Below are 260300 nucleotides of genomic sequence, written 5' to 3'. Positions count from 1 at the left end.
CCTACAGCTGGCAGAGAAGTGTCTACATACTTTGCTCATGCTCAGGACAGGATTTATGCAAAACATTTCATAGCCAATGGTTGTGTACGGCGGGCCAGTTGTCTATAACCTTAGTCGCTTTACTCGAATCTGGCGAAGATGTCTTCTTTCAGAGCTGACGGCAGCAGAAACTGGTTGTTTGATACGATTACTAATCAAAGTGGACATCTCGTGATTATCATGAGTGACAAGCCAAGTGGCTTCTGGCTACCCAGGATATAAGTTACTACACTTGGTGGTTATATACAACTAGACAGTCACGTGGTGGTGTTAAGCGTTACAGCGCTCCAGCTGGATGTGGCAATATCCGGTATTAAATTAGTCAGTAGCTAGTCCCAGGTCTCTTCACAAAATGGGAAACAAAAAATTGGTGAATGACTGGGTGGCTGTGAATGTGAGGTCCAGCATCTGATAGATGTGAACAAAGTGTGCAACGTCTGGCTTGCAATATCCACTTAAGAAGGTATGCCCAATCCTTGAGGCATTGCCTAGGCCGTAAAAAATAAACAAAAAAAAAACTGGCCATCAAACACAACCCCCTCATAGAGCATTCCGCCCCCTTACTGTACGGCCACAACGTGATTATTGCAAGCAAGGCCTGAGTGCATGTTTACCTATATAATCATCCACCTGTGTGCCACTTATCCTTCCAACATATGCAATGATGGACTCCTTCTCACTGTCCGACGGCCCTCATTACCCATGTCAAAACGGATATATATCATGGCACACAATGGTGGGTTGTGTGTGCTGTAAAAGTATTGACCCAACCCCCCAGGCATCCCCAATCCCCCAAAACCCCACTAGTAGCAAAGGGACTTGGGGCCACGCTACACGACAGTATTATGACAACTAATTCGGCACAAAATTTTTAAAGCTTATTTTTACAAAGCGGACTTTTCGTTCATTTACTGCCGGCGTAAAACTTTAATCTCCTTGGTCTGACGTGGCGCATATTTTTACATTCGTACTTAGCGTTCTAACTTCCAGCATAAAACTTTAATAATTTATACATTACTCTGCTGCCTTATGTATTATGGTAGTTATTCCCACACCATACTTGTTACTAATCTTACTCAACTTTGTAGCATGCTTTTATAAGTATGTCCAATTTCCATCTGACGTTAAGAATACAGTAATCGCTTTTCCTGCCACACACGCTTTCATGGAACAATAAGGTTAACTGCATACAAAGGGGAATCGACAGGGTCGCGGTTTGTAAACAATGAGCATACAACTAGACAGTCACGTGGTGGTGTAAGGAGTTACGGTGCTCCAGCTGGATGTGGCATTATTACATCAGTCAGTAGCTAGTCCAAGGTCTCTTGCAAAACAGGAGAAACAAAAAACTGGTGAATCACTGGGTGGCTGTGAATGTGAGGTCCAGCATCTGATAGATGTGAACAAAGTGTGCAACATCTAGCTTGCAATATCCACTTAAGAACGTATGCCCAATCCCTGAGGCATTGCCTAGGCCGTAAAAAATAAACAAAAAAACTGGCCATCAAACACAACCCCCTCATAGAGCATTCCGCCCCCTTACTGTACGGCCACAACGTGGTTATTGCAAGCAAGGCCTGAGTGCATGTTTACCTATAAAATCATCCACCTGTGTACCACTTATCCTTCCAACATATGCAATGATGGACTCCTTCTCACTGTCCGACAGCCCTCATTACCCATGTCAAAACGGAAATATATCATGGCACACAATGGTGGGTTGTGTGTGCTGTAAAAGTATTGACCCAACCCCCCAGGCATCCCCAATCCCCCAAAACCCCACTAGTAGCAAAGGGACTTGGGGCCACGCTACACGACAGTATTATGGCAACTAATTTGGCACAAAATTTTTAAAGTTTATCTTTATGATGCAGACTTTTTGTTCATTTACTACCGGCGCAAAACTTTAATCTCCTCAGTCTGACTTGGCGCTAATTTTTTTAAAAAGCATACCGGTACTTAGCGTTCCAACTTCCACACAGGGGAATCGACGGGCCGAGGTTCGTAAACAATGAGTAACGCCAGAACTGCAGGGTCGATTGGTGTGGGTGATTTAAACGGACAACATAGCGACAATATACACAAGTATCAAACAACTGGCCATAAAAAAATCTGGCCACTGTGCATCAATTACAATACAAACATCAACATAATAATCAAGCAATAATCATATGCATAATTCACTTGGGTGTCTTCTAGGTGGCTCAGGAGGCTTGCTAAGAAATCACGTTAGGAAATCACCCCAGCCAGAAAGAAGACAAGCCACTTTGACTGAACTAACACCAGACACTGTTCAACTGAGAGAAACACTACTATAGTCTGACAAATCTAAACGTAGGGTTTTGGTGGAGTCACCCCCTCCCTGCACTGTTGCCACGTTTCCGAGCTGACCTCTCCATCAGCGATGACCTTGACACTGTTTCCCTCTTGTGATCTCCGTTTTTCTAATACCCCCTATACCCCTGCCACCAACACCCCCTATACCCCTACCCCCAACAACATCCCCATCAACAACACCCGCTATACCTCCACCACCAACACCTCCTATAAATATAGACCCCCACCATCAACACCTGTATAATAATTAGCCGTTGATAATTGCTATACTTTTATTGAGAGCATACATTCTACCCTATTGCTCAAACTCCCTAATCTTACAATCCCATCTGTCTTAATCCTTCCCACTGCCTTTGTTCCTAAATCCCTTAATTGATCTATTTTTAACCTAAGTGTCCCCACACCTTTTAAACCATTTACCTCTCTGTCACTATTCTCCACCATATGTATCAACTTGTATTATATTGTGTATAGAACTTTCATACTGTATGCTGTACTACTGTATAATGTATAAGAATACCCACTGTTTAGTGGAAATAAAGTTTTATTATTATTATTATTATTATTTCTCTCTCTCTCTCTCGCTAGATTTTGTTATGTGTCATCCATGGTTTTTTACTTCCATTTTTATGTATGGATTATAATTTTGACTTTATTTCCGCACCACCCTTGAGGTAAAAGTCACGGCGCGTTTTTTTTTATAGAGGTTTCCCCAATAGGCCTAAATCCTGTAGGGGGTTGGTGACCTCCCATAGCGTACACACAAACACGTGTCGCGTGAGTGCTGCCACCCCAGAGCTGTTTGATATATTTATTCTAATTATGAAAGGATCGCCTCTTCCCACTTTTATCCCTTCAAATTTTCTTGCAATTATACTTGCTAAATTAATTAGCAATGTTAGAAGTGTTGGGGAAGTAAATAATAATTAGAATATTTTTAGAGCAACACTGCCAAATTTTTATGCCACGTTTCTCTATTATCGTATAATATAGTATGCAGAATAGTTTTATTCTTCCTTGATACATGTCAGCACTTTCATTGCAGTTATATTAGTATGAGTTATGTTTATGTATCATTCCTACTACACAAACCACAGGCGTTATACATCGTAGGGTTAGGAAACATGGCAATAGTGTAGGGAGGGGGTGACTCCACCCAAACCCTATGTTTAGATTTGTAAGACTATAGTAGTCAAAGGCATCAAAAATAACATGAGGAACCTTTCCATCACAAAATTCTTGCAGTATACCGGGTATCTACCTAGCTAACACTTACTGCAATATATCTACTATCTATGTGTATCTGTGTAATGTTTACCTATCTGTGTACTTTATCTATCAGCTTGAAATATTGCTGAGCTGAGGCAACACATTAGCAAGGAGACATGCTAATCATGAAGTGCAGGGGAAAGGTTTCAAAACTATCTGCAACTGGTAAACCTGGGGAATTTACTTACTGTACTCTTGTTACTCTACCCAGGCATAAAATAAGCATCTTAGCAATAGTTTATCAAGCAGAATGCTAGTCATGAAGAAGTGCAGTGGGATGGATGTAGACATCTAGTACTGTGTTATTCTACCACAGAGATATATGAAAAAAGCAGGTGAATGGACAAATCCCAGGCCACGTTACGGTGCAAGAAGTATGATAACTGAACATAGACGAATATAAATAAGTTAAAAATCCATCCAATCAGCCATCATCCAATCCCATGTCGCCCCACAGAGCAGCGTAGGAACCCGGGGCTAGGCAAGTTGGTCCTGACATTTAAGATGAAAATAAGTTAAAAATAAAGCTCACTATTATCCTTAGACCCCTAATGCATCACTCTCAGTTGAATAAAACCATCTGGTGTTAGTTGGAATAAAGACAGTTGCTCTCCCACTTACGAACAAGAGCTAAGAAGAATTGCTGTTGAGATTAAACACTTATCGGCTTGAGATTTCATTCGGCTGTGTGGTTGCCAGCCTGACAGTGCCAGGGATTGACTCCTGGCACTGCATCATCCTAGCTTATCATCAATCATCGTCGTCATTGATTGGCCAGTAAAATCAGCACCTAGACTAAGTTAACTGGCCTTCTATATCCTAGTGGTGGAATGATCTAGTTATGGAGCCTAGCACTAACTATTCTATCATCAATCATCGTTGTCATCATCAATAGGCAAGTAAAATCAGTACCTAGACTAAGTTAACTGGTCTTGTATACCCTAGTGGTGGAATGATCTAGTTATGCAGCCCAGCACTGCCACTGATCATAATTAAAATCATCATTAGGCATTATCATCATCATTCCTGACTCCTCTTCCCACCCAACGATGGGGTCAGGAGTTCTCTGTTAAAATATCGTAAGTAGGGGAGCAACTGTTATACTCTGTCCTTCTCAACTTGGCTTAAAAGTGATCTGGAAAGGATGCAGAGCCACAGTATTGCTAGCCTTGTCTTGCTCTGCTTCTGGCTGATGAAATTAGGCTGCCAAGGACAAAACTCTCCGCCAAGTCAAGGTGGACCAACCAAAAATTTTCTAACTCACATTTCAGACGAGTGGTTGTAGCTGTAGTTGTAGTAGAAGGAACTGAGATGTAGAAAGGTTTTCAGGATCAACAGCGCTGGGAACCTCTATATCTATCAGAAGTATTTCCCGAGTTTTGAGGCCACTGAGTATTTTTCAACATTCACCACACAATCTTGTATCGCCCTATGAGCAGCGAAGGAGCCCAGGGCTGGGCAAGTTGGTCCCGACATTCAAGATGAGAGTGACCAGCCACACTCATCCCCGAGTGGCATTACGTTAACAATAAACCCCAACCACCCTTGGGTATAGACATTGCATGATGAGAAAAATTGAGCCAGCACCACCGGCTCCAGCAGGCAGCACCACCAGGATCAACTCCAGCAGGCAGCACCACCAGGATCAACGCCAGCACGGCAGCACCACCAGGATCAACGCCAGCACGGCAGCACCACCAGGATCAACGCCAGCACGGCAGCACCACCAGGATCAACGCCAGCACGGCAGCACCAACTCAGCAATCGCAGGAACAGCAGCCTGAGTAACACAGACGGACCCTGAAAATAAGGCAAGGTTTTAGGAGATAATCTCAAGTGTGTTCAAACTTAATCCTTTTGTCTGTGGAGGAGTTCAATATGGATCTTAATTAACCCCTAGTGTATTGGTGCTGGATGGGGGGGGGAGGGCTGCCTGACTACATTTACACTTCTCAATGCCACACCTATCCCGCAAGAGGAGAATGATGGACTCAGCCTGCAGTCCACTGGGATAATGTTCTGCTGTGCCTGGGGTTGAACTACTACTAGTACACAAGACCTAAGATGAAAAAATCCATTTTACATCATCTGTCTAGCTCAATTCCTTGGTTATAGTCCCTCAAGTACTTCCTTATTCCCAGCAGAACAAGAAATTCCGACGGCTCTGCATTAATTACCGAACACTTCATGACTGGCTTTATTCCTGTGTTAATCTTTTGTTACAACTCAGCACTGAATAAGGACAGATGGCAGTTTAAACAGATAGATAGTGGGAAACTGGGTAGTAGATAGATTCCTTCACAATGATGGCCGTCTCCTAATATAAATGAAAGAGTCTTGTGGTAGCAAGTATATTATGACATGAGCAGAAGGCCTCATACTACAGGTCCCTTTGGCAAAATTCAAAAAATTCACAATAGGACGCTTACCTGAGAGTGGAGGCAGATGGTTGGTATTACCTTGATTGGGCAGCTGGTTGGTATTAATTTGGCAGCTGGTTGTGGCTTTCTTCTCCCCTTTCTCCGTCTCTGTTGGCAGTTTCCACAGCTGGGTCAATTAACACACCTGAAAAAATAGTACACATTAGTCCCTTCCTTCCAAACCTTGATTAACAAAAGTATCTGGTTAGCAGCAAGAACTATATAACCTGGGAACAGTAAGGTTTAATTACATGGCAGTAAGAATTTGCGAAGTCTGTAGTAATAATAATAATAAATAATCTATCTATCTATCTATCTATAGCCCGACGCTCTAATACCGCATAGGGTGGCCGCAGACAAAACGCCTCCAAGTCACTCTGTCACCCACCATTTGACTCCCCTCCCCCCAGCTCACCCTCCCTCTCCCTCATATACCTCTCAACTCCATCCCTCCACCTCATCCTCGGTCTACCCCTCCCTCTCCCTCCCTCCACCTCACCTACATACACCCTCTTAGTCAGTCTTTCATTCTCCATTCTCTCCACATGTCCAAACCACCTCATAATAATAGTAATAATAACAGTAATAATAATAATCGTTTCATTTTTAAAGGCTCCAACATGCTTGCATGAGTCAGCCTTGGTCACCTAATGGTGGCTCTCCATGCTGCACGATCTACTGCAGCCTCCCTGTTCAGTCCCTTAACCCTGAGGTCACACTTAAAGACCTCGTCCCATGTCTTTCTCGGTCTACCCCTCATAACCCCACCCCCAATATTAACATTTGTCACCATCCTCACCCAATTATCATCCCCCATCCTCTCCACATGCCCAAACCATCTCAATTTACCTCTGCTTATCACAACACCAATACATTCCAGTCCCATCCTACCTCTCAACTCTTCCATCGTAAACCCAGCCCCCCCAGACCTTGCACGCAGGGACGCACTACACATCCACCTAATCACTGCCATTTCTGTACGTCTAAGCCTGCGAATATCCTCCTCCTTTACTGCTCAGGTCTCACTACCATACAGCATGACACTCCTAACACATGCTGCATACAAAGACCTCTTAGCACATAAGAAGAGTCCTCTCAATGTCATGAGAGGCAAGAGCTCCCTGAACTTCTTCCAACCACTTCTCACCCCAGCCACAGAGCTAGCTCCAGCCCCACCTCCAGCACACAACATGTTTCCCAAATAACAAAACTCTTCCACACATGCAAGAGATTCACCAGCAAGATCAATCCCTTCACGCCTGACAATCTCCATCTGCTCTCCCCGACACGCCGTACACATAAAATCAGCAGTATCTCACAGTATACCTCTGACAGCACTACATCTCTTGCACCCCCATTTATCACAAACACCGCACAAGATGGAATTACTTCCCATGCCCTCGTGGCAAACTGCACATGGCCACTCTCCCTCATTTTTTACAGTACCGCCACCGACTGTAGATATCATCACTTTTGTTTTATCTGCAGTTACCCTTATGCCCTTGTGCCCCATACCATCCCTCCACTTCCTAAATCTTTCCTCCGCTTCCCTTTCATTTCTGCAATCAACACCAAATCATCAGCATGCAACATCTCCCACGGGAATCGGCTTTTGAAGTCATGTGAGAGGGCTTCAAGTACCATGATAAACAACATAGGACTCAAAACTGATCCCTGATGCACACCAACGTTCACGGAAAACTCATCACTCAAATCTCCATTCACTCTTACCTGGGTGCTACCTGGGTGCAAGCACCCACATACATAGCCATAACCACCCTAACCAGCCACTCCTCCTAGTCATGCCTTCTCATTGCCCACTTCACCACCTCTCTAGGGACTCTGTCAAAGGTCTTTTCCAAATCAACAAAAACAAAATACAGATCCCTTTTCTTACCAATATATTTTTCCTGAAGCTGTTAACAATGAATATGGCATCAGTGGTCCCCTTACCTGGCATAAACCCAAAATGCATCTCATCAACATTCACTCTCTCTCTAATCATACCTTCTAAGACTCTCTCCATTACCTTCATTATCTGATCTGAAAGCTTTATACCTCTATAATTTCCTATTTCCAGGTCATCACCCTTCCCTTTATACACATTTACAATTACACTCTTCAGCCAATCATCTGGGACAACACCATCCATCCATCCATCATCCAATCCTACATTGCCCCATGAGGAGCGTAGGAGCCCGGGGCTAGGCAGTTGGTCTCGATATTTAAGATGAGAGTGACCAGCCTCACTCATCCCTGAGTGGCATTCACTCATAAATAATCATATTTGTCAGGTCAGTGACTAACCGCACCCCTATATCTCCTGAGGCCTTCAACATTTCAGCAGTCAACCCAGACACACCTGCTGCCTTCCCCACCTTCATCCTGCCTATTGCCTCACTCACAGTAGCAGCATCAATCAAAGGCCAAGGGCCAGACACTGGATCTGCTGGCTCCAAACCTTCCCTGTCCCAGTCAAACTCCTCATTCAACAACCAGTTATAATGCTCTCTCCATGCATCTTTAATATCCCCACTGTTCACCACTACCCTTCCTTCATCATTCTTCACACACTGCTCACCTATAATATCCCGATTATCCTTTTTCATCTGATCACTTCATCACCTTAAATATCATATTTTTCCTTTCCACACTATTTAGGTTATCAAACAAAAGTCTCGGTGACTCAGACTTCGCCCTGTATACCTCTCTTCTAGCCCTATGCTTGGCAGCCAAGTATTCCTCCTTGCTATAAAGATAATTATCATCATCATCCGGGCAGGGTGAGGAGTAGCAATGTCCAGACAGCCCAAATTTGCCCAATCCAATGGGCCACGCTTCCATTCAAGCCCCCAGAATCCTGGCTCTGTACGATACACCAAAAACATTGACCACGTTCTGTAGCTTCACATAAACGTATCCGACAGTCAATAATAATAATAGTAATAATAATAATAATAAAAATGCAGTACCCCAGTCTGCAGTCCACATACAGTATACACTGGCTACAGTTTACATACTGAAGAGACAAAAAAAATGTCACCATATGCTGAATTAAAGAAATCTGTCTATATCACACTCCAGGGGTTATTGCTGTTGATCAACCCTTGCCTGTCTAGATGAGCAGACCCATCAACTGCAGGGAAGCAACTGCCCTTCCCATGCATTGAGTCTGTATTCCCTTGCGGCTGACAGTGGGGAATAGTGTAAAAGTTTAGTTCCTGGATGGATGTCACATTTGGATAATTCCACGAAGATGTCAACCTTTTGTGTCAAAATCAGAATTGCTTAAAAGTATATAAATTATACATCATTTTAAAGCTTAATCATTGAATTTTATGAATCTGAAGAGAAAAGAGAGCCTAAACTGTCAACTTGGGGAGCTGCATAAAAAACTGTCACGTTATGTCACCAAAGAAAAACCAGTGCTGAATATAGCAACTTTCATAACATCATTGACCAGAGTATGTTATTGTTTGGAATGCTGACACTGTGTTTTACTGAAAATGTGTCTATTTGAGTTGAGATTGACACTACAGTTGTCTACATATACTGTATGTTGTGGTCAGAATGTAGCATGACCTTTAAATGGAAGTATTTCAAGAGTAACGTGTCTCATGTTTTTTCCCCATTTTTCCCATACACAACTAACAAACTGGAGAATACCAACATAACTTTATATTATAAACAGGCATCCCAAGGCCTTAATAATGTAATGCTGGGATACTTTGAAATAAACCCTGGTAAGCCATATGGTCTGTCACACACGTTACATGCCCACTGTGAGGAACGTTACCTGAAAATGATGTAAAGTTTCTCACGCACACCTTTGAACAAAAAATCAAAGTACCTGCACTGAAGTCCAATGATAAAACCCCTGTGTTTGTAATTTAGTATGTTATCTTTAAGTTTTTATTCTTTCCAAACAGTCAATTGATTTTGCCTGGTACCTGGTGTGTGTGCTTTACCATCATGTCTCCAATGACTCCAGCTGATTATTTGAATTCTGCTGGTATTCATTTTACACATGTATCATTGTGGACTGATGGGGCAGCAGCCCACTTCAAGAATAGGTATTCTATGGCAGCTCTAACCTCTTACAAAGCCATCCACAACTGCACTGCTAAATGGAACTTTCAAGAAAGTTATCATGGCAAGGGCCCTCATGATAGGATTGGGGCTTTACTAAAACGGAATGTCTACAAGCGAGTTTTGCAAGGTCGCTGTACAGTAAGGTCTGCTGTAGAATTTTATGAGGAGGCTGAACAAATAACAGATAAAACTGAACTAAAGTATGTGTCTACTGAACATATAAACACTGAGAAGTCAAGATATGTACAGATCTGGAAAAACTGTAAGGCAGCAAAATCCATTCAGCAGTGCAGGTCAGTAAAACCTCTTGGCCACTGTAAAGTAGCATTGTATCATTTGACTGCAGACCAATGACCTTTTAAGCAATGCTAACTTCAGGAGACTGGCTATGACCCACAATCTGACTCCAGTACTAGCCGTGATAGGGAAGGTACACCATCTCTTGCAGAAATGTCAGAGTCATTCATGTCCCAGCCTGAGCCACAGAGTACCACTGATATTGAGGCAACACAAAAACCATCTCCAGGTAACTATGTACTAGTTCATTACACTACCAAGAAGCTGTCGAAGCATTATGTTGCAGTGGTAGAATCAGTTCTAGAGCCAGGCATGTTTGAAGTTAATTATTTAAGAAAGAGAGGCACTGACAAAATGGGTGATAGTCAGTTTCATTTTCCTGACAACCTGGACAGAGACGAGATCTCAGAGGATATGGTTGTGCAGGTATTGCCGACTCCTCATGTGTCAAGAATGACACGCACATTCAAAGGGGTGAACTTTCCTTCCTCAATTAATTAGTCTAAAAGGATGAATTTTCCATCTTCGATGAGCAAGTAGTTGATCTTTGTCTTGTTTATATCGCTGTTGTAATATACAGGTAAGCTTATCATGTAACTTTCACATCTCTTACTGGCTGTAGGGTTACCTACGTGTTATAAGGTAATTTCTGTTCATAATATTCAAAATTACATTGTTCTTTTCTGCTGCATCACCCCCAACCCTGGTTTACAAGAATCATGTTTTGGTTAATTTATCGTGTTTCACATTAATACATGACTTACATTGTTTTGTGATACAATTACTGTAACCTTCATAAAAGATGATTTTGTAATTATATGAGAAATATAAATCGCACAAGTAACGTTTCTCACTTTTCCTGTTACGTGTCTCACGGTCACATTTTCCTTAACAGTAACAAAATTCTTAGGGGAAATAGAATTTGCTGGCTATGATTATGATCCTCATACACTGACATATGACTGATATAAAGCACTTCTTGACCTAACCAGTAAAATCACAGAGTTATTGAAAATACTCACGCAAAGTAAAAGGTGGGGTAGCATCGCGGTAACGTTTCTCACGCCACTTTTAAAAATTTATATAAAATCAGAATAAAAACATATGAATAATCTGACCATGGCATAATGTATTGTGAGGTGTTGGTAGTATATCTTGCAAACAGCATTTATTTATATTTCCTACATAATACAAGTGAGAGTAGATCAGTAACTTATCTCTGAATATAACGTTTCTCACGATGGAATGACCCATTTACATCTCTCCACTCAGTTAACAGGGGCACCATAGTTGGCTCCACTTCACCTCATAAAATGGTTCACCTCACAAAAATGGTTACCACTCACAGGTGGGTGTTCCTGGGTTACAGAAGTGAAATCAAAAGTACATTCAAGTCCCTTCCTACTCTCAACTCTTCCATTGTAAACCTAGCCCTCCCAGGCGTAGCATTCAAGAACACACAACACATCCATCTAATCACTGTCCTCTGTATGTCTGAGCCAATGAATATCCTCTTCCTTTACTGCCCATGTCTCGCTACCATCCAGCATTACACTCCTAACACATGTCCAAGATGAATATAATTTCCTGACCAACACATATACAACATAAGGTCCAATACTTAGACTTCCTTTACTTAGCCTAAGGTGCCTTCATGTGATGGCACTGATGTGTGAGAGTGGTGGAGCTGCCCAGGTATTTAAACATCCCTCAACACCTTCCCTATCTCTGCATGGAGGATGATGGAAAAAAAAATATATGTTCATCCTTGGTTTGTATAAATCCACTAACCGTGTATACTAAAATAAAAAAAGAACTGACACTAAAGAGGGATGCCTTCACCTGGTGACACTAATATACAACCTCCCTCAACCCACAATTTCAAATAAGGAGGATGGTGGAGAGGATGGAGAGTGAGAGGCTAACGAATATACAACCTCCCTCAACCCACAATTTCAAATACGGAGGATGGTGGAGAGGATGGAGAGTGAGAGGCTAACGAAGACAATGTATGTGAGTGAGGTGGAGGGGAGGAGAGGGAGGGGGAGGCCAAGGATGAGATGGAGGAATGGAGTGGAGAGGTATATGAGAGAGGGGGGTGTGAGCTGGGACCAGGGCAGTGAAATGGCGGGGGACAGGGCAACATGGAGGCGATTTGCTTGTGGACAACCCTTATGGGATTAACGCGTCTGGTAATAGACAGACAGAGAGAGATAGGATGGTGGACTGCAGAAGAAGAGCAACATCAGCCTGCAGTCCACTATATTTCATAATCTACCTTTTGATTCACTTTCATCGCTTCACCCACAGATAAACAAACCGAGATACATGAAAGCAACAAAAACCACACGTGCCCTATGGTAACATGCCACACATACCTTCACTATAAGCGCGCGCATGTGCACATGCACACACACACACACACACACACACACACACAAAGATTCATATCCTGATGGGCCTGAAGCAATAACAAGAACAAAGAGGCATCACATTCATACACTTACCACATTCTACAGGCAGGTGTTGAGGTTAACGTCCATTACAGTTTCAAGTTAGCTGAAGATTCCTCCTCTTCTTCTTTCTGCCTCTCTCTCTAGGCAGCTTCCACGGGTGACAATCAACTCACGCACCTGAAAAATATATTTACACAATTAGTCCTTTCCTTCTGAACCTTAAGTTTACCTGGTAAGAAACGTATCTGGTGGCATCAAGAACAATATCATTGGGTGACAACAACAGGGTGACATGGAGGCAATTTGTTTGTGGCCACCCCTGGAGACATCTGGCAATAGATTGATACTTTTTTTTTTCTTTTTTTTTTTAATGCACAGAAGGAACACAAGGCTACAAGCCCACAAGATTGTTCCCTCCAAGAAAAAATAAAAACACGATAACAGAAGCCATATTCAAGACCCAATCATTTCAAGATGCCTGGACACACTGTATTTAAAACACTAAAGATCACAGACAGTAGGAAATACAAAGACAGTTCCACAGTTGACCTGTTGCATACATGAAGTACTGAATGTAATGGTTAACTCTTGGATTTGAGAGTTTACATATTACAGAGTGAAAAAAAAAAGTCACCATAGACTGAATTAATGTGTCTTTCAAAACAAATAATGGAATCAGACTTAACAACATTCAGGAACAGACTCAGCACTCTTTCTCTCTCTCTCTCTCTCTCTCTCTCTCTCTCACACACACACACACACACACACACACACAAAAGGGGGCAATGCCTGGTAGATTTACCCCTTAATACACTTAAAGCATCATACTGGCAAGTGCAAGTGCAATAAGATTGTGTCATATCATATTGTTTATAAAAGCACCAACCTGATTGCATACATTCGCCTTGGTCACCTAATGGCAACTCTCCACATTACTTGATCTCTGGCAGCCTCCCTATTCTGTCCCTTATCCCTGAGGTCACACTCTATAACCTCGTCCCAGGTCTTTTACAGTCTGCCTCTCACAACCCTACCTGACATTCATACTTCTCACTTTCCCCACCCAATTGCCATCCTCCATCCTCCCATGCCCAAACCATCTCAATCAACCCCTCCTTATCACAACACCAATACACTTCGGTCTGATCCTTCCTCTCAACTCTACCCTCAACGTTCACACCTCTCTCCCTCCACACCCAGCTGTCATCTTTCATCCTCTCCACATGCCCAAACCGTCTCAAGCTACCCCTCCTCATCACAACATCAATACACTCCAGTTCCATCCTTCCTCTCAACTCTTCATCAACATCTCTCACCATACCAGTTGTCATCTTCCATCCTCTCCACATGCCCAAACCATCTCAATCTATCAATCCTCATCACAATAATGTTTTCATGTACATTTTTATACCCTAACTCCTGTTGCAACAATAATCAACTTACATGATGAAACTAAAAAATCCCTAATTATGTATGACATGGTGGGCATACAAAGACAGAAAAAAAAAAAAAGATCACTTCTACATTTTTTCCTTAGAAAGTGCAGAACTAACCATCTACATGACATCTCCTTGCTGGGTATAATTTAGTCAACTACTGAGGGTGTGTTTATACTTCAAGATTACTTTTCTCATTTATCTGTACCCTTAAAATTTGCACACACACACACACACAGGTTCATTTGTGCAACATTGGGGGGTTACAGTAGTCCTTAGCTTTAACTCATCTGATGCCTGTCTATCTGTTGCAAGACGCCTTAATCCCACTAGGGGTGACCACAAACAAATCTTCATATTGCCCTGTCCTCTGCTATTTCACTGACCTCCCGGCAACTCAACATTCGCTCTCCGATCTCTCTCCACTCCATCTCATCCTTGGTCTCCCCCTCCACCTGACTCAAACAGATCTCCATGTTGCCCTGTCCTCTTCTACTTGGTTTACCCTTCTCTAACTCACACTCCTCTGTCTCATACATCTCGCCACTCCATCCTTCCATCTCATTCTTGGTCTCCCCTTCCACCTCGAAATGAACGGATCTTGAATTTGGCTCTCTTTTGTATTGATTTTGTTTCATTCTTGGAAGGAACATTAATGTGGGCTCAGACTGTGGTTCCTTCTTCCTCGCAAAAAAAAAAAAAAAAAAAAAAAAAAAAAAAAACTCTTCCAGCTATTCAGACTCTTACACACTCTTTCAGCCAGTCTAACTTTCATACACTCTACTAGCCAGTCTCTCATTCTCCATCCTTTCCACTTGGCCAAACCACATCAAAGTACTTCTCTTAACACTTTCAATCACAAAAGGTTTCACATGAGCTTAGGGGTCTTTGTATGCAACATGTGCTACGAGTGTAATGCTGTATGGTAGTGAGACCTGTGTAGCGAAGGAAGAGGATATTCACAGGCTTAAATGTACAGAAATGGCAATGATTAGGTGGATGTGCAGTGCATCCCTGAGTGCAAGGCCTGGGGTAGCTAGGTTTACGACAGAAGAGTTGAGGTGGGGTGGGACTGGAGTGTATTGGTGTTGTGATGAGGAGAGGTAGATTGAGGTGGTTTGGGCATATGGAGAGGATGGGGGATGATAACTGGGTGCAGAAAGTGAGAAGAGTTAATTTTAAGGGTGGGGTTGCAAGGGGTACAGCAAAAAGGACCTGGGACAAGGTCATTAAGTGTGACCTCAGGGTTAAGGGACTGAACAGGGAGGCTGCCAGAGATTGAGCAGCATGGAGAGCCACCATTAGGTGACCAAGGCTGACACATGCACGTTGGAGCCTTCAAAAACGAAACTAGTCACACCAGGTACCGACCAGAATTTTCGGCCATGTACCTGCACAAACAGTTTGGTTTCTAAGGGTAATGTTTACCCCTCCATAAATATAAGAGTTTTTTCTTTCGTTTTATAATCCTGACAGTCTGTTTATATGTGACAGTATGGTGCAGAGACCAAGGATGAGGTGGAGGGATGGAGTTGAGTGATATACGAGGGAGGAGGGAGTGAGTTGAGGGAAGGGCAGTAAAATGGTGGGTGACAGAGCAACTTGGAGGCATTTTGTCTGTGGCCACCCTCTGCGGGATTAGGGCGTCGGGCTATAGATAGATGGTGCAGCACAGATGATCTGCCACACAGCACACCCAAGGCAATAACCCTACATGGAGTTTACTGATGACTGACACAGTGTAGGCAGAGCTGATGGAGAATATGAGATAGCAGAAGGTCAAAAGGAATAGGGAAGTGAGCTTAGAAAGACAAAGAGAGAGAGAAAAAGACAAGTAGATAGATAAACAGATAGAGATAGAGAGAAAGAGGGAGAAACTTTATTACAGTACAATGATCCCTACTCTATCATATGGAAGTGAAGCTTAGCCTTACCTTATGACACCCTATGGAGATCTCAGCCACTAAGCCTCAGTTACGCAGTGCCGTGGCATCAATATATTCTTGCAAATACCCTAGCCTGTCGCAGTATGCGGCAAGAGGTGGTGTGTCTCCCATCTTTCGCAGGAAGGTGTCTAATTTCGGCTTGAAGGCTTCTACGGTGCAGGTTAACACGTTTGTGAAATATCCTTTGACGTGGCAGGATCTTCCCCTCTTGCTACGGAACTTTTATTCAAGCTTAGGTAGTACCAGACTCCTCCACAGGGTTAACATGCTGGTCTCATCCCTGGTGAAAGGACACAGGTCAAGGGTGAGAGCAGTGGAAGAGTGGCAAAGAGTGAAAAAATGTTATCTGAGAGGAGCATGTGGAGTGAAAAAGAGGTATATGAGAGGTGCATGTGGAATTATATGGAAAAACAACGACAAATGATGAAGGTGACAAGCACTGTGATGCGGATGTGACTGAAAATGTTACGAGAAATACTCTGTGATGGTTCGGTCATGTGGAGAACAGAGAATGAGACTGACCAGGAGACTGTATGAGTGAGGTATTAGGGGAAACTAAGGCTAAGATGGTGGGATGGAGTGGTGAGAGATATCAGAGGATTTGTGAATGGCAGAAGACAGAGTGACATGCAGGCGATTTGTCTGTGGCCACCCCTTGAAGGATTAACGTGTCTGGTAAGTTATACAGATAGATACAGGTAAACAGACAAGGTCAAAAGGAATCTGCTGGTAATGCATGACTTCCTGGAAATGTCTGTTACTATGACCTCAATCTTGGCTATAAAAAAATAAATAAATAAATAAATCATGCCCTATGGGTCAGACACTTACATACTGAAACTTTATTTATTTATAAGTGTACATTAGTGATTATTTAATGCACAGCTTCTCCCTCTCCTATAAAAATTCTAATGCTTGATCATTTTAAAAACACTTCCCTACCTTTCTTCCTGCCTCCCTCCCTTCCTGGATGGTGTGGAGGGTGGGAGATAATCCTGTCTATTCTTTTCTCACATGTTTGTTAAAATTTTGTAGCCTCACACCCACTCTTTTTTTTCTCAGCAGAATGAGAGACTGATGAGGAGAGTGTACGTGAGTGAAGTGGAGGGGAGGAAGAGGGAGAGGGAGGCCAAGTAGATGGGATGGAGTGGAGAGGTATATGAGAGAGGGGGGTGTGAGCTGGGAGCAGGGCAATGAAATGGCAGGGGACAGGGCAACATGGAGGTGATTTGTTTGTGGCCACCCCTTATGGCAATAGATAAATAGGTAACCTTAACATGTGGCAATAGGCCCCCTGTTATTCCTGCTTCATGTGAATGCCAGTATGAACTTGATAATTCCTCACATAACTCTCCATTCACTCTCACATGTACAGCAGCTGCCCATTCATAAAATTTCACGTCAACCTGACAATCCATTAAGATACAGTTTTCTCTATCTATCTATCTACTGCCAGACGCCTTAATCCCGTAAGGGGTGGCCACAAACAAATTGTCTCCGTGTCGCCCTGTCCCCCGCCATTTCACTGCCCTGCTCCCAGCTCACACACCCCTCTCTCATATACCTCTCCGCTCCATTCCCCCATCTCATCCTTGGCCTCTCACAGCTCTCTCACAGCCCATTTTTACTATCACCCATGGAACTCTTTCGAATGCCTTTTCCAAATCCACAACCATCATTCATTCCCTTGATATAGTCCCACCTACTTCTTCCTTCCCCATTCTCATTCTGTGTCCTCTCTTCTTACTTCTCCATTGCCATCCTGTCACATTTTATTATTTTTCCCGTGAAGGTGGCTCTACACTGAGTGACAAGTCTAATGGTTTCCTGTAACTGAGGAAACTGTTTACAATGCTGGGTGGTAACCATATAACCAGATGATGGGGTGATGTGCAGCCTTCTATGGTGACTGTCAACTGGTTGGACTGACGAATATCCAGAGTCCATCCAGAAACCAAGCCTCCATAATACTCCCTGTGCCTCATTTTTTTTTTATTATTTATTTTTTTTAATGCAATGAAGAAGGAGCCAAAGGCCAGAAGCCCACAAACTATTCCTTCCAAGAAAAAAACGAAACAAAAACAATACAAAAGAGAGCCAAATTCAAGATCCATTCATTTCGAGTTGCACGGACACAATGTGTTTGAAAGACTAGAGATCATAATAAGTAGGAAATACAGACAAAGGGAGACAGTTCCAGAGTTGACCTGTTGCATAAATGGAGGACTGGGAGTAACGGTTAACTCTTGCATTAGAGAGTTGGACAGAAATGGGATAAGAGTTTGCTGCTAGACGAGTGCTACGCACCCATAGACGTAGGGGGATGCAAGCAGACAGTTCAGAGGAGCAGTGACCACTGATGTAGCGACAGAAAAAAGAAAAAGATGCAACAATGTGGCGAAGAGACACAGGTTGAAAGGAGCCAGTAAGAGGAGGAGAGTTAAAGAGATGAAAAACCTTTGACTCCACCCTACTGGAGCTGGGGGGTGGTTTGCATGCATAGGAGAGGCAAAAAATTACTCTTCAGATTAATCAAGTATACCATCTAAGGTTCAGAAAAATCTTGGGTAGACATCTGGATAAGTGGTCAATTTCCAGTAAATGGCCTTTGAACTCGACATATACATGCAACTTTTTTCGCCAAAAATGAAGGTATAATCAAAGACAATATGACTCAATCTCTGCTTCTAATTCACATGAAAATATTGTTTTGGTGTCTAAATATATGTTTTTGATGTCCAGGAACTCAGCTATGTCGGTTAAAATGTGCCCAGACTTACAGAAACGCAGAAAAAGTGAAAAAACTGTTTGCCACAACCGATGGCAAAATCGTTATAGCAGAATATTTACTGTAAATCTAATTTTGGGGTGGAACTTTTCTATTATCGTTGTAGCGAAATATTGTAAACCAAAACATTGTAAAACGAGTAATGACTGTATTGTGAGTGTTTATAAACTGGAGAGCTGCTACCACATGTGTGAAGCACAGCCTGTAGCAGCCGTCATCACAGTTGGAAACCGCATGTTTGACACAAACTGGAAGGCACATGATAATCCAGAGGTCACTGATCTGGACACCCTGCCAGAATCCAAGAGAGTCAGGGAAGGAGGCTAGAGCATTGAGGTGTGCACACTAGATGAGACTGTCAAGATCATAAACTCTGATGAACAAGTCGTGGTGACCTATTCTGATGATGGCTCAAAGAAGCAGGGTGCTGGGTCATTTTCCGTTCAGGGTATCACCATTAACGGAAAATACAGGTCACTGCCCACATTAAGCATTGCTTCAGAGTCCAGAAAGAACTTAGCTGCTCTCTGGGTGGTGGTCCTGGAAATTCAGGAGGCAGCAAGTGGTGTTGCAGCCAAAACTCTGTTTGAGAAAATTGACTCTGTGATCCTCCTTTCGGGACTTTGGTGAAAGCTTTGCCATTGCACTTGACATCTCAAAGGCTTTTGATCGAGTCTGGCATAAATCTTTAATTTCCAAGCTGCCTTCTTACGGTTTCTATCCTTCTATCTGTGACTTCATCTCTAGCTTCCTTTCAGGTCGTTCTATAGCCGCTGTTGTAAACGGCCATCGTTCTCCTAAATCTATTAACAGTGGTATTCCTCAGGGCTCCGTCCTATCACCAACTGTCTTCCTTTTATTAATCAATGACTTCTAAGCTGTACATCTAACCCTATCCACTCATATGCTGATGACTACACCTTTCACCTTTCCATTTGGTTCCCGCAACTTCCATCTCAGCAAACAAGGGATGAGGCTATGGCACACCTATTGTCTGACTTGGTTCGTATCTCTGACTGAGGTAAAAATAATCTGGTTGTTTTTACTGCATCAATGACTCAGTTTTTACACCTATCAACCCGACAAAATCTTCCACAGGTATACACACTAATGTTTAATAATATTCAGCTTAATCCTGCATCATCCTTGAACATGCTTGGGGTTTCATTTACTCGGGACGTATCTTGGAAAGATCATACTACATCTCTTGTAAAATCTGCTTCCAAGAGATTAGGTGTGCTAAGCCGACTCCGTTCCTTCTTTACCCTTGCACAATTGTTAACTCTATACAGGGGTTTTATACGTCCCTGTGTGGAGTACAACTCTCATGTGAGGGGAGGCTCCCCACATAACAGCTCTTCTCAATAGGGTGGATTCAAAGGCTTTTCATATCATTAACTCTCCTCCTCTTACTGACTCCTTCAACCTCTGTCTCTTCGCCGCACTGTAGCACCTTTATCTCTTTTCTATCGCTACTTCAATGGTCTCTGCTCCTCTGAACTGACTGCATGCATTCCTCCACCTCTATGACGGGCACGTAGCACCCATCTGGCAGCAAACTCTCATCCCTTTTCTGTCCAACTCTCTAATGCAAGAGTTAACCATTACTCCCAGTCCTTCATTTATGCAACAGGTCAACTCTGGAACTATCTCCCTCTGTCTGTATTTCCTGCTTCCTATGATCTCCAGTCTTTTAAACAGTGTGTTCAGGCATCTCGAAATGATCGGATCTTGAATTTGGCTCTCTCCTGTATTTTTTTTTTCTCTTGGAAGGAACAATAATTGCGTGCCCATGGCCTTTGGTTCCTTCTTCCTCACATTTAAAAAAAAAAAAAAAAAAAAAAAAAAAAAAAAAAACTCACAATATCAAAGTGGATGAACCACGGCAGAGAGTCTGGATTCTGAGCACATTCATGATCATCTGTTCTGTAATGAGCACCAACTCTGATGTTCAACAGGGTCATTACCAAGCAATGGGCTGAAACAGAGAACACACTGGGTAGAGACAAGATTACTAAAACTTCCTTGTCAGTGCAACAGCAGCAGCAATGAGTGGCACTGAACAAGCCCTGGACTTCATGACTCAACTTATCATGACTTTGATCACAAATCATGGGACAAGTGGCATGAATCTGACCTCCACACAGCCCCATCATCAAACAAGTCTGTCAGCCTCAAGGATGAGCATTCAATCACTTGACAATGACCTGCGCTATCAGTCTGTACTATCTAGCTACTGTGGCATCCTATCTGCAGAAGTATGAGTATGTTACCAATCAGCTGGCATACATTGTGAGGTGTTTTCTAGACTTGGATTTCCTGAAGGTGATGTACTGTGCAGGTGGTCTCCTTGGACTTCATCTGACTGAACCACACCTGTCTCTGATGACATCTGCTGAAAAACAACACACAGCAAGATCATGCCAGCATATCAACAGCTATACCAGGAACTGGGGGATGTAGTGCCAGTCATCTTGTTGCAGACAGAGCAACCAGCATTCTAGTTTGTTCCTCAGGAAAGGTTCCAGCATACAAAATATGATGAGGACATCTGCAGTGGCATGCTTGAAGTAGCAACCTCATTCCAACCTGAGGTAAACAGGCTCCTGAAGATGATCATCCCCAAGCTGGCTACTGGCTTTCAGAGGCAGAAGGGTAATATCTTCAGCTTTGAAGACTGTGACGTGTCTGCAGAAAGTTATCACTCAGATGGATCCAAAAATGTTGGAGAAGGCACCAGTCCACAACCTGAATGCAGGGTGCAGTGTGAGCTTTGTTAACTATGAGCTGTCAGGAAGGGCTACCAAACAGCTCGGGGGTGCATCTGCAGCACACGTGAATGCCAAATCTTCAGACCTCGTTGGTCCAAGACAACCAGGGTCTTTCAGGAACAATGGCAGCATGATCAGGAAAGGAGAAAGGAAGCCAGAAATCATGCTGGCGTAACACAAAGCAAGAGGAACTGAAGAAGCAGGGCTAACAAGACAAGGAGATTGCTAATGTAGCGGTAGATCGTCGGAGAAACAAAGACCTTGATATACCGAAGGGAATGGGAGGCCCTTTGACATCAGTTGCTGGAAGTTGATATGTTGCAGCCACTGACATAGATGAGGGCATCAAGGTAGGACGGCTCTACCTGGAGGTTCGCTATGCCCGGGACACATCACTCTCCCTCCCAAAGTCCAGTGATCTGTTCCAGTTGATGAAAGACCACAAGAAGCTGCCAATGAACACGTATGCAGCCAATCTTAAGCTGTATCTTAATAACATTACCTGTAATGCAGAGGTGACCCTGAATGACTTTAGTCAAGCCATGGACACAATTCTGAGCCAGCAGAACTAACTGTTTGTAAACAGGCTCTGTACCATGACACAAACTGTGGACTTCGACTCCCTCAAACTCAACATTATGGACTTAAATCCTAGCATTATTCTATCTGAAATGTATGTTTGCTGTTAAGAACTATTTTGTTGTTTATGCCTACTGTCTCCTGTAAATAAAAAGCCATATATTTGGTCTCCTGTGTTGGATTTCAATTTTTACAGCTATCGGGAGGCGTTTTGGGAGGGTAAAATGCTAAATTTGGGGGTCCACATATCAAGGGATATGTACAGAGGGTTAGACTTGATTCTTTAGTCAACCAATGCTATTTCCTCGCTCAGACAGACCATCTCCATATTTTAGAGGGGGTATTTGAAAATTATGGAACACCACCTCCTATCCAACCCCGATAATTTTACTAGTAAGCTATTTCCTTCTGTCCTAGCTTTTCCCCTTCCTTCCGACCCCTACAGTTGGCCACCAAGTGCAGCTCCCTATCTGTTTGTAAAGCTGGGGGCAATAATGGATCAAAAAATGGCTGGGTAGATAAACAGGAAGTTTGACAGAAGAATAAACGGACAGCCTGACAGACAGTCTGATGGATACAGAGATAATTATGCTGCAGTGCTCCTCTGTGCAACTGACCTTTGTGTCTGTGGCATTTCCTAAACCATCCTGGGATACAAGGGCACTCTATCATCTGCGTAACCACACAACTTTCCTAGGTACTCATTTTACCTTTTGTATTATTCTCTCTCTCTCTCTCTCTACCAGTATTGCTAGCCACTCTGCTACTCATTCAAGAAAAATGTATTGAGGGGTTTAAGGCAGCACCAAAATGTGCCTCTGATAACAGCATATAAGGAAATGAATCAAGTAAATAAAAAAGGGCCCCTCAATTGCTGATGCAGCCCTCAATGCACCGATGCAGACAAATGTGTTCAATGCCCATTTACCACAGCAAACTAGAAATCCAGACAACAGTAAGAATGGAGAATCGGACTTTGCTGAAGCAGTTGCAAGGCTGCCAGATCAATAGATAACAGATGCAAGTTCAGATGCGGACCTGGATGGAGCTTTTAAGATCTATGAGAAGTTTATGAATGGAACAATATCTGTTGAAAAAGTCTGTCTGTCTGATGTTCTAGTGAGAATCAAAGATCATCTTCAGAAGCACACAGAGTCCACCAGGAAGTCCTCTAGAACTTCAGCTCTCTCGGTTCAGTACACAGAGATGATTACAGGGCAAACAGGGCAGAATGGGGACAGAAAAAGTATGAAGGACTGTTTTGTGATAGACTGGTGTTCTCTCTCTTTTTTATGTAAGGAAGAAGGAACTAACGGCTAGAAGCTCAATGAAAATAAGATAAGAGGGTCAAATTCATGATCCGTTCATTTTGAGATGCCTGGACAATGAGTTTAAAAGATTAGAGGGATGCATTCTTGGGGTGGCACTCTATAACTTGTCAATTCCACTGCCTGGCTGTACAAACATCCCTCAACTCCCTACCTATTTCCCTGACAGGAGGGCCACTTCAGCCTGTAATTGACTGGATGCCCATTTGAGATGAGCCTAGGTCTACAACTACTACTATAACCATACAGACCTTGGCAAACAGCTTATTTCAGTACACAAAACATCATTATTTGCTGAGATTATTTATATGTAATGTGTCCGTACCAAAAAATCAAACATGAATAAAGAACACATGCTTTAGTACTTTCCCCTTTGTCTCTGCTGGCCAAAGGGAGATCAAGTGTGTGTGTGTGTGTGTGTGTGTGTGTGTGTGTGTGTGTGTGTGAACAAGATATTATCCGCATGTGTATGGTAATGAATGCCAGTACACAATGCTAGAGCCTTCTTGATCATTCATAATGTCCATGTGCTGTGTGCATGTAAGGTTTTATGTATGTGTACATTTAACAATGCACTACATTACCAGTCAACTGATTTAGGTCATGACATTATGTATTTTACCTTTAGCCAGCACGTTACACATGTGCACTACTGTAAATGTAAGCCACTATTAAGAATATAGTAACAACAATAAAGCAACCCTTATTCATGTAACTGCAGACCTATTTTATCGTGGGTAATAAAGCCTCGGACCCAAATGATTACTCTGGCTTTGTTCACTAATGGCAGACCTTGAACTGATAACACAGCACTGTCTTATTACAGTCAAACAACCTGTCCATTACGTAAGGCTAAAGATACAATATTCTTCTTTACGATACCTTACTGATCGGATTATCATGGTTCCCCCAGGTTAACAGGATGCAGCAGTACTCGTACAGTAAATGGAGCTGGTGGATATGCACCTGACCTATGGTTCTGTGCACGGAAATGGTAGGGAAGCTGCACGTCTTTATACAGAAAGATTCCCCCCAGTGGCAGCATCCACATCACACTACATTCACATCCATAGACAGAAGGCTGAGGGAGACAGGAAACTTTAGTTGCAATCTGTCAGAAACAGGAATACCATGCTTTGTTCGCACACTCCAACCTGAGAGGATCCTAGAGGCAGTTGCAACGAATCCACAAGCAAGGACTCGCAATGTGGCAAGTGATGTGGGGGTCAGTCATTTTACCATATACAGTGTACGTCACAAACAGCTCCTTCATCCCTACCTTTTTCAGAGAGTTCAGTATTTACTCCAGAGGACTTTCCCTGACACTCAGATTTCTGTCAGTGGTTTCTAGACCAAACAGCACTCAATCCAGATTTTTCTAGCATGAAGCTGTTCACAGATGAGGCATCTTTCACAAGAACAGGAATGTTCAATAGTCACAAAATGCATGCATGGGGTGAGGCCAATCCCTATATTACATGGTGGAGAAGATATCAGCATCGCTGTTCTATGCATGTACAGTGCAGCATAAGTATTGTGGTGATTGTATCATAGGTCCACATGTACTTCCTGGTCGCCTAACAGGCCCTATGCATCGTGATTTCTTAAAGCATGATTTACTGCCATTACTAGATGATGTACCTCTAGCAAGGTGCAGAAGCATGTGGTACATGCACGACGGTGCACCTACGCACTTCAGCATGACTGTGCAGGAACATCTTGATGCCCAGTTTCCCAACAGGTGGACAGGAAATGGCAGTCTCATCTCCTGGCCATCATGATCCCCTGACCTAAATCCCTTTGATTTCTACCTGTAAGGCCATCTAAAATCACTAGTTTATGAAATGTCTATTGACACTGAGGACGAACTACTGTACCCGTTCATGTGATTGTGTACGTACTACACAACGTGCATTTGCGCGTGTGCGTAGTCTATGGTTCAGCGATGTCAAGTATATAATGAAGGTGGAGGGAGACATGTGGAATCCCTGTTGTAATGTACGTACATGAGTCTGTTTTCATGTATTTACATTAGTCTGGAAGGGATTGTTTAATTCCCCTAATGTCAAACATTATGATACAGTTAACAAAATCATTTCTCAGTGACAGACACTGAGATTGCTAGAAATACTTATTGTTATTTTTCAGAATCATACTCCATTTACTTTGCTACCATACTGAATGTTATGCTGATGTCAGAGAGCTGGGAGTTAATGTGGAAATGGTAGCATATCTGCATCGGTGAGCAGGTCACAACCGTATGCTGTGTACTACACCACGATTTATTACAGGGTTGGTGGATGAGTTTGGGAGAGTGTGTAAGAAACAGAATCTAGAGGTGAATGTAGGGAAGAGTAAAGTGATGGTCTTTGAGAGAGGTGAAGTCAGTGAATGTACAGCGAGGTTGGATGGTGAGGAATTGGAAAATGTGAGTACGTTTAAGTACTTGGGTAGTGTGATGAGTAAGGATGGAGGTTTGGTAGGGGCTGAATAATTTACCATGCCGTCCCTCTAAAATGAATAACTTGCAAGAGAATATAAGGTCATTGTCCAGGTGCTTGAGGGTGCGAAAGTGGATGTATGTGGAATAACTGAAACAAAATGGAGAGGAGAAAGTGTGAGAGAATGGGAGTATGGATGGGGTATATGTGCAGGAGTAGGTGAGAATGAGAGGGCAAAGGAAGGAGTATGTATAGTTCTGAGTAAAAGATGGAAGAAGAGCATAAGACAGTATAGATCAGTTGGGTCAAGGATTGTGTGGGTAAAGTTGAAAGTTGGAATACAAATGTGGGCGATTGTGTGTGTGTATGTGCCAACGCAAGATCGTGCTAGAACAGTGAGAGAAGAGTTCTGGACAAATGTAGAAGTGTGCATGGAAAAGTTTGGAAGAAATGAGAGAGGGTTTTTGATCGGTGATATGAATGGTAAAGTTGGGAATGTGATGGCGGATGGAATAGTTGGTGAGTGGGGTGTGCCTGGTGAGATAGATGAGAATGGGAGTGCGTTAGTGGACATTTGTGCTGGGAAGGGGTTGGTGATAGCCAATACCCTCTTCAGGCATAAAATGATCCACAGGTATACATGGCGAGTGATGAGAAGGGTGGGTGGTGAACTGAATGAAAGGAAGGCAATGATTGATTATGTGTGTGTGGATGAAAGGATGCGAAGATGTGTAATGGATGCAAGAGCTTATAGAGGTTGGGGGAGTGGACTTTCTGACCACTACTTGGTGGTGGCCAGAATTGGGATTGAAGTAATATGGAGGAATAGAAGAAGGGAAAGACGAGAGGAAGGAGTAGTTGCAAGGAGAATGGAAAGGTTACAAGAGGATGAGAAAAAGGCAGAGTATAAGAGACGTGGAGGGACGATTGGGCAAATATGAATTGGAGCAGATGGGAGATGTGGAAGGTGTGTGTAGGATATTTACAGAAGAAATATGTGAAGCATGTGATGTGGTGTGTGAAAGGAAGAGAAGACGGAGGGGGGTGCAAGGAACAGCGTGGTGGACTGAAGAGGTGAGACAGGCTGTGGCACAAAAGAAGAAAGCATACAATGAATGGATGAGAAATAGGGGCATGGAAGAGGTTGAGAGGCAGAAGAAAGAGTTATATGTAGAAAGAAAGAGAGAGATGAAAAGATTAGTAAGGGTAAGAAGAGAGTGGATGAGGAATTTGGAAGGAATTTGAGTGTAAAGTGGAGGGACTGTAAGAAAATGTTCTGGAAAGAGGTGAAAAGAGTAAGACAGGGTGGAAGTGAAGTTAGCACGGAAGTGAAAGATAAAAATGGTAGATTACTAGTGGAGAAGGGAGAAAAAGTGAGCAGATGGAGAGAACACTTTAAGGAACTGTTGAACAAAGAGGATAGAAGTAATGTGAGTATAAGTGGCTGGGGAATGGCTGGGAGGAGGAGGGAGGTGAGAAGACAGGAAGAAATCAGTAGGATAGAAGTTGTGGAAGCAATGAAGAAAGTTAAATCGGGGAAAGCCCCAGGAATTGATGGAGTGTGTGGTGAAATGCTGAAGCATGGGGGAGAAATAGTGGTAGAATGGATGTGGAAGATGTGCAGACTGGCCTGGGAGGAAGGTAGAGTCCCGGAGGATTGGAAGTCGGGTATAATTATTCCCTTGTACAAAGGAAAAGGGGAAAAAGAAGTGTGTGGTAATCATAGGGGCATTTGTCTTCTTAGTATAATAGGAAAAGTGTATGGTAGGATACTTATTGACAGAGTTAGAGAAAGAACAGAGAAATTAGTTGGAGAAGAACAGGGAGGCTTTAGGAAGGGAAGAGGTTGTGTAGATCAGATATCCATTCATAGATCTTTAGTGGAAAAGTTTCTAGAGAAGGGAAAGAAGTTGTATGTGGCTTTCATGGATTTGGAGAAAGCATATGACAGGGTGGATAGACAAGGATTGTGGAAAGTGTTAAGAATATATGGAGTAGATGGGAAGTTGTTGAATTCTGTGAAGAGTATGTACGATGGTGCAAAGGCTGCAGTGCATGTGGATGGTGAACTAAGTGAATTTTTCTCATTGAAAGTTGGGTTGAAACAGGGATGTGTCATGTCTCCATGGTTGTTCAATCTGTACATGGATGGGGTAATAAAAGAGGTACTAGGTAGGGTAGTGGATGTTGGAGTGGCCCTGGTGAGAGAGGATAGTGTTTGGAAACTCCCTGTACTGTTGTTTGCAGATGATACTGTGTTGTTGAGTGAAGACGAAGGGGAGCTGCAAGGCTTGGTGGATGAGATTGGAAGAGTGTGTGAGAAACGGAATCTAAAGATGAATGTAGGGAAGAGTAAAGTGATGGTCTTTGAGAGTGGTGTGAAGTCAGTGAATGTACAGCGAGGCTGGATGGTGAGGAATTGGAAAATGTGAGTACGTTTAAGTACTTGGGTAGTGTGATGAGTAAGGATGGAGGTTTGGAGGGTGAAGTGCTTGAAAGGGTACAGCAGGGAAGGAAGGCTGCTGGTTCTTTGAAAGCAGTGATAAGAAACAGGGAAGTGAGCATGGAAGTGAAAAAGTTACTACATGACAGTATTGTGATACCAACTCTAACGTATGGAAGTGAAGCTTGGACATTGCTGGAAGGACACAAGTCAAGAGTGAGAGCAGTGGAAATGAGTTATTTAAGAGGAGCCTGTGGAGTCACATGGAGAGAGAGGCTGACGAATGAGGATATAAAGGAGCGTTGTGGTGTGGATGTGGATGTGATAGGAAGCGTTATGAGGAACACACTGAGGTGGTTTGGCCATGTGGAGAGGATGGAGGGTGAAAGACTGACGAAAAGAGTGTATGTGAGTGAGGTGGAGGGGGGAAGAGGGAGGAAGAGGCCGAGGATGAGATGGAGGGATGGGGTGGAGAGGTATATGAGAGAGGGGGGTGTGAGTTGGGAGCAGGGCAGTGAAATGGCAGGGGACAGGGTGACTTGGAGGCGATTTGTTTGTGGCCACCCCAAACGGGATTGAGGCGTCTGGCAATAGATAGATAGATAGTAATGCCTTCTAATGGAGCTGAGAATTTTTAAAAGATTGACAGTAAAATAAATGGATGTAAAGCCCATTTTACTCGTTACTCTTCTGTTAAACCTTCCCATTTACCTGCCTCCTTTTATAGGGCTGGATATTTTACATCCTGTGCCAAAGAAAACTATATTTGTCTAAGCAGACGCCTTAATCCTGTAAGGGGTGGGCACTGACAACTCACCTACATGTCGCCCTACCCCTGCCATTTCACTGCCCTCTGCCCCAAAGAAAACTACACATGGATAATGATACCAATGACTGATAATTGCTACAGAACTGCAAAGCAATACTAACCTTTGTTCCACTAAGGCTTAACTTGATGTGTAGTACCAACTGCAGATATATGGTTTAGTCCAGTCATGGATGGCGGCTAAATTGGTGAAGAGGTAGAAATGGCCAGAGTTGAGTCACCAGCAATGGCAATCCTTCTACTCCTGAAAACCATCCACACCACATTACTCACTAACTCAAGGATACTGTACTTGTCTATCTACCTATATATCTATTGCCAGACACCATAATCCCGTAATAGGTGGTCGTTTGGCTGCAAGTTAGTTATTTTATATGGAGGGAAACTAACCCACTACCAACCCACTTGCTGACACATAGGGAACATGTATGGGTTGGTTATATAGTTACCACCCAATGTTGTAAATGGTTTCCTGGCATCTAGGAAACTTTTTGGCTTGTCAATCAATGTAAAGCCACCTGAAAAAGAAAACAAGATTAACAAAAAGTGACAGAAAAGATGGCAGAAATAGGAAGAGATGAGGACAGACACAGAAAAATGAGAGAAAATGTCACAGTCAAGCTCATCTGGCAACACAAGTTTATATACGGTACTGTGATCCCTTGGTTATCATGCACAACTGGTACAAGGCTTGGTGTGTGATAAAGAACTTGCACAATAACAAAAGCACACTACCTATGGGATTTACTCTATAGTACTGGGCATCCCAAGTGCAATCCCAAATTTTCCCTTTGACAATAACACAGACCAACTAAACACATACATTATGATATGCTGTGTATCAGAAACACACACAGGCACAGTTAGATTAATAGAAAGTGAAGACACAATAAGGAACACACATCTTAGAAAGACCTGAGATGGGCTTGAGATAAGGGGTTCTCATACTAAGGGGTGGAGAAGTATCATTACTGGCAGTAGAATGGATTTGGAAGATGTGCAGACTGGCCTGGGAGGAAGGCAGAGTCCCGGAGGATTGGAAGTCAGGTATAATCATTCCCCTGTACAAAGGAAAAGGGGAAAAAGTGTATGGTACGAGACCTACTGACAGAGTTAGGGAAATAAGAGAGGAATTAGTTGAAGAACAGGGAGGTTTTAGGAAGGGATGAGGTTGTGCAGATCAGATATTCATTCTTAGGTCTTTAGTGAAGAAGTTTCTAGAGAACAGACAGAAGTTGTATGTGGCTTCACGGATTTGGAGAAAGCATGTGACAGGGTGGATAGACAAGGAATGTGGAAAGTATTAGGAATACATGCAATAAATGGGAAGTTGTTGAAAGCCATGAAGAGTATGTATAAGGGTGCTAAGGCTGCAGTGTATGTGGATAGGGAACTGAGAGAATTGTCCTCTTTGAAGGTTGGATTGAAACAGGGACATGTCATGTCTCCATGGTTGTTCAATCTGCATATGGATGGGGTTATAAAAGAGATACAAGGTAGGACAGCAGATGTTGGAGCAGCCCTAATGACAGAGGGCAGTGTGTGGAAACTCCCTGTACTGTTGTTTGCATATGATATTGTGTTGTTAAGTGAAGATGAAGGGGAGCTGCTAGGATTGTTGGATGAGTTTGGGGGAGTGTGTAAGAAACGGAATCTAAAGGTGAATGTAGGGAAGAGTAAAGTTATGGTCTTTGGGAGAAGTGAAGTCAGTGAATGCAGAGTGAGACTGGATGAGGAGGAAATGGAAAATGTGCGTGCATTTAAGTACCTGGGTAGTGTGATGAGTAAAGATGGAAGTTTGGAGGATGAAGTGCTTGAAAGGGTACAACATGGAAGAAAGGTTGCAGGTTCTTTGAGGGCAGTGATAAAAAACAGGGAAGTGAGCATGGCGGTGAAAAAGTTACTGCATGACAGTACTGTGATAACAACTAACATATGGAAGTGAAGCTTGGACCTTGTTGGAAGGACACAAGTCAAGAGAGAGGGCAATGGAAATGAGTTATTTGAGAGGAGCACGTGGAGTCACATGGAGAGACAGACTGACAAATGAGGATGTGAAGGAGCGTTGTGGTGTAGATGGGATAGGAAGCGATACGAGAAGCAATCTGAGGTGGTTTGGTCATGTGGAGAAGATGGAGAGTGACACCGACGAGGAGTGTGTGTGTGAGTGAGGTGGAGGGAGGGCAAGGCCAAGGATGAAATGGTGGGAAGGAGTGGAGAGGTACATGAGAACGGGGTGTGTAAGCTGAGAGCATGGCGCTGGACAGGGCAACACAGAGGCAATTTGTTTGTGGCCATCCCTTATGGGATTAAGGTGTCTGGCAATAGAAAGATAGACAGAGCAGCAGTAGCTGGTAAATTATTTTTTTCAGTTTTACAATCCTTTATTATAGCACATATTCTCACATTCATGCATCTTTGGAGTTTATATGATATCATACAAATACTGTGTGTTCTTCATTACTGTCTGATAGTTAATGCAATTATTATATGCATTCTGTAACCAGGATTTGCAACACATTTCCTGTCACTATTGTATTTGTCACTATTATATTTGATTTCTGTATTTTCAACGATGTTTTTATTACGTTTCAAGGTGTCAGAAACACAATAATTGTGTTATGATTTTATGGAACTTTATAATTAACATCTGCACTTCTGGCAAACTCTGAATATCATTTAAATTCCTGTCTGTCAAAAAAAATAAATAAATAAAATACAAAAATAATAATAATCACAATAATACTTTCAGTATGAAATATTAAATTTTGCGCTTATTTACAGTTTCCAAGCATTTTCAGTGTTAGATATTGAAACTTCATTGACAGGTCAACTTGGGAAATATCAAGAAATAGGACCTCCTTTCCCACCCTAGGGGAGAGTGAGGAGCGGCAACGTCCAGACAGCCCAAATTTGCCCAATCCAATGGGTTATATTTCCATACGTTCATCATTCAAGCCCCCAGAATCCTGGCTCTATCGGATACGCTAAAAACATTCACCATGTTCTGTAGCTTCACACAAACGTATCCAATAGAGTCAATCCAGACGATACCACGCTAAAAAGGGGTGCCAAATCCCTGATCATGCACTTCTCCTCACAACATCCATCCAGCCAGCTCGATCTCTTGTCAGTTCCCTAGCCTCATAGACTTCCAAACCTCTCTTCCTCACACTCATCCACCATATCTTTCCACCTTCTCCTTGGCCTACCTCACCTCCTCCCTCCTTCAAATTCACTCAGCTATACCTTTTTCACCACTCTATTATTATCCATTCTCTCCACTCAGTACACTCTCTTCGATTCTGGTGTCCACCAACTTCCTCACTCCACATCTTTCACGAATCACATTATTTCGTATCTATCCACCTTCGGTGCTCCACATACATTTCTTAGCAATCTCATCTTAGTTGCTCTCACTCTTGACTCTTCATTTTCATGCCACATTGCAGTCTCATGTTAAAGTTGGCACTAACACTCCTTCATGTAAGCCTCATGCAGCTGCAACTCTCAATCCTCTGTTTTTTATCAAGGCCTTCATTGCACCAGCTACTTTTCCTTGTCACTATACTTTCAAGTTCTTTTGCACATTTTCCTCTCTTTTCTATCACTGTACCCAAGTAACTGAACTCTTTCACCAATTCCAGTCTCTCTCGATTCACTGCAACATAGCACTGGGAGTAACCTTCTCTCTCAATAACCATCACTTTTCTCTTTTCTACATTTACTCTCAAGGTGCAATGCTCACAGTCCATGATTCCAGTTGTTTCCTACCGTCAACAACATAATTTTTTTACCACATTACAAACATGATGGTCACAAATGTGTTGTCTCCAGCATTATTATTAAGCTTGCTACCACTACACCATAATATCAGTAAGAGTTCTGTCTTCTTTCCCATACACTGTCACTGAGAGTACCTTGTTCCTAGGGTTCTCAACAAGCACCCCAAGTTTGTAAATTTAAAGCTTTCCTTATATAATGCCCTTCATCTCTCCAGTGATTAACACAGCTGCTTTATGTACCTAGTGCCATTAAAGACGACAACGCAGTGACCTGGCTCATGTATTCCTCTACAAGAGTGGACAGAACAGTCGCAGACTCTAGTGTCTCTGCAAACAACGGAAAAGTTCCCATCTGGAGGGAAGAACTACTGCTTAGATCGAAAATATCTGATTCTCCAATATCTGCCATGCTGCTTTGCATTGTCAGCTGACCGGGGTGTTTGTTTACATTCGCCAGTATGGCTCGAGTACTGTTTTTGCGGGGCCACTTTGGCTTAAGCCAAAGAGCGAAGCCAGGCTTGAGCCTCAGGCCTCACAAAAACGTGCCTCTAGTTTGAGTTGGGGGAGCAATTTTTGTAGGGGTAGTCATGTAGTGGCTTAGGTTTGGCTGACGACCAGTAGCGGATGAATGTCGTGCCATATTGGCCGGTGCAGGCATGTGCACTCGGTCTATGTCAGGCCCTAAGTTAGGCCTAGGTTAGGTTAGGTTAGTTTGGGTTAATTCAATGCAAAATAGTGTGTTTTTGATTAATTTTGATCTTGATTTCGGGGGATAAACCCAAAATCTTACTCAAAATTCCAAAAGGGGGATTTCCCCCCCCCAAATGAAGGTCAAAACTAATTAAAACAAAGTATTTTGCAATGGAAACCATAAAAATAATAATAAAAGTGAAATGCCACTCCCGCTGCCAGCCCCCCCACCCCAATATGATGCCGAAGCCCCACCCCCACCCCCACCCCAGGAGGACACCACAGTGGGCCTGGCGAGTGCGACACCGGCTCAGCGCGAGACGGGCTCAGGTGCGCCCTGACCTTGTGTCCCTCTTCCCTCCAACCTGCCCAACCACGACGTCGCAGGGATGCGAGACTACTTCTCGGGCGGACCAGCCCTCATAAGGATTAGGGGGGGGACTGCTCCAGATATAGTCTCAGGCAGCACCGCGGTAACTGACACTACTTACTGGGGAAGGACGGCCACTGTACGCCCTTCTGCTGTTTCCCCCTGCGCCCTGCGGTAACAGCCACTGTACGTACCGGGGAAGGGACAGCCACTGTACGCCCTTCTGCTGCAGCCACATCTGGAGCCCGCCTCGCTGTGATGGCCACTGTACGCACACTGACAGGCAAGGGCAGGAGGAGTGGGACCACGATGAAGGCCACTGTACGCATCGAGGAGGGAACGGCCACTGTACGTCCCTCATCCCTCCTCCTCCCCCTACGGGAGTAGCACCGCAGTAACGGCCACAGGACGTACCAGGGAGGGAACGGCCACTGTATGTCCCTCAGCTACTTCTCGTCGGGCAGGCAGACCCGTGACGACGGCCACTGTATGCGTCGGGAAGGGAACGCCCACTGTACGTCCCTGATCTGTCTCTTCCTCCTTCGGGAGCAGCACCTCGGTGACGGCCACTGTACGTGCCGGGGAAGGAACAGCCACTGTACGTCCTTCTGCTGCTAGCCCAAGGGCCTGTGGAACCGCGACGACGACCACTGTACGCGTTGGGGAAGAAATGGCCACTGTATGCCCTTCGTCCACAGTCCCAAGGGTTCGGGCAGGAGGAAAAAGTCCCTTGTGCGGCCCACTCTCCACCCTGCGGCCGTGTGGGACGCCCCTCTGTCTCTCCCTCCAGCTGCGGTTCCCCGGAGGTGCTGCCATTCCAGGAGTGGTGGCGAGGCCCTGTTGCTGAAGGCAGGATCCACGCCCTCCAGCCTGCCCCTGGACGACGCCAGGTCCTGACGGATGCCTCGCAGGAGAGGTGCCACAATCAACCCATGATGGCGCCCCAACCTAGAGGCAACCGCAGTCCCAGACCTCCCAGGGCCAGCCCTCGGACCCCAGGGCGGAACTGCCCTGGCCCCACTCACCGTCGGCCCTCCGCCCGGAGTAAGAAGCAGCAGGCCCGACTCCTGACACTGTTTGGTCCCAGCCCCGAGGGCCCCTCACCAGGTCAAGGCCCTGACGGGAAAAGGCCTCCCTGCGCCCCAAGCCAGAAGCGCGCCCGGGCCGTGACGCCCCCAAGGGCTGTCCCTTGTCTCCTGCAGGAGGGCTCACCAGTAGGGCTCCCTCTGACTCCCGGGCGCCACCTCGAATGAGCCCTGACCTCAGCAGCCCAGTGAAGATGCAGTGAGATCCCAGTGTCGTATTAGAGACTCAATAATGACAGTGACTGTGTGTGGTACAGAAACAGTGAGACCGGAACACCACCAGTAAAGTGTCTAAACCCCAATCTACTCAAGAGTGCTGTGTCAGGACCTAAGTTCCCAGGACTAGAGCAATATACAAGTGTGTGGTGATACCCAAGTACTACGCAGAGTCCAAGGGACCAAGTGTATGAACAGTGTCACCACCCCTCTGTGATATTCTCTTGTGCAGTAACTCATGTGTAACCACAGTGTCTATGTAACTTGTTGTACCAATATTAACTAACCTGTCACTATACCCATTCCACATTCAGTGCCCCATTGTATGTATATTGCAAGGAAGTTGGATTAAGGCAATATATGTGTCAAGGTGTCTTGCCGAGTTCTTATGCCCTGTTCCTTTGTAAGTGTTCTATTTCCGGTCTAGAAAGAGGACCCCGCTAAATCGCTGGTGTCTTTAGAACCAGAAGTCGTACTAAAAACACCCAGCTTAACAAAAAGAAAACGTTGGTTACTTCTGAAAATTTACCATATTTTCTCACATTGTTCCCTGCATGGAGCACACAGTTTTTTGTTTAAGCATACAAAATTAGATAGACAACTTACCTTTGCTGTCATTACGCATTTCCCATTGGCTGCTTTTGGCTGCACTAATTAAACCCTTCCTCAAACCATCTGAATGTAGGCTCCAAAGTTTTTATAACCGTTTATCTTCGGCAGCGTATGGGCTCAAGAACATGAGAGAAATCACGAGGTCCAGATCACAGTAACACAGACACTGGGGCCGGATGCTCAAAACTGGTCATATCTCAGTCCCGCCGTCGGTGGTCGCTCCTCTAGTCCCGTCTTAAGCTATTCCCGCCTCATGACTGACCGCCTCCACCAATGTTCAAACGAGAAGCGGTCAGTCATAGGGCGGGTATAAGGGCCATTTTCACAGTCGTCCCTAACCTTTTGGGCCCGAACGTGTGTCGGGCCCGAACCAAAAGCACCTTTGGATTTCACAGTCGCTCCGAATGGCTTTCGGGAGCTTACTAACGTGGGGACGTCTGCCTGTGTTGATGCGGTAGGGTTGGTAGCTCTGGGTGGCGAAAGCACTTTCCATATGTAGAGAATATTTAGAAATTGGAATGTAATGAATGTGATGAATAACATGGCTGGAACATCCACTTCACACAATTCTTACTAATATATTCAGGAGTGAAGATATTCGTAAGAATGCAGCAAAAATAACGAACAGGAAACGTCATCGGATTAAAGAGCTAACTAACGGCAACCTCATCACGCTCCTACTTGAAATCGGAATTAAGCTGAATGCTGATGAATGTTAAATACTGTAAAAAAAAAAAGGCTTAAGTAAAAACAACCATGAAGTAACATGTATAACGTCTAATGAGTGATGGTGTGGTTTATTAACGGATATACAGTAATCCCTCTAATATCCGGACGCCCAATAACCGAACATCCCCACTAACCGAACCTTATCGTCCTGGGATCAAACATTCCCAAAATGGTCCGAAAATCCAAAAAAATTGGAAAAAAAATCGATTTTTTGCCGTCCGTAATTTGAACTTGCCGCGCGCGCCGCGTGAGAGCATTGTTTTGGTTCGTCATTCCTCCGACGTCCGATAGAGCGCCGCTGCATCCTCCCCACTTCCCGCCTGTCTCTCACCGCGACTGGACCTGCGCTCTTCGTAATGGCTGCCCACGTGCTCGCTTTTGTGGTGGTGCCGTACTTGCTGCAAGGCCTCCTGCTGCTCTCTGCCCTACTCTTAGTGTGTGTGATGATGGCCCCGCCTCCTGAGAAAAGGAAGAGAGTGGTGTTGACTCTGGAGAAGAAACGGGAGATATTGGAGAAGGTTGATGCGGGTTGGTCTTCCTCTCGCATTCTCCGCGAGTTCAACCTGGCCCGGTCGACTTTGTTTGATATCAAGCGTTCCCGAGACAAGCTCATGCAGTACACGGCTGACTTCTCGTCGAGAAGCAAACGCAACGTGGAGAGGAAGGTTATGTTTACTCCCAAGTATGCAGAGATCGACCGCTCCACGTTGATTTGGTATCGACAGCAACGTGCAGCTGGTGTGATGGTACGTGGAACGGAGCTGAAGGCTGCTGCTGAGAAGTTTGCAAGGCTTCACGACGCCCTAGACTTCAAGGCATCCGAGGGTTGGCTCTTCGCGTTCAAGTTGCGACATGGCCTTACTAACCGTAAAGCACATGGCGAAGCATTGGACGCTAACGAGGATGGAGTGGACGAGTTTCGGCACAAGGTGAAAGGCTTGATCGACAGGGAGGGCCTCACTCTCGGTCAAGTCTATAACGCTGACGAAACTGGCCTATTCTATCGCTCGGTGCCAACGAACACTCTCGCCGATGAGACGGAGAAGCGTGTACCTGGCCGCAAGCTTTCTAAGGAACGGATATCTGCTTTGTGTTGTGCCAATGCTAACGGCATGCACCGGCTTAAGCCCGTTATTGTTGGCCGTGCAAAGCAGCCTCGGTGCCTTCGTGGGGTGATGGATGTCCTTCCTGTCGTATGGTACCATTCTTTGAAAGCATGGTTCACAGCTGTGATTTTCAAAGACTGGTTTCACCATCACTTCGTCAAGGAGGTCATACATTACCAGACGAAGACACTGGGAATTCCTCGCGACCAGGTAAAGGCTCTCCTTCTCCTCGACAATGCACCTGCCCACCCGTGCGACAAGGACTTGGTTGCTGAGAATGGCCGTATTAGGTGCATGTTTCTGCCACCTAATACGACTGCTCTCATTCAACCAATGGACCAAGGAGTGATCGTGGCAACAAAGCGCCTGTACCGTCGGAAGTTCCTGGACGAGGTGATGGTGGTTCTCGAGGACGAGGACGAGCGCAGGGAAGGACGTGACACTCGAGGCAAGCGGACTTTGGAAAACCTTCGCCGCTACAACATCAAGTCTGCGCTGTACAACTGGGCTAGTGCATGGAAGGAAGTCCCTGTGAAAACTCTTGAAAATGGTTGGTCTCGTCTGCTTCTCGGAACAGATGTGGAGTACGATTTCCTAGGGTTTGACGTGGATGACTTCCATGCACGGCTACGTACGCACGGCGACGATGTTGATGTGGACGATGTTCGTGAGTGGTTGGACGACGACGAGGGCGATCCTGGGTATCAGACGTTGTCTGATATCGAGATCGCGTCTTCGGTTGCTGGTGTCAGTCCCGAACTTGAAGATTCCGACGACGAAGGCGATGATGATGCAGACTCCGCCCAGCAGGACACTACTCCAGCCATCCCCAAGCTGAGCGCACTCCGGGAACATCTAGAGTTCGTCCTAGACTACCTGGAACACCCAGACTGCGACAGGGAGATGAGGCCCTTGGGACTCGTGGAGGAAGTGCGTGCTTTCCGGCAGCGCATCATCAATCGCCAGAATCGTCGGTCCTTGCGTCAGTCAACGATTGACAGTTTTTTCAGGCCCGTGACCCCCGCTGTGCCAAGCCCTGGTTCCACTCCGTTGCCTCCCCAAGACAGGCCCTCATGCTCCGAGCCACAGCCCAGCACATCAGCTACAGTGGAGTCACCGCTCGACGTGAGTTTGCGGCTGTCTTCAGAGTCTTCTGTAGTCGGTACGCCATCACCACTACCCACCGATGCACCCCTTGGACGCCTGCCAGTGATACTCTCGGGCTCTGACAGTGAATAAACAGCAAGAACTTCTCCACTAGACCACACGGGAATTTTGAGTGTTGTGCAGTGAAAAAAACGGTGTGTTGTGTTAAGGTTTTCAAGTTGGGAGAAAAGACTAAGTAGAAAAGAAATTTAACGTAACTAACCTTCTTTGTTTTGGCTTTGGAAACTTAAAAAAACTTGGGAAAAGTTAATGTGCAACACTTAAATTTAATGGAACATTATTTGGACTAAAGTGAACACTGTGAAAAGAACGGACTTCTGTGTGTTAGTGACTAAGTTCAGTGCAAGACTTCAGGAAGAGTGTAGTGCAAGTGCTTCAGGAAATCGTTCTTACTGTCAGAGTCCGAGAGGAGGCGGTTATTCATCGAGGTGGCCAGGGACTTGCTGTAAGTAGCCAAAATGTTTCATGTTGTACTATTTTCCATACTATATTTACCAGAATGTTTCATATTGTATTTTTTCCCATACTATACTTACCAGAAAGTGTCATACTGTACTTCTTTCCATACTAAACTTACCTCATGCATGTGCAGTAGGAATGTGTTTTTCAGAGTTCGGTTAGGTTCGGTTAGGTTAGGTTCGGTTAGAGTCCATAAGTACCAGAATGTTTATTAATGTATGAACATACTTCTAAACCCACATTTTATGTGTCTATTGCATTTATTTCAGTCATTTATGTGCCTTATTGGTGTGATTTGGGTGTTAAATAGGTGCTATGCATGTCCGGAGGGAGTTGTATAGGTGTTTCTCTGTGTTAGGGTCCGTAAGTACAAGTCCATAAGCTGGGGCCCAATATCCGGACAAAACCAATATCCGAACCTACCGATGGCTCTATTGATCCGGATATTGGAGTGATTACTGTACTATTAATATATGAACATTTTCTTTTCTAAACGGGGTGTTAGCTATTTCAACTTTTACATCGGGCATCAGATATTAGAATTGTCACGAAGATATGCATTAGACAACGATTCTCGTATTTCTTTTGGGTCCGTTTGTTGTAGAGCCTCCACCAGTCTGCGAATGGCTAGTGTTCGGATACATAGTAGAAAGTCTCATAAAAATACTATCTATCTATCTATCGATAGCCCGACGCCCTAATCCCGCAAAGGGTGGCCGCAGACAAAACGTCTCCAAGTCACTCTGTCACCCACCATTTGACTCCCCTCCTGCCAACTCACCTCCCCCTCCCTCATATACCTCTCAACTCCATCCCTCCACCTCATCCTCGGTCTACCCCTCCCTCTCCCTCCCTCCACCTCACCTACATACACCCTCTTAGTCAGTCTTTCATTCTCCATCCTCTCCACATGTCCAAACCACCTCAGTGTATTTCTCCTAATCTTTTCAACCACATCCACATCTACCCCACAACGTTCCTTCACTTCTTCATTCGTCAACCTGTCCCTCCACGTCACTCCACATGCTCCTCTCAAGTAACTCATTTCCACTGCTCTCACTCTTGACTTGTTCCCCTCTTGCAAGGTCCACGCCTCGCTTCCATACGTCAGGGTAGGGATCACAATACCATCATGCAGTGACTTCTTAACTTCCATACTCACCTCCCTATTTCTCATCACTGCTTTCAGTGTACCAACAACCTTCCTTCCCTGCTGTACCCTTTCACGTACTTCATCCCCCAAAGTTCCATCCTTACTCATCACACTACCCAAGTACTTGAATGCACTTACATTCTCCATATCCTCACCATCCAACCTCACTGCACACTCTGTGACTTCATTCCTCTCAAACACCATAACTTTACTTTTGTTTACATTAACTTTCAGCTTCCTCCTCCTACACACTGTCCCAAATTCATTCACCAAACCTTGCAACTCCCATTCATCTTCACTCAACAATACTGTATCATCAGCAAACAGCAACACCGGAAGCTTCCAAATCTCACCCTCATTCATTAGGGCCACCCCCACATCCACTGCCCTACCTTGAACCTCCTTTACAACCCCATCCATATATATATTAAACAGCCATGGAGACATTACACAACCCTGTTTCAGTCCCACATTGAGATCAAAGAACTCACTCAGCTCACCATCCACTCGCACCGTAGCCCTAGCTCCCTCATACATACTCTTCACAGCACTCAACAATTTCCCCTCCACTCCATATATTCTTAATACCTTCCACATACCTTGCCTATCTATTCTGTCATAAGCTTTCTCCAAGTCCATGAAGGCAGCATACACTTTCCTTCCCTTCTCTAGATATTTCTCCACTAAACATCTCAGAACAAATATCTGGTCTACACACCCTTTTCCCTTCCTAAATCCCCCTTGTTCTTCTCCAACTAGCTCCTCTGTCATATGCCTAATCCTATCAATGAGTATTCTACCATATATTTTACCAGTCACACTAAGAAGGCAAATACCCCTATGGTTACCACACACTTCTCTCTCCCCTTTTCCTTTGTACAGAGGAACAATTATACCGTAAACTGGGGTGAATTCGGACGATTTTTTCATTTTTTTGTGCCATGTAATCTAGTTTTTAATTCAGTCCAAGATCTTAAGTACTGTATGTTGAGCTGGTCCACTAGGGTATCGAATCATAGCAGTACAAAATTTAAAATGTTTCATATATAATTATAGCAAATATAGTAATGGGTGTCCGAATTTGTACTCAAACTTTGGTGAATTCGGACACACTGTATAAATTCGTACATAAATAGAAAATGAATGCATATGACTACCCTGGGTTCCCAGTTTAGTCTCGGACCTATGTGGGGCCATTTCGGACGCTCTGGGGCTTTTAAAAAAATGTTCTTCCAGTACAAAAATAATGCCACTCCCTGACAAAATTAGCTAATGACTATAATGAGATATGAACACAAGAGCAGTTTTATTTTTTTCCTTGGTTTAAATAAAACATATTAGAACACATGTAGATAAGACAAATCTAGCTACAAACCTTAGTACTGTATATGGAACAATCATTTCTTGACTAATAATTTTGTTTTTGGAAGACTGATGGATTATAAGGTACAGGTGATATTTAACATGATTATTTGGCTTTACCAGTTTTTTGCTTGCCTTTTTCACTACGATAAGGACTTTGATCTCCACCAGTTCTTTTCTTAAATGTTCGAGTCATTGGGTGACCTTGTTTAAACAGGTAGTACCATAAAAGCTCAAGAGTATACCTGTAAATGATACATATGAACCCAATTACACACAGTATCCACATCTGGCAAATTATAAGCAATTGTACATTGTAAAAAGTGTTAATTTTTCATTCATACTCCCCCTGTCCGAATTCACCTCATGTCCGAACTGACTCCAATTTGCATGAAAATTTTAAAAATTTCATTAAATGCCCAGTTAAGAGATTAATTGAGAAGATAACGCCAATTACTTACTTTGCACTTTCACACTACGCATGAAAGTACATCCGGCCACCGAAGATTTTCCTGCATCTATTCATTAACATTTCTGCCAAAGAAAGTTTGCCAATGTTACAAATTTTATTCTTTTTACATATGTTTGCTTTTTAGTATATACCTGGTATGTGTCACGTGATATATTAAGTATCTTTTTACACGAAAGTACAGTAAAGAATTACAAACAATTGGGAGCAAACAGATTTCTAATATGTTTATTCATTAATTATTAAATAATTTAAACAACTTTTTATTGCAGTATTATCCGAATTCGCCCCGAGTCCGAATTCACCCCAGTTTACGGTACCTGATTTCCAGTCCTCTGGAACCCTTCCCTCTTCCCAAGCCAATCTACACAACTGCCATATCCACTCAACAACAATCTCACCCCCATACCTAAGCATTTCACCACACACTCCATCAATTCCTGGGGCCTTTCCCAGCTTAATCTTCTTCATCGCTTCCACTACTTCCGACCTACTGATCTCTTCCTCCCTCCTCTCATCTCTTCTTCTCCCAGCCATTCCCCAACCACTTATACTCACACTGCTCTCACTCTCTACATTCAACAAATCCTCAAAGTGCTCCTTCCATCTCCTCACTTTCTCTCTCTTCTCCACCAACAATCTATTATTCCTATCTTTCACTCCCCTACTATTTCCCCTTTCACACTGCCTTACTTTCTTTACCTCCTTCCAAAACAATTTCTTACTCTCCCTCCATTTCACACTCAGATTCCTCCCAAACTCTTCATCCACTTTCTTCTTACTCTCCTTCACCAGTCTCTTAACCTCCCTTCTCCTGCTCACATATACCTCTCTCTTCTCTCTCTCATCTTCTCCCCTACCTCTACTCGCCAACCATTCACCATATATTTCTTTTCAGTACCGGGTGTGTTTTTTACCCCAGAAATATTACATTGGGTACATAATATTGAAGTATTAATGAAAATATGTTACATGTAATTATTCTTTTACTTTATTACTTTCGGGACCGTCTGCTGGGGAGGCTGCAGGTCCCCCAAGAATGTTCCAGTAATTTGTTCGGGCCATCCCGAATGCCGTCCCCAACAGAGGCCTCAGAGGGCTGGTTGGGGGCGACTGTGAAAACGAAAACGTGCATTCGGAGGCGAGTAGGCTGTTGGGGACGACTGTGAAAACGGCCCTAAGTGTTAGTCCCATCACGCGGCAGAGGGCAGGCAGTTCGCCAGCTGATCTGATAGCAACCAATGAGAATCAATGTAACAAAAAAGGCAGCCAATTAGAATCAAGGAGGTTGTTTCTAAACAAACAACACGTGCATGCTGGTAACAACAAAAATCACTGCCACAGGTACTCGCCACATGCCTCTCTGTCTGCTAATACTAGCCTACTGCACAATGGAAGGTGAACTTAAAGCCAAGAGACCTCGGCGCCCAAACCCTCACTGATGCAAAGCTGCCTGCTATGGCAACAAGTGTTGCAGAGAAGCAAGACATTATATTGGGAAAATTTTCATTTGACAGTGCCGCAACAGAAGTCAGGATGAAGGCGGCAGCTTGGCGGTATGTTACTGATCCTGTCAATACTGTCAGTAGAATTCAATGTGATGTTTCGGACGTAAAAACAAAATTCAAGCATTCAGTTTAGTCAATAAACTGGAAATTTTTTCCTTAAGACCTGTTTTGCATTGTTTTTCTTTTCTAATTTATAATCTTTGACATTTTATATTTTTTAATAACCATTAGGCCTATCTAACAATGTTTTAGTCCCAATCTAACCTAATCTACCTAAATTAACTAACCTAACCTAAACCCCAAACCTGCATGGAGGTTGTCAAGCCAAGACCTCATAATTACGGCGATAATTAAGTTGTTTTTAGGTCAGTGGGGTGCAGTTAAGTAATGTTAGGTTAGGCTTCTGATTAGACTAGGGTAGGTTAGGTTAGGTTTTAAGCTACATGCAAAGTGGTGGTGGGTTTTTGTTAATATCTCAAAGGCTATTATTTTGCCATGGATGAATTAGGATAATTTGACGCAAACATCAAGATGTACCTATTGAGCTATATCAAATTCATTACCAGAAGGCAGGTGCACTTGTACACATTTACCCTATCCTTACCTAAAGACCCTAACCCATCACTTCATAGCCCATACTGGTCATAATAAAATTGAGAGTTTTAATGAAAGGTCCCTAAAGGAAAAAAAGAAAATAAATTAACTGTTTAGGACACCTCTGGAATTCAATATGCATACTCTAGAGAATGGAGGTTAAAATGTGAAATTCCAGAAGTGTCCTAAACTGTAATATACCAGAAAAAATACCAATTCTGCCCACATCTAACTTAGAACGAGGGTTTGTAGAAGCAAAACAGCTCACATGCCATACCTAATGAAAATATATGAGTAGCCTACATTTTACAGCAAATATGTGGCATCATAGGGAGGCTTTCACAGTCTCATGAGATAAAATTATGCTGCACATCTACAATTCATAAGAGGCCTCAATAGCTTGTCACTTAAAACTCGATAACCAAGCTCAAATCATGCATGGGAGAGTTCCCTGTGATCCTTGCCATAATAAAATACCGCTATATGCTTGTATGTACTACAAACACTTGCCTTAACTAATGTTTTGAGGGGCAGATAATGCTGATGAGAGGCTCAAAGCTTCTTTACGACCGTGCTGAATGGGCTTTAGGACTGCTCGGAACCAGTCGTAAATATTGATGGATTTGCGACCAGACATAGTCCCGCTGACGTCACAACATGGCGCCCAAACTGTTTTGAACATCACAGACGGCAGCCATTGTGAACATTAGTCCCGCGCTGGCGAGCAACGACCGGGACTAAAGTTTTGAGCATCCGCACCCTGAGTGACTGAACAATTTTCTGTTTACCAGATTATTATTATTATTATTATTTTTTTGCTGCGTACGATTTTATCTCAGCACACCATCCTTGTACATCTATGCAGCTTCGGGACTTAATTTTCGATGTCTTAGTAACTTCTGACAAAAAAAAAAAAAAAAATCGAATTTTAGCTGGATGTTATACGGGCATCTTTGTTAAGTTTGTTTACTCTTTGCACAGATGGCCGAAAAGGAACATCCTGGAAGTTGATGACGCCAGTAGTTGCTTAACAGTTACGGTTAATTCAAGTGAAGTTTGAAACGCAACACAGTTATTAATAAGCGACACAGTTATTAATAAGCGACACTACCCGAAATGAGGAATGTCTGTAATTGTTATAAGTAACCTAACTTCTAAGGTGGTTTAAGATGCTCTTCATGCCATCAGGGAATGTATGTAGGGTAGTATGAAATACTGAAGTGAGAATGCAATTAAACCTCATAGGTTTTGAATGAACACACACATACACGATGGATACTGAAGAATACATTTCAGGGGATATGCTAGAGTGACCTGGGATTGAATAAGTAAATACATGCAGTTGTGTTACGATAACATCTAGGTTATGGAGTTACCCGATGACTTACTAAAATTTTTGACATGGGGGAAAAAAAAAATGCAATTTCACCTTTAAAAAGTCTTCATTTAGATTTTTCTTTTTTTCAGCTTTACCACAACACAGTTGGCTCTTCTGTCTAATCACTGATCCACCTGGTGAATAAATCTACTACACCTTTGCATCCATAAAGATCTAGAGCAGCTTAAAACGTCGGGCATTTATCTGAATTCCTGACATACTTTACCGACTTCTTACAACTGATTTTCTGTTTACTTTGTATTTCTTTTTCTAATGGACTACTACATAGTTTTATCTCATTAACCAGGACCTAAATTCATAAACTTATCTTCCTTTTGGAATTATTGCTAAACTTTTGTTGTTGCATACACTGTACAGTACTGTATACATCCAAGGCCTCTACAGTCTTCCCTACTACACATTCTGCTCTTCTACCTGTACCTCTGTTGCCAGCTTACAATCTTCATGGTTTTTAGTGGTTGTAAATGGCTTTTTTCTGTTAAAACTATGAATGTATGTTGATGATCCTCAAAGTTCTTTCCTCTTATCAACACCGTTCATCTTGCTGATCATTTATTTGTACTGTACATCTACGTCTGTCCACCCTTGCATGTGGTACCAGCCATTAGTTTTTCACACATTTCTTGCATTATTTTTCACACCAAGTACTAGAACACTCATATATAGAGGCTAATGCATGCCAGGCTTTTGATTTGACCGACAGACCTATTAAAAAAAAAAAAATCAGTTCCTCTTATTCTTACCATAATCTTCCTCATAACTGCCCTCTTACTTTTCATGTGACAGAACTCAGTCTTCCTCTTTCAGTATCCATGGTGACTTTCTTGTAATCCATTTTGCAAAGATAACACTGGGCCTACTTTTCTAATGAAACCAGCTGAACTGATTCCCATGATTATTAACTACATGTAGTTGCCTCCTTTTATTCTTAATTCAAAAAGGAAAGAATCAAGGCTAAAAAACTGTACCAGTCTGTATGAGGTCCACTTTACAACTAAAGGGATAGCGAGTCAAAATTAACCCTACCCCATGCAAGTCACTTATTACAGTACTTCATTAATAACTCCTGTGAAGTGAGCATGGAAGTAAAAACGTAGCCGCATGATAGTACCGTACTATACTGTATTGCGATACCAGCTCTAACGTATGGAAGTGAAGCTCAGACCTTGTTGGAAGGACACAAGTCAAGAGTGAGAGCAGTGAAAATGAATTATTTGAAAGGAGCATGTGGAGTTACATGGAGAGACAGACACATGAGGAAGTGCAGGGGCATTATGGTGTGGATATGGATGTGATAGAAAGCGTTAGGAGAAATACACTGAGGTGGTTTGGCCATGTGGAGAGAATGAACAGCGAAAAACTAATGAGGAGAGAGTATGTGAATGAGGTGGAGGCCAAGGATGAGATGGAAGAATGGAGTGGAAAGGTATATAAGAGAGCGGTGTGTGAGTCGGGGGGAAGGGCAGTGAAATGCCGGGGGACAGGGCGACATGGAGGCGCTTTGATTGTGGCCACCCCCCGTAGAGTTAAGGTGTTTGGCAATAGACAGATTAACTCCTGTGTGGAGGACAGCTCTCAGTTCTCATATGAGGGGGCATTCATCACACATGCCATTTCAAAACAGTACGGTAGTCAAAAGCTTTCATTAGCTGACTTCCTCTTTTCTCAATTGTGTTGCTTCATTCTTTACTCTTGGTACCGGTATTACATTTGAAACGAGTCTTTTAAATTCCTTATATGCATTCATCTCCTTGTACAGGCATGAAGCAACCAGTTATTAGGAATGCTACAGGCAATACAGTATGAAAAGCAGATATTGTGGAATATGGAAAGTTGGCCCATGTCTGTTCTTTCCAATAATCCTGGTGTTTTTCTATCCTTTTCCTACAAACTATTATGCTGGGAGTTTGGTGAGCAGGGGAAAGCCTTCCTCCTCTCCTCACACTTTGAGTTTTTACGGTAATTAGTTTTATCCCAGCAGATAGCCTCATTATTGACAAGCATCTCGTTCTCTGAACTTTCTTTGCACTCTCATTCCCCTTCTTCCCGACACCCTGACGCAAGAGTTCCTGTAATTGGTTTCCAGGTCTTCATGTTTGCGAGTATACCTCTATAAATATAACTAATCATCTCTGAATGTTCCTGTTTGTCTTTCCCCCTGCCTACAACCTCCCATCTTTTGCATATAGTATATACAGCACTGGCATTCCCCCAAAATGTCTTCTTTGATAGGGACAACTTTTGCATCTCAATGAAAAACATAGAACAAAAATGCATCTACCAGTTACCAGACATATAGTTCTAGAGTTTATCTAGGGTGGCCATGGCAAAACTGCCCCAGTCTGTATCACCATTCCAAGCTGCACTCCTTGAAATACTCCCACCCATGTTTCCAGTCTCATGATCTCTTGCCTCATTCTCTTATCAACATTATTTTCCTAGTTTATCTTCACACATGCTCTCAAAATTACTATAACTAAACTGAAGTAACTAGTTCCTCTAAATACCTGGGCACTGAAGAGTTGAAGGACAGAGCTGGAAAGTATTGATGTCGAGATGAGAAAGGGTAGATTGAGATGGTCTGGGCATGTTGAGAGGTGAAGGATGACAATTGGGTGCAGAATGTGAGAAGTGTGAACACTGGGAGTAGGGTTGTGAGTGGCAGACCAAAAAAGACCTGGAGCAAAGTCATACATTGACCTCTGGAATGAGGGGCTGGACAAGGAGGCGGCGAGATTGCGCAACATGAAGAGCTGCCATTAGGTGACCAAAGCCAATATATGCAAGCGTGTTGGAACCTTTATATTAATAAACGATACAATACAAAATCCTTGGGCTGTGAACTGCAGGTATGTTAATGAAAGCTGTAACTGGAGACTTCTAAACAGAATGACAATGATGCGAAGACATACTGAGGAATGATGGTTTAATGTTGATAAGAAATAACATTCATGACTGCCTCCAGATATGTTATACATGTTCAAGGACCTGCATTATTGTCAGGTAATAGCTACCTATCCTACATAGACAGATGGAAAGCCAGAGATGACCAAAACTGTTATGATCACTGACACTTTTTCAAGGATTTCACACCATCAATGAAACAAAGTACAGTATACAGTTATGCATTTATATTCATAAATGAACATCTAAAAGTAATAATATATTTTTGCATTAAAAAAAAAATTGCATGCTGTAAACTTAGCATGACCATATACATAAACAGTTTCAATGTATATGCACTCCTAGCCAATATGTACGTGTAATTATACAAAATACATATGGAGACTGCTACCAGATGTTCAATTGATTGGTATAAAGTACTGCATCATACAATATATCCTTGTCCCACAAGTCAAATATAGGTGTTGCATCTTTAATTTTCAGAATTATATATATATATATATATATATATATATATATATATATATATATATATCCACCATCCAATCCTATGTTGTTCCATGAGGAGTGTAGAAACCCAAGGCTGGGCAAGTTGGTCTTGACATTTAAGATGACAGTGGCGAGCCTTACTCATTCCTGAGTGGCATAATGTTAGCAATAAACCCCAACCACCCTTTGGATATAAACCTACATAGGCTCAATCCGATTGGAGTGCCTTAATTACCCACTAAACAACCAGGCACCATAATTTGGTTATGTGGTTACCACCCAGGGTACTGAATGGTTTCCTGATGTACAGGAAACCATTTGACTCAGTGTAGAGTCAAACACAGGCAGAAGGAAGAGGAAAGCATGAAGGAAAGAAAGACAGAAGAGGAGGTGTAAAGTCACCTGTAGGCAGAAGGAAGAGGAATGAATGAAGGAAAGAAAGACAAGAAGAAGAAAGGAAGACAGGAAAGGGTAGACACCCCAAGCAGCACTACATCGAGTGAGTGGATGGTGAGTGCCCCCTCCTACCACAAATTATATATATATATATATATATATATATATATTTTTACACTGACAGATAGATAGATATAGATATACTGTATATAATGTATGTAAGCCTGGTTAACCCCAGAAATCCTCTAGTATCTTGGACTGGACAAATCTGCCATTTGGTTCACCCAAATTTCTGGTTAAGATCTGCTAAGTGTAATTAAATTCTGCTATGACTGAGGGTTCAGGCTTTAAGATTCACAAGACATCCAATACAGTACTGGAGGGGAAAAAAAAAAAAAAAAAAAATCCCATATAACCCCTTTCGAAGTCCAAGAACTGAATCTGAGCCCATCAAGTACAGTACAGTATACTCAAAATAAATTTCACTCATGAAATTAATGTCATCTGGAAAAAAATAAAATAAAAATAAAAATAACCACCTGAATGCACAGCAGTACCTAAGTGCGTCACTCAGCCAAAATGTCCAGTCCTGTAACTTTGGGTCTCTGGTTGTCCATACTTCACCATTCTCTGTACTAACAGGATTCACATTCTCTTTATAAAACTATAAAAATTCAAGTGTCACCCTTTATTTAGTAGCAAGAATATGATTATTCTAGACCCTGCACAAAACATGAATGAAAGTGACAAAATATGATTTTAAAAAAAATATGTATATATGCTGTATATGTCAGTGGGATATAATTACAGTACACAGATAAACTGAGAACATGAATTCACATTTTAGTGCATAACCCAGCTACCAGAACAAAGAAAGATGCTAAAATGGTGAAGTCAAGTGTTCACTGATATATAATTCTGTACCTAATCTTAAACAGACACCAAATGCAACAAATTCTAGGTAAAACAATGATAAAACTACAGGGACATAACTTGCAGTGCCAAACAACAATGAGGGAATTCGAAACTACTGGGGGGGAGGGGGGGAGGAAAGGGGGAAGTTGCATACAAAACTCTGTAGGAGAACAATTATTAGGCAACTGGAACAAGTTAATATTAGCAATAAATATCTACCCCACTAAAAGCCATTATAATATATAAAATATTATGAAGCTTCTACAGCAGTGTCTGGTGTTTCTGATGACTGATTTGCAGGTTCTGAGGTCTCTCTTTCTGTACTCCCTTTGTTCTGGCTGTCTGATGAAGCATTTTCCATACAGCTTGTCTGTGGTTCAATAGTTGCAACTGGGGTGACTGTTTTAATCTGAACCTGGGGACTTTCTGTTGCTGTAGGCTCAGAAGGCTTTGGGGTAACACTGTCTGGTATAACACTGGGCGCTGTCTGTGTCATGGAAGTTGTGTCAGGTTTCGGCTGATTATCCTCATTATTTTCCTTGGCTGCTGCAGCCTCTTGTTTTTCTGCCCTCTCTTCTTCCCTAGCTCGCTCTGCTTCCATCAGTCTAACTTGCTCTAGTGCCTTCTCCTGTTCCACTTGTCTCTCATGTTCTGCAATACTATCATAATCAACAGCTGGGCCCGGTTCCACACTCCTTTCCTGCTCCACCAACACATCCGAGTCCCCTGCTGATTCGTACTCTGCTGGTCCTTCACTCTCCCCTTCCCTCTCGTGTTCTGCCATCCTCTCTGTTTCTGCTCCCTTCTGTCCACCCTGCTTCTTCCTTTCCCTCTCAGGTGGTGGGACAATTGGTATGGCTGCCTTGGGTCGCTTCTGCAGAGGTGGATTGCTTCGGGGTAGCTGCTGCTGCGTCTCTGTGTTATAGTACGTTACGCCATTGCTGTAGATTTCACCCGGCTGTGACTGTAACAGATAATATTCCTTAGGTGTCACTGGCCAGAAGTTGCTGACATCTAATCATACCTATTTACACTATTGCTACACAAGTTTTCAGTCAGCTCTGACTGCAAGAGATAATATTCTTCAGCTGATCAAAGAAGACCTGAGACAAAGTCATAGAGTGTGACCTCAGGGATAAGGGACTGAAGAGAGGTTGCTAGAAATTAAGCAACGTGGACAGCTGCCATTAGGTGACCAAGGCTGAAGCATGGAAGCATGTTGGAGCCTTTATAAATGAAGAAAAGTAGGTAATTACTGACCACAATGTTTTTGGCAATCAAGTGTACCTATATAAACTACTGCCACATCATCAGTGCAGTGTAACCATACATATTCAAAAATCAAACTATCAAGGTATCATTTCTTTTCTCAAACAATTAACAGTGGTCTGGTTATATTACATCTCATCAATATGACTCCTTAATTTTACTGTAATTAATGATGCCATCCCTCATCATCCCAAAACAAAGATTTCAATTATACTAATTTTCCTCTAATTTGGTCTAAACCTGTCATCTCTCCATCTTGAATGCTGAACTATGGCAAGAGATTAATACAGAAATATGGTGTGAGTCATTAAGAAGAGCTAATGAAAGGATGTTGAGCTACAACAATGTCTTGTTCTGCCACTGAGCTACAAGAAATAAGTGCAAAAGGATAAAAATCTGATTCATGTTAGTGTACTTATAAAAGACCTACAGTATCATTCATCATCATCACTGATACCTCTTTTCCTACCTTTCACTGTTTTTATCGTCACTATAGAAATGCCAACAGTAAACTCAACCTTTCTGCCCTCCACATCAACATTAATCACATTAAACTTTAAATACTTGTACTACCACTCTCAAAATCATCAGTAACTGTATATAACTTGACAAAATTAATCTTGACTTAACCCACAACACTTCCTAAGAATGATCACTGTCTCCAACTGAACAAGTATCAAAACTCAGGTGATCTGAACGTAATATCTATTCACCAACACTACCATCCTAACCCTACTTATGTTCAAATAAACCAGGATTACAGTATTACAAAACTAACAAAAAATGAAATAAAATAATGGAAACATTTTTAAAATCTATCCAAGCTTTCAATTTTTACTACAAATCAAAAGGAGATTTAAAGCAAGGCATCTTTAACTTTTCATGTCTGTGATGTATTTTGTGCTTTATTATTACTACTAACAGATGACCCCATCCAGAGCCAAGATATACAGTACAAACAAATGTAAGATCAATTCCTTGTCATACATGTGATGTATTTTTCCAGGAGAGACAAGGAAAGTTTAGGATATTCCCATGCCTGTTGTTCTGCATAAAGAAAATTTAGTTATAAGTGGAAAAATCATCATCATCATCATTATCCGGACCTCCTTTCCCACCCAAGAGCAGGGTGAGGAAGTGGAAAAATTACAGTGAATTATTTCTTTGGTCATGTGGAGAGGATGGAGGGTGAGAGACTGATGAGGAGAGTGTATGTGAGTGAGGTGGAGGAGGGGGAGAGGGAGGGGGAGGCCGAGGATGAGATGGAAGGATGGAGTGGAGAGGTATATGAGAGAGGGGGTGTGTGAGTAGGGAGCAGGGCAGTGAAATGGCGAGGGACAGGGTGACGTGAAGGCGATTTGTTTGTGGCCACCCCGTACAGGATTAAGGCGTCTGGCAATAGATAGATAGATAAATTATTTCTTTCTACAGGAGACACGCGAAAAGGTGATGGCAGTAACTCCCCATATCTCTTGTTCCTCCTGCAATTCAAAATCTGAACTGCAACAGGGAAGTAATCATAACTGTGTTTGTGCATCTCAACTCAAGTTATACAAAACTTTTCTGAGGAGGTGGGGGAGGGTAAAAAGATTTCAACAACCTTTTCTCTACAAGAAATCTACCTCACAATGAATAAAGCTCTGGAAGTAGCAACAATTATATGACATAACACATCATATCGAAGGGGTCCATCTAATCTGGGATATGAATCGGCAAAGCAGTACTGTACCCTCTCCCTTGCTGTAGGAGCCATGAGGTTCCTTGGGGAGCTGCCACATTTCAACATCAAATTGAATTTAAAAAATAATAAAAATAAAAAATAAAATAATGAGTTATTATCATAACTTAGTGGTAGGTGGGGGCGCTCATCATCCACTCACTCTATGTTGTGCTGCTCTCGGGTGTCTGTCCTTTCCTCTCTTCCTCTTTGGTCTTCTTTCCTTCATCCTTATCTCTTGCTGCTGTCAATGGGTGACTCTACGCTGAGTGACAAGCCAAGTGGTTTCCTGTACACCAGGAAACCATTTACTATACTGGGCAGTAACTATATAACCAAATTACGGCGCCTGGTGGTTTTGTGGGTAATTAACCCCTTACCCACGGGGATGGCTGGACTGCGCCATACCCCTCCCGCAGGGATAGCAGAAAATCCAGACAATACACAATAAATTAGCTACTTCCAGGTCAATGGTAGTATCACTTAGCCTTTTGTTTGTTTTTTTTTGTTTTAATATATATTTTTTAGTATGAGAATAGGTCATAAGGGACATTTCAATGGGTAAATAACAGGGAAAATTAGCAACCATGTGCACGTGGGGTGTTGCCAGGTGATAAATTAGCTACTTCATGGTCAATGGCGGTATCAATTAGCCTTTTCCTTTTTTTTTTATATATTTTTTAGTATGAGAATAGGGCATAGGGCACATTTCATTGGAAAAAGAGAATGGAAAAAACTGGTCAGGAGTTGTGTTGTGTGGCCAGGCTGTAGCTAGGCGGGGAAGGGGGTAAGGGAGAGGAGGTGGGGAGGCAAGGCAAACACAGAAAAATGGCTAAACTGGTAACACTGGATGTGAGTACTAGCGGTATGAGCAGCACTGCCTATAGCTACACACTGGCAGTACTGATAGATGATACAACACTGCACTTGAAAGCCCAGGCGATTTTTAAAAATCCCTGGATCACGGAAGTGACGCACCGCGGTATGGTACTTATGTAACGAGCGTAACGGTAGTGACAGCCCACGGGTAATTGGTTAAAGTGTTCCAATCAGCTTCAGCCTGTGCAAGTTTATATCCAACAGGTGGTTGGGGTTTATTGCTCACATAATGCCACTCAGGGATGAGTGAGGCTGGTCACTCTCATCTTAAATGTCAGGACTAACTTGCTTAGCCCCAGGGCCCAGATTCTACAAACCGTCATAGCTAAGTCCGTCGTACATATCTAAACAAAATGGCGCATTTTAGACATAACTCCGTCAGAAACTCGTATGGTCGACCATAAACTCCTATGGACAACCATAATAAGACGCGCGATGGTATGTTCGGGTTCACCCTGTCTTAACGCCGCCTATGACCGTCAGAAGTGTGTCAACATGGCCGCACCACAGCAAGCAGATCCCCAGCCGAGGAATATTTTCTGAAGAAGGGACGTGCTTAACGAGCTCAGTGATGCTGAGCTTATCAAGAGATACCGGCTAGACAGGGACGGTATTTTGTATGTCACCAATCTTGTGAGAGACGCCTTATCGAATGACACCAAGAGGAGAAACCCACTCACCCCGGAGCTTAAGGTCATCATAACACTACGTTATCTTGCTACCGGAAAAATGCAAATGTGCAGAGTTTGGGCTTTACAGTACTTGTAGGGCTAGCCCCAGCAGGTTAGGTTAATTATGGACGTCTAAAAAATATTAAATAATAAATAATTAAATATAATAAAATAATAATAATGGGATAGGTAAAGTTTAGACTGGTCGAAAAAATAATACTTTAGGTTAAGGTTAGTGTAAAAAAATATGAAAATATTAAATAAACCAGAAACAAATTATAGAAATATATAACTCAACCTAACCCAGATGAACTGGTTATTGTCCCATTGCTGTCCATAGCAATGAACATTTTCTTTAACTTTCTTTGGACTTAAGAAAATATTTGTAATGTAGGTTAAGTATATTATAATAAATAATGACATGAATAAAAAAAAAATATATATATATATATATAATAAAATTTAACCTAACCAAGTTTAGCCTAGCCAACAAAAAAATACTAATATGAAATTAGATGAAATTAATAAGGTAGGTTAAGTTTACACTAGTCAGACAGTGTTTTTGGTTACACACTTTTCAACGGGAATACGTTTCAGCGCATTTTCTCACAAACGAATTCCTATTTTACTATGTCTAACTTCCCCAAAAGTCGTAATATGAAGTTAAAACAATTTAAATCCAAGAAAATAATGCCAAGAACCTATTTTATTCCATAAATTTAAAGTTGACAAATTGTGAGCGGTGCGTTCTAGCAGCTGACGGTGTTGTTGGATTAGTGAGGTATGGCCGACGACTTCCGACGGCCATAAGACTGACTGTCATAAATTTGCTTAGCTATGACGGTTAGCTAGGGTCGACCATGAGCACTATGCAGAATACAGGCCCAGGCTCCTACGCTCCTCATGGGGCAATACAGGATTAGATGATGATGATCATCATCATCATCATAACTATCCCAACTGTATTTTCCACTAAGTGGGGTGAATGAAAGGTAGGAATATGATAAATAATCAGCATGATGAATTGTAAACAAAAGCAACCTGGCAAAGTACTACCTACACAGCTAAACATACTTCTAAACTTAATAACTGACAGCCGCAAACTGAAAGGATGCCGGTGCTTAAGCTGGAATACAAGGGATGATGTCAGAGGAGTCACAGTTAAGTAAGGCAGTATCTGGTGTTTGCTAGTGTAAAATCTAGATGTTTGTAAGCTGGTGTTTAGGCTAAAGAATCATCTGTTTGACAAGTGTGACCTATTTGTGGACACATTAGATCAATAAGACTGCCAGACATAATAAAATGTACTACAAAACTACGAAATGTTCTGTGTCATGTTGTGCTGTGCAGAGGTGCTACAGCACAAGTATACTGATGAAAGTGCATCGAAAGAAGATGCACTATGGTAAAGATGTACAGAGGCAGCATTGTTCAAGTGCTGCGCTGTTTCGTTTTCATTCGTTTTTTATTTTATAAAGGCTTCAGCATGTTTGAATGCACTGGCCTTGATCACCTAATGGTGGTTCTCCATGCTACTTGATCTCTGGCAGCCTCCCAATTCAGTCCCTTATCCCTGAGGTCACACTCTATGATCTCATCCCAAGTCCTTTTTTTGGTCTGCCTCTCGCAACCCTACCCCCAACGTTCACACTTCTCACCCTCCACACCTAACTGTCATCCCCCATCCTCTCCGCATGCCCAAACCGTCTCAATCTACCCCTCCTCATCATATCACCAAAACACTTCAGTCTCATCCTGCCTCTCGACTCATCAAACGTAAACCTAGCCCCCTAGGTCTTACATACAAGGACATACAGCATATCCACCTAATCGTTGTCACTGCTGTCAGCTGAAGCCTACAAATATCCTCTTCCTTTACTGCCCAAGTCTCACAACCATATGGCATTACACTTCTAACACATGCCACATAAAAGGATCCCTTAGCACGAAGGGAAAGTCCTCTCAATATCAGGAGAGGCAACAGCTCTTTGAACGTCCTCCAACCACTCCTCACTCTAGCCACAGGGCTAACTCCAGTCCCACCTCTAGCACATACCATGTCTCCCAAGTAACAAGACTCTTCCACACACTCAAAAGACTTCAACAGCAAGATCAATCATTTCACACATGACAATTTCGACAAACTCTCCCCAACACACCACACGCATAAAATCAACGTTTATCTCGGTCTACCTCTAATACCGCTACATCTCTTATGCACCTACTGATCACAAATACTACACACTATAGAATTACTTCCCATGCCCTTGTGGCAAATCACACATGGCCATTCTCCTCTTCTCTGACAGTAAAACCACCAGCCCTAGGTACCATCACTTTTGTTTTATCTGCATTTACTCTCAAGCCCTTTGGCCCCATACCATCTCTCCACTTCCTAAATCTTTCCTCTGCCTCCCCTTCATTCTCTGCGATCAGCACCAAGTTATCTGCACACAAAATCTCCCTTAGGAGTCCATTTCTGAAGTCACGTGAGAGGGCTTCAAGCATCATGATAAACATTAACGGGTTTAAGACTGACCCCTGATGCATGCTAACATTCCCTGAAAACTCATCAATCAAATCTCTATTCACTCTCACCTGGGTGCAAGCCCCCACATACATTGCCATGACCATTCCAACCAGCCACTCGTCAATCCCAAGCTTTCTCATTGCTCATTTCACCACTCCCCAAGAGACTCTGTCAAAGGCCTTCTGCAAATCAACAAAAACAGAGTACAGAGCCCTTTTCTTTTTCCTATATATTTTTTCTGAAGCTGACAGACCATGAATATGGCATCAGTAGTCCCTCTGTCTGGCAGAAGCCCAAACTGCATCTCAATATTCACTCTTTCCCTAATCATTACTTCAAGAACTCTCTCCAGTACCTTCATTATCTGGTCCAAAATTTTAATGTCTCTATAATTCCCTTTTTCCAGGGCATCACCCTTCCCCATGTAAACATTTACAATCACACTCTTCAGTCACTCATCTGCACAACACACTCATGTATAATCATATTCATCAAATCAGTACCTAAACCCACTCCTCTATCTCCTGAGGCCTTCAGCATTTCATCAGTCGACCCAGACACACCTGCTGTCTTCCCAACTGCATCCTGCCTACCACCATGCTAACAACAGCAGCGTAAATCAAAGGCCAAGGGACAAACACTGGATCCACTGACTCCGGTACAATGGCAGTGTCATCAGGATTATGGTGATTTACAGTGTTTTGACAAAAGCAGCACTGAGAGCAATGTGTGTTATACTATGCAATGCAATGCTGTGCTTTGTCATGTGATGTACAAAGGCAGCACAGTCTGAGTGTTGCAGTGAGATGTTTAGGTGCTGTGTCAAGGTATGTTGAGTTGAAGACGCAGCACAGTGAGTGTGTTGTTGTGCTGTGACTTACCACAGTGCCAGGGGTGTAGCCCTGGAAAGGCGGGAACTGGGGTGGGTGAGGGGCAGGTCCAGTGAGGGGCGGCCCCGGGTGAGCTCCAAAGTTAATCATGTTCTCAGGGGGTAAGAAAGGCGGGCCGGTGACAGGGGGACCAGGAACAGCCGGGGCACCCACCGGAGGTGCACCAAGAGGTGGGGGTGCTCCAACTGGCGGCACTGGTGGGGCAACAGGTGGGCCAAAGATATGTGGGGCCTGTGTGACGGGCGGGAACATCCGGGGTGTGGGAGGGCGTCCCAGGTAAGGCTCTGGAGGATATGTGGGAGGGGAGGTGGTGAATGCTGGGGCCACAAATGAAGGAGGCAGCTGTGCAGGTGGGGCGCTGACCGCATGCGGGGCAGACGTGACGATACCCGGCTCGCTCACGCTGCCCTGGTACCCTGTAAATATAGCTAGGTAAGTAACCTCAGGCATCCTAATCGCAGATTCATAAGCCTCTTATGAACCCTCCTAAAAAAAAAATGCACTATCATTCTAACTCTAATTCCCACTATCACATGGTGAAGTCTACAGGAAGGCTCCTTAATTTCCTGATGTTACTGCTGCTGTTGTGGGCCCAGGCGGTGGCTTGATCGGTAGTGAGGTGGTCTACAGTCCTACTTGACCCAGGTTCAAATCCCAGCTGGGGCAGGGAACAGTTTAAGGATTTGAATTTCAAAAAAAGCAGACTTTACTGATCTACCATAAGACCTGCCGACATGTCGCAGAAATATCCCCGCTAATAACAATACACCAGTCCTGAATGAGACAGCCCTAGCATGTATTCAATGTGGACGGTGGGTGTTAGCGCCGAAGTGGTGACATATGGAGGTGTAGGAGGACTACTGGGCCTTGGGATAGGCAACTGCCCCTGAAAAATAGGCCCTGAAGCCTAAAAAAAAAAAAAAAAGTGCCCACTGGACTGCAGGTTGAAGATATTCTTCTGCAGTCCACCTTCCTGTTTTGGGGGACAGGAATGGAGCTGAGGAAACATAAAATGGAATTGCTGACATAAGTCAAAGACCAAGTTTCAGGGTTCCAGGTACATTCGCTTTCCCTCTCGTGCCAAAGGTGTTTGCATTCTAAGTGGTGGGTGTTGTGACACATTCCTGCACCAATGACTATTTTTGGTTTCTCCTTACAGTTGCTCTTCATAAGACATTAGGAATATGAGGGTACCAATACTATTATTCTCAGCTCCATACATACTTACAGACTAAAAAACATACACTCATCAATCCTTCATTCAATCCTGTTTTTCTCTTACCAGGAATGTAAGGGCTTAGGGCTTTGCAAGTCAATACAGAGAAAAACTAATTATTCAAAGACAATACACCATCTACTGATTCCAAGTTACCTTTCATTAGGCTTTCCTGTCCATATTTCCAAAATGGGTTTGTTTTGCTTTTCCTTATTCCTATGTTCTATCAACTGTTCACTGCACTTTTTTATTTTTTACACACTTCCTCATCCAAGTAACTATTTTATACTTCTTGGCACCTGTCTATCTACAGTTTAAAGCAATACCTCAGTACCTCAATCAGCATGGCAATGACAATATGACTTTCACACCCCATACAAGAATCTCTTCCAACATTGGCTGGATCACACTCTCTCCCTCATATATGGCATAATGTACTTCTTGCTGGTTATATCTCACAATTTGCAGTTTGCCTATCACAATACATTTCTTGCGTACCACTCTCCATAAATACCAAACAAGATGAAGTAGCTATAGTTTTTTCACTTTAACTTGTCCCAGATTTTTGTCCCTTTGTAGCTTCTTATTTCATGTTCAGTTCTGCAAGGTATTGCTACAGCTCTACATCCTTTCCATTGCACTTACTCATGGCTAGCATCATATTCTATGATTAATCTAATGGTACATATCAGCACTGAAGATGGAGATTTGTAACAGAGTAAAAATGGCATACCAACCTTTCTCCTGCATACAGCATCATCATCATAATTTTTGGTTACAAGTCCATCTTCCATGTGTCCTGGATCAGGTATGTTCATCTAACAGTACTCCATCTTGCTCTGTTCTGTGCCAAATCTCTAGTCATTGCTCTAGAATCCAAGGTCAGTTTATACCATCTCAACTCATGCGATTAACCATTCTTCGCCACTGTCCACCTCCTTAACTATAACCAAAACCTCTGTCACCCATACTGTAGCAGCCATTGCTCAGTGGGTTTGAGCTCTGACCGAAGGGTCACAGGTTCAAGTCCACCCAATGGTCACTGGCAGACATCAGGAAAGGCATCCGGTCATAAAGTGCTACACACTCCAAACCAGTCTTCTACCCAGGGGGTAATACCTTAGCCCTTATCAAAGAAAGGGGGACACAGAAAAAAAAAAAAAAAGCCTATACAGTGTACATGATACCACCTCTCCAGTTCATGAATTTTTCTATAGCCCCCTCCCCTGCTTCAATATAATCCCAATGAAATGCACAATACATTTGTTCACCCAACATTCATGCACTGAATATTTTTAGTTCCATTTCACTTGAAACTCCATTCATTTTATCCCCTCCCCCAACACACACATGTGCTAAAGCAGACTGACCTTGATCAACAGCAGCATCCATATAACCATGCTGCTGGGAGAAGGGTGGGACGGACTGTTCTGGGATGGATCGCTGCCGCTGTGAGGAGTAGCGCTTCGGGCGGGAAGCTGAGGAATCACCACCAGGGGATGCATTACCCCCACCCCTCCCCCCTCCCCTCCCCATGTTGGCTGCTAATGCAGCTGAATCCTGTAGTCGAGGTGGCACTGTGCTACGCCGATTATCACTGCTGTTGCCACCTCCTGTGAATAAAACAGTAAGTCTGATACACACATTCATGATCTTAGATTTGATGGTTTTTACTTTTTTACACTTACCTATGTTTTAACCCTCTCAATCTAACAATGGCTGTTTATTTTTATTCTATATACAGTATCTCCAAACAACTTCATTCAGCTTATCAGACACTTTTCAAACAGGATGGGTTAGTTACTGCCCCTGTTAATCCCTTCAAAGGTAAAGGTCCTTCCTAAAATGAGCAAGAAACTAACAAGGAGAGAGTATGCAAGTGAGGTGAAGGGGGGGAGAGGGAAGGGGAGGCTGAGGAAGAGATGGAGGGATGGAGTGGAGAGGTACGGTATATGCGAGAGGGGGGTGCGAGCTGGGAGCAAGGGAGTGAAATAGCGCTGGTTAGGGCGACATGGAGGCAATTAGTTTATGGCCACCCCTTATGAGACTGAGGTGTCTGGCAAGAGACAGATAGATAGACAGTAAGAGAAAATGGTAAAACCTGTCATACTTCCCTACAACTAAAAATAATTTTGCATCAGTTGGGAATAAAGCAGTTAATTATAATAGGTACATGCAATGAGATGACAAGGAATAATAGGCAGAAAGGTCTACCTGATACCTTGGGTAGGGTATCCTTGCTAAGAATAACTTCTTTGACGTGGCATCCTTATTGTTGCAATATCATCACTATAGAAATTCAAAATAAAGTATTTTCCTTAACTGGTCATCAAAACTAGACCATCTGTACTTGAAGTCTTGGGAAGCAGATACATCAGGAACACGGTGTTATAATGCATGCCGCAAGTGGAGTACAGTAATACATTACAAATTCATTCAAATCAAGAAAATGTATCGAGTGTTAACTTCTAAAATATCATTCCCATTTGTAATTCACTTTACATAATTCTTAGCGTGACATAATATATACAGTATTCAATTTTATATAACATGATGAAGGTACGAAATTTTTACCTTATACTGCATTCACTAAGTTTTCACTGAACGTATGGCAGTGCAGAGTGACCAATGCAATCAGAAACTCTGCCATCACTTCTTGGGTTAACTGTACAAACATCAACAGGTGGTGTGACCCCAGACTCAATGTATTCAGGGCAACCACAGGGCCAGACTTTGGGCAACAAAAAGAAACACCTTACTCTACATACAATACATCAGTGATGTTCTATGCCTCCCCTGAATAGGATTCCATCCTATCTAATAATTACATGTGACAAAATCATACAGCACAATGCCCTATGGATCACCACTGGCTGCACCAGAATCATTCCCACAGCATACTTACACGCTAAAACATAAGAGACATACACAAAACACCTAGGCACATAAAACAATCACCACACAAACATTTCAAACCCCTTACAGAAATATCCTACCTCCAAGCATTTCTACAATTGCAACGGAGAAGCAACTTCACGTGCAGGGCAATATAACATCTCAATCATGACACCAAACTACAAGCCCACCCTTCTGACATCAACCCATTAGAGGTGTCCCTAAATAGAGATGATCGAGTTCACTTACCTAAGCTTAGAACAGGGCATCACCCAGTCCTCCTCAGCTACCAGCTTAGATTTGGGGTGGGTAGAATCACATATGACACGAGCCCATCATGTAGAATAGGCCCACAAAACATAACTCACATAATGGAGCACTGCACAGCACATGCCACACTAAGACAGAGACAACACCAATGATGTCGGGAACTTGTGGGACAACCCCATAGGGGATGTTTCTTACCTGCAATTGATGAGTCTGCTCAATTAGATGGACTGAGGTTGAGCACCAACAACTCCTATACCCTATAACTCTATCCTACTAGGTAATATGGATTCAGTTACATTACAATCCCTGCCTATACTTACGGCCTTTGCTTCTATACCCTACATTTCTATTCCGTGAGCCAATATGGATACAGTTACAATACATTACAACCCCAGCCAATACCTGCAGCCTTTACCCTGATACCCTACAACTCTTTTCTGTAAGCCAACATGGATAAACACCTACAATGCATTAAAATCCCTGCCTATACAGTACTTACGGCCTTTATTCCTATAGGATTCATCTCTATTTTGTGAGGCAATACTGATGTTCTTCATGTCTGTGGTTAGGTCGTCCATCTCCCTGGTGTTGTGCGGTGGCTGCTGGTGTGTCGGCCGCTGGGTGGGTCCGCCTCCCCTGCTCCCACGCCCACTACCAGGCCGGTTCTCTATGTAATTATGCCCGCCTCGATCCTCGTTGTACCTGAGATGAGAATGAAATTCACCCCTTCACTCAGGGTTTTTTTTTTTTTTTTTTTTACCACCTAATGATTTTATTCAGCTTAGAGAAGCTTTGGAATGATTTAATGAAGTCTGTATTTAATCCCTCTAATTCTACAAGTACATCCTAAGGTGCATGAAATCATTTGGAGATAGCAAGAACAAAATAACACATTAGACATCATTTATGTTCTGCATACTGCTGAAAATCATGGAACAACTCTTTGTTTAAATGAACACCCTCCACTCACCTTTGTTTGATTTAAACCTCAACAAGGTTTCTGATCCCAAAACTCAACCCACCACAGACCTTTCTAAACTTAATTTAGATGGCTTCAATGGGAGTGAACCTCAACTATGGTTGTTTTACCTTAATTTGGCACAGATTCTGGTCCTTTTGCAGGCCATTTCACAAAACCCAATGGAAAAGTCCGAATATATATGTGTGTGTCTGTGTGTGTGTGTGTTTATATATATATATATATATATATATATATATATATATATATATATATACTGTATATATATATGATCATCATCATTATCCAGACCCCCTTTCCCACCCTTAGGCAGGGTGAGGAGTAGCAATGTCCAGACAGACCAAATTTGCCCAACTCAATGGGCCACACGTCCACTCATCATGCAAGCCCTAGGAATCCTGGCTTTATCAGATACACCAAAAACATCCACCACGCCTTGTAGCTTCACATATATAAACGTATCAGATAGAGTCAATCCGGATGCTGCCACGTTACAAAGGTGTGTCAAATCCCTGATCGTGCACTTCTCCTCACAACATTCATCCAGCCAGCTCGATCTCTTGTCAGTTCCCTAGCCTCACTGACTCCAAACCTCTCTTCCTCACACACACATCCACCATATCTCTCCACCTTCTCCGTGGCCTACCTCGCCTCCTCCCTCCTTCAAATTCGCTCAGATATACCTTTTTCACCACTCTATTGTTATCCATTCTCTCCACATGACCATACCATCTCAGTACACTGTCTTCGATTCTGGTGTCCAATGACTTCCTTACTCCACATCTTTCACAACTCACATTATTTCGTATCCTATCCACCTTTGGTACTCCACATACATTCCTCAGCAGTTCCATCTCCACTGCTCTTACTCTTGACTTTTCATTTTCATGCCACATCATGGTCTCACATCCAAATGTTAAAGTTGGCACCAACACTCCTTCATGTAACACTCGTGCACTCAACACTGAAGCTTCTGTTTCTTATCAAGGCCTTCATTGCACCAGCTACTTTTCTTTCTTGTTTCACACTGAAGCCTCCGTTTCTTATCAACGCCTTCATAGCACCAGCTACCTTCTTCCTTGTGTCACTCTACTTTCCACCTCTTTTACACATTTCCCTCTCCTTTCTATCTCTGTGCCCAGGTATTTGAACTCTCTCACCAATATTAGTCTTTCTCCATTCACTGTAATATCACACTGGGAGTCACCTTCTCTCTTGATTACTATCACTTTACTCTTTTCTACATTTACTCTCAAGGCACAATTCTCACAGATATCAGCAAAACTCCGCACTAGTCTACCAAACTCTTGACTGGTATTTGCATGCTGCACAGCATTATCAGCATACAACAAATTTGAGAAAATCCATCCATCACCATTCATAACCAATGGCATTTCTCTCTTCATTACTCGTGTATTTACTTCTCTCATTATCCCATCCATATACACATTGAATAACTATGGGGACATCACATAGTCTTGTCGCACGCCCACATTGATCGTGAACCATTCACTTAGATGCCCATTAACCCTTACACATGCCTAACTACCATCATAAAAACTTTTGATGGCACCTATCAGCTTACCACCTACACCATACATGTGCAAAATCTTCCACAATCCTTCTCTGTATACTTTGTTGTATACTTTTTCCAGATCCATAAATGTCATAAACACCTTATAGTCCTTCTCTCAAGCCTTCTCCACTACCCATCTCACTGCAAATATCTGATCCACACATCCTCTGCCACTCCTAAAGCCATCCTGTTCATCACTCACTAAGACTTCTGATATCTCTCTTACTTTCTGTTTAATAAATCTTCCATATACCTTCCCTACAAGACTCAATAAACTCATGCCAAGATAATTTTTGGACTCACTTCGCGCGCCTTTATGTTTGTACAGGGGTACAATCAAAGCTTTTTTCCACTCTGCTGGCACAGTTTCACTCATCCATGCCTTCTTACGTATCTCCAATAAGCACTTCATTCCATTCTCTCCACAACACTTAAACATCTCTGCATACACCTCATCAACCCTAGCCACTTCACAGCGTTCTTCAACTGTGTGAGTGTCATGTTCCCTGGCACAGTATTCCTTCTCTGTACACACCCAAAACCAATCATGTTAACAGTCACTTTGCTCTCTCCATTCCCATTCATCAGCCTTTCAAACTATTCTTTCCATATGGTCCTTACTTCATCCCCATGGTTTAATAATACACCACTTACATCCTTCACACTTTCACACTTCTTTCCAGTGTCACTTCTACATTTCCATGCCTCTTTCCAGACTAACGTCCTATATTCAAAGTAATTTGCATTCATTTTTCTTCCTAGATCATTTGCCCCCCGCTTTTTCCTCTTCACTAGTGCCTTCACATGCCTCTTGCTCTCAATATATTCAGTTCTTATTTCAACTGAACCCCAATCCTGTATCCACCCTTGCCACTTCCTCTTTTCCTCCACTGATCTCTTAACCTCTTCATCCCACCATGCCATACCTTTCTTCTTTGTTGTTACTCTTGCCACACCACACACTGCTTTAGCATTCCTAATTATGCAATCCCTACATGCATTGCACAAGCTGTCCAGATCCGTTTCATTCCAATTCCCTGAATCTAACTCCCACCCTACTCTGATACTGTATTCATCTGCCATTTCTTTGATCCTTAGCTTCTTGACTTTCAGTCTCTCCCCCTGGCTGATCCTCTCTCTCTTTCTCTTGGTCCACCTCACGCCTCTCAGCTTCCACGTCTTTTTATTACCAACCATCAATACATCCTAATACCATTCCTAGCGCCATGGTCTTGATTAGCCAAAGAAGCTCTCTAGTGCCTCTTTCTTATGAGTTTAAAACAGCATTTCGCATGTTAATATTCACTAAAGGTCAATACTAAATATTCATATGCCAGAGATTAGAATAATAAAGATATATATAGCAGAGAATATCTATCTATCTATTGCTAGATGCCTTAATCCCTTGTACAAACAAATTGCCTCCACGTCACCCTGTCCCCCGCCATTTCACTGCCCTGCTCCCAATTCACACCCCCCTCTCATATAAATAAAAGGGCAAAATGGGGAAAGGAAGAGATCACTTCAGCAATATTAAAGTTATATATGGCACAGAATAGAATGAAAGAGCAAAATGGGGAAGAGAAAGAGATCATTACAGACAATAAAGACACATATCACTATAGCATAGCAGAAAATAAATGGGCAAAAAAAACTGATAAGAAAGAGATAGTACAAGTTGATTTTACAGAAATATAGCATAGAGGGGAATGAAAGGGTAAAATAAACTACTAAGGAAGAGATCACTTCAAGATATTAGATACAAATGACACAGCTGAAAATAAAAGGGCAAGGTAGGGAAAATAAACTGCTAAGAAAGAGATATTAGAAATTCTCAAGCTGATGAGAATATGGTCTCAAGCTGACCATGTACCCCTACTCTAAGAGCTGTGTTACTGGAGGCTCGCTAGCATCTTAATGTTATGATCTTTTTGTGCATCCAGTACATTAATCTAATATACTATAGCACTAGCTGTGTGTGTGTGTGTGTGTGTGTGTGTGTGTGTGTGTGTGTATGTGTGTATTTTGGGCAGCCGAAACTACACATTCAAACTGCACCAAAATTGGCACAAAAGTAAAACAAAAATTCGCTGATGTGAAAAAACTTGGCCCCATCATGATCGAAAAACTTTTACTATATTTAATAAGCGATCACATTTTGACCAAAAAACGCTGCTCCAGGCGCCCAGCATAGGATCTCCGTAGCATTTTTTGCCCACAGCTATAACTAAAATATATTACAGAAGTGCGAAAGCCCTCCACAAAAGCCAGTGCGAGGGGCCCTTGCACTTGTATTCTCTAGTATTGGATTATTGCAGTCTATGCTGATATTATAAAGGCACAAATAATATTTATCTATCTATCTTCTGCGTACTACCAGATGCCTTAATCCCATAAAGAGTAACCACAAACAAATCCCCTCCACAATGTTCTGTCCTCTGCCAATTTACAACTCCTCTCAAATCTGTCTCCACTTCATCCCTCCAAGTCATCCTTAGTCTTCCCCTCCTTCTCACCCCTCCACCTCACTCACATACATTCTTCTAGAAAGTCTCTCATTCTTCATCCTCTCTACATCGCCAAACATCATGCAAAAGAATAATGTGTAATAAGTAAAATAAGTTTTTGAGGCAGAGGTGCTGGAAAGCCTACAAGTTGATGAAAATACAGCCTGAAGTTCAACCCCCCTACTCACCTGTGTTGCTGATCTCTGTTGTATCCCCCCCGCCCTGCTCCTTTACCCCGTCCCCCTCGTCCCCGACCCCGATGTGCTTCACTTCGCACATCTTGGGGTTGGGGGATCACTCCAGGGCTTTTGTGTTGCTGCTGATGATGTTGCTGAGGCTGTTGTTGTTGTTGTTGCTGTTGCTGCTGCTGCTGGGGTTGGGGGTGAGAGGCAGCTTGGACTGGTGTTGTTTGTTGCTTCTTGTTGTTACCCTCACCTGCAGAGAATAACAACATGAACTGCTACACCTGTTATGTATACACAGTTCTAAACAATCTGTTTTTTTTATCCTTTTTTGCTATTAAGCCCTAGTACATTAAAGAAAAATCCATCATCATCATCACCATCCCAGCCTCCTTTCCCAACCTAAGGTGGGGTGAGGCAGGGTCAAGAAGGCCATAAAACAATTAACGGAATGACATACTAACCAACGTTTGCCAAACTATATGAACCACACTCCCATTCACTCACCATTCAAGCCCCCGGAATCATAGCTCCACCTGACAGGTCACAAAAACATTCCGCACCTAGCTTCACACTTACCTGACCAAGTCAATGCAATGACTGTCAGGTTAAAACGAGCACCAAACCCTGCTCACACACTCTACACAAAATTACTCCGCCAGCTTGATCACTTTTCTGTTCCCTAGCCTCATTAGCTTTTTCTCACACACTCATTTACCATACCTATCATCTTTTAGGCCGTCCACTTCTCCTCTCACCATCAAGTTCTCTCAGCTATACCCTTTTCACCACTCTATTTGCTCCCATTCTCTCCATATGCCCATACCATCTAAGCACAGTCCTCACCTTTGGTGTCCACAGACCTTCTAACACTATCTTTTACATATCACAGTATTACTTACCCTATCCACTCTTTGCACTCTACACACATTTTTCCAACATTCCCATCACCGCTGCACTTATTCTTGACTTTATTTTCATACCACATCATGGTCTAACAACCATCTGTTACTGCAGGCACTATAACTTCTTCACTCAAGCTTCTCATGGCTGCCTATCACAGGCCTCTCCTTCTTAACAAGGCTTTCGGAGCAAAAACCACTACTTCCCTGTGCCACTCTACTTTCCACTTACTTTGTACATTTACCACTCTTTTCTACCACTGCACCCAGGTATTTAAACTCTCTCATTAATTCCAGTCTCTCTCCATTCTCCATAATATCACCCTGGGAATCACATTCTCTCTTAACACCCATCACTTTGCTCTTATGTACACTGGATCTCAAAGGTATCGGTGCACAGGGGGTGCGATGCCTATCGAAAAGGTTTGAACAACTGCTGACATTACCAACGTCTCACTGTGTATAATCAGTGTCTGTCTATATAAACATTACATTTGCTATATGTTTACAAGAGGATATTGCTAGTTGGCGATATATAACACCTCCTGACATCAGGGCTACCAACGTGTGGTAGGTCGGATACTAATATGTCAGTGACCTTTGTTCTGTGGTCCCAAATGTTTCACGCATGTTGTGCACCGATACTTTTGTGACCCAGTGTACAATTACCTTCAAGAAATGGTGCTCATAGACATCTACTACATAACTCTGCACCAGTCTACAAAGCTTCTGTCTGCTATTTACAAGCAACACTTCCTCGCCGGTTCGGGACGTATCTTAGGAAGATCATATTGCATCCCTTGTAAAATCTGCTTCCAAGAGATTGGGTATGCTAAGCTTACTCTGTGCCTTCTTTACTCCTGCATAGTTGTTAAATTTATAGAGTTTTTTTTTTCGTCCCTGTTTAGAGTACAACTCTCATGTGTGGGGAGGCTCCCCACATAGAGCTCTTCTCAAAAGGGTGAAGTCAAAGGCTATTCGCCTCATCAACTCTCCTCCTTTTACTGGCTCCCTTCAACCTTTGTCTCTTTGCCGCACTGTTGCCTCTTTATCTGTCTTCTATCACTACTTCAATGGTCACTGCTTCTCTGAACTGTCTGCTTGCATTCCTCCACCTCTACGACAGGCGCATAGCACCCATCTAGCAACAAAATCTCATCCCTTTGCTGTCCAACTCTCTAATGCAAGAGTTAACCATTACTCTCAGTCCTTCATTTATGCAACAGGTCAACTCTGGAACTGTCTCCCTCTGTCTGTATTTCCTACTTCCTATGATCTCTCGTCTTTCAAACACAGTGTCCAGGCATATGAATGGCTCTTGAATTTGGCTCTCTTTTGTATTGTTTTTGTTTCCTTCTTGGAAGGAACGATAATGCAGGCCCAGCCTTTGGTTCCTTCTTCTTTGCATAAAAAAAAAAAAAAGAAGCATATAACAGATCTGAGACTCTCCATCCCTCACCATTCATTACCAATGCCATCCCTCTCTCCAGTAGTGTTTTAACCAGTCAAAATTCTCTTACTACCTATGAAGCTGTTCTGACAGTTTTCCCCAGTAACAAACAGGATGTACAAAGTTCTGCTGTATCTGAACTGATCTCTCACTAATTATGAGTGTCCATAACATTAAATTTTAAGGTGAAACAAAAAACACTACACAATGCAGCCTTCAGTCACATATTTGTATTTCTGCTTTCACAATGCAGCCTTCAGTCATATCTTTCTACTTCCGCTTTCAGCATGTGCTGTTTCATCTAATAAGCTTTAATGCCTTGCTCTCTCCCAGGAACCCTATGACAAGAATAAACAATGGTAAAACAATCTCCAGGATACTCTGTCCATAACAAATTTCAAACTAATTTCCATTACTCTTTCAGTCTCACCTCTTCCTCTTCTTTCCTATTCACTAATATAAATTCTATACTGAGACGGTGCGTAGTAAGAGGTTTGTCTCCTGACGGCCCTACTTCTATACATTCTTTTCACCCATTCAATTATTCTTCAACCTCTGCCAACTTTTAATTGCTTGAATCTCTTCTCCTATGTACCAGAAACTTGTCCTTTCCCAGGATTACTGTTAACATTCACTTAACCCTTAACCCCTTAAGTCCTAATCGTATCAATTGATGTGATTTGAGTTTCATGCCAAAATGCCTAATCGCATCAACTGAACACAGCCTGTAAAAAACTGCGGAGTGCTTGCTCCACCCCGATTATGATGTACATGGCTTCAGGCCAATGAGAACTCACCCCTGATGTGGCATGAGGGGGGATCAGACCAACCCGGGCGGTGGGGGGGCACCCCCCTCTCGGCTGCCTACATTCCACCCTCTATTCCACTTCCTCACGCCCTCCTTGTCCCCCATCACTCTCCCACCCCTTCATGCAACTGCATCTATCCTCCCACAACAACCTGCATACCCTTCCCACCCTCTCTTGCCCCTCCTCCCTCCCTGCTTGCCTCATCCCCCCCCCCCAAACCCCACCCCATCTCTCCCTCTTTGTCCCTCAATACCCTTCCAACCCCCAACAGGCCCCCAAGTGTCAGGCCTGATGTACGTACCTGTTTCATATTATTTCTACTTCTTCCCAAATTTTTACACCTCACTCTGTTCATTTCTCACTTCGTACCTACCAGTTTCTGTATGTATGTAGTTGGAGAATGCTGTATGTTATACTACACACGACGCATCTTCCCCCCCCCCCCACCTGCCCAGATTAGCACCTCTGAGTAGTGTCCATCTGTGTTAGTTTTCAAAAGACTATGAGGCCGTGTAGGGCTATTCCCCGCACCTGTTTCATCTCCCCAAACATACAAACACACCTGTTTTCATGGCTGGTGTGATAAATTCCAATGAAATGGAGAGTTTCCACAAAAGAATTTGGTTGTTCCCGAAACTGTAATGATAAATGTGATGAAGTGTAATGATAACGTGATAACTGTAATGTTGTGATAAATGTGTAACGAGAGGTTGGGACAGTAAAAAAAGAAATCGGAAACAAATTAGTTTTTTTTTTCCTTTCTTATGCATGCATTTATAGCATTATTCAACTTCTTTTTTATGTCCTTAATGGTTATAAACATTTATATGCATCTGTGTTAGTTTTGGAATGACTATGAGGCCTTGTAGGGCTACTCCACACCCCTGTTTTCTCCCCACACCTACATACACACCTGTTTTTAAGGCTGGTATGACAAATCCCATTGAAATGGAGGGTTTCCACAAGAGAATTTGGTTGTTGCCAAAATTTTTCTCCCCAGGTACCACCAAGGCCTTGTAGCCCTATTCCCCGCACTAGTTATCTCCCCACACCAACAAACACACCTGTTTTCATGGTAGATGTTACAGAACACACTGAAGTGCTTTCTTTTCATGTGAAAAGCTGGTTATTTCCAACCCCCGTACCTATAGGCCTACTCTTCACAGCCTACTTTCTCTCTCCACAGTCTAGTAATCTCCCCACACCTACATACACCTGTTTTCATGGATGGTGTGACAAAACACTTTGAAATGACCTGTTTCAATAAGAAAAATATGTAGTTATCAAATTTTCATGTTTTCGAGAGGTAACTATCATAAACTTTGTTTTAACTTTGACGCGCGATTGTGCGGTAACCATTAGGCCTATGGGGGTACGGATTGCATTGTCAGGTGTGTAAATTCTTCCTCTTTAGCTAGAATACAGTCAATTTGCCCTTGGTGAAAGTTGCCAAAACAACCCTGAATTGCGGTTGTGGGAGGTACCCTGCCTGAAACAGTTGCAGACTTAAGGGGTTAACTGCCAGGTGTCAGTACGGACCATAGGAAAAGACGGCAGAAGGCCGTCAGGTGTCGGTAGGAACCGTAACTGTTTCCCGCCACAGTCTGAAGTGGCCATCATTTGATCCTGTCACCAAAAGCTAGGGAGAGACTCCTGCCAGCTAAGCCAACCATACCTCAGTCGTCTCTGTGACTGTGCCAGATGTAAGATGGTGTTTTCTTAACCCTTCTTGTCCGATTCTGTTACCGTCTCACACAGACTTTCGCCTCATCCACCCCTGCCAAGCCTCTTTCCAAGGATACTAGGAAAGGATTTAGTGATAGTGCCATAGGGTGTGTCTTGGATGCCACTGTGTCTAGTTTATCTAGTGATGAAGAAGTTATCACGTTGAAAGCGAAGCCAAAATCGGGGCTGCATGCACACGCACAAATACATCCTACCTATCGCGCTAAAAATCACTCCTCTTCATCACATCCTTACTCATCGATACAACAACCTACACCCCTGAGGATACTTTCATTCACAGGAACAGGAGTTGGTGAGTAATATGGTTGTTAATATGTTTCCCTAACTGTTATAGTTTCCGGGATATTAAGGTTTGAAAACAGGCTGTTTTCAGAAAAATGCGCATAGTGAGAGAATGACGGCACTATAAACAGCCCAGCATTTAGGGGTTAACTTTCAAACATTTGCTTTTTCATTACTATATCTTTTAGAATATTTCATTCATTCATTGATCCATCATCTAATCCAGCATTGCCCCATGAGATGCGTAGAAGCCCAGGGCTAGGCAAGTTGGTCCTAACATTTAAGATGAGAGTGACCAACCTCACTCACCCCTGAGTAGCATTACATGAGCAATAAACCCCAACCACCCCTTGGATATAAACACTAAAATAAAATAGCTATTAAATGCCAGACAAAACAAACAGTCCATACAGCTGATCAAAAGCATGATGGTATAAGAACAGTATATATAATATGGTTTGTGCTTTTTTAATCCTTTGAAAGATAATTACTAACTTAACCTATCACGGCCTGGACACTTTCTTGACATTAATTATGAAACTCTTAATCCATGAACTGCAACTTGCATCACTAAATGTCTGCCAGGCAACTGTGATTTACATCATTTGTCACAAGGAGGGGGTGGGGGGGGGTCCATTTTCCACACTTTCCTTAAGGCCAATTGGTGACCATTATTTGATACTGATTATAATTATGATGGCATCTGGAGCTTTTTCCATCCATTTTCTTTACTCATCTCTCCCCACCTGTTCATGCTGTTTTTTTTTATGCAGTCCCTCCTGATATTCAAATTTTAAATCATGTGGCATAATCACACTATTGCAGACACTGACCTAATATCAGTCATACCTATTCTCTAAAATATTATCTTTCACCTCATCATGCTAAAAAGTCTGACAAATATAAAAATTTTACATTTTTTGTCACAGCATAAAAACCCTTGAACTTAAACTGCACAATAACTAAACTATGAGAGATACTGACTTTATATTAGACATATGTATCCTTCAACATATTATTCTTCATATCACAGGAGTAAAACTGGTTTCTGATGTAAGAATTTTTTTTTTTTCTCCAAACCATGGAACGGTCTGGAATTCCTAATATCAAAGCTTATGGGTTAAAGTGTCCCAGCCATCCTTAACCCATTTGGGGGCAACAGATCCAAGGGTTCAAAGAGCAGAGGAATTATTAAAGTACAACTAGTGATTCTCTCAGCGGGAGATATCCATTTGACATTAGCCAATTCAAATTTCAGACACTGCCCTGCCATCCCTTTATGGTTAAAATGAATATATTAGCAGCCATAACTAACCTCTATACCCAATATCAGTTATTTTCTGTGTCTCCATTTTAGGTGTATGAGAGTCTGTTCTCCTGACGTCCTGGTCACCAAACTCCTGCTTGGAGGGGTGCTGCTGTGCCCGTGCCTGGCTGAGTGCAGGGAACTCTTCATCATTGTCAAGGGTCTTGCGTGAGCCTGTGAGTGAACGCTGACCACCTTTGCCTCGTGGTCCGCCCTGTCCACCACCACCACCACCACCACGCACTGGCTTGGCATACGCATCAAGGTCCTCCCAATTACGTGTGTATTTATTAGGACCACGGCTGTGAGGAAAGTTTGCACATATCTCAAATGAATGGCAAAAAAAGTATGGAATTTGTATATGATAATGTTTTGTGACCAGAAACCTGCTCAGGTGCATGATAAGGATGTTTTTCTAGCCAAAAAAATGCATAATATTGGCAAGGGTGCAGATTTTCATCTAGCAGTGATAAAGAAAACTGCTCTAAATAAGGAATCACTGTATTTGCAGAGGTGCTTTCATACAATGAACTTTCAAAAACAATGAAACCATTAACTCTACAGGGCAAATTTATCTAAAGAAATGATCTGTGTGATTAAGTGTAAACATAACTGACTACAAATGTTACACTCATTAACAATGCAGTACATAAACTACAGGCAGGCAGTAAAATGACCAACACAGATATCAGGTTAAAATGAGCTACATAAGTTGCAAAGGGTGAGGTGCTAGAAAGCATCTTCAGATGACAAGAATATGGATCTAAGTTATAGCAAGCCCGCCTCACCCGTATCTCCTCCTCCGTCTGGCCCGTGGTGGTCCCTCCTCATTACGTATATCATAACCGTAAACCGCAACCAGCTCCTCTCGGCTCTTGGGAGCCTGGTCGAATTCGTTAAACTTGTCGTGCTTCCAACGGTCATCCTCCTTCCACACCTTCTTTTTACCCACCTCTTTCTTGTTAGACTGCGGCTCCTCAGGACTCCTGGTGGATCACATAATGTGGCTACATCATTCATCATCATCATCCTGACCTTTATTCACACCCAAGGATAGGGTGACGTAGGATCCGGAAACAAGAGAATAAACTCGAAACAAAAACTGTAGAGCATATGATCAGTGAGAGACTGACTAGAAGATAAGAGTGTATGAAACTGGGAAGGTTGGAAGGCAGAGGAGATATACAGGACTATCCTGAACAAAAGTTTCCACCTTCTTGCATTATGTCATTGCTTCCATATTCCTCATTCCTCCCTGAATGCCAGAGAGCATGCCTCCTTCCAATACTCTTTTACTGTGTGTTTCATACTGTTTTCACTAAAAAATTTTCATGTAACACCTTCCATCACCAAAGTCAGCAAGTTAAGTACTGTATTGGCAAAATTATGATCATAACAGTACAGGAGAATTAAGAACATGGTGCAAAGACAAATAGAGCATATGAAGGAAAAGTGATTTGTCATGGGAAGAACTGTTGCTTAGCAAAACAGAGAAATGTTTTGGGATTCTTTTGCTGCTAATGTAAGGGTTTGTCATGACACTCAGCGACTTTTTTTTTTTTTTTTTTTTTTTTTTTAACATGAAACTGACTAAATCCATGAAAATCATATTAATGTACCTAAGATACTTGAACATCCCTCCCCTTTTGTTGCTTAAACTATATACAGTGCAGGGTCTTATTTAAAAAAAAAAAAAAAAAAAAAAAAAAAAAAAAAAAAAAAAAACTCCAGAGCAACAAAAAGAAGCTTTTACATATACAATTGCAGTAACAGAATCACATAAGGTTGCATTTTCTGTGTTTCTTATTCCAACTGATCCTGCTGTAATCCCTAGGTGTGAACTTCCACTGCCCTCTATTGCACATTAACACAACTAAATGTGCAATATTTAAATACATGACACTAAAACTTATACAAATAATTCTGGAGCATAATAATTCAGAATGATTACCAGAGTACGATAAAGCCATAAATAATAGGAAATCAACTTTATTTCATTAAACTGAACATCTGAGAGACTGACCAGAAAGGTGTATATGAATGAAGTGGAGGGCGAAAGAAGAAGAAAGTTGAGACCAAGGATGAGAATGAAGGATGGAGTGGTGAGATACCTGTATATAAGGGAGGGGTGTGTAAGTTGGAGGATGGTCAGCCAAATGGCAGAGGACAGAGTGACATGGAGGTGATTTGTTTTGTGACCACCCCTTACAGGGTTGAGGCATCTGGCAACAGACTGGACAGATCTGAGACATACTGTAAATCTGAACTTCCCCATTATGAAGATCTCTCTTAAGCTGAATAAAATAGTCATTCAGTACCAAGAACAGGGCAAAATAATATCACCATACAGAAGGGATTGCTGGACTGTGTTTCTAATCCCTTCAATGATGAGAGGCCTTGCCTGAGGTCATAAAATCATCTAGTAGTGGCAATAATCAAACAATGTATTACTGTACTACAGAAATTCAAGGACAATGTCCTTCACTGAAATAGGTTCCTTATTAAATTGATAAAAGTCACCAGGCAGTGACAAAAATCCAATTACTGAACTAAAGGGTTAATCATGAAAGAAATCTGATGCACTACAACAATGGTTATACAATGACCAGTCCTTATGAACACTCACGGTTTCTCCACGTCCTCTTCAGCTGCTGTCCTGTCATCATGCTCGTAGAAAGTGCCTTTCTTTGGAATGTACTGGGGATTCTTCCGGTCCTCATCGTCATCGAGCTGTTTATTATCCTGGGAGAAGGGAAGAAGTGTTTTAACTCTACTATTTCTTACTTTCTTCAGGCGACTAATATTTCCAAGCTGAGGGGGGCTTGATATGTTTTCTGTTCATGGATGATTCTATCTGATGTGATCCATCAGGAAGTGATGGACATGCCTTATGTGTGAAGCAGACTCAGTGGAGTAGTAGATAAACTATCATCCTTGCCTGTATAACTTATTTCAAGTAGCTATTGAAATCAGTGATCATAAGTAAACAATTGGTAACTAACATAAACAACTGGTAACTAGCTCAAACTTACCTCCCCAACTCCATCAGGCATAATTAGTATATCATCTTCTTCCTCCTCCTCTTCTTCCTCCCCCAGCTCCTCCTCATCTGCACTCTCGTACTCGCTGTCACCTCCATCACTGCCCTGTGAATATCACATAATTGTTATGTCTTCTTCCTTCATAACTACTTAAAATAATTTCTCCTTAGCCTTTAAAATCTTAAAACGTTACACTAATACCCACAATTATCATACAAACTGTCTTCACCACCAATAAAATATGTAATCACTATACAGTACAGTACTCCTCAGTTAATACTGTCAGCAAATCCCCAAGGATATCAAATACTGTAATTACAATAAAATATGTTATTACTATACTCCTCACTTAATGGTTCTTTTCAACAAATCCCCAAGGATACCAAGTAATAATTTCTATCTAAGTATTCCCCTTGTGTACAAAGAAGTGAATGGGAGGAGAGAAAAGCTGGAAACCCCACATCCTTGCAATGGGGCATACAGATTAGGTCCTCAACCATCTAACATACCGGTATTATTGCAAGCAATTTCAAAGCTCTTAGAGTTCGGAGGAGGGCAAGATTGTATATCTGGCTTACTTTCCTCCAGATTCATGTATCACAGGAGATCAATCTCTCCCTCCCTCTCTCTCTCATGTATGTATGCATGCACACACATACAGAGTCACTGATTGGAAGAGCTAGCCAGATTAAGAAACACAACAGGAAAAGTAATAAGGATGGGGAAGTACACATTCTAAACCCAACAATTTGAGCAAGAGTCCAGCCATTACCCAACAGTTAGCAACAGGGAGAAAGTTGTAGCATAGAAAGTGAAACCAACATCACACATTTCTCTCTTCACATACAACAGGTTTTACTGATCAGGATCCAGTTGAAAATTATAATTATAACTGAATGTGCTGTAGTAAATGTTACAGATATAGCTTATTTAAGAACCTCCACTGTAGTTAGCCAGTTACTACAATAATTTAAAGATGTTGCAATACTTTACAACATAACTTAAATAGTTACTGATGAGGGACCTGAGGAAAAATATATAACTGAATGAGGTGTTAAACAGGTTACAGATACAGCATATTCATGAACCTCCTGGGTAGTCAGCCAGTTACAAAATACTGTAATTTAAAAAGGTTCCAGGATTCTAAAACAAAAAAATTAAATGTATATCACATCAACTTCAATGCACTAAGCGCCAAAGTTGTCTGACAGTTGGAGTGGAGTACAGAACATATTATAGTATACTAGCTGAAAAAGTCTGCCCTCTGGGCGGACTTTTTTGGCTAGCTCCTGTGGAAAGCTGATTGGGCCTTTGGCCAATATATCTAATATACTTATGTAACATACAATTAATCCTAATAAATTATATACCAAAACACTCCCTGGATCATGCTGATTCAGAGTATGTATCATATGTGGGGGTAGACCCTAAGGGAGCCTAGTTTATAGGCAACAAACATACAAACACTCACCTTTATTATTAGAGATTCTGTTTATTCTAGCTAGGTCTAAAATTGCCATAACTCCATCTTGAATGCCAAGTTGTAACAGACTAACAGCAAAATACTGTACAATCCTAGTCATGAAGAAGTGCTGTGGAAAGTATATATGTACAGCCATAGCAATGATTTTTTTTCTGATACTTATCTATGTGACTCAGTACTTACCAGTATGGGAAAAAAAAAAAAAAAAAAAAAAAAAAAAAATGAAATCAGAAACTCAGAAACAGAAACAACCTCCATGATGCTAGCTGAGAGTTTCGGCAATCACTGAGGTGAAAGTAGCCCCAGTGTCACAACTCAATAGCTTATTGGCTATATCTGAGTTTCACTTTTGAAGCTAACCAACTTCTGATGGTAAAATAAAGCTGTGAACATTGTATATCATTGGTATTTATGGAAAAAAAAAAAAAAAAAAATCCAATAAAGCCGTGAGCATTATATTTCACTATAAACCCAAGGAGAAATACTTAATTCATTTTTCTTTCAAACTATTGCCTACCACCTTTCAGCAGCATGCTCGACTTTCATTTAATATGGGTAAAAAATAAATTCCATTGCGAAATGACTTCACCATTTTCCAAACTGAACTGGAGAACAATTTCAAATAAAAACCAGAGTCATCACCTTAATACATAATAAAGCCATGCAAACTTCACACTCAATCTTCACAATACACTTTAAACAGTGGACTAAATATGATACTGTAAAGTATTAAGAAATCCTGTTAACCTTCAGTGACAAAAAAACTGAAGAACAAAAAGGTCATGCAAGTCACCCTAATCACAGCAAAAATGGAAAAAAAAAAAAAAAAAAATCATCTTAATGAATTTAATGTTAGCAGTTCTGATACTACAGGACCAAACAAATGATTAATCTCTCATAAGATCACTGTTGTTAAACCGGTAGTAGTAGTTGTTCTTATTGTCATGGACCCAGACTCATATGAATGTGAACCTGGTGGACTGCAGGCTGATGCTGCCCTGCAATCCACCATCCTCCTTTTGGAAGACATGGAGGAAGCTGCTTAAATTACTACTGTACTTAATCAGATACTATAATGTCTTGGATATGTGCAGACGATGTGTTAATTTCAAATGACATGATACTCATGGCAAACAGGTTACACACTGAAAGAAAGAAGGAAAAAACAAAAGAACTGGTAACATTTTAGGGAACTGAGAGCAACTGTAAATAAAACCAAGTGCTATTTCATGAGCCACTTGCTACAGGAACAATCAGAAGTGGAAAATTATGGAAAACCCGAGTACATGTGCATGTATGTAGGCTATGTATGTAATGAAAAGAATCTGATTGTCCAGCTACCTGGCTATCCACATGACTAATCAAGCTCCATTATCTGTCTTGTATATGCAAATACTATCTAAGGTAAATTTTCATCCAGTAGAACCCTATTTTCATTCATACTTAGTCTTATTTTTTCCATCATTTATAATTATTACCAAGAAATAATGGCTGATGTAATGGAGTGGATGAAAAGAAATACACTACAGAGGCAAGGACAAGCAGACAGAATGCACAAAGATTAACTGACAATGGAAGTGTGTGTCTTTGCCAGTCTCTGTCAAGTTCAATGCAGGTGATGCCCTTCTTCAAAGACAGTGAGTGATGGATTTAATTAACCCTTTCATGCACGGACTTCAATCGAGTTATTAAATACCATCCTGTACAACACACCAGGATGCACATGTCAAACAAAGGAGGACACAAGCTTCCCGCCGATGTGTCATATTTTGGTATTTTATTTTACCCGATTCATGTCATGGTGCACTTTACACATTGTTAAACAATCTAACGACTCAAACCACCAGCGCCTGAGAGGGGTAACCCTTCCCCCATGCTGTCCAAGTAAAAATCAGGAAGGGATGTCTGTAAGGAGAGAGAGAGAGATATGTGTGAGTGGAATTGAGTTACTGTCCTAGCTGTTTATAAGTGTCAGACTGGTATGAACTGATTGAGTGCAACCACAGCCTATGTTGGTATATGAGAGGATATATTACCTGCACATATTTAAGTCGCAGTCACATGGGGAGATTTTCAAACAACAGCAATCTGATGGACAATAACAAGAGCTATGAACCTCTTCCATATGTGGTCGAAGAGGTCATTCTATCACAGCAAGTAAGAAAACAAGTGAAAGTCACCATGCAAGTGAAAGACAAATGATCATCATTCATATGAAGTCTTCCTGATACACACACAAGTACTGTACAGCAATAAAAAAAAGATGATAAATGCCAATGAGAATGCTGCTATTCTCCCTATGTTAATGATTAGGCTATAATACAAAAGCATAATATACGTATACCCCGCTATACAATCCCCTTTTATGTGATACCCCACCTTAGCGATGTAAAAATTAACACCTTTCCCTGCATAATGATGGCTAGTCCCCAGTTACGCATTTCTTTTCTTTCTTTTTCTTTCTTTTTTTTTACCAATTTTGATGATATTTTCACTTAAATTTTGTTTAGGTTGATTTATAAACTTTTTTTTTTACTTAGATTAATGTTTTAGCCATAGGTGGGGTGAACACTGTCATTTTGGGGTACAGTTTACTATGCTTGATTTTTTTCCAAATTATTTTTGATGATTTTCAGCTTTTATTTTTGGGATTTGGTGAGTTATAAACTGCTTATAGGCTTAGTTTAGCTTGTTTTAAAGCTATTTGGGGGTATAGGTGAGCCAGAAACTTGTTTTTGAACTCATTTCGGTGGGGGGGTGAATCCTAATTCCTAAGGCTCTCAAACGAATCCCTATACTCTCTATGTTATAATGTTCCCGTTTAAAGATACCCCAGCTCAACAATGAGTTCTCCCAAACTCATCTCATCATTATAGCGGGGACAACCTGTACTAGAAAACAATTGTGGACTTGCAAGAAAACTGTTTGAAGAGAGTGATAGAATTTGTTATAAACTGATCAGAAAGCTTAATTTGGAGGACACATTAGTGGTAGGTGGTGGCGATCATCATCCACTCACTTGATGTAGTGCTGCCTACTTCTTCCTTAGCCTTTATCATTCTTTTTCTGTGCCTGCCCTCCTCTCTTCCTATTTATCCCATCTTTCCTGTCACTTCTTATTGCTTTTCTTTCCTTTACAGGTGGCTTTACATTAAGTGACAAGCCAAATGGTTTCTTGTAAGCCAAGAAACCATTTACAATGCTGGGTGGTAACAATACAACCAAACCATACGTGTTCCCTACGTGTCAACAAGTGGGTTGGTGGAGGGTTAGTGTCCCTTCCTGTAAAACATATAACTCAAAGTCAAATGGCCACCCCTTACGGGATTATGGCGTCTGGCAATAGATAGATAAATAGATAGAAATCATGAGGCAGTGAACAGGACTCAGCAAACCCCATTATCTTTATCTCTGAGGTTTGTTTCTCATATTACTGACATGAGGAAATCTTTGACCTTAGGCGAGCAGCAGGCCTAATGTAAACAAAAGCTGGTCAAACCAACATCCAGTGTACATCATCCCTGTGCATTTAAATTTATGAGGTGCCTGAGAACGCAAATGTGGATGTGAGAGTGAACGAGAGTGGGAGTATGGATGGGGTATATGCATGGGGGTAGGTGAGAATGAGAGGGCAAAAAAGGACTATGTATTGTTGTGTCCAAGAGATGGAATGAGACTATAAGTGGGTATGGATCAGCTGGATCAAGAATTGTGTGGTTAAGATTAAAAGTACGATTACAAATGTGGGCGATTGTGTGTGTATGTGTCAATGCAAGATCATGCAAGTAGAGTGAAAGAAGAGTTCTGGGCAAATGTGGAAGCATGCATGGAAAACCTGGAAAGGAATGAGTATTTTTGATTGGAGATATGAATGGAAGAAAAAGGCATGTGAAGGTGGATGAAACAGTTAGTGAGTGGGGTGTGACTGCAGAAATGGATGAGAATGGCAGTGCTCTACTGGATATCTGTGCAGGAGGGGGTAGGTGATAGCCAATGCCCTCTTTAGGCACAAAATGATCCACAGGTATTCATGGCGAGTGATGAGAAGGGTGGGTGGTGAATTGAATGAATGGTAGGCAATGATTGATTATGTGTGTGGATGACAGAACGAGGTGTGTAAAGGATGCAGAAGCATACATAGGTTGGAAGAGTGGACTTTCTGACCATCATATGGTGGTGGCTAAAGTCAAGATTCAAATGTAATGGAGGAAGAGAAGGAGGGAAAGACAGGAAGAAGTATATAGTCCATACAAGGATGGTAGAAAGGTTGCAAGAGGATGGAAAAAAAGTCAGAATATAAGAGGGAAGTGGAGGAGCGACTCGGTAAATATGATTTGGAGCAGATGGAGGACATAGAAGGTGTGTGCAAGATATTCACAGAAGAAATCTGTGCAGCATGTGATGTGCTGCGTGGAGTGAAGAGAAGACGAAGGGGATGCAAGGAACAGCATGGTGGAATGAAGAGGTGACAAGCTGTGGCACAAAAGAAGAAAGCACAGAGTAAGTGAATGGAAGCAGGGACATAGAGGAAGTTGACACACAGATGAGTGAGTTATATTTTGAGAGGAAGAGAAAGGTGAAAAGATTAGTAAGAGAGAGTAAGAAGAGAGTGGGTGAGGAATTCGGAAGGAATTTGAGTGTAAAGTGGAAGGACTGTCAGAAAATGTTCTGGAAAGTGGTAAAAAGTGTAACACAGGGCGATAATGAAGTTAGTCGGGGAGTGAAAGATAAAAATGGTTGATTGCTTATGGAGAAAAAAGTGAGCAGATGGAGAGAACAGTTTCAGGAACTTTCAAACATAGAGAATGAAAGTGATGCAAGGATAAGTGGCTGGGGAATGGCTGGGAGAAGGAGGGAGGTGAGAAGAGAGGAAGAAATCAGTAGGGTGGAAGCAGTGGAAGAAATTAAGAAAGTCAAAATGGAGAAAGATCCAGGAATTGATGGAGTGTATGTTGAAGTGCTAAAGCATGAGGGAGAGACATTAGTAAAATGGATAAGGAAGATATGCAGATTGGCATGGGAGGATGGTAGAGTCTCAAAGGATTGGAAGTCAGGTACAGGATAATTATTCCCCTGTACAATGGAAAAGGGGAAAATGAAGTGTGTGGTAATCATAAGTGCATTTATCTGCTTAGTGTAATGGGAAAAGTGTATGGTAGGATACTTACTGACAGAAATAGGGAAATAACAGAGGAATTAGTTGGTGAAGAACAGGCAGGTTGTAGGAGGGGAAGAGGTTGTGTAGATCACACATTTATTCTTAGGTCTTTAGTGGAAAAATTTCTAGAGAAGGGAAAGAAGCTGTATGCAGCCTTCATGGATCTGAAGAAAGTATATGACAGGGTGGATAGAAAAGAATTGTGGAAAATGTTAAGAATACATGCAGATTCTTAAATGGGAAGTTGTTGAATGCCGAGAAGAGTATGCACAAGAGGGCTAAGGCTGCAGTGCATATGGATACTGAACTGAGTGAATTTTTCTATTTGAATATTGGATTGAAACAGGGATGTGTCATGTCTCTGTGGCTGTTCAATTTGTACATGGATGGGATTATAAAAGTGATACAAGGCAGGACAGTGGATGTTCGAGCAGCTGTGATGAGAGAGGGCAATGTCTGGAAACTCCCTGTACTGTTGTTTGCAGATACTATTGTACTGTTAGGACGAAGGGGAACTGCAAGGCTTGGTGAATGAGTTAGGAAGAATGTGTATGAAATGGAATCTAAAAGTGAATGTAGGGAAGAGTAAAGTTATGGTCTTGGAGAGAAATGAAGTCATTGGATGTACAGTGATGTTGGAGGATGAGGAAATTGAAAATGTAAGTGCACTTAAGTACTTAGGTAGTGTGATAAGTAAGGATGGAAGTTTGGAGGGTGAAGTGCTTGAAAGGATACAACATGGAAGAAAGGTTGCTGGTTCTTTGAAAGCAGTGAAAAGAAACAGGGAAGTAAGCATGGAAGCAAAACAGTAGCCGTATAACAGCATTGTGATACCAATGCTAACGTACAGAAGTGAAGCTTGGACCTTGCTGACAAGTCAAGAGTGTGAGCAGAGGAAATGAGTTATTTGATTGGAGCATTGGAGTTATATAGAGAGAGAAACTGACAAATGAGGAAGTGAAGGAGCACTGTAGTGTGGATGTGGATGTGACTGAATGCATCAGGAGAAATACAATGAGGTGGTTTGGCCATGTGGTGAAGATGGAGAGTGAGAGACTAATGAGGAGAGTTAATGTGAGTGCAGTGGAGGGGAGGGGGGGAGGGGGAGGCCAAGGGTGAGATGGAGGGATGCTGCACAGAGGCAGCCTATATGCAAGAGGGGTGTGTGAGCTGGGAGTAGGGCAATAAAATGGCGGGGGACTAGGCAACATGGAGGCAATTTGTTTGTGGCTCTCCCTTACAGGATGAAGGCAGCTGGCAACAGATGGACGACATTTCATCATTTACAGTTTATTTATTTATTTTTTTATGCGAGGAAGAAGGAACCAAAGGCCATGAGCCCGCAATAACAGTTCCCTTCAAGAGAAAAACAAAATACAATAGAAAGCCAAATTCAAGATCCGATCATTTTGAGATGCCTGGACACACTGCGTCTGAAAGACTGGAGAACATAGGCAGCAGGAAATACAGACAGAGAGCGACAGTTCCAGTGCTGACCTGTTGCATAAATGAAGGACTGGGAGTAATGGTTAACTTTTGCACTGGAGACTTGGACTGACAAGCGATGAGAGTTTGCTGCTAGACGTGTGCTATGAGTCCATCGTAGAGGTGGAGGAATGCAAGCAGACAGTTCAGAGGAGCAGTGACCATTAAAGTAGCGATAGAAAAAAGATAAAGATGCAACAGTGCAGCGAAGAGACAGAGGTTGAAGGGAGTCAGTAAGAGGCGGAGAGTTAATGAGATGAAAAGCCTTTAACTCCATCCTATTAAGAACAGCTGTATGTGGGGAGCCTCCCCACACATGAGAGTTGTACTCCACACAAGGGCAAATAAAACCCCTGCATAGAGTCAACAATTGTGCAGGGGTAAAGAAAGAACAGTGTCAGCTTAGCACACCCAATCTCTTGGAAGCAGATTTTACAAGAGATGTAATATGATCTTTCCAAAATAAGTCCTGAGTAAATGAAACCCTAAGCATATTCAAGGATGATGCAGGATTAAGCTGAATATTATTAAACATTAGTGGGTATACCTGTGAAAGATTTCGTCGGGTTGATAGGTGTAAGAACTGAGTCTTAGATGCATTAAAAACAACCAGATTATTTTTACCCCAATTAGAGATACGAGTCAAGTCAGACATTAGGTGTGCCATAGCCTCATCCCTTGTTTGCTGAAGTAACTGCTGAGATGGGCGTTGCAGGAACCGAATGGAAGGGTGAAGGGTAGAGTCATCAGCATATGAGTGGGTAGGGTTAGATGTACAGCTTAGAAGGTCATTGATGAATAAAAAGAAGAGAGTTGGTGATAGGACAGAGCCCTGAGGAACACCACTGTTGATAGATCTAGGAGAACAACGATGGCCGTCTACAATAGCCGCTATAGAACGACTAGAAAGGAAGCTAGCGATGAAGGCACAGATAGATGGATAGAAACCGTAAGAGGGCAGTTCAGAAATTAAAGATTTATGCCAGACTCGATCGAAAGCCTTTGAGATGTCAAGTGCAATGGCAAAGCTTTTGCCAAAGTCCCGAAAGGAGGATGACCAGGAGTCTGAAAGGTAGATGAGATCGCCAGTGGAGCGTCCCTGACGGAACCCGTACTGACGATCAGATAGAAGGTTGTGATAGGAAAGATGCCTTAAAATTTTTCTATTGAGAATTGACTTGAAAACTTTTGAAATACAGGACGTTAAAGCAATCACACGATAGTTGGAGGGTTGGGAGTGGTAACCCTTCTTTGGGACTGGCTGAATGAGAGCAAACATCCAGCAAGAAGGAAAGGTACAAGTTGACAGACAAAGGCAAAAGAGTTTGCCTAGGCAGGGTGTAAGCACAGAAGCACAGTTCTTGAGAACAACAGGAGGGACTCCAACAGGCCCATATGCCTTGTTAGTACTGAGGCCAGTGATGGCAGAAAATACATCAGCTGAAGAAATTTTAATGTCAGCCACGAGGAAGTCAGAGGGGGGAAGTGATGGAGGAATAGCACCGGAATCGTCTAAGGTGGATTTGGAGGAGAAAGTCTGTGCGAAGAGATCTGCGTTATCAGTAGAAGAAATAGATACAGAACCATCAGAGTAGAAAAGAGGAGGGAAGGATGATGAGGTAAAGTTGTTACAAAGGTTTTTGGCAAGGTGCCAGAAGGAGCAGGAAGAATTCGAGTTGGAGAGTTGACAGCATTTAGTATGGATGAAATTATTTTTAGCAGAGCGAAGAACAGACTTAGCACGATTCCGGGCAGAAATATAAAGATGATGTGATTTAGGGGTGGGTTGGCTCTGGTACCTTTTGTAGGCCCTCTCCTTGTTGCGGACAGCATTAGAACAAGCGTGATTAAACCAAGAATTTCTTGCGTTAGACAAAGGATACGAGAAAGGAATGTATGCTTCCATGCCTGAGAGAATAACCTCCGTAATGCGCAGGGCACACTCAGATGGCTCCCGGCCATGGAAGCAATAATCATTCCAGGGAAAATCAAAGAAGTACTGCCGGAGGGCCTCCCAATCCACCACTCCAAAATGCCACAGACGACGTTTCCCTGGAGGGTCCACAGGCCGTACCGGAGTGATAGGACAGGTTAAGGTGATGAGGTTGTGATCAGAGGAGCCCAACGGAGAGAAAAGATTATCAGTGTAAGCAGAAGGATTAGTTGTAAGGAAGAGGTCAAGTAAGATAGAGCTCTCTCCAAGGCGGTCTGGGATACGGGTAGGGTGCTGTACAAGCTGCTCTAGGTCATTCAGGATAGAAAAGATGTAGGCTTGTTCACCAGGTGGATCAGTGAAAGGAGAGGAGAGCCAAAGGTGGTGGTGAACATTGAAATCTCCTAAAATGGAGATTTCAGATAAAGGAGAAATGGATAGAAGGTGTTCCATCGTAGAACATAGTCGAAGAATTTTTGATAGTCAGTAGAATTAGGGGATAAGTAAACAGCACAGATATATTTAGTCAGAGAATGACAGGAAAGCCGAAGCCAGAGTGCAGAGAATTCAGAAGAATCGAGTTCAGGAACACGAGAGCAAGATAAGTCGTTGCGTATACATACACAACAGCCACCTTTGGCTTTGAAATGCGTATAGAGAAAGTACAGTAGGAGGATACAGAAAAGGGTTTGCTGTCAGTTGCCTCAAACAGCTGAGTCTCAGTTAGAAAGAGAAGATGAGGTTTAGAGGAGGAGAGGTGGTGCTCAACAGAGCGAAAGTTAGAGGAAAGGCCGCGAATGTCGCAGAAATGAAGAAGGAGTGAGTCAGACAGTGGTTCCAGGCAGCTCAAGTCGTCACCGGGAGAGGGGCAGAAGGTGGGGGCATTTATGGTCCACCCCCTGGGGACTCCAAGGCTGAGTGTTGAGACGCCATGATTTTTTGAATTTTGGAAAACGAAGTGTAGTGTGTACTGTGCATGTAGTTTGGTGTAGATAGTTAGAGAAATTTGTATTGGAGAGCATGCTGGCCTACTCTCTGTGTAACTGAGACACTGAAAAAGTTCAGCAAAGGGGGATGGTCAGGAATTGTCCTAAGGACTGATGAAACGGGAACTCCAGCACTCCCTGTCATCAGCTTTCCATCCACCTCGGGAGTACTGCCCTGCTCGACTGGTGCTACAGTATACTCTTCATATTATCACGTTATGATTATGCGCAAAAATTAGCATTACAATTTATGTAACTGAATATACCGTCAGCAAGCATTTGACGCTGATTACAGCAATCCCTTGGTTATCATGAACTTTGTTATGGTGATTTTCATTTTCACTGCAAGATGAGAAATTGTACTCCTGCCTTTATTGTGCACCTGAGCTGATTTCTCCTGACAATGATGGTACAGTATCTGTGGCTTCTGATGGTTTGAGGGATTCAAAGATGACACCCTACTCGAGGAGTTAATCCCAGGTGGTGAAGAACTCTCCACCTCCTAGCCTCAGAAACCCTAACCTGAAGCCCATTTTAAGTCCTCTTCCTTACTGTGTCCTTCTCATCACTTCCTATTATCCTAACTATGTTTATGTGTGTTTCTGATACTTACCATAACAGTATGTATGTACTTAGTGGGTATACATTGTTGTAAAGGGTAAAATTTGGGTTTACATGTGAGATGCCAAGTACCAATCAGGATACACACCACTGGTTCTATGCTTTCATTATCACACACTAGGCTTGGCACACAATTATAAGCACGATAACCAAGGGTTCACAGTATTGCTGGAGGTTTTTCGTTTTCAGATGGACATGACCATCTGAGACTTTCCTAAATAACTGTCCCGAAACTTTTAAATGCAAGTACTGTATTGTAAGTCAAGGAAAACAGCAATCCTGGAACCAAGAATTCTTCAAAAATGGACCATGTGACCTTGGTCTTAAGAAGTCCTTGCTACAACAGAATTTCAAACCCTGAGTACTAAAGAACAGGATGAAAATATGGTAACTCCTGAGCTGTCATGACTGAAAAGAGTTAAAAGGTAACTCTGCAAGGGGAAGATCTCTAGCTAACTGGGAGATGACAGCTGAACTGATGACAGCTGAACAATCTGTAAATAATACTTGGCAAAGGGAAAAAAAAAAATGGTTAAAAGAAGAGTCTTCTGTTAATGTACTGCAACCTTTTTGGGAGGGGGGAGATTTCTCAAAAGGAACAAGGCATCAATGACACAATACACAGAAATAACCTGTTGTGGTGTTCCTCAGTTGTACAGATTAGGTTTTTTTCAGAACTTATAACACACAACTTCAACATGTACAGTACAGCTGCTCACCCATGTTAGGAAAGTTCAAGCTGGCACCTACATCATACACCAGTACATATTACACACTCCAAGAAAGAAGTGTTTAACAACATATTCAAATGTGACAGTATGTGATAACCTTCAGTTCATGAAATCTATCTATCTATCTATTGCCAGAAGCCATAATCCCGTAAGGGGTGGCCATTTGACTTTGAGTTATTTGTTTTACGAGGAGGGGCACTAACCCTCCACCAACCCACTTGTTGACACGTAGGAAGCACGTATGGTTTGGTTATATGGTTACCACCCAGCGTTGTAAATGGTTTCCTGGCTTACAGGAAACCATTTGGCTTGTCACTCAATGTAAAGTCACCTGTAAAGGAAAGAAAAGCAATAAGAAGTGACTGGAAAGATGGGAGAAATAAGAATAAAGGAGGGCAGGCACAGAAAAAGAATAATAAAGGTTAAGGAAGAAGCAGGCAGCACTACATCAAGTAACCTTCAGTTCATGCAATCCATCAGGCTTATGGAATAAATCTACAAGGATAAATCGAGTTCTAGAGTATGGCACTGTATTATATCATACAACAGTTGATTATAAGATACCTGAAAGAATATGGATGTAACATTTCCTCTGATGTAAGGCTTTCAAATACAGTATTAGTTTCCAATTCATTACCAATGGATACTGGAAGAACCTTGCTGTAATCAAAACATCAACCCTTATGGAAACTGGTAAGAAGGTTGACATATGGCAAAGAGCCCATAGCAACAATGATCATAGATTCTCTCAACTCTTATGGTGTGATCTTGAAGCAAAGCATCAGAGGCTAGCACAGCATGAATGAGAGGAAACACACTCTCAGACGAAATGGGTAAACAGCCATATCCCAAGTGACTGAAATACTATACTGTACTGTTGAATACCTGCTGCCTAATAATCTGTCTTTAACTGGGATATCCATACCCTATTCAAGAATCCATGAATGAGTTGCTATACTGCAGCACTGCCTTGCACAGCTCTTTAATAACCTTGATCTAATTTACTGAGGCCATTCTTTTGGGCAGGAAGAAGCTAAGAGTACTGTACTTGTAACAACCATTTACCCACACCATACTGCAGTAATCACATATCCTACATTTCAAGCTCCAAATATTATCTATTAAGCAGTACATAATTTGAGGTAAGGCGCAAATATACTGAAGAGCATTACAATTAAAGGGACCATATTGTTGCGTAGTTGCAACCAGTAAACTTATTTACAATTCTGCCTCCCACTATCCAAGCTACCTGGATCTGTTGCAGCTGTCCAGTGATATGGGGGTTTTCCTGTAGAAGATCAGGAACAGCTGTCAACACCATGGTAAAGTGTAAACAAAAGTAGCAAGATGCACCAACTCTCTCCTCCCACTGCCACTGCCACACTGCCACTGGTGGCTCAAGGAAGGTCTCACTCATGGTCATCCACAACTTTCTACTCCATCCTCTCATTTCTCTGTCTTATTCCCACACACATCTACTTCATTCTCACTCACATTCATACCTTATTCTCACACTTCCCTGTTTTGTTCTCTCATTTCTCTGTCTCATTTTCACAAATCTCTACCTCATTCTCACTCACTTTCATACCTAATGCTAACACTTCCTATCTCACTCATTATTCTGACTCTTTCTTAATTCACTGTTTCATTCTCTCATTTTCCTACTTAATATTCTCACACCCTTTCCTCAATCTCACTAATTTATCAAAAGCTCACTCTTCTCTAGTCCATCCTCACTTGCCCAACTCTCTCTGACTTCACTATCCAATTCACATTCTCTTCTCTATCTCACTGTTTCACTTCTTCCTTTTTACTTATCAGTCTCAATCTCACTCTTTCCTATCTCATTCTACCTTCCCTGTTTTATTTTCACACTTCTCTAATTCAGTCTAATTTGCTCTTTTCATTTTCATCCATTTGCCTATCATGTTCTCATACTTTTCTACCTTGTTATCATTTTCTTTTACAACAATCTCATTCACTTCCTTACCTCGTTTTCATTTTTCCCTTCCTCATTTTCACCCTCTGCATCAGTCTCACACTTTCCTATTTCATTCTCATACTTCCCTGCCTCAATCTCACACTTTTCTGACCATACTGTATTTGGCATCTTCCATATTTTCACAGTTTTCTAACTCATACTGAAACATACAGAAAGTGCTATTTACACCAGACTAAAAATTTACATATTTTCCAAGGAAATATCTCATTTATAGACATTCTTCTTGCCAACCACAATTTCCAGCATTATTTTGATCACTAACCAACATGATTAATAGGTAGCCTCAGACATAAACAAGATAACCCTGTACTCTACTGCAAGTTACCTAAATTAGTATACAGTAGTATGTGGCTGATGAGGAGGGTATAAGAATCAATCTAGATGCACTGGTGAGAATCAATGTAACCCCTAGGTGGCAACACTGACCAGCCACTTTCACTGCCACCCCTCCCCCTCAGCCCCACTCACCACACCCAGCTGCTGTCACTTCCAAACACATCATTACTTGTCACTCTGTACCTATGCATCACACACCAGTTAAACATGAATTCACTGAAGTACTACCAGGTTACTATCAACAGGTAACTTTGCAATTGGCCTAAAAAGACAGTACAGTTCAGCTTCAAATGACTAACTGCTTCAATGGTATTCTACAGTCCTTTTGGCCTGGGCAATGCCGGGTACCCCTGCTAGTGTATGTATATATATATATATATATATATATATATATATATATATATATATATATATATATATACTGTATATATATCATCATCATCATCATCATCAGCCGTTGAGGTCCACTGCAGGACCGGCCTATCCCTACCGAAGCAGGGACAATACAACCAGTGTATCTCTACCCAGTGGCTTAGGCTGTCTGGTAGAGACTGTATGTAGGGTGAGAAGTGCTTTTAAGTGTGATTGTAGTATTGTAGTGGCTTTGGATGTGTGTGTAGTCTGTGAACCAAGTGTAATCGGCCCATGCAAGCCGACTGGGTGCAAACATACTTTATAGTATGTGACACTGGTTCAACCATAGCACCCCTGATGTCCGCCAATGCAGTCCGTGGCCAGAAGAACGCTCCCAAAGTTTATTACCCTGGCGAGGTGCAAACCCTCATTCTTCAGTGCATGAAAAAGCACACTTTACCACTGTACCACAGAGGCTCCATATATATATATATATATATATATATATATATATATATATATATATATATATATATATAAATGCTGTATATAATTTCAAGACAGGAAAAAAAAAAAATTCAGTACAGCTCAACTTTAGATAATTATTCTAATGGTACCTTGAATTGCTTTGTTTATGCACCTTACAAACTGACACTAACCCCAGGCAGTCAGTTTATCAATACAGAACCATACAGTACTAGAATATATGCATCACTATATTAATTCCACAGGTTACAGTACTGCAAATCAGGCCCACACAGCCTACTGGAGTACTCTTGACTGTAGATCTCGTCTCAGCTGAAAGATATTATGAAAGTATTCTGGAAAGAATACAAAAAACATCGAGGCTGATAAAGGTATAACTTTTATTATATTTTATGTCACTTAAGGCTGGCATTAGTGGATTTGTTCTGTTTTGGTTTCACTTATAGTCAGGTTTAAATTTTTGTTTGCATTATAGTTAGATTTGTTCAATACTTTTAAAATCTATGGACAGGTGCAAGGAAGACACTAATTATACATAGCCTAAATCTGGTACAGCTCCTTGTAACCTCATAGACTGCAAGAGCCAACCAATCAATCCCTTAACCAGAGCATTGCACTCCACACCAATGCATTTCAGACAAGTCAGGTGTTGTTCATGAATGCCTCTGACTGAGTAAATCTCCCAAATAGAGCAGAAACTGTACAGTGATACCTTGAATCAGCTAACATTAAACTCTGCACCAATGCATTAGAAACAAGGCAGGTGATGTTCATAATAGCCTTCCAATGAGTAATCTCCCAACTAGAGCAATAAACACACCAGCACCCAGAGTCTCACAACTTTCCCCCCCACTCCTGCCTCCAGTTTACCTCCGCCACACCAGGAACCTGACTGCACTGCCCACCTTGACCCACATCTGTTTTTTACCCCCCTGCCACAACAGTTACTGGTGGTGGAGGGGCTGTCTTCACTGGGGGAGGTGTACTGGGGATACTGGGGGAAGGAAGGTTTGGGAAGGATGATCTGAGGAAGGGGGGAGTACCTGAGGAGTGGGGAAGGACAGGTAAAGGGGAAGAAGAAATTGGGGAAAGGAGAGGTGGAGGGAGAAGTTGAGGAGGGAAGAGGGAGGGAAAAGCTTGAGAGGGTAAGAAAAGAGGGGGAGGCAGAAGGGAAGAAGTTGAGGAGGTGGAGGGACAGGCTGACAGGGGGAAGGGAGAGGGGGAGAAAGAGGTAGGGAGAGACTGAGAGGGGTAGAGTCAGAGGAAGGCAGATAGGGAAGGAAAAGTGGTGGAAGGGAGAGACATCAGGAGAGTAGGGGAAGGGAGAGACTTCACAAGAAGTAAGGAAATGGAAATATGGACAGGAGTGGGGGACTGAGGGTCTGGAGAAAGGAGAGGGGAATGAGATGTAGAGGTGGGGAAGAAGGGGTTAGGGAGGGGGGAGGTGAAGGAGGGGTAGGGAGGGGAGAAGGGAAGGAGAAGTTGCATTGGGGAGAGAGGAAAGAAAGATTGGAGGGAAAAAAAACAAAAAAAAGTTAGGAAGGGGAAATAAAAACTGGTGTGGGAGAAGGGAGTGAGAGGAAGAAACAGGGATACAAGAGGGAATGAGATGGAGAAAGGGCTTGTTGAGGGGAGGAAGGGGGACTTATACCTTGGGAAGGAGTAAAGGAGAAGGGGCTGTCATCACCACAGGAGGGCTAAGTGAGGACTTTCTTCAGGTGAATTGTTTTCATTCGAAGACACTTTACTAGGCCTGAGAAAATGTCTTCACTTAAGGGGAGAGATGGCCTTTTTCTTTTTTCTTTCTTTTCTTGTTTTATTTTTGGAAGAGAGAGAGAGAGAGAGAGAGAGAGAGAGAGAGAGAGAGGAGAGGGGAGGGGAGAAAGAGGGAGGGGAGGGGAGGGGAGGGGAGGAGAGAGAGAGGGGAGGGGAGGGGAGGGGAGGAGAGAGAGAGAGAGAGAGAATTTTTTTTTCTTCCTGAGGGGAGGGCTGAAGAGCTTTTTTCACCTGGGGAAGAGAAATGTTTTCCTTAGTTGGGGATAGGATGAATTTTTCATCATACAGGGAGAGGAGGAGCTTGCTTCACTTGGAAAGATGTGATGACTGTCTTTGTTGAGAAAGGTTTCCTTCACTTGGAGATGGAAGGGGTTGTCTTCATTTAGGGTGACTGGGAAGGTGGTTGACAGGGTTTTGGAAGATTGGAGAATGAGTTGCCTTCACTTGAGAAGGGGAATGAGTCAAAACAACAATGTACTTCTTCTGAATCATGCCTTTCTTACCATCTTTAATTCACTTTTCTTAACTAAAAGATACCAAGCACATCTTTTTTTAAGTAAATCCTCTCAATTTATGTATGTTGATACCTTCAATCCAGCAGGTTTCCTTTAAGTTGCATGCAGTTGGGTAGCACTCACACTAAACCAAAAATGTTGCCACCTACATAGAGAGATTGATAGCAGCTTGAGTTAGAATGAATATACCAGTACTGTACTACTGCATTTTTCATTGAATGGGCACAATCTATATACACACAATCATACCTGCACCACAGTGTAGTTACATGCACTCCTGGATGAACATACATGATAAGTGCCTGAAAAACTCTACCCCACAATACATGAAACAACTTTAAACAATGCACAACCATAGTCTTATTGTTTGGGGCTAAATCCACATTACTGTATACACTCATTTCCGATTTCAAAGTAAATATATGATGAATCACAGGTATCACTCCTATGGTGAATAAAATCATCTTGAGAAAGCAAAAAGAAAATAGCTACTGTGTACTTCATTATATAGGCTACTTTGGCTGAAGGCATTCACAGGTTTGAAAACTGAGAAGGTCTCAAAGAAGAGGGAAATTATGGGGTGAATCATTCCACACAAATGTCAACCTCAGAATTCATCAAAAATATATAAATTATATACTGGTACCACATAAATTATATATGTTATAAATTATATCTTTAAATTATATTGTATAAATTATATATGGTATACTAGTATAAATCATATACAGTATACCCGGTATGTAAAGTACTGTACAAGAGGGGGTGGCATTGCGATAACGTTCCTCATGCAACTTTTGAAAATCTATACAACATCAAAATTAAAACATATAAACAATACGACTGTGGTATGATGTGGTGTGAAGTGCTGGTAATATAGCTAGCCTGCATTTGTTTATATTGCATACTTTTGCAAACATAACTGGAAGTACAGTAGTTTAATAACTTGTTTCCTATTGTTCCTCATGATGGATTGGTGCCAGCACTGCCATGCTGCCAAAGGTTTCACGAGTGCAATGTCTGAATATGAAATGTCAACATCATATGTTCCAGACTTTCAGGTCCCCTCTCATTAAAAAATATATATATATATATATATATATATATACAGGAACTTGAACTTTAAATGAAACTAAAAGATATGACTCAACATGGTACAAAAGCAATCAAGGTAAGCATCAATTCAACTACTGCATGTAGCAGTCTTTGGTGAATATCAAGGACAGTTTCCATTATTAAAATACTTGTACAATATGGCACAGTGTTTTTGGCACATGGTGGTAGGTGGTGGCGACCATCATCCACTCACTTGATGTACCGGTAGTGTTACCTACTTCTTCCTCAGCCTTTATCATTCTTTTTCTGTGCCTGCCCTCCTCTCTTCCTATATCTCCCATCTTTACTGTCACTTCTTATTGCTCTTCTTTCTTTTACAGGTGGCTTTACATTGAGTGACAAGCCATGGTTTCCTGTAAGCCAAGAAACCATTTACAACGCTGGGTGGTAACCATAGAACCAACCCATGCGTGCTCCCTATGTGTCAACAAGTGGGTTGGTCGAGGGTTAGTGCCCCTCCCCGTAAAACCAATAACTCAAAGTCAAATGGCCACCCTTTACGGGATTATGGCATCTGGCAATAGATAGATAGAGATAGTTTTTGGTACACATTTTTTAAAACTCCACTGTCATCAGCCTGACTCTATTTGATATGTCCATTATTATGAAAAGCCTATATTTGAAAAGCTTTGTCCGAAGTAAAGTAAGGATTCAGGACTGAACGGTTAGTGAATGAGTGCATACCCCATTTCATTGGGCATGCTGTTCATCAGTTCTCCTACTGTCATGTTTTCTCTTCTTGCTTTATGAATCCTACTTCATTCCACCTTTGAGCAGGAAAAAATGCTATGACAATTTTGTTTCCTGTAAAAAATCCAACCATCCATCCATCATCTAATCCTGCGTTGCCCCAAAAGGAGTGTAGAAGCCCGGGGCTAGGCAAGTTGGTCCTGACATTTAAGATGAGAGTGTCCAGCCTCACTCATCCCTGAGTAGCATTACCATCTATCTATCTATCTATTGCCAGATGCCATAATCCCGTAAGGGGCGGCCATTTGACTCGAGTTATTTGTTTTACCAGGAGGGGCACTAACCCTCCACCAACCCACTTGTTGACACATAGGGAACACGTATGGTTTGGTTATATGGTTACCACCCAGCATTGTAAATGGTTTCTTGGCTTACAGGAAACCATTTGGCTTGTCACTCAAGGTGGCTCTACATTGAGTAACAAGCCAAACAGATTCCTGTAAACCAAGAAACCATTTATAACACTGGGTGGTAACCATATAACCAAACCATACGTGCTCCCTACGTGTCAACAAGTGGCATTACGAAAGCAATAAACCCCAACCACCCCTTGGATGTAAACCTGCAAAGCCCCTTGGACAGAAACCTTCACAGGCTCAATTCAAGTGGAACACCTTATATATAATACCTGTTCATAGATTTAAAACGGCAAAAATATGGAATTTTGATATTATTAATTATAAAACCTCAGCAATTATACATACCCAGTACACAAACTACTGAAACCAAGTCTAATAAAACTGAACCTAACCCTCTCTCCCCAGAAAAGCTGGTCCTAGGTTTGGTATCATATGTGCACAGGCTAAGCTAGTAGTTTTTGTTATATTTTAGTGTTATAAATTTATTACACTAAGATAAATCTTGACCAATTATACATGCAAACTATTGAAACCACGTCTAACAAAACTTAACCTAGCCCCTTCCCCCAAAAAAAGTTGGTCCTAGGTTTGGTATCATATGTGCACAGGCTAGATGTTTTTACTATATTTTCGTGTCATAAATTTCTTACACTAAAATGAAATTTGACCTTTGTCATAAATTGTTTAACATTTGTGAATGGGGGCTCTCCTAGATTTTCATGGAGTCTTTTCTATAGCTTACAATGACACATCAATCCAAGTTAAAATATTACTGGCATGTAAAAACAGCACACACTGAAAATGAATTACAAGACAAACAAAAATGAAAATCTTAATCCTGCTTAACTGTTACTGTATGTATGATTTCCAAGAGATATCACTATTTCAAAAGTGGTGACCTGTTCTTCCAAAAATAGCTCTGATATACACAAGAGCAGAAGGCATATGTACATCAATATTAAGCAAAATAATGACATACAGCCAACAGGGTCAGGTGCCAGTGTTATATATTTCTGCATAAAAGAGGTTATCAAATAAATTCAAAGTTCCATTAACAATGAAAGGTCGCGAATTCAATCACAACAAACCTTTCCTACACGGGACTTGAGGCGCATATGACAATTAACCTAAAAAAACCCTTGGCTAATTTGTGTATATTCTAACCATGTTTACTCTTCCAGGCTCTGTCAGTACAAAAATTACGGGCCTGCACTACCCAGGGATTTATCTATGGGTAAGGTTGATGGGTTTACAATGTTTAATTATAACTAATTTGACATTGTTTACAAAAGTACACCGGCCCCACCTTCATCTGTACTATCTCACATCTAATCTTTACTTATTACCTACTGCACTAGCTATTGTACATGCCTTTTTCTTACCGTTAGAGATTTTCGTATGCCATTTTGTTCGTCTTCTGATTCGTCAGAGACGACGTCTGAATCATCCCCTTCTCCTAGCTTTCTCCGTCTTCTTCTATCCGCCATGTTGCCTTCTAGGAACTAAATATACAGCTTCGGTGCCACGGAGGATCTCGGCAAAAGTTGAACACATGATTACAGTCTTATGAGTTCCTTCAGATATAAGTGAGATTTTTCCTACATGCCTTTCAATATATGATTCAAAAGCTTCTTTTGAAAGCAACATGCAAGTGCAAGAGATACCGACCTTAACTGGACTCCGAATGAAATATGTCGCATGAATGAACTTTACACATTCACGAAATACCGTGCCCTCACTATTATAGGTAATTAGCTATACTCTTCACTGGAAGCTTTCAGTTTGGGAACCATTTGTATTGAGTTGAGAATGCCTAAGCACACGGTGTCGGCCCAATTTTCATCAGAGACCCTATATAGGATCTCTAATTTTCTATCTATCTATCTATCTATTGCCGGACGCCATAATCCCTTAAGGGCTGGCCATTGACTTTGAGTTATTTGTTTTACAGAGAGGGGCAATAACCCTCCACCAACCCACTTGTTGACACGTAGGAGTTGGTTATATGGTTACCACCCAGCGTTGTAAATGGTTTCTTGGCTTACAGGAAACCATTTGGCTTGTCACTCATGTAAAGCCACCTGTAAAGGAAAGAAAAGCAATAAGAAATGACAGAAAAGCTGGGAGAAATAGGAAGAGAGGAGGGCAGGCATAGAAAAAAAAAAAAAAAAAAAGATAAACGCTAAGGAAGAAGTAGGCAGCATTACATCAAGTGAGTGGATCATTACCCTTTATAAGTTAGGCTAAACTGGTTTGATGAATTTTCCATGCTCTCCCATCACTTCTCACACATCACTCCAAAGTTCATTTCCCTGTAAAACTTTTTAATTATTATTTTCTTTTTAGAATGCCTTCGTATTGTGAAGCAGGCATCACTACCCTCTCTGAACAAATTACGTGGTTAGTCAATGGGAATATTATAATTTCTATTCTCCTTGAGCATCCTGAATATGCACCAAAGTTCTAGAAAACCCTATATTCATTACCTATATGATTATTTTCTATCTATCTAGAGCCAGACGCCTTAATCCCGCAAGAGATGGTTGAAATACCAGCACCAAGGGAAGACCTTAGGGAGGCGTGGAAAGGGTCCAAGCAAGATGGGCATACGTCCCCTGCCATCATGTGCCCTCAACGAAGCCTGTGGGAGGTACACCACCCCACTGCACTACTCTCGAGGCAGATCAGCACTCGCCAGGATCGGGGTGGGCCTTGTGTAACCACAGTCCCAAGTAGGAATGCGACAATGCCCACCGTGCTTGTCGGAGAAAGGACGGGCACTGTACTCCCCTCATCTACTACCCCCTGTAGGACTGCAACGACACCCACTGTGCTCGTCAGGGAGGGAACATCCACTGTACTTCCCTTACCTACAGTCCCAAGCAGGACCGCGATGACGCTCACCGAGCCCGTCGGGGAGGGAATCTCCACCGTACCTTCCTTATCTGCAGCCCCCACAGGAAGCAGGACCACAGCGACACTCATCATGCTCGACGGGGAGAGGATGGCCACTATACTCCTCTAACCTGTCTTCCCAGGGCAAGGCAGAAACGCAGTGGAGTCCACTGTGCCCGTCGGGGAAGGAACGTCCACCGTACTTCCCTCATCTGCAGCCCCCCACAGGGAGAAGGACCATGGCAATGCCCACCGTGCCCGTCGGGGAGAGGATGGCCACTGTCCTCCTCTCACCTGCAGTCCCAGGGTCTAGTGGAACTGTGGTGGCGCCCACCGTGCCCGCCGGGGAGAAAACTTCCACCGTACTTCCCTCGTCTGCTACCTCTGCGACACCCACGCCCCTCTCGCTCTCCCCACATCCAAAGGGGTGGAGCTAGCTCCTCAGCAGCATCGCAGCTGGAGAGGGTCTGGAGCAGCCCCATAGTGAGCCTGGGGATAAGCTCACTGCAGCCAGTGCCCCTACATCACCCATCGCTGCCAGACTCCCAGAGGAAGAGATGAAGCAGGCAGCCCCTGATGGCCTCTTGACTCCCAGCCAAGACCTTCCCAGACCAGCCGGCAAGCTGTCCTCCACCAAGGGCAGGCACAAGGCAGCGTGCCTACTCGCCCTGTTCGGCCCCAGTCCCGAGGGCCAACACATTCACCGAGGACCCTCCAGGGAAAGACCTCTGAAGGCCTATGACTGTGGTCCCGTGCCCCTTCAGAAAGCGCATGCCTGACGGGAACCCTCCCACACCTGGGCGACACCTACACCTATCCTGTCACCTGAAGTCAAAACTCTTGTCCTTTGTGTCCACTACAGTGTGTATAATTTGCCCATTTGTACTGTACCCAGTACTGTTTGTCTAATAATATATGTGTAAGATTGGTTGGCCTGTGTTTTTGAGCCCTGTTCCTCTGGTTGCATGCTCTAGTCCCAGTCTTGGAAAGAACCCCAGATCAGCTCCTCATACTCAGGGAGCAAGAGGTTGAGCCTTGAATACGTAGCATAACAATGGTCACATGCAAATCGACTCTATGTCACCCTGTCCCCTGTCATTTTGCTGTGCTTCCCCCAGCCAACAATCTGCTCTCACATATCTCTCTCTATTCCATCCCTCCATCTCATTCCCGGTATCTCCCTCCCTCTGACCCCTTCACCTCACATACATTCTCCTCATTAGTCTCACTCTCCATCCCATGGAGGTACCTCCACGGTCCATCCTCTCCACATGGCCAAACCACCTCAGTGCATTTCTAATGCTTTCTGTCACATCCACACCACAATGCTCTTTCACTTCCTCGTTTGTCAGTCTCTCTCCATGCTCCTCTCAGATAACTCATTTCCACTGTTCTCACTCGTGTCCTTCCAACAAGGTCCAGGAGGTCGAGAGGATTGGATGCCCCCACCCCCCCTTCACCTGCCTAAAAGTTTCATCTCAATTATATAAACAGTATACAGTATATATATATATATATATATACTGTATACTGTTTATATATATATATATATATACAGTATATATATATACATCAGTGCCTGAGTCACTCTCTGTTCTTCAGAAGTTTTGTGCTGTTTCCCAACATTGCTTATGCACACACTCATAACTCCATAGCAAGAATGAAGCAGACCTTTGACCTGTTGGTTGCTTTGCAAGTCGACCAGATTCAGCAGAAAAGACTCCCACCCCCTTCGAAAAAGTCTGGCTATGGGCCTGAGCTTCACTTCCATACGTTAGAGGGGGGATCACAATACAATTGTATATTATTATGCAGAACAGGGCCTTGTACAGGATTTCTTAAAGGAGGGGGTTTTGAAAAAAAACAAAAACTTTTTCATATATTTAGGCTATTTACTTTATTTCATTCATTCATTAATTCATCTAATCCTGTGTTTCCCCATGAGAAGTGTATGAGCTCGGGGCTAGGCAAGCTGGTCCTGACATTTAAGGTGAGAGTGACCAGCCTCATGCATCCCTGAGGGGCATTACGAGAACAATAAACCCCAACCATCCCTTGGATGTAAACCTGCACAGGCTCAATCCAATTCAAGCACCTTAACTATCCAATAAACTAAGTAACGCAGTATGGTAAACTTAGGTACTGTTACTTACTAAAGAGCTGAAAGGGTACAAACTCCGGGTAATTAATATACTAAACTCCACAGAACCTTGGAAGTGTAACAAAGAATTTGACCGTTTACTTGACATCTATTAAAAAAAAGGAGGGGGAGAAACAACAGACAACACTTCTTCACTTGCTGATTTCTGACCATAAACTCTCTCTCTCTCTCTCTCTTTTTTTCAGGCTTTATGGCCAACTCCCACAATGTGGGGCATTAAGTAAAATAAATTATAAAAAACAAAACCAGGACAATAAAGGCTCACACATTGCACAAAAGACCAGTCCAAGGGGCAAATCATGGAGGCAGTATGAAATAAAAAGCTCAAAGATCAGCTAGACGCACCTCCTCTCCCCTGACAATCAGGCAAGATGGAATCCTCTCACCCATATTGGTCGCCCTAAGAAGATCGTATAAGGTGGAGTAGGTCAAAACTCCGAGCTGGTATGACCGAGTATGGGTGCCCACTGTCAGGAGGCGATGGCTGGAGGACACGTCTAGACGGTCTCTGAAATCCACGATAGGAGGGTGAGATGGACAGCCCTCCTTTGCTTGAGGAGGGGAGGGCTCATCGGCCTCTTCTCTGGCCGAGGAGCCGGCTGATGCATCTTTGCCCATAACTCACTCTGCATAGATGTACCGTTTATATATCCTTATGAAACATGCTAGGAGTTTCCACTATGTTCTACAAACTTCCACTTTTTTTTTTCCGTAGCCTTCCATGACCTTCTGTTTTTTCTCTTCGGTAACAAAACATTCTAGGACCTTTGTGAAACTTCTTAATTTGTTCTTTCTTATACTTTGTAGAACTTTTTCCTTCCATGCTCACTTCCCTATTTCTTATCACAGCTTTCAATAAACCAGCAATCTTTAGTCCCTGCTGAACCCCTTCAAAGACTTAATGCTCTAAACTTCCATCCTTACTCATCACACTAACAAAGTACTGTTCTTAAATACTGTACACTCACATTTTCCATTTCCTTACTCCACCCTCACAGTGCATTTCTCTTGAAGACCTGTTTTTCTCTTCCCTTCATTCACCTTTAGATTCCGTCTCTTACATGCTCTCTCAAACTCATCCACCAAGCCTATCAGTTCCCCGTCATCTTCATTAGCTGTTACCTTGAAATTTATATTTCTTAGTAAATACTCATTAATTACGTTTTTCAGTGCATCTTTTTGCTGAAGGGTGTGTGTGGCAAGATTCACCACCTCCTTTTATTATATACTGTATGCACTTAATTGTAACCATTGACTGACTGCATGTAACTGTATTTTTTTAAGGAGGTGTGTGGCAAGACCCACCACCTCCTTCTATTGTATAGGCTACGTACTGTATTCGGTACACTTTTATAACAATAAGTAACTCATAAGGGCACCTCGTGTTCTGACATTTTTCTCATCTAATGGGGGGGGGAGGGGGATCTTTTGTATGGTATTTCCTTTGGAAATGCATCTTTATGAGTGTTTAGTTCACCCTGAAATTTCTTCCCGCAAGTTCCCATGGACCCCTTAATCTTGCAACTGTTGGCTAAAATTATTTCCAGTCATGCTGCCCCATCAATTTTTTGTTCTTATTTTCAATTATGCTGCATCTTGTCAATGTTTTTCTTCCAAGGGGGGTGGGGAAGGACCTCCTGGAAGACCCTTAAATTAGCCGACCATTTAGAGGAGAGGAACATGATTAAGCCCAAGCTTCACATTTAATGATACTACAATTACTGTAGCATAATGATGCAGTGAGAGATATTTTATTGATTAAATGCTGGAAATTACATATACTCCCTGTTATGATGAAATTAAATAAATGTAAACTGAGACATCACAAATTCACATTCCATGTCCCCAGCAACTAGATTTCAGCTGTCACCTGACTTATCTTGTTCTACTCCCTTTTGTCCTACCATGAACCAGTCGCCTACGTGTGCCTTTGGGAAAATTGCATTAGTGTGTGTGTGTGTGTGTGTGTGTGTGTGTGTGTGTGTGTGTGTGTGTGTGTGTGTGTGTGTGTGTGTGTGTGTGTGTGTGTGTGTTGAGGAAGACTTGTCTACATGATGTTGAGTGCATAGCTGTATACTTTGGTGTGTGTGTGTGTGTGTGTGTGTGTGTGTGTGTGTGTGTGTGTGTGTGTGTGTGTGTGTGTGTGTTCTCTTACCTTACCTAATTATTCTAACCTAACTGTATCATTACAGTAATGAGTCAAGCTCATACTGTCCCATGTATTAAACCATTTTTGTCATACATATCCTTAAATTTATGAATAGTTTTGGCACACACTATTTCATTCGGTAGTGCATTCCATCGATCAAATGCCCAATTTAGGAAACTGAAATTCCTTACATTTTTATCGCCTCTGTTTATGTAGTTTTTTGCAGTGTCCTCTTGCTGGTGCTTCCCCATAGGTTATATATTCATTTATGTCTATTTTCTCTTTCCCTGAGATGCATTAATATAGCATAATCATGTCTCCTCTTTTCCTTCTCTCCTGTAGTGCTGGGAGATTCAATTTTTCTAACCTTTCTTCGCGGCTTACGTTACATGCATAGCATGAGGAACGTCACCGGAAAAAGATGTAACGTTTCTCACACACACCTTTACACAAGAAATCACTGCAGACATAGTGAATTCAGGGAGAGATGGATGGGTATGGTGGGAGTGCTGAGTGGGCTGATGTGATTAATTGCATTGGTGGGTGGGCAAGGTGGGTGGTATCCATTGGTAGGGAAGAAGGGTGACCGTGGTTGGTGTGTAAGATGGGTTGTCAGAATGTGTGGGTCGCCAGGGTGGATGAGAAGATTGTTTGGTCAGAGTGCTCTGTGTGGGTGGTTGGGTGCATTCAGGGTGGGCAGGTGAGTGGCTAAGGTACATGGGTTGGGTAGCATTGTTAGATGAGCTTGGTGGGTGGCATTTATGGGTGGGCAAGGTGGATGGCTGAGACTGGTGTGCTTGGTGGGTTGCACAGGCGAGTATTGGTTGGGTCAGGTGAGGAGGTGGATGAGTGGGTGGGTGGATATGTGGCTTCCCACATGACAAAGTAGGAGTGGGGCTTTCAGGGCAAGTAGTTATATAACTTGTTACTGTTATTTATATTTTAGTTTAGTATTTAGATGACGAGTAAATATTTGGAAAAAAAAATTCTATACAGTGGGGTCATTCTGCTGCAATCTGCTAAAACCTCAATATAATTACTTCTCAATGAACTGAAGGTGGATATATATGGATAACAATACACCTAACAGCAGAATAAATTATACTAACATTACATGCGGCAAGGTGTGAGAGAGAGTGAAGTTTCAGATATCCATTCCATCCGCCTAATAAATCGGTAGTTTTGTGGGGGTAAAGAGGGGGAGCTTGGGGGTGGACGTGTGCAATTAACCTGCCCTCTGGTGGCAGACTACCCTGTCCCCTTACCAGTGCTCATGACTGTACTGGGTCATTATACAACCATGAAGTTGTCTAAACATTATGAACAGCAGACACTGAGTCAGTGCCTGAAGTGGGCATGATCAAAGTTAATTACCTTAGAAAGAGGGACACATCTAAAGAGTGGGTCATACTCAGTTTCAATTCCGTGACAACCCAGACAGAGATGAGATAGCAGAGGACATGGTTGTGCAGGCTTTGTCAATGTCTCAAGTATCAAGAATGGTACATACATTCAAAGGGGTGACTTTTCCCTTCTCAATCAAATAGTCTTTGTTTATGTCATGATGCTGATGTCACTTGAATATGCTGATGTCATTTAAACAAGAACTGTCTTCTGATTAGATCGTTCATTCATTCATCGTCTAATCCAATGTTGCCCCATGAGGAGAGTAGGAGCTTGGGGCCATGCAAGTTGGTCCTGACATTTAAGATGAAAGTGACCAGCCTCACTCATCCCTCAGTGGTACTGCATGAGCAATAAACCCCAACCACCTTTTGAATATAAACTTGCACAGGCTCAATCCGATTGGAGCACCTTAATTGCCCACCAAACCACCAGGCGCCATAATTTGGTTATACGGTCACCGCCCAGCATAGTACAGTAAATGGTTTCCTGGTGTACAGAAACAATTTGGCATGTTACTCAGTGCAGAGTCACCCATAGATGGAAAGAAGAGGACAGAATGAAGGAAAAAAAGACACAAGACGAAGGATGGAAAGAAGGAAGAGAGGAAAGGGCTGGCACCTGAGAGCAGCACTACATCGAGTGAGGGGATGGTAAGCACTCCCACCAAGCACTTTCAGGTTAGTTTAAGTTTATTATGTAATTTCACATCAGTACACATTTTTGTTTATGTTTGTGATACTTACAATTACCATAACCACTGTAAGAGTTAACTGAAAAATCATATTTCAATAAAAACTGCACAAGTAACGTTTCTCACTTTGCCAGTACTGTAACATGTCTGATGGTCACATTTTCCTTAACAGCGTAACAATCATTAGGAATAATCTAATTGCTAGGTACAGCTAAGATCCTTATCTACTGACATATTATTGATATGAAGCACTCCTTGACTGAACCAGTCAAATCACAGACTTATTGAAATTACTTGTGCAAACTACAGGAGGGGGTAGCAGTGCGGTAACGTTCCTCACACAACTTTTGAAAATCTATAAAACATCCAAATTAAAACATATAAACAATCTAACTGTAATATAATGTAGTGTGAATATAGCTTGCAAAAACCATTTGTTTATATTGCATACTTTTGCAAATATAACTGAGAGTAGTTCAATGAAAAGTTCCTCACAATGGAAAGACCCATCACCTTGATTATAGCTTGCAAAAACCATATGTTTATATTGCATACTTTTGCAAATATAACTGAGAGTAGTTCAATGTAAAGTTCCTCACAATGGAATGACCCATCACCTCGCTGCATACCTGTTGCACTTTTTTTTTTTTTTTTTTGCCGAAGCAACTCTGCATGCTTCATCTGGGATGACTGTGATTTGGTTTCTAGGCCATACCTGTACACCCAAGTCTCATCTCCATTGATAATAACCTTCAGAAAGTCTGGATCGTGATTTGCACACTCCAGCATGTCTTGAGCAATGTTCATCCATGAGAAGAGATCATGACGAATATGACAAAGCACTTGCAGGATAGTGGTAGGTGGGGCCACTCACCATCCACTCACTTGAGTTAGTGCTGCTCTCAGGTGACTGCCCTTTCCTCTCTTCCTGCCTTCTTTCCTACCTTCCTTTTCTGCCTTTCTTTCCTTCATTCTTTCCTCTTCCATCTGACTACGGGTGACTCTACACTGAGTGACAAGCCAAATGGTTTCCTGTACACCAGGAAACCATTTTCTGTGCAAGGTGGTAACCATGTAACCAAATTATGGCATCTGGTGATTTAGTGGGTAATTAAGGTGTTCCAATTGGATTAAGCCTGGTCAAGTTTATATCCTCATACAGCCTTCTCTTTACATCCATTATATGGGGCTGAAACATGGAATAAGGGTGTTGCAGAGAGGAAAAGTTTGAATGTAATGGAGATGAGGTGTCTGAGGAGTATGTGTGGAGTGACGCGTATGGATCGGGTGCGAAATGATGAAGTGCGAAGGAGAACTGGAGTTGTTCGGGAGATGGCTGGTAGAGTTGAGCAGAGGGTGTTGCGATGGTTTGGGCATATGGAGAGAATGGATAATGAGCGATTGGTGAAAAAGATAACTAGATCTTATGTGAGAAGTGTAAGGCTGAGAGGAAGACCACGAACAGGATGGATGGACAGTGTGAAGAGAGCGCTGGATGCGAGAGGGATGTCTGTTGAGCAAGGAAGAGTGGCTGTGCGTGACAGAAATAAATGGAGAGAAATTGTGAATAAGTGATGACGCAGCCCTGAGGGGATATTCTCCCGCATTTGGTCTGATCAGCTAGTCAGGTCAGGTGCGGGTAAGGGGATGGGTCTGTTATGATGTGGCAGGGGTAAACCAGTTCTGCTGTCAGGCCCTGCTGCGGATGTCACTGATTGCATTGCGCAGTTGACCCTTGTGCGGTGTGGTGCGGTGAGGATCTGTCTGTTCTCCCCTTTGGGGCTAAGATGTGAATGAATGTGTTTGAATGGATGAGTAAATGGAGAGTGTGTCATCCTGTCTCGGCTACCTCCCTTTCCTTGGGGGAAGCAGCCTAGGTATATAGATAGATAGATAGATAGAAGTTTATATCCAAGGGGTGTTGAGGTTTACTGCTCACGTCATGCCACTCAGAGACGAGTGAGGCTGGTCACTCTCATCATAAATGTCAGGACCAACTTGCCTAGCCCCAGGTTCCTACACTCCTCATGGGGCAACACAGGACTGGATGATGGATAGATGGATGGAAAAATTTTTCATGCAGTGAAAAGAATGCGGGGCTACGTTTGTCAAGTCGGAAGAGGCCTACTTTGAGGGGGATTAGTGTCCAGCTCAACAAGTTAGCTATTCACTTTTTTAGAGCCTAAGGTCAGATACTTTCTGAACAGACCTCAAATTTTCTTATACGTTACTGATCCAATATGTGCCTATGCTAAAAAGATATATCTATCTATCTATCTATCTATTGCCAGACGCCTCAATCCCGTTTGGGGTGGCCACAAACAAATCGCCTCCAAGTCGCCCTGTCCCCCGCCATTAGATATATAACTATGATAATAAAGGATACTGAGGTGTACTGGGGAAAATACACTGCGAAGGAACAGCTTCTTCACCTTAACTTGACCCAGATTTTCATCCTTTTGCAGCTTATTTCTTGTAGCTCAGTGGCTCTCAATCCTCTCCATTGCACTTCTTTGTGACTAACAAATATTCTACTGCTAAACTTTTTTTACCTCAGCTTTCAAGATGGAGAGATGCAAACTTTAGGCTAAGTTAGAGTGAAAAGACTATAGAATGCCTCCCAAGTACATAAGAATACAATATGACCCTCTCTTAGTAGTCCAACTCTGTGGTGCTTATTAAACAAAAACTAAATACTCACTAAACACAGCAAGTTTTAATTGTCCAAATGGGCATCAATTCCACACTGTAAATAAAACAAATTAAAAACCCTCTTCTCTACAAGATTCAATATTTCAAATTCACCTCATTTCTATAGTGTTAGTACTAAAACAAACTACAAACCCTCTCTACAAGTCTCAATAGCTCAAATTCACCTAAAAATACACTGCAAACCCTCTCAGCACTACTGTAGAAGTCTCAACAGTCCAAATGCAAGTACTTCCACTGTGAAAATATATATATAGATATACAGTACCTCTTTGTGGTAGGTGGGGGCACTCACCATCCACTCACTTGATGTAGTGCTGCTCTCGGTGTCTGCCCTTTCCTCTCCATCCTTCTTTCCTTCCATTCTCTTCTGTCTTTCTTTCCTTGTCCTTCTGCCTAAGGGTGACTTTACACCCCCTCTTCTGTCTTTCTTTCCTTCATTCTCTCTTCTTCCTTCAGCCTGTGGGTGACTCTACACTGAGTGACAAGCCAAATGGTTTCCTGTACTCTAGGAAACCATTTACTACGCTGGGTGGTAACCATATAACCAAATTTTGGCGCCTGGTGGTTTAGTGGGTAATTATTACGCTCCAGTCGGATTGAGTCGGTGAAGGTTTATATCCAAGGGATGGTTGGGGTTGATTGCTCATGTAATGCCACTCAGGGATGAGTAAGGCTGGTCACTCTCATCTTAAATGTCGGGACCAACTGCCTAGCCCCGGGCTCCTACGCTCCTCATGGGGCAATGTTGGATCGGATGATTGATGGATGGATGGATATACCTCTATCTGTCTATCTATATAATACAGGGTAAAATGGGGTCATTTTGCCACAATGCCAATAATTCCAATTAAAAGGCCCATAGCTCCCAAACTATTGCACTGATTTGGTTTCTGTTGGGCTTAAGTTTTAAAGGAATCCCGACCTAACAAGGGCTCACGAAACTTTGATCTACTGTGCAAAAAGATGGTGTTGGGAAAATTAAACTGTTTACCAAAAATTTTCAGCATTTATTGCATCAATAAAAACTGGGAAACAAAAAAACATTCTATTTACCCATTACTGACATGTTTCTAGTTAAAAGTGGTTCAGAACAGTTTGCATTGTTCACGTACACACAAACACACACAAACACATGCAGAACAAAACGGCACCTTGCCACGCACTTTTGCCATGAAAGTCCCCCCGAACAACTTACCAACCTTGAAACAATCAGTGAAACAATGACGGATGCCACTTACGTAAAGTTTGCCCAATACATGACAGTCCCTACTGTATGGTGGCCTAGATTACCTAAGCCTAGTTATAATCAACTGTGTATGATATGTAATTTGGTATTATGACAATAGTAACAATAATAACATAAATATTATAACAATAATAACAACAAATAGTTTGCGGGGAAATTACCTTGTTGGACGGGGTAATTTCGCCACAAGACACTTAAAAAAAAATCTAAGGTGTGGCTTTTTTTTTTTTTTAACGATAACAATTATAGGTGTCTTTAGCAGAAGGGCTGAATGTCCTGATAAAGCAATAAAAATGTCAATATTCCATATGTGGTGGTTTGTATTTAGCAAAACCATCGTTCATGGCGAAATTACCCAGTTTCACCCTATATAAAACAGGAAACCCTCTCAATACTATATATTTATATATATATATATATATATATATATATACTGTATATACATCTCAATTTCCATGATTTTTAAAACAGTGTAGCACATGTCACAGCACAAGACGTATACACCAGTAGCTTGCCATACTTTCGTTCCTCCCACTGTCCTTCAGCAGCCTATAAGCATGATAAGTTGGGTAAAGTTACATGAAACCAATATAATATGACTGGTTAGTTAAACATTTATTTTCAACTAACTGTAACTTTAACTACCAAAACTATAATGTTTTGAGCTACTGAAAGGAATGGAATTTTTGCAGGTGAGTGTACCAAACAAACCTCCACTTCAAGTCTGTGCACTCTGTAAGTTCATTAATGAAGGTGCAACTGCTATGAATTTACAAGTTACTCTTTTATCACTGCTCATTTATTAAATAGGAAAAATCTCAACAGTAAGGCACCAGGCGTTGTGACATTCAGATTGGCGAAATCACACTTTGGTGGCAGCCATCAAATATTTCCGTGCTTGCACATTCGCATCTAAAAAGGGCACGTTCATGCCATCCACCAGCACAAGTTTCAGATCCTCGCCACAGAGATGCCAGCGCCAACACACAGTTTCGGCCTGGTTCCTTAACGTGTTCAGAGTGTCCACAGGTGTTACACTCTCGCATCCTTGATTAGTAACTGATGGATATGTGTCACCTTGTGCTTAAGTGGGGCCAGATGTGGACTGGGTGATGGTGGAAATGGTGTAAGAAGGTGTGAACCTGGAACGGCAGGCAGTAAAGGGAAGGCCAAACATTACTATTGCAATGGGGGGAAAAAATGCAAGCATGATGATGAGTTAAAAAATAACATTAAAGCATACTCAATGAGGAATTACCAGGCTTTGTGGAGGAGCAAGAGAGGCAGGTTTCACTGGAGAGACATAATAGAATGAATGTGCTGCATCAAGAGCACAGCAAGAAAGAAGTGGTGGCGATACAGTGTTGGAGGCAGTGGTGGGGTCCACTAGCCCTACTCAAAGCCTCAGATGCCCCATTGCATCAAGTCCATTCAGCCCTTCACTCTGGTCTTTCTGGTAAGTGTTGTGTCTGAATGGAGGGAGAGTGTGTGTTACACGTGTAAGTAATTTTGCTAATATTTCTTATTTTATTTTATATTTTTTAATGCAAGGAAGAAGGAACCAAAGGCCAGGAGCAAACAAACTGTTCCTTCCAAGAAAAAAACAAAAACAGTACAAAAAATAGCCAAATTCAAGATTTGCTTATTTCGAGATGCCTGAACACACTGCGTTTGAAAGACTGGAGATCACAGGAAGTGGGAAATACAGACAGAGGGAGACAGTTCCAGAGTTGACCTGTTGCATAAATGAAAGACTGGAAGTAGCTAATGGTTAACTCTTGCATTAGAGAGTTGGTCAGAAAAAGGATGAGAGTTTGCTGCCAGATGGGTACTACGTGACCATCGTAGGGGTAGAGGGATGCAAGCAGACAGTTCGGAGGAGCAATGACCATTGAAGTAACAACAGAAAAGAGATAAAGATGCAACAGTGCGGCGAAGAGACAAAAGTTTAAGGAAGCCAGTAAGAGAAGAGTGAATGAGACGAAAAGCCTTTGACTCCACCCTATTGAGAAGAGCTGTATGTAGGGAGCTTTCCCACACATGAGAGTTGTACTCTACACAGGGATGAATAACACCCGAGTATAAAGTCAACAGTACTCTACACGGGGGTGAATAAAACCCGAGTATAAAGTCAACAACTGTGCAGGGGTAAAGAATGTACGGAGTCAGCTTAGCACACCTAATCTCTTGGAAGCAAATTTTACAAGAGATGTATTATGATCTCTCTAAGATTAATCCAGAGAGAATGAAACCCCAAGTATGTTTATGGATGATGCAGGATTAAGCTGGATATTATCAAACATTAGTGGATATTCCTGTGGAAGATTTTGTCAGGTTGATAGGTGTAAGACCTGAGTCTTTGATGCATTAAAAAAAAGATTACTATTACCCCAGTCAGTGACACGAGCGAAGTCAGACATTAGGTGTGCCATTGCCTCATCCCTTGTTTGTTGATGTAACTGCTGAGATGGACGTTGCTGTATTTCAGTGTATTTTTTAATGTTTTTATGTTATATTGTTAATTTAATGTTACTTTATGATTTAATGTGTTAACTGCAACCATTCAAAATAACTTTAGGATGTATTTAGAGTGAAAAATACACTAGGGGGGTGAGTTTTCTTATGGGTCTAGTCCCTAGCAGCTTATTTCCCATAAAGTCAGTGCCCCAACTTTGGCGGAATTAATTTTGGCGGCACTTGTCACGGTCCCTATTAGGCGCAAAACCTGGTGCCTTCTGTACTCAAAAACAGTCAAGTGTGTCTAAAAACAACAACAAATTATATTACTGGTGCCTCCCTTAACCCATTCAAGATGGACAGATGGCAATTCTAGGCAAAGCTGGAGTAAACGCAGTACAGTACAAGCCACCTACTACTATTTAATTTTTTTCATCATCATCATCATCATCATCTAATCCTGTGTTGCCCCATGAGAAGCATAGGAGTTCAGAAAGTGATCAGCCTCACTCATTCCTGAGTGGCATTACATGAGCAATAAATCCCAACCATCCCTTGGATATAAACCTAACCAGGCTCAATTTGACTGGAGCAACATAATTACCCACTAAATTACCAGGCGCCATAATCTGGTTATATGGTTACCATCCAGTGTAGTAACTGGTTTCCTTGTGTACACAAAACCGTTTGGCGTGTCACTCAGTGTAGAATTACCTGTAGACAGAAAGAAGAGGAAAGAATGAAGGAAAGAAAGACAAATGAGGAAGGAAGGAAAGAAAAAAGGAAGGAAGAGAGGAAAGGGCAGTCACTGATGAGCAGCACTACATCGAGTGAGTGGATGGTGAGCTCCCACACCTACCACTATTTTCTCCCCCTACTACAGTACAATACTCTACCATTATATTTCTCTTCCCTGTTCTCAGTATTCCTTTCTTCACTCTCCCATCAGTAAACACTGCACTATAGTCACGGCGCGCGACTCTAAAGGTTGTTATTATCATGCCTTGGCAACCTACCATTCAAAAGTGCGTTTGATTTCATGTATAATATGAGACACATGTGATTCCTGTATAGTATGTTTGTGTACAATAATATTTGTGTATAATATACTTGTGCATAATAATATGATTCGTGTATAATATGACACGAAATCGGACGCACTTTTGAATGTTAGGTTGCCAGGGTACAATAACTACAACCTCAGAATCGCGTGCCGCAACTATAGTATGTCACCAGTACTCACACACTGGTCATTTCAAAGACATTCTCCTTCATATACAGTACAGTACTGTACTCCTCTATTGTATCTTTCCACTTCATCCTTGGTTTTCCTCTTCTCACCCTCCCACATGTCAATCTTCATCATCATCATCATCCGGACCTTCTTTCCCACCATAGGGAAGGGTAAGGAGTAGCAAAATCCAGACAGCTAATGTTTGCCCAATTCAGTGGGCTCCATCAGATAGGTCAGAAAGTTTCACCATGTTCTGCAGCCTCACATATACCTATCTGATAGAGCCAATCTGAATGCCGTCACATTAAAAAGGGGTACCAAATCCCTGGTTATGCACTTCTCTGCACAAAATTCATCCATCCAGCTCAGTATCTCACCACTTCCTTAGCCTTGCCAACTTCCATACCTCTCTTCTTCACACACTCATCCAGCACATCCCTCCACCTTCTTCTTGGCCTACCTTGCCTCCTCCCTCTTTCAAATTCGCTTATAATCAGTAAACCCTTCAATATCTGATGTAACTAAGCCAAAGGGATGTCTGGAAAGTTGGTTTGTCCGGATACTGGGACACAGCCTCCTGGACAGATACGAGTACTTATGGACCCTAACCCAGCCTAACTTTGAAAGCCAACTAAATACCTCCCTACCGGACATGCATAGCACCTATTTAAGACCTTATTTACACAAATATGGGACAGAAAGCATGAAATAAATGAAAAGGAACCAGAGAATGAGGAATCAGAAGTATGGAAAATATTTAGCAGTGTACAAAGTACTTACAGCATGTCCATGGCCGTTATGAAGATTAACCTGCCTCCATTAAGGTTCTGGCAGTGGTGAAAATGCTCTTGAAGCATGTACAGTAATCCAGTGTTGTGCTGCACTTAATCCTTTGTACTATGAGTTATAATTTAACACTGCATTCTGTTCTTATTGTGCCACGCCAGTTTCAATCGCCAGTTTGCACTCCACACTTAATCCTTTGCACTCTAAATTCTAATTTCTTAACACTGCACAACACTGTAAATTCCCATGTGGTCTAGTGGCGAGGTATTGCAGTTTTTTCACTGTTTATTCACAAAAACGAGCATGTGCGGCATCCATTGTGATGAGCGTCTAGTCACGATGGTACTTAGGCAGTAACTGGGGAGGGGGGAAGGACGGGGTGAAGGGGTCGTGCGTAAACACAGCTGGTCGGCGCCGTGTGCCCAGTTCAGATCACTAGTGGACGAAAAATCGGATTTTTTTTTTCGTTTTTTGGCATTGGGGGTTCTGAAGGCCCAGGCCCAAAATGTCTGGGTAGTTGGGTGTCTGGTTATTGGGCATCCGGATATTAAAGGGATTACTTGTATACCTTTTTCACCACTCTATATGTCATCCATTCTCTCCACATTACCAAACCATCTCAGTACACTCTCATCAATTCTGGTGTCCACAGACTTCTTCACCCCATATCTTTCATGTACTTATATTGTATTATTCCGTATCCTATCAACTCTCTCTACTCAATGTACATTCCTCACCAGTCCGATCTACACTGCTCTTACTCATGACTTTTCATTTTCATGCCACACCATAGTCTCACATTCATATGTTAAAGGCAACAACACTCCTTCATGTGAGCCTCGTGCAGATGCAGCACTCAAGCTTCTGTTTCTTATCAAGGCCTGCATTGCACCAGCTACCTTCCTTCCTTGTGTCACTCTGCTTTCCACTTCTTTTCCACATTTTCCTTTCTTTTCTATCCCTGTACCCAGGTATTTGAGCTCTCTCATCAATTCCAGTTTCTCTCCATCATTGTAACATCACAATGGGAGTCACCTTCTCCCTCTCAATAACCATCACTTTACTCTTTTCTACATTTACTCTCAATGCACAATGCTCACAGACATCTACAAAACTCTGTATTAGTCTACCAAGCTCTTGTCCAGTATCCGCAAGTAGTACTGCATCATCAGCATACAACAAATTTGAGGCATTCCATCCAACACCATTCATTACCAACGTCATCCCTCTCTCCATTACTTGTGTTTTTACTTCTCTCATCAACCCATCCATATATACAGGGCCGGTCCTTCCCATATGCTCACTACACTCAGTGTGTAGGGCCTCAATCATTGGTGGGGCCTCCCATCCTCAGGATGTGTATTAAAAAAATAATAATAATAATAAAAAAAAATAAAAGTATGACGAGAACGGTGATTATATTGATTAATTGGTTCCACATACATCTATCTATCTATCTATAGCCCGACGCCCTAATCCCGCAAAGGGTGGCCGCAGACAAAACGCCTCCAAGTCACTCTGTCACCCACCATTTGACTCCCCTCCTTCCAACTCACCCCCCCCTCCCTCATATACCTCTCAACTCCATCCCTCCACCTCATCCTCGGTCTACCTCTCCCTCTCCCTCCCTCCACCTCACCTACATACACCCTCTTAGTCAGTCTTTCATTCTCCATTCTCTCCACATGTCCAAACCACCTCAGTGTATTTCTCCTAATCTTTTCAACCACATCCACATCTACCCCACAACGTTCCTTCACTTCTTCATTCGTCAACCTGTCCCTCCACGTCACTCCACATGCTCCTCTCAAGTAACTCATTTCCACTGCTCTCACTCTTGACTTGTTCCCCTCTTGCAAGGTCCACGCCTCGCTTCCATACGTCAGGGTAGGGATCACAATACCATCATGCAGTGACTTCTTAACTTCCATACTCACCTCCCTATTTCTCATCACTGCTTTCAGTGTACCAACAACCTTTCTTCCCTGCTGTACCCTTTCACGTACTTCATCCCCCAAAGTTCCATCCTTACTCATCACACTACCCAAGTACTTGAATGCACTCACATTCTCCATATCCTCACCATCCAATCTCACTGCACACTCTGTGACTTCATTCCTCTCAAACACCATAACTTTACTTTTGTTTACATTAACTTTCAGCTTCCTCCTCCTACACACTGTCCCAAATTCATTCACATACATGAAAACTGTATAAACAATTATATTGAATAATTGCATGCAAAAATTTTATTAGTCTTTTAAAGTAACAAAAAGTAGTGGTAATTAGATATTTGTTTAGTGGGATTTAACATTAAATTCTGATGGCAGTACTAAGTGCTGCACTGCAGGAGATCAGCTAAGTCGCTGACTGCTGCCCTTAGTCAGTAACATGACTATGCCACAATATGCCATTATTAAGCATTTTAGAATAAATTTTTCGTTCCAATGGTAGTAATTCATAATCTTGCAAAATATATAATGCCGTACCCTTTTTGCCACTATGGAGTTATATGGCAATGACCATTTCTGTTTTTATATATCTGAGTAATAATTATTTGTAAATTATAGTTTCACACAAAATATCATTATTTTATTTTTATTCAGAGAATAAATGTTTATGCAGTGCAAGTTTTTTACTTTACATTGCTCAGGATACGGGTGTAACTTGAGGGGTGAATATATAGGGTGGAGGGAAAAATGTAAACAAAGAGTGTGTGTGTGTGTGGGGGGGGGGGGCTCCAAAAGAGATCCAGTGTAGGGCCTCAGAAAAGCTAGGACCGGCACTGCATATATACATTGAACAACCATGGGGACATCATGAAACCTTGTCGCATGCCCCACAATGATTGTGAACCATTCAATTAGATGCCAATTTACCCTTACATATGCCTTACTACCATCACAAAAACTTTTAACGGCACCTAACAGCTTACCATCTACACTGTACATGTGCGAAACCTTCCACAATCCTTCTCTGTCTACTTTGTTGTATGCATTTTTCAGATCCATAAATGCCATTAACACCTTATTGTCCTTCTCACAAGCCTTCTCCACTATGTCTCACTGCTAATATTTGATCCACACATCCTCTGCCATTCCAACAGCCACCCTGTTCGTCACTTACTAGAACTTCTGACCTCTCTCTTACTTTCTTTATAATAATTCTTCCATACACCTTCCTTATCAACTCAATAGACTTATGCCACAATATTCCTTGCACTCACTTCGCTCACCTTTATTTTGGTACAGGGGTACAATCACAGCCTTTTCCCACTCTACTGGCACAGTTTCACTCATCCATGCCTTCTGACATATTTCCAAGAAGCACTTCATTCCACTTTCCCCACAACACTTAATATGAGCAAAATGTTATAACTACTCACCCAATAGTCTTTTCAACTGTGTTGAGAGAAGAGCTGAGCCACCTTTGGCTTGACATCTTCATAGTACTGGCAACACATGACACTGATCTGCTGCACAATCTCTGCTTCAGTTACCTCATTCCAGCTCTTGGAACCTGGAGAAAAAAAAGTCCTTACATGTACTTACTTCATCTCCACCTCAATACTGTACCCTAGTCCCTTCAACGTCCATACACCATTCTCTCTCACATTCATATACCATGTACAGTACAGCCAGATTATTAGATGTGGAAGCACTTCTCAGAATAGCTGTCTCTCTCTCTCACTAATGGTTTTCAGATATAGTGTTTCAAAGATTCAATTACATTAGGTTCTTTGGTAAGCACTGTAAGTGCTCTGACGAACTTGCTACAATTGTGCCTCCCCTTCACATATTGTCCTCACATACTCGGGCAGCTGGGAGCGCTCATGAACTCACACTCTCTCCCCCACACTGCAGAACCTCTGCTTATCAAAAAATTATCCCCAGAACTACTACTCTCTGGAATTCATTTCCTGGGAGCTGCTTCCCACAAACATTTAATCCACTTTTATTTAAATCCAGATGTTATAAATATTTTATGAATGGAGGATGCCTTTAGGCAAACGGACTTTTTTTTTATTTCCTTTGTTTTTTCTTCCTCCATACACTGTCTCAAAAAAACATAAAAAAAAGTAACTCTAGTCTTGCAGATGTGTCATCACCTCTAAATCGAGTCTCTTCTTTGACCCATTGGGTCATTGCATTTTTCATTGCTATATTAAACAGTATATTGCCCCATGAATCTTCACTACCTCCTGAGTCCCACTCCTCTCAATTCACCTCTTTACAATTAAAATCATCCACCAAGATCATATTGCTGCTTTCTCAATCACTTTCTGTAGGTGTCTAACCATGTCTGACAACATCTCCTGGTATTCAGCCTCATTCTATGCCCTTGTCTTAGGAGGGACATGCACTACTGAGATGTCTCCCACCTTTCCCTTTAGTTTCATGTTTATCATTTCTGCCCTACCTTCTCCCAGTTCCACATTGTCCACATTTATGCTGTTCTCCACTGCTATAATCATGCCTACTCCCACTTTTTCTTTTATATCTCTTCTCCATAGTTTGCATTTACCATATCCCACATGGGTATCAATATACTCTCTTAAACTTGGTCTCTACTAAGCACACAATATCTGGCTCATTTACCTCAAAAAATCATTTATTTCTAGCCTTGCCGAGCTTAAGCCATCTACATTAGCACATGCCACTCTCAACCTTCTTACGTTGTTTTTTATTCTGTCCTTCTCCCTTCCTCTCTCCGTCAGTACCACTTCCTCTATTTCCGATCCATAACTCTCTAATAGAATTCTGTCTTCTCTTCCTCTGTTCTCTAGCTGTTTTTTCCCTTAGCTTCCTTGACTAACTCCTTTATTTTGGCTTTTTCTTCCTCATTTGCATCTCTTCTTATCCAAACATCCTTGAATCCCTCCTCAACTGCTAGTTTCCACGTCTTGTTAATAATCTCATCTACCGTGACCTGTGACCAAAACTTAACTTTTAGTGGCCGTGCCCCTCCCTCCTCGTATCTGCTAAGCCTAAACACTTCTTCAACCTCTTTTTGAGCTTCGCTGTCGCGCTCCATAACTATTGATCCTATCTCCTTGTCATGAATTCATGAGACAGTGTATTCTACAAATCCATGACATTGTACTCGGGTGAGAAAACCACGAACTCTAGTGGAATTCCCACTGTGTATCACTCAGTTTAACCGTCCTCGTATGCACTTCGATTGGGATAGTTTTTCAGAATATTCGTCACTGCTCCAAAAGTGACTGTTCCTATTCGCGACAGTTGCGCTTCACTCAGTGATTTTATTGTGTGTGTATATCGTTCGCCCTCTCTCCGTTGACCATTGAAGTTAGGCCACACCCACTTCCGACAAACATGCCCGCTCTCACTCCCATACCCAGCTTTGTTAAGTGTCAGCTTTGGACCACCTCATGAGTAGGATCGTTTGTGTCCACCGTAGAGAGCAGCGTCTCCGTTGTACAGTGATTTCCTGGATCTCCACCTAGACGGTGATCAGCGAAGTGAGCTAAGCAGCAAATAGTAGTGCCTGGTGTTCAACAGACAGACGCCCAGTCTTTCGTAGCTTCAGCTCCGTTCCCTCCACTGACCAATATTTCCAATCTTTTTCTAGGCTTAAGTCTGATTAGCTTTTGAATGAGTGAGTGAGTGTATTTCCTTTGTTATTTGAATTCACGAGTCCCCCTGTGACCGTGAATTCCCCTTTTGAATTCATTTTGAAATTCATGTAACGTAAATTTATTTTATTATAATCAATAAATTTACAGTTCTTCTCTCTGAGCTCATTTAACTGTGTTAATGGTGTTTCATTTCTCCACATTGAGCTTACTTTAGTCTGCTGCTCCTAGTTTGCCCAAGTTCCTTGCATTATTCACAATTAGTATTTAAGCCAGTTCTTCCATATTAAAACTTAAATCAGTTGTGCGAGCTAAGAGTTAAGCACCAGCAAGGACCTGTCCATTATTAGTATTAGTTATTGATTGTCAGGGGGTAAGAATACTTTCTCAGAGGCTAACAGTACTAACAATTAGCATTCGTGAGTAGATTAGTCTCTGCAGTGTACTGTTGGGAAAGTTTATAAAATTCTCATCTTTAGAGAACTGGCGAAGTAAGCCACATAAAGTAAAACTCACTATTTGATTTTCACAAGTCAATTCTTTGTCTTTACTTTTGAGTAATATCAAGCATTTTATTTCCTAAATTCAAATCCTCCCGTGACACTCCTTTCCCCTTCCCAGTTCTTCTCTTTCCCTTACTGATCTTCATCCATCCATCCATCATCCAGTCCTACATTGCCCCATGAGAAGCATAGGAGCCCGGGGCTAGGCAGTTGATCCCGACATTTAAGATGAGAGTGACCAGCCTCACTCATCCCTGAGTGGCATTACATGAGCAATCAACCCCAACCATCCCTTGGATATAAACCTTCACCGGCTCAATTCGATTGGAGCGCAATAATTACCCACTAAACCACCAGGCGCCAAAATTTGGTTGTATGGTTACCACCCAGCGTAGTAAATGGTTTCCTTGTGTACAGGAAACCATTTGGCTTGTCACTCAGTGTAGAGTCACCCACAGGCAGAAGGAAGAGGAAAGAATGATGGAAAGAAAGACAGAAGAGAGAGTGTAAAGTTACCTGTAGGCAGAAGGACAAGGAAAGAATGAAGGAAAGGAAGACAGAAGAGGATGGAAGGAAAGAAGGATGGAGGAGAGGAAGGGCAGACACCCAACAGCAGCACTACATCGAGTGAGTGGATGGTGAGTGCCCCCACCTACCACAAACTAACATGGGTTTTTCTTTCAATCCTGAAATTACCACACTTTTTTCTTATCTGCTACATCCCTGACCTGAGATTCTCTACTTTTCAGTGCCTTAACCACTTCCTTCTCCACCTTTTCCTGGTTTTCCTTTCTTTGTTGTTCTAAAATCTCCTTAAGACTCATTTTTTTCTTCCTCTTGAATTTTCTTACACCCTTTGTGTTTTCTGATTTCCTTGATATGTCCATCGTGCATCCTAGTTTTTTATTCACGTTATTCAGGCTTACATTTCATCTTGTCCCTTTCCTCTTCCAGCCTCTTATCTTCCCGTTTCAGCTCTTTTATTTCACGTGTGGCTGAGTCATTGCTCGCTTTTAATTCTGATGCCTTTCTCTCTTGGCTAAAACTGCGTGAGCAGATGCTCTCTAACCCATTTTTCAACTCCTTTATCTCCTCCTCCTGTTTTGATGTCCAGTCCTATAATTCCCTAATTACTGCCCATACCTGTGACTGAGTTCCAAATGATGGAAGGGAACGTGGCACCAAGAGATGAGCTATACAGGCATGGAAGATATACAACTTTGGGAAAGCAAACTTTACACGACTGAGGAAATTTCTCGAAGAAGCGAACTGGAGCGAATTCAGGGAAACATGAGAGACGCAAAAGATGTGGGATGTCTTTCTAGGCATATACAACTTCACAGTGGAAAAGAATGTGCCAAAAGTAAGTGGAAGAGAGAGCTGTAAAAAGGATTGGTTCAACAAAAGGTATATGATAGCAAAACGAAAAAGGGATCTGGCAAGGAAGAAATGGAGAAAGAGAGGTAACAAGAGAACAAAAGAAGAATTCAAAAGAACTAGAAATGAATATACAATAATCCATAGAGAGGAAGAAAGAAATTTTTAAAGAGGTATAACTGACAAATGTATGGGGGGCCTAACTTGTTTTATAGGTCTGTCAGTGGCAAATTGAAACACGAGGAAGAAATTAATAAACTGAAAATAAAAAGGTCTACAAAGATGCAGTAATGCAAGCTGAAATAATGAACAAAAGTTCCCAATTGGTTTTCACATAAGTGATTTTGTGGAGGGGGAGGGAGTGACTAGACGTGCAGTGCTAAAAAATATAAAAGTGGGAGTGCAGGAAGTGTATAAATTACTGGAAACCCAAGATGCAAGGAAGGCTCTGGGGCCTGATGGGATCTCTAATTGGATGCTAAAGGAATGCAGAGAGCAACTGGAGGATAAGATTCACGGTTTAATTGTGTGTTCTCTGGAAGCGAGTGCCTTGGGAATGGAAGAGAATCAATTTGGTACCAATTTACAACAAAGGGAACAAGGAAGAACCCCCAAATTATAGACCAGTGCCCTGACCAGCATGGTCACAAAATTGTGCGAGAGAATCTTGAAAGACAGATAGATAAAATATCTGGAGGAGATTGGGATTTTAGTAGAAAGTCAGTTTGGATTCAGGAATGGAAGACTGTGTATCTCACTTGTTGAGCTTCTACTCAAAGGAGACTGACATGCTACAGAAGAGAGATAGTTGGGTGGACTGTGTATACCTAGATATGGAGAAAGTCTTTGACAATGTACCCCATATGCGATTAATGTGGAAATTGCAGCACACAGGCAGACTAAAGGGGAACCTCTTGGAACATATAAAAGACTTCATGACAGACAGACAAATGAGGACAGTAATGAAGGACAGGATGTCAGGGTGAAGGGAAGTAATAAACGGAGTCCCGCAGGACTCAGTGCTGGCGCCCATAATGTTCCTGATCTAATAAACAATACAGTGGATGGAATGAACAGTTATGGAAGCATGTTTGCAGACGATGCAATAATGGTGAATGTAGGGAAGAGTAAAGTGATGGTCTTTGAGAGAGGTGAAGTCAGTGAATGTACAGCGAGGTTGAATGGTGAAAAATTAGAAAATGTGAGTACGTTTAAGTACTTGGGTAATGTGATGAGTAAGGATGGAGGTTTGGAGGGTGAAGTGCTTGAAAGGGTACACCAGGGAAGAAAGGTTGCTGGTTCTTTGAAAGCAGTGATAAGAAACAGGGAAGTGAGCATGGAAGTGAAAAAGTTACTACATGACAGTATCGGGATACCAACTCTAACACATGGAAGTGAAGCTTGGACGTTGTTGGAAGGACACATCAAGAGTGAGAGCTGTGGAAATGAGTTATTTAAGAGGAGCCTGTGGAGTCACATGGATAGACAGGCTGACAAATGAGGATATAAAGGAGCGTCGTGGTGTGGATGTGGATGTGATAGGAAGTGTTAGGAGGAATATACTGAGGTGGTTTGGCCATGTGGAGAGGATGGAGGGTGAAAGACTGACGAAGAGAGTGTATGTGAGTGAGGTGGAGGGGAGGAGAGGGAAGGGGAGGCCGAGGATTAGATGGAGGGATGGGGTGGAGAGGTATATGAGAGAGAGGGGTGTGAGTTGGGAGCAGGGCAGTGAAATGGCAGGGGACAGGGCGACGTGGAGGCGATTTGTTTGTGGCCACCCCGAATGGGATTGAGGTGTCTGGCAATAGATAGATAGCAATAATCATGAGGAAAGCTGAAATGGAAGAGGACTGCAAAATGCTGCAGGGAGATCTGGACAGGATTTACAATCAGAGCTGGGTACGGGAAATGAGATTCAATGATAAAAAATGCAAACTACTGGAAATGGGTAAAAGAACTACGAGGCCATCACTGAATTATTCAATGGGAAAGGAGCCAATCACAAAAGTGAGAGTAGAGAAGGACCTGGGAGTGTGGGTCCAGGATAATTTGCCACCTAAAAAACACATAAAAGATTGTCTGTGACATATGACAAACTTAAAAGTGGCATTTCAATACATGGACGAGGATATGATGAAAAAATTTAGTGGCTCTAATCCATCCAAGGTTAGAATATGCGGCAGAGGTGTGGACTCCACATAAAAAGAAAGATAACTGGTATAAATAACATTAAGAGAATACAAAGAACAGCAACCAAGATGGTCTCTAGCCTGACAGATCTAGGCCTATCGTACAAAGGAAAAACTGGAAAAGCTGGGGCCGCCTTCCTTAGAAGAAAGAAGAAAGAGGGGCAATGTAATTGCAGTGTTCAGGGCCATGATGGAAGTAAATTAAATTGACAGAAATGACCTGTTTGTATGGGACAGGGGAAATACAAGAGGACATGGAAAGAAATTGAAAAATGACCTGTTTGTATGGGATAAGGGAAAAACAAGAGGACATGGAAAGAGATTGAAAAAGACAAGTTGCTTGAAAGATATCAAGAAATACAGTTTTCCACACAGATGCACTGACCTGTGGAACAGCCTGGACAAAGAGATCGTCCAGTTCAAAAACTTAAACGAGTTTAAAGCAAAGTTTGACCAACTGAGACATGCAGATGGGACCCCACAAGCTTAGCTCATTTCCTGTATATCACAACTTGGTAAACACTCCCAGACTTTAGTGATGAGTGAAGCCACACCATGGCAAACCACACACCATACCACTCTTACTTCACATCCATTCATCCATCAGCCAATTCTATGTTGCCCCATTAGAAGGGGAGGAGCCCTGGGCTAGGCAAGCTGGTCCTGATATTTAAGATGAGAGTGACCAGCTTCATTCATCCCTGAGTGGCATTATGTAAGCAATAAACCCTAACCACTCCTTGGATATAGACTTACACAAGCTAATTCTGACTGGAGCACCTTAATTACTCACTAAACCACCAGGTGCCAAATATTTCGTTATATGGTTACCACCCAGCATAGTAAATGGTTTCCTGTACAGGAAACCATTTGGCTTGTCACTCTGTGTAGAGTCATCCACAGGCAGAAGGAAGAGAAAGAATGAAGGAAAGAATGACAGAAGAGGGGGTGTAAAGTAACCCATAGGCAGGCGTGGGGCGATTACAGGGGTATTGTAATCGATTATGATTATGATTACTTTGCAAACTTCAAATGACGATTACGATTATGATTACAGTAAAAGTAAGAGTAATTGATTATGATTACATAAGAAGTAATCATGATTACTGTGGTGGAGGGTAGTGGGAGGCTGGGGTAGGGAGGGTGTGGCCTTGGAACCATCTGATACTGGTTCAGGGTACGGGTAGGGGTCAGGAGGGGTGGGGTGGTGGGGAGGGCTGCCAGGGGGCCATGAGGGGTGTGGGGGAGAGTGTATGGGTGCTTGAGTACACTTGTACTGACCACAGCCAGCCTTTAGGGAGCATCACACTGTCAAGAAGTACTAAAAACAGTCAAATAATGTGTAAATAATGCATAAATAATTGTGAATACCTAAACAGACATAAGTTTGTTAGGAAATAAGTACAGTAGAACCTTTCTCATTCGGACTATATGGGGGGAAGGGTTGTCCGAATTAGCAGATTGTCCAGACCATCAGGGTAATCTCCAGTTCATACCAAAAACTATCAACATATGGTATGTTTGTTATTTATTAACATATGTGGCATATGTCAACCCTACGTAACTGCAAAAGATGAAAGGAAACTAAAATAACCAAACTAATCATGTACGATAGTTTTGTATTGCATAATTTACAGGTAAGGCCATGACAAGAAACTAGCCTACATTTTAAACTGTAGAAAGCGACTAAGGCCCATGTAGGCAAAAAAATAAATGAATTAATTAACAGTAATATTTGGAATAAAAATAAAACTTATGTAGGCAAAAAATACATTGTCATCTTTGGCACACTGATAACGCACACATGGGCAAGAAGCTAATGTTTGATGTACAAGTAAAGCACATTTAAGTACAAAAAATAACCTACAGTAATCATTAAACACTGCAGAATATTCTGACCCATTTTTGTGTAAGCAAACTCCTCCTTTTAACACCTTTATTCATTGCAGAAGCTACACTTGCATTAAGGGGCATGGTAAGGAGGATTAACTTTTGAAATACAGCGTAAAAATATAAATGGTTGGTGAACTAGCTGATGGAACGAATGCTAGCGTGTGTTTAAACAGGCGCCCATCTTGCGACTTAGCATGATCCGAGACTAAACGAATGACAATCGCTTTCCGCGCCAATACTGAAAATGACTTTAGAATTACTTTCAACATATTTTTGGAGCTTATTAGTTTTAAATTTTGTCCAAATTAACAGAAATCCGGATTAAAGGGGTCCAGACCAAAGAGGTTCTACTCATGGAAAACATAAAATAAGCCGATCTTCATTAGTTACTTTCTTTTGTTTTTTTGCTATTTTAGTTGTAATATTGTGTTCATACGGTATTGTGAATTAGTGAGAGAAACAAAGACACACTCAACACTTATTTTGGCGCGAGATATCATCCCCCTTCCCTCCACCACCAACGCCAACACACCACTGCGACCTTGAACATGCTTTGCCCAGCCGCCACGCACCTTCTCCCTCACACCACACCACCACCACCAAATCGCCAACAGGGAGTAAGTACATGCTTTTTATGTGTTTTTTTGTCATTTGTGATTGATTTGTAATGTGGGGAAAATCGATTTTCCTGAAAATAAACCGGTTCTGGGATGTGGATAGGTCTAACCATGCCTGGTGCCTAGGGGTTAAGTAAATAGCTGAAGTTAGTTTTTAAAAGCAAAAACATCGTCCAGTAATATAAACCTGATATTTTCTAGGGATATATATATATATATATATATATATGTTATATGTAAATCATTTTAATAAGAATTGGCTGCGTACGGAAGAACATAGGGTTAAGCTCTGCAGAACCTATGGCGACTGTTACTTTGGATAAAAATATACTGTACAGTGCTATGTCCAGTAAGTTGTTCCTTTATTTTTTTGCCAATTTGCAATACAAATGTGTTTTAAAAATTCAAGCAGTGAGACTTTTCTTCACTTTGTCCTTGACCCTTTCATTCTATTAACTTTTCTACCAACTGAGATCTTCCCAGGTGATATTATTCTAGCTTCGGTACCATATTATATGGAAGCTTCTATGTGATAACCTACAATTCACTTTTGTTTTCACATTACTGTACTTATGAACTTTTATGGTGTATATTTGACTGCTTGACACTGAACTACAGTATTTTATTCTTGACGAGTATTTGCGGAAGAATAAATTATCCAGAGCCTTGTAATCGTAAAAGTAACTGTGATTACAATTACAATATGAGAGTACTCAATTACGATTATGATTACTTTGAAAAAATGCCTAAGTAATCGATTATGATTACGATTACACAAAAGTCTGTACAGTAATTGATTACAATCAATTACGATTACAGATTACAACTACCCCATGTCTGCCCATAGGCAGAAGGAAGAGGGAAGAATGAAGGAAAGAAAGACAGAAGAGGATGGAAGGAAGAAAGGAAAGAGCAGACACCCAAAGCAGTACTACATGGAGTGAGTGGATTGTGAGCACCCCCACCTATTACACAATACAAAATAACCCTCACACAACACACCAAGAGCATTACTCGAAGGACCCTGAAGCTCCTGCATGAAGTACCCTTGTATTGCATTAATTCGTGGTTCAAAATACTTGCTCTCACCTTCAAACTCATTCATATATACCAGTACCCTTTCACTGCCCTATCTGGTAATTGAGAAAGATGCCTTCATGCAGTGGCATCGACACAGTTGGAACGAAGAGTACAGTGCCAAGTTATACAAACAACCCTCAATCTATCCTCCAAAATTGGGGAGACAGTATACTACTGGAATGGGGCAACTTCAGCCTATACTCTTCGAAATTCACGTTTCAAATGAATTCATGGCTGCTACCATACATCTACTACTACTACTGCTACAACTACAGGTATACCTCAATAATGGCCAAACCCCAGTTTACCAATGGGTTTTGATTATTATTATTTTCTTTTACGGATTTTGAAGAAATTTATACTAAAATTGTGTTTTGGATGATTTATAAACTATTTTTAGACTTAGATTAATGTGTTTTAGCCACAGGTGGGGTGAACATTGTCATTTTCAGGTACTGTTTACTAAGCTTGATTTTTTCCAGACTTAAATTTGACAATTTTCAGATTTTATTTGTTGGTTTTAGTGACTTATTTACAGGTGTTAGGCATAGGTTAGCTTCTATTACAGCTGTTAGGCCATTTAGATTGGCCTTAAAGTTGTTTTTGGAATCATTCGGGTGGGTATAGGACTTCACTGGGGGGAAACCCAAGGCTCAAAAATGCATCCCTATACTTTACATGTTAAATCTGCCCTGAGATACAATACCCCACCTAACGATGGGTTTTTACATGTTAAATCCACCCCAAGATACGATACTCCACTTAATGATGGGTTTTTACTTAATCAATTGCACCATTAACCTGCGGTATACCTATACTACTACAGTTCTACCACCCTGTCTATATCCATACAACCATACCATTTAAACATTCTTTTCTAACTTATTATCAAGAGACACAAGTGATTTCTCATTACCACTGAGTTCAGCCTCTTTAAAACACTTGAAATTAATGAAGTAATAATAATAATAATAATAATGAAAATAACAATAATAATAATAATAATAATAATAAAATAACAATAATAATAATAATAATAATAATAATGAAAATAATACTAATAAATATAACAACAATAATAATAATCATCATCGTCATCATGAAAATAATAATAATAACAGTAATAATAATAATAATAATAATAATAATAATTTGGTAGGTGGGGGCACTCACCATCCACTCACTCGATGTACTGCTGCTCTTGGGTTTCTGCCCTTTCCTTTCCTCCATCCTTCTTTCCTTCCATCCTCTTTTGTCTTTCAATCCCATCCTTCTGTCTATGGGTGACTTCACACTCCTTCTTCTGTCTTTCTTTCCTTCATTCTTTCCTCTTCCTTTTGCCTATGGGTGACTACTCTGAGTGACAAGCCAAATGGTTTCCTGTACACCAGGAAACCATTTACTATGCTGGGTGGTAACCATATAACCAAATTATGGTGCCTGGTGGTTTAGTGGGTAATTACAGAGCTCCAAACAGATTAAGCCGGTGAAGGGGTGGTTGGGGTTTATTGCTCATGTAATGCCATTGAGGGAAGAGTGAGGCTGGTCACTCTCATCTTAAATGTCAGGACCAACTTGCCTAGCCCCGGGCTCCTATGCTCCTCATGGGGCAATGTAAGATTGGACGATGGATGGATGGACATTACTCACTCGATGTAATGCTGCTCTCAGGTGACTGCCCTTCCCTTTCTTCCCTCATTCTTTCCATCCTTCCTCTTCTGTCTTTCTTTCCTTCATTCTTTCCTCTTCCTTCTGTCTACAGGTGACTCTACATTTAGTGACATGCCAAATGGTTTCCTGTACACCAGGAAACGATTTACGACACTGGGTGGCAACCATATAACCAAATAATGGCGCCTGGCGGTTTAGTGGGTAATTATGGGGCTCCAATCGGCTTGAGCCAGTGCAGGTTTATATCCAAGGGATGGTTGGGGTTTATTGCTCATGTAATGTCATTCAGGGATGAGTGAAGCTGGTCACTCTCACCTTAAATGTCAGGACCAACTTGCCTAGCCCCAGGGTCCTGCGCTCCTCATGGGGCAACACTGGATTGAATGATGATGATGATGATGATGAATTTATTTGAGTCATATATGTGCTGAATTATCCTACGATATACTGTAGTTAATTCGAAAAACCAAAGTAAAAATTTGGATATATAAGCCTTCAAAGTTGTACAAAAAGAAGCTGATGGCAGTGCGAGTCTTGAGTGGCCGTGATGTCATAAACCCGCCAAGCCTGGAGAAAAAACAAGACTGATCCCCAACTAAGCTGTGACTGTGGTTCTGCTGATTAGCCAAGCTATGTTTCATCATGGCCATGTCAGAAAAATAACCATCATTGGTGCTTTGTTCCACTGTGCAAGAACACAAGTAGAATTGCACCAGAAAAAAAAGATTCATCTCTGTTAAAAGAGACATGAAAACAAGCAAGCTGTGGTGGCAAGCTGCGCATCAGGAGTACCCCACCACAAAGGGCAACTCCTACTGTTGTCAGGTGGTGTGAGGAAATACCAAATTGGCTGTCATTTAGCAAATCGGCACTTTTAAATGGAATACTGTACAGTATGTAATTTTTATCACCATTTAGGTTCATGCACACTGAAATCCGGTCAAAAATTTGTGCCTAATATGACTATTAATAAAAAATAAGGTTTCACACCTAAAATATGCTAAAGTTGGCAGATATTTATCCTTCAGAACATCAACATGCATAGACAGACTTCCATTTTGCATAAATACAGCTTTAAAGCACAAATAAATGTACAGTATTTGCATTGTACATCAATATTTAAATAAAACAGAAGTCTGTCAAGGTGAGCTATCAAGCTAGAGGTGAAACACTTCCACAAACTTTAGCAAGTTTTTGCTCTGAATCCAGAATTTTTATTAATAGTCAAATTAAACACAATTTTTGACTGGACTTCCGATAATTAGGTGTGTATGGACCTATATGTGATAAAAATTATAATAGCCTAACATATATAGCTTAACCTAACAGTCACCTGTCAAGCAAAACCAACCCTAATTATGGCTTACGTCACTGGTAGGGATGTGAAATTTTTTTTCTCCAGATCAGCCTGGCTGTTACCAAAAAGATGTTCAAACTTCACCAGTACATAAAACCAAGATATCTGATAGCCAAATACTACACAGAGATCTAGTTGTCCACGGTCAGGCCTATCGAGGAGGAAAAAACTGTGAAATATTTCAGTTTCTGTGACATCTTCCCCACATATTACTGCCCAGTTTCAAGACTATATGCCCCTGGAGTCAGGACCTAGCAATACTTATGCTGATTCAGTTCATAAATCACTTCATTACAGGAACTTTATTAAATCTAATCTCTGTGCCACCGAGCTGTCCTACAGGTACCTTGTGGCAAGGTTCACCATCATTACCAGCCTCTCTAAAACCAAAAAAGAACTCTTCACCAAAGCACAAGCACAGCATGCTTCATCTTTAACAGAGCTATCACACTGTCTTACATACCTAGCATGATAATAACGGCTGAATATCATAGAAATCTTACCTGTACTGACGTATGATTCCGAGACATTGCTGTGGGTGGCGGTCAGCTATGGCCTTGGTATGGGTTGTGATGTCATAGAGAGGGTGCATGTTTCGCACGAGGTAATATAATCTCCAACTCTGACTATTATTTTCATAAATATTAAATTGGAGAGAAAAAATAATAATAGTCTGATGATTACAAGTGACGATTTTATTACTTTATGCAACTTGTACACAACTGTCAACCAGTCCATTAACCCCTAAAAGATGGATGTCTGCGTATGCTGTCTGAGGGTACCAAGGCCAAAAAGATGGGTGTCTGCATATGGGGTCACTTCCACCCACCCCCCTACCACCACACCCACAGCTGAAACCATCCCACTGCCCCCACCCCCCTACTGCCCTCCCACAACCCTTCACCCCTACCCCTTACCCCACAACCTCACCCCCAAACCCCAACCCCTCCACCCATCACCCCCACCCCCCCACAACCCCCTGCACCCCCACCACCCCCTCCCCCACATGCCCCCCACCACATCGTCGATTATGCTGGTCCTGAGCGATGTAAAAACATTCCGATGCCCATCTTTTTGGGGTTAAGGCACACCAATCGGATTGTGCCGATGCAGGTTTATATCCAAGAGATGGTTGGTGTTTACTGCTCAAATAATGCTACTCAGGGATGAGTGAGGCTGGTCACTCTCATCTTAACTGTCAGGAACACCCTGCCTAGCCCCAGACTCCTACTCTTCATGGGGTAACACTGGATTAGGTGATGAATGAACAAATGAATGAACATTACTGTATTTCTCATCAACAAGGACTGCAGTCATTCAGAACACTTGAAACTAATGGAATTAACTCTATTGTATGGTAATTAAGGAATCAGGTTTCATTCTCTACGTATGGTACTTCACTACAATACTGTATATCAGTACGAATGCTAAATTTGGGGACTAACTAAAAGGAAATCATCATCATCATCATCAGAACCTCCTTTCTGACCCTCAGGCAGGGCGAGGAGAAGCAATGTCTAGACAGCCCAAATTTGCCCACTCTAATGGGCCATGCTTACATTCACTCATCAATCAAGCCCCCAGAATCCTGAATCTGTCTGATATGTCAAAAAATTTTCACCACATTCTGTAGCTTCACATAAATGTATTCGATAGAGTCAATCTGAATGCTGTCACGTTAAAATGGGGTGCCAAATTCCTGATTCTCAAAACATTCATCCAGCCAGCTCGATCTCTTGTCAGTCCGCTAGCCTCACCGACTTCCATACCTCTCTTCCTCAAACACTTACCCACCATATCCCTCCACTTCCTTGGTCTACCTCACCTCCTCCCTCCTTCAAATCACACAGACATAAATTTTTTCATCACTCTATTGTTATCCATTTTCTCCACACGACTATACCACCTCAGTACACTCTCTTCGATTCTGGTGTCCACAGACTTCCTCACTCCGCCTCTTTCATGAATCACATTATTTTGTATCCTATCCACTCTCTGTACTCCATATACATTCTTCAGCAGTCCCATCTCCACTAATCTCACTCCTGACTTTTCATTTTCATGCCACACCATAGTTTTACATCCATATGTTAAAGTTGGCACTAATACTCCTCCACCTAAGCCTCACACAGCTGCAACACTCAAGCCTCTGTTTCTTATTAAGGCAGCTACCTTCCTTCCTTGTGTCACTCTATTTTCCACTTCTTTTGCACATTTTCCTCTCCTTTCTATTCCTGTACCCAGGTATTGGAACTCTTTCACCAATTCCAGTCCCTCTCCATTCACTGTAACATCACACTGGAAGTCACCTTCTCTCTCAATTACTATTTTCTACATTTACTCTCAAGGCATGACGCTCACAGACATCGGCAAAACTCTGCTCCAGTCTACCAAGCTCTTGTCCAGTATTTGCAAGTAGCACTGCATCAACAGCATACAACAAATTTGAGATATTCCATCCATCACCATTCATTACCAATGCCATCCCTCTCACCATTGCTCATGGGATACAAAATCTCACACTGGCAGACAAATAAGATTTGGGTTTTTGTATCCTATTTCATGGTCACGATAGTGTGACTCTTCAGCCAACCATTACTCCTCATCACCCCATCCATATATAAACTGAACTCTCATCATCCCATCCATATATACATTGAACAACCAAGGGGAAACCACACAACCTTGAGGCATGCCCACAATGATTGTGAACCATTAACTTACATGCCCATTTACCCTTACAAGTGCCTCACTACCATCATAAAAACTCTTGACAGCACCTAACAGCTTACCATCTACACTGTACATGTGGAAAGCCTTCAACAATCCTTCTCTGTCTACTTTGTCGTATGCTTTTTCCAGATCCACAAATGCCATAAACACCTTATAGTCCATGTCACAAGCCTGCTCCACTATGTCTCACTGCAAATATTTGATCCACACATCCTCTGCCACTCCTAAAGCCACCCTGTTCATCACTCACTAGGACTTATGATATCTCCCTTCCTTTCTCTATATAATTCTTCCATATACCTTCCTTACATAAATCCATCCAACCATCTATCCATCATCCAATCCTAAGTTGCCCCATAAGAAGCGTAGAAGCCCGGGGCTAGGCAAGTTGGTCCTGACTTTTAAGTTGAGAGTGACAAGCCTCAATCATCCCTGAGTGGCATTATGTGAGCAATAAACTCCAATCACCTCTTGGAGATAAACCATCATCGGCTCAATCCGATTGGAGGGCCGTAGTTACCCACAAAAACACCAGACGCCAAAACTTGGTTATATGGATACCACCCAGCATACTAAATGGTTTCCTGGTGTATAGGAAACCATTTGGCTTGTCACTCAGGGTGGAGTCCCCCACAGGCAGAAGGAAGAGGAAAGAATGAACGACTTTACCACATTGAGTGCACCGCTTATCCCCTACATAAATATGGGAGTAAATTATACTGGCTCAGTGATGGATGAGCATAGGAAGACAGGTATTATATTAGTGGTGGCCATAACACTCACAGTAAACTGGAACGTGACCGGCCAGCTCACATGCCGCAGCTGCAAAAAATGTCACATCCTTCACACCTGAAAGATAAACACAAATTACAGTATTACTGTACTGTTCTTGTAAGAAATAAACTTCTTCCTTCCTCTTCTGTCTCTCTTTACTTCATTCTTTCCTCATCCTTCTGCCTAAGGGTGACTTTACACTCCATCTTCTGCCTTTCTTTCCTTCATTCTTTCCTCTTCCTTCTGCCTATGGGTGACTCCGCACTAAGTGACAAGCCAAATGGCTTCTTGTACACCAGGAAACCATTTACTATGCTGGGTGTTAACCATACAACCAAATCATGGTGCCTGGTGGTTTAGTGGGTAATTTCGGTGCTCTAGTTGGACTGAGCTGGTGAAGGTTTATATCCAAGGGGAGGTTGGGGTTTATTGCTCATGTTATGCCATCAGAGATAAGTGAAGCTGGTCACTCTCATCTTCAATGTCAGGACCAACTTGCCTAGCCCTGAGCTCCTACACTCCTCATGGGGAAACGTAGGACTGGATGATGGATGGATGGGTGGATGGCAAACATCTCTAACGTTTTAAACAGGTACCAGATAAAAAATATCCATGTCAAATCTTTATTTAAGGTCATCAATAAATTCAACTTGTATTATTCCATTCAAAGTGATATATTAAACAATATTAATCTTCTCAGGTCAAAGTGTTTCTCCATCTATCCTTTAATCATCTAATCTAGTGTTGTCCCATGAGGAGCATAGAAGCCCAGGGCCAGGCAAGTTGGTCCTGACATTTAATATGAGAGTGACCAGCCTCACTCATCCCTGAGTGGCATTACATGAGCAATAAACCTCAACCATCCGTTGGATATAAACCTGCACAGGCTCAATCTCACTGGAGTACCTTAACTGCCCACTTAACCACCAGGTCCCATAATCTGGCTATATGGTTACCACCCAGTGAAGTAAATGGTTTCCTGGTGTACAGGAAACCATTTAGCATGTCACTCAGTGTAGAGTCACCCATAAACAGAAGGAAGAGGAACAAATGAAGGAAAGAAAGACAGAAGAGGAAGGATGGCAAGAAGGAAGGAAGGGAAGAAAAGGTAGGCACCTGAGAGCAGCACTACATCGAGTGAGTGAAGCTTAATATCCCTGTGTGGCATTAGCCAGGAAATAAAACAATTTCTTCAATATGAAAGGGTTAATACCTCAAACTGATCAATTTCGATGATATAACAGTAAAATATTCATTGTCATCACATCAACCCTTGCTCCCACCAAAGAGAGTGAGGGAAGATCCAGAAATAAAGAAAAATACAATGCAAATATTAAGAAACATCATACACAAACACAAGATAATCACTGTCATCATCTCAACCTGCATTCCCACAAAAAATGTGAGGGAAGATCCAGAAACAATGAAAAATAAACCCCCCAACAAAGGGATCATCATTTACAAACAGAGCTGATAAAACACTCACCACACCATCCAAGCCACCATGATTTTTGTTCTATTTCACAAGTGAAAACCATTGGCACATACCCTTTACAATTTTTTTCTTAAGACGCATTTCACATACAACTGTGGGGCAGTGGTTTTACAAACACACACACACACACACACAGGTCGCCAAAAGAGACGGAGCTCTTCCTGGATCGTGGGGAAATAATCACTGAATCAGCGACGAAAAGGAGACCAGTCTATTTGTGATTATGTGAATGATTGCGTGAGTGGTGATCCCGTTGGATAGTAGTTAAAAAAAATAAAATAAAAAATAATAATAATAATAAAAAACGGTTTCGGTCATAAAAAGTACAAGATATAGTGGAAACAGAGTCTCCAAATGGCTGCATCATAGCGTAAAGGGACAGTGCTTTTTTACAACTGGCAAGAGGGATTTCGTGGGCTTCTCCGAAGATGATGTGGGAAATGGAAGTACTTAGCTGAACCAAACACGAATAGCAGGAATAGAGAAAACAGCGGAGAGGAATGTCCAGGAGTTAAAAAAGGTATGGGCTGTAAATAGAAAGTTACAGGAATGGACCATACAGCAGGAAAACAAGATCAAAATTCTACAGAATAAACTAGAAAAAAGTCTGTAAACAGAGTGATGAACAAGAAAGAGAAGTCACAGCATTATAAGTGAGTAATGAATCTGCCTCTAATGAAATAAAACAGCTCAAGAGGAAGAATAAGAGGTTGGAAGAAGAAAGGGACAGGATGAAAAGCAAACTAGATGAGTATGAATCCAAATCAAGGATGCAAGATGAGCACATTAACCCTTTAACCGCGGGCATTGTTTTGCCCCGACTGGCCTCTCCCATGGGGGTTCCAGCCAAAATGTAAACAAACTTTAAACCTTTATAACTCTGCACAGAATAAATCTAGAGCGAAAAATAAGGTACCATTAGAAAGTACTAACCTTCGGCTTTGCATTGATGTAGGTTTCATGATTTCGTTGACTATCACTGGATGGGCAGTGCCGTTAGAAGTGAGCGATCTAAAATCACTATTTTTCGCTCACACACCATTACCTTCGCTCACACACCATTACCAAATGCCAACCTCATTCTGATAATAATACTATAAACATATATGAACACTGCACATACGATAAACACCCACTCTGTGTTCACTGACGCAGGTAAAAGGCACTGTAATTGCCCGCACTTCACTGCCACATCAGCGGTGTTGTAATCACTATTTTTCGCTCACACACCATTACCAAATGCCAACCTCATTCTGATAATAATACAGTAATCCCGCATTTTTTGTCTACGGTTTTGCCCTCTCGCGGATTTTCTTAGCATTAATAAGTTCAACTAAAATATCCTTGAATATACAGAAAACAAAAAATTTGAAATTCCCGCAACTTCCAATTGTAGCGTGGTAAACTCACGCCACCCTCTGTCCCTTTCCCGCGGCCCCTCTGCCAGTGTTACCATATCTAGCATAATTTTTTTCTTTTAGCAGAATTTTGATAAAATTTTCGAGTCTGGAATATTTTTTAGCATATTAGAAGTTTTAGCATCATTCTAGCATAATTTAGAATGGAATGGAATATTTTTGAAATAATTTTATAAAAGCTACAAATCAGAGAGAGAGAGAGAGAGAGATGAATAAGGTAAGAAGATGTAAGGTTTGAATAGTTGGTTACTTTCAGTTTGGGCATGGTTGGGTTGGATTAGGTTAGGTTAGGTTGGATTAGGTTAGGTTAGGTTTTAGGTTAGGTTCAGTTTGGTTCGGTTAGGTTTGGTTAGGATAAGTTTGAGCTTTGTATTTTACCCATGAAACCTAGGTTTTTCCGATGGATTTTGGTATGATACATTCGATTTTCAGCTTCATTTCAGTGGGAAATGACCATTTTCTGTGTTTCTCCCCCTCCCTATAACCCCCGATTCCCCAAAGATCCCCCATTGTTGCAGGGGGATGGGGGGGGTCATATCTCAAAATCTGGTTATTTCCGACGGAAATGATGCTCAAAATCGAATGAATCACATCAAAATCCATCAGAAAAACGTAAGTTTCGTGGGAAAAAGCAGTATGGGCAGAAAACCGATATTTACCCTCTTACTGTATGTAGGTTATTTTAATATTTTCATAGTAAACAGTACATAATTAATATATAGCATGAATATGTATAGAATTTTATCATTTAGCTTCAAGTTAGCATAATTCATTTTTTACTTGGAACAAATTTGCTCAATCTAGCATAATTTTTTCACTGCCCTAGCATAATTTCGTTGTTTGGGTATGGCAACACTGCTCTCTGCCCCGCATAATCCTCAGTCCACGCCTGACTGGCTCATGTGTCTGGTGTTCTTGTAACTGTACTATGATATGAGCCTCTTGCCTCCCACTTGCTTTCCACATGGCCCCAGGATGTAAGCCAGCCTCACCAGAGGCTAATAATACAATTAGTAAGAACTCCAAAGTGACAAAACGATCAAGAAAAGTTATGACCTTAGCAGAGAAAATTGTGTTACTGGACAAGCTAAGAAGCGACCGTGCGAGTGTTTGCTATCACCAGTTAATGCATCTTTTCATTTTGTACTGTTTTGTGAATAAATGTGTAGATAATTGTGTATTACAGTACGGTGTTTACGTTTTTCCCTCATAATGGAGTATGTGCTTTCAATCTTGTAAGAAGGTATTTCGGGATGAGTATGGAGGTTTCGGAACAATTCGCAGTCACAACAAACACAAGATAATTCGCCTTCATTAATGAAGATAGCTATGGGTGACGCTAGAATATAATTCAAAGGCGACTACAGCGAGGAAGAAACAAGTTAATTATTGACTAAAGGTGCAACTAATAAATAATATCCAGAACCTACGCTACTGAACATAGACTTTTTTGGATCCCCCTGAAATATAGTTATTAAAGTATTGATTAATTAATAATAAGTATATTTATCAAAGTATTGATTAGTATATTTATAGAATGGCGGGGAATCGTCCAGGGTGCGAATTGTTCTGAAGGGGAATCGTCCATGTTTTGACGGGGAATTGTCTGACGGCGAATTGTCTTGCAATCAGTATGGACGTGGACTGTGTGATGGGCAGCATGGTGGACACAAGTGCAAGATTCAATTGTTAATAGAGTATTCGCAAATTTAAATTTTCGCGGGGGTTACAAGAACGTAACTACCGCGAAATATGCGGGATTACTGTACTATAAACATATATGAACACTGCACATACGATAAACACCCACTCTGTGTTCACTGAGGCAGGTAAAAGGCACTGTAATTGCCTGCACTTCACTGCCACATCAGCGATGTTGTCACTCACACAGCTGGACAGATACTGATGCGTGTTGGTCAGGGGTGGGGTGGGGGGGCCGGGGGTGGGAGGTGGGGGCCCAGGGGGTGGGAGGAGGGAGGTGGAGGTCGGCTGGAGTGAAAGAACTTAATAGCTACTCTCCCTTGAAACAGCTGGTGCACGGAAAAAACGCGGGGTATTCAAAATATTCACAAACATTCGAGAATGACACCCACGGTTTGGTCCAGTTTTTGCAATGTCATTCTGGAATGACACCCACGGTTAAAGGGTTAAAGAAATCAAGGAGCAACATAAGGGGTGGAAGATAATTCAGGAAGAAGGAAATGTAAATTTGAAAGAGATTATAGAACAACAAAGCAAGGAAAAGGTGGAGAATGAAGCTATTAGGGTACTGAGAAGTAGAGAATCTTTAGTCAGGGATGTAGCAGATAAGAAAAAATGTGCAATAATTTCAAGAGTAAGAGAAAAATGTATGACAGTAAGATCAGAAAGAGAAAGAGAAGAACTGAGTAAAGTTAAATAAATAATATCAGTAGTTATGGAGGGAAACAATGAAGCTCAAGAAGAGATTAGGTTAGGAAAGTACGAGGAAGGAGGGGCAAGGCCACTGAAGGTAAAGTTTAAGTCTCAGGCAACAGTAAACAAAATCATCAATAGAACATGGAAATTATCAGACAAGGAAGGGTTAAAAAATGTTTGGATAAAGAGAGATGCAAATGAGGAAGAAAGTGCTAAAATAAAGAAGTTAGTAAAGGAAGCAAAGGCAAAAAATGAATAGAGAACGGAGGAAGAGAAGACAGTGTTTTATTGGAGAGTTATGGATCAGAAATTGAGGAAGTGGTACCAATGGAGAAAAGGAGAGAAGAGGGTATAAAAAACATCAAAAATAATTTGATGGTGGCATATACTGATGTTGATGGTTTAATATCGGCAAGGCTTGAAATCAACGATTACTTGAGGGTACATGAACCTGATGTTATGTGCTTTGTAGAGACCAAGTTAAGAGAAGATATTAATGTTCATATGGGGGATGGTAAATACAAACTGTGGAGAAGAGACAGAATAGAAAAAAAAAGGGAGGAGTGATGATAGCAGTAAAGAAAACATAAATGTAGATACCGTGGAAATGGGAGAAGACAGGGCTGAAGTGATAAATATGAAATTAGAAACTGGAGAGAATAACAAGAGAGATATAGTGGTAGTGTATGTTCCCCCTACGACAAGAGCATGGTATGATGATGAATACCAGGAGATGTTGTCAGACATGGCTAGTTATTTACAGAAAATGATTGTGAAATGCAACAATAAAATTTTAATGGGTGACTTTAACTGTAAAGTGGTGAACTGGGAGGAATGGGACTCAGGAGGCAGCGAAGATTTGTGGGGCACTATATTATTAAATATAACAATGAACAATGTGATGACGCAATGGGTCACAGAAGAGACACGGTCCCGATGTGAGGACACACCAGCAAGATAAGACTTACAGTTTACCAAAGAACCCAATGTAACAGAATCTTTGAAATATCTGTGTCCTATAGGAAAAAGTGATCATGTGGTCACTGAGTTCCAGAAGATAATAGGGAACGTGGAGCCAAGAGACAAGGTTTATAGGCAGGGAAGATACAACTTTGAGAAAGCAAATTTTACAGGATGGAGAAAATTTCTCAAAAATGCAGACTGGAGAAAATTCAGAGAAACAAGATAGACACAGAGGAAGTGGGATATCATTCTAGACCTCTAAAAATCGGGAGTGGAAAAATTAGTGCTAAGATTAAGAGGGAAAGAAAACAGGAAAAAGGAGTGGTTTAACAGAATGTATATGACAGCAAAAATGAGAGAGACATGGTGTGGAACAACTGGAGAAAGAGAGGTAATAACAGAACAAAGAAAGAATATAAAAGACCTAGAAATGAATACACAAGAATACGTAGAGAGGAAGAAAGGAATTTTGAAAAAGGTATGCAAGATCAAGAACTGAGTATATCGAGAGCAAGAAGCATGTAAAGAGACTAGTGAAGTGGAAAAAGAAGGAGGTAAATGATGATCTGGGAAGAAAAATGAATGTGAACTACTCTGAAAATAGGAAGTTATTCTGGAAAGAGGTGCGGAAATGCAGAAGTGAAAGCGGAAAGAAATGTGATAGTGTGAAGGATGCTGGTGGTAGGTTGCTAACCCATGGAGATGAAATAAGGACCAGATGGAAAGAATATTTTGAAAGCCTAATGAATGGGAATAGAGAGAGCAGAGCAGATGTAAACATGATTGGTTTCAGGGGTGTGCAGAGAAGGAATGCAGTGCCAGGAGACATGACACTCGCACAGGTGAAGAGCGCTGTGAAACAGCTGAAAAATGGGAAAGCAGCTGGGGTTGATGAAGTATATGCAGAGATGCTTAAGTGTAGTGGAGACAGTGGAATAAAGTGCTTGTTGGAAATATGTACGAAGGTATGGATGAGTGAAACGGTGCCTGAAGGGTGGAAAAAGGCTGTGATTGTACCCATGTACAAAAATAAAGGTGAGTGAAGTGAGTGCAAGAATTATCATGGCATAAGTTTACTGAGTGTGGTTGGGAAGATATATCGAAGAATTATTATAGAGAAAATAAGAGAGATATCAGAAGTCCTTTTAATGGGTAATTAAAGCGCTTCAGCCAGACTGAGCCTGTGCAGGTTTATATCCAAGGGATGGTCGCAGTTTACTGCTCATGTAATGCCACTCAGGAATGAGTGAGGCTGGTCACTCTCATCTTAAATGTCAGTACCACCTTGCCTAGCCCCGGGCTCCTACGCTCCTCACGGGGAACACTGGATTGGATGATGATGATGATGATGAAAGTTTGTCTGTCTGTCTGTTCTCTATGAAAATCATAAGGAATGCATACAGACCTCTATAAACAGCTCTAACAGGTAACTTTTATGACGAATATAGATGTGCGCATTACCATCACTAAAGTAGCACTCCTGACGGGCAAGATTAGAACTAGTTAGAAATAATCAAGTCAACATGGTGAAAAGATGGTGGCCGATTACCATACAGCTTCTGACTTCTACAACCATATCACTAATAGCTGCAATGGGTCAGAAGGGTGGACAGATTGGTGGGGTGGGCAGAGAGTAAATAGGTCTATGGTAGGAATAGGTCCTTGGGGAATACATCCCTGGGGAAATGGACCCAAGAGGAGATGTAGGTTCAAAGGAACCCCAGAGGCCTTCTCCCACAAGGGACTAGGCATCCAGGGTCCTAGGCAATGCCATTATGCACAACCATTGTGTTTTACCCGGGTCACACTTGGTACCCCTGCAAGTGCTTTGTAAAACTTCAACAAACCTTGAATACTGACTGTAATGTACATTTTTATGCATATTTGCCTGGCATTTTCTCAAATGCTGTATTAAAAACCGTCAAGGCTGCTACAGTATTACGATGACACTAACCTGAGCAGAACTTCCTGGCCCATATAACCACTCTAATTGTATTATAATCTCCTTCAGCCTCTCTCTCTTCCAGGTCAGTCCCTCGTGTCATGTAAATATTGTGAGCAACCTCCTCACGAGTAAAAAGCTCCACCAATTCCATTACTCTCCTGAAAAACACAAAATGAAACACACAGTGGGAAGTACTAAATTAACACTGGGGTATGTGCATGGAACTGCTACTATTAAATAAAACTGCATTGAGTATCTTATATATTTCAAACCAATGACTCTGATGAAGAAAGGAAGGCACACCAATTTAAACAAACTTGTAAAATACTATGAAGTTATAAACAGTTTATACTGCAGGCTACATGTAACAATGGGAGAAATTAAAAAAATAATAATAATTAAAAAAAAAATGATTCCCTAATTTAATCAGGAAAAGCATGGTAGCAAAATGCAGTCCATACCGTGCAAGTTGGTATACATTGCCATCAAGCAACTGGAAGACAAACCCAGGTGCATAGTAATCCCAGAATGTATAGCATGGACCAGCCAGCTGAACACACTCCTGGGGGAGGGTGGGGGGTACATTTTTACCATAAATTTTAATGGTTATATGGTATTAGCACCAACAAAGTAAAATTTACAAATATTTCATCAACATCAACTTTTATAACTTCTCTCAAAACACAGAGGTAAGTGTCCTCCAAAGTAAGAGGAAAAAATACTGTTATGATGCTCTCATATTGTTCTGGTTGAGCAGATCTGCAGCACGATGGTGGATGACTGAGTCAGCGTGGGTGGACCAAAGGTCTAGCATACCTAAGATGTTGTGCTACTGTCTGAAAAGTGTGAATGCTGGACACTGTGGTGTGTGTTTTACAGTGTGAGATGCCAGTTTACAGAGTACACATGTTTTCTGTAGGGCTAGTCAGTGCTTGTATGATAGTAGGGATATGTGGTGTTTGCAGAAGTCTGCCTATATCCACACTATCTGACCTTTCAGGCAGTACTGTTTTATCATACATCTTATCCATAATACCAACCACATTTCATCCTTGATATTATTTACATACATTTCATTCCTACAGTATACTGTATTTCTGTACGTGGGTACAATCAAAGCCTATTTCAACTCAACATGTAAAATGCTACAGTTCTTTCTCATGTTCTCAGGCATAATTTCCAAAAACAGTTCACTGTACCGTATTAGCAATTGTACTTTCTCCTTTTTGCAGATGCTTCATCAATGTTTACTACTCATAATGTTAAAACAATCTAAAAATAATAAGCTTGAACTCACACAGTAATGGACTCACAGCTGTTTCAATGTACAGTTTATACGGCAGGTAGTACAAGTGGAAATGGAGGTGGTTGACAGATGCATATCCACCCAACGAATTGAAGGCTATTCGCAAATCCCTGTAGGAAATATAGACTATACTGAGAAAGCCTTGAAAGATGACTGAATGGATGCAGGCCCTACTCATACTTTTATGCTTTCCCTTTTTCTACTTGTGGATACTACTCTCCCCATTTATTAACGGGAAACAGGGTTAGAATAATGATGGGTCAATACAGAGTAATGGAAAAGGATGTAAAGCTGATGATGCACGATAGGTAAACTATTTCAAAACAGATGTGATGTACACCAATGATGCTGTGATGCTTTCCCTCAGTGCATGGGATCTTGGCATACTGGGTATGGACACTCTGAGCATCAATGTCTGAATGTATATATGTCATCATCATCATCATCCGGACCTCCTTTCCCACCCTAGTGCAGGGTGAGGAGTAGCAACATCCATGCAGCCTAAATTTGCCCAGTTCAATGGGCCATGCTTCCATTCACTCATCATTAGGGCCCAAGGAATCCTGGCTCCATCAGATAAGCCAAAAAATTTCACCACATTTTATAGCTTCACATATACCTATCTGACAGTCAATCTGAATGCAGTCATGTTAAAATGGGGTGTGAATATAAGTAAGAGTAAAGTACAGTACATGGCTCCCATGAAAGGTTCCTTACAATGGAATGTGCCGATAAGTTAGAAATGTTGAATGGGTTGAAGACTTTAAAAACCTAGGTACAGTAAAAGAAAGGGAGGAGAATAAGAAAAGAAAGTGGTGAGTATAGTTACAGGAAGGGAACTGGTTAGCTCTATGATATCCTTGATGTGGACCTTAAACTAAAAGGTGTAAGAGGACAGATTTTAGTACACATCTCAAGTATCTTTGTAAGAGGACATATTTTAGTACACACCTCAAGTATCTTTTTTCCTAACAGCTTTCAGCACCTGTTGGGAAGTAACCAGCTGGTATGGGCACTTGGATTAGCTTCTACTCTATAGAAAACATCAACTTTATCATGGCCAACCTCAATATGGCAATTCCTTATAAGAAAACATAGCACAATTTTTATGTATGTAGGTATGAGGAGTGCAGAGGGGTGTGTTAGTATTCATATTAACCCCTCTAACACATTTTTATTTTATTCTCGCAATACCAGATCATTTTACTCAACATAGGAAGTACATTTTCTAGTGAAGGGGTTAATAAAGGTCATGTATAACCCTTCCAGTTTGAAAAGTCTCTCTATAGTTTAATGAAATTGCATTTATGAGTATGAAAACTAAAAGGTAGAGCAGTGCAAATGAAACTGCTGAGAAATATATGTGGGCTGTAGACTGAACAGGATAAGAAACAAGAATACTCATGAAACATGTGAAGCACAATCAAAGGATATGGTCACACAAAGAAAAATGCTGTGCCAAAGGGGAAGAGAAGAGAATAATTAAAGCTGAAGAAAGAAGAAGGCACAGAAGGCCAAGAAGATGACTTCACTGGGTATAAGTGAACATGTGAGAGGTGAAGTACAGATAATGAGTTGGAAAAGAAATCAGGGACAGAACAAGATAGATGAAATATGTATGGAGATGGACATGACAACAGTTGTACCCTTCAATCACTGTTATTTTAGCATTCAGTGGAATGGCTCAACTCCATTAGAATGCTGAAAACATTATGACAGGAAGAAGCATACTGAACCCCTTCAATCTGATGACGTATTATCCATCCATCGCCAGACGCCTTAATCCCGTAAGGGGTGGCCACAAACAAAGTGCCTCCATGCCACCCTGTTATGTGCTGCTTCACTGCCGTGCTCCAAGTTCACACCCCACTCATCCACACACCTCTCCACTCCATCCCTCCATCTCATCCTTGGCCTCCTCCTCCCTCCCCCCCCCTCCACCTCACTCACATACACTCTCCTCATCAGTCTCTCACCCTCCATCCTCTCCACATGGCCAAACCACCTCAATGTGTTTCTCCTAACGATTCCTATCATATCCACATCCACATCACAAAGCTCCTTCGCTTCCTCATAACTCATTTCCATTGCTCTCACTCTTGACTTGTGTCCCTCCAACAAGGTCCAAGCTTCACATCCATACATTAGAGTTGGTATCACAACTCTGTCATGAAGTAACTTTTTCACTTCCATGCTCACTTCCCTGTTTCTTATCACTGCTTTCAACCTTTTTTCCTTGTTGTAACCTTTCAAGCACTTCACTCTCTAAACTACCATCCTTACTCACCACACTACCCAAGTACTTAAACACACTCACATTTTCCATTTCCTCCTCATCCAACATAACTGTACATTGTCACTTCAATTTTCTTGAAGACTGTAACTTTACTCTTCCCTACATTCACCTTTAGATTCCGTTCCTTATACACTCTCCCAGACTCATTCACCAAGCCTTGCAGATCCCCTTCGTCTTCAATTAACAACACAGTATCATCTGCAAACAACAGTACAGGGAGTTTCCACACACTGCCCTCTCCCGTTACAGCTGCTCCAACATCCACTGCCCTACTTTGTATCTCTTTTATAAAAACCACATCCATATACAGATTGAACAACCATGGAGACATGACACATCCCTGTTTCAATCCAACCTTCAAACTGAAACAGTTCATTATACACACTCACTGCAGCCTTAGCACCCTCATACATACTCTTCACGGCATCCAACAACTTCCCATTTATTCCATATATTCTTAATACTTTCCACAATCCTTGTCAATCCACCCTGCCATATGCTTTCTCCAAATCCATGATGGGCACATACACCTTCTCCCTCTTCCCTAGAAACTTTTCCACTAAAGACTCAAGAATGAATATCTGATCTACACAACCTCTTCCCTTCCTAAAACCTCCCTGTTCTTCTCCAATTAATTCCTCTGCTATTCCCCTAACCCTATCATGCTACCATATACTCTTCCTATTACACTAAGAAGACAAATGCCTCTATGATTGCCACACACTTCTTTTTCCCCTTTTCCTTTGTACAGGGGAATAATTATACCTGACTTCCAACTCTCCAGGATTTTACCTTCCTCCCAGGCCAGTCTGCATATCTTCCACATCCATTCTACTACTATCTCTCCCCCATGCATCAGCATTTCACCACACACTCCATCAATTCCTGGGGCTTTCCCCAATTTGACTTTCTTCATTGCTCCACAACTTCTATCCTATTGATTTCTTCCTCTCTTCTCACATCCTTCCTTCTCCCAGCCATTCCCCAGCCACTTACTGTATACTTGCATTACCTTCATTCTCTATGTTCAACAATTCCTTAAAGTGCTCTCACCATCTGATCACTTTTTTTCCCTTCTCCACTAGTAATCCACCATTTTTATCTTTCACTCCCCAACTAACTTCTTAAATACCCTGTCTAACTCTCTGATGTATTATATAGTCACATATTCTTGTTACCGTCCGACAATTGTGGTAGGTGGTGGCACCCACTCATTCGATGTAGCGCTGCCTGCTTCTTCCTTGGGTGTCTCTACACTGAGCGACAAATACAGTGGATTCCCATAACTCAGTAAATCATTTACAATGCTGGGTTTTAACCACATACCAAATAATAGGGTGATATGGAGCCTTTTATGACATTCCTCCTGTTAAGCAGGTGGAGAGAGGCAAATGCAGCACCCATCCAGGAACAAAACCTCCAAACTCTTTCCTGATCCTTGCTGTGGCAAGGCATTATCCACTGAAGGGAAAATTTAATTCACTGCACAGGACAGCCTTAAAGGTGTCACTGTTTGCTGAAAATTTAAGTTCACTGCATGGAACAGCCCTGAAGAGGCGATTGTTTGCTGAAAATTTTGTTCACTGCATGGAACAGCCGTGAAGGGGCAACTGTTTGTTGCTGTTGATGGATCTGCCCAGCTAGACAGACCAGAGATGCATTATTACTACTACTACTACTGTCTGACAATCCTATTTATCTAGGGAAGTGGCTGCAAGTTGTGCTGGCAATACAAAAGGCTATATTTGACCCCTCCAGGGCAGCGATTTTGTATTGTTTCATTTATGATGGCTCTAACACTCTTGCATGCACCGGCTTTGGTTACCTAATGGCAGCTTTCCATGCGGCTCGATCTCTGTCAGCTTCCCTATTCAGTCCCTTATCCCTGAGGCCACACTCGATGACATCATCCCCGGTCTTTTTCGGTCTACCTCTCACTACCCTACCCCAAACATTGACATTTCTCACTTTCTGCACCCAATTATCATTCCCCATCCTTTCCACATGCTCAAACCACCTCAATCTACCTCTGCTCATCACAACACCAATACACTCAGTCCCATCCTACCTCTCAATTCTTCCATCAGAAACCTGGCTCCCCCAGGCCTCGCACTCAGGGACACAGCACTGCACATCCACCTAATCATTGCCCTTTCTGTACGTTTGAGCCTGCAAATACCCTCTTCCTTTACTGCCCAGGTCTCACTACCATACAGGATTACACTCCTAACACATGTTGCATTAATAAAGCCCTTAGCACGGAGGGAAAGCCCTCTCAAAGTCAGGAGAGGCAACAGCTCCCTGAATTTCTTCCAACCACTCCTCAATCTAGCCACAAAGCTAGCTCCAGTTGTACCTCCAGCACATAACATGTCTCCCAAATAACAAAACTCTTCCACACACTTGAGAGACTCGCCAGCAAATTCAATCCTTTCACACGTGGCAATCTCCACATGCTCTCCCCAACACATTGCACACATGAAATCAGCATTATCTCCCAGTCTACCTCTAATATCACTACATATCCTATGCACCCACTTATCACAAACACTGCACAAGATGGAATTACTGTACTTCCTATGCCCTTATAGCAAATTGCACATGGCCACTCCGCTCCCAGTCCCAGATACCACCATTATTCCATTATCTGCATTTATTGTTACACCCCTGTGCCACACACCATCTCTCCATTTCCTAAATCTTTCTTCCGCCTCCTTTTCATTCTCTGCAATCAACACCAAGTTATGTGCATACAACATCTCCCACGGGAGTCCATTTCTGAAGTCACATGAGAGGACTCCAGGTACCATAAACATAGAGCTCAAGACTGACCCCTGATGCACACCAATATTCACGGAAAACTCATCACTCAACATGGCAAAAACCACCTTAACCGGCCACTACTCAATCCCGAGCTTTCATATTGCCCACTTCACCGCCTCTTTAGGGACACTGTTAAAAGCCTTCTCCAAATCAACAAAAACAAAGTACAGTTCCCTTTACTTTCCTATATATTTTTCCTGAAGCTGATGACCAATGGATATGGCATCAGTGGTCCCTTTGCATGGCCTAAACCCAAACTGCTTCTCATCAATATTCACTCTTTCACTAATCATACCTTCTAGAACTCTCTCCATTAACCTTCATTATCTGGTCCAATAACTGGATGCCTCTATAATGTCCTCTTTCTAGGGCATCACCCTTCCCCTTGTACATTTTTACAATTTCACTCCTCTGCCAATCATCTGGGACAACACACTAATATAAAAATAATATCAAATCAGTGACTAACCCCACTCCTATACCTCCTGAGGCTTTCAACATTTCAGCAGTCAACCCAGACACACCGGCTGCCTTCCCCACCTGCACCCTACCTATTGCCCCGCTCACAGTAGCAGTGTCAATCAAAGACCAAGGGCCAGACATTGGATCCATTGGCTCCAAACCTTCCCTGTCCCAGTCAAATACCTCACTCAACAACTAGTTGTACTGCTCTCTCCAGGCATCTTTGAATTTCATTAATATAAACTTTACTGACCTACCAGACATGTTGTACAAATACCCCCATTCATACCAAAACTCCAGTCCTGTATGAGACAGCCCTAGCATGTATTCAATATGGACTGTGGGTGTTAGTACCGATGTGGTTATATGTGGAGGTGTATGGTCTGTAGCAGGACTACCGAGCCTTGGAAAGGAAGCAGGCTGTAAACTCAATGCCCAGAGTATTCAGGGGGGGATGGGGGGGGGCTACATCAGTCAATGAGTAGATCGATGAGACAGTTCATTAAGCATTCAGTGATAGTCAGCTTCTACTTTTACTTTCTTTTTCCTTCTTTTGGATCTTACTCATCTCATTTAGAACAGAGGAAATTGAATAATAATTACTAGCAGGATAATGATGAATTATATATCATCATCATCATCTCCCTTATTCCCACTGAGATAAGGTGTAAGAAAAAAAAAAAAAAAAATGTACCAGCAAATTCATCACCCTAAGGAATCCCATAACAGAATGAGTGTAACAATGGCATTTCCAGGTTACCTTGAGCTTGCACTCTCAACTCTTTATCAAAATACTGTTCCACTCTTTTCTCCTTAATTTAGCTCACATTTTTGTCCTTTTGCAACTAGTTCACTGTAGATGAGTTGTAGAAAATGACTACTAAAGCTTTACATTCTTTTCATAGCACTTCTTCATTACTACCATCATATTCAGGCAATAATCTTCTGTTACAACTCAGCATTCAAGATGGAGATGGCAATTTTAGGTCAGGTTAAAGTAAAAAAGGGTTGTCTCCACTGTTATATACAGTATAGTCTTCTCCTTCCAATGTTGCCTTTAACCATGGCTTAAGAATTTATATGTAGTTACCCTCTGCATTTATAAATTATTAAAAAGCTACTCAAAAAATCTTCTGAACTGTCCTTAAATTAATAAGCAGCAAAATATCAGTAATAAGATACTGTATTACGGAGCTTCATTATAGGATGCAAAATGAACTTTCAAGCCACTCATATATTAGCCATTAGCTTTGCAAATACAATTACAGAAAATATTTATGGAAGATAAATGAAACTTGAGAGAGAGAGAGAGAGAGAATTATACTAACGGTGTATGTGAGAGCAGTAGTGTATGTACAGCCAATGCCAGCCCCCTCGTTGTGGCCACCTGCTTCAGCCGCAAGGACAGGGATGGCACCAGAAGGCTGTGAGAGTGGCAGATGGGGGCATTGTTGATTACCAAGCTCCCTCTAGTTTCTTCATCAGCCACTTGAGGTTTATCATCACTCCTTCCTGGATTATCCTCGCTCACATCAGAATGGCTGTTGCTCTAAAAAGAAGACTCCGTTAACAACATTATCTGCACCAATGACTGAAAGCAATTGAAAGAGAAGACATTGCTACCATATTTTATGGCATGGAAAACACCACATCATAGAAAATACATCCTGATTTTGGAAAGACAGTTATGGGAAAAAAAGAAAAGGAAGTTCCCTCCATTTTATACACAGTATTAGCTGTGCCTGTGTTCTTCCATACCCTTATTTCCAGCATACGTCTAAGGTGGTTTCAACAAAATCACAGTATCTCTAATCCTCTGTATCATCTCTAGTTACCTCAAGTTCCTATTATCAAAGCACATCCTCAAGTTATTCCAACTACTGGTCACTTCCACAATAAAAATAACACTTTATACATACCTCCAACTGACTGGGTATATAAACAAGCTGCACAAGGTGTTCCTCTTGCTTGAGCTTTGTAAAATTGAACCTGTCTGGGTCAAAGGGCTGCTCTACATGGAAAATCTCCTCTGGGGTTCGTCTCTTTGTTTTTCTATTAGAGTTCTTCTGGAATGTGAGAATATATCTCTTCCATCAATCTGCCTAATACCTACTGCCTGATGCCTTAACCCTTTTAGCTTAATGTCATATTTTTATTTTGTTCTTCATGCTACCAAACTTTTTTTTTTTTTTTTTTTTTTTTTTTTTTTAAATAGCTTAAGGGAGACTTTTTAACCCATTCCGTCCAGGTGGCATGTATACATGATGACCTGGGGTCGTCCGGGAGGCATGCATATATGATCTAGTGTTTTGTAGTATTATTGTTATTGTATTATTATTATGATTATTGCATTATATTATAACATTATATTATACTATAATTTTATATGATAGGTTTAGCTGAGAAATTATGGTTTAAATAATGGTGCCTTTAAGAAGAACACCTGCTGGTGGTTTGGGTAGTGAAAACAACCCCTGGACGTGATGGGTTAAATTGGAAGGGTCAGATGTACAGCAGCTTCCATTAGCCTCTTTACTACAAGACAAATCCCTAGAAGTTGCATCCGAGTATCAATTTGGTAGTCAGACGAAGAGAATTCAAGGACAGTCACCAATGAGGTGGAATGGTCAGCTGTTTCATGTCACCCCTTATCAATGCGAGGTTTGACATACTCAGTACTGTAAGTGAGGCTTCAATAGTTAGCTGAATTTGATAGCAAATGGGTGGCCATTGACCCTGGGAGGCACAACCATTAGCATGAAGTGTGGCTACATGCATGGTACCTAACCACACAACTATTACCTAAGGCATGAATCATCATCATTATCATCATCCAGACCTTTCCTACTCTAGGGCAAGGTGAGGAGTAGCAATGTCCAGACAGCCCAAGTTCACCCACTCCAATGGGCAACACTTACATTCACTCATCATTCAAGCCCCCAGAATCCTGGCTCTAACTGAGATGCCAAAAAACTTTCACCACATTCTGTAGCATCACATAAACGTATTCGACAGAATCAATCTGAATGCTGTCACATTAAAATGGGGTGCCAAATCCCTGAGCATGCACTTCTCACAACATTTATCCAGCCAGCTCAATCTCTTGTCAGTCCACTAACCTCACCAACTTCCATACCTCTCTTCCTCACACACTCCTCCACCATATCCCTTCACCTTCTCCTTGGCATACCTCACCTCCTCCTTCCTTCAAATTCACTCAGATACTGTATACATTTTTCATCACTCTATTGTTATCCATTCTCTCCACAGGACCATACCATCTCAGTATACTCTCTTTGATTCTGCTGTCCTTGGACTTCCTCACTCCGCAAATCACATTATTTCGTATCCTATCCACACTCTGTACTCCACATACATTCCTCAGCAGTCCCATCTCCACTGCTCTCACTCCTGACTTTTCATTTTCAAGCCACACCATAGTCTCATATCTATTTGTTAAGTTGACACTAACACTCCTTCGTGTAAGACTAGTGCAGCTGCAACACTCAAGCCTTTGTGTCTTATCAAGGCCGTCATTGCACCAGCTACTATCTTTCCTTGTGTCACTCTATATTCCACTTCTTTTGCACATTTTCCTCTCTTTTCTATCACTGTACCCATGTATCTGAACTCTCTCACCACTTCCAGTCTCTCTCCATTCACCGTAACATCACACTGGGAGTCACCTTCTCTCTCGATAACCATTACTTTATTCTTTTTTACATTTACTCTAACGGCACAATGCTCACAGACATCAGCATAACTCTGCACTAAGCTACCAAGTTCCTGTCCGGTATTTGTATGTAGCACTGTATCATCCGTATATAACATTTTAAGATATTCCACCCATCACCATTCATTACTAATGCCATCCCTCTCTCAATTACTCTTCTTTTTCTTCTCTCATCCCCCCATCCATATATATATTGAATGACCATGGGGACATCACACAACCTTGTTGCACGCCCACATTGATTGTGAACAATTCACTTTGGCTAAAAGACCATTTACCCTTACACATGCCTCACTACCATCATAAAAACTCTTCACGGCACCTAGCAGCTCACCATCTACATCGTACATGTGCAAAACCTTCCACAATCCTTCTCTGTCTACTTTATCGTATGTTTTTCCAGATCCATAAATGCCATAAACACCTTATGGTCCTTCTCACAAGCCTTCTCCACTATCTGTCTCACAGTAAATATTTGATCCACACATCCTCTGCCACTCCTAAAGCCACCCTGTTCACCACTCACTAGGACTTCTGATATCTCTCATGCTTTCTCTATAATAAGTCATCAATATACCTTCCCTACAACACTCAATAAACTTATGCCACGATAATTTCTGCACCCACTTCGCTAACCTTTATTTTTGTACAGAGGTACAATCACAGCCTTTTTTCCACTCTGCTGGCACAGTTTCACTCATCAATGCCTTCTCACATAACTCCAACAAGCACTTCATTCTGCCCTCTCCACTACACTTAAATCATCTCTGCAAACACTTCATCAACCCCAGCTGCTTTCCCATTTTTCAGCCACTTCACACTGTTCTTCACCCGTGCGAGTGTCATGTTTCCTGGCACTGCATTCCTTCTATGCCCACCCCCAAAACCGGTCATGTTTACAGCTGCTCTGCTCTCTCTATTCCCAATCACAATTTCAAAATATTCTTTCCATCTGGTCCTTACTTCATCCCCATGGGTTAATAATCTACCGTACCACTTACAACTTTTACATTCTCACATTTCTTTCCACTGTCACTTCTACACTTCTGCACCTCTTTCCAGTATAATTTCCTATTATCAGAGTAATTTGTATTCATTCTTCTTCCAAAATCATTATTTACCTCCTTTTTTCTCTTCACTAGTCTCTTTCTGTGCTTCTTGCTCTCAATATATTCAGTTCTGATTTCAACTGAACCCCTATCCTGTAACCACTCTAGTCACTCCTTCCTCTTTTCTTCCACTGGTCTCTTAATCTCTTCATCCCACCATGCTGTACCTTTCTTCTTTGTTGTTACTTCTGCCACACCACACACAGCTTTAGCATTCTTATAGGCAATCCCTACCGGTATATGCATTCCACAGGCTGTCCAGATCCATTTCACTCCAATTCTCTAATTCTAGTTTCTCCTCTATTTTGATCCTGTATTCATCTGCCATTCCTTTGATTCTCAGCTTCTCAACTTTCAGCCTTTCTCCCTGACTGCTTCTCTCTCTCCTGGTCCACCTCACTCCTCTCGGCTTGATTTTGCATACCACAATCATATGATCTGACAGACCTCCACATCATCCTCTCATGGCCCTCGTATCAGCAACCGGTCCCAGCATCGACCTCTCTACAAGCACGTAATCAATCAAGCTCCTTTCAACATGATCCCTGTTCCTTCTGTACCATGTATATTTATATGCATCTTTGTTTGAAATATGAGTTACAAATGCACAACCTCCTTTCCTGACACACATCCTTCAGTCACTTCCCATTACTGTATTATTTTAACCCATTATGTCATCCTCAAGGCCAGTGCCTACTCTTCCGTTCATATCCCCCATCACGATCACTTCATTGCTCCTGGGCATTCTCCCACTGCTTCATCCAGCTCATCCTAAAATCTGACTTTCTCTCTCTCACTCCTGTCATCACACGAAGCATATGCTACAACCACTGCCACTTTCACCTTCTCAAACTTGAACTTGACATACATACATCTGGAGCTGAAACATTTGTAATCTCTCATTCCACTCTGACACATTTCATTCACCAACAAAGCAACTCCTTCCTTGCATCTTCCTCACCCATTCACGCCCAATCTTACACATTTCACACCCTCCCACTCCTCCACTTCACACCCTTTCATCTTTGTTTCACACAATGCCATCATAGCAATTCTTGCACTCTTGAACACATTCGCTACTTCCACCCTCTTGCTCTCCTTATTCACACCTCTCACATTCCACTTGGCCATGCGAATCTGTCCATTTGGCTTGGGCCCTGAGCAGGTATTGGGCCCTCCGAGGCTCTTCAAAACGTATGCCACGATTAAATGATTTTAGATAGGGGAATCTGGGGGACACTTAACCCAGCCAAAAATCCCAGTTGTATATGGTTACCACCCAGCATAGTAAATGGTTTCCTGGGTACTGGTAACTAAATAGCTTGTCACTCAGTGAAGAGGCCATAAGGCATCCCTACACTGAGTGGGTGGATGATAGGTGCCCCCACCTACCACAAAGGCATGAAACATTCAGGCTCAAAATCCAAGCTGAGACACTGTTATAATTTTTATTACACATATCAAATTTCTTTTTTCCCAACAGTAGTAGTAGTAGTTCTTCCTTAGCCAGTCTGGCCAAACAGCCCCGAGTCCCTTAGGAAGGCCATGGCCGAGACTGGGCTTTCCCACAGAGCTCTCAAAGAGTGTATGTTGTGTTGTTGGCGTAGGTGATTGTGTGCAATGCAGTCTTCCATAATGTGCTTAATAGTATGGGGTGCTGTGTTGCATCCTGGACAGGCATCAGCGACAGAGTCATCCAGCCTCTTCTGGTAGCTTAAGAGGGCTGGATGGTGCCCACATCTCAGCCTGGCCAGGTGGACCCTGTCCTCACGAGGAAGATAGGATTCAGAAGGGTGGATGTCAGGAGGCTGTGCATGCAACTGTGTGTTGTCTTTAAGTGACTGAATGAAGTGGCGAGTGATCTGAGTGTGGATATGCTTCTGGAAGCTGGTCTGAGGTGGGCGAGGGGGGAAAGATGACAGTATTTGTGTATGGTATCGTGTGCTGGGTGTTGTTTTGATGTTCCTTGGTGTGGGTGGATGTGCTGCCATGTACTGTAGTGGATGTTGTGGGTTTGTGGAAGCTGCAGCAAGAAACTGGGTGCCTCTCATGTCTAGGTGATCCTTGACTTTGAGGACTTTGGTTTCTTGATGTAGGTGGTCTGTGGGTGTAGTAGCTGTGCAGCCTGTGATTATTTTTAGGGCCTTGTTCTGTATGGTCTGTAGAGTGTTGTAGTGTGTTTTGGTCAGGTTAGAAGCCCAGGCAGGGCTTGCATAATTCATCACTGAATGTATGTATTGTTTGTATATTGTGGTGGTGGTTTCTTTGTTGTGCCCGAATGTTGTATGGGCAAGTGACCTCAAAGCATTGAGTCTTGGTGTTATTTTATTTTTAATGTTTGTGATGTGTTGTTTAAATGATATTGATGTATTGTATGTTACACCAAGGATTTTTTTGGGGGGTAGGGGAGTGTTGTTTATGGTGAGGTGTGGGATGTGACTGTGTTCTGCTGTCCAGTTTGTGAGAAGAGTCGCTGTAGATTTGGCTGGGGCTATTTTGAGCCTGTTTGTGATGAACCATTCGTGTAGTGTGTTGAGGTAAGTTGAATGATGTATGCAGCTGTGTTTGCGTTTTGGTGTGTACATGTAAGTGTTATATCATCTGCATAGGAAGCTATGTGTATCTGTGGTGTGTGGGGTGTGGGTACATCATGCATGTATAGATTAAAGAGTGTAGGAGACAAAACAGATCCTTGGGGGACGCCGTTTGTGAAGTTTCTGATATTAGAAGACTGACCGGCACATGTTACGTGTGCACGCCTGCCTGCTAAGTAGTTTGCCAGCCATCTTTTTGTGTTATTGTGCATGTTTGTGTTGAGTATTTTGTTTGTGAGGTTGTGGCGGGGGATGGCATCAAAAGTTTGCTAATGTCTAGTGTGACTAGGAGTGTTCTGTGTGGTGGCCTAGCTGAATTCATGCCATCGAAAACTCTCTGTGTAAGGTCTGTAAGAAGGGTGTTTGTGGAGTGTATTGGCCTAAAGCCATGTTGTGACTGGGCTAGGGGAATGTGAGGTGTGACTAGTTGTAGTACCAGTCGTTCAGTGACTTTAGAGGAGGTGCAGAGGAGTGTGATGGGGCGATGTGAGGAGGGTAACGTGGGGTCTTTGTTGGGTTTAGGGATAGTGATGATATTGCCATGCTTCCAGATGTTGGGTATTATGTTGTGTGAGTAGCTGTAGTTTGATATGTTGGTGAGTGCTTGTATGCCTTATGGTCCTAGGTGTTTAAGGTGAATGTTGCATATGTTGTCTGGTCCACAGGCAGATGAGTGCTTGAGGTTGTTAATGATGTGCTTCGTCTGGTTGTAAGTGAAAGACGAGTAGTCTGGGTCCGTGGGGAACTGTCTCTTACGTCTCATGATATGTCGGTCTTCCGGATGGGGGGTTAGATGGCTGACTTGTGAAAAGTGATTGATGAGAGTGTTTGCTTCTTGTTTGTTTGAGGGTATGGTGTCTGTTGTTGTGATGGCAGCGTGTGATTGTGTGGTGTTGCTGTTGGAAAGTGTGATGCTGTTTAGTGTTCTGTAGAGTTTGCTGATGTTTGTTTTGTGGTCAAGTGTTTGGAGGTAATTTTTCCAGTTTAGTGTTTGCTGTTCTGATATTTTACTGTTTATCTGAATGTTGAGTTCTTGTATTTGTTGTATGGTGTCTTGTGTATGGGGTGTTAGGGAGTGTCGCAGTGTGTCCCGTTGTCTGATGAGGCCTTGAATTTCTGGTGTGAAGTTGGGGTTGTGTCTCTTTCTGCTGCCTCTAGGGATGTATCTTTTGTCTGCATTTTGTATGATTGTATTGAAGGTGTGCACAGCGGTGTTGATGTTTGTGATGGGTGTACTGTTTAGTGTTTCGAAATGTTGTTCTGTTTCAGTTACAAAGGCCTCCCAGTTGACTCTCTTATAATTAGTGTATGTGTGTTTGTGGCCAGCTGGGGTGATTACTGTAGCTGGTTTTGGCACTTGGATTACCTTCCTGTCTGCAAAAAAACATCAGCTGTACCACTGGCAACCCTCCTATGGAGATTCCTTAACAGCAAGAATGGTTTCTTTATTATGTAAAGCAATGTAATTTTAGATGAGGCATGCCTGCACCAATGAAATTTGCTTGAGACTCACCTGCACCACAATATGATATTTTCCTGGTACAACCTTTGTTTCCACCTCATCCACTGAGTAGTTGAAAGCCCCTAGATTCCTCGACCGCATCCACTGGTCCAGCAGCAACTGGTCAAAGACGGACTTCTCAGACTGGCCATGGGCAGAGGTTGTAGACAACTGGAAGTCATGCTGCCTATATGACAAGGATTTCTCCATTGCAGAATAACTTGTTTCACCGGCACTCAACAAACCTGGAAAATATAAATAACTGATACGTGTACACATACCGGTACATATTTAACATTCCTAATTTAACCCGTGGGTTGCACAATTACCTTTTTTTATCCCACCCCGTGGTGCGTAAAAAAATGAAAAAAGATTTTTTTTTTTTTTTTTTTTTAGTTTCTGTTTATCATAAACTTGAAGATAAACATCCAGGGCATCCTCTGGTGGGAAAAAAAAAAAAAAAAATCTCTCTTTCTGCCTTTGTGTAGGGCCATGAGTAAGTTTACTTTGGGAAATTGTGAAAAAAAAAAAAAAAAAAGTTTTTGCTTATTAAAAAAAAAAAAAAAAAATGTTTTTGCTTATTACAAACTTGGTGGACTGAAGAGGTGAGACAGGCTGTGGCACAAAAGAAGAAAGCACACAATGAATGAATGCGAAATAGGGGCGTGAAAGAAGTTGAGAGGCGGAAGAGAAAGTTATATGTAGAAAGAAAGAGAGAGGTGAAAAGATTAGTAAGAGAGAGTACGAAGAGTGGATGAGGAATTTGGAAGGAATTTGAGTGCAAAGTGGAGGGAGTGTAAGAAAATGTTCTGGAGAGAGAGGTGAAGAGAGTAAGACAGGGTGGAAGTGAGGTTAGCAGGGGAGTGAAAGATAAAAATGGCAGATTACTATTGGAGAAGGGAGAAAAAGTGAGCAGATGGAGAGAAAACTTTAAGGAATTGTTGAACATACAGGATGGAAGTGATGCGAGTATAAGTGGCTGGGGAATGGCTGGGAGAAGGAGGGAGGTGAGAAGACAGGAAGAAATCAGTAGGATAGAAGTTGTGGAAGCAATGAAGAAAGTTAAATTGGGGAAAGCCCCAGGAATTGATGGAGTGTGTGGTGAAATGCTGAAGCATGGGGGAGAGATAGTAGTAGAATGGATGTGGAAGATGTGCAGATTGGCCTGGGAGGAAGGTAGAGTCCCGGAGCATTGGAAGTCAGGTATAATTATTCCCTTGTACAAAGGAAAAGGGGAAAAAGAAGTGTGTGGTAATCATAGGGGCATTTTTCTTCTTAGTATAATAGGAAAAGTGTATGGTAGGATACTTATTGACAGAGTTAGAGAAAGAACAGAGGAATTAGTTGGAGAAGAACAGGGAGGCTTCAGGAAGGGAAGAGGTTGTGTAGATCAGATATTCATTCCTAGATCTTTAGTGGAAAACTTTCTAGAGAAGGGAAAGAAGTTGTATGCGGCTTTCATGGATTTGGAGAAAGCATATGGAGAGGTATATGAGAGAGGGGGGTGTGAGTTGGGAGCAGGGCAGTGAAATGGCGGGAGACAGGGCGACTTGGAGGCGATTTGTTTGTGGCCACCCCAAACGGGATTGAGGTGTCTGGCAATAGATAGATAGATATGACAGGGTGGATAGACAAGGATTGTGGAAAGTATTAAGAATATATGGAGTAGATGGGAAGTTGTTGAATGCTGTGAAGAGTATGTATGATGGTGCTAAGGCTGCAGTGCATGTGGATGGTGAACTGAGTGAATTTTTCTCTTTGAAGGTTGGGTTGAAACAGGGATGTGTCATATCCCCATGGTTGTTCAATCTGTACATGGATGGGGTAATAAAAGAGGTACAAGGTAGGGTAGTGGATGTTGGAGTGGCCCTGGTGAGAGAGGATAGTGTTTGGAAACTCCCTGTACTGTTGCTTGCAGATGATACTGTGTTGTTGAGTGAAGACGAAGGGGAGCTGCAAGGCTTGGTGGATGAGTTTGGGAGAGTGTGTAAGAAACGGAATCTAAAGGTGAATGTAGGGAAGAGTAAAGTGATGGTCTTTGAGAGAGGTGAAGTCAGTGAATGTACAGCGAGGTTGGATGGTGAGGAATTGGAAAATGTGAGTATGTTTAAGTACTTGGGTAGTGTGATGAGTAAGGATGGAGGTTTGGAGGGTGAAGTGCTTGAAAGGGTACACCAGGGAAGAAAGGTTGCTGGTTCTTTGAAGGCAGTGATAATAAACAGGGAAGTGAGCATGGAAGTGAAAAAGTTACTACATGACAGTATTGTGATACCAACGCTACCGTATGGAAGTGAAGCTTGGACGTTGTTGGAAGGACACAAGTCAAGAGTGAGAGCGGTGGAAATGAGTTATTTAAGAGGAGCCTGTGGAGTCACATGGACAGACAGGCTGACGAATGAGGATATAAAGGAGCGTTGTGGTGTGGATGTGGATGTAATAGGAAGCGTTATGAGGAACACACTGAGGTGGTTTGGCCATGTGGAGAGGATGGAGGGTGAAAGACTGACGAAGAGAGTGTGAGTGAGGTGGAGGGGGGAAGAGGGAGGGGGAGGCCGAGGATGAGATGGAGGGATAGGGTGGACAGGTATATGAGAGAGGGGGGTGTGAGTTGGGAGCAGGGCAGTGAAATGGCAGGGGACAGGGCGATGTGGAAGTGATTTGTTTGTGGCCACCCCAAACGGGATTGAGGTGTCTGGCAATAGATAGATTGATAGACAAACTTGAAGATAAACATCCAGGACATCATCTAATGAAAAGAAAAAATCTCTCTCCATCTTTGTGTACCCTACCGTCATGCATAAGTTTGCGCAGTGGTGGAGTAGTTTACGGTGATGTACAGCCGGCACAGCCTGAGCTGTGGCTCGCGGTGCAATGCTGCCCAGCCTGAGCTGTGGCTCGCAATCCACGGGTTAATACAGCTAGCACTGGGTACCGGTACTGTACCTTACACATGCGCCAGCAAAACGTCACTTTCAATGAAGCTATTTTCATGTTCTAAACACAGTCCTAGCAAATGATGATTACTTCAAAGCAACATTACAGTAATTCAAAAGCATGTCTAGGAGAAACTGGCCAAAAAATTATTTCAATAGTAACTTCAAATAAAACTACGTGAAGAAATTATGTAACTATGTACAGTACAGTATTAACTATGGTACTGAAATGGGCAAAACCTACTTAAACATTACCGGTACTGGGACCTATACCTAAGGATGTGGGATCACCCTTCCCGTTTGCAGGGCTCTTGCTAACTGCCGATGGTTGCGAGCCATTTGGCTCCTAAGGTTTAAGATTTACGAGCCAAATAAATTTTTAGTAGCAAAACTGACTACGAGCCGAAATATTTTACAAGCAATAAATATATTTATTTATTTATTTACTATCTATCTATCTATCTATTGCCAGACGCCATAATCCTGTAAGAGGTGGCCACTTGACTGAGTTACCTGTTTTACGGGGAGGGGCACTAACCCTCCACCAACCCACGTGTTAACACGTAGGGACCTGTCACTCAATAGCTATATATTTGTGTAACGTTAAGTATTTCTATACAACTTCTTAACTGAATAATGTGTACAATCAACTTTTCCTGTATCTCTCACAGATCGGACATCCCATCTGAGAAGCACGCCACAGCCTAAAGGTTTAACAGACATTCTTGGAAGTGATAGCATTTTTATACGTTTTTAAATGTTAAGTGTAGTGTCCCATAATGAGTACAACATGGTGACTGGATCGCCTCCAAAAGATGGAGAAGTTGTGGGTCAAACAACACTGGTTTACTCGCCAATGACAATATAGCATATCTCTCTTTCTTTTTCTTTTCTTATCTTTTTTTTCTTTTCTTTTTTACATTATTTTTTACTACTAAGTCCACTGTAACTCCTCATCATCATTGTCAATTTAAGTCCAACATGATTCATCTTCATTGATGTTTACCATCATAATCAATTTAAATTCGACAATTTACCACCACCATCATCATTATTCTGGTGACACCTTTTTAGTCCATTCTTGCCACCTTCACCTTAAGGAAATCTCTCTTGTATGGAATGGGTTAAGGAAAGTTCTACTCAACTACTCCAGCTCACAAAATCTCCTCAGCTGAATAAAACTGTCTGAAGGTAATGAAATGAACATGCATCATCAATCCACCAAACTTCATCATCATCATCTCTGAGGTTTTGCCCACTTCCGGGAACCCCTGCACAAGGGATGGCTTACAAATGAACAACCATTACAATTTCTCCTCACAAGCATTCACAATGGTGACAGGGAAAGACAATAATCGATCATAACGTGCTTTTTGTTCATTTAAGTGAGATTTACTTATTTTGTAGTTTACTGGGTTTTGAAGTGGATGTATTTTCTACTCGCCAAAAGGCGACTCGCATGTAAAATTTGTTCGCCGAAGGGAAAAAATACTCGCATATGCAAGCTGTGGCTTGCCAAACAAGAGCCCTGGTTTGCCAAAAGGAGCCTCCAAAAACCTCTGCAAAATGACATATCCTCAATAAGAAATAAGAGTGGTTTCATCTTAGGTCCCTAATATCTTTCAATTCGGTCATGGTACAGTAACCCTGGGGTGACGAAATACCAAACTGGCATCGATTTGGCACTTTTAACCCCTACACCGCGGGCTTGTTTACCAATGACTTGCGTGTGCCGCGGGGTTATTTGGGCTCCGACAGACTCTCAAAAAATATTTGCCAAAAATCAGTTATTAGTCCTAGAATAATAAAATTACATATGCTTATGGCACATACCTTCAGCTTTCTCCTGGAATGATTGTTGAGCCTTCGTCGGTTACCGTAGGACTTGTGGAGACCTCTGAAGTAGGGTAACGAAGTCTCCACTTTACACTTCCCGACAAACCGTAATATGATTACCACAGCCAGATACAAACACTATAAACACTATTCTACAATTTTCAAGTAGTTTGGGATCCATACTAAAAAAAAAAAACACTGTGAAAGCAATGGAAATTACGAGCGCGTCTGATCATCGCACTGGCACTAGTTCGCTTTTGTTACTCTGTCATTTATTATTCATAAAACCCCTCACACTTTATATTTCTATTACTATATAACACTTATATATATCTACAGTCTTTATCCATAAGTTTCCTTCAGTAGTATTAGTTTATTGTCACTGTAGGGATTCAATTTCTTTCAGTAAAATACGTAGCATTCACTTTCTCGTCCTGTATACTGGCATTGAGAGTGAATGTCACTTTCATCTTCACTCTCATAACTCATAGCATTCAGACATGCTAGAGTGAAACTTTCACTTTCATTACTCCTAGGGTACGGTATATACTCGTATTCTTATAATACTGTACTACTCATTTACATTTCTATTTACGTTCTCTATTTTATTTACGTTATTTACATTTCTATTTTATTTACACTGTGTTGTGCACTGTCACTTGAAATAACTTATAAAACTATTTTCCATTGTTCACGTATATTTACATTCATTACTTTCACTAGCTGTTTACACATTATTTACAATTCCACTTGCACTGTTTTACTCAATAGAAAGATCGTAGACACTCTTTTATCAATTGTCAGCCCTTTACCTCTTTCCACACGAGGTTTAGTAGGGGGTAAAGGTCACAGAGCCATTTGCATGGGGGTGAAAAAAGGCCTTGAAGTCAGCAAGAAGAAACATATGTCCCCTCACTTCGGAAGATGAGAGTAAACTGATAACGCAGGGCCAGCCTGGAGGCCTGTTTAGGGGTTATTCAGAGTTACCAATATTGGTTCTTGAAACAGCTAAGTCTAGCACTGATATGATTGGCAGGAAATCTAGACAATACATTATAAATTTGGTAGTTCCAGGTGAATGTAAATATCACTTAGGCTTCTCCCTTCCCTCCTTACATGTATATTTATTACAAAAATAGATTAGAGGCCTACTTAGGAGATATATAATCAGAGCTACCAATGTTAAATCTTGAAACAGCTTTGTGTAGCACTGATATGATTGGCAGGAAATCTAGACAATACATTATAAATTAGGTAGTTCCAGGTGAATGTAAATATCACTTAGGCTTCTCCCTTCCCTCCTTACATGTATATTTATTACAAAAATAGATTATACGGCATATTTCAAGGGGAAAAAAAACAGCGAAAATTAGCGAACGAGTGCACGTGAGGTGTTGTCAGGTGATCAATTCCAGGTGTATGGCACTCTCACTTACCTTATTTCTTTCTTGTATATATTATTTGGTATAAGAATATGACATAGGGCTTATTTCAATGGATGAAATCAGTGAAAAATTCCAGGGAAGATTTACTTAGCGTAGCATGGCCGGGCAGGCGAGAGGATAGGGTAATGGAGGGGGGGTAGGGAGGGGAGTCAAGAACGGGGAGAAATGGCTAAATTGTCAACAATGGATGGGAGTACAGATGAGATTAGGAGTGCTGACTAGTGTTGGACATTGGCAGTACTGATAGATGATACAAGCCCCCACTTGGAAGCCCGGGTGAATTCTAAATAACACAGAATCACAAAAGCGACGCCCCGCGGTATGATCCCTTGCTCCCAAGCGTCACGAAAGTGACGCCCCACGGTTAAGGGGTTAATAGGAAAATAATATAATTATCATCACATAGGTTCATACACACCTAATTTTCTGAAATCCGGTAAAAAAAAATATGCTTAATTTACTTATTAATAAAAAATCAGGATTCAGTGAGAACATGCCAAAGTTGGCAAGTATTTCCCCTGTAGATCACCACCACATCTTGACTGACTTCTAGTTTGCATAAATATTGATTTACAGTGCAAATAACTGTATTTGTATGTTAAATCAATATTTACACAAACTACAAGTCTCTCAAAGTGAGTTTTTCAGCTAAAGGCAAAAAACTTCTGTTAACTACCATAGCTAGTTTTCGTTCTGAATCCAAATTTTTTTTTATTACCATAACAGTTAAATCAAATACAAAATTTTGACTGGATTTCAGATAATTAGATGAGTATGAACCTGTATGGTGATAAAACTTATGTTTTCCAATTAAAAACGCCAATTCAGTAAATGATCATTAAGTCAGTATTTCGTTGCACCCCAGTAACCCTGTATTTGCCCCGGGTTTCCCTTTGTTACACAAAATTGTCTGGCAGCACTCAGAACACAATGTAGCAGTACAGGGTAGTGGTTGTAGTAGTAGTTGTACTGTACAAGTAGAAGTTGCAATGGTAGTAGTAGTAGTACTGTCTTACTTTGCCACTGAGCAATGCAAAATAAGTTGCAATGGGGCAGAAATCTGCAACAAATTATGCTAAAAAGGGTAGGCTATAGAAGCCATCTCCATTAACACTTTCAATGGAAAAGGTGAAGAATTCTATGGCTGCATAATCTATATTTTAAAAAACTAAAAGTACTGTACAGTACTTTAAAAAAAGAGCAATGACACTATGATGTGAGTTTTCGAGTTTCAAATTTCACATCATACACCCATCACGGCGAATGACTCAAGCACAAGAAACCTTGCACAGTACAATCACCCCAGTAATCCCCAGGCAATGATCAAACCTCCCAGAATCATAAAACTACATACAATACACGTAATAATACTGCCAACTAGGCAGACCTAAATCCAACTCCAGTGTACTGATGAGGTGGCATCCTTGTCTGCTACTACCTGTACTGTACAAGCAGTAATGGCTGAATGCTGCAGTGACGATACCATTCAACTATACCTCTAGCACACTGGAAGGTTCTTGGCTCAATGTGATAATGTAAATGGACTGTTGTGGCCAGGCTTGATAGTCTATGAGACACTTCTCTGGTTAACTGTACAGTACAACCAAACATACGGGCACGCCAATTTCACCTATAACAAACTCATTATCTTGAGGTAAATAATTTTGCTACATACGCAACACATATTTAACTGCAGAATTGTGACTGCAGGAAGTGACGTGGGAAAAGACAGACTTTACCTAGTTTTCTGGTATTTAAGGAAGCGGCAACGTTGCCTACGCCATCTGTTTATCAACAATCCGCTAAGCGCTAGCCCGCGGTGTTTACCAACCACCGCTCCGACTGGACGCCTCAGTGTAACAAACATACTCAAACATGCGCAAAAGTAAACAAATTTAGCGATTTAATCAAACCTAATTTAATTTGGCCTAAGCTAATTGGGGGCTTTGCCCCCCATACTTTTAACCTGACCAAGCCCAACCTAATCCACCCTAACCAAACCTAACTCCCCCCTAAATTGGGATTGCCACGAAATATTACACTGAACTTACTCCTGAAGATCCAAAACCCATCAGGGCAAAATTCAACTCAGGAAGACCAAAGGCAACAGTTGGCTGAGCTGGCTATACCTGTACAACTTAATTTAGACTAAACGTGAAATAATTTGCACAGTGAACATTAACCACAATGGCCACACTCCTTGTTCAGTTAATCAGATATTTATATCAGAAGAGACCAATATGGTTTGTTACAGTCAACTGTACTTACTTGATTTATGCCAAGCTGAAATTGCTACCTGAAGGTCTGACGAATGTTTTTGTGAACGCAATGGGTTACCTCCCACAGACTGTAACATTTCCATTTTTCGTCCTGGTGAGGGGAATGAGGCACTGGGGCGCTGATCATCGACAGGTGCCAGTGTGTGTCAAGAGCGTTATAAGCGTTGGCTTGCGGGATCTTTCGTTGCTTCCCTGCTGTCTGCACTACTCCATTTCACCAAGTCTGGCATCATATCAGTGATGTCGTCAACATCTGTAGCATTGATAAAGGTCCTCAGTACTGGGTATACCTTTTTGTACTGCCTTTATCTTCGTTCTCAAGGAAATAAATAGAGGTTCACCTAGTGCAAAGGATTTACATCAACACTACAGGGATTGACGACATTGCTGATGGTGGGGCGTAGCCTCCGATTGGCGACCGCTTCTTGTCCTTTGAGTCTTTTTTGTTACACCGTGCGATCACTTATTTTTTCTCTTAGTTTCCTCAGTCTTCCTTTACTTGTTTTTCTTTATTTTCTCCAAACAGAAGTAGGGTTTTGATTATATCTGTTCTATTCTCTGGAAGACTGTTGCAGTAGGTTATTTTTTATTCTTAACTCTTCACAATCCAGAAGGTGTTCCAATGTTTCATTTTCAAATTGCCATATCGGACGCTGTTTCTTCATTTTTTTTTTCTCCAGTTTAGTGTGTTTGTTCGTGCTCTGCCCAACCATTTTCATATAGTGTATCATCTTTAATTTCACTAGTGCGATCTTGCCAAGTATTTCTGTTTTTCATATGTGTCAATAGTATTCACCTTGATTTTCAATTTCTTTTCTTTCGCTAGTCCTTCCAAATTTAGATTTGTGTATATAGCATTTTATTAATTTAACTCAACCTGTGCTTTGGTGTTCATATTGGTCCAAAAATACTACTTTTACCAGCTTATTGCTTTGATAATTCAAAATGTATCAGACATAATTTACTCTGTATGTCTCTTGTATATGAAGTTCTTGTTTTCTACCCACCACTTTCTTTTGTTGTATTGTACCTTTTACAACAATAAACATTTGCAGTTCTATTATCTGAAGTTTGTTAATCTCGCCTTTGTTGATAAACATAGCTTTTGTATGCAGTATACGTGGCAGGGCCACATTTTGCCAGAATACTTTTCCTATTTTCACTCGCTTGCAGACGAAAAGCTCAGCCACAAGGTTCCCGGACTCCTCGATTACCCGGGAAATCAAGATGGTTCATGATTAATTAACTTCGGCAGCAGTTAACAATTCGGATCATAGGCTGAGTGATCTCCATTTTAATATTTATTTTAATGGCCTATTGTGAAATTTTGCAAACTACCATGAAGCAAAACTACTTTCGCTTCAAACTCAATACATAAATTTTGTTTATGCGAGTCATCATGGAATTCTAGATGCGGTAACTACTTTCTTTTACTATGATCTAATGATTTGGTTTCTAGGGCTATTATCATTAAAGGTTAAGCAATTGAAGTACATAGAATATGCTTGCTTAATTGCTTCCGAAACATTAGGGAGCCGAAGCTGCACAAGGAAAACATCGAAGATCGTCAGAGTGATGAGAAGTTTCAAATTTGATCTATTCCTGCCAGCCGTTGCTCAGTTTGTTGGCTATGTTTAGAAGGAAGGACTCAAAAATGGATAAGCTTCGAGCTGAGGAACAGGCAATTGACGCAAAACTTCGAGGTTTGTGGTAATACAGAGAACATTGCATATGATTGCACCACGCGATTTAGTGTTTTTGCTTTACCGTACCTGTCATGGTCATAATTTTAACTGTCTGAAATTTATTTGGGAATAGAGAGGTTGCACAAGGCACACTGGTATGTGATACAGGCGGGAAAAGAACGTTATTAACTTAGGTGGTCCTGTAATGTGTACGGTACCGTAGGTAGATTAAGAAGAAAGCATACCGGTAATATTAATTTATATCAAACGGGCGTGGCCTTTCTATATTTCTAATGAATTAGTCTTTCACAGTTTAACTGTTAATATTTCTGGATCACCACAGCTACTGCAGATTTTTATAAACTTACCTCTGAAAGCTATAAATGAGGACTTCAACCAATCAATCAATTGCTAGACGCCATAATCCCGTGAGGGGTGGCCATTGACTTTGAGTTATTTGTTTTACGGGGAGGGGCACTAACCCTCCACCAACCCACTTGTTGACACGTAGGGAGCACGTATGGTTTGGTTATATGGTTACCTCCCAGCGTTGTAAATGGTTTCTTGGCTTACAGGAAACCATTTGGCTTGTCACTCAATGTAAAGCTACCTGTAAAGGAAAGAAAAGCAATAAGAAGAGACAGGAAAGATGGAAGAAACAGGAAGAGAGGAGGGCAGCCACAGAAAAAAATAAACAAATAAATAAAGGCTAAGGAAGAAGTAGGCAGCACTACATCAAGTGAGTGGATGATGGTCGCCACCACCTACCCCTAAATGCGTAAATATTCCGCCGACATCTACCAGTAGTTGGCCATATTTAATGTTCTTAACATGCATTTTTAAATTTGAAAGAGTGATTGTTAGTAAACAGCATGGCCAGTCAGAGAGATCATCAGTGAACATTGCTGCAAGCGACCTGGCTGCTTCCTTAAATACCTGCAAATAAGTATGTACGATGGTGCGAAGGCTGCAGTGCGTGTGGATGGTGAACTAAGTGAATTTTTCTCTTTGAAAGTTGGTTTGAAACAGGGATGTGTCATGTCTCCATGGTTGTTCAATCTGTACATGGATGGGGTAATAAAAGAGGTACAAGGTAGGGTAGTGGATGTTGGAGTGGCCCTGGTGAGAGAGGATAGAGTTTGGAAACTCCCTGTACTGTTGTTTGCAGATGATACTGTGTTGTTGAGTGAAGACGAAGGGGAGCTGCAAGGCTTGGTGGATGAGTTTGAGAGAGTGTGTAAGAAACGGAACCTAAAGGTGAATGTAGGGAAGAGTAAAGTGATGGTCTTTGAGAGAGGTGAAGTTAGTGAATGTACAGTGAGGTTGGATAATGAGGAATTGGAAAATGTGAGTACGTTTAAGTATTTGGGTAGTGTGATGAGTAAGGATGGAGGTTTGGAGGGTGAAGTGCTTGAAAGGGTACAGCAGGGAAGAAAGGTTGCTGGTTCTTTGAAAGCAGTGATAAGAAACAGGGAAGTGAGCATGGAAGTGAAAAAGTTACTACATGACAGTATTGTGATACCAACTCTAACGTACGGAAGCGAAGCTTGGACATTGTTGGAAGGACACAAGTCAAGAGTGAGAGCAGTGGAAATGAGTTATTTAAGAGGAGCCTGTGGAATCACGTGGAGAGATAGGCTGACGAATGAGGATATAAAGGAGCGTCGTGGTGTGGATGTGGATGTGATAGGAAGCGTTATGAGGAACACACTGAGGTGGTTTGGCCATGTGGAGAGGATGGAGGGTGAAAGACTGACGAAGAGAGTGTATGTGAGTGAGGTGGAGGGGGGAAGAGGGAGGGGGAGGCCGAGGATGAGATGGAGGGATGGGGTGGAGAGGTATATGAGAGAGGGGGGTGTGAGTTGGGAGCAGGGCAGTGAAATGGCGGGGGACAGGGTGACTTGGAGGCGAATTGTTTGTGGCCACCCCAAACGGGATTGAGGCGTCTGGCAATAGATAGATAGATAGATTTTTTTTCAAATCACTTTTTGCAGTCACAATGGAACAGTTAACTATCTATGTTGCTTATGTATAAGGTGACTAGAGTCTCACTTTTACGAGAAACAGTCCCTCTTTTCTTAGGTTTCCTGCCCTTTTACTGGCTGTCCTGCTTTTTTAATTGTGACTAAAATGTCCTGCTTTTTGAGCAAGTGTCCTATATGGCCTGCGTTTAGAAAAGTACCCGGTATTGGTACGTTGGATGTAACATGACCTTCTTTTATGAAATTATGGTGAATTAGTAAAATTATGCATAATCCAAACCAGTTGAAATACTGAATTGTTAATATAAAATTTGTAATCCTGTACTCACTAACTGGTAACTTTGGTTGGCCTATTCACTGTACCATTTAGTATGTTCAGAGTTAGTTTGAGATGATAGTGTTTGATTAGCAGCCTCAAAGTGAGGTGCATCACAGCAGTACTAACCTAATTTTTTAATTGTTAAGTTTTTTTTAGGGGGGTTCACTACATATATATACAGTAAGCCCCCGTTTTTGGCGATCCAATTAGTCTGGCGAAACTACCGCCAAATGCGAATTTCGCCAAACGCGAGTTCTTTTTACCATATAAATTGCCTATAAAGTGCCTCAATCAGTCTTTGGTCATTGCCAAAGTCCCCCTTTTGACCCCTAAAACACCATCTTTCGAGCTGAAATAAAATCTTTTGCTTTCACATATTAATACACATGTAGAAAACAGACCAATAAACAATAAATAAAGCTAATAAGACATGATATAAAGGTTGTAACTAACCGTAAATAGAGTGAAGATAGGCTTGCTTGGCTGGGGACGTCGGAGTGGCAGTGGGGGCAGCTTAGTTGCTACCACCACTTTCCTCATCACTCTCCCCCTCCTCCCCCATAACCCCCTTAGCAACCATTTGTCTTGCTTGATCATCCACTTCATCGAAGCCAGAAAAGTCAGCATCCAGCTTAAAGAGGGCAGCGAAGCTTGGCTGGGGAGGTTGGGGAGGTTGGGATGGCTGGGGAGGTTGCGGCTGTTCTTGTGGCTGCTTTTGGGGCTGTTCTTGTGGCACATCAAGTGGGGGGGACCGCCAGGGGACTGCCAAATTTGAATTCAAATCGCCAAGTGCGCATTCGGTGGTCCGTGGCCACCCTACCGCCAAAAGTGAGTTTCGCCAAGTTGAAATTCGCCAAACGCGGGGGCTTACTGTATGTATATATATATATATATATATATATATATAAACGTTATATATTTTTTGTCAGGAAGAAGGAACCAAAGGCCGCGAGCCCGCAAAATTGTTCCTTCCAAGAGAAAAACAAAATACAGGAGAGAACCAAATTCAAGATCCGATCATTTCGAGATGCCTGGACACTTTGCGTTTGAAAGACTGGAGATCACAGGAAGCAGGAAATACAGACTGAGGGAGACAGTTCCAGAGTTGACCTGTTGCATAAATGAAGGACTGGGAATAACGGTTAACTTGTGCATTAGAGAGTTGGACAGAAAAGGGATGAGAGTTTGCTGCTAGACAGGTGCTACGCGCCCGTCGTAGAGGCGGAGAAATGCATGCAGACAGTTCAGAGGAGCAGTGACCACTAAAGTACCAATAGAAAAGAGATAAAGATGCAACAGTGCGGCGAAGAAACAGGTTGAAGGGAGTCAGTAAGAGGAGGAGAGTTAATGAGACGAAAAGCCTTTTACTCCCCCGTATTGAGAAGAGCTGTATGTGGGGAGTCTCCCCACACATGAGAGTTGTACTCCACACAGGGTGGATAAAACCCCTGTATAGAGTTAACAATTGTGCAGCGGTAAAGAAAGAACAGAGACGGCTTAGCACACCTAAGCTCTTGGAAGCAGATTTTACAAGAGATGTAATATGATCTTACCAAGATAAGTCCTAAGTAAATGAAACCCCACGCATGGTCAAGGATTAAGCCGAATATTACTGAACATTAGTGGGTATACCTGTGGAAGATTTTGTCGGGTTGATAGGTGTAAAAACTGAGTCTTTGATGCATTAAAAACAACCAGATTATTTTTACCCCAGTCAGAGATACAGCCAAGTCAGACATTAGGCGTGCCATAGCCTCATCCCTTGTTTGCTGAAGTAACTGCTGAGATGGGCGTTGCAGGAACCGAATGGAAAGGTGAAGGGTGGAGTCATCAGCGTATGAGTGGATAGGGTTAGATGTACAGCCAAGAAGGTCATTGATGAATAAAAGGTAGAGAGTTGGTGATAGGAGAGAGACCTGAGGATCACCACTGTTGATAGATCTAGGAGAAGAACGATGGCCGTCTACAACAGCGACTATAGAACGACCAGAAAGGAAGCTGGCAATGAAGGTACAGATAGAAGGATAGAAACCGTAAGAGGGCAGTTTGGAAATTAAGGATTTATGCCAGACTCGATCGAAAGCCTTTTGAGATGTCAAGTGCAATGGCAAAGTTTTCGCCAAAGTCCTGAAAGGAGGATGACCAGGAGTCTGAAAGGTAGGTGAGAAGATCGTCAGTGGAGCATCCCTGACGGAACCCATACTGATGATAGGAAAGATGCTCTAAAATTTTTCTATTAAGAATTGACTCGAAAACTTTTGAGATACAGGATATTAAAGCAGTTGGACGATAGTTAAAGGGTTGGGAATGGTCACCCTTCTTTGGGACTGGCTGAATGAGAGCAAACTTCCAGCAAGAAGGAAAGGTACAAGTTGATAGACAAAAGCAAAAGAATTTGCCTAGGCAGGGTGTAAGCACAGAAGCACAATTCTTGAGAATGACAGGAGGGACTCATCAGGCCCATGTGCCTAATAAGTATTGAGGCCTGTGATGGCAGAAAATACATCAGCTGAAGAAATTTTAATGTCAGCCATGACATATATATATATATATATATATATATATATATATAGTATAGTAATCCCTCCAAGATCCGATGTAATAGAGCCAAAGGCATGTCCGAGACTTGGTTTTGTCCGGGACTTGGGAAAAATGCCCTTGGACAGGTACTTATAGACCTCAACCCAACCTTACTTTGAAGGCCAAATAACTCCCTACTGGACATGCACAGCACCTATTTAAGACCCTACTTACACAAATAAGGGACAGAAACCATAAAATAAATGAAAAGGAACCAGAGAATGAGAAAGCAGAAGTGAGTATGGAAAATATTTGGCAGTGTACAGGGTACTTACGACACGTCCGTGACAGTCACGAAGATCAACCCGTCTCCTCTATGGCTTTGACAGTGGAAAAGGTGCACTTGTAACACATACAGTAATCCACTGTTGCGCTGCACTTAATCTTTTGTTCTGTGAATTATTATTGTTTAACACTGCATATTCTGTTCTTACTTACCCCACATCAGTTGCAACACTTAAATGTACTCTGCACTTAATCCTTTGCCCTCTGAATTCTGATTACTTAACACTGCATTACACTATCAATTCCCATGTGGTCTAGTGGCAAGGTATTGCTGTTTATTCACTGTCCACCACAAAAGAGAGCATGTGGGCAGTCATGGCAATAGGTAGGCGGGAAGTGGGGAGGAAGCAGGGGCGCTCTAGTGGATGTCGCCGGAACTGTGCCCCAAAACACAGCTGTTCATCACCGTTCGGCAAATTTAGAGTAGGGATGATTTTTTTTTTTTTTTTTTTTTTTTTTTTTTTTTTTTACCCAGGCCTATATTGTCCTGGACTTAGGGTGTCTGGGACTTGGGCATCTGGGTCTTAAAGGGATTGTTTTATATATCTATATCTATATCTATCTATCTATCTATCTATCTATATATATATATATATATATATATATTCAGTAATTCCTCTACTATCCGATGTAACAGAGCCAAAGGCATGTCTGGAAAATGGTCCCGTCCCGAAAGTGGGCCCCTGGGTCCTGGACTGGTACTTAAGGACCCTAACCCAGCCTAACTTTGAAAGCCACCTAAATAACTCCCTACCGGACATGCATAGCACCTATTTAAACCTATTTAAGACCCTATTCACACCAATAATGGACATAAAGCATGAAATAAATGAAAAGGAACCAAAGAATGAGGAATTAGAAGTGACTGTACCTCAGTCAGGGTACTTACAGCACGTTTGTGGCCATCTTTTCTAAGGTTTTGGCAGTGAAAATGCTCTTGAAGCAAGTACAGTAATTCAGTGTTGTGCTGCACTTATTCCCTTGCACTGTGAGTTATAATTGTTTAACACTGGACATTGTTCTTAACTGCACCATGCCAGTTTCAACCGCCAGTTTCAATGGCCAATTTGCACTCCACAGTTAATCCTTTGCACTCTAAATTCTAATTTCTTAACACTGCACAACACTGTAAATTCCTGTGTGGTCTAGTGGTGAGGTATTGCAGTTTATTCACTGTTTATTCACAAACAATGAGCCAGTGTTGCTTCCATTGCAATAAGCATCTACTGGCGATCGTAGTTAGGCAGTAACTATCGGAGACGAGTGTTGGTGATGGGGAAACAGAGTTGCCAGATCGCAACAGCCATATTACCAAACTCCCCAATTTTCATTACCAAATTCGTAAAGCTAGCGTTTATTCTTCAATAATTATATATACAAGTGGAAATACATGTAATCACTCTTCTTATAATTAACAGCATGTTGATTATTTTCACACTATGTTGGCTAGCAAATTAATCAGAGAGAGCAAACAATCCACTATCTCCATCCTGTGCATCCTTATACATGTGAAAAATCCGTTTGGTAATGCATTATCCTGATTCATTATCAGACGAATTTTTCATTACCAAAATGGCCCACAATTGGTAATGAAAAATACCAAATAGCAACCCTGACAGGGTAGGGGGGAAAGGGGAGGAAGGAAGGGGTGAAGGGTCCGTGATGTAACAGCTGTTTGGTGCTGCGCGCCAATTTCAAATTACGGGTGGGAAAAAATTAGGATTTGGGGGGGATTTTTTTCTTTTTTTGGCCATATTTTGGTTCCGCAGGTCCAGGCCCACAATGTCCAGTAAGTGAGGTGTCCAGAAAGTGGGCATCCGGAAAGTATGGGGATTACTGTATATTGTATATATATATATATATATATATATGCACTTGACATCTCAGGGCCTTTCGGTCGAGTCTAGCATAAATCTTTAATTTCCAAAATGCCCTCTTACGGTTTCTATCCTTCTAGCTTCCTTTCTGGTCGTTCTATAGCCGCTGTTGTAGATGGCCATTGTTCTTCTCCTTGATCTATTTACAGCGGTGTTCTTCAGGGCTCTGTCCTATCACCAACTCTCTTCCTTTTATTCATCAGTGATCTTCTAAGCTGTACGTCTAACCTTATCCACTCATACGCTAATGACTCCACCCTTCACCTTTCCATTCGGTTCCCACAACATCCGTCTCAGCAGTTACTTCAGCAAACAAGGGATAAGGCTATGGCACACCTAATGTCTGACCTGGCTCATATCTCTGATGGGTAAAAATAATCTGGTTATTTTTAATGCATCAAAGACTCAGTTTTTACACCTATCAACCCGACAAAATCTTCCACAGGTATACCCACTAATGTTTAATAATATTCAGCTTAATCCTGCATCATTCTTGAACATGCTTGGGGTTTCATTTACTCAGGACTTATCTTGGTAAGATCATATTACATCTCTTGTAAAATCTGCTTCCAAGAGATTAGGTGTGCTAAGCCATCTCTGTTCTTTCTTTACCCCTGCACAATTGTTAACTCTATACAGGGGCTTTATCCACCTTGTGTGGAGTACAACTCTTATGTGTGGGGAGACTCCCCACATACAGCTCTTCTCAATAGGATGGAGTCAAAGGCTTTTTGTCTCATTAACTCTCCTCCTCTTACTGACTCCCTTTAACCTCTGTTCCTTCGCCGCAGTGTTGCATCTTTATCACTTTTCTATCGGTACTTCAATGGTCACTGCTCCTCTGAACTGTCTGCATGCATTCCTCCACCTCTACGACGGGTGTGTAGCACCTGTCTAGCAGTAAACTCTCATCCCTTTTCTGTCCAACTCTCTAATGCACAAGTTAACCATTATTCCCAGTCCTTCATTTATGCAACAGGTCAACTCTGGAACTGTCTCCCTCTGTCAGTATTTCCTGCTTCCTGTGATCTCCAGTCTTTCAAATGCAGTGTGTCCAGGCATTTTGAAATGATCGGATCTTGAATTTGGCTCTCTCTTGTATTTTGTTTTTCTCTTGGAAGGTACAATAATTGAGGGCTCGCAGCCTTTGGTTCCTTCGTCCTCACATAAAAAAAATATCTATCTATCCATATATATATATATCCATCCATTCATCATCCAATTCTACGTTGCCCCATGAGGAGCGTAGAAGCCCGGGACTAGGCAATTCGGTCCTGACATTTAAGATGAGAGTGAGCTATACACACACACACACACACACACACACACACACACACACACGTACGCTCCCATACACATGGCAATGTCCTGCTTTTATCTTCAGTAAATATGGTCACCTTACTTATGTACCAAAATTACTTACCTTGAGATTGAGAGTTTTGTTATTATATAGGTGAATTACTACGCCCTTTTGGTAATATTATGTAGGTGGAATCACCGTGCCCATTTGAAAATGTTATTTTATAGGTGGAATCTCTGTGCCCATTTGGTAAAGAATTACCATTACTTCTTATTTGTTTCAATTTATTACTACATAAAACATTGTACTGTACTCTGTTGCTTTCACAGGCATTGTAAATACTGTATAGGATGACATTGCATTTTATAGACAGATGTTTTTTGTAACACAGTAGCCTTTTGAGGGTAAAAAGGGTAGGCTACCTGCTCTGTACAGATGTGAAAAATATGAAGCAATTTGGAATTGTTTTAGTCTTGAGAGTTTTCTTGCACAAAGTTATATTGTTATTTCCCCAGTTTTCTGCAACCTGTTTCATGTAAAAAATTATAGAGCCATTAACACATGCTGCATAACATTATTCTTGGCTACAGACCACACCCACATAGTATAATAATGTGGGTTGATGCATGTACAGAAATACAATATAAATAAACACTAATATATTTTTATTGTCACTGCATGATAGTATTGTGATCCCTACCCTGACGTATGGAAACGAGGCGTGGACCTTGCAAGAGGGGAACAAGTCAAGAGTGAGAGCAGTGGAAATTGTTTACTTGAGAGGAATGTGTGGAGTGACATGGAGGGACAGGTTGACGAATGAAGAAGTGAAGGAACGTTGTGGGGTGGATGTGGATGTGGATGTGGTTGAGAAGATTAGGAGAAATACACTGAGGTGGTTTGGACATGTGGAGAGAATGAAGAATGAAAGACTGACTAAGAGGGTGCATGTAGGTGAGGTGGAGGGAGGGAGAGGGAGGGGTAGACCGAGGATGAGGTGGAGGGATGGAGTTGAGAGGTATATGAGGGAAGAGGGTGTGAGTTGGGGGGGGGTAGTCAAATGGTGGGTGACAGAGCGACTTGGAGGCGTTTTGTCTGCGGCCACCCCTTGCGGGATTAGGGCGTCGGGCTATAGATAGATAGTTATTTATTCATTTTTTCTATATACTGTATTACTGCGTGACCAAATATTGTACTTGTTTGTGGTTACCCCTTTCATTTGGTGAGGCACGGTTAAGAATTTTATCCTGGATTATGTCAGACATGTTTATTGAGCAAGGGAAGCTCAGTCAGGAGAAATGGTCAATGTAGAGGATGGGCATGAGTACAATAGAAGATATTACCACTTTAGGGAATGTAATACTGTATTGAAGATAGTATCACTTTAAGAAAAATGTAATAAAAGTTAGCACCACTTTAGGAAAAATATATGATGATAGAAGATATTACCACTCTGGGAAAAATTTTACTTTTATTTTTTGGTATACACTGGATCACAAAAGTATCGGTGCATGGGGTACGATGCCTACCGAAAAGGTTAGAATAACTGCTGACATTACCAACGTCTCATTGTGTATCATCAGTGTCTGTCCATATAAACATTACATTTGCTATATGTTTGCAAGAGGATATTGCTGGTTCGCGATATACAACACCTCCCGACATCATGGCTACCGTGTGGTAGGTCGGATACTAATATTTCAGTGACCTTCGTTCTGTGGTCCCAAATGTTTCACACATGTTGTGCACTGATACTTTTGTGACCCAGTGTACCTTCTTTCCGTCCTTCCTCTTTTGTCTTTCTTTCCTTCATTCTTTCCTCTTCCTTCTGCCTTCGAGTGACTCTAGACTGAGTGACAGGCCAAATGGTTTCCTGTGCACCAGGAAACTATGAACTATGCTGGGTGGTAACTGTGTAACCAAATTATGGCACCTGGTGGTTTAGAGGGTAATTAGGGCGCTCCAGTCGGATTGAGCCGGTGAAGGTTTATATCCAAGGGGTGGTTGGGGTTTATTGCTCATATAATGCCACTCAGGGATGATAATGGCTGGTCACTCTCATCCTAAATGTCAGGACTAATTTGTCTAGCCCCGGGCTCCTACGCTTCTCATGGGGCAACACTGGATTAGATGATGATGATTAGGAAAAAAAACATGCAGCGAACCTTTCAGTGACAAAGTTGGGTATAAACTGGTCCATTAGAGTGAGGTGTCAGTATTAAAGTCATGGAATTATGGCAGAGATCTCCTTCTGTTTAAGTCCATTCTGTAAGTAGATATAAAGAGAAGGTAGCACCGTATACTGAATGTAAAGAAAAATAAATATCCTACTTCCAGTAATACTGCAGTACCTAATATAACAGGTAATCTCTATCTATCTACTGGCAAACGCCATAATCCCATAAGAGGTGACCGTTTGACTCTGAGTTTGTCGTTTTACAAGGTGGGGCACTAACACTCTCATCAACCCACCTGTTGACACATAGGGAACACGTATGGGTTGATTATATTGTTACCACCCAGCATTGTAAATGATTTCCTGGCTTACAGGAAACCATTAGGCTCGTCACTGAATGTAAAGCTGCCTAAAAAGGATAGAAGTGTTAAAAAAAAAAAAATGACAGGAAAATGAGAGAAATAGGGAGAGAATGGCAGACATGATAAAGAAGAATGAAAAAGATACAAGGAAGAAGTAGGCAGCATTACATCAAGTGAGAGGATGATGGTTGCCACCACCTGTCACAGGTAAACATTTATCAAATAATCAGTCACTGCTTTTGATTCTCTTGCATAATCGTTCATGCATCTTGATGCCAGTTTGCATATTTATGCGTAATGTTAGCTACTGCTCAGTTATCACCAGTGTCTTTAGTTGTCAATACAGGTTGTGAATAAGACTGATTTGGTTTACAGATGCTGGGTTGTATGAAGAAGGTATGAACCTTGATGAGAAGCGTCAGATGCTCCACCTAATAGAGGAATCATGCCAGACTGCCCAGCAGGAGGAAGAAGAAAGACAGCAGTTGAGGCAGAAAGAGCACCAGGCCCTGTCAGAAAGCCTTAACAGGTCTTACCAGAGCAACTCTCAGGTTAGCTGCACACGGATTTTAACCACACACACACACATATATATATATATATATATATACAATATATATATATATATATATATATATATATATATATATATATATATATATATTTATTTATTTATTCTTCAATGGCTACAATATTCTGTTTACCATAGAGGAGATGTCTTACTCTGAAGAGCTTAGTGAAAGCTACATCTAACCTCTTCAGTTTGAAAAGTCTACCCCAGTATCAATCAAAACTGGAGATAAGAAGCACATACAGTATATAATAGGGGACCTGAAAATGCAAAGTATTAATTTTTTAAATCGTATTTACCGTATTCACTTCAGTGGCAGGTAGCATCTCCTTTGCACTTGACATCTTTCCACCTCCGAGAAGGCATGCCTTTGGCAAATTATGCAAGGTGTTAGGCTCCAATGTGGCTCAGCTGTCCCTGACATCATCCTGAAGGAGCTGATAGGGGGCCCGATGTTGGATAAAAATCTCCATTCCCTGTGTGGATCTCAAAATGGGTGCATATGGTCCCTTATCACCACCAGATAAATTGCAGCACACATGGTAGCATTTCTTAAAATGCTGCTAGGTATCAATGATGTAGTATGATTTGATCTTTGCAGTGTATTGTAGGTTGTGCCTGTTGCTACTCGATGGCCTCTGTATGCAGTCAGCACACACACGAATGCACTTAAACTTGCTTTCGTCAGAGAAACACTTGTTCATTCATTGCTCAAGAGGTTTGGTGACGATATATCTTCGCAAAATTCAGTCTTTTGTTTCACTTAAGCGGTCAATAGCATTTCCTAAGCAACCTATCAGCATGAGAGATAAATGTGGCATTGATATTCACAAATGGTACAAAGTGACGTTCTCAAGCATTGTAGGGTACATTCTTTCTGTTTCTGTGGATGAGATGAATGGATTCTTCAGCCAAATAGATCATAGCAATGCAGCAGAGTTCAGGTTGGTCTTTCTCAGCTGTCCTTTGCGAGGTTTTAGAGGGAACCATGTTGGCAGGGAAATCTCGACCAGCTGCTAGGATGCGCGTAACGGTTGCCTTTGAGCATGCCACTCAGTGGCAGATCTCAGATCTCGTTAATTTTCACTTTTGTGCTCCTTGGATCCCATGTTAGGCTTTTTCATATCTTGTGGTGGTACTCCCAACCATGATAAGTGATATGAGGGGCAGTAGCAGAGTAAAGAATGGTTGTTACCTAAGTGGGGACGATGGGAGGTCAGGGTGCTTATATGTGCATCTTACCTGTTCCACGGTTTAGCTGGCAGTGGTATGGGAATATGGTGATCAGATGTGACAGCATTGAATATTTTCAAGACACTACCAATTGAGCTTCACCAATACCCTATATGCTGACTGGCATGTAAAGAAGAAACCATTTTTTTCCTATGTGCAGTAGACCGTCACTATAATGAACTAATTAGAGGAGAGCCGGTAGTCTGTCATATTCGAGGGTTCCCCCTGAGGTGGGATTTCAAGTACCAAACATGTTTGACAATAAATTAGTACAGCAGCATATTCTAGTACTAGAAATGTAAACTATACTCATTTTACTCTAACTTTACCCATGATTTTGCCCTTTTGCAGCTACTTTACATCCTTGTCATGGCACTTCTTCATGGTTAGTACAGTATTACAATAGTCTGTTATTACAGCTCAGTAACTTGATGGGGAGAGGACAATTTCAGGCCAGGTTGGAGTAAAAAGGATACAAAACACATGTGTTGCAACCCGTTGTGCCCCTTTTAATGGATATTGTTTGAAACCACTGCAGCCAATACAGTTAAATACCTGGGTGTGACTGGTGAGGCCCGGGATCTAACCTACCCTGATCATCCCTACGTGTCAAGTGGGGTTGGTGGAGGATTAGTGCCCCTCCCTGTAAAACAATTAACTCTAAGCCGTTGGCCACCCCGTTTGGGATACATGGCTTCTGGCAATGAATGAATGAATGAATGTTTGATATGGCCAACAGAAGTTTGGTGGGCTTCATGGCATCTGCTAAATCTGATACTGTATCTCTTACATTGGGGTCCATTATAGTGAGGTTCTACTGTATTCTTATGCAGTACTGTAGTATAGTAAATAGGGATAGTAATATACTGTACAGTAAGGCTTACCTCCAAAAGTAGGGGTTCTGCACTTGTTGCAGAAATATGCCTGACACAGGTAGCCATACTGGCCCCACCAAACCAATGTCAGGCCTGGAGGTGGTTTAATTACTGTCAGAGTCACCCTCCATCAGCACTAAAGGTGATGGTGCTGGGGTGTTGGAGGGACTGGGGATCATCAGGGATAGTGTTGGTGATGGTGTAGGTGTCCCTTGGTCAGAGGTTGAGGGCAGAGACACATAAGATTCAATTGAGGGGAGGCTAGAGGTGGATAGGAAGGAAATGTCTGATGTCCAACTGTCCTTCCTTTCCTTAGGTTTATGTGGTAGTGGTGGCTTGGAGAAGTCATCAATCTTAGTCTGCTATGGGCATACATCTCCCTCTGGTTCTTCCTACTTCTGGTTTTCATTTCCCTCAGGTGAGGGTAAAGCACTTCGAGATCCTCAACATTGCTGTCTATGAGGAAGTCCACAAGTGTGTCAACACTATCGCTGGCTTGAGATAGTCTGACTTTGCTAGTAAACTCCTTCACTTCCTTCTCAGCCGGTACCTCCTCTGCAATCACTTCCACCACAGTTTCCTCTTCGGACTGGATGTGGCAGCCAGGATCACCAGCATCCATATCCATCCATTCATTGATGTCCTCCATGTGCACTTTAGCCTTGCCTGCTTGGTGAAAGGCCTCCCTGCACTCCTCTGCAGTGAAGCCCAGAAAATCTGCTGCCTCCTCCTGTTGCTGCTGCCTGTGCTCCCTCTGGCTGAATATTGCATTCCACACAAGAATAAGTGTCCTGGTGGCCACAAGGTCCCATGCCTTCCTGATGTTCAGGACAGTGTCATACATGTTATATTTCTTCCATGCCTCAAACTGCACTGCCCTCTGGTGTCCTGTCCTTCCTCTGGTTCTATCTCTGCCACCAGAATGTTGTCCAGCATCAGCTTCCTGTAATGCCACTTGAAAGTGTTGATAATCCCCTGGTCCATGGACTGCAGGATGGAAGCTGTGTTGGCAGGAAGGAACATGGCCTTGATTTTCGCATCATGGTTGGTCAGCACTTCCTCTGAGGGATGAGCTGGGGCCTGGTACAGGAGCAACAGAGACTTAACCTCATCTGGGCACACATTGTGCTTCCTCATCTGGTACCGTACCCCTTGAATGAGGGCACAAAGCAGTAAAAAAGCCAAGACCTGGTTATCTTGCCTGTGGACCCAACCTTGGTATGCTGTCATAATCCACAGGCAAACTTCATGATGGGTCTCATTGCATGTTGTTTCTTTGCATTGCCCACCACCATTGGCCTCAGTCTGTGTGAAGCATCGGCATTTGCACAAGAGGACAGTGCCTGGAACACAGGACTGGCCTTTCTTGGCACATGTGGTATTAGGCAAGGCTTTCCCGAAATGCCCAGTTTCATCAGCATTATAAATTTGCCTGCCCTGAAGGCCTGTCTCCCTTTTAATCTTATTTAGTTCCTCAATGAAAGGCCGAGCACTTTCAAAGTCAGCAGTGCACTTCTCACCCACAATTTTTCTGTGTGTAATGTCATGTCGCCTACTGAATTGTGTTATCCACCCACCATTAGGCACAAAGTCCTCGATTCTGAGTTTCACAGCAAACCTCAGTGCATCACTCTGTATCTCAGGCCCACGCACAGGCAAGCCCTGGTTACTATCCTGTTTGTACCAGCTGTAGCAACACTGCTTCGGCTTATTTTTCAAACTTCAGTTTTACCAGAAACTGCCTTTCCAACATTTTAGATTTTTCACTAACACTAGCAGCCACCTCTGGTTTCAGTTTCACTTTCTTGATTTCATCCATGTGTTTACATAGGTCATACACTTGGGTTTTCTTTACCCCATACTCCCCATCACTGCGCCAAGGCTTACTCTGTGCTCCATGTTCTCAGTTATTTCCAATTTCTGGGCAAGAGAAAGCCTCACCCTCCCCTTCTTTTCCTGAACCTTAGGCATGGTTCGTAAAAACTTTGGCTCATTGGGGGGGTGGGGAATAAAATAATAAAAAATAAGGCTGCAGTACGAAGGCAAAGCCTCACACACGTGGAATTACTCGTACTGCTAACAGTAGAGTGATCACGTGAATACTGTATGACCCACGTGACGTCACCCACTCCTTGCTGTTGCCACTATTCAGGCAGGTTGGTGGGGACATGTGGCAACACTGCACCTCTGACCAGGGGAGCTGTCTGCAGTTGGCTTGATCATGCACTCAATTTACAGAACTTCAGAACGGAATTACCTTAATGGACTTATTCTCAGTTTTGCAGAAATTTTCCTTTAAATGGGGGGAGGAGGGAAAACTGAAAAAATTCTTCTGCTATCTCGGGCTTCTGCTATCCTGTATTGGTGTTCGTTAAATTCAGCACCTGTTGTATATATGTAATTAGATACTGGAGGGTTGGATACAGATGGGTTGATCATCAACAGCAACTCTCAGTTGTCATCCCCCAAGATGCTGTGGACCATTCAACCTTTTCCCGTGAAGGGAGGAGTGTAAATTCTGGCTGTGCGTGTAACTCTCGCTTGAGAGCTTTCAGGACAGTTGTGTAGAGACATTTTACTTCTAACTCTCATAGGAAAGTTACTATTCATCATATAAAGGCCACTTTGGTCTCATTTTGAAGATGAAGAGTTTTGCTCTGTCATACATTGTCCAAAAAGACATTATATACAAAATAAAATGCAAAAAAAGTGACCAGAATTTAGCTGACATGCTAAAGTTTTACACTCTTTAAAAAAATATTCGCCAAAAAAAAAACTATTCAAGAAGTAATAATATTTTTTGCTTCAATACGTAGCAGAATAAATTTCCTTTCCAGTAATGCATTATTTGTTGTATTTTCTTAAATAATAACGCCGCATATATACACGAGAAAAAGGAGCATAAGTGTTCGGCGAGTTGTCAAGAGGTGTACATCCTACATGTGAGGAACCTCACACCATACTGAGCCAAGCAAACCAAGTGAGCATGCACACACCAGGTGTGGCAGGCTTAGCTCTGCCCACTTTAGTCCGTCATCCAACAAAAATGACGACTCCCTAAATATTTCCTTAGAGATTACATTGGATGACGGGCAAAGTCGTCATACTGACGTCAGAGGTTGACAAACGCATGACGACCCAGGTTGTCATTGGTAAGTCTAAGAGTTAATATACAGTCAGCTCAGGTAATTTGCGGTCATTTTAGTGTTAATACCTACTGTGACTTAGAATTTCCTCGATTTATAAATAACTTGACTTAATGGGAAAATTACTTGTGAGTCTAGCGTCTTTACAAAGTTGCCCCCCACTACCATACTTACACCTGACTAGTCACCAGCGAACACTAAAATCCTTTCTAAACAGCATGTAATGCATGTATTTAATGGGAATGAACAATATTGTTAGGTTCTTACCTGACTGTGACTGATGACAGTGCTTAAGTGGACGGTGGAACACCAACAGTTGGATTTTATTTACTACACTGGCATACATCATGTTGTAACAGGATTTGTGCTGGTGTAATTAAGTATAACTGATTCCTTTTATATATCAGTTTAGATAATATAGGAGGGGCTGTGTCTGTGAACTTACCATAGTTTTTCAGATATACCAGTAACTAAAGAACTGTGTAAGGACATACATTCCTAAACATGGAATGCCTAGTTTTGTTTGTATGATTTACACAGTTTGAAATGTCAACATATACCATAGAGATGTGTAAGTTGTTTGTATATCACTCACAGTTTTACAATCTCTGATTTAGTGGTCTGAGGCACCAGTCAGTTTGATGGTTATGCATTATGGATAGGATTGTATCCTCAAGAAGTTGTTAAAGAGTTTTCAGTCATATAATGTCACCAAGGTACAAACCAATCACTGTAAAATGTTCTGGATTACAGTAGCATAGCCTCAGACATGTACACCTTGCTAGGGATAGCAAAAGACTGATTGTTGTTACCACTTTGCTCCTGTTTATATATCCATTACTTTAGTATAACCTATTGCTGTAATATCATCCTTTTTAAATTACCTTACTGTTGTCATAAAGAGCACAGGAAACATACAGTATACAGTATGTTATGGTTTAATACAAATTGTCATAGTGGTAATTAGTGTTAACTTTGTATTAATTATTTATTTAAGGGTCATCTTGAAGCTTATGGTGACCAGAGTGATGAGGGCCAGAACAAGGAAGAGTTGGATAAGGAAGGTTACCTAGACTGTGATTCCCTGACTCCAAGTCTGTATATTGGGTCAGGAGACCGTCAAACTCCCTCTAGTAGCTCAGCAGGGAGACAACAGACAAGCCAGAGTTTCACCCCTACCCTCTTGCAACAGAAAAAACATAACAATGCCCCAAGTCATTCACAAATGGGAAAGAGCCAGACACAAAGTCAGTCTTTGCAAAAGGGAAAGACCTGGAGCCCAGTTCACTCACAACAGGGGAATGAGAACAACTCCCCATCAGTGAGTGAGAACAACTCCCCATCAGTGAGTGAGAACAACTCCCCTTCAGTGGTTCAGTCCCAGTTTGGGGAATCCTTTCATACTCCAACCCATGACCATGTCAACTTGTTTACCTCTGATCTCCAGCAGCTGAAGACATCAAGGCGAAGGTTGCAGCTTGGTGAAGAAGTGAATACAAGTGATATTAGCCAGGAGGACCAGCCACAACAGGAGGATGATAATTGCCAGGAAATAATAATGGGGAGTCAAGAGAAAGCTGGAAACAACTTGATAGGTTCAGGACTGAAGGTGAATGCTCGGAGGCCCTTGAGGGAACAATACAGCCCAGAACTTTCTTCACCTAACCATCAGCGCAGCCTGTCACCAAAATGTTCCCAGCAGCTTTTTTCAAGCTGTGGCAGTGATGGCAGTTGGCGAGCAGTCCATGACCGGATAGACTCACTCATAGGCTCCTCACCAGTCACCAGTCAACTGAACAGATCAGACAGAGCCTCTTCTTACTCTCCCAAGACTAGGGGCATCAGCACAACTTTACAGGAGGCCACAGTCACCAGCTCTCCTCAGAAAAAGACTGAAACACCAAAACCAGGCTCAGTACTTATAGAAGACAGTAATGATATTGATGGAGTCGATGTGCTGCCTCCGTCCCCAGAAGCATCTACAAGTTACCACAAAAAGTCACAGTTGCCTGACTCTCATGTTAATTCATGCTCAACTGGTGATACTGTACAGTGTAGAAAATCTTTACAGCTGGCACATAAAATTGAAGATGATATAATGGCAGACACAGATTCTCAGGGTGTAAATTTCTCACTTGGAACTGACTCTTCTAAGGTTACTGGAGTAGACAACTATGATTCAGACTCAACGGATATTGAAGATGATTCTGCTGACAAGTACAAGTTAAAAAGGTTAAGATGTATTGATGTGTTTTCCCCTGATGTCAGTTCAGTTATTCCCATGACTAGACGTGGAGTAGAGAGGCAAGAAAGTCCTGGTAAAGCATATATTAAGCACAGCAAAGAATCTCATGAAGAGTGTCGGAAGAGGATACTGAACTTAATAAATCAGGAAATGAAAGCCATTCTTGAATACCAAATAAATAACATAAAAAAGAAATTGAAGTGGTCAGCCCCCATCGTAGTAGACAGGAGACTGCGTGACACTCTTGATCGGCCAAAGCTAATGAACAAGAGGCAACAGGGAACAGAGAAGGAGGGGAATTGTGAGCAGGAACAGCCTCGGCGAGCACTTAGACTGGCCCTGAAAGAACAACGTGACACTTCCACCACCTGTGATGACTTGATGCCTGATCTGAGCCCAGCTGAAGATGGCTGGATTGATGTAAGCAGCAGGAGACGGGGAAGAAGGAATGGTAGGCAACTGGGTCTTTCTCGGCTTTCTACCAAACAGCCCAGGGCATCCATATCAACACCAAGGCCAGGGAACAAATGTGAAGACTCAAATCACCATAAGGAATTCTTCAAAGAGGGTATGATTGCAGATGATTTAGATGATTTTGAGATTTTCCCAGAGTTGTCTAAACAAAGACCAAAGGAGACAGGAAAACCTACTGATAAAGAAGGTAAACAAGTAAGCACATCTAGTTCTTCAGTATCATCTTCATTTAGCAAAAGTACACACAAGAAATCTATGAATGAAGACATCAGTATGGAGGTAATGGAAGCTGATCAAGCGCCCAGAACAGAAGTAATAAATTTGGAAATAGCAGAAGAAGAAGCAGCTGTCATTAATTCAAGACAGCCGGAGGAAAAGAAAGTCAATGAGAGCCAGCCCAAGACATCAGGAAAACGTGCCCCAAGAAAAACCTTCATGCTGCCGTCAACTATTAGCAACAAGGAAACTAGCACTGACTTGCTTCTTGTAACTAAGAGTAGCGATATAGAGGAGACTTCTGTTGATGCTGTAGAGAAGAGTTCCCCTCCCCAGCCATCAACATTATCTGCAGTGATAGGAAGTGAGGATATGGGAGCACTCACTCCCACGGGGACTAATAAATGGATGAGGACTCAGTCAGTTCAGTCTTCCAGTGGAAAGAAAATGAAAGCTTTAAGTATTGTGAGTTCATCGGGAATTAAAGAAGTAAATGAAGAGAACCCAGGAGCAGGAAACACTGAGGACATATGTGTCCTGGAAGAAGACAGCACTAATGGCCCAAGTCTAGCTAAATATCCTAGACGAGAGGCAAGGAGAGGACGAGGGGGCCAACAAGAACCCATACGACCACCTCCTGTTAAGCTCAAGAAACCTACCCAAAAGCATAAAGGTTAGCTTATGACATTACTCATCCCTGTTTTTTTTGCAGTATGATAATACTGGCAATCAGCCCACATAACTCATTTCTTCATGTACTGGACAGATTTTTGAAAAGCTATGTTGGCACAGTCTGCTAATATCATAATGTAACAGTTACTTTTATCATCTACTTTTCTTTGTTGACACTAACTTTTTGTATTTTCTGGTTCCCTCAGATGTCAGGATAGAGGCAGCTACGGGTCCATCATCCAGCCAGGCACCAGAGCCTCAGATTAAGGTAACTGATTATGTGGGAGATAGAGTGCTGAAGGTGATTGAAAACAGAATAGAGAAGAGTAGGGAGAATTTTAACATTATACGGGGCCAGCCTTATGTAACTTTCCTACCCCATTCTCAGGCCAGGGATGAGTTTCCAATGAAATACTTGTGCATGTCTGGCTTGCTCACTGTATTGTGCCATGTATTTGAGCCATGAAAAATTACTAAAGAAAATGACATGCTGCCGCATCATCAGCCCGGAATCAGTTGGCCAATGGATGACACGTCGGTGCATCATTGGCCCAGAATAGTGTTCAGATTGATTAATTATAGGATAAATATTTACTGTGCTGAAGAGTATTATGGATTTTCTTTCCAGAATCACAACAGCCATGGAACTGAGTGTATGAGTGTGAAAACAGATGAAGTTGAGGAAGAGATATCTTGTCCAATCTGTCAGCAGTATTTCCCCCAGAAGGAGATAGAGGTATGATTATTACTATTACTACCTGTTCACATGGCCATGTAGAGTGTGAGAGGTGTGAATGAGAAGAGCAAGAGAGTGGAAGTAGTGATTGTATTCAAGAGTGTGAAATATGCCGTGATGGAATTGTATGAAACAAAGATGAAAGGTTGTGAAGTTGAGGAATGGGAGGGTATGAAATCTGTAAGATTGGGCATGAATGGGCAAAGAAGAAGCAAGGAAGGAGTTGCATTGTTGATGAATGAAGTGTGGCAAAGTAGAATGAGAGATTACGCGTGTGTCGTCCCAAGATGTGTGTATGTCAGGTTCAAGTTTGAGAAGGTGAAAGTGGCAGTGATTGTAGCATATCCTCCATATGATGACAGGAATGACAGAGAGAAAGACAGGTTTTGGGATGAGCTGGTTGAAGTAATGAGATAAATGCCCAGGAGTTATAAAGTGTTTGTAATGGATGATATGAATGGCAGAGAAGGCATTGGTCCTGTGAGTGATTTAATGGGTAGTAATGGAGTACCAGGAGATAATGACAGTGGAAAGCAACTAAAGGACCTGTGTCAGAAAAGGAGGTTGTGCATTTGTAGTTCTTACTTCAAATATAAAGATGTGCTTAAATTTACATGGTACAGAGGGAATGGAGATTGTATTGAAAGGAGCCTGATTGATTCAGTGCTCCTATAGAAATCACTGTTGGGAAGTGTTGCTGATACATGGGCAGTGAGAGGATGATGTGAAGGTTTGTCAGATCATATGATTCTAGTATGCAAGATCAAGCTGAGAGGAGTGAGATGGACCAAGAGAGAGAGTAGCAGTCAGGGAGAGAGACTGAAAGTTGAGAAGCTGAGGATTGAAGAAATGGCAGATGAATGCAGGGCCAAAGTAGGGGAGGAGTTGGAATCAGAGAGTTGGAATTAAATGGATCTGGACAACATGTGGAATGCATACAGGGATTGCTTAGTTAGGAATGCTGAAGCGATGTGTGATGTGGCAAGAGTAACAACGAAGAAGAAAGGTATGGCATGGTGGGATGAAGAGGTTTAGAGAGTAGTGGGGGAAAAGAGGAAGAAGTGGCTCAAATGGATACAGGACAAAGTTTCATTTGAAATAAGAACTGGATATATTGAGATCAAGAAGCACATAAAGCAGCTAGTGAAAAGGAAAAAGAAGGTGGAAAATGAAGATCTAGGAAGAAAAATGAATGCAAATTACTTCAAAAACAGGAAGTTATTCTGGAAGGAGGTGTGGAAATGTAGAAGTGACATTGAAAAGAAATTTGAAATTGTGAAGGATGTAAGTGGTAGATTATTAGCCTATGGGGATGAAGTAAGGACCAGATGGAAAGAATATTTTGAGTCTGATGAATGGGAATGGAGAGAGCTGAGCGTCTGTAAACATGATTTGGTTTTTGGGATGTGCAGAGAAGGATTGCAGCGCCAGGAAACATGACACTTGCAAAAGTGAAGAACACTATGAACTGACTGTAAAATGGGGAAGCAGCTGGGGTTGATGAGGTGTATGGAGAGATAAGTTAGTGGAGAGAGTGGAATGTAGTGCTTGTTGGAGATATGTAAGAAGGCATGGATGAGTGAACCTGCCAGCAGAGTGGAAAAAGGCTGTGATTGTACCCCTGTACGAAAATAAAGGTGAGTAAATTTTGTACAAGAATTATCGTGTTATAAGAAGCCTAAATCATTACATGCTTGCAGAGAGGTTGATGCTGGGAATGGTTGCTGGTACGAGGGCTGTGAGAGGACAGTGTGGATGTCTGTCAGATCATATGATAGTGGTATGCAAGATCAAGCTGAGAGGAGTGAGGTGGATCAGGAGAGAGAGAGGAGCAGTCAGGGAGAAAGACTGAAAGTTGAGAAGCTGAGGATCAAAGTAATGGCAGATGATTACAGGACCAAAGTACAGGACGAGTTAGAATCAGCGAACTGGAATGAAATGGATCTGGACAGCCTGTGGAATGCATATAGGGATTGCTTAGTTAGGAATGCTAAAGCAGTGTGTGGTGTGGCAAGAGTAACAACAAAGAAGAGAGGTATGGCATGGTGGGATGATGAGGTTAAGAGAGCAGTGGAGGAAGAGAGGAAGAAGTGGCTAAAGTGGTTACAGGACAGGGGGTTCAGTTGCAATAAGAGCTGAATATTTTGAGAGCAAGAAGCACGTAAAGACTAGTGAAGAGGAAAAAGGAGGTGAATGGTGATCTAGGAAGAAAAATGAATGCAAATTACTCTGAAAATAGGAAGTTATCCTGGAAAGAGGTGTGGCAATGTAGAAATGAAAGCGGATAGAAATGTGATGGTGTGAAGGATCATGGGGATGAAGTAAGGACCAAATGGAAGGAATATTTTGAAAGCCTGATGAATGGGAATAGAGAGAGCAGAGTGGCTGTAAACATGATTGGTTTTGAGAGTGTGCTGTGCAGAGAAGGAATGCAGTGCCAGGAAGCGTGACATTTGCACAGGTGAAGAATGCTGTGAATCGGCAGCAAAATGGGAAAGCCGCTGGGGTTGATGAGGTGTATGCAGAGATAATTAAGTGTAGTGGAGAGAGTGGAATGAAATGCATGTTGATGTGTAAGAAGGCATGGATGAGTGTACGGTTCCAGCAGAGTGAAAGAATTATTGTAGACAAAGTAAGAGAGATATCAGAAGTCTTAGTGAGTGATGAACAGGGTGGCTTTAAGAGTGGCAGAGGATGTGTGGATCAAATATTTGCAGTAAGACAGATAGTGAAGGCATCTGAGAAAGACTATAAGGTGTTTATGGCACTCATGGATCTGGAAAAAGCATATGACAAAGTAGACAGAGAAGGATTGTGGAAGGTTTTGCACATGTATGGTGTAGATGGTAAGCTGCTCGGTGCCATCAAGAGTTTTTATGATGATAGGGACACATGTGTAAGGGTAAATGGTATCTAAGTGCGTGGTTTACAGTCATTGTGGGCATGCGACAAGGTTCTGTGATGCCCCCATGGTTGTTCAGTATATATATATGGATGGGGTGATGAGAGAAGTAAAAAGAAGAGTAATTGAGAGAGGGATGGCATCGGTAATTAATGGCGATGGATGGAATATCTCAAATTTGTTGTATGCTGATGATGCAGTGCTACTTGCAAATACCAGACAAGACCTTAGTAAACTAGTGCAGAGTTTGCTGATGTCTATGAGCGTCGTGCCTTGAGAGTAAATGTTGAAAAGATTGAAGTGATGGTTATTGAGAGAGAAGGTGACTTCCAGTGTGATGTTACAGTGAAAGGAGAGAGACTGGAATCAGTGAGAGAGTTGAAATACCTGGGTACAGTGATAGAAAAGAGAGGAAAATGTGCAAAAGAAGTGGAAAGTAGTGTGACACAAGGAAAGAAAGTAGGTGGTGCTATGAATGCCTCGATAAGAAATAGAGGTTTGAGTGTTGCAGCTGCACGAGGCTTACATGCAGGAGTGTTAGTGCCAGCTTTGACATATGGATGTGAGACTGTCATGTGGCATGAAACTGAAAAGTCAAGAGTGAGAGCAGTGGAGATGTGACTGCTGAGGAATGTATGTGGTGTATAGAGAGTGGATAGGATACGAAACAATGTGATTCATGACAGATGCTGGGTGAGGAAGTCTGTGGACACCAGAATCAAAGAGAGTGTACTGAAATGGTATGGTCATGTGGAGAGAGTGGATAACAATAGAGTGGTGAAAAAGTTACAGTATATTGGAGTAAATTTGAAGTGGGAGGAGGTAATGTAGGCCAAATAGGAGGTGGAGGGATATGGTGGATGAGTGTGTGAGGAAGAGAGGCTTGTAAGTCAGTGAGGCTAGGGGACTGACAAGAGATCAAGCTGCCTGGATGAATGTTGTGAGAAATGCATGATCACGGTTTCGGCACCCCTTTTAACATGAGAGTGTCCGGACTGACTCTGTTGGGTATGTTTATGTGAAGGTGCAGAATGTGGTGAATGTTTCTGGTGTATCAGATAGAGCCAGGATTCCAGGGGCTTGAATCATGAGTGAATGGAAGTGTGGCCTATTGAATTGAGCAAACTTGGGCTGCCTGGATGTTGCTACTCCTCACCCAGCCCCAGAGTGGGAAATGAGGTTGATGATGATAATGGTAAGTCTGTTGAGTGTTGTAGGGAAGATACATAGAAGAATTATTATAGAGAAAGTAAGAGAGATATTAGAAGGCCTAATGAGTGACAAACCAGGTGACTTTAAGAGTGGCAGAGGTGGTGTGGATCAAATATTTGCAGAGACAGATAGTGGAGAAGGCTTGTGAGAAGGACTATAAGGTGTTTATGGCATTTATAGATCTGGAAAAGGCATACAACAAAGTATGCAGAGAAGGATTGTGGAAGGTTTTGTGCATGTACAGTGTAGATGGTAAGCTGCAAGGTGCCATTTAGAGTTTTTATGATGGTAGTGAGGCATGTGTAAGGGTAAATGGGCATCTAAGTGAATGGCTTTCGATCAGTGTGGGCATGTGACAAGGTTGTGTGATGTCCCCAAGGTTGTTGAATACATTAATCCCCCATATATCCAGACATGCAATATCTGGACCTGTGTGTTGTCAGGATACTGGACCTTGGCTCTATAAAACCATTATCTGAATGTACAGTGTGTTTTTATCCAGAAGTAAAAGTCCCCAAGAACTTCGGCCGGCTCGCCAACAAGTTCAAACATTTGGTATCATGGTCACAGGGCTCTAGCCGTGCGCAGGAAATTGGCCGTAACCCACAACCTGAGCCTAAATTTCCATCTGCCCCTGGACTGAGTGGTCAAAGTTGTGTGCTGGTCCGATCACTCCCTACAATCCTCCAGCACCCGAATAATATTGACCGTAACCCACAGGCAGTGTAAAAACATCCGTATGCATCCCCACCAAATGTCCAAAGTCGCGTAGCCACTGGGATTCGCCTTTCCCAACTTCCACCGTGTCTAACAGAGACTGCAAGCCACAAGTCAGGCAAAAGCACCCATCTGCTTCTACACCGAATGTCAAAAGTCACCCGGTCACTGGGAGTTGTGTTTCCAAACGGCCATTGCGCACATAAGACAGACCACAAGTCACAAGTCAGGTGAAAGCGCCTGTCCGCCTCGTGACAGAAGGGTGAAAATCTTGCCCACAGCCTCGCTTCTCCCTTCCTCCTGTCCCTCCTCCTCCTCCTCCCATGTACCCCGCCTTGCTAGCCGGGCCTCCTGACTCCTTCAGTCCCTCCCCTCCTTTGTGCTGAAAGCACTGACCAGTGACTTTTTAAAGTTTTGGCAATTTATTCTAATACAATTGGTCTTATCAAAATTCCACAAAATCCACGAGAAAGCTCATGAAATTCTGCATCTAGACATGTGCTTGACTTGCGCCAGGTGCGGGCAAAATTTTGCACTAGGATGGTGGGAAATTATATGAAGGTAAATTTTACTCTTGAACAACATTGATTCTCACTGCAGTTTTGTTATTTTACCCATCAGTTTTCTGTGTTTTTATTAACTTATAGTATAAACACCAGGAAAGATGTTGGTATATAATTTATATTAATACAGAATAACAAGTTTCCATGGCATAAAGACAGAGTGGGAAAAAGAAGAGAATGAGGAAGGTGTGTGAGGATAAGGTAGCCCGGAAGCGCCTGTCATGGCCATCCCCTGTCCGGGGGTTCCCAAGAAGGATGGAGTTATTGGAGATTATGATGATAATATAATTTTGCAGGTACATGCATCAGACTGCACAGGACAGGATGAGAGACAGTCACCTGTGAGAGGGAGGGATGGGAGAGGCAGCAACCGGGAGAGGAGGCGAGGGTGCAAGAGGAAGACCCAGAATGATGCTGAGATTGAGGAGATAATGGACACCTCACAGGCATCAGGCAGCAGTGTTAACGAATGGAGGTAACTTACCCCCTCCCGCTGTTGGACCCTTCACTCCTTAACACCTTGCAAGTAGTAACTTTTTTTTCCATATTATTCTTGCAACCTTCAGACAGTTTTATTTAGCATAGGGGAGAGATTTCCAACTGAACAAGCCATTAAAGGCTGTATCTTCAGGGGGGAAACCTCTTGTACTGAAGGCTGTATCTACATCATTGAGTTTGAAAATTGTGTTCTAAGGTTAGTAAAATTGTCTGGATATAGCAAAAACTAAATACAAGGTGTGATGGATTGTAGGGGTTAATTCTCCAAGGCAATAAGACACACTCAGCTGAATATCATTTGGCATGGACTGGAATAAAAAGGTAGTTATTATTTTCAAGAGAGTTAATGGTGACAACATCAACTCAGGCTGTTATGGCTCACTCAGGTGAATGTAGTACAGTATAATCATGTGAAGCATGAGAGACTGACTAGAAGAGTGTATGTGAGTTAGGAGAATGGTGAGATCAAGGATGAGGTGGAGGGATGAAGTGGAGAGATATGTGAGTGGGGGGGTGGGTTTGAGCTGGAGGGAGGGCAGTCAAATGGTAGAGGACATAATGACATGGAGGACCTTTATTTGTGGCCACCCCTTACAGGGTTAGGGTGTCTGACAATAGGCAGAGAGATAAATATTCATGTGCCATTATGTGGAATAAATACTTGAGGTGTCCCAAAAGAGTTAAGATTAATAAGGCTATCTAGTGGTATTAAAAAAAGGGGGGGAGGGGGGAACTATAATAAAGACTGTGATTCTACTGGGGGGGGGGTACAGTTGGGCTTGCTATTAATCCTTTCACTGAGTTTTTTTTTTTTAAATACAAATAATCTAAGTTGACTTGAATATAAATACTGTACTGAGGCATACTGACGGCAGTGAAAGAGTTAGTATTCTTCTCGTAGGAATGGGGAAAGAATATAACTATGTATTTTGTTTAATATCCAGTAAATTATCATGCAGAATTTGCACTTTTCTATTCCCACTTCCAGCCACTGGGTCGTTTCTTGCTTTAAAAATATAATATAAATAAAAAAATAAGAATTTCCTCTGCACATGGAGGGAGACTTTTACTTTGTGCCATAGAAACTGGCAGTGAGATATTACTATACTTTGTCCAGTTAAATTCACCCTAAAAATTGCCATCTCACCATCTTTAATGCTAAGCTCTAACAAGGGATTAACAATAGAATATGGTGTTTGTCACAAAGAAGTTATACTGAAAGGATGTACAGCATCAGCATAGTCATATTTTGCCAGTGAGCCATGGGAAATAAACTGCAAAGTGAAGCAAATCTCCACTTAAAGTTCATTCTTTTTAACTTGATGGAGATTTATATCCTTCACTCCTTCTGCAGATAAGAAGCAGAATAATAATAATACCCAACAGTAAACTCTCAGTTATCTTTTGTCGCAGTATACGACCCAACGGAATTTCTGGCACTGTTGGCTCAGCTGTATTAAAGCATTGTCCGGCAAAATTATGCAACATTTGGCGCCGAAAAGGGAAGTAACTGGCAGTTCTATGCAATGTACAGCTGTGAAGCATATTAACCGGCTCCTACATGGTAGCCAACCAGTTCTGTATTACTATACTGTATTTTATGTTTAGTTTTCATCTTTTACTCATGGAAAAGTTTTTAGGCTAGAGGGTCGAGATGGATAATAACACAATATCCCGCTCAGTGCTGAATATTGAGCTGACAGGGGGTTCTATGCAATATCTGGCATTTTGCTTTATTCAGCGTAGGGTTTGGCTGAATTACATCGGATAATTGAGAGTTTATTTTAATAATAATAATGTGGTCTTATGCATCTCAAAAGTGCCAGTTCTTCCATCAAGAAATTCACTAGTGCTCAACTCACTTTCAGCACTTTTACAGTAAAAAAATGAATAAATAACTATGATATCCTTCATGTATAGGCATATCCCGAAATCCGTTGGTGTTGTGTACCAGTGGGAGTGTTCGGACAGCAAGTTCCCAGATATTGAAGCAAATTTTCCCATAAGATACTGAAGAAAAGCCAGAGATGCATTCAAGGCCCAAGCTCAAACTCTTATACACCTTACTCAGTCAATAAAAAACGAAGGGGAAAAAAGTTTATATATATATATATATATACTGTATATATAAACTTGAAGATAAACATCCAGGGCATCATCTGGTGAAAAGAAAAAATCTCTCTCCGTCTTTGCGTAGGACCGTGTGTAAGTTTACGTACGGGAGTAATGAAAAAAAAAAAAAATGTTTTTGTTTTTGTATATTATAAACTTGAAGATAAACATCCAGGGCATCATCTGGTGAAAAGATAAAACTCTCTCTCTCTTCGTCTTTGTGTAGTGCCATGTGTAAGTTTGCATAGTGGTTGAGTTGATTACGTTGATGCATGGCCAGCACAGCCTTGAAAGTAATAAGACACAATTTAAATCCTATTCTGGCCTTTGCTGGCAACCAGCGTAACTAAATTAGGGATATGGTAGTTGGGGTTCGTGAGATAGGGCCAGAGATAAACTTTGCTGCCTTGTTCAGCAGAGACATAATTCTTTAGTTTATTATTTGGAAGACCAGTCCATAACGAACTGCAGTAATCAGCTTAAAACAAACCCACTGTGTGGACCAGTGCTACAAGGTCTTGCAGCTGTCTGACAGAGTACAGGTTTCTGATGTGCAGATTACAACCTCTGACAGCTTTATTAAATTACTATGTGCATCATCATTTAGTTTTCAGGTACAATGTACACCAAGTTTTGGACAAAACTAACTGAATGAGGTTGTGACTCACCAGTCTGTAGTGTCTGGGCATTATCAGCATCACCACCCCTCCTATTTCCTCAAACAATGATTATTTCTGTTTTACCATCATTTAGGTTAAGTGTCCTCTTTGCCATCCAGAGTTTAACCCATGGATTGTGCAATTACCTTTTTTTATCCCACCCCGTGGTGCGCAAAGAACAAGTTTTTTTTTTTTTTTTTTTTTTTTTTTCCCTATAAACTTGATAAACACCCAGGGCATCATCGGGTGAAAAGAAAAAATCTCTCTCTCTCTCTCTACCCCCATGTCATTGTGTAGGGCCATGTGTAAGTTTACGTACGGGAGTAGTGGGGGGGGGGGAAAAAAAAAAAAAAAAAAAAAGCATAAACTTGAAGATAAACATCCAGGGCATCATCTGGTGAAAAGAAAAAAAATCTCTCTCACTCTCCGTCTTTGCGTAGTGCCATGCGTAAGTTTGCATAGGGATCGAGTTGTTTATGGTGATACATGGCCAGCACAGCCTGGGCTGTGGCTTGCAACGCGATGCTACCCACCCTGAGCTGTGGCTCGCAATCCCTGGGTTAATATCAGTCATCAGGGATTCCAGTTTATTCTTGGTACAGTACCATTAATATCTGCCAATGTAGCATAAAGCTGAATGTTATCAGCATAAAAATAAGACACATCATGTGCACCAAGTGCAGATGATAAACTACTCTTACAAATTGTGAAGAGATCTAGACCTAAAACAGATCCTTGAGGAACTCCAGACAGAAGGGGAACTGAGCATGAACAAGTGTTGTCCACAGCTACTCCCTGAGATCTGTCAGACAGATATGACTTAGGAAATAAAAGAACATCATCACAGTCACCTTATAATTGCAGGTCATGTAGCAGTAGTTCATGAAACATATACTGTGTCAAAAGCTGCAGACAGATCCAACAGAACCAAGAGCAACATCCTGTTGCTTGTGTTCGGAATCAAGTTGTCTTGAATCTTTATTAGTGAGTGGTATCTATATGCTGACAAAACAGGAGGAACAACTACTTTCGAAGAAGTATCTGTTTACTACTTAACAGAACGTCTGTTTCATGTTCAAGCAACTGTGACACAATGTAGATCAAGTGGTCTGTACTGTATGGTTTTTAAGAACTCTGATATAACAGTTAACTTTGTTTACATTCAGTGGATGAAATGATTAAAGCACATGGCTGCATGGGCACTGTGAAAGAAGCATTGTCTAATTTGTTGCTTATGCAAGATATCTTAGCTGTTAAGAATGAACAAATTTGGAAGCCAGTTGGGCATCAGATACAGAGGTTGATTTATCAGTTATTTCCATCAAGCAGAGTATAATTGAAGCCAGCTGCTTTTTATTTATTTATTTGTTTATTTTTATTTTTATTTTATTTTTTTTTAAATCACTACCACACATCTGCATTATCTTATACATTGCCTTTTGGGTTTTTACAATATGGATGACGGCCCTTTTTGCCAACACATAATGCAAACAGTTCTGTTCAGTTCAATACAAGCATCATTCACATTTTGCTTTCCTAAGTTGCCTGCTCAGAGAATTGAAAAATTGACATGTGGACCATACCATGGAGAATTATCACGTACAATGGTAGTCGTTATCACTTCAGAACAACAATGGTCAAAGACAGACCCAATGCCATTATTATATACCATCCATCCATCCATCATCCAATCCTACTTTGCCCCATAAGGAGCGTAGAAGCCCCGGGCTAGGCATGTTGGTCCTGACATTTAAGATGAGAGTGAAATTATTATATACAACACTGAATATTCAACAAATCATCAGAAGAAAGATCAGAAGAATCAAAGTTGTTTAAATGCTGATCAACTTCATAACACATCAGATGGCAGTCAGTATTCCCATAATTTTACCTGATCATTTTCTTATAAGAAGAGGTTTTCAGGATTTCAAACCCAAAAGTATTCAATGTATTGTTTGAGACAGATGATGGGATCAATTGAATCAACCTCCATGTCCAGTATGCAACTGCAATTAACGGGATAAAATGAAATCGAGGCCATGTCCCGAGATATGAGCTGATTAATACATGATTGAAATTATTTTGGTCAGTCAGTTCAAGGAATTCTGAAGAAAAGGGTTTTAACTATCTGTCAGTCCAGTCATGAAATCACAACAAACGATCAGCCTACCAGATTTAAGAGAAAATACCTAGAAATTGGCCAAACTCCTCCATGAAGCCACAGTCCATGTGAGGATGGCCTAGTTGATGAATAACTGCATTCCTAATCGTTTGGTGATGTAAATTTATCAGTACATCCATAATTATTTATGAAAATGGAATAAACTCAGAATTCTTGTAAGAAACATTCATGAGTGTCACAAAAGGCTTGGGAATATGTATTACAGAATGTGTCTTACACAAAGCACTGCAGACAATATTTATATCAGAATCACACAACCAGGTTTCTGTCAAACACAAAATGGCAAGCTCATGCTGATTTAAAAGTTCGCTAATATAGTATACAGTAATTTTGTTTAATTTTTCAAGGCTCCATCGTGCTTGCATGTGTTGGCCTTGGTCACCTAAAGGCGTCTCTCCATGCTGCTTGATCAATGGCAGCCTCTCTGTTCAGTCTCTTAACCCAGAGGTCACACTCAATGACCTTGTCCCACTTCTTTTTCAGTCTACCCCATGCAACCCCACCCCTAATATTAACGCCTCACTTTCTGCACCCAATTATCATACCCCATCCTCTCCACATGCCCAGACCACCTCAATCTACCTCTCCTCATCACAACACCAATACACTCCAGTCCCATCCTACCTCTCAACTCTTCCGTTGTAAACCCAGACCCCCCAGGCCCTGCACGCAGGGACGCACTGCACATCCACCTAATCATTGTCATTCCTGTATGTTTGAGCCTGCGAATATCCTCTTCCTTTACTGCCCAGGTCTCACTACCATACAGTATTACACTCCTACTACATGCTGCATACAAAAAGATTCCTTAGCCTGTAGAGAGAGCCCTCTCAATGTCAGGAGATGCAACAGCTCCCTGAACTTCTTCCAAACACTTCTCACCCTAGCCACAGAGATAGCTCCAACCCCACCTCCAGCACATAACATGTCTCCCTAATAACAAAACTCTTCCACACACTTAAGAGATTCACCAGCAAGTTCAATCCTTTCACGCCTAACAACCTCCACCTGCTTTCTCCGACACGCCGCACACATAAAATCAGCATTATCTTGTAGTCTACCTCTAATGCCACTGTATCTCTTATCCACTCACTTGTCACAAACACTACACAAGATGGAATTACATCCCACACCCCTGTAGCAAATTGCACATGGCCACTCTCCCTGTTTGACAGTACTGCCTCCAACCATAGATGGCATTACTTTTGATTTGTCTGCATCTACTCTTAAGCCCTTGTGCCCCATACCATCTCTCCCCTTCCTAAATCTTTCCTCCACCTCCCTTTCATTCTCTGCAATTAACACCATATTATCAGCATACAACATCTCCCACAGGAGTCCATTTCTGAAGTCATGTGAGAGGGCTTCAGGTACCATGATAAACAAGGGTCTCAAAACTGACCCCTGATGCATGCCAACATTCACAGGAAAGTCATCTCTCAAATCTCCATTCACTCTTACCTTGGTGCGAGCACCCACATATATGGTCATAACCACACTAACTAGCCACTCCTCCATCCCAAGCTTTCTCATTGCCCACTTCACCACCTGTTCAGGGACTCTGTCAAAGGCCTTCTCCAACTCAACAAAAACAAAGTACAGTTCCCTTTTCTTTCCTATATATTTTTCCTGAAGCTGTTGAACAATGAATATGGCATCAGTGGTTCCCCTGCCTGGCATAAGCCCAAACTGCATCTCATCAGTATTTACTCTTTTTCTAATCATACCTTCTAGAACTCTGATCTAAAAGCTTTACTCCTCTATAATTTCCTCTTTCCAGGACATCACCCTTCCCTTTGTACACATTGACAATTACACTCTTCAGCCAATCATCTGGGACAACACACACACACACATATATAATCATATTTATCAGGTCAGTGACTAACCTCACTCCTATGACTGAGGCCTTTGACATTTCAGCAGTCAACCCAGACACACCTGCTGCCTTCCCCACCTGCATCCTGCCTATCGCCTCACTCACAGCAGCAGCATCAATCAAAGGCCAAGGGCCAAACACTGGATCTGCTGGCTCCAAACCTTCCCTGTCCTGGTCAAACTCCTCATTTAACAACTGACTATAATGCTCTCTCCAAGCATCTTTAATATCCGCACTGTTCACCACTACCCTTCTTTCATCATTGTTCACACACTGCTCCCCTATAATATCCCGATTATCCCTCACCTGATTTGCCACCTTAAATATCATATTTTTCCTTTCCCCATGATTCAGTTTGTCAAGTAAAAGTCTCTGTGACTTAGACTTCACCCTGTGTACCTCACTTCTAGTTTGTTTTATTCTGAATGGCACAAATGTTTAGAAGACCGAGTTTTAACTTACTCGAAGAGGAGGTTGTCAGTTTTTTGAGTGGACAAAGTTAGTGTTTTCAGTTAATCTATTCCTGTGGGAAGTCATTAGTGGACAATCTGTACTAGATGCGAAATGAGCCACCAACTGAGAATCATCAGCTTCTTGATGCCCTATGGAAGAGCATGTTTATGCATTTGGGAGAGTTTTTGTTTTCACAGTCTTTACATTTATGGGCTCCAGCACAAAAAATACATTTTTGTTCATTACCCTTTCTAATATACTTTTAAGATGTGTGACCACGACCTTGAAGGTGGTGACAATGCATAACCCAAAATCTTTCAAGGGCATGACATCTTGTAAGACCTACTGTACAAAGAAGTAATAGCTGTTTAGTGATGGAGGAGTACACTTAAGGAAACCTCTTTGAGATGGCATTTTAGTATCATTCTTAGTTCTTGTAAAGAGAAGGTTGCGAGTACAACCACTTTCCACGAGCATCTTTATTTTTGTGTCCTTATGCTTGAAGTGATGTCAGAGTCATCCAGGGAAACAGCAAGGCCTGTCACAGTCATCTTTGGCAGGAGTTCCTTTGGCTCAGATATTTGGTAAACAGCATCAGAAGCAAAACTTGATTTCACTGCTGCACTAGTGTCTGCCTTAGCTTTTTCTGTGAGGAGCTTAACAGTAAGGGCTGCTGATCTTGTCTCCTTATAGCTAATAACTGAAATAGGCTTCAGTGCCCTCTCCACACCTCCAGTAGCTGCAGGCAACCTAGCCTTTTCATTCTCAAGGCCATTCTTTGGTTTCAACACTGGTACTTGTTGGCTATTTTCTGTCGTGCCACGATTCAGATTGATGATGAGATCATTCCTTTTCTTCCGCAGCTCCTTCACTTCTTGTTTCAGGATGTCAGCAGATGATATCAAGGGTTCATGAGGAGTTGCTTTGTAACGATGATCCTGTCTTCCAAAGCTTTCAACCTCAAAGATATATCAGCCATAAAACTGTCTAGAGCACCTCTCAAAAGCGCCTCAACCCTGTTCGCAGTATCAATCTCCATTCCTGCTCCAGCAATACACACATCACAGCTACCATAGTATACCATCGGATTCCAGGCTGCCTCTGTGACATAAAATTGTCATCATCGTCCTCCAGGCCAACATATGTGAGGTGATGCCAGTTACCATAATGCCAACAGTTCAGTGCCTCGGCTGACTTTGCACTTGACTATCTGCATCCCGGGCATCGAGTCGTATCACCCATGTCTAGCCCAATGAACAGCCTGGGTAATCCCAGGCAGCACTAATGTTGAAAGTGGCAGACACTAGAAAGAAAGGATAATCAAGAAAGGGGGGGGGGAAGAAAAGAAAAGAAACACTGGTAGATGTTAAGTGGCACCCTACCTGTTGGTTGGAGTGGCAGATGTTAAGTGGTAAGCTACCCACTGGTTCCACTTGCACAGACACTGAGTGTAATAATGGTGTGCACCACATGAAAATGGGGAGAGGCTACCCAACACCTGTGGATAAGAGTAGGGGTAGTTGCTAATATTGTAACTTTTCTCAGTAATAAATGTCAAAACAGATGGTCATGCTCTGTGCAACAGCACACCTTGGATTTACCTCATTAGCAATGATATTGCCACAACTTACAGGTTTACATTCTTTCCATAGCACATCTTTGTGACTAGCATCATATTCAAGTGTTATCTTTTTATAGCTCAGTATTATGATGGAGAGAGAAAGTGAACTGAGTGCAGTTAAGTTGGGTGAGCTGTAGAGTCCTATTGTAAATGGTCTTCCCAGCGCTGCCTTCCTTCTTGAAGACATGTTACTAGTGTCTGGCAACACTCTTAATTTCTTCACCATGAGGGATAAAAATTTTCTAAGCTGTATCAGTTTGTCTGGCAGTAGCAAGAATTAAATGAGGAATGCATCATTTATTGAAGGGCTTAATTGTGATAATTTCTAACCCTTCACTATGAAGGGTCCATCTTTCCTATGCTGAGCAAAATAATAGGCTGTAGGAAGAATGAGATTAAAAATAAACTGGTCATTCTAATGGAGGGGTCGCTGCACTTTTAAACTGTCTTCATGCATCCCCCCATCCATGATGGTGGGTGCATAGCACCCATCTGGTAGCAAACTCCCACCCCTTTTCTGTCCGGCTCTCTAATGCAAGAGTTAACCAGTACTCCCAGCCCTTTATGTATGCAATAGGTTAACTCTGGAACGGTCTTCCTCTGTCTGTATTTCCTTCTGCCTTTGACCTCAATTCTTTTAAACTCAATGTGTCCAGGCTCAAAATTATCATTATTTTTTTTTTATTCATGGAAAATATTGCTGGTTTCTAGCCTTTGGTTCCTTGGTTCTTGCATAAAAGGTAATAATAGACTAGCAATTATTGGCTGATGACTCAAATTACCCACAGGAGTAGTTCATATGTAGAACACAAGTAAGTCCTTGTTATGAAATGTAATGATTAGACGGATGTGTAGTGCTTCCTTGAATGTGAGGCCTGGGTGGGGGAGCTAGCACTGTGACTGAAGAGTCAAGAGGAAGGGTGGGACCTGAGTATAATGGTGCCGTAATGAGAAGGGGCAGATTGAGGTGGTTTGGGCATGTTGAGTGGATGGAGGATGACATTTGTATGTGGATGTGAAAGGTGTGAACATCGGGGATAAGGTTGTTAGAGGCAGACCAAAATGGGCCTGGGAGGAGGTCATAGAGTATAATCTCAGGGACAAGGGACTGAAGAGGGGGGCTGCCAGAGATTGAACAGTGTAGAAAGCCATGAGTTGATGACCATGGCTAACACATGCAAGCATGTTGGAGCCTTTATAAACGATACAATGAACAACATGAAATGGACTTTAAAAAAGCTGACATTGTGAGAACTTCCTGTACATAATGATGGATAAAAAGCAAAAAGGAACTGATAACTGATAGTACAAAGGAACATAAGTTTAAAAGGACTTTCTGTGTAATGACAGATAAGAGGTGGTATTTGTTCCACGTATCAGCTATGCTTATCTTTATCTCCTGCATTGTCAGTGGTAATGTCTGTATCTGACAAACAAACGGGACGAGATCTGGAAATTAAATAACTGAAAACTTGTATTAAGGCACAGAATGCATCACTGTGGTCTTCACAACACTATATAAGGTACAAATAGCATTTCTCATAATTTCCATTCAATAACTGGAACTTTGCCCTATTTTCTAAGTACATTCATCCATCATTCAAACTATTATCCCATCAGAAGCCTAAGGGCCTGCAGCCAGGCTAAACAGTCCAGACATTCAAGGCAAAAGTGTCCAGTAGTTTTTCCCCTTAGTGGTATTACAGGAAGAGTAAACCCCAAGTACAGTATTCCTTGGACCCATATATAGTAGGCTGCACCCAGTTGTAATACCTGATACTCACCCACCAGGTGTCTAAAAATTGTATGGCAACTGGGCTAATGCACTATAGATCCTTCACTTTAACTTGGCCCAGATTTTCATCCTTTTGCAGAATATTTGACAGAGTTCATTGCCATACAACAATACTGCTGCTCAGCATCCTTTCCATAACAGTGCTTTGTGACTAGCATCATATTCTAGAATTAATCCTTTGTTACAGCTCAGTATGCAGGATAGAGATGGCAGTCTTAGACCAAGTTAAAATGAAAAAAGTGCACAGCATGAAGTCCCACAGTTGATCTCCCCGCAGGTATCAGAGAACTGTCCCATAAACGGGAAAGTACTAAAGTGTAACAGGGAAATCTTTTCTAAATAATCACCAATATTTAAGTGAAAGTTATCAACTGGAATTGATGTTGAACTAAGTGATGACAGTACAGTATTGTGTTATATATGATAATTTTACTCAATGCCCCCCCTCCCTCCCCTTCCCACTTTTTTTTTTTTCAGTATTATGATCTGTAAGATAGTTCTGCTTTAACTGCTTCCTTATACTCTATGAATCCTACCTAGGCAAGTTATTAGTGGGAAATAGGATGATGATGATTTGCGTGGGGCCATGTCTATGTGGTTACTGAACCTGCACAATATTGGATTCACAGAGAAGTGAAGGTGGGAATGTTGTGTACAGTAGTGGTAAAATATGCATTTGAAAAAGAGGACCAAAAGGTATCATCAAAATTGTTGCTAGTAAGACAAGTGTTGCTATGAGATGAGAAAATTACAAATAATAGACAAGAGTTTGGGGAGTGTGTGAATAGTACAGTATAAATTCATCCATCCATCATCCAATCCTACATTGCCCCATGAGAAGCATAGGAGCCCGGAGCTAGGCAGTTGGTCCCGACATTTAAGATGAGAGTGACACAGCATAAATACAGTATAATATATCCCATTTTCTGTCATATTGAATGCTGCAAGTCTGGCTTCTTTTATCATGGGACTGTGTTGTGTTGCCACTGGTGCAAAGAGTTAGATTTGCCCATTCTCAAAACATTGTGTGTATTGAAGGCTAACATGGGGAACCATAAAGTGATTGTTGCATATATGCATCAAAAATTAATTAATTAAGATGTGTGTGTCAGTAGTCACTAAAAGCATGACTCATCTGAGTGAATTTAAAGTGGGTTTTATACATAAAGCACCCAAGACTTTTACGTGTACTAAAATGGATGGTAGGATGGATGATGAGTTGTATGAGTCAGTGCATTAAGGCTGGGAAGTGATATGAGCAGTGAAGGAAGTGATGTGGATATGATGAGTTGTGATGGAGTGGCTGGCTAGAGTTATACTGTTTTGATGTCTATTGCCACTATCTTCTATGAAAGATGGGCTATGACCTTAGGATCTTTAAGGATAGACAGACTAGTTTGAGGTTGTTAAACCAGATTTCATTGGGTAAGTGTGGTGATGTTAGCCAGATTGTCAGGGTAGTTTGGTACATGTCTAGATGTTAATTGACTGGCCCTTTTTCAATTTTACTCATACTGCAGCATTTCTACACACATTTCATTGGTGGGTAAGTGTGGTGATGTTAGCCAGATTGTCAGGGTAGTTTGGTACATGTCTAGATGTTAATTGACTGGCCCTTTTTCAATTTTACTCATACTGCAGCATTTCTACACACATTTCATTGGACATTACTGACATACGAGAAAAAATATATATTGATTTTAGTTAACTATGAATGATATTTTTATAAAAATGTTAATGGGAATAACCCCTTCAATCCAGTGATGTTTTGTATATTTTTCCTGCTACAAAATTGCTATGGTTAACTCTTGGGGAGCCACTTGGTACTGACAGGTTTACTGAAGGTTGTATCTAACCCCTTCAGTTTGAAAAGTATCCAAAAAGTTTAATAAAATTGTTTGGAGCAACCATGAATAAAACATAGTGTAGCACAGTCATAGGTAGCATATTAAGTAAAAGTGTGACACCTTTCACAAGCGACAAAGTTCATTCACAAGGTAGCATAGTTCCTTGTGACTTATTCAGGCCAAACTAAGCACACTATCACTTCAGTTGATTGTAGTCAGCTCTGTGTGTGTGTGTGTGTGTGTGTGTGTGTGTGTGTTGCTTGAGTACGCGTGCATGCTCGATGTGTCTTTGTGTGTTGCTTGTATTGCATATTTATTGTATGTTTGTATAGTAAATTTTTATAACATTATTATGTTGCAAGGTGTGTAAGGTACCTTTTTGTTAAGATAAAAGGCTAAAAAGGGTGACTCTGATCTAGTGGCTATAAGAAATTAAGCCTTTGTAATGATTTTGTTAGCCTTTGTAATGCAGCTTTCTTCAGCTTGGTACCCCGGCAGTATCAATCACCCAAATTACCAGAGAGATCATCGTACTACACTTTACATGGTTGTGCTCCGGTCATTTAATGGTAATGGATGGTGTCTCTGTATCTCAGAATTGTTCCCAAGAAGATGGATTGTGTTATATGTAAGGAGGCATTTAACGAAGGAGATGATTATCTGATCCATGTCCGGTCGTGTCAGGCTATGAAGGATATTCAGAGCAACATCGTATCTCCAGATGCCACTAAAACACCGACACCAGGTAACATGCTTAAAAACTGTCATCACCACCTTAATCTTAACCTTGAATACCAAGAGCAGGCAACTTGCATGTAAAACTGCTATCATCACCACCAACAACAACATCACTGTAACCCAGAGAACTAAAATCTGGTAACGTAAATTATTTATAAAACTGTTAACATCATCATCATAAACCTAACCATATTTCTGAATAGCCTGTACAGTATGGCTATATTTTTATTATATTCATGTTACTGCCAGACAGTTTATTGAGCTGAGAAGAATAATGATGGGCAAGCTGTAAGAACAGAAGAAGACAAGAATATGATGCTATTCACGATGAAGTTCTTTTGAGAGGATGTTGAGGCATAGTAAGTCTTCTGTCACTTACCTACATGAAGTAAGACGCAAAAGGATGAAGATCTGAGCCAAGTTTAGGGGAATAATCTATACCTCCACTACTATCTGGGGTTTAGCTAAATTGTAATCATCCAGAAGCAGAACAGTATACAGTAAGAGCTTAGTTAACCGGAATGCATGGGGATTCATCCATTCCTGATATGGAATTTTCTGGATATCCGAATGTTACTCTGAGAAATTTTCTGGGAGATCAAACAAATGAAATAGGACCAAACTTGGGACTTTAGTTTATTTCATAAAGTACATTATTCAGTTACTTGAGAGGAGCATGTGGAGTGACGTGGAGGGACAGGTTGACGAATGAAGAAGTGAAGGAACGTTGTGGGGTAGATGTGGATGTGGTTGAAAAGATTAGGAGAAATACACTGAGGTGGTTTGGACATGTGGAGAGGATGGAGAATGAAAGACTGACTAAGAGGGTGTATGTAGGTGAGGTGGAGGGAGGGAGAGGGAGGGGTAGACCGAGGATGAGGTGGAGGGATGGAGTTGAGAGGTATATGAGGGAGGGGGGGGTGAGTTGGGGGGAGGGTAGTCAAATGGTGGGTGACAGAGTGACTTGGAGGCGTTTTGTCTGCGGCCACCCTTTGCGGGATTAGGGCGTCGGGCTATAGATAGATAGATAGACATTATTCAGTATTAGATACAGTACAGGTACACTACAAAACACAAAAAAAGACAGCAAGAGAAACTGTACAGGACTGAAGACAAACCAGCAAACATTACCAAAAATGATTTAAAGAAAAATTTAGCATATGTTACAACCCAAAATAATTTTGAAAACTTAGCTGCATACACTACTTTATCCTGTACTGTACAGAACTAATAAAAAATTATAAGGGGATCATCAGGATCATGAGATGAGGATTCAGATAGTGGAGAAGAAGTGGAGGGAACAAGGTCAGGAACTGAAGAAATGGAAGGAACTGGGTCAGGAGCTGAAGAAGTGGAAGGAACAGGATAAGGAGATCCTGTTCCTTCCATTCCTTCAGATTTCTTTTCTTACATACTCTCCCAGACTCATTCACTGAGCCTTTCAGTTCCCCTTCATCTTTGCTTAACGATACAGTATCATCTGCAAACAACAGTACCAGAAGTTTCCAAACACTGCCCACCGGTATCCGGAATATTTTCGACCCCATGTTAGATCGAATTTGTGTTCTGGTTATATGGATGTGCCGATGCATTGGATGCTGGTTAATCAAGCTTTTACTGTACTAAGAAAAAAAATAAATGTTACTGAATTCAAAGAGTTTAAAAACAGGATGAATGGGATGATCCTGAAATAGGAAAAGGTAAGAATATAAGTACAGTTCTATACTCTTTTTACGTTTGGCCCAGATTTTTTTTCATTTTGTTGTTTATTTCACATAGCTTAGTGGCAGAAAAAGACAGTGCTAAGGCTCTACATCCCTTCCATAGCACGTCATCGAGAGGAGATGTGTTGATCTGCTGTTGCAACTCAGCATTTAAAATGGAAAGGTGGTAATTTTAGGCCAAGTTAGAATAAGAACAGTATAGAAGTACAGCAAACAGACTGTCTAGTTAAATGGGCTATACATTCAGTCATCAATCATTGAAGTCATTAAAATTTTTTTGCTGTCTCAAGCAAAATTATTCCATGCAGTTTTTCATATAGATGCCCTTCTGAAGTGTCTGGAATTGAGTTTTTTCAGTTACTGCCAGATTTAAAAAGGGTGCAGCTTTAGGCATCAGCATATGGGATTCATCCATTTCTGTCCTTTATCATTTCTTTTCACTCCTCATCTTTCATACCTCACTTACTCAACACATTCATTTACCACATCCAGCCAACTTCTTGTCATGTTGTGCATCTTCCCATCTCAGAACTCACTTAATCCCAATTCACCACCCAGTTCATATTTCTTATGACATAACCATACAGTCTAAGCACTTTTTCTCTTATCCTCTAGTCAGTACACTTCCTTACCCTACAAATTTCATAAATCTCTTTCATATCCTGTCCACACCAAAGCAGCTAATATATATATTTTTTAAATCTCATTTCCACTGCTCTTACACCAGTCTCTTCAGTCATGCCATACCAGAGTCTAACACCCATATTTTCAAAAGTAAAGTACCATCACTCTAAAACACACTGAAATGCAGAAGTAGAGCTTTTAACACATTATTGTGTATATTCATTTTCATTAATGTAGGTTTTCTCTTATTTCACTTAGTCATAAAACATTATGGCATCAGGCTGAATTATTAGTTACTGTTCTTAGAATTACCAGACATGCTGAAACGTATGAAGACACTTTGGACTTATTGTGTCTATAGTAATATCAGTTCTGTGATATCAGTCTTCCATTTCAGTACTGTATTTAATTATGTACTCAGTACTGTACAGCAGTTGGCAGTTATTTAGTAAGTTTTCCAACACCACTAAACTCAACATTCTGGTGGCAAATAGGCCTCACTGTTCACAGGTTACCTTTACACTGATAAATTTTTACGTGAATTTGAGTCATATATTTCTGTATGACTTGAGTAAATACTTTGTGTATGCATGGATACATGAGAAATCCAAGTTAGGAATCTTAAAGAATTAATTCATACAGTATTTGAAGAGACAGGCATGGAATGCCTTGTAAAACATTTGTTGTTTTCCAGACTGATGTACAGTAATACAGAATTGTCAAGCACAATACACCTAATGGCATTTTGATAAAATGAGGGTGCCATCATACTTGTATAATGTTTTGCCATATTTGGAGTTTTGGCTGGATTATCTTGTAGCTATAAAAAAAAAAAAAAAAAAAAAAAAAAAAATCCATAACATAAATAATACAGTATATGTGTCACTTTTCCGTCCACTGGCCTACAGGCTGGGTGCAGGGAGGGTCATACAGAGGCAGACAGGGACAAGTAGGGAACAAGCAGGGGTACAAAGTGAAGAAGGAGCCTTGCAGTACTAGCCTGTTTGACTATCTGGAAAAAGGTAAGAGTGTTGGTGCATCTCTTTGGTTACAACAATAATGCCACAACTTCCTAAGGGGCTGAGAAAATATGTGTTGTACAGATAATTCCCTCTGTGTTGTATTTAAGCATTTCACTTGTGTTTGGTGTAGTTCTTTCTGCTGTTGCAGTGTACAATGTGTATAACCATATAATCATTTTGGATTTGATTGGTGTTTGCAGTGATGCACTGCAGTGCATACCTGCTGTTCAGATAAAGCCAATCTGATTACAGCAGAACTATTGTACAGTACTTTTAATCTTCCAGTATTAGTCAACAAACTGTCTTAGGTTTAGTTTCCACAGTTTTCTTAAACTATTTGGTGGATAAAATATTCATGTTGATTGTAATGCTATATTACTGTGTAGGTTTTGATATTACAGTACTTTCTGCCTTAACCCTTTCAGTCAGTTGGGTGTCTCATTAATATGAATCAAATTGTCTGGCTTTAGCTGGATAAAAAAATGTTACTATATTGAAGGGGTTGAGGAAAAAAGTTAGCCAGCAGTTATATTTGTAGAAACTTTAAAGATTATATTGTATATACAGTAGATGCTCTCCTCATGTGATGAGAAATGTAGATATGGTGGTAATAATGATCATTATCATCAAAATGATAATGATGGTATACACTCAGTGAGCCTTGGTTTCTACTCACCATCTACACTAACTCTTGGCAGAAGGAAAGTTGTAGCCAGTGCTGTACAGTACAGCAAATAGAGGCCAGGCATCCAATGTTAAGTGAGAATTCAAAGCTTTGTCAGACTGCATGGCCAGCAGTGTCACTATGAGCTGCTACATAAGCACTCCATCAAATCATCAGACTTCTACCATAACCTTGGAAGGTAGATTTTGTATCATGTTATGCCCTGACACAACTTTTCCTCCTGTCCTACCACAACTTCCCTTCGGTCAGGGATAGAGGTAGAGAATGAACAGTAACTATTGCTCATGAGTGTAGGTAGATGTAAATGTGGTAGGGTGGAATCATCTTGGATTTTACTACTAGAGTGGAAAAATATTTGCATACAATGAAAAAACTGCTGGAAATAAAAAAACACCTGCCATTGAAACTTGTTAGGTGCCCCTCTTTAGAACTACAAGTGAGGTCTATCTATCTATTGCCAGACGCCTCAATCCCATTCAGGGTGGCCACAAACAAATCGCCTCCATGTCGCCCTGTTCCCCGCCATTTCACTGCCCTGCTCCCAACTCACACCCCCCTCTCTCATATACCCTCTCCACCCCATCCCTCCATCTCATCCTCGGCTTCCCCCTCCCTCTCCCCCCCTCCACCTCACTCACATACACTCTTCATCAGTCTTTCACTGTCCATCCTCTCCACATGGCCAAACCACCTCAGTGTATTCCTCCTAACGCTTCCTATGAATCCACATCCACACCACAACGCTCCTTTATATCTTCATTTGTCAGCCTGTCTCTCCATGTGACTCCACAGGCTCCTCTTAAATAACTCATTTCCACTGCTCTCACTCTTTTGTGCCCTTCCAGCAACGTCCAAGCTTTACTTCCATACGTTAAGAGTTGGTATCACAATACTGTCCTGTAGTAACTTTTTCACTTCCATGCTCACTTCCCTGATTCTTATCACTGCTTTTAAGGAACCAGCAACCTTTCTTCTCTGCTGTACCCTTTCAAGCACTTCACCCTCCAAACCTCCATCCTTACTCATCACATTACCCAAGTACTGTACTTAAACGTACTCGCATTTTCCAATTCCTCACCATCAAACCTCGCTGTACATTCACTACAGGTGAAGCAATATTTCCAAAACACTAAAAAGTAGGGGGGAGTGTACTTCATACAGACCATCACTTGGAGGTGATGATCCATACAGACCCAGGGGCACTATCAGAGTATTATTAAACAAGCACATACACACAAGAATCAATGAAAATGTCTCTTGCATTCATTATGCTAATTTCTTGGAAGACAGGAAGAAATTATTAGAACGGAAAATCGTGTTTGTAAAATATATTCCTGGACAGCAATTTATACTGAATTGAGAGAGAGGAGGGCAATACAGTAATCATTCAATTATATGGACGTCAGGCCTAGGATCTATTATTTCCATGTCCATATTTACTTGTCTGTATCCAGACATAAAAGTTCTGACATCAACAGATGGGCCGACAAGTAATACAATATATACCTATTATTTGGTATTTAATCCCTTAACCGCGGGGCGTCACTTTTGTGACGCTTGGGAGCAAGGGATCATACCGCGGGGCGTCGCTTTTGTGATTCTGTGTTATTTTGAATTCACCCGGGCTTCCAAGTGGGGGCTTGTATCATCTATCAGTACTGCCAGTGTCCAACACTAGTCAGCACTCCTAATCTCATCTGTACTCCCATCCATTGTTGACAATTTAGCCATTTCTCCCCGTTCTTGACTCCCCTCCCTACCCCCCCTCCATTACCCTATCCTCTCGCCTGCCCGGCTGTGCTACGCTAAGTAAATCTTCCCTGGAATTTTTCACTGATTTCATCCATTGAAATAAGCCCTATGTCTTATTCTTATACCAAATAATATATACAAGAAAGAAATAAGGTAAGTGAGAGTGCCATACACCTGGAATTGGCTAATTATCACCTGACAACACCTCACGTGCACTCGTTCGCTAATTTTCGCTGTTTTTTTCCCCTTGAAATATGCCGTATAATCTATTTCCGTAATAAATAAACATGTAAGGAGGGAAGGGAGAAGCCTGAGTGATATTTACATTCACCTGGAACTACCTAATTTATAATGTATTGTCTAAATTTCCTGCCAATTATTTCAGTGCTAGATATAGCTGTTTCAAGAGCTAACATTGGTAGCACTGAATATCCCCTAAGTAGGCCTCTACCCCGGCCCTCCTTTATCAGTTTACTCTCATCTTCCAAAGTGGGGGTACGTATGTTTCTTCTTGCTGACTTCAGGGCCTTTTTCACCCCCATGCAAAGGGCCCTGTGACCTTTACCCCCTACTAAACCTCGTGTGGAGAGAGGTAAAGGGCTGACAATTGATAAAAGAGTGACTACGATCTTTCTATTGAGTAAAACAGTGCAAGTGGAATTGTAAATAATGTGCAAACAGCAAGTGAAAGTAATGAATGTAAATATATATGAACAATGGAAAATAGTTTTATAAGTTACTTCAAGTGACAGTGCATAACACAGTGTAAATAAAATAGAAATGTAAATAACGTAAATAAAATAGAGAACGTAAACAGAAATGTAAATGAGTAGTATTATAAGAATACGAGTATATACCCTAGGAGTAATGAAAGTGAAAGTTTCACTCTAGCATGTCTGAATACTATGAGTTATGAGAGTGAAGATGAAAGTGACATTCACTCTCAATGCCAGTATACAGGACGAGACAGTGAATGCTACGTATTTTACTGAAAGAAATTGAATCCCTACAGTGACAGTAAACTAATACTACTGAAGGAAACTTATGAATAAAGACTGTAGATATATATAAGTGTTATATAGTAATATAAATATAAAGTGTGAGGGGTTTTATGAATAATAAATGACAGAGTACCAAGAGCGAACTAGTGCCAGTGCGACGGTCAGACGTGCTCGTATTTTTCATTGCTTTCACAGTGGGTTTTTTTTTGGAGTATGGATCCCAAACTACTTGAAAATCATAGAGTAGTGTTTATAGTGTTAATATCTGGCTGTGGTAATCATATTACGGGTTGTCAGGAAGTGTAAAGTGGAGACTTCGTTACCCAACTTCAGCGGTCTCCACAAGTCCTATGGTAACTGACAAAGGCTCAACAAACATTCCAAGAGAAAGCTGAAGGTATGTGCCATAAGCATATGTAATTTTAATATTCTAGGACTAATAACTGATTTTTGGCAAATATTTTTTGAGAGTCTGTCGGAGCCCGAATAACCCCGCGGCACACGCAAAACATCGGTAAACATGCCCGCGGTGTAGGGGTTAAGGAAGCAGCCAGGTGATGTCATGTGTTTATCAACACTCTCTCTGACTGCCTGCATTGTTTACCAGCCATCACTCCGACTGGGCTCATCAGTGCATCAAACATACTCATATATGCACAAAAGAAAACACTAATAACGGTGTCAAAGCTATGGAAAACTTAGCAATTAACCAAACGTACCCTAACCTAATTTAATGGACTTAGTGAACTGCAAGACCCCCCGCATACTTTTAACTTACCCAAACCCACCCTAACCTAACCTAATCCATCCTAACTAAACCTAATTCCCCCCAAAATTGGGATTGCCACAAAATATTACACTGAAGATCCAAAACCCATCAGGGCAAAATTCAACTGGATGTTGTACAAAGTTGATGTGCCGATATTGTACTGGCCCAAGATATTTTGCCTTCTCTCATTGCTTTCCAGCCTTTTACAAATGTCTGATTTGTTCTTGATGCTCAACACTATTGTTCTTCATTTGGGCCCAGCCTTATGGACAGGTATTTTAGGCATGATTTTTATATATATATATATATATAATAACAGAACAGAGGAAGGAAAAACAAATGAATAAAAATAAATAATCCATACACCAGATTACTGGTGTCCTCTGTTCATAAAATGCCTGTAACAGTTAGACTTGAACAGCATTAGGTTAAAGTTTTGAGGGAAACAACTCTGGAGAAGCGAGTTCCAGAGAGATGCTGTTTGGGAAATGAAAGAATTCTGATAGGCTGAAGTTCTGCAATATGCCTGAGTGACATTCCAGTCATGAGCGCTACCAGATGCCCATGTAGCACGAGGAAAGGCATGGAGAGGTGGCACAATGGATGCAACTTCGTCTGAGCATTTGCTATAAAAATATCTGTAAAATAATGCAAGGGAGGCAACATTCCTTCTTACTTGTAGGGGAGGTAGCTTATTAGTAGTAGCAGGGTTAGTAATAATTCTGACAGCTTTGTTCTGAATTTTGTTTAGTTGTTTTAATGCAACCTCTCCACATCCATTCCACAAAGGTGAGCAGTATTCAGGCTGAGAGCACTCATGATTCTTACAAATTACTGTATAGCCAGCTGCTCGTCAGTGAAGAAGTTACCTCTGTACAACAATCCAAGTTTCTTTGAGGCGGTTTTATCAAGTGATCTGACATGAGAGGTCCAGCTGAGGGCATTGTTAAGTGAGACACCGAGAACCTCAATACTCTTGGAGATGGGAATATTTGTAGCACTGAAGGCAATATATGAATCTGGCAATACATGTCTATTAGTAAATTGTATATATTTAGTTTTACTAGCATTAAGGAAAACACTGAGTGTAGTGTCCACGCAAGAGAATCTCATAGTTGCTCATACCATTCACAAATCCCATTCTAAGACTGAAACCTCCCACACAGTGTGGGTGGTGTTGGTGGGCACCAACTAATGGTGCACATATACGTGTGCCAATTTCGAATTTGCGATTATTATTTTAGTTATTTTTACACTTTTTTTTTTTTTTTATAGTATACAGTAGGCCTCTTGAAAAACTCCAGTTGTTAGCCAGATAGAAGAGGTTTTACTGTAATAAGCTAGCAAGTCCTTTGGTTGCTGAGCTGGTAGGTGTCGGGAAAATTCATTTCAGTTCACTGCCTATAATTACTCCCACTCTATAGTAGATGAAAATACATAGGTATTCTTTCCTCTCAGATGTACTGTTGAACCTGAGATAAGTCTTCATTCACAAGATCCACCTCATCGTAATCCCCCCCCCCCCTTCATTCTCCCTTAGTTCATTGATCACAGATTTATTATCTGTCAAAATATGTGTTTTCATTTTCTGTCTTCCTGTATCATGTAGATTTTGTTCAGATGTTTTAGTGTACTACATTACCCATATTTAAATATACTGTATATGTATTATGAACACAAGTTAATATGGGGGTGATGTACTGTGCATGGATGCAATGCACCATACACTCCTAAATTGTCACACATGTTCCATGACTCGTTGGTAGAGGACGAAGAATTATATCACCACATTAACCAGTTTCACAACTTTTCTACTTGCCTGTATTGTCTTATCACTGATATTCACCATCCAAACCATATCACTGTGATCCTAGAGTTTAAAAAATCATCATCATCATCTGGACCTCCTTTCCCACCCAAGGGTAGGGTGAGGAGTAGCAATGTCCAGACAGCACAAACTTCTATCTATCTATCTATCGCCAGACGCCTCAATCCCGTTTGGGGTGGCCACAAACAAATCGCCTCCAAGTCGCCCTGTCCCCCGCCATTTCACTACCCTGCTCCCAACTCACACCCCCCTCTCTCATATACCTCTCCACCCCATCCCTCCATCTCATCCTCGGTCTCCCCCTCCCTCTTCCACCCTCCACCTCGCTCACATACACTCTCTTCGTCAGTCTTTCACCCTCCATCCTCTCCACATGGCACAAACTTGCCCAATCCAAATAGGCCACACCTCCATTCACTCATCATTCAAGCCCCCGGAATCCTGGCTCTACCGGATTCGCCAAAAAAAAAACATTCACCACATTCTGCAGCTTCACACAAACGTATCCGATTGATTCAGTCCAGACGCTGCCATGCTCACAAGGGGTGCCAAAATTCCTGATCATGCATTTCTCCTCACAACATTCATCCAGCCAGCTCGATCTCTTGTCAGTTCCCTAGCCTCACCGACTTCCAAACCTCTCTTCCTCAGACACTCATCCACCATATCTCTCCAACTTCTCCTTGTCCTGCCTCGCCTCCTTCCTCCTTCAGATTCGCTCAGGTATACCTTTTTCACCACTCTATTGTTATCCATTCGTTCCACATGACCTTACCATCTCAGGACACTCTCTTCGATTCTGGTATCCATCGACTTCCTCACTCCACACCTTTCACGAATCACACCCTCAGTACTCCACCTACATTCCTTAGCAGTCCATCTCCACTGCTCTTACTCTTGACATTTCATTTTCTTGTCACCCCATAGTCTCACACCCATATGTTAGAGTTGGCACTAACACTCCCTAATGTAAGCCTCGTGCAGCTGCAACACTCAGGCCTCTGTTTCTTATTAAGGCCATCATTGCACCAGGTGCTTTTCTTCCTTGCGTCACTCTACTTTCAACTTCTTTTGCACATTTTCCTCTCTTTTCTATCACTGTACCCAAGTATTTGAATTCTCACAAAATCCAGTCTCTCTCCATTCTCTGTGACATCACACTGGGAGTCCCCTTCTCTCTCAATAACCATTACTTTATTCTTCCCTACCTTTACACTCAAGACACGACGCTCACAGACATCAGCAAAACTCTGCACTAGTCTACCAAGTTCCTGTCCAGTACTGCATCATCAGCTTACGACAAATTTGAGATATTCCATCCATCACCATTCATTACCAACGCCATCCCTCTCTCCATTACTCGTGTTTTCACTTCTCTCATCACCCCATCCATATATACCTTGAACAACCATGGGGACATCACACAACCTTGTCGCACGCCCACACCGATCGTGAACCATTGACTTAGATGCCCATTAACCCTTACACTTGCTTTGCTACCATCATAAAAACTCTTGACAGCACCTAACAGCTTACCATCTACACCATACATGTGCAATACTTTCCACAGTCCCTCTCTGTCTACTTTGTTGTATGCTTTTTCCAGATCCATGTATGCCATAAACACCTTATGGTCCTTCTCACAAGCCTTCTCTGCTATCTGTCTCACTACAAATACTTAATCCACACATCCTCTGCCCCTCCTAAAGGCACCTTGTTCATCACTCACTAGGACTTCTGATATCTCTCTTACTTTCTCTATAATAATTCCTCCATATACCTTCCCTACCACACTCAATAAACTTATGCCATGATAATTCTTGCGCTCACTTCGCTCACCTTTATTTTTGTACAGGGGTACAATCACAGCCATTTTCCACTCTGCAGACACAGTTTCACTCATCCATGCCTTCTTACATATCTCCAACAAGCACTTCATTCCACTCTCTCCACTACCCTTATGCATCTCTGCATACACCTCATCAACCCCAGGTGCTTTCCCATTTTTCAGCCGTTTCACAGTGCTCTTCACCTGTGCGAGTGTCACGTCTCCTGGCACTGTATTCCTTCTCTGCACACCCCCAAAACCAATCATGTTTACAGCCGCACTGCTGTCTCTATTCCCATTCATCAGGCTTTCAAAATATTCTTTCCATCTGGTCCTTACTTCATCTCCATGGGTTAGTAACCTACCACCTGCATCCTTTACACTATCACATTTCTTTCCGCTTTCACTTCTACATTTCTGCACCTCTTTCCAGAATAACTTCCTATTTTCAGAGTAGTTCGCATTCATTTTTCTTATCAGATCATTTACCTCCTCCTTTTTCCTCTTCACTAGTCTCTTTACGTGCTTCTTGCTCTCGACATACTCAGTTCTTATTTCAACTGAACCCTTATCTTGTAACCACTTTAGCCACTTCTTCCTCTTTTCCTCCACCGTTCACTTAACCTCCTTATCCCACCATGCCGTACCCTTCTTTTTTGTTGATACTCTTGCCACACCACACACCTCTTTAGCATTCCTAACTTAGCAATCCCTGTATGCATTCCACAGGTTGTCCAGATCCAATTCATTTCAGTTCACTGATTCTAACTCGTCCCCTGCTTTGGTCCTGTAATCATCTGCCGCTTCTTTGATCCTCTGCATCTCAACTTTCAGTCTTTCACCCTGATTGCTCTTATCTCTCTTGATCCATGTCACTCCTTTCAGCTTGATCTTGCATACCACAATCATATGTTCTGACAGACCTCCACATCGTCCTGTCACAGCCCTCGTATCAGCAACCATTCCCACCATTGACCTCTCTACGAGCACCTAATCAATCATGCTTCTTTCAACACGATCCCTGTTTCCTCTATACCATGTATATTTATGTGCATCTTTGTGTTTGAAATATGAATTACAAATGCACAACCTCCTCTCCTGACACATATCCTTTAGTCAATTCCCATTATTATTATCTCCTGGTACTCCATAACAGCCCATTATGTCATCCTCTGGACCAGTTCCTACTCCTCCATTCATATCCCCCATCATGATCACTTTATAGCTCCTGGGCATTTCTCCCACTACTTCACCCAGCTTATCCCAAAACCTGTCTTTCTCTCACTCCTGTCCTCACACGGTGCATACACTATGATCACTGCCACTTTCACCTTTCAAACTTGAACTAAACATACATACACCTTGAGCTGACACATTTGTAGTCTCTCATTCCATTCTGCCACACCTCATTCATCAACAAAGCAACTCCTTCCTTGCATCTTCCTCTTCTATTCATCCCTGATCATACACATTTCACACCCTCCCACTCCTTCACTTGGCACCCTTTCATCTTCGTTTCACACATTGCCATCACAGCATATCTTGCACTCTTGAACACATTCACCACTTCCACCCTCTTGCTCTCCTCATTCACACCTCTCACATTCCACATGGCCACCTGGGGAGGTATTGGGCCTTCCGAGGCTCTCTGAAACGACTGTCATGATTAAGTGATTTTGGATAGGGGAATCTGGGGAATATATATCTGATGGCAAAAAATTACATCGGGGAGAGGGAAAACAAAAATCTTAACCTCCACCACCAGGACACACAGGAAGTAGACACACACTCCATGGTAAGCTTACTGGTATTCCCACACTGCTGCCAGTGCTACTGGCTTCATTAGCATCGCTGCTAGTATAGCACATTCAGCAGATTTGTACATCACCTCGTACAGGCCAAGTTGATTCCACCCTGCAGTATATTACTAGTTCTAAGAACACCAGTAGACACCTGTGGTACTGTTTATGAACAAGTGCTGGAAGCCTAGCTGGAGATTAAATGTCATTATTATGATGTGGTACAGAGTTCTGTGGAAACTAGAGCAGTTATGGATTATCAGATGTGTTACGACTAGCATCTTGCATAACACTAGCTGATGATATAAGTTACCTTACACCATGCAGCCTTGTTATTCAATGTCTAGTTATGTGAGTAATCATTACAATGATAATTAAAAAGTTATACCCTGTCTTGGTACAACGTTAAGAAATTAATCGCGACCGCTACAACGATATTTTCGACAGCTGCCACCGAGAATCTCATGCAGAATGCAGTGACACACACAAACCAAAATGGCTGCCCATTTTTACATTGGCTGTTATCATTGTCATTCGTTCTATTTTGTGCACAAAAAGCCACAGAAACACTGTTGTTATCACCAAATAACAGTGCAGTATGCACTATTAAGTGAAGTGACTTTTTTGTGTGTGAAATACTGAAACTTGTGACTTAGAAATCATGTCAACCTTATAAAACCATCTGCCCCTTTTTGGGCTGACTGAGCCAAGATCCCCACCCAGTGTTTATATTGGCTGTGATCATTGTCTTTCATTTTATTTTGCGCATGAAAGACCACTGAACATCATTGTTATTACAAAATGACAGTGCAGTTGCTTACAAATAGTGGAGTGTGTGATATTAAGTGAATTGATACTGTATCTCTTTGTGTGGAGTGGTTGTCCAACTGTCCCCCATCCTTGTTGGTGAGGGGGAGGGGACCATGGTGACGACTCGTATCAGCATAGGACAAATTTCAGCTGGGTGGCCGAGGATTTGTAGGTCATTTTAGGCTTCACGGTCAAGGTTACTCTCCCCAGCCCCATTGAAAGCATGTTGTATTGACCTCATTATGCAATAGGTCTTCACTTGACGCAACCTTATTGCATAACAAGGCTGCACTGTACCAGTCAAGCACCATTAGCTGAGTACAAAAAAGTGGTACAAAGTGGCAGTCAGAAGTAGTGAAAATCTTATAGTTGGGATGTATTTATTGTGTAGTCCTTTTTCTTTTGAACTACAGTGGAATCTCAAATTTCGACAGTTTAGAATTCGATGAATCAAATTTTGATGCATTGTGGAGTGGTCTGCCTACCTTACTTTTCGATGTAAAGTCAGGTATTTCAATGCTCTCAGGGCCAGACTCCAACCAAAACAAGCAAAAATAATATTTTGGATGCGAACCAAAATGCTAGAAGTGAAGGAAAATTATAAGAAAAAGTATGAGCCTAACCTAATATCGTATGCAACATGTGTCAAAAAGAGAATGAAAATCAACATCATTTATTCATACAGTACATGAAGCATACGATGATATCGTTCTGAGACAATTCGCAGTCAGATAATTCCCCATCAAAACATAGACGATTTCCCGTCAGGACAATTTGCACCCTGGACGATTCCCCGTCATTCCATAAATATACTTATTATGTAGTGGCAACCATCATCCACTCACTTGATGTAGTGCTACCTACTTCTTCCTTAGCCTTTATCATTCTTTTTCTGTGCCTGCCCTCGTCTCTTCCCAATTCTCCCATCTTTCCTGTCACTACTTAATGCATTTCTTTCCTTTACCGGTGGCTTTACATTGAGTGACAAGCCAAATGGTTTCCTGTAAGCCAAGAAACCATTTACAACACTGGGTGGTAACCATATAACCAAACCATACGTGCTCCCTATGTCTCAAGTGGGTTGGTGGAGGGTTAGTGTCCCTCCCTGTAAAACAAATAACTCAGAGTCAAATGGCCACCCTGTGCGGGATTGTGGCATCTGGCAATAGATAGATAGATAGATTAAGTAATCAATACTTTAATAACTCGAAGATATAATGAGAAATTAAAGGAAGAGAATCAATAGTAGAAGTACTAAAACAAAATGAATTACAGATGGTAGCAAATACAGTAGGCAGAATACTGAAACGAAGAGAAGTACGGTAATTATGAATATAAAGAGCAACATAGAAATGAACAATAGAGACTGAGAAAAAAAATAGTCATGTTTAGGAACAAGAGCTCCCAGATGGGAGTAGGCACCAACAACAACAAGCCATGTGCAAGGCGATGCTCTGTTGTCGGCGGCCATCTTGCGACTGTCCTGCCAGCAGCCAGTCCTCTACAGCCAAGTGCTGCACTTTCAGCCTGTACCTTCCACATGTGGACATGCATTTCACTGCAATTTAGTTGTATGTATTTTCTTTGCATTTTCATCACAATTTACCTGTTTCAAGATGGCAAGCAAGAGTGGTTCTTCGGGTAGCAGTGGTAATGGATGAGAGCAGCCTGGCATCTCTAAATCTTCGCAGCCAAAGGAGAAATGGCAATACAGGAAAGGGCAGAAATACACCAAGTATACACTGCTGACAGTATGGCAACGCAATGCAGAACTACAATTACTTAACCACAGTTATAGTTCATAAAGTTTACAGGGGGTGTGGACAAAAAATCATGATTTTAGGTAGTTAGGTTCGGAGGCCTTGGACCCAAACTAATTTTTCCGATGAGAAGTTCAGTTTTCATTTCGATTATTTGAATTTTGCGGTGATTTTTAGGTACATATGCCCATCGAAGTTTGAAATCCCACTGTATAATGTGGAATATTGTAATTATATTCTAGTTTCTTATGTAACCGGAATATGGACATCACCTTTTAAAGAGAAGTGTATCAACAAATGATCAGAAGACAGGTATATTATCAAATAAATGCTGCTACATGGGTATATTATTAAATAAATGCTGCTCCATGGGTATATTATTAAATAAATGCTGCTACATTAGTCATGTAAAAACACTTTGTGTACAGTGCAGATGTTAGATATGGAGTGTTTATTAGTAAAATATTCATTTGATTTCAGGACCATAGATATGGACTGCTTTTATTTAAAAAATCAGGTGATTTAGCAGATAGTATGCAGTCATGCCAAGTTGAGCACCATGTTGTCTTACAATAAATTCCTGTAACTTTTATATTAGTACCTTATATTTTTATGTACAGTAGACCCTCACTATAATAGACCCCAGTGTAGTGGACATCAGATTTAACAGGCAGTATGAAGGCCACTAAGCTTCCATCAGCTGTAATGAACAGTTGTGAAGGCCACTGAACTTCCATCAGCTGTATTTAAGTATATGAAATAAGCTGCAAAAGGGCAAAATTATGGGCCAAGTCAGTGTAAAATGGGATGAAGTAAGGGCCAGATAGAAAGAATATTTTGAAAGCCTCATGAATGAGAACAGAGAGAGCAGAGCAGCTTTAACCCCTAAATACCGAAGCACGTCAGTGTATGTGTTGACCACTTTAGCCCTCTCAGCTGAATCACATCAATATAGCGCGCCTGCACATTGCTTTGCCCACTATTGTGACGTATATCCCTTCAAGCCAATGAGAACTAACCCCTCCGGCCTCGGGTTGGGTGATCCGGCCACTCTGGGGGCAGGGGGGGGGTCACTCCCCTCTCGGCCCACCCACTGCCTGAATGTTTCATCATCTGTCATGTAATAATCCTCTCTGAAAACCCTCCCATCCCTCTGTACGCCCCAATAGGACATTGTTAGTCAAAGTTTACAACCACGAGGCCCATTCCATCCCCCTCCAGCCCCCCCCCACCTTCCCCCCCAGCCTTGTATACCCCTACCTACCCTACCCCCTCCCTCCCTTTCAGCCGCATACTACCCTTCTACCACAATAAACCATTGCATGATAGCAAGCATGCAGCTTGGCTTGCTCTGCCTCCCCTCCCCCACTCCCCCCACCTCCAACACTTTTACACGTGCTTTATATGTATTGCCTCGATATATATATATTTTTTTTTGTACCTGAACATAAGAAATGCTTCTCTGTATACTATTCTATACATGCAAACACGTGCAATCACAGGCATCTGAGCCCCAGCCCCCTCCCCCCACCACCACCCCTCCACCTCGATACATTTATTGTCTCAGGCGCCGTGTTTCTGAAAGTTCCTTAAGTACTATGAGGCACTGCAGGATTTCTCCCCATACGTGAATTATCTCCCCACACCTGCAAACACACCTGCTTGCATAGTTGATATGCTAAATCACATAGATTTTGTTTGTTTCAACTAGCCAAACTGGTTGTTACCATAAATGATCTCCCAAATTTCAATGTACTCGTTGTGGGCCTTCTCCCCGATCAAATTTTATCTCCCCACATGTACATACACATCTGTTTTCATGGTAGTTGGTCAAGAACAAACTAAAGTGCTCTGCTTTGATGAGAAAAGATGGTTTTATCCAACCTCCATACCTACAAACTTTCTCCCCACAAGGTACTTTATCTCTCCAAAAGCAAGTAATCTCCCCACACCCCAAAACACCTGTTCTCGGGCTTGGTGTGACACATGATATTGCAATGACCAGTTTCAGTAATATAAATAGTTAGTTATCAAAACTATGGGGGCTTTTGAAAATTTTGACAAACTATTTTTTTTTTTTTTCAACTATGACCCTTGATTGTGCAGTAACCATTAGGCCTAGGGGGGAGCCGATTGCGCTGTCAGGTGTGTAAATTCTTCCTCTTTAGCCAGAACATATTGATTTTCCCCTTGGTGAAAGTCGAAAAAACACCCCCAAATTGCGGCTCCAGTGACAGACGAGCCAGGTCAAATTGCGGTATTTAGGGGTTAAACATGATTGGTTTTGGAGGTGTGCAGAGAAGGAATGCAGTGTCAGTAGACGTGATACTCGCACAGGTGAAGAGTGCTGTGAAGCGGCTGAAAAATGGGAAAGCTGCTGGGGTTGATGAGGTGTATGCAGAGATGATTAACCCCTAAGCCGCGGGCTTGTTTTGCTTTGACTTGCGTGTCCCACGGGCATATTCGCGTTCCAACAGACTCTAAAAATATTTGCCAAAAGTCAGTTATTAGTCCTAGAATATTAAAATTACATATACATATGGCACATACCTTCAGCTTTCTCCTGGGATGTTTGTTGAGCCTTCGTTGAGTAACGACTTCCCGACAACCCATAATATGATTACCACAGCCTGATATTATCACTAGAAACACTATTCTATGATTCTCAAATAGTTTGGAATCCATACTCAAAAAAAAAAAAAAAAAAAAAAAAAAGTGAAAGCAATGAAAGTTACAAGCGCATATGACCTTCCCACTTCCAATCGTTCGCCGCTGGTGTTCTGTCACTTATTATTCATAAAAACACTCACAGTTTATATTTCTGTTACTATATAACACTTATATATATCTACAGTCTTTATCCATAAGTTTCCTTCAGTAATAGTAGTTTATTGTCACTGTAGGCATTCAATTTCTCTTTCAGTAAAATACGTAGCATTCACTTTCTTGTCCTGTATACTAGCGTTGAGAGTGAATCTGTCACTTTCACCTTCACTTTCTTAACTCACAGTATTCATACATGCTAGAGTGAAACGTTCACTTTCATTACTCCTAGTATATATAGGCCTACTCGTATTCTTATATTACTACTCATTTACATATCTATTTACATTATTTAAATTTCTATTTTATTTACACTGTGTTAGGCACTGTCACTTGCAGTAACTTATAAAACTGTTTTCCACTGTTCACTTATATTTACATTCATTGCTTTCACTTGCTGTTTACACATTATTTACATTTCCACTTGCACTGTTTTACTTACCAGAAAGATCGTAGTCACTCTCTATCATTTTCATTGACAAATTAGCCAGCAGTCACTTATCCCTTTACCTCTTTCCACACGGGGTTTAGTAGAGGGTGGAGGTCACAGGGCCCTTTGTATGGGGCTAAAAAGCGGCAGAATTTGACAGGCACGAATCCGACGTGCTCTCACCTTGAAAGACAACAGTAAACTGAAGTGTGTGGTGGCCTGCCTAGGCGAAGTGCAGTGCTGCCAATCTCAGCCTGGTGACAGCTGCTAATATATACTCATACGCTATGAAATGACTGGCAGGAAATCTAGACAATACATAATAAATTAGGTAGTTCCAGGTGAATGTAAATATCACTTTGGTTTCTCCCTTCCCTCCTTACATATATTTTTATTACGAGAATAGACTATACGGCATATTTCAAGGGGAAATAAACAGCAAAAATTAGCGAACGAGTACACGTGAGGTGTTGTCAGGTGATAATTAGCCAATTCCAGGTGTATGGCACTATCACTTTTTCCTATTTTGTATATACTATTTGGTATAAGAATAGGGCATAGGGCTTATTTCAGTGGATGAAATTAGTGGAAAATTCCAGGGAGGATTTACTTAGCGTAGCACGGCCGGGCAGGCGAGAGGAGAGGGTAATGGAGGGGAGGTAGGGAGGGGAGTCAAGAACAGGGAGAAATGGCTAAATTGTCAACAATGGATGGGAGTACAGATGAGATTAGGAGTGCTGACTAGTGTTGGACAGTGGCAGTACTGATAGATGATACAAGCCACCACTTGAAAGCCTGAGCAAATTCAAAATAACACAGAATCACAAAATTGACGCCCCGCGGTATGATCCCTTGCTCCCAAGCGTAACGAAAGTGACGCCCCGCAGTTAAGGGGTTAAGTGTAGTGGAGAGAGCAGAATGAAGTGCTTGTTGGAGATATGTCAGGAGGCATGGATGAGTGAAACTGTGCCTGCAGGTTGGAAAAAGGCTGTGATACCCCTGTACAAAAATAAAGGTGAACGAAGTGAGTGCAAAAATTATCATGGCATAAGTTTATTGAGTGTGGTAGGGAAGGTATATGGAAGAATTATTATAGAGAAAGTAAGAGAGATATCAGAAGTCCTAGTGAGTGATGAACAGGGTGGCTTTAGGAGTTGCAGAGGATGTGTGGATCAAATATTTGCAGTGAGACAGACAGTGGAGAAGGCTTCTGAGAAAGACCATAAGGTGTTTAAGGCATTCATGGATCTGTAAAAAGCATATGACAAAGTAGATGGAAAAGGATTGTGGAAGGTTTTGCACATGTATGGTGTAGACGTTAGTGAAGTATGTGTAAGGGTTAATGCTAAGTCTACTAATACCAAGTCGGTTCACTATCCCTCAGGGTGCAGGGAGGCGTGGCTTGTGTGTGATGCCAGTCGGCTTAAGTAACAGAAAATGTATAAAAGGGCAGACTTAAATTAAACATTTATAATAAGGGAAAACGAAGAAGGGGAAGAAGTGCGGACTCGTTTAACCGTATAATATAGCAGTAGGTTCCCTCACACCCCCATACCTTCCCTCACACATTTCAGTCCCATCCCTCACTTCAGACTGAAAATGTGTCATGATGTGGAGAGTGCAGCATACATCCACTCACCACCACGGTCAGGCGTCAACTGAACTTGGGTTTCGTGCCAGCTGACGTCACTTCGATGCTCCGCCCCCTGCGCCAGCTTGGACCTGTTTTAGATGGAAGTGATCTGACTTGGTATTAGTAGACTTAGGGTTAATGGGCATCTAAGTGAATAGTTCATGAACGGTGTGGGCGTGCGACAAGGTTGTGTGATGTCCTTATGGTTGTTCAATATACATATGGATGGGGTGATGATAGAAGTACAAACACGAGTAATGGAGAGGGGGATGATGATGGTAATGAATGGTGATGGATGGAATATCTCAGATTTGTTGTACGCTGATGATGCAGTACTACTTGCAAATACAGGACAAGAACTTGGTAGACTAGTGCAGAGTTTTGCTGATGTCTGTGAATGTCATGCCTTGAGAGTAAAGTTATTAAGAGAGAAGGTGACTCCCAGTGCGATGTTACAGTGAATGGAGAGAGACTGGAATCAGTGAGAGCTCAAAAACCTAGGAACAGTGATAAAAAAGAGGAAAATGTGCAAAAGAAATGGAAAGTAGAGTGACATAAGGAAGGAAAGTAGCTGGTGCAATGAAGGCCTTGATAAGAAACAGAGGCTTGAGGTACGGGTGAGTACCTCGTACAGTACAGTACACTACACTGTACTGTACTGTACCGAGAATTGGTAATGTATAATCATGTGTGTCTTTTAGGATGTATTAATGTGCCATAAAATGCATTTATAGGTGTTATAGTGTTTGTAGGTAGTTGGAAAAGCTAAAACATTGAAATCAGTGACTTCCGCAGTAGGTTTGAGATATTTGCAGAATTCAGTATTCGCAGGATGTTCTGGTACACAACCCCCACGAATATTGGGACTTGACAGTACCAGAATTAAAATTCTAAATCTAGAATCCCCTCCAGTGGTATCCCACACGGCTAATCTTTTTTCCCCCATTATTTCATCTTTTTCAGCATTACCTGCCAACCCCTCTTCCTCAGTACACTACAGGCAGGTCCCATTATACAAGGACTTCTCGGGTGGCGGATACTTACATAACTGAGTACATAGTATGGGGAAAATAAAGTTAGGTAAATTAACCCTGCTTACATCACTGAATTTGGGTCTAAATTGCCCATTTTCACATTATCAGTTTTATGAATAGTGGATGTCCAAATAACAGGACCTGCCTGTACTGTCTGAGGCCAGTGACTTAGCAATGGCTTCACAGCACCCCAAAATTCAACAAGCAGCAGCCCAGCTCCAGCTATACCTGCAGTCACTAGAGCACTGGTTTTAACAAAATAGACTGACTGTCTTACCAACCTTTTCACTTCAGACACGAAGCTTAAGCACACCCTCAGGTATCCTCCTTTAATCTCCCACTGGAATGACACCACAAAATTATAACATTTACTTCAAGCACACACACAACCTTTTGTCAGCATACAAGCAACATCATTGTAAAAGCACGTAAACTTGATGTTTACCTTTGGACAACAAAATACATCTGTGCAAGTAGTATAAACATTGAATAGATCGACAGTGAATCACTCTAGCCCTAGCTAGGTTCTCACCATAACCAACACAGTCATAGATAAACCTTTAAAAACTCAACTAAGCTTTAAGAATATTAAGTGGATCACTAAAGCCACAAATACAAAATTTTCTACAAGATACAAAAGCAGTTCTTGTCAAGAATCACAAGAATATAAGAGGCACTCAGTTCATTGCTTTAAGCCACCCCTGTATTTTTGTCACATCACCCCCCTATAAGAAAAAATAAATATAAAAAAAGTCATCCTCCACCCAGCGCTACACTTCAGGAGCACATACATCCACACATAACCATGCAAAACCTCCAGCCAAACAGCATTCATCATGAACCACCATCAGACTCCAACCCCTCAGAAAATACCCCACCTAGAGAAAGACGACTGCATCTAGCCAGTCTACAATGTGGCCATCTTCCTTCCCTGCTGTAGTGTCAACACAAAGTGTTGTGGTTGTGCACCAAGCTCATCTGGAATGTGAACTCACACAAATACAGTATTCAGCTATGCCTACACTGCAGTGCGACCATCTGCACCACCACACACTTTACCTTATGCACCAAACTATTATATCGCAACACACAACGTCAGCAAAAGATTTTTAGAAGTGACTACTTAAAGTGACCAGTTTCCTCTGGTCCATTGGGTTCATGTCCAGATGAGCTTGGGGTTGCAGCAACAACATGCTCTTCTTTAAACCTTTCAGGATTGATACAACTTTTATATTGTATTCAAGCTTAGGCGAGATGATTTTTTTCAGCTGTGTGTATCATAGCAGCCTAAGTATAGTATGTTATACATTATAATTTACGCTTCATCCTGGGGGCTATTTTCATCCAGTTGTTAAAGTGTTAACCAGTTCAAGTGCTCTATGTGTTTCTTTTTTCTTGTAGGGGTGTTGGACTACCACCCTGGGGACATAACAGGGCCAGAGTACCGACAGCCTGACACAGCTTTGGTGCAGATCATAAATTGTGTGGCTGTCCGACCTCATGGACTCTCACAGGTTCTTGCAGACATATACCCTTATTGTGATTCATACTCAAAACGTAGAGCTATTGGTAAACTTAACCGTGCCGTAGAGAGTGAAAGACCTCAGCCAGGCAGTATCAAAGTGTGTATGCCAACTGGTGCCATTGAAGGGCCAGTTGTGGTTAATATCTGTGGTCAGTTTTACATGGGCAAGGAATATCAAAAGAATATTTATGCTAAAAAACTTGCTGTCCAGCTGCAGGATCAACAGGAAGCAAAAATAGGTAACAAAGGGAGCAGGCATTATGAAGCAGACAACCACTTGCTAAATGGTCTCATCAGTGACACTGCAGCCAACAGGAGGGACTGGTTCAGGGATGGCTTGAAGAACTTAGTACAGGAGGTTATTAATGGCATGAAAGTTAGCCAGATTGTATTTCCAGCTTATATTGGTTGTGGGTTAGCAGGAGGAAACTGGAAGAATGACTATTTACCACTTATCATAAAGTTTGCGCTTGAGATCAAGCAGTTAGGAATACATGTGAAGATAGTGGAAAAGAAACAGAACTCTGACAGATACAAAACTACCATCAAAACAGGTAAGTCAGATAGACAGTCAACAATTAATGAATATGCAGTGAAGCATTCAGATAGGCAGTATGAGACAAAGGTTTATGTAAGGTCAAAAAAGTATTACTCCTAAAAAGGAAGTCGCTAAAGCACCTGAGAAATGTAGCATTTTTGTTGGTCACCATCCTTCTACGTCCAGTGGTGGAGGGGAGGGAGAAGTTATTTTCAATGCTGGCAAACCAAGGCTTGTGTGTTTTTTGTTTCCATGCTTAAATTATGAGTAGTATGTTTCATAAAAGACTGGATGAAAATTAAGACAACCAGAAATGGCCAGTTTGGCCTTTCTGGTAGCTAGCACTGAATTCTTTGATTCAGGGAAAAAACCATGCTTCGTATCTGACAGTTCCTGACCTATAAGAGGAGTCATGGGATACAGAATAGTAGGACATTTCCTAGGTTGGCCAGCTGCTTATGCAACTTTCATGTATTTTGAAAGGCAGTATTTCAATCAAGCGTAAGTCATTCTTGTTCACTTAATCGTCATTCTCCAACTGCATGATATTCCATAGCATCCCTGCCATCTCTTCCGAGGATTTCATCCTACGTTTTTCTTAATCATCCCTCAGGATTTCTTTCCGCATTGAGATTTGTGCAGTGTTTCACCCAGTTACTCTCACTCATTCTCACAGTATGTACACCCTGTGCAATACATATATACAGTACATATATCTTGGGGAATTGACATTACTCTGTGAATGGTCCCAGTTTATATATATATATATATATATATATATAGCACAGTGCTGTTTAGTGCCTCTAATGAGCTGCATCAAGTACACTGGCTGTGTTGGTCAGCTCCCATCTCCCATGAAGGAGGATTCACTGATTAGTGTTGCCTTCCTGGCATGATGTGTCATGGTGGCAGGCTTCATGCTTTCTTACACTTGTAAACACATACATCATTTTCTCACACAGTGTTGTGTGATCACAAAGAGTTATTGACTGGAAATTGTTTTCTTAGTCTCCCCCCCCCCCTCTGAACTATAGTACAGCATATTGACTGCCAAAATTCTTGTACCTTGGGGCACACTCTGAAGGATGCAAATCCTGGAGCATGGATGATTCCCTCACTGTACCCTTTTTACCTTCTGGCTTAAAATTGCCATCTCTCCATCTTGAAGACAGAGTTGTAACACCAGATAAATACTACAATATGAAGCAAGTCATGAATAATAAGGAGTAAATTTCTGAGCTAGACCTTAATAGATCATAGACAGGGTGACCCAGAAAAACCTCCCACATTTCAAGGGTAAATGAAAAAAAAATGGTTAAAGATAATCAAAAAATTATTTGCACACATGAAACTTCATTCAGTACAGTTTTTATTCATGTTTTAAAGATGACATCCTCCAAATGGTGGCCATCATTGTCTGTACACGCTTGGAGGCAATTTCTGAAGGATGCCATGGCTCAACAGGTCATGTCAGGTGGAACAGTGGCTATCTCCTGCTGAATAGCAACCATAAGGGCTTCAAGAGTTTGGGATCAATGAGTTTACAGAGCCACTCAACAGAGAACAGCATCTTCCAGAATACGTTGCTGAATGTTCTCGCATTACTCCCTGCGGCTTATCCAGTCTCTCACATTGAGTTCTTGCACAACCATCATTGGTATGGATGGAAGTAAAGGTCTTTGTGTAAGATTCTCCTTGCAGTTTCCCGGGATATCCCTACGGCTAAAGCATGCTTCCACACAGAACGTCTTGGAGACTACACAACAGATCGCCTCAATGCTTCAATGTTCTCAGGCGTACGAGCGCTCCTAGGTCAACCAGGTGATTTTCTTTTTAAAGCTGAGCCTGTTGCCCTGAAATTCTCAACCCACTGCAAGATGGTTTTCTGATCTGGAATGTTTTGTTTCCGTGGAATACTGAAATGTCTTCGAAAGGCCCTCTGCACGGCGATCACAGAACGGTTGTTTGTGAAGAACGCTTCAACAGCGAACACACGGTGTGCTCCCAACCACGCCATGTTGGCGACTGTGGACAGTTGGGGTTGGGCTACCAACAGACCCTAGCCCCGCCCCTCCCACCTCACTACTGCCAGTACTACAGCCTTTCAAAATATGGGAGGTTTTTTTGGGGCACCCTGCAGTTGTGCTAGGTGACGGGAGAGCACTACCTCGCTCAGCAAGGCAGCAACCCAGGCAGTACGCAAACTCTCGACCCTATGGTCTCCAGTCAAGTGCTCTACCACTGAGCCACCCTGTCCTTCATGCAAGTCATGAAGTGCTGTGGAGAGTTTTCCATTTACTGCTGCTGAGATACATGAAATACACTGGAAAAGGATGAAATTATGGACCTAAGGTGAAAAAAATATAGTCATAGTACTCGTATGATGTAGCGGATGATTTTCATTAAGTACTTTTTTTTTTTTTTTTAATACAAAAAAGAAGGAGGCAAAGACTAGAAGCCTACAAATTGTCCTCTCCAAGAAAAAATAACAAGGCAATAGACAGCCAAATTCAAGATCTGTTCATTTTGAGATGATTGAACACACTGCAGTTAAAAGACTGGAGGTCATAGGTAGTACAAAATACTGACAGAAAACAGTTCCAGAGTTGACCTGTTGCATACATGAAGGACTGGGTGTAATGGTCAACTCTTGCATTAGAGAGCTGGCCAAAAAGGGATGAGAAATTGCTGCTAGACGGGTGCTAAGCACCCGTTATAGTGGTGGAAGGATGCAGGCAGACAGTTCAGAGAAGCAGCGATCACTGACGTAGCTATAGAAAAGAGAGAATGATGCAACAGTGTGGCGAAGAGATAGAGGTTGAAGGGAGCCAGTAAGAGGGGCGTTAATAAGATGAAAAGCCTTTGACTTACCTTGTTGAGAAGAGCTGTATGTGGGGAGCTTCCCCACATGTGAGTTGTGCAAAACTTAAGTGAATAAAATCCATGTTTAAAGTCAACAGCTGTCCAAGGGTAAAGGAGGCACATAATCTCCAACAGTCCCCTGTCAACACTGTCTTACCATCCAAACTGTATTTCAAATTCTTCCCCAAAGGATCACAAAAAAATAATGAATACAATACCTTTCATTGCCCAGACTGCAGAGAAGTATCAGTGAACTTTTCTGACGGTTTTACCTCTATGACTTGGTGATCTAGTGGTACAGCTGTCAGGTTGGAAGTAGCTCTGGCTTATGTGCGGTAGTTGAGGCTTAGGGGTGACCAGAGGTTCTTCTATCAGGTAAAACGTCACAAGGGATGTAGGTCAGCCTCCTACCCTTAAATTTTCTGAACCATGGTAGTCTAACCCCTGGCCCCTGCACTCTGGAAGGGGGCAATATGGGATTGACAATTTTGCCTCTGTGACCTCATACAAAGAAATATGACTAAAAAAGAAAAAAATGAATAGAAGGCCCTTTTCTTTATTAAAAATTTTGTGTATGTGCCTTGTAAAGAGTAAAACCTAAATATATTTTTATAGTGCTACGATATCAATGCCAAAATAGATGAACAATTTTGTATTAAAGTACTGTATAAGTAAGTCATGCATTTCTAATTTGAATACAATACCTGTCTTTGCAAGTTGCAGCCACAGTACTGTATTGTAAGGAGTTTCCCAACTGTACAGTGTTTCTGTCAAGTTACTTCCTTCATACAATACTAGCAGTAATAATGAATGAATGTTGTCATCTTCTATAGGTAACAACTCAGTCAGTCATTCCAGTTATCTCCCCCCCCCCCCCCGCATAGATTTGAGAGCCTTTTCCCTGAGGCCGTCACATACTTTTTGCGGGTCACTTTTGGCACTAATACCCACTGTCCATACTGAATTCTGGCAAGGACTGTTTAATTCAGGACTGGTGTGAAGTAGGGATATTTTTATAACATGTGGTGGGTCTCCTAGAAAATCAGTTTAAGATTGTCTGAGTGAAATTCAGCTAGTCAAACTCTTCCATGCTCTAGTTTTTGATCATGCTCTAGTTTTTGATCAATCTCTCATGTTTTCAAATCACCACCTCCCTCAAATTATTTAACATTACTGTACTTTCAAGAGGAGCTACCCATCCATCAATCCAGTATTACTCCATGAGCAGTGTAACTCTCATCATCCACCAGTCCTAGTTGCAGTTTACAGGACTTTGTGTAATGTATTTGCATCAGTTATGCTGCAACACTGAGTCCAATAATACAGCATTTAAGTCATAGATCATTTCATTAAACAATACAACTACCATTAAATCTTAAGGCCAAATCCATACATGATTGCCAATGAGTATTTTATGATGCAGTCCTAGCATACTCTATACTACATTCTGCCTTACTGTTCTTTACACACTGAACTACAATCAAATGATGAACGTTCAGTGTCTGCATGCTGTACTAAATGCAGTATCTTTAATGCATATTCAGACAGCAGTATTTAATTTTATCAAATGTATCATCACAGCTGGACATAAACTTTATAAATTCAGACCCTTTTGCAAAGTTTCTCAATTCAATGTACATTTTTAGGGAGAAGTTCCCTAAACTTTTTTCCATCCATTGATAAAGTTAGGAATGAATGAAGAAATTTAAGGAACATTTACCTCTCCTGACTCGCGGGGGGGCTCCCTTCTCAAAGGAAAAATTGTATGCTGAATGTGTGAGAAGTGTAATGATTTATGGCAGTAAAACCTCAGCAGCAGTGTGGCAGGACATGAATAGATTGAGTATACCAAGATAAGGATGGCCAGCAGGATGTGTTGTGTTTCCCCTAAATGACAGCATTGAAAATGGGAAAAAGATCAGCTGGGAGCTGAAGTCACTCATGATGTGATACTTAGGAAGACTAACATGGTTTGGATATTCAGAGTGAATGAGATGAGATCCTATAAAATGTCCATGGTTAAGAGACTAAACAAAGATGCTACCCGAGATTGTGTAACATGGAAAGCCACCATCAGGTGAGGGGTTGGCACATCCAAGCATGTACAAAGCCTTTTAAAATGAAATGCAATGTAGAATGCATATGTGGTCCAATTTTTTGCATTGCAATTTACTTCACAAGTTTTTTTTTCACATTCTCATTGCTGTTACTTGTAGTGGGTACTAAGAATACACACTACCATTAGTGATTATCACTGAAAGAATAGAAACATTAGCAATATTTTACTTACACTTAATATACCACTGTACATAAAGTAATATATCTACAATATTAACAAGAAGCAATGGCAATACATTTTAATACTGTATTGAAGTGATTAAATCCTCCCCTTCCCATGTCATATTTTGTCATATATACATATATATATAATCACCAATAAAGATTTTGCATATTTTAATCCAATAATGTTTTCTTATTTTTAACCTGGTAATACATACAAAACTAGTTTTTCACCTCTAATCTATCATTCACTTGTGCACATACAAATTCAAAATTGTAGCTGGAATAATAAAATGCACAATACTGTGCCACTCACTTGGCGGTCACTCACAAGTACAGTCTCTCTCAGTTTCATGGTTATAGGCAGGCTTCATTTTTCAAACAAGTCTTTAAATTTAGAAACTGTCTATTACTTTCTTGGCTACCTAGATTCCATTACAGTATATGTATCTTATGAAGAGGTCATTGCTATAGAATATAAACAAAAACAACAATGCCACACTGCTCAAAACCTGAAGCCTACTTGTAAATGCAAAACTGGAGGGCCTGTACATTATGACACTGTACAATAGTTATCTGGTGAAATGTCTCATTTCTTAGCATAAGATTACTTTCATCCTACTAGAATTTGATGAGAATTGGAATAAATTTAATAAAAACTCAATATTTAATCAACACCTGACAATAGTTGCATTATGCAAATGACTAATTATAACTATGCAAATCACCTGAAAGTAAAGCCACTTGACAACATAAGTTAGTTCACATTAAAATTTACTGACAACTGAGTTTACTGTACTTACTGTAAAGCAGAGCAGCAACTGATTTCCATCAGCAACACAACTAAATTATTTTAAAACGGTATTAATACTACTAAAACTTACTGCACCTGCATGACATTAAACGCTAAAAATTAATAACGAGCCAAGAATATTAAGCATCATCCTTTCCTTCCTCTCAAATCCATGATCCATCTGTAAGGCCCATGAATTAAGGATTCTAAGTGAAGGCAAAATATCAAACACGATAAGTATCTCATAAAAGATGAAAGTAAATTTAAGATCCAGAATAAGTACAATACAGTATTACTGTACAAAGAACTGACTACTGTATACAGCATTGTTAAGTTTATACATTTTTGTTGTTTCGTTTTTGTTTTAAGCCCAGTTCATAGACATTAACACTGCAACAGGTCCAAATACAGACACTAACCTAATATACTGTGTGATTATATATATATATATATATATATATATATATATATACACACAGTATACTGTGTGTGTGTGTGTGTGTGTGTATATATATATATATATATATATATATATATTGTATATACATACTACAAGATGGGGCTATTCGACTCACCGGAGGCAATTCGGCATATTAAGGGGTAATGAGACAGGTGGTCCAGACAGTGTAAATAAGGGTATATTTGACTTTTTCATGTGGTACTATATTCCAGAATCACTAATCTAAAGTGTAAATGAAATGAAGGACACAAGTCAAGAGTGAGAGCAGTGGAAATGAGTTATTTAAGAGAAGCCTGTGGAGTCACATGGAGAGACAGCCTGACGAATGAGGATATAAAGGAGCGTTGTGGTGTAGATGTGGATGTGATAGGAAGCGTTATGAGGAACATACCGAGGTGGTTTGACCATGTGGAGTGGATGGAGGGTGAGAGACTGACGAAAAGAGTATATGTGAGCAAGGTGAAGGGGGGAAGAGGGAGGGGGAGGCCAAGGATGAGATGGAGGGAAGGGGTGGAGAGGTATATGAGAGAGGGGGGTATGAGTTGGGAGCAGGGCAGTGAAATGGCAGGGGACAGGGCGACGTGGAGGTGATTTGTTTGTGGCCACCCCAAATGGGATTGAGGCGTCTGACAAGATAGATAGATAGTAAATGAAATTTAGGGACAGCTTACTGAAGATAAGTGAACTGTGATCAATTTTTCATTCCTGTTATATTCAGATTTTTTAAAACTGTGATTTACAAACATTATTACAAGATTAATTGTATTTTTCTTTGTTGTCCCTTGGATTATAATAACAAGCTAAGTGTTATTAATGTTTATCCACCTACCAAAGTGAGTTAGCTGCTTTCATTTGTAAAATATTATGATTTTGGACTAATGGGGCCATTTGACTCGACCCCCAGGACAATTTGGCTTGACCCCCTGGGACACTTTGACTCAGCACTTTAGGGCAATTTATATGCTGCAACTTGTAGACACTGCATTGCAGATTTCAAAGGGGAGGCAGTGGATGAATCAGTAGAGAGGCGGCCAGCAGTTGAATCCTGGCGGGGGCAGGGAACAGTTTAAGGATTTGAATTTCAGTAAAATCAGACTTTACTGATCTACCAGAAGCCCGCCAACATGTCGTAAAAATACCCCTGCTAATACAAGTATACCAGTCCTCTATGAGACAACCCTAGCATGTATTCAATATGGACGATGGGAGTTAGCATCAAAGTGGTGACATGTGAGTTGTGTAGGATGACTACTGGGCCTTGGGATAGGCCCTGAAGCTTTGCCCAGAGATGGACACATTGGGGGGGAGGGGGATCCATCCATCATCCAACCCTACCAGTATATCGCCCAATGAGAAGCGTAGGAACCCAGGGGTAGGCAAGTTGGTCGTGACATTTAAGATGAGAGTGACAAGCCTCACTCATCCCTGAGTGGCATTACATGAGCAATAAACCCCAACCAACCCTTGGATATGAACCTACACAGGCTCACTCCCATTGGGACACCTTAATTACCCACTAAACCACCAGGTGCCATAATTTGGTTATATGGTTACCACCCAGCATAGTAAATGGTTTCCTGGTGTACAGGAAACCATTTGGCTTGTCAGTCAGTGTAGAGTCACCCATAGGCAGAAGGAAGAGGAAAAAATTAAGAAAAGAAAGATGGGGTGGGTGGGGAGTACAGACTGGGTACATGACTATATGAAGAGACAAAGTCTTACTGTCTTCCAGGATATGCCAAGATATTTAGAGGAAGCGAGCTGGTGTCTGTGAGGAGCTTGTAGTGGCCTACTTTAAAAAGCTTGATGAGAGTCTTGGGGGAGTACCGTCTGCAAACATCATTAACTTTGACAAAACCAACATCAAATCCTAAGGGAAAGCTCCAGATATTTCGGAGTGGTATAAAACAAGCGGAGCATATCGTGAATACAACAAGTAGTTTGACATCCACCATGTAATCCATCACTGCCAGTGGAAAGCACCTTAGTCCATATGTTGTTTACATGGCTGAACACTTACAGTAGTCATGGACTGAAGGAGGACCAATTGACGTGTAACCGAACTTCTGGCTGGTTCGATAAGAACTGAAGCTGGGGGAGCGGAGAGGTAGGTCTCCTGAAGGCACACAACCAAAGGACAGTACTGGGCAAGAAGGCATCGAAGGTTGGAACGATTCGAATGAAAACTGCGAATGCTTCACTGAAAGAAAACACAGAGTCCAACTGCCCCACATCAGGTGCTGATAAAACATTATTTTTATTTTTCAAATATGTCTCTCCTGTGTTCTATGTTAAAATCCATGAAAGCTTTTTAAGTGCCCTAAGTGTTGCAGTACAGACTTTAGTACAACAAAAATTACCCAAAAGTGAGTCAAGTAGCCCCATTTTATGGTATGTACATACATACATACATACATATATATATATATATATATATATATATATATATATATATATAATTTGTACAAGTTAAAATAAGAATGTTAATATTCAAGAAAAACAATAAAGTAATGAGATCATGTAACCTCACACACTATCAACAATCTCACTCAAATCTACACCTGTACTTACACCATCAACAACCTCACTCAAATCTACAACTTCATTTCCTTTATGATATCCGATCATAAAAGTGATCTGTACTTGAATGTTCCTAGTAGCATTGGTACGGAGAGAGGGAAAAACTGTTGCTTTTCAGATTAATTTATGATATACAGATATCCTATTTAAATCCTCTACTCCAGTGGAGCTGATTAGTAATTTCTGTGCAATTTAAGAGTGGATCAAGAGGTCTTGCAACAACCTTATTAGATGATGTCTTTTATTTTATATAGTTCCACTAGACAATCAGCATAGCTGCGACCACCTGCAGTGAAAAGGTTAAGAAAAAGCAATCACTAGACTGATCCATATACTAAAATATCTTTTGTTTGATCAACTATCACTCAAATCATGAAAACTGCACAACACCCAGATACTTTATTATAGTGACTCTTCACCACCCCAACTGGGAATTGCAAATAACCTAAATTTGCCATTTATTCATTACATGGTATCCACTATCAGTATCCTAAACCTGAAACCTTAAAGCTATACAAAATAAACAGCATCCTTGTATACAGTACTTAAATATGATTACCTTGAACAAAATGTGGTTGATTAATTTGAAAGACCTCCAAATTTTCAACAACTGCTTGAATGAAATTTTAAAGTAACAGGGACTACAAACCTTAACTGCCTGACCATAAGTTTTATATGTGGTGCAATGTGAAATAAAGGAGAGTAAGCATACAAGGAAGACAAAGGTACAAGTAGTCACACCAGACAGTCACAGTATTAACAGTCACTTAATGAGTTGCAATACATGTACGCAAACTGTACCTAAAAGGGTATTAGCAGTTCACAGTGAATGTTACTTTTCTTTATATATATTAAAAAAAAAAAAAAAAAAAAAATTACACTTGAATGCACACACATCTTAACACATAAGTAACTTTAAATATTGGCATATGTCAGCTGCATTCCACTTAATATAATTTCACAATTCATACATTATCCACTGCCATAAGTACAACACAGTACAACTTAATGCTTTAAGCAGTCAGACAAACATCATAAAGATAACCTTAATAATGAAAAACCAAAGAACACTGGACACTACTGTACAGTTAATAATTTCACACCACACATACACTGACAGACTAGCCAAGCAAATGTATCTGCAATGGTGTATCCCAAGCAGCATTTATGCAAGTTCTTCAGCATCAAATGAAACTTCTCAACTACTGTACTTTACCACTGCTATAGATTTCTGTTGCCACACCAGTTAACTTGGGTTAGTAAAATTAGATGGGCCAATGCATCAACTCTGATCACCAATGGAATTCATGGAAGTATTCAGTAAGAGTAAAACTGTAATATGAGTTTGATCATAAAAATAAGCATAAACGACTTAAATTCTAAGATTAGTTCTTTACTGCAATGAAGGCAATGTAAAACACTGTAATGCAAAAAACAAAACTTCTGAAGTTTTTACTTAACTGCTACTGCATAAAAATCCTTCACAGAAATGTTTAAGCTGTCATCCATGTCTTAGACTGTGATAAGCTGAAACACTGAATAAGTCCTTTCACAATATAAAATGCAAAAAAAATTGGGTTCATGTCAGAGTCACAATGTTTTCCCAGTTCACTCTGTACCATTCTTTACTGCAATGAAGGCAATGTAAAATAATGTAATGCAAAATATTAAATTTTTTGAGTTTTTCTGCTACTGCATAAAAATCCTTCACAGAAATGTTTAAGCTGTCATCCGTGCCTTATATTCTGATATGCTAGAACACTGCATAAGTTCTTTCACAATATACAATATAATACAAAAAACTTTGGGTTCATGTCAGAAGGTCACAATGTTTTCCCAGCTCACTCTGTACCACTGTTGTGTCTGGATAGGAATAACAATATGTATGAAAAGAGGGGAAAAAAAGACATTCACATTTATCTGGAATATTTTCATAGCCACTCATTTTCACTCTGGCTTTATGCTCTTGTGATCCACTAATATGCTCTTCTTTTATTCCAAACAATTATTATTCCTGCTACCATTGTAGAGTCAAGGTCAATAAATCCATTACACTCCTTTAAAACTGCACCAAGCCTAAGAGATACTTCACTCACCAAGGTTCAAGCAAGTTGAAGAATAAAGTACTGTATGTAAGGGCACTATTAACCTCAACTGTACTTTATTTGAGGACACTACTTACTGCATATCATGCTACAATCACACTACAGTACTAGATGAGGTTATGTTAGCATTATTTATGCATGTCAGGTACATATTGATGGGAATTATACAGAAAATCCACCTTATGAAACCTTACCTGATAAAGTTCTATCACGTACAAATGTTACATATAGTGAGATCAACAAGCATTGGTGAAAAGGGAGAAATGGATAACTTTTAGCAAAAGAATTAAGGCTGCTACAACAAAAGATAATTACTATATACAGTACTGTTCAGTAAATTCTCTAAATAACGAAGTAACTGAGAGGAAAAGTGGGACACTGAATCCAAGAATTTGTTAAAGATGATGTTCAAGAGTCATCTGAATTTATATATTTGGGTTTGTTATATACATAATCCAGTTTGTTAGTTAGATTACAGTACTGTAAAACTCAGTACTGTATACATAATTATAAGCTATGAGTCACTAAAAATTTAAAATCAAATAATAAATTACAGTACAGTTAAATAATGAAATTAACCAGGTAAGTGGTAAAGCAGCATTAGAAGTGTTAAAACTATCCTAGGTAGAGCAAGATGGAATGACAAGGTCAGCTGTTGATTGGATCTGTTGTAAACGTCCAAATCTTATTCAGTGTATGTGAAGACTGTTTGCTCAGTGTTTGTTACAACCAAAATTCGGTAAACAGAAGTTCGTTATTAAGAGGGTTTACTGCAATTCAAGAGTATATGATGGATCCACTTCATCAACTGCATTTTCTTGTAAAACCAGATTATACTACAGGACAGATTCAATGATCTTCTTAAAGTTCAATACATTCCAGAGTAAATACTGTACTGTAGCACTTCCACTGATGATTACAGTATCAAACTTAGTGAATGTTATTGGTTTTGCTATTCAGTATATAACATGGTAAACATTAAGCAATTAAAAAATAATTACTAATGTCCTTAGGATATCATATAACCAATATACTGCTGACAAGTACCAGGTATTTACAAAAGTAAGACCAAAGTTGAATCAGACAGCACTTAGATGAAGTGACAAATCTAACTGCATATTACAAAGCATGTTCCAGACTAAGCAAAATCAAAATCAAATTGTTATCTGAAACATAATATTTAATTCCAAAAGCCAAAGAATCATTAACACCATTTAAGACGAAGTAGGAATGGTATTATTTAAAATATTAATGTATTGTAATCCTACATCAGAGGTTTGCAGTACAAGAATACAAGAGGATATCCATCACATTACATCACACTTACATGACAAGCACAATAATTATGAAAAGCAGCAATAAGAGTAACATTACCAGCAGAAATACATCTTGTTAATACATACACTGCTTGACTTTCAGTCCTGACATGAAATAAATTATGATAATCTGGCACATAATGAGATGACAGGTAATGATTTATACCTTCCAATACCAAGGCTATAGAAGTACACATATCACAGATGCGTAACAGAATACAACAGTATAAAATGGCCATGATAAAAAATTATTCTGCTTTAAAACAACTACTGAGGTTTCTCTCTATCAATGCAGCTTTAAAAATTTAATGTTAGGTACTTCACTTAATTCTGCTAATTTGAAACCTGAACTTAAATAAAAATGTTTATGATGTTTTCTTCAATAATTGGCCATATTATAGCATCAAAGCAATAAAAAAGACAGTATATGTATATAAAAAAAAGAATAAAATAATATTAGTGGTGCGTGACACTTGCCTGAAGTATAACACATATGCTGAACCACGGAGTTTAAAATTCTCAGTGGCTCAGTGACCTGTACAACTCTTCCACACAATATCTAAGAGTTATGGCACTATTTTCAAATGCTTGTATCAGAAAATATCATAACTGACATGCCTTAAATAAAAAAAATGCTGCAGACATGTAATCATTAATGTGAGTCAATATATGTTATAAAAATAATTCTACCAATTGAAACGTGTACAGTACAATGATCCACTGATTATCCTATATAATGGTGGAAGGGTGAGTTGGATGAGACGAAAAGTCGGATAGTGGAGACTACTGATTTTCTCTCTCTCTCCCTCAGCATGTACAGTATATATGAATGCATAAACATGCACGTACAGTACTTACTCTCAATCCCGGTGTATCTTCTATACTGTCCACTTGTCAACCAATTCTAGACAGTATATATATATATATATATATATATATACACAGTAGAACCTCGGTCCTCGAACACAATCCGTTCTGGAAGGCTGTTCCAGGACCGAATTGGTTGAGGACCGAACTAATTTTCCCCATAAGAAATAATGTAAATCATTTTAATCCGTTCCAAGACCCCAGATGCTTACCTATTTAAGTTTCAGCACTGTTACCAGTGCTTTCCTTGACGAGGTGACTGTATATTTCTCTTGCCTTTTCACAAATTATATACTCACTAACACTGTCTCCTGCTAACTGTTTCTCATTGATGAAGATAAGCAATAATTTTTCCACTTCTTCAATTATTTTCCGCACTACTTTCCTCTTTTCACTGCCAGTAGCCGTACTGGATGAACTTGCTTTCTTTGGAGCCATTATTAGAGGCTAATACTGCACTGAATTAAGAAAAATGTGAAGCACAGCAGGACGACCACGTTGACGAACAACAAAGGTGGACGCGTGACTGTCGGTCGGCCAGCTTCCCTTCGTTTGGCTACGTTCAGGTTGGTCGAGGTCCGATATTTTGGTCGACCTCTGGAGCAAAAATTTCTTGAATTTTTTGGTTGAGGTCCGATTTGTTCGACATGTGAGACGTTCGAGGACCGAGGTTCCACTGTATATATATATATATATATATACTGTGTAGAATTGGGTGACAAGTGGAAAATATAGAAGAAACACCGGGAGTGAGAGTAAGTACATGCATGTTTATGCATTCATGTATACACTACATGCTGTGAAAGAAATTTGGCTCTACCAACATTGACCTCTAATCACTTTCAAGCACTCTTTCTGTGGTACCAGATCTTTTTGCATTCTTTGTAAATATCCACATCTCAGTGTATTCCTCTTTATCCACTCAACAATACCACACCTCGCTCCTCTACCTTTTTTCTCCGTTCCATAATGCCCATGAATTTCACCATTTCCTGTTCCTCAAAATTTACAGCAATAATAATGAAATGACAAATACTTGTTATATTATTGCACACCACTGACATATAACAATAACTGCCTAATCTATGTTCATAAACCAATTCCTCAATGCCAAGCTGAATTGGCAAATTATATTTCCATTCACTGAAAATCCAATTTTACCTCTTAACTCATGGAGCACAGGGATATTTACTTCATTTTAGTCTTGCCATTTCCTAACAATCTTCTTCAACTAAGAATACCTTTTAAATTGAAAGAGTTTTACATTTTAAACTTAGTAAACCCCATCGCTAAAAGGGCTTTCATAAATTTAATCAAATTATCTAGCACCAACAACAATTAACTAAAATCGTTTTGCAGAAACAAGAAGTAACTAAAATCATCTGGCAATAGAAATCCACTGAAATCATAAACTGCAAAAATTCATAAATGTCTATTATCTGATATTTAAAATGTGCCAGTGATTGTTTCTGTACAGTAATGTCTGCCTTGGAAGCAGGCTGTGAAGCCTATGCCCAGAGTCGGACACATTTAAAAAAAAAAAAAAAAAAAAAAAAAAAAAAACAGCTTTGTCACTGCCAGACTTCAGCTGTCAGCTCAGAAGAACCCCTAAAACATTAGCAACACTTCTCAGAGTTCAAATGATCAGGACAAGAGAATAATGCAGGAGGATAATTGATGAGGCCATATAGTCTGATGATCCTAGAATGGTGAGGCTGTCCACTCTTATAAGATACTTCAGTGGCATCATGCACTACCACAATTTCCTTCTTTGTGTGTGCGCATGCAAGACAAGTCTCTACCCCATAATTTTTAACACACTGGAATCATTTGCCAATTCTCTAACATAATATGGCCAACCAGTAAGCCTTCATGAGCAACATATCACTTCCTGTGCCTAATATCAATACAAAATATTGCACCATCTATTTACAGAGCATCACTGAACCCTACTTAAGAGAATGTAAGGCCACATACAAATTAAAAGTTCCATAAATTTTCAAACTGGACAGAACATATTGATAAATAATCTTCATATAATCTGCATTTGTTGCAGCTGAGTATCAAAGTAAATTTAGCAACAAATGGCAACGGTATTTACATTTTTGCCCTATGAATGTAGTGTTTAACTTGTAAAAATACTGAATGAATATTCACTAAACTACAGCATGTTTTCTCCCCATGCCTTCCACAAAATAAAACCAAAGATTCCACTCTAAAGTACTCTCACACACACAAATGCACATCATGATAGGTTTAGCAACATATATATGAAGGTAGCAGCCATTCTGTCACTACAGATGCACTGTTGCCTCCAGTAAAACAGTTTGGTATCAATAGGTCTGACCAATTAGGGAGGATCCAGTGAATCAAGATTGTCCTGAGACTTCATGTGGCAGTGTGCAGCTCATAATAAATATACCAATAAGTGTGTGCTCCAAAAGGTTGCATGTTTCCTACAACAGCAGTGGTAAACTCATTTTACTCTAACTTGGCCTAAAACTGCCCTCTCCCTGTCTTCAATGCTGAGTTTTGGCAGAAGATTAACACTTGAAAGTTATACTACTGTAGTAATGAAGAAGCGCTATGGGAAGAATGCAGTCACAGCAATATCCAATTCTGCCACTAAGCTTCATGAAATAGGTCGCAAAAGAATGAAAATCTGGGCCAAGTTTAGGTGAAATGAGTATAACAGACAATGTTACAAAAGCCATGGGAATAGCTGTGTGATAGCCGGGTAAAGGTGGAATGTACAGCCCCTGAAGTGACAGATTCAGTGACTCTCCACTCTGCTTCCTCATCTCTTTTAAGTAACACAGCATGATATATTATAGTATACTCAAGGTAAGGTTATACAGACAGCAATATGGTCAGGAACAAAATTTTACCAAATATTTCCCTCTTCTACTTCACACTATCCTCTGTTAGCTAATATTCCAAGACTGGGAGAGGGCTGGTATGTTTCTTTTCCCAAACATGATTCCCACTGATATGATGCATCAGGATGAAGCTGACAAACATGCCCTAAATGTGAAGTCAAAAGTGAATGAGAAGGTAAATTCTGTCCCTGACTGATCCAATTTGTAATGGATGCATTAAAGTTAGGATCCCAAACACTGGAAGCATCATATGTTTTGAAAACCACAGGGGATTATAAGTGGTAGCTGCAAAACTTGTTTAAGTGGTACTTGTAAATTTTATATGATGATGCAACTGTACATAACAACTTACATATACCTGTACAGTGGGTCCTCAGACAGCATGTCTAACTGATTCTAATAAAAACTATATTATTCAGGTACAGGAAAACCATTATAAAGGCCTGCCTGTATCTGGTCACTTGACCAGGGATACTTTTTTTTTTTTCTTTTTTTTTCCCCTATACCTCCATCAACAAGTATCCTTAACACCATGCCACCAACATACATTATAAAATGTACACACACACACACACACATACACACTGATGCACATGTACACAGTCAACTGCACCTGATTGATGTGACATTACTCTCAGCTCAATCTGATTGTAACAACAGCAGCATGGGACTGCACTACCCCTGTATCAATTGCATTACTCACTAGTGGGGGTTACTAGGGATTACAATTTTAACACTCATATTTGCACCTGCTGACGTGTTACCCAAAGGCTCATTGTAGACCCAACTAATGTACTGCTGTGAAGAATACTAGTAACTGCATATTTGTTACAAAGATGGCCACAATCAGTCCTAACAATATCCTAGCACAACACTCTACTTCTGGAGGCTGCCTCAATTATACTGATACAAGTAAAGCACTCCCATACTGTACAGTGTATATCTCATCTTCCATCACCATTGGTACTGTCAACCTCTCTATCCTCTTTTGGGTAAAAAGCCACACACACTCCACTCACCCTCTTTAATAGTAAGGTAATATGTGAATTCCTTTACTGATAAATGTCTCCTCATTGGCAGCACCTTACCAGAAATGACCCATGAAAATATTATACAGTATTATGAACTGGACCTTACAAAAGGTTCACTCAAAAAATATCTAACCATATTTTTTTTCTCGTGAGCCAGTAGGAGCAGGGGAATGCGACTCAGTGAAGCATAGCCTTGAAACACTGTGCGCATGCTCAAATACGTTCAGTGCTACAGCCCAGCCCAGTTCTGCCAAGTAGTGTGAATTTGAGGACATGTTCTTCTTGATTGTCAGATTTTTGTTTTGTGCTATTCAGAGCTTGGACTTCAAGAAAAAAATTATAACTCGCGATGAGTCTTGGGGGTATGGATACAACCCAGAAATGAAAGCTCTATCGTTTCAATGGAAGTCACCAGAATCACCAAGGCCAAAGACTGCATGGCAGGTTTGGAGTAGGGCTAATGCTCATGCTGAGTTTTTTTTTTTTTTTTTTTCAACTATCAGGGTGTTGTTCACTACGAGTACACTCCAAAGGGCCTAACAATCAATAAAGATTACTACCTGAGAGTTCTCCATCACCTACAGAATGCAGTGTGTCATATGACGATAGTTGTGGGACAAGGAGGACAGGCAGCTCTACCATGACAATGCTCCAGCCCACTCATCCCAGTGTGTGTGTGTGTGTGTGTGTGTGTGTGTGTGTGTGTGTGTGTGTGTGTGTGTGTGCGTGTGTCAAACACAGGATTACACAGGTCCAGCAGGCACCCTACTCTTCTGGCATGACTCCCTGCAACTTTTGGCTATTTCTTAAGTCGAAGATACTGCTGAAGGGCTCAAGATTTATGGGCACAAATGAGATCAAGACAACTGCGACAAAGATATTATTGCTGATCCCAAAAACTGACATTACAAAATGTTTCCAGCAACAGAAGGACAGCAGGGACAAGTGTGCCAAGTCCCATGAGGCATAATTTGAGAGAGGTGAAGTCAGTGAATGTACAGTGAAGTTGGATGGTGAGGAATTGGAAAATGTGAGTACGTTTAAGTACTTGGGTAGTGTGATGAGTAAGGATGGAGGTGTGGAGGGTGAAGTGTTTGAAAGGGTACAGCAGGGAAGAAAGGTTGCTGGTTCTTTGAAAGCAGTGATAAGAAACAGGGAAGTGAGCATGGAGGTGAAAAAGTTGCTGCATGACAGTATTGTGATACCAACTCTAACGTACGGAAGTGAAGCTTGGACATTGTTGGAAGGACACAAGTCAAGAGTGAGAGCAGTGGAAATGAGTTATTTAAGAGGAGCCTGTGGAGTCACATGGAGAGAGAGGCTGACGAATGAGGATATAAATGAGCGTTGTGGTGTGGATGTGATAGGAAGCGTTATGAGGAACACACTGAGGTGGTTTGGCCATGTGGAGAGGATGGAGGGTGAAAGACTGACGAAGAGAGTGTATGTGAGTGAGGTGGAGGGGGGAAGAGGGAGGGGGAGGCCGAGGATGAGATGGAGGAATGGGGTGGAGAGGTATATGAGAGAGGGGGGTGTGAGTTGGGAGCAGGGCAGTGAAATGGCGGGGGACAGGGCGACTTGGAGGCGATTTGTTTGTGGCCACCCCAAACGGGATTGAGGCGTCTGGCAATAGATACATAGATAGATAGATTAAAGGCTGAATTCAGTAAACCTCACCCCCCCCACTGGCTAGAGGTCAGATACTTTTTAGTAAGATCTTTTGTGTATGTGTGCCCAAGCACATACATACATACATACATACATACACACACACACACACACACACACACACACACACACACATTTATGTATATATATACGTATACCTCAATATACGATACCCCTAGATGCGATACTCCGGCTTAACAATGGGGGTACAAATACCACCATACCCCGCCTAATGATGGCCAAACCCCAGTTTAACGATGAGTTTTTATTTTTGAAAACAATTTTGATGAGATTTGAGACTAAAATTGTGTGTTTAGGTTGATTTATAAACTGTTTTTTGGCTTAGATTAATGTGCTTTAGCCATAGGTGGGGTGAACATTGTCATTTTGGGGTACAGTTTACTAAGCTTGATTTTTTCCAGACTTACATTTGACAATTTTCGATTTTATTTTGTTGGTTTTATTGAGTTATTTACAGGAGTTACGCTTAGGTTAGCTTCCTTCACAGCTGTTGGGCCATTTAGATTGGCTTTAAACTTGTTTTTGGGCTCATATAGGTGGGTTTTGGACTTGGTTGGGGGGGAAACCCAGGGGTGAAAAATGCATCCCATTACTTTAAATCTTAACTCTACCACGATATATGATACCCCTCCTAACGATGTGATTTTACCTAACCAATTGCAATGTTAAACAGGGGTATACCTGTATATACATCCAGTATATATGGAAATCTGTGTGTGTGTGTGTGTGTGTGTATATATATATATATTTGATCAGACAATGAAGGTAATGGACAGAGTTTTAAAAGGTATGATTAGAGAAAGAGTGAATATTGATGAGATGCAGTTTGGGTTTATGCCAGGTAAGGGGACCACTGATGCCAAATTCATTGTTCGACAGCTTCAGGAAAAATATATTGGTAGGAGAAGGGATCTGTATTTTGTTTTTGTTGATTTGGAAAAGGCCTTTTGACAGAGTCCCTAGAGAGGTGGTGAAGTGGGCAATGAGAAAGCTTGGCTTGGTGGTGTGGCTGGTTAGGGTGGTTATGGCTATGTATGTGGGTGCTCGCACCCAGGAAAGAGTGAATGGAGATTTGAGTGATGAGTTTTCCGTGAATGTTGGTGTGCATCAGGGGTCAGTTTTGAGTCCCATGTTGTTTATCATGGTACTTGAAGCCCTCTCATGTGACTTTAGAAATGGACTCCCATGGGAGATGTTGTATGCTGATGATTTGGTGTTGATTGCAGAGAACGAAAGGGAGGCAGAAGAAAGGTTTAGGAAGTGGAGAGATGGTATGGGGCACAAGGGCTTAATGGTAACTGCAGATAAAACAAAAGTGATGATATCTACAGTCGGTGGCGGTACTGTCAAAAACGAGGGAGAGTGGCCATGTGCAGTTTGCCACATGGGTGTGGGAAATAATTCTATCTTGTGCAGTGTTTGTGATAAATGGGTGCACAATAGATGTAGTGGTATCAGAGGCAGACTGTGGGATAATGCTGATTTTATGTGTACGGCGTGTCTGGGAGAGCAGGTGGAGATTGTCAGGCATGAAAGGATTGAACTTGCTGGTGAATCTCTTGACTGTGTGGAAGAGTTTTGTTATTTGTGAGACATGTGTGCTGGAGATGGGGCTGGAGCTAGCTCTGTGGTTAGGGTGAGAAGTGGTTGGAAGAAGTTCAGGGAGCTCTTGCCTCTTCTGACATTGAGAGGGCTCTCCCTACGTGCTAAGGGGTCTTTGTATGCAGCATGTGTTAGGAGTGTAATGCTGTATGGTAGTGAGACCTGGGCGGTAAAGGAGGAGAATATTCACCGGCTCAGACATACAAACATGACAATGATTAAGTGGATGTATAGTGCGTCCCTGCGTGAAAGGTCCAGAGGGGCTGGGTTTACGATGGAAGAGTTGAGAGGTAGGATGAGACTGGAGTGTATTGGTGTTGTGATGAGGAGAGGTAGATTGAGATGGTTTGGACATGTGGAGAGGATGGGAGATGATAACTGGGTGAGGAAAGTGAGAAGTGTTACTACTGGGGGTGGGGTTATGAGGGGTAGACCGAGAAAGACATGGGATAAGGTCATCAAGTGTGACCTCAGGGTTAAGGGACTGAACGGGGAGACTGCAATGGATCATGCAGAGTGGAAAGCCGCCATTAGGTGACCAAGGCCGACGCATGCAAGCATGTTGGAGCCTTTAAAAATGAAAAGATATAAATATATACATATACAGGACCGGCCTAGCCCTACCGAAGAAGGGACGATATAGCCAATGTATCTCTAGCCAGTGGCTTAGGCTGTCTGGTAGAGACTGTATGTAGGGTGAGAAATGCTTGTGAGTGATTGTAGTGTGGCTTTGGATGTGTGTGTAGTCTGTGAACTAAGTGTAATCGGCCCACCTTAAGCCGACTGGGTGCAAGCATACTAGTATGCGACATTGGTTCAACCACAGCACCCCTTGTGTCTGCCAAAGTAGCAAGCGGCTTGGTGAACGCTTCCCAAAGTTTTTACAACTCTGGCGGGAGGCGAACCCACGCTCACCAGCATGTGAAACGCACACTCTACCACTGTACCACAGAGGCTCCATATATATATTATATATATATATATATATATATATATATATATATATACACAGTAATCTCTGTAATAACCGGACGCCCATTGCCCAAACACCCCAATTTCCAGAGATTTTGGGCCTGGGCCTTCGGAACCCCCAAATGGCCAAAAATCGAAAAAAATCCAAAAAAAAATCCAAATTTTTTCCCAACTGTAATTTGAAATTGGCATGCGGGGCTGAACAGCTGTGTTTACACACGGCCCCTTCACCCCTTCCTGCCTCCCCCCTCCCCAGTTACTGTCTAACTACCATCGTGAGTAGATGCTCATTGCAATGGATGCCTCACGTGCTCGTTTTTGTGGATAAACAGTGAATAAACTGCAATACCTCACCATTAGACCACATGGAAATTTACTGTGTTGTGCAGTGTTAAGAAATTAGAATTTAGAGTGCAAAGGATTAAGCGTGGAGTGCAAATTGGCGGTTGAAACTCGCGTGCTACAATTAAGAACAGAATGTGCAGTGTTAAACAATTGTAACTTACAGTGCAAAGGATTAAGTGCAGCACAACACTGGATTACTGTATGTGCTTCAAGAGCATTTTCACCACTGCCAGAGCCTTAGAGGAGGCGACCACAGTTGTGCTGTAAGTACCCTGTACACTGCTAAATATTTTCCATACTCATTTCTAATTTCTCATTCTCTGGCTCCTTTTCATTTTTCATGCTTTATGTCCATTATTGGTGTGAATAGGGTCTTGAATAGGTGCTATGCATGTCCGGTATGGAGTTATTTAGGTGGCTTTCAAAGTTAAGCTGGGTTAGGGTCCATAAGTACCAGTCCAGGAGGCAGGGGCCCAATATCCGGACATGCCTTTGGCTGTATTACATTGGATACTGGGACGATTACTGTATATATACAGGTATATATATACATATATATATATATACAGTATATTGAAAGACACCTTAATCCTACAAGGGGTGGACACAAACAAATCGCCTCCATGTCGCCCTGTCCCCCGCCATTTCATTGCCCTGCTCCCAGCTCACACCCCCCTCTCTCATATACTTCTCCACCCCATCCCTCCATCTCATCCTTGGCCTCCCCCTCCTTCTCCTCCCCTCCACCTCACTCACATACACTCTCCTCATGAGATTAAGGTATGGTGTTGCCACATGTCCCCGCCAACCCACCTGGGTAGTGGCAACAGCGGGGAGTGACATTGCGCGGCCTATACAGTCTTCACATGATCACCTTACAGTTAGCAATAACTCTGCATGTGTGTGGCTTTGCCTTATCACCCTATTGTTGGCAATAACTCCCCATGTGTGTGGCTTCTTGCCTTCATATTGGGGTCTTATTTGTGTTTTTTTCAGTGAACCAAAGCTTTTATGAATCATGCCTAAAGTTCAGGAAAAGAAGGGCAGGGTGAGGCTTTCTCTTTTGCAAGAAACTGGAAATAACTTAGAAGATGGAGTGTGGGGTAAGCCCTGGGGCGGTGATGAAGGAGTATGGGCTAAAGAAAACCCAAGTGTAAGACATAGGCAAACACAAGGACAAAATCATGAAATTGAAACTGCAACCAGAGGTGGGTGCTAGTGTTAGTGAAAAACCTAAAATGTTGGAAAAGTGGTCTCTGAAAAAACGAAGTTTGAAAAATTAGAGGAAGTGTACAGCTGGTATAAGCAGGAAAGACCCAGGGACTGCCTGTGCATGTGCCTAAGATACGGAGCACTGCACTGAGGTTTGCTGAGAAACTAGGAATCGAGGACTTTGTGGCAAGTGTTGGGTGGATAACACGATTTTGTAGGTGACATGACATTACACACAGAAAAATTGTGGGTGAGAAGTGCAGTGCTGACTTTGAAAGTGCTCAGCCTGTCGTTGAGGAACTAAAGAAGATTAAAAGGGAGACAGGCCTTCTGGACTAGCAAATTTATAATCCTGATGAAATGTCAGGACCAACTTCTTAAATGTGAGGGATGAATGACGCCGGTCACTCTCATCTCAAATGTCAGGACCAACTTGCCTAGCCCAGGGCTCCTATGCTCCATATTGGGCAACGTAGGATTGGATGAAACTCTGCTTTTTTGGAAAGCCCTGCTTAACACCACACATGCCAAGAAAAGCCAGTCCAGTGTGCCAGGCAACAAGCAGTGCAAATCATGGGTGTCTGTGCTGTCGTGTGCAAATGCCGATGCTTCGCACCAACTGAGGCCAACTGTAGTAAACAATGCAAAGCAACCATGGGCAATGAGGTCCATCATGAACAGTTTGCCTGTGGATTATGACAACAATACCAAAGCTTGGTTCACAGGCAGGATAACCAAGTCTTGGGTTTTCGACTGTTCCATGCCCTCAGTCAAGGGGTGAAGGATGAGGGAGCACAATGTGTAGCCAGGTAAGGTTAGGGCTCTGCTGGTGCTGGACCAGACCCCAGCCCAACCCTCAGAGGAAGTGCTGACACCCATGATTGGAAAATCAAAGCCACGTTCCCTTCTGCCAACACAACTTCCACCCTGCAGCCCATGGACCAGGGAATCATCAACAACTTTAAGCAGCATTATAGGAGTCTGATGTTTGACAACATTCTGGTGGTAAAGATGGAGACAGAGGAAGGACAGGACACCAGAGGGCAGTGCAGTGTTGAGGCATGGAAGAAATATAACAGGAATGACACTGTCCTGAACATCAGGAAGGCATGGGACCTTGTGGCCACCAGGATACTTATTCATGGGTGGAATGTGATATTTAGCCAGAGGGAGCACATGCAGCAGCAACACATGGAGGCAGCAGATTTTTAGGGCTTCACTGCAGAGGAGTGCAGGGAGGCTTTTCACCAAGCAGGCAAGGCTGAAGTGGGCATGGAGGACATCCATGAATGGATGGATATGGATGCTGGTGATCCTGGCTACCACATCCAGTCCAAAGAGGAAACTGTGGTGGAAATGACTGCAGAGGAGGTACTGGCTGAGGAGAAAGTGCAGGAGTTTACTAGCAAAGTCAGACTATCCCAAGCCAGCGACAGTGTTGACACACTTTTGGACTTCCTCATAGACAGCAATGATGAGGATCTCCAAGTGCTTTACCCTCACCTGAGGGAAATGAGAACCAGAATTAGGAAGAACAGAGGGAGATGTATACCCATAGCAGACTAAGAGTGATGACTTCTCCAAGCCACCACTACCACATAAACCTAAGGAAAGGAAGGACAGTTGGACATCAGACATTTCCTTGCCATCCACCTCTAGCCTCCCCTCAAATGAAGCTGATGTCTCTCGGCCCTCAACCTCTGACCAAGGGACACCTACACCATCACTAACACTATCCCTGATGATCCCAAGTCCTTCCATCACCCCAGCATCACCTCTAGTGCTGATGAAGGGTGACTCTGACAGTGATTAATCCACCTCCAGGCCTGACACTGGTTTGGTGGGGCCAGTATGGCTACCTGTGTCAGGCATATTTCAGCAACAAATGCAGAACCCCTACTTTTGGAGGTAAGCCTTACTGTACAGTATTTTACTATCCCTATTTACTATACTACAGTATTGTATGTGTGCATATTTTATTAGAGTCAGTACTGTATGTACCACTGTTAACATGTGCACAATAATGCATTTAAGTGTGAGTATTAATTATAAGTTCAGATGTCTGAAAGTTAACATAGGTTGCTAGGTTTGGGTGCGCATTGTCAGGAACTCAGCCTGACCATTGGTATCAGTGATTGGGCAGAAAGTTTATCAAAATACCAGAGAAATTTCCTTTACATGTAGCCTTGGTTACAGGACTCTATTTAGTAGGAAATTTGAGAAAACGGAATATGGATTGGCTGAATTAGTTTGTTATATCTAGCATCTACTGTATATACATACATTCAGTCCTTGAATAACATATGGCTGAGTAATGCATTTTTGTACTTACACAGTCAGCACAATGTGACAGGTCCTAATCAACACGGGGAAAATCTCGAGCTTATGTGGGAAGTGTCAGCTGCCCTGGCAATGCAATCTGAAAGTCACGTGCAGTGATGTCACCCACCAGGCTCATCATGCCTGGCCAGGTTATATCCGGGTACCTGTCCTGGGCACATAACTGTATACTCAGTCCTTTTCACGTCTCTCCAAGTTCTACCCGCTCTGTGCAACAAGATTTTTTTGTGTGTTTGAGTGTCAAGCGAGGACAATGGCTCTTAGTTGTGCCACATAATCAGCCCTAGCCACCCAGAAAGCGGCACATTTTCACATATGCCCAGATGTATGAGATGGCAAAGGAGTTAGAGCAGGGAACGAGGCAGGTAGAAATGACAAAAAAGCATGGCATGAATGAAAGGACCATCAGATGTTGAAGAAGGAAGTGCAGGAGCAGCAACATCTCAACAATGACAACAACAACACTGGGGGTTGGGGGTAGGGGGTAGGGGGAGAGTGTTGTGGAGCAATGCATCAACAACGGATGGGTACCCAGCCTAAATTTGCTTTCGTTAATGCTATTTGAATACCATTCATATTCTTAATTACAATGGTTATATCTCTTTCAGTGTTTCACCTGATGGTGGGTATAGGTAAGGGGTAATTTATGTGGGGTAGGGTGGTAAGAAGGAGTAAAAGTGAGAGTTTTAGAAAATTGCCAAAACACACGGTACTGTTATACATGCAAACATATTGTTTGAGCAACGCAACTTTGAGCACCACGGTCCTTCTCCAGGCCATACCATCTGCATTACTCGATGACTGACTACATATACAGTCAAGTTGCCTAATTCACGTATCTGTAAGCCGTGGATTTGTAATCAGTGGTACTTTGTCCAACCAGTCCCAATTTTTTTTATTCCACAGAAAAAATTGAAAAACACAGTTCCTAGGTTCCAAAGTGGCTCATTTCCGAGGAGATTTATAATATCCGGGCACCCATGATGTATTCTGCGGCTGCTAGCCAATCACAGACAACCCAGACCCAGAAGCCAATCACAGCATGGCCCTGGTGGCAAGTGTGTACACTACAGTCACCATGTTTTGTTTACCTCCTGTCCCGCCAACCGCCAACTATGTGTGTACCCCTGTGAGCTCTGAGTGCTACTTGGCTTTTTTTTTTTTTTTTGGTCAAGGTTACCTCTCCCTGGGCTCTGTTATGGATGGCCTCAACCCCATTTAACTTTGTAAACTGTGGAAATCGTAATCCGTGGGTAGGTACCAGTCTCTGAATGCTGTGGATTAGGTGACTTGACTGTATATGTGTGTGTGTGTGTGTGTGTG

At 41.6% G+C, this 260300-nt stretch overlaps 3 protein-coding genes across 3 annotated transcripts; 1 reads left to right on the top strand and 2 right to left on the bottom strand.

The window, feature by feature from the left end:
• Positions 1 to 49328: 49328 nt before the first annotated feature.
• LOC145399070 (uncharacterized) lies at positions 49329 to 99571 on the bottom strand. The gene is made up of 10 exons (XM_080271846.1): positions 99467 to 99571; positions 77985 to 78098; positions 77579 to 77694; positions 75741 to 75938; positions 74962 to 75254; positions 68464 to 68710; positions 63713 to 63915; positions 61419 to 61661; positions 58824 to 59248; positions 49329 to 51840 (listed from the first exon to the last, which is right to left on the bottom strand). Exons 1-10 carry the CDS (start codon positions 99569 to 99571, stop codon positions 51127 to 51129), a joined length of 2658 nt encoding a protein of 885 aa, XP_080127972.1. The 3' UTR covers positions 49329 to 51126.
• A 12227-nt stretch (positions 99572 to 111798) lies between these two features.
• Positions 111799 to 159870, bottom strand: LOC145396320 (GDP-D-glucose phosphorylase 1). The gene is made up of 9 exons (XM_080269981.1): positions 159667 to 159870; positions 152637 to 152783; positions 152046 to 152266; positions 145144 to 145246; positions 144292 to 144392; positions 143840 to 143988; positions 135622 to 135687; positions 119208 to 119341; positions 111799 to 111894 (listed from the first exon to the last, which is right to left on the bottom strand). Exons 1-8 carry the CDS (start codon positions 159862 to 159864, stop codon positions 119220 to 119222), a joined length of 1107 nt encoding a protein of 368 aa, XP_080126107.1. The 5' UTR covers positions 159865 to 159870; the 3' UTR covers positions 111799 to 111894; positions 119208 to 119219.
• A 9902-nt stretch (positions 159871 to 169772) lies between these two features.
• Positions 169773 to 233764, top strand: LOC145398976 (uncharacterized). Its single transcript, XM_080271741.1, has 9 exons — positions 169773 to 169850; positions 181089 to 181264; positions 187536 to 190146; positions 190352 to 190413; positions 190774 to 190881; positions 196572 to 196750; positions 209918 to 210066; positions 213316 to 213429; positions 232983 to 233764. The coding sequence occupies exons 1-9, from the start codon at positions 169778 to 169780 to the stop codon at positions 233762 to 233764; spliced, it is 4254 nt and encodes a 1417-aa protein (XP_080127867.1). The 5' UTR covers positions 169773 to 169777.
• The last annotated feature ends 26536 nt before the right edge of the window (positions 233765 to 260300 follow it).

This window comes from Coenobita brevimanus, chromosome 1 (assembly GCF_032717465.1).
Source record: "Coenobita brevimanus isolate Jiangsu-jjx chromosome 1, ASM3271746v2, whole genome shotgun sequence".
Taxonomy (NCBI): Eukaryota; Metazoa; Arthropoda; class Malacostraca; order Decapoda; family Coenobitidae; genus Coenobita; species Coenobita brevimanus.
This window is presented reverse-complemented; position numbering and strand designations above follow the sequence as displayed.

Coding starts and splice junctions, on each gene's coding strand:
- LOC145399070 (XM_080271846.1), bottom strand. CDS start 99,571: ATGGCGGATAGAAGAAGACGGAGAAAGCTAGGAGAAGGGGATGATTCA. Junction 75,255..75,740: donor AGACGGAGGAGGAGATACGG/GTGAGGCGGGCT, acceptor CTTTCCTCACAG/CCGTGGTCCTAATAAATACA. Junction 61,662..63,712: donor ATCCTATAGGAATAAAGGCC/GTAAGTACTGTA, acceptor TTTTATTCACAG/GAGGTGGCAACAGCAGTGAT.
- LOC145396320 (XM_080269981.1), bottom strand. CDS start 159,864: ATGGAGAAATCCTTGTCATATAGGCAGCATGACTTCCAGTTGTCTACA. Junction 152,784..159,666: donor AATATCATATTGTGGTGCAG/GTGAGTCTCAAG, acceptor CTCACATTCCAG/AAGAACTCTAATAGAAAAAC. Junction 143,989..144,291: donor AATGTATACCAACTTGCACG/GTATGGACTGCA, acceptor TGTGTTTTTCAG/GAGAGTAATGGAATTGGTGG.
- LOC145398976 (XM_080271741.1), top strand. CDS start 169,778: ATGTTTAGAAGGAAGGACTCAAAAATGGATAAGCTTCGAGCTGAGGAA. Junction 190,414..190,773: donor CACCAGAGCCTCAGATTAAG/GTAACTGATTAT, acceptor TTTTCTTTCCAG/AATCACAACAGCCATGGAAC. Junction 190,882..196,571: donor TCCCCCAGAAGGAGATAGAG/GTATGATTATTA, acceptor ATAATTTTGCAG/GTACATGCATCAGACTGCAC.